The 277,573-nt window shown below is 59.4% G+C and overlaps 5 protein-coding genes across 14 annotated transcripts in view; 1 reads left to right on the top strand and 4 right to left on the bottom strand.

The window, feature by feature from the left end:
• The window catches only part of ACER1 (alkaline ceramidase 1), a 34,404-nt gene extending 11,605 nt beyond the window's left edge, over positions 1-22,799 (bottom strand). The window contains exons 1-3 of the mRNA XM_006125535.5: positions 22,515-22,799; positions 3,354-3,468; positions 1,453-1,591 (exon numbers count right to left, since the gene is read on the bottom strand). Coding sequence (XP_006125597.2) covers positions 1,453-1,591; positions 3,354-3,468; positions 22,515-22,607 — 347 coding nt within the window. The 5' untranslated portion in view covers positions 22,608-22,799. The remainder of the gene's footprint in view (positions 1-1,452; positions 1,592-3,353; positions 3,469-22,514) is intronic.
• A 19,912-nt stretch (positions 22,800-42,711) lies between these two features.
• Positions 42,712-56,876, top strand: LOC102446220 (acidic leucine-rich nuclear phosphoprotein 32 family member D). Of its 3 annotated transcripts, none has more exons than XM_075903169.2 (7): positions 42,712-42,867; positions 50,865-51,014; positions 51,594-51,716; positions 52,662-52,863; positions 53,248-53,363; positions 53,842-53,887; positions 55,036-56,876. In XM_075903169.2, the coding sequence occupies exons 1-7, from the start codon at positions 42,814-42,816 to the stop codon at positions 55,122-55,124; spliced, it is 780 nt and encodes a 259-aa protein (XP_075759284.2). In that variant the 5' UTR covers positions 42,712-42,813; the 3' UTR covers positions 55,125-56,876. The 3 variants fall into 3 exon arrangements, with proteins under 3 accessions (XP_075759284.2, XP_075759283.2, XP_075759282.2); XM_075903168.2 differs by having other exon boundaries at positions 53,245-53,363; XM_075903167.2 differs by lacking the exon at positions 42,712-42,867 and adding an exon at positions 47,659-47,745.
• A 6,217-nt stretch (positions 56,877-63,093) lies between these two features.
• On the bottom strand, positions 63,094-78,093 carry ZNF414 (zinc finger protein 414). Of its 3 annotated transcripts, none has more exons than XM_075903170.2 (9): positions 77,947-78,093; positions 71,117-71,252; positions 70,017-70,103; positions 69,146-69,253; positions 68,100-68,205; positions 66,357-66,877; positions 65,602-65,652; positions 64,136-64,294; positions 63,094-63,489 (listed from the first exon to the last, which is right to left on the bottom strand). In XM_075903170.2, the coding sequence occupies exons 1-9, from the start codon at positions 77,947-77,949 to the stop codon at positions 63,413-63,415; spliced, it is 1,248 nt and encodes a 415-aa protein (XP_075759285.1). In that variant the 5' UTR covers positions 77,950-78,093; the 3' UTR covers positions 63,094-63,412. The 3 variants fall into 3 exon arrangements, with proteins under 3 accessions (XP_075759285.1, XP_089631085.1, XP_089631086.1); XM_089774959.1 differs by having other exon boundaries at positions 70,017-70,100; XM_089774960.1 differs by lacking the exon at positions 65,602-65,652.
• An 8,716-nt stretch (positions 78,094-86,809) lies between these two features.
• On the bottom strand, positions 86,810-139,002 carry MYO1F (myosin IF). Of its 2 annotated transcripts, none has more exons than XM_075903173.2 (28): positions 128,079-128,823; positions 125,914-126,051; positions 117,607-117,696; positions 115,884-115,978; positions 113,095-113,182; positions 111,858-111,947; positions 110,132-110,263; positions 109,640-109,774; positions 108,717-108,849; positions 108,039-108,235; positions 106,566-106,646; positions 106,005-106,091; positions 105,586-105,672; positions 104,938-105,105; positions 102,467-102,552; positions 101,694-101,775; positions 100,229-100,335; positions 98,970-99,068; positions 98,708-98,852; positions 97,335-97,449; positions 95,634-95,803; positions 95,173-95,318; positions 94,012-94,158; positions 93,339-93,487; positions 92,730-92,813; positions 91,246-91,447; positions 90,616-90,782; positions 86,810-88,271 (listed from the first exon to the last, which is right to left on the bottom strand). In XM_075903173.2, the coding sequence occupies exons 2-28, from the start codon at positions 125,989-125,991 to the stop codon at positions 88,195-88,197; spliced, it is 3,237 nt and encodes a 1,078-aa protein (XP_075759288.1). In that variant the 5' UTR covers positions 125,992-126,051; positions 128,079-128,823; the 3' UTR covers positions 86,810-88,194. The 2 variants fall into 2 exon arrangements, with proteins under 2 accessions (XP_075759288.1, XP_075759286.1); XM_075903171.2 differs by lacking the exon at positions 128,079-128,823 and adding an exon at positions 138,809-139,002 and having other exon boundaries at positions 86,811-88,271.
• Positions 139,003-146,139: 7,137 nt separating this feature from the next.
• On the bottom strand, positions 146,140-264,958 carry ADAMTS10 (ADAM metallopeptidase with thrombospondin type 1 motif 10). Of its 5 annotated transcripts, none has more exons than XR_012896730.2 (25): positions 264,524-264,958; positions 237,621-238,018; positions 223,194-223,558; positions 214,488-214,647; positions 209,325-209,542; positions 206,433-206,516; positions 204,095-204,240; positions 195,636-195,679; positions 193,360-193,465; positions 191,521-191,667; positions 188,222-188,363; positions 186,045-186,152; positions 183,547-183,692; positions 183,312-183,375; positions 177,719-177,821; positions 161,754-161,887; positions 160,054-160,177; positions 158,710-158,790; positions 158,360-158,523; positions 157,852-157,978; positions 156,502-156,631; positions 155,705-155,909; positions 149,388-149,539; positions 148,344-148,500; positions 146,140-147,932 (listed from the first exon to the last, which is right to left on the bottom strand). XR_012896730.2 is itself a non-coding variant. In XM_075903178.2 (25 exons), exons 2-25 carry the CDS (start codon positions 237,739-237,741, stop codon positions 147,823-147,825), a joined length of 3,348 nt encoding a protein of 1,115 aa, XP_075759293.2. In that variant the 5' UTR covers positions 237,742-238,018; positions 264,524-264,955; the 3' UTR covers positions 146,140-147,822. The 5 variants fall into 5 exon arrangements, 4 of the variants coding, with proteins under 4 accessions (XP_075759293.2, XP_075759290.2, XP_075759292.2 ...); XM_075903178.2 differs by having other exon boundaries at positions 149,363-149,539; positions 186,045-186,148; positions 188,233-188,363; positions 264,524-264,955; XM_075903175.2 differs by having other exon boundaries at positions 149,363-149,539; positions 264,524-264,954.
• Positions 264,959-277,573: the final 12,615 nt, after the last annotated feature.

Here is a 277,573-nt window from a genome sequence, read left to right as displayed (position 1 = left end):
CCACACTCAACTAGCCAAATAGCCACATGTGGCTAGTAGCTTGCGTGTTGGGCACCACAGCTGTCGAGCTTCTCATTTGTTGCTCAAAACGTCTGAACAGTCCGTCTGCACTGAGCATGCTCCCCAGAATCTCCCTACATAACGTGGAAGCAGATACCCAGAAATGAAGCCCCACATGGGACAGGGCACAAGCAATTGGCACGTCCCCATTGTCCTCATTTTCCTTCCATGAAAATCCCCTGGCTGCGGCGTAGTGGGCGGGGCACTCACCTCTTACCGAGGTCGCCCTCGCTTTAAGTCCAAGATACGCTCCAAAGCACTTGGGCTTACAGCAAAGCAGCTTGAAGCGGGGAATTTTCCCCCCACGGCTGACTTCTACTTGCACAAATTGGACTTAAGAGCGGGGAATGGGAGGACTTAGCACGTCGGTTCCTCCAAGCATCAGCAACCTAAGTGTGGAACGGGTGTACCTCAGAGCGACTTATAGCGGGGGCGCCCTGGACCCCAGGCTCCCCAGCAGAACATGTTGGTGCAAGAGCTCTTAAAAATGGTTGGGAAAATCTGCATGAAGGGAAGCCTTAGGCAACCTCAGCAGAGCAGCTGCTAGCCGTTGGGGGATTGCACAGGGCTGGATCTGTGGTCTCCCACTTGGCAAACCCAGGTCTGCTCCACTCATTCCCCTTGGGGTCTTGCCAAATCAATGTATTTGAAATTCTCCATGCTTAGCCTCCTGGTTAGCTTTGCAGGGAGAGCCCGCTGCCGCAAGATGAGTTCTTGGACGGCGGGGGAATCCCCTGGTGGGGCCACTAACTGAGCTTTTGCCTGTGAACTGGGAGGTTTCTGGTTCCCAGTACAAGGGATAGGAACCTCTAGGGTAGGGGTGGGCAAAATGTGACCCGCTGGCTGGATCCGGTCTACCAAGCCACCAGATTCGGCCCATGGGAGCCTCAGCCAGGCTCCCTGCCTGACCTGCCCCACAGGCTGCTCAGAGCAGCTCTCTGAACACAGGCAAGCTCAAAGGGGGATGGGGAAGGGAGAGGCCTTGTGTGCTGCCCCCACCCTCAGCACAATCTCTCAGCTCACACTGGCCAGTTTCCTGCACTCGTGTCCCAGGTCACAACCTGCTCAGACTCTGAACTCCTTCCTGCACCCCTCCTCCAGGTCAGAACCCTCCCCTGCACCCAGACCCCCTCCCCGACCCCACACCCTCTCCTGCACCCCTGTCCCTTAGCCCAAGCGTCCTTCTGCACTCCGTCTCCATCCCAGACCCCGCACCACCCACTGGTATCATGGAAGAGCGCAGCCCTCAACCACTGTCCAAATTCTTGGAGCGCCCCACACAGCAAAAGTTATTGCCCCAGCCCTGCTGTAGGGCATCTCCTCTCAGACAAGTCTCAGTGGCCCAGCCCTCCCCAAGGGAATCTGCAGCCTTGCGCCCCACCCAGGTCGTACCTGTCCTTGATGAAGCCCGGGAAGTGACATTTTGGGAACCAGAAGGTGTACGTCAAGGCGAGGGTCCAGAGGATGGACAGCTCGTCCAGCAGCTGTCCCACGTAGCTCAGGGTCACGTGATAGTACGTAGAGAAAATACCTGCAACGAGTGAGGCTGGTGCTGTTTGTCACCTGCCTCCTCCCAGCTCAGTGCTCTGTCCAAGAGGCAACCCACTGCAATTCCTGTCTCGGGGACCCCACCGTTCCGCTCTGTGCCACCAGCCCCTTGGGGCCTGTGTTGTACTTCTCCTCCCTGCCTTTTGGTCCTGCGCTCAGCTGCTCCCCGTCTGACCCCAATGGACACTGCAGGGTTGGCCGGTTGTAATGGAGACTGCGGTCCAGCCCCACGTTTGCAGTGAGGGAGAAGTGGGTGGGATTGCCTTGGGAGGTGATAAGAGCTCTCCTGGTCATGCTGGGTCCCCTGTTGGGGGTCTGGTGTATCCCTGAGCCTGGACATGAGCCAGAACTCAGCTGGGCCCAATTCCCATTTCTACTCAGGCCCCTTTACACTGCTTCTGTCCAGCCTTCAAATGTGCCCCCTCCCTAGGATCAGGCTTGTCCAGTGGGCCGGAGGTGGGGAGGTTTCCATGCCAGACGGCACACGCTCCTCTTCAGTTTCCAGATACACCCACAGCCCCTTTGGCACCCTGCCAGCCGCTGTGAGTCTGCCGAGAGAATTCCTCCTGCGCCGTGCGAATGGCTGGGGGCTGGGTGGCCATGACACATGCTGAAGGACTCTTCCCCAGGGAGGCCCTGACTGAGGAAGGCCCGAAAGCACTTGTCTAGCTTGGAGCCCACCCCCTATGCAGTGGGGTGCCTGAAGGTAACCATGTCCTTATGCACCTCCCTGCATCAGGGTCCTAGCCCGTCGGGCAGTGAGGCAGGACGGTCCTCCCAGGGTGGAGGAGATGAGCAGTCCCTCCATAACAGGAGAACAATGGCTAGATCCAAAATTAGGACCCCAAGACTCTCCCCACAGGCTCGGTGGGTTTGTCTAAGCTGTAGCAGGGAGGGGCAGTTCCCAGCTGGCTCACGCTATATAGGAGCATGGCCACAGTGGCACAGGGACAGCTCGGGCTGGCCAGCAAACACAGGCCATCCACGGGCCTAGGCATGTGCTGGGGTGGCCGCGCTCCTATCTGGCGTGCCAGCTCGAGGAAAGCTAGCCCGAGTGCGCCTCCCAACTGTCGTGCCAGCATGCCCTGGGAGTCACAGGGTCCAATTGTCCTGCAGGTCCCCTGGGCACTACCGAGAATGTTTGCAACCCACAGGAAAAGTTCTGCTGCACTCTGGCTCTTGCTTCCGTGACAAAGGAGTTGTGGGTGAAATCCCTTGGCCCGAATGCAGCTTAGGGCTGGCAAATAGAGCCCTACAGCATCCATTGCCCCTTACAGACTCTGACACGCCTGAAGGACTCAACACTGCAAGGATTCTAGGCTGCAGATTTAAGTCCATTATGCCTGGGGCCCTTTCAAATTTTCAGGTAACAAAATCTGGGGGTACGTCTACACGGCGAGGAAAACCCACAGCGCCGATTCTCAGAGCTTGTGGGGCTTGGGCTGCAGAGCTAAACACAGCAGTGTAGACAGTCCTGCTTGGGCAGGGACCTAGGCTCAAACCCGGTGAGCCTATCGGCACCGGATCTGAGAGTCTTTGCTGCGGCGGATTGTTCTTTAAAGTGTAGACATGCCCAAGGAGCCGAGAGCTACCTTTGGCCCCTCCCAGACTCTGCCCTTTCTGTGGCATCTCTTCGGCAGAGTAGCACAGAACAAAGACTCCCTCCTGGTCACTGACAGGCTGGTTCTTTTGAAAGCCGGAAGCAGTGGGGTTATGTTAGGCCTTTTAGTAACACTGAAACATACCTGTGACTAGGACCATGATGGAGAGGCTGTATGCAGACAGAGGGCGCTGCTGAACATATTGGTGATTCAGGTACAGTAAGATGGGGAAAAGGAGGAAGAAACTCACGTTGCTGATCTGAAAAACAACAAGCAGCACACCCATTCAGCTTCAAGGGCCCTGTGTCAGCTGGGGCAAATCCCTGCACCTTCCCATGCCTCAGTATCCCCCATGTAAAACTGGTCCCTCCTGTGACGGTGCCCCCCATGCTATGAAATGTGGCTTATGAATATAAATATGCACAACTCGAAGATGCTTTAAACAAAATACCTCATGTGACCTATCCATTGTACTGGCACAGGCTGCTGGACTTGGGTGTCTTATTTCGGTGCATGCATCATTCTTGTGTGTGACGTTAGAAATATGAAGTGTGAGACTGTGTATAGTTTTAAATGTGCTAATGAGAGCCGTTACTGCGCCCCTCCCCCACAAGCCTTAACATCTGAGAGATCAACTTAAAGTCTTGTAAAAAGCTAGGGATGTAACAGTGTAGTCGACTAACTGATAAGCAAAAGCTTATAGGTTGATCCTACAGACAACACGCATTCCCCCTTCCCTTCCCCACATACATGCTTGCCAGTCAATTTTTTTAGCAGGCTGGCCAGTAGCCCAGCTCAGTTCTGGCTCGTGCTTGGTCCAGGAGCTCAGACCCCCCCTAGACAGGGGCAGGGGCAGCCCGTCCATATAGGCAAACTAGGCGGTCACCTAGCCAAGTTAAATGGGGCGCCAAATGGTGGCGCAATATCACTGAAGGGTTTGGAGGTGGGGCTCTGATTGCATGGCTCACCTAGGGTGCCAATTGCTGGCAGCTAGTCTAGGGCCACCCTTGGACAGGGGCTGCTGCCACCCCGTGTTGCTGCCTCTTTATCAGAAGCAGCAGCAAAGGTCCACAAGGGGAGCTGGGTTTTAAACTGGTTCCCCTCGCAGACCAGCTCCCACCTGGCACCCTATGCTGCTGTGTCTGATACAGAGGCAGCAGCGTGGAGTGGCAGGGGGCTTCTTGGGAGTGGGACCGGCCCCGCCCCCAGGGACTATAGAATAATCGAGTAACTGATAAGAATTCACAAGGTTACTCGACTAGTCAATTAGCGGATACCTAACATCCCTATAAAAAGCCTGGATTGTCCTGCAAGTCCAGAGGTGATTGGACTAGTAAGACATGACCCTACCACCCGCGACTGGGATTCTATTTTGACCCAGGTGTTTTTCCGTGGAAGGGGGAATGCGGAACAACAGATTCCCACCCTAGGTAGAGACTAAGCAATAGGAAGCTGTCAGGCCTTGGTTCTCTCTGGCATGAGACCCATGAAAGAGGACCGGGGACCCAGGTCAAGATAAAAGCGGGTTGTCTGTGACCTGAAGATTGTGCCTAGAACAAGAACAGCACGTGAGGGTAAGAATTTGCTTGCAGTACGTGCTTCGTGAGTGAGAACTAGCCGGGCGCTTTCTTTCCCTTCTGCCTTTGTCCCTGGGTGGTGTTGGTTGGGAAGGAGGAGCTTTGCAGAAAGAAGCCAGTAGGATGCCAGGATGGGGAAGAACTAGCATTTGCAAGGGAGGTGGATGGAGTGGGAGCAACAGCAGGGAGCGAGAGGGGGCAGGGATTAGACTGGGGCCAGAGTAATGGTCCGTTACCTGGGAAGCTCTCTAGGGTGGAGGGTCGAGAGCGCAGTTGCCGCTATTCAGTACAGCAGTGGTCACATGAAATAAATGTCCATTGATCATACTTTTAAAAGTCACATGACAAGATGACTCTTCCCTGGGCCCGTGGGCCAAGCTAGCTCAGCCCTGCTACGCCTGTAACCAGTGCCAAGCTTGAAGGGGGAATACAAGGAGAGAGCCCATGTCTGGTTCAGTTTTGGGGTGAGACATTTCAGCTAGCAATGTGCAGCAGTGTCCCACAGGGGTTTGGGCAAGAGGAATCCTGTGTCCAGTTGCAATTGCAGGACGAATCGAGGGAGGTGGAATGCAGCAAGGACACCAGGCTGACAGCCTGCCTCTTGGGAGGAGTGCCCTGAAATCTCGACAGACCACAACCGTCTGCAGCTTGGTGACATCTCATCGGAAAGGGAGCATCTTTGGGATGCAGCTCTCAAGCACTGAGCCAGAGGAAAGAAAGATGGATGGTGAACAATCAAGATGACAAACTGCCTCACTTGGTCCTTCTTTTGTCTCCTGTCTAGGCACTAACTTGGGCCCAGACCCTGCAGACTCAACGGATGTGGGCCCTTATAGCCAAGTGGCTTCTCATTCATCTCAGGAGCTGCTAGGTCAGGGTTTGCTTATCTTGAGAGACCCAGAGGTTGGTCCTGAGCTCAAGGTCACATGGCCTGAGGCTACTATGAAGTGGTTAGAAGCAAGATGCAGATGCACAGCTTAGCAAGCTTGGGATGCGAATGTTGACTCTCTCCTTAACTTCTGTGGATTAATCCTGAATTGCATCAAGTCCTTCATGAAAGAAGCCTTTTTACAGGAATTTTCAGGCCAAGAAGATCTGCCTGGGTATGTCTACACTACCCTCCTAATTCGAACTAGGAGGGTAATGTAGGCATACCGCACTTGCAAATGAAGCCCGGGAAATTCAAATCCCGGGCTTCATTTGCAAGTGCAGTATGCCTACATTACCCTCCTAGTTCGAATTAGGAGGGTAGTGTAGACAGACCCCCGTTACTTCACACCAGTACCTGCACTATTCCCATCATGCACAATTAGCCAAAGCTAGAATTGGAGAAGACTTATCATTCATATCTTCAGGCTGCTTGTGACAGACGCAAGCAGACATACTAGTTCCGCTGGTGAGATCAGTGGCAAACTGTTCAAGAAAGGCAGAGAAAACATGCCAAGAGTGTAACAATAACACACAGGCTGGAGAACAGAGACTCCCAGAACACAAGAGGAATCACAAAGGACAGACGGCGAGCAAGTGCTCCCAGAAGGGGTGGCAGAGTGGAAATCACAGGAGTTAGCCGGAGGAATTAGCACTGGTTGCTCCATCAAACACTCAGCAGATAGGAAGCATCGATGTTTGGTCCACGCAGGCTCTCTGCATCCTTGTGCACCGCAACAACATCCTTAATGACACGATCTCACCACCATTTCCCGAAGAATACAGGATGTGAAGCACAACAAGAGCAGAGATTAGCGGCACGGTACAAAATAGAGGAGGATGCTAGGCTGGGACCTGTGCAAAGGAGGCTCAAGAGACATCAGACTAGTCTCATCCAGGGCAAGTCCGGGCTGGCAGCTAGCTGCAGAGGTGCTGTAACGTTGCCGACCACAGTGTCTGCCCACCACCCTCCGCACTGGATCCTCTGCAGATGAAAAGGTAGCAGCAGACCTCCCCCAAACTGCTCAAGTCAGGCCAGGACAGCAGCAAGCGTTCAGCTGTAGGAGAGAGACAGCTCACTGGCTTCCTCTCCACTGGGCTCACCAAGCGGGAGTGTGAGGCGGGCCAGGACAGGGGCAACAGGGCATGCTGCAGCTTAGGCGTAAGGGGCAGGTGGGGAAGTCTTTTGCAGAGAAGCAGCCTGCATTGCTCATGGCTTAGATCAGTGCTCATCACTGGCACTAGGAAAGCAGGGGTCTCCTCTAAGGAACACTCCAGAAGAGGCAGCAAGAACTACCAGGTTGATCTCTGCCCTGGATTCTAGCCAGCCTGTGCAGTGTGAGACTGAAGCCAGTTGATCAGCAGGTGGGATCTGCAAGCTGCTCCTTCGCAATCCATCTCCTGCTGCAACCGTCACCAGCGGAGCAGGGAGAGACATACAAGTGACACCGTTGGCCCACAGCCAGGCACACCTATTTAGCAGGATCAGCCTGGGCCCGTTTCAGACACGGAATCGTGTCACAAGGTAATTCTGAACCCTCCTTGCATTGCAAGAGCAGAGCCAGTTTCCCTGGCAAGCGCTCTGTCGAACCTGTCTGGTGACATTACCAGAGGCCCCAAAGAATTTTCCTTCAGGCACAGGCATTTCTCAGACAGGGGCCACCTTTTAGAAGGGAAACCGTTTCCTGGGAACTTTCCCACCCATTCATAATTCTGTGAGCTTCTTAGAGCTAAATGACCAATGAGCTCCTATGGGCCAGTAAAAGATCCATGTGCTGCTACGCACCCACGAGAGTGAGGGTTAATCCAGCCAGGCGGGATTTTCAAATGCAGCACAGGGAGGGAGGTGCCGCGCTCTCACTGAAAGCCAGTGGAAACGGAGTCTGCTGGGTACTACTGAAACCCTGCTCTTCCTTTGGGGATTAACCAGGTAAAGGTAATTGAAATTTCTTACAGGTACTGTCCTACTGCAAGCCGGGTCCCTGCCAGGAGCTTTTGCCGCAGCTCAGCCAGTTCTTGCCAGAGCTGCGCACCGGGGCACGCCCCGTTACTTTCATCTCAGGGGTTAACAAGGGTGGAATGGAGTGAACAATCGAGTTTTTGGCTTGGTGGCTGAAGCAGGAGTGAGATCATGTTCATTTGGAACCAGCTCTGATTTTTTTCAGTTTTCCTTGATGAAATGGGAAAAAATCCTTTGGGTCAACCACAAGGTTTAAAATATTGATTGGAAACAAAGTGCCCACACTTCATCCCAAATGAAATTTTTCTGACATTTCCCTCCAGCTTTTTTCATCTGAAACTATTTGCCAAATTCAACCCAGATTTGTCACCTGCCTCATGTAATTTTCTGCACATTTATTATTTGTTGAAAATATTTCACCCACATCTTATAACGGGGAACAGGTTTTGGTGGGGTGGTGAGGAGCAGCTCTTACTCATAGACTCATAGGGCTCGTCTACACTGGCCCCTTTTCCGAAAGGGGCATGCTAATTTCACAGGTCGTAATAGGGAAATCCGCGGGGGATTTAAATATCCCCCGCGGCATTTAAATAAAAATGTCCGCTGCTTTTTTCCAGCTTTTAGAAAAGCCGGAAAAGAGCGTCTACACTGGCCCCGATCCTCCAGAAAAAAGCCCTTTTCCGGAGGATCTCTTATTCCTACTTCAAAGAGATTCCTATTCAAAGTAGGAATAAGAGATCCTCCGGAAAAGAGCTTATTTTCCGGAGGATCGCGTCCAGACTGGCGCTTTTCTCCGGCTTAGCTACACGTGGATGATTTTTAAGCCAGATGGACGTTGGAAGGCAACGTGACTTACAGAAGGTCATGCTTCTTGATTCCCAAGCCAATGCTCTACCCACTGACCATGCTACCCCCCCACAGAATAGCTACCCAGAGTGCAGTATAACTGTAGTGGTAGATTAGAATCCCACGTGTGGGGCTGTAATGGGGTCGGCACTCACCTCATGCGAGCACCCCATCTGGCTGAGTGCAGGTTCCTGCACGGCCTCAGTTTTAAAAGCCTTGTGATTCCGGCCAAGTCACACTCTGTGCATTCACAAGCCCCTTCCGGGGCACACCGCTAACAGGCCCACCCCGGTGCCCTCTGTAGAGTCTCAGGTCCACGCTGTACCCTCAGTTTGTTGCCTCACTCTGAGCGAGAGCGGTGCCTCCAGGGATTATCCTCCTGGAGACAAGTCCTTTGCTTGAGCTCAGCGCCTCACCTTCAAGTCCATCAGTCGCTCAGCAGCTCTCCACTGGGATCTGTGCCTGGTTCTGCCAGCCAGCCACCCCCGACCTTCTCCCTTCCAGGTCTGGGCTTCAACTGAGCTGCTGCTAGTCCTGCAGCTCCTTTGGTAGTCCCTCCTGGCCCCTGCTTGGCTGGACTTCTCTATGGCCTTTCTCTGGCCTTAGTGGGCAGAAGCTCAGCTGGAGGAAGCTGGCTAGTGGTGACATACTGCACTGTGCAACCCCAGCAAAGCTCCGACCAATGGTCCAGCACTCTAGTGCAGCTGCTGCCACTGGTGCATGGAGAAGCCGCCGGGTAACTGAGAGCAAAATATAGCCAGCCCTTAGATTGCATGTCCTTTTTCGAATCTTCCGCGTAGTCTAGACAAGCCCTTAGAGATTCATGAGGGTAAACCCATTTGATGGAACAACTGGCGTAAATACTTTGCAGAATCAGACTGTAATCCAGGGGTGGGCAAAAGGGCCTCCGGAGGCTGGATCCAGCCCGCCAAGCAAGTTGATCCGGCCTGCGGAGGCCCTGCCACTCCCCCTTCTGCCCTGAGGTCAATCAGGGCTTGGAGGTGGGAGAGCGCGCAAAGTATCCTCCCGCTCTGCCAGGGGCATGGGCACCTAGGGGGATCCTTGGAGGGGAGCGGGGGGAAGATTTCACTCGCTCCCCCATCACCAGACCAATCAAGTCTGTGGGTGGGGAAGCAGGGAAGTGTCCTGGTCCCTCCCCTTCTGCCGGAGGCCCCGCCCTTTCCGGAGCGGCCCGGGGCCACTTCAAAAATTTCTGAAGTGGTCCCCGGTAAAAAATTATTGCCCACCCCTGCTCTAAGCACTGACAATGTGGTGAGTCTCAGGAGTAGCGGAGCTAGTCTGTATCTGCAAAAAGAATCAGGAGCCCTATGGCACCTTTGAGACTAACGATGCGTCTACACTGCACCCTTAGCTCGAAATAAGCTACACAATTTGAGCTATGCAAATTACCTAGCTTACTTGGAGTTAATTTCAAAATAAATCACTACTCCGAAACGTCCCTTAATCCTTGTGGAACGAGGTTTACAGGGACATTGGAATAGCAAGCCCATTATATTTTGAAATAACGGGCTTGCTTAAATGACACAAAATAGCTATTTTGGGATACCAGAAGTATCAGATTTATTAGGATATAACCTTTCATGGGTAAAACCCACTTTGTCAGATGAATTGAAGTGGAAGTTACAGAAGCAGGAGTCTATACAAGGAAGAAGTTGCTTGTGTCAATGAAGCTAATCCAGGCACGGTGGATGTGGCTCATTCCCAGCAGCTGATGTGGAGATGTGCATATCCAGAAAGGGAAATTGCCTTTGTACTGCGTTAACCAGTTGAGATCCTTATTTGCTCCTAAGTTGATAGCGTTGAATTTGCAAGTGAGTTCCAGTTCAGCTGTCTCCCTTTGTAACAGGGGTTTGAAATTCTTTTGTAGAAAAATGGCTACTTTCAAACCCATCACTGAATGTCGAGGCAGGTTAAAATGTTCCCCTACAGGCAGGGGCGGCCCATGAGTATCGGCCGACTTGGCAGTCGCCTAGGGCGCAGCCTTCACCGGGGCGCCCTATGATGATGTCACGGGGTGCGCGGGGCACCCGATGATGACATCACACCATTGACGGCCGTGCAGGCGGGGGCGCCGATCGCGCGTTCCGCCTTTAGGCGCCAGCTGCTGCAGCCGGCCTTAGGCCGCTCCTGCCTACAGGTTTATGTGTGTTACCTTTCCTGATGTCTGATTTCTGTCCATTTATCCTTTGGTGCAGTCTGTCTGGTTTGGCCAATATGCACACCAGAGGGGAATTGCTGACAACCAGCTAAAGGAGTTAGGTGCCTATTTGCAGATGTAGTTGCCTGAATCTCTTTAAAGATCTGGTCCAAATTCCTTACTCTAAGTCACACAGTCTTTGGGCCCAGCCTGGCTTCCATTGAAATCAATTGAAAAACCTTCGTGGCCTTCAGTGGGAGTAGGATCAGGCCCTAAATACAGGCGAATACAAAAGTGACTGATTGGTGACAGACTTCTAAGGGTATGTCTACACTACCCTCCTAATTCGAACTAGGAGGGTAATGTAGGCATACCGCACTTGCAAATGAAGCCCGGGATTTGAATTTCCCGGGCTTCATTTGCATAAGCCGGGCGCCGCCATTTTTAAATCCCGGCTAGTTCGAACCCCGTGCCGCGCGGCTACATGCGGCACGGGGTTCGAACTAGCCAGGATTTAAAAATGGCGGCGCCCGGCTTATGCAAATGAAGCCCGGGAAATTCAAATCCCGGGCTTCATTTGCATAAGCCGGGGCCATTTTTAAATCCCGGCTAGTTCGAACCCCGTGCCGCGCGGCTACACGCGGCACGGAGTAGCTAGTTTGGATTAGGCTTCCTAATCCGAACTAGCTGTACTCCTCGTGGAAAGAGGAGTACAGCTAGTTCAGATTAGGAAGCCTAATCCGAACTAGCTACTCCGTGCCGCGTGTAGCCGCGCGGCACGGGGTTCGAACTAGCCGGGATTTAAAAATGGCGGCGCCCGGCTTATGCAAATGAAGCCCGGGAAATTCAAATCCCGGGCTTCATTTGCAAGTGCGGTATGCCTACATTACCCCGCTAGTTCGAACTAGTGGGGTAGTGTAGACATACCCTAACTGATTTCTGACTTTTCTTCATTTATACATTTGTATCTAATTCCCACATTTACATTTATCTGCCTTTGTGAGTTTACAGCTCTCCTGCTGTCTTTAGGGTTGCCAGGTGTCCGGTTTTGAACAGGACAGTCCAGTATTTGAGCTTTCTGTTCAGGAAACAAATTGAGAAAATATAAATGAGAAAATATAAATGTCCGTTATTTCTAAATCAGATGTAATGTAGATTGTGATGTAATGTCAAGTGTGTCCAGTATTTTTGTTGAAACCATCTGGCAACCCTAGCTGTCTTGGAAATATTGATTTACTCCTATAGACTTGTACTGCAATTAGAATGAAAACTGACCATTAATGATTGATTATTATCATAAATAATATGTGATAATGTGGTCTGAGCCCAGACTCGGAAGAACAGAGACTTGGATTCTTCTAGTCCTGGCTCTGCCAAAAACTTACGGTGTGACTTTACACAAATCACAGAAACAATGTAAGATGAGGTAAGGAAGCAAAAATGGGTCCTGAGAAAACTCCTGGTTGAGTACAGTTTTAGTTGGGAGGGTGGGCCCTTCTGGTCTGGGGCTTGTTTTGTTTCTGACTATGATGCCAACATTAGACCAGTTTGGAACATTCTTTCCATGGATGTATTTGCAAAGCACGGCGAGAGATGGATTCAGGAGAGTAGTTGTAGCTATCTAAGCGGTACAATTGCACCTGCCTCGGACTGTCATATTTCTCAAACAGAAGAATAATTGACAGCTGGTGTAACTGAAATAATCACTGCCTGCCTGCACGTAAGGGGCCGACCACAGCAAGTGCCATTAAAATTCTAACTACAGTGAATGACCAGGAACAAACAAGGGCACAGACAAGGTCAGTTCCAGACTGCGCCCCGGGCAGCACAGGGTGGGAAGGAGATAGCCTGTTCTTTCCCCACTGAGGGCTGTCTAAGGACTATTTAGAAAAGTTAGACGTACACAAATCCAAGGGCCGGATCTAATGCATCCAAGGGTGCTGAGGGACTTGGCTGATGTGATTGCAGAGCCATTGGCCATTATCTATGAAAACTTGTGGCAATCGGGGGAGGTCCTGGACGACTGGAAAAAGGCAAAGGAAGGAAAAATGCATCTTTAAAAAAGGGAAGAAGGACAATCCAGGGAACCACAGACCAGTCAGCTTCACCTCAGTCCCCGGAAAAATTATGGAGGGGATCCTCAAGGAATCCATTTTGAAGCACTTGGAAGAGGGGAAAGTGATCAACATGGATTCATCAAGGGCAACTCCTGCCTGACCAACCTGATTGCCTTCTGTGATGAGGTAACTGGTTCTGTGGACATGGGAGAGGTGGTGGATGTGACAGACCTTGACTTTAGCAGAGTTTTTGATACGGTCTTCCACAATATTCTTGCCAGCAAGTTAAGGAAATATGGATTGGATAAATGGACTATAAGGTGGTGTTCACTCATTTTTTTCTTTTTGCCCAGCTCTTTCCTCCAGGGTGGCCGATTGGGGGAAGTAGCTGGCTGCTCTGATGCCCCGTTTGGGTGTAGTGGTGGCTTCAGGGCACTGCCCTTTGGCAGTGACCACTCCTCGGTTGTGCCGCACCCCCCTTCTGGGGGAGGATAGTCCACGTTGTTATGGTCCACTTCTCCAGGGTCCTCCCGATGCTCGGGGACCCCAGTTCTTCTCCTTGGGGATTCCTAACTCCCCTCACACCGTCCTGGCCTCAGGCCCCCTGCCAGCCCCTTAACAGCCTCTCCGGGCAGGCCACAGGATCTCCAGGCCCCTACTCCCTAGCCACAGGCACACCTCTGCCTGCCCAGTTACCTCCTGGACTTATGGGTTGGGGCTTCCCTGGCTCAGCCTCCCTCCCCGACTACCACAGCTACCTCCTTGCTAGGTGTGGCCGCCTCCTATGCGGCCCGGCCCTTTAGGGCTGCCTCCATTGCTTGCCCCGGCCCTTCATGACGGCCTCCTATGCAGCACTGGGCCTCAGGCCATGTAGCCTGGGTTCCTCCTATCTGAGCCTCCCCAGTCCTGCCCTCCTCCAGGGAGCCTCCTTCTTCCCTGGCCATCAGGTCTTAACTGCTCTCTCCTCCAAAGCAGCAGGCAGGTCGTTCTCTCTCCTCCCAGGCGCTGTTCTTATAGACCTCAGCTGGGCCCTCCTTATGGCCCTCAGCTGGGCCCTCCTCCCTCCAGCTCCTTGGCCCCTTAAAGGCCAGAGCAGGGCAACACCCTGCCACAGTGGATAGAAGGCTGGCTATGTCATTGGGCTCAATGGGTAGTGATCAATGCTCGCTGTATAGCTGGCAGCGGGTATCAAGCAGGATGTCTGAGGGGTCGCTCCTGCACCAGTTTTGTTCAACAACTTTATTAATGACCTAGATGAGGGGGTGGGTTGCACCCTCTGCAAGTTCATGAATGACACTAAGCTAGGGGGAGAGGTAGGTATGCTGGAGGGCAGGGACAGGGTCCAGAGTGACCTCGACAAATTGAAGGATTGGGCCAAAAGAAATCTGATGAGGTTCAGCAAGGACAATGGCAGAGTCCTGCACTTGGGATGGAAGAATCCCAGGCATTGGTACAGGCTGGGGACTGACTGGCACACTTCTGCAGGGATTATAGTAGAAGCTGGATATGAGTCTACAGTGTGCCCTTGTTGCCCAAGAAAGCTAATGGCATATTGGGCTGCATGAGGAGGAGCATTGCCAGCAGATTGAGGGAAGTGATTATTCCCCTTTATTCAGCACTGGGAAGGACACATCTGGAGGACTGTGTCCAGTGTTGGGGGGCCCATTATAGAAAAGATGTGAACAAACTGGAGAAAGTCTAGTGGAGGCAACACAAATGATGAGGCAGCTGGAGCACATAACTTACGAGGAGCGGCTGAGAGATTTGGGCTTGTTTAGTCTGCAGAAGAGAAGAGCGAGGGGGGATTTGAGAGCAGCCTGCAACTTCTTGCAGGGGAGTTCCGAAGAGGCTGGAGAGAGGCTGTTCTCAGTGGGGGCAGATGGCAGAACAAGGAGCAATGGGCTCAAGTCGCCATGGGGGAGGTCTAGGTTGGATATTAGGACAAACTGTTTCCCTAGGTGGGTGGGGAAGCGCTGGGCTGGGTTCCCTCGGGAGTGGGTGGAATCTCCATCCCTAAAGGCTTTTAAGGCCGAGCTTGAAGTTGAGTTTTCTACTGACCCTCTATTGTTTCAATGGCCAGCTTCTCATTGGTCCATCCACTTCACTCCCATTGACTTAGGATCTGGGCCAATATCTCGCCAGCCCTAACCAACAGTATGACTGAGGCCCAGATCAGCACGAAAAGATCCAAACCCTTCAAGCTGGCCCGGGGAAGCCTGCGAGAAAAGTAAATGAGTGTGGTAAATTCCCACATCCCATCCGGCTCCTGTGCAGATGGGCAGTAGAGCTCCATTGAAATGAGTGAAGCCAAATTACAGACTTGATTCCTGCTTCCTGATCAAGCTGCCCTTGTTCTCAGAACATTAAAGCTGCTTGAAAAATGCCTGTTTGTCTTCAGTGGGCATGAAATCACCACTTCAGTTGCATCAGTACAAGTGTGCAGCCCTGACCTGCATCTCTGTGAGCCCAAATCCTTCCCGGTAAAGATAGGAAATAGGCCCAGACTGCAACTGATCCAGTGGTGTATCTCATGTAGCCTGTGGGTTCCATTTCTCTTTGGAGAAACTTGTGGCCCTAGATTTCACAGAAGTAGCTTGAAGCACGTGAAGGAGGATGGTGGGGTGTACAAGGCACAAGGGGACGTGCAAAAAGGCACCGAGGTGGAAGTGAAGGGAAGCACACAAGGAATTGTTAGCACCCTAACAACATCAATTTCTAATCTTATTGTTCCCTTGTGCTAGGGATGTAATAGCACAGTAACTGATAAGCAAAGGCTTATAGGTTAATGCTATAGACTACACACATCCCCGCCCATCACCGGACAGTATATTTTGTAGCAGGCTGGCCAGCAGCCTGGCTCACTCCTTGCTTGCGATGGGTCTGGGACCTACTCGTGCTGCGCTTTACATTTGAAGTGTATTAGGAGCCACATGGGCAGGCAGCTGAGCTCAGTTTTGGCTCACGCTGGGTCCAGGAGCTCAGATGTCCCCTTGACAGGGGCTGCTGCCACCCTGTACTGCTGCCTCTTTATCAGAGGCAGCAGCACTGGGCGAGAGGCAGCCAGTCCGCAAGGAGAGGCTGGAGTGCACTGGCTGCTGGCCCCACCCCGGGGACTATAGAATAGTCGACTTACTGGTAAGAATTCATGAGGTTACTCGACTGTTCCATTAACAGATATTTAACATCCCTACCTTGCGCTCTGCCCTCTGTCTGTACCCACCGCTTATCTCTTGTGCAGGACAGATTGCGAGCTTTTGGGGATTGCCTAGCACAAGGATCTGTCACGGCTGGTGAATTTTCAGTTCGCTAATATCAATGATGACACTTCTGCTCCTGAACAATCACCAGCTGTAACAAATGGCTGAATGCTTCACTGCCTATTTAATTTATATGTGTCCTTACCTTTTGGATTGAATTTTTATAAACCATTAAAAAAGGAGCGGGTGTTAGACATGGGATGGAACAATACAGTCTTGCATCAGGTTCTTCAGTGGCAGCAAAGCGGAGCTGATGGCCCAGGAGAATTTGACTTTTAGATGTCACCCAGGATAATTTTGTGCCAGTGGCGGATTTCATGCTGCGGCTGGAGCCACAGCCAGGCAAGGCCATCACCTCAGCTGGTGTAAATAATGGGGCGTCAACTCTGATAAATCTCCACTGTCTAGCTCCAGGCCATGCGGGAGAGAAAGCCCAAGCGACGACAGAAAGTGCTTATATAGCAGAGTGAGACTTATTGTTGATCACGTTTGAAGCACCCGCTGCTGTATTGGGCACCTTGCGGCAACAAGCAGAAAGGCAGATTCTCAGCTCAGATTGTCGCAGCTCGGTCCAGTGCAGGGTCAGCCTCAGAGGGGATCCAGTCTGCACACAGCACGGCCCTACAGTAATGGCTCTGAACAGACTGAGGGAGAAGGGAGGGGGGAGCAGAGAGGAAGGGCAGAGGTGACATTCAATAGTGCATCTCTCCTAGAGTTGCCAGCTCTCCCGGACTGGAAGACAACGCCACCAATGGCATTCGGTCCATCCAGTTAGGAGAGGGGGCAATCCCAGTCCGTGCTGCCAAACATCGTACCTAGGAAAACCAACAAGGAGTCCTGTGGCACCGTAGAGACTGACAGATTTACTAGGGCGAAAGCTTTTCTAAGTAAAACCCACTTCATCAGATGTGTTGGAGATGTAGTTACAGAGACAGGGGTGGGGGGAGGGTGTGGAGCGACCCCTGCGCCAGGCCTGCCCTGTAACCCCCCAGGTGCCTTGGGGGAGGGGTCACGGGGGGAGGAGTGTAAGGAGGTAGAGGGTGGAGGTGGAGCAGGGGCTGGGCTTGGGGAAGGGCACAGACACCCCCTGGCTCCCCAGGGCTGCAGGGACGTGCAGGCTGAGCGAGGAGCTGCTCAGGCTGCGAGTTTGGGACCCCGGTGTAGAGTCAGCCAAAGGCCCTGGGGTCGGGGGTGGAGCTGGCTAGAGAAGGGCTGTGTGCCAAGGTGCTGACCAGCACAGAAGCAAAGCTCTGGGTGTGGTGGGAGATGTGAAGAGCCAGGTGTGAACTTTTGCCTTTGCCTTTGTTTTGGGACTTGGCAGAGGATTGTCATCTGTTTGAGTTACGAGCCCAGCCCCAGGTACTGCCAGGCCTGATGTTAACTACAAAGAAAGCTGGTTGCTTAGGTCTCCCTGGGAGGAGGAAACCAGAGCCAGGCCTCTGCAGAGCGGGTGGGAAGGCGAGTCACCCTTTCCTCCTGCCCCTGTAAGTGAGCAGCAGGTGTATCCGCCCTTCGCGACTCCAGTCTCCCTCTGGGCATGTTGCAGCTGCTGGAGAGGAGCCCGTCCCTGAGTCTCTAGGAAGGGTTTGTATTATCTTTGGCCAGGTGACTCCAATTGTCTCTTTTGGATGCAGCCTCTGCTCCTGTGACCCAGGCATGTGTGGGCTCAGGGTTGGGTTCCTACAGCGCTGGGCCAGGGGAATCCAGCTAGAAACTGCAGCCTCCTTGTTTAGCAGAGAATCTTCCCACGGGACAACAGAACTGGTCGGAGGTCGCCAATTCCTTTCCCGGCAGTGGCACCTCGCTAAGGGAGGGAGCAGGCCCCGTGTTCTATGACCAGCCTCATCCTACTCAAGCCTTTTTCTGAGATCTTCTTGATCTTTTACCCACCCTGGCCTCGTGCGGCCCGGCCACGCCCTGCAGCATTGGGTCAGTGTTTGCTCAGGGCAGCCAAGCACCGCCCGCCACTCAGTGCAGTGTTTGCTCGCTGGCGAACGCACGCGAATCTGATCCGTGCTGCCTGGTTACTGGGTGCTCAGCTGCATTCGGTGGGCGTGGGTCTGTTTGCCCAGCCACGGCCTGAAAGCATTAGCAGGGCCCCAAGCTCAGCGGGGCAGCGTGTGGGGGAGGCTGGCTTGGGGGTGGCTTTTAAAGGTGGAAATATGGCCAGTGACTCTAATGGAACAGCTGTGGGTGCCCAGTCCCTGGCAGGATTGGGCTCTGGCACCTGAATGTAACAGCCCCACGTCCACGCCCAGTTAAGGGCAGCACTTCAGAAGATGCCTCAGGACCAAGAATCTGCTTCCATCCCATGGGGCTGAAGTACGCCCCGGGACAGACCCAGACTAGCTGGCTGCCACACTCTAAGGGAAGGCAGGCCTGAGGATAATTAATAGCTGGCCTGAAGGAGCAGGCTAATCAGACACCTGCAGCCAATTAAAGCCTGTGGAAGCGGCTTTGAAAGGTTCCCCCCAGGCGAGGAGGAGGAGAAGAGAGGCGGACTGAGAGGAGGAAGTGTGTTTGCGGAGAGCTGAGAAGGGAAAGATTCAGTCAGGTACCAGAGGAAAGGTTGAGCAATGCAGGAGCCCCTGAGGGAGTAAACACAACAGGGAATCACCCAGTGACCCCTCCCCTGTCACCCATTCCCAGCCCCAGACAAACAGAGGCCAGGAATACCCTCCCTGCCCATCCTGGCTAAGAGCCATTGATGGACGCATCCTCCATGGACTTTCTCCACTGAAGTCTAGGAAGCAAGGCCCAGATCCACAAAGGTATTTAGGCTCCTAATGTCCATTGATTTCAATGAAAGTAAAGAGCCTATAACCCTTTATGGTTCTGGACCTAACGAGTGCACAGCTGGAGTGAGGTCAGGTGTCCCCAGGCACCAGAAAGATCTCTCTCTCTCTCTCCAGTCGCTCCATGTTCAAACTACAGGGACACAATTAGCCACGTAATCATCAAAAGGAATCCTGTCAGGTTTACGCTGTCGGCATAATCTCTGATCTCTTGGTCTCCTGAGTTGGGAATCGTAGAATACTAGGACTGGAAGGGACCTCGAGAGTCATCGAGTCCAGTCCCCTGCCCTCATGACAGGACCAAATACTGTCTAGACCATCCCTGATAGACATTTCTCTAACCTGCTCTTAAATATCTCCAGAGATGGAGATTCCACAACCTCCCTGGGGGTATGTCTACACTACCCCGCTAGTTCGAACTAGCGGGGTAATGTATGCATACCGCACTTGCTAATGAAGCCCGGGATTTGAATTTCCCGGGCTTCATTAGCATAAGCGGGGAGCCGCCATTTTTAAATCCCCGCTGCTTCGAACCCCGTGTAGCGCGGCTACACGGGGCTCGAACTAGGTAGTTCGGACTAGGGTCCTATTCCGAACTACCGTTACTCCTCGTGAAACGAGGTGTACCGGTAGTTCGGAATAGGCACCCTAGTCCGAACTACCTAGTTCGAGCCCCGTGTAGCCGCGCTACACGGGGTTCGAAGCAGCGGGGATTTAAAAATGGCGGCTCCCCGCTTATGCTAATGAAGCCCGGGAAATTCAAATCCCGGGCTTCATTAGCAAGTGCGGTATGCATACATTACCCTCCTAGTTCGAACTAGGAGGGTAGTGTAGACATACCCTGGGCAATTTATTCCAGTGTTTGACCACCCTGACAGTTAGGAACCTTTTCCTAATGTCCAAACTAAACCTCCCTTGCTGCAGTTTAAGCCCATTGCTTCTTGTTCTATCCCCAGAGGCCAAGATGAACACGTTTTCTCCCTCCTCCTCATGACACCCTTTTAGATATCTGAAAACTGCTATCATGTCCCCCCTCAATCTTCTCTTTTCTAAACAAACCCAATTCTTTCAGCCTTCCCTCATAGGTCATGTTCTCTAGACCTTTCATCATTCTTGTTGCTCCTCTCTGGACCCTCTCCGATTTCTCCACATCTTTCTTGAAACGCGGTGCCCAGAACTGGACACAATATTCCAACAGAGGCCTAACCAGCGCAGAGTAGAGCGGAAGAATGACTTTTCGTGTCTTGCTCACAACACACCTGTTAATGCATCCCAGAATCAGGTTTGCTTTTTTTGCAACAGCATCACACTGCTGACTCATATTCAGCTTGTGGTCCACTATAACCCCTAGATCCCTTTCTGCCGTTCTTTTCCCGGACAGTCGCTTCCCATTCTGCATGTGTGATACTGATTGTTCCACACATTCAGAATACATGTTCTCCATCAGATGAGAGGCAAGTTCGGGTCTGAAGCCTGGCTCATGGCAGTGAAATTGGACAAACCTGGTTAGGTCAGAACTTTAGGTGAAAGTGAGGCACCTCTGCCATAGTCAGAGATTCAAGGTGACTTTTCAGAAGCACCTGTGGGACTTCGGCGCCTCCGTCCCAGATCTGCAAATTGCTGCTCAGCTCAGCATTGTGAACCCTACGTCTCCTTTTCCAAAGTGAGTCGGGCCCACCTTCCTTCTCAAGGCTCCCCAGCACCTGACTCCTGCTGATTTCCTCTCTAAGGGTGCGTCTACATGGCAGTGTTATTCTGGAATAGCAGAGTCAGCGTCTGCACTATCAGCAGTAATTTCGACAATGTCAAGCTAGGGGACATCTCACTCCGACTTCTGTAACCCTCATTTTACGAGGAGCAAGGGGTGTCGGAGGAAGAGTGCTCTCTCGGTCTTCCTGCTGCGTAGACAGCACCAAAAGCTGAATGAAGCCATTTCGACTTAAGCTACACAATTGACATAGCTCAGGTTGTGTAGCTTATTCCGGCTTCAGCCCTGCTGTGTAGACGTGCCCTCACTGTCTTTGAGGACTGGGGCCTTAGGTCCTTTGGAGACTCCCATGAGATGCTTATCGGCATCTTGTGGAGCCTAAATATCTTTAACAATCTGACCTGGAGAGGAGCTCGAGTGTCTTTTGAAAATGGGACATGGCTCCTACGTCCCTGGAGCACTCTTGGCATTTCACCTTTGAACTTATTTAGGTGCTAAAAAGCAGGGGTCAAGACTCCTCAAAATGGCTCCTGATGTTTCGGATGCCTGGTTTGAGACGCCTCCACGGAGCTCCGTGTTCGGAGGGTCGCCTGCTCCCTGCTTTCTACACCAGGCCCCTTTACGGTACCTCCGGCTGGACACTGAGAACCCCTAGTCACTTGTGCAATTACTGGCCTGAGGACACCAGCAAGAGTCCTCAGCCTGATCGGTGCTCGTTCAGAAGGGATGCGCCGCCGCTTGCCGTACAAGCTACAAGCTTAGGCCTCAGTCAGAAAATGGGAGCCAGTGGCAGTGATCTTGCTCTGGTGTTAGCAGGTGCAGCCCCTCTGTGAACACTGTCAGATTTGGGGTCGCTTGCACCCAGGGGACCCCAGGCAGTGTCTGCTCTGTGGCTGGCAGCCTGGACAGACAGGCTCAGGTGAGTGGGCTAAAACTAGCCCTGCGGATGTGGTGGGACAGGCCGTGACTCAGGCTAGCTACCTGGGCAGGGGTTCAGACTGGCAGGCCCATCAATGGGGGAGGGGCAAATGGGGCCAATGCCCAGGGTCCTGGGGCTTCTGGCCACCACTGCTGCAGTGCACAGGCTGGTGGAGCAGGCAGCATGGTCTGGGCAGTGCTGAGGGCTGGCTGCCCCTGGCCCCGCCCCCTCCCACCTTTCCCAGGAGCTCTGCAGACAGGTAGCAGGTAGCTAGCCCGAGCCACCGTCCATGGTGCAACGCCTGTGCTGGTTTTCCAGTGGGCTGACTGCAGCCGAGCTAGCACGTCTGCCCGCCCAGGCTGGTCGCAGTGCAGACACGCCCACAGAGAGCCATGCAGCGACGGAGCGGGATCGCTCCGCGGAGGCGCTGACCGTGGGTTAGTAGCAGGGAAGCTGCAGAAAGGTTGGGGAAGGCTACACATGCACATGGGGAGGCGGTGGGGGGCTAGGAGGACACATCCCCTGAGCAGGTTATCCTATGATTGGCTAGTGCGGCCCCTGAAAGACCTGGTCCCGGCCACTCCCAGAGAGGTCCCTGGATTATATGGGCCCCTCTTGTGACCCAGCCTGGCCAGGCCTTTGTTCCTCAGTGCGGAGGGGATGTGGGTTAGTGCAGTAATGTTCTCGGCCTGGGTTCAGACACTGGCTTGCAGTGTGGTTCGGCTTTCTCTGTGTTAAATAGAGTAACTGGCAGAAAACCTGCCCGGGCTGACTAGCAGAATTTTGCAGAGCTGACAGCCCCTCACTTCCATCAGCAATCAATATCCCAGGCTTCCTCCCTGGATTTAGCATCTTTCCTTTCCTCGCCTGCTCTCCCCAAACTGTCAAAGCAGAGGGGAGCCTGCAGACAGCCAAAGCACAAGCCGGCTTCTCAGGCCTGCTGGACTTATCCCATATCCACTAGTGGTTCCCTTGCAGCCTACAGCATTTGCTCCACAGTTGCTTGTTTGTAGCTGCCCCCGGGTGTGTGTGTTTCATAGACCCTGCACAGCAGGCCATGGTGAGTTCCTGCTTCCTCCCCCCAGCTGCTCTCTCACTCACCGTGTTGTAGTATTCTGCGATGACCTCGGAGTGCTCAAAGTTCCCTTCGCACCAATCCACTTCGGAGGTGAGGTAGGCGAACACGCTGGGCATTTTGGGGCTCCCTCTGCCAAGGGAGAGAAGCGGGTGAGATTGTTCCCAGGGAGGCAGAGTGCTCTGCACACCACTGGGGAAGAGGTGAAACCTGCTCTGCCTGCCCTCCCGCAGCTCTGTTCACATGCACATGCCGCCCCAGCCAGTTTGAGGAAAATACCAGCATCCAAACCCTTAGCCACCACTCTCCTTGTAAAACTAGGGCGTGCCACTGGGTTACAACCAGAGATAAGCCTGGATAAGCCATTCCTCCGCCCTCCTCTTCAGTTAAATCAAACCCAGCTCAGGGGCAGCTCCACACTCTGCAAATGGACGTGACCCTCGTCAGGGTGCAAACAAAAGTCCTGGATCCAAACACTCCAATGCATGGGGAAGTTGGAAATTTGGTCCCAGACCTTATGGCTTGAGCCCATTTCTAATGACAGCAGAGAGGACAGGAGAGGCTGGGCCCCTTTTCCCCACTGCTCCCCTGTTGCAGTTATGGGAAATTGATCATAGGAGCCGGGCGGAGCTCGGCCTAAGGAAAGATGAGAAAACACCAAGGCTGTGGAGAAATTCCTTCCTGACCCCAGATTTGGCAGCCACTGGCGAACACCCAAGGCTAAGTGTCCCAGAGGCCAGATTTCTCCTGCTTGACATTGTCACAGTGTCTGTCAATCTTTGGGACCCTGGAGTGTAACCGACGTCCAGCCAGCTGGTTTCTGTGGCGCTGCGCAGGCATTTGGTCTGCTTGGCTTTCCCAGTATGTGGAATGCCCATTTTTAGAAGGGCGGGGGGGGGGGGGGTGTCAGGAAATAAGAGGACCTTGTGGCGCTGTGACCGGCTCTCGGTTTGCACAGTGAGGTTGTGGCTTCACTAGAACCGCTGCAGCAGCACCAGCAGAGGGGGGGTGCCCATCCCTGAGAGCCAGTAGACAGGACAACAGAAAAATTCTTCTGTCCACCTAGCACTGTCTAGCCCAAGGATTAGATCACTTTAACCACATCTTACGGGGTGCAGGGCTTTCCCGCTCCTCCTCCCTTCCAGATTCACCCCAGGGGCGGGTCCTGATCAGAAGACTGATGCATTTTTTAAGCCCTGGACTATATGATGTAAACCTCATGCTGCACCTTGGCACGGGGGTGAAGCCTGAGGAAAATGCCTTCCCAGCAGTGATGTGCTCTTAACAGTGATGGGGCGGGTTTCCCCTGACCATTGATACCTCTAGCATCCCCAAAATCCCATGATGACTGCAGACTGTGTTCTTAACCGGGCAGTGATGGAAAATTCGTCCCCTTTTATCCTGCTTTTCCCCAAAGCCGAGGAATCTCCTGTTCCCAGGGTGGAGACTGTCACTTTCAATGTCATCTCGTGCTCCTTTGTAAAGGCAGATCTGTGGGGTTTGTGCTTGTTTGCCTCACGTCTAAGAAGCTGAGATACTTCCTGACTCTGGCAGGATAGAAATTCTGTACATCCGGCTGCCTGCCTTTCCTTGGAATGGACCCACCCGGCTTGCTGTGGGATTGTTTGTTTTTAAAGCACCATAAAGTGCATTCTGAGCTCTGAGAAGCCCACTCTTCGTAACTGGCTTACAGATGTGCCCGACCGAGTCTTGGGAGCACCCAGGCCTTGCTTTGGATGAGACTTGCGATCAAGACTGTCTCAAAGTGACCTCTGTGGTGCTGAAATAATGCTGGTAGCAAGAGTGCTGGAGGGGGAACCGTGTTTTGGCGTTGTTACTTCTCCTTCCAGCAATGCTAGTTCCAACACCTAGGAGTGACTGATTTGGGGGGGTGTAGCTAGAGATGCCATAAAGGGGCCACATTTTCAGAGCATGATGACTCAGTTTAAGGCATCTCAAGATGGGCAGCCATTAACTGGGACACCCAGAATGACAAAACCTTAGTCGTTGCTCCTAAGTCACATAGTAGGCAAACTCTAAAATGTGGGGTAATACCATCTCACATTCACATGGTGCTTTACAGCTTTGAAATGCCTAATAGGCATTGGCTTAAAAGGTCATTTGATTTCTCTCTTCTTTTAGCCTTTTCCATTTTAATAATTTTGTGTCTTAATTGTGTTCCTTGAAATTAGGGATCCAAATTCTGCTGCCGCTTACACCAGTAAAATCCAGAGTAACTCTGCAGGGTTAATGCACTTTCTCCAGATTCATACTAGTGTAACTGAGACCTGAATTTGATTTATTTGCATCCACATGGGGAGATTCAAAGAGAGAAAATAGGAATATTAAACAAGACTTCACATGACCTATGGTACCGCAATACCAGACAAACGGCTGTGGGGAATTTCCATCTGTTATTTGGCCCCAGTTTAGCCGGCTATGTTTTAAGACACTTCCACCTTAATTAAACTGATGCAGAGTTGAATTCCTCATGTAGAGTGGGAATGCGACTCTGGAAATAAAACAAAGCATTGGAGGAGCCGATTAGTGGGTCCCGTTCTCCAGGGCCCTGCTTTTGGTGTCATGGTTCCCACCAAATAATTCCATCCTCATGTGGCAGCACTTGGCACTCATGTCCGCACCAGTGTCATTGGCTGCACCAGGTGCAGAGTAAGAGAAAATCGGTTCACAGGTAGAGAACTCATGTCCCAGCCCAATAAGCCTCTGTCACCCATTTGCTGGGGGGTGTAGAGGAAGCCCAGATGAAGAAATCCCTGCAGTAAAACAGTGATCGGGAAAAGAAAATTGAAGCAAGTGATTGAATGAAGCTGCAGGTGGCTTGCTCACCTGCTGTTTACTTCTCAGCTGGGTCTAGCTTACCTGCACTTTCCCTCAGCCCACCCCAAGCTGTGTCCACGAGGAGCAGCCAGATGTCAAAAGCCTCCAGGTGTTGCATGGAAGGGTGGCATCTCTCACTGCCTGCCCTGCTGCTGTAGTTCTAAAGGAGCATCCACGAGGGGAAGTCACCAAGAGCAGCCCCAGGCAGCATGAACCGTAGTCACTATTGCTCCATCTCTGGGGAACGCCTGCTCCATCCAGTGCCTGCTCAAGAGACCATGTTGGCTGGTGAGTTTAAATCTCCAAGCCAGAGGGGGGCAGAAAGGGCTGGAGACGGAGAGGCAGATGTATTCAGAAGCCATTTCAAAATTGCTTTGCCCGCATGCATGCAACACCAACATGATAAGCTTTTAGTTTCCAGTGATAGAAGCTGTCCTCTTCGGATCTATCGACACGGCTGGATTTTTAAAAATGACGGTTTTCACCTAAACAACAATCAAAATGTTGTCATCGTTTCCATTTTGCAGTTTGAAATAGAATCGCATTTTTTTAAAATGTGGTTTGTGACTACCAGATATTTTGTTTAGCAAATATATCATTTTTGATCAACTATTTTTTTCACTAACCAAAAACCCCCAAACAAATAAACTTTGGTTTGGGTAAACAGAATATTTTTAACTAAAAGCAATTTTTATTTTAAATGTCATCAATACTGTGATAAATGAAAACATCCCGGTGTCGCCTGAGTCCTTAATTCATTTTTGTTTTTTTCTTTTTTCATTTCAATCGTTGCTCTGGGGTGGGGCTGGGGCAGAGGGGGTCAGTCTGCAGGTTAGCCTGGGGAGAGAGAACAACCCAGCCTTCTTTCAGCACAGCAGCTTGGGGCCAGGTGAGAAGCGCCTCTCCAAGGTGCTACAAGTCCAGCGGGCACACTGGGGAAGGGGGGCATGTTCCCCAGCTGGGGCAGGTCCAGGTTCATCTGCCCCCTGCGCTCCCCAGCCAGAGTGAGGAATGCAGCAAACTGGGCACTTTCCCCTGGCTCCCTGACAAAGGGGAATAGCCAGCAATGTCCCCATATTAATCACGGGAGGGGGAGCTGCAGCCCCCACCACCCTCCCTAAAGGGTGTGAGAGACTCGGGGCTAGGACAGTCCCAGAATTGGGGAAGGGGCACCCCCAGCCAGCCCCTTGCACCTGCCTTGTGAGTCTGTCTCTTTTCTGTGTGATTTTCTGAGCAGCAATCCCATTCCAGGCACGTCTCCTTTTCCCAGCTCAACCAACCCCCAACCTTGCTTTAAGTTCGGCTAAGAGGAAGCTGTGTGCTGAACGTGGTGATCCTAGCTCTTAGTGCTTAGGAGGTGTTCTTAGACAGACAAACTCTCTCCATTGTATAGAACATGTAGCACCCATAAGCCTTAACTGAGCTTGGGGTTCCATTGCGTTAGGCATTGTCCAAACAGCTCCTGTTGAGAAAACATTATTGAACTAGACAAAGGGTGGGAGAGGGAAAAAGAGGCAGAATGAATGTTACATCACAGCAGGACCCTACCAGGGCTAAGAATAGACCATTGGTCTCCTGACCTGCATGCCTGTGCTCTAGCCACTGTGCAGTACTGCCTCCTTTCTGACTGCCTCTCGTAGGTTTCTGTGTATCAGTTCTCACTGCCATGTCTGAGCATTGCACCCAGTCAATGACATATGCAAAGCTGGGATAACATGTTATATGTCTGTTTTTTTTCCTCCAAGGCAGAGGGGTGTGGTTGTTGATTTGGGGGAACTGAACAAGTTCTTCCCCATGAAGGGAAAGGGGCATCCCAGATTCGAACCAAAGTATCACAGGATCGGATTTGCCCACAGAACTAACTTCCTCCTACCCAGCCTTAAATAGCAGAGGCTGAGTGTGTCCAGGCATGTGCGCTGCATTGACAGGGACAGGTCCAGCCAATGAAACCCTGAGTGCTACCTATTCCCCACTTCTGGGCCTGCTGCTTTCCTTAATTAGGAGAGCTTCTGCTTTCCCTGAGTTCAGTCGCTGCAGGTGATATGACCAACATTCCCTCTAACCTCATCCATCCATGTGTGGAATAATTTTATGTGCACTGAGGCATGTGAAGATGTGCACCACCAATAGAAACAAAAACCTAGCTGTGCACTCTCTGCTAATCATCTGGGTGAATTTCTCCTGAGCAGCTGCACAAGTGCCCACCTTACAGGGAACACTAGCTATGACCAGGTAGTGTTGTTGCACTGTATTTTAGAATACTCAGCATACCCAGTATCTAATGCTTTTTATTCATGAGAGCAGTGGAGCAGGGAGCGTGCCTTCTCTTCTGTTTGGAAGCCACCTGGCACACTGTAGTCCTAGTGGAAATAATACAAATAATGAATAAAACTGATCTTGAAACCCTTTACAAAGCTGGGTAAAGCAACCGTATCACCATGTTATGCGCATGTCTCACAGCCCTCAGCCTGTCATCATGCCTTCTGTAAATAGCCATGGTGCTGAGCCGGGAACCGTCAGGGCCCCAGACCACGCAAAGGTGCAAGTGGAGAGAGCCAGCTCATAGCTGGGGCAAGGTGTGGCTTTTATAGCATCCATGCCTGGAACTCCCTGCCGTTTTTACAGCACCTGTAATTGTGCAACCTCATTACAGCTTATCAGATCTCCAGCTGGAGATCACTCGATTGCTGCAGGGGTCTCGGGGAATTTTCCTTCCATTCCAGCTAGATACAGCATCATTGTGCAACAGGGGCCAGGGACTTTATTAGCCACGGCTGCAGGCAAGGGAGGTACTAGACACGTTAAACCAGAGAGCTAACGCAGCGCAGTGTGTCCTGTGGCTTTAATCCAGGGAGCACTCACCCAGGAGAGATTTAAATTAGATAGAGAGATAGAGAGATAGAAAGAAAGAAAGAAAGAAAGCGCCAACCTGATGTGATGATATAAAACACATGGCTTTGGACAATAGGGATGTGATGGGTAACTGGTGAATTGGTTAATACCCCTTGCTGGATGATGCTTGCCAGGTAATTGGTTAACTGGTGCCTGGGAGCAGTCCCGTCCCCCCCCCCCCCCAGCCCACTGTGGGCAGAGGGCTGCTCCAGCCCCAAGAGGGTCAGGAGTCGGCAGCCCCATGTGGGGAGGCTGGGAGCAGGAGCCACTTTTCAAAAAATGTGATGACTCAAAACATTAAAAACCCCACAGTTATAGATTGGACAAAACAAGGTATTTTGATTGTGTGTGTTTCCGTGGTTTAAAATGATTTTTACATGAATGGCCGTTTTGTAATGAAAAGCTGTTTTAAATTTTTAAACAAGCAAAGAGCTTCATTTCTTTCAGATTTTTTTTCAAAGTCCCTGTCAGGGGGCCGGGGGCTACCCCACCTGGGGTCCGTCAGTTCACTCCTGCCCGGAGCCCCACCGGGCCAAGCACCCTCTTTGTGCTCCCCGTCACCAGCATCGTCAACAGTCTGATGACCCATCCATCGTTAGGAAATCCTCTGCCTCCCATCTGGCCTTTGGCTAGTCAGCAGAGGAAGGTAGGGGGGCCCGGGCCTGCCCTCACTCCAACCCCCGACCCAGGGCCCTAAGGACTGGGACTAGTTGGTGGGGGCTCCAACCTGTAACTCACCAACCCCCCGGGTTGCATACCCTGCCCTGGGTCGCTTCCTACCTCCCTTGCTCTCGCGCTGTGGCTCAGGGTTCCCCTCTGTTCTCCTCCTGGTGACCTCTTCTCCCGTTGTGGTGCCTCTTTTAAATGTCCCGCTGCCGGCGCGTCCGACGTAAAGGGGAGGGGGGACTGCGCTGGCGTCCTTGGCCACTCCCCCTCTCCTGTTCCTTGATGGCTCTTGCCCGAGCCAGCATTGCCAGCAATCCCGGGCAAGCACGGTTCCGGCTGAGGCCGGGACGCCCCACCGCTTCTTCCCCCGGGTCCCGCAGGGCTCTGGCGTGGAGCACCAGGCTGCCTCCGCCGGTCCCCCCGCTGCGGCGGAGCACCGCCGGGGATGGCGCAGCAGCAGTGCGGGGCAGCTGAGTGCCCCCATCGCAGTCCTGCTCCACACTGAAACAATTTGGTACAGTCCATAGGAATTTGCAAACTATTTTGGTCTTGCTAAACTGTGGGGGGTTGGCCAAAAATGTGTTTTGGTGGGAAAATATCCATCCCTGAGCATAGATACTTCCACTTCTGTAGGCCACAGAACTGCCAAGCAGAAATGTCTGTCTCTCTAGAAGAGGGGAAGCCTCCCATTTCTAGTTAAAAATAGGAACGGTCTAGGAAGCCATATTACAGAAGCATCTAGAAAATTCAGGACCCCACAGATTCTGTACATATACAGAGCAAAAGACAGTTACTGCCGTCGAAAGCTGCCTACATAGACAAGCCAAAGAGTGGGAAGGGGCCTTTCGGTATCATCAAGACCAGGTTGATACGCAGATATGAAATAGCTAATGATTATTCTTTCCTTCTGAGCAGCAGATACGCCAGCCAGCTCTACACTGGCACTTTACAGCGTGGGAATTTTCTGGCTCAGGGGTATGAAAAAACACCCACCCACCCTTGAGCACAGCAAGTTACAGCTCTGTAAAGCACCAGTGTGAACCAGAGCTGGCCCATGGCCCCGTGAACTACTCCCCTCATGGAGGCGGCTTACACAGGGGCTGGGAAAACGCTCTCCCAGCGCTCCTGCCATGGCCACACTCACTTTAAAATGCTGCTGCAGCTAAGTGTAGCCAGAGCCTGCATTTAAACGTGGGGCAAATGAGAAGAGGCGCTCGAGGATTTTCCCTTAGCCTGAGCCTGCGGCTTTCAGTCTTACGTGTAACAACATTAGAACATCTTGTACTTGCACTTGCACCTCTAGATGACTCTCCCACAACTCTGCAAAGCTGGGCAGGCGGGACTGTCCCTCTTTGCCTGGAGGGGAAACTCAAGCACAGAGAGTTTGAGTGGCTTGCCCAGATCCCCATGCAAGTGAGTGATGAGTCCAGAATAGAACCAGCCCCTGATCTAGGTGGTGGGCAGGGTGTGCCTGAAAAGCACGGAAGGTTTTAACGGGAGGGAGGAAGGTTCAGAATCAGGAGAGATTCCACCCCCAAGACTTCCATCCCTCTGCCTCACCTCCTGCTTCATCACCCCAGGGTGTCCTGGGAGGACAGAGCAGAGGGAGAGGGTGTCTGGGAGCCACCACATAAAAGACAAGCTGTTACATCACCCTGTCCACGGAGTGGTCTGTCAGGATTCCTCCTCAGAGCCTTTGGTATTTTAGTTACATGCTATTACACAGTAATCGTGCAGTCTGGGCTCTGTGGTGTAAGGATCAGCTGGAAAAATGCCTCCGCGGGCCAGCCTCAGAACCCAGGTCTTCTATCCCAGGGAGCTGTGCCCCCCCCCTCCGCGAGACCATCACAGAGTCAGTGCCACCAAATTGCAAAGCAGAGGTCTCAGTCTTTTCCTTTCTGAACTCTCTTCCCCCTTCCCGCCCTCCCCCCCCCCCCCCCCCAGCATCCTGCTGAAATCTCCATGGCTCCATGGTGCCCCTACAACAAAAGCAAGGACCAGAGCTAGGGGGCAGCATGCAGGGCACCTGCCTGGAGCTCCATGATGCTACGTTGCTCCAGCTCTAGCCCCAGGGGGCAGGGCTCAGGCCTCCAGGCTGCAACCTTTATGTGCAGGGCCCCAGCAAGTCTGATGCCAGCTCGGCTCGGAGGAGCCCCGGGAAGCTGCCTGAGGCCCCTCAGGGAACCACTGATGAGCACGGGAGGATTCCCTGGTCTGTTCACCTCTCCGGGGCGCCTGGCAGTGGCCACTGCGGGCAGACAGGACCCTGGGCTGGACGGGCCTTTGCTCTGCCCCTGCCTGGCTGCTCTGATGTTCCTTTCACCTCCAGGCCACCAGTTTGCATTCAGTCCCGCTGGGCAGTGATCAAAGGCTGACTCCATCTGAAGGCTCCGTGTGTGTCGAGTCAGCAGTCCCCATGACAAAACTGCCACGCAGCCCTCATCCCAGCTGGTCCCACCCTGGCAGCCTTCCGAGAGAGGGGGAGGAAGGAGCGCTGGGAAGAGTGGCCTCTCTCTGCAGCATGTCATGGCAAGGTGCTCGGCCATGGGACGCCTACCCTGCCCATTTCCAGGAAGCGAGAACCTCCCACCCAGGGCTGGTGGTGCACAGAGACCCACCGATCAAACCTGTAAACCCTGCATATGAGGGAAACCCCTTGAACCTCGGGGGGTCCAGCCGCCCTCCCCCCCCCCCCCGCCATCTATGGATCATGTTTTCCAAAGTGCTCGGCACCTCTCATTCTGTCACTAAAAGCCAGACCTCCATGGGAGCGCTGCCCAGTGTGCCGAGGCCTTTTGGAAATGTGTCACACATATTGACTACCTATTGCACTAGCTGGCACTTTTCACCAGTGTTAAATTCACTTTTTTATTATAAGCACTCTCCACACCTCACACGAGTTCCCTCTTCCCCCATCTTCTGGGGAGATGGGACTAAAAAACCCTTAAAATAATGAAACCTACTAGAGTAGCTAATTTTGGAGTGTAGATGCGCCCAAGGTCTCCCGTTGGCATAGTGCTGTCTGCACTGGCAGCGTGGTATAACGACATCACTCATAACATGCACTCCTGAGCAATAGACAAGTCTGTAGCGTGAACCTGGCCTGAGAGCATCCACACAGTTAGTTGGTGTCCGACTAACAGGATGTAAATTCAGTTTTTGTTAATTTGAATTAATTTTCCTGAGCGCTGGTGTGTGTTTAAATCCTGAGCGATGGCTTAAGTGCAGATCAACGGAAACCCCCTGCCGTGGATGTAGACGTGTGTGCAATGCTGTACCTGGAACCTGGGAAGCCACGGTTAGAAATTAAATGACTTCACCAGCTCTCTGAGTTCTCTTTCCATAAGGGCATTAACTCCTGAAAGAAGCCCAGGGCACCAAGCTACCTTTGTAGCCCTTGACCCTTTCCAGCCCCTGCCTCCCTCCTGCCTTTTCAGCAGGATCTAATCCAGGTACACCAGTGCCTTCCATCCCGGGCTCCTCACTGTGAAGCTTCGCTGCAAGGCACGTTGCTTGGCAATGGCTCCCCTTGCTGGTCCCAGCAGGTCTCTACCGTGACAATAGGCTATCATCTCGTCTTTCTCTCCGTTCCATGAGCTAGGCCCATTCGCATCAGCTGAGCTCTGGTGTTCAGTGTCTCTGACAGAAGAGGCAGAGAAGGGCCCCTGTAGACCTGGTTTTGGTTGTGGGATCAGTTAGGGTGTGAACTTTCATCTTGTATTTTAAGGGATTTCACATATTTGATGTCTCGTTGCCTTTCCCCGGGAACATAAGAACATAAGAACGGTCGTACTGGGTCAGACCAAAGGTACATCTAGCCCAGTATCCTCTCTACCGACAGTGGCCAGCACCAGGTGCCCCAGAGAGGGTAGACCAAAGACAATGATCAAGCGATTTGTCTCCTGCCATCCCTTTCCAGCCTCTGACAAACAGAGGCCAAGGACACCATTTTATCCCCTGGCGAATAGCCTTTTATGGACCTAACCTCCATGAATTTATCCAGCTTCTCTTTAAACTCTATTATAGTCCTAGCCTTCACAGCCTCCTCTGGCAAGGAGTTCCACAGGTTGACAACACGCTGTGTGAAGAAGAACTTCCTTTTATTAGTTTTAAACCTGCTACCCATTAATTTAATTTGGTGTCCTCTAGTTCTTCTATTATGGGAACTAATAAATAATTTTTCTTTATCAGCCCTCTCCACACCACTCATGATTTTATAGACCTCTATCATATCCCCCCTCAGTCTCCTCTTTTCTAAACTGAAAAGTCCCAGTCTCTTTAGCCTCTCCTCATATGGGACCCGTTCCAAACCCCTAATCATTTTAGTTGCCCTTTTCTGAACCCTTTCCAAGGCCAAAATATCTTTTTTGAGATGAGGAGACCACATCTGTACACAGTATTCAAGATGTGGGCGTACCATAGTTTTATACAGGGGCAATAAGATATTCTGGGTCTTATTTTCTATCCCTTTCCTAATAAAGGAGCTATTGAGGAAGATTTGCCCAGGTAAAGATCAGACACTGTGATACAAAGGAGTGTGTTATCTCAGGAATGAAACACACAGGGACTGTGTCCAGACTGGCCAGTTTTTCCGGAAAATCAGCCGCTTTTCCGGAAAAACTTGCCAGCTGTCTACACTGGCCGCTTGAATTTCCACAAAAGCCCTGAGGGTACGTCTACACTACAGCGCTAGTTCGAACTAACTTAGTTCGAATTAGTTAATTCGAACTAAACTAATTCGAACTAACGCGTCTAGAACTAAAAACCAGTTCGAATTAGCGTTTTGCTAATTCGAACTAGCAAGTCCACATTGAGTGGACTCTGAACAGGGCTTAAGGATGGCCGGAAGCAGTGCCGGCAGGGCATCAGAGGAGGACTTAGAGCGTGGAGCTGCTGTCTCAGGCTAGCCGAGGGCTGCGCTTAAAGGGTCCCGACCCCCACCCCGGACAGACAGTTCTAAGGGGTGCCCCGCTTGCAAAGAAGTTCTGGCTTGGAGTGCCCGGAGTACCCACACTGGGCACATCACATCACTCGGCCATCAGCCTGGCTGCACTTGCCGCAGGCTGCCATCTGGGGAGAGGGGGCAATTGGGGGGCTGCAGGAGAGCTTCCACCCCCAGAAGCCCGCAGAGCCAGCCCAATCCTCCCCATCGGGGGCTCGTACCCCATTCCTCCCTCACCTCCTTCCACTTACCCTTCCCTAGCCCCCCTTCTTATTGATGTACAAAATAAAGATAACGTTTCTTCCAACATTGACTCTGTCTTTATTGAAAAAAACTGGGGGAGACTGGGAAAAGGAGGTGGGAGAGGGGAAGAGAAAGGCTGGGAGAGTGGAGGGCAACTAACATGATCAGGGGTTGGGAACAGGTCCCATATGAAGAAAGGCTACAGAGACTGGGACTGTTCAGCTTAGAAAAGAGGAGACGGAGGGGGGACAGGATAGAGGTCTCTAAAAGCAGGGGTTGGGTGGAGAGGGTGCATTCAGAAAAGTTCTTCCTGAGTTCCCATAAAGAAGGATTAGAGGACACCAAAGGAAAGGAATGGGTATCAGGCTTCAAACTAGTAAGAGAAAGTTGTTCTTGACAAAGCAAATAGTTAACCTGCGGAACTCCTTGCTGCAGGAGGCTGTGAAGGCTAGAACTGGAACAGAGTTTAAAGGGAAGTGAGATCAAGTCATGGAGGTTGGGTCCATGGAGTGCTATTAGCCAGGGGGTAGGAGTGGTGTCCCTGCCCAAAGTTTGTGGAAGGCTGGAGAGGGATGGCACGAGACAAATGGCTTGGTCACTGTCTTCGGTCCATCCCCTCCAGGGTCCCTAGGGTTGGCCGCTGTCGGCAGACAGGCTACTGGGCTAGATGGACCTTTGGTCTGACCCAGGACGGCCATTGTAAGCTCATGGCTCAGTGTCGGGGGTCTCAGTGGACCCCCTTGATTTTCATGCACACCTGCTCCTGGGTGGCCAGGCTGGCAGCTCTCCTGCCCTAGACGGCCACTTTCCTGTGCGAAGTGCGGAGATCGTGGACGAGGTCCACGATGTCCGCACTAGCCCAGGAAGGTGCCCGCCTCTTGCGGTCCAGGGCAAGCTCCCGGGAGCCGCCAGCCTGGTCCCGGCAAGAGGGGGTGGGCTGGGGGGCATCGGGTGGCTGGCTCTGTGCCGTGCCAGGTGCAGGGTCTGCTAGCTGGGTGCTGGCAGGCTTGCACCTGGCACGGGCACCGTAGCCAGCCCGTGCCCCTTTAAGGGGTCTGGGGCCGAGAGGGGGGCATAGAGTTTCCCTGGTGTTGGCCAGAGTGGCCACCAGGGAAACCTGGGGAGGGCTAGCCTCCCACTAGTTCGAATTAAGGGGCTACACAGCCCTTAGTTCGAACTAGCTAGTTCGAACTAGGCGTTAGTCCTCGTAAAATGAGGTTTACCTAGTTCGAACTAAGCGCTCCGCTAGTTCGATTCAAATTCGAACTAGCGGAGCGCTAGTGTAGCACCTATTAAAGTTAGTTCGAACTAACTTTGTAGTGTAGACATACCCTGACTTCCTACTGTAAGAAATCCGTGCTTTTTGCGGAAATAGTATGCTGCTCCCGTTCGGGCAAAAGTCCCTTTTGCGCCAAATGGCCAGTGTAGACAGCTCAGATTTGTTTTCCACAAAAAAGCCCCGATCAAGAAAATGGCGATCGGGGCTTTTTGCGCAAAAGCACGTCTAGATTGGCCACGGACGCTTTTCCGCAAAAAGTGCTTTTGCGGAAAAGCATCCGTGCCAACCTAGATGCTCTTTTCCGAAAATGCTTTTAATGGAAAACTTTTCTGCTAAAAGCATTTCCGGAAAATCATGCCAGTCTAGACGTAGCCTGGGAGAGTGCCTCTAAAAATAAGATTTGCTCTGGATTTCTAATGCTGCGGGGCCAGATTTATTCATAAACTATGTAAGCTACAGTTTGGGGCCTCAGACTATGAGGGGCCTCTAAATACAAGAAAAATTACTAACTTTTAGTTGCATCCTTGCTTATGTACTGGTCTTTATGCCAATATCAGACTTGATTATTTCTGTTTTCACTGCCCTTTCTGTCTGACTTTAGGGTTGCCAGATGGTTGAACCAAAAATACAAAACATCCCCCCGCCCCACAAAAAAAAAAAAAAACCACTGGGGAAAAAATTCTGTTGAGGAAAAAAAAAGTGGGGGGAGACCAAAGTTGTTGAGCAAAAAAAAATAAAATAAAAAAATAAAAAAAGGACTCCGAGACTCATTAAGCAAAAAAAAATAAATAAAAATTAATAATAAACCAGCATGAATTTTTTTACTGGACAGGAGGCGTCAATACCGGACACCTGGCAACCCTCACTGGAGTGGGCCGGAGTGGCCGCCCACTGACCTGGGAGAGGAGGAGAAACTCCTCTGGCCACCATATTGGGCTGAGGCTGTGCCCGCCCAGCTACCTCTTCAATTGGACGTAGTATAGGGCCTCCACATGTCTTCATCGGCCCTGGCTCTCATCCTTTTTCTCGCAATGTAATCCAGGTCTGGGCACCGCATCTCAATGAAAGATACCGAAGCAGGAGAGTGGATTCAATGGTGGGGAGTGACACTCTCCTGTGAAGAGAAATTGGAAAGACTGAGGCTGTTTTTCTATAGCTAGGAAATGAAGAGGATGGGGTATGCAAACTAACAGCCAGGCTGGAAAAATATTGATTGGGAACGTCTATTCATGCTGACTTGTAACACAAGAACAAAGGGCAAAAAGACAGCAACTCTAAACGAATGAAATGAACTGCTTTTTACACAACATGCAGTTAACTCCCTGGCACAACCTATTCCTAGGACCAAGAGCTTAGCAATGTTAACAAAAGGTATTTAGCTGGGTAATAAGAATGTCCAGTGTTATGCTAGAGGAAAAAAAGTAGAACAGTTATTAACTCTCCTGCTTCAGGATTTAACCACTAATTAACGGAGAAGAGATTTTTCTATGGTCGTTCTATAATTACCCGCCTCAGGGTTTCTTACATGTTCTTCTCAAGCATCTAGTACTGGCCATTGTCAGAGACAGGACACAGGACTAGATGCACCAATGGTTTGATGAGGTGTGGCCATTCTTCTGTTCTGATTTTGAGGCTGTGTTATCAGAAAGCCATCACAAATTCAGGGACAGATGTTTATGTTGGATCATTTGTGGTGATTGTTTTTGATTGGTGTTAGTTTGATCTTAGGGCTTGCCTACATGCAAGTGACTACATCAACCAAAAAGATATTAGTCATACTAAACTATGGCACTTTTATTCCAAAATAAGTGTCCACAAACTGACTTGCACTGAAACAGCTGCTGATGTAAATCACCACCAATATAATTATTTCGGTTCACATTCCTGAATAGCCCAGCCCTTAAATTGCTTCAGGGGGTAGCCGAGTTAGTCTGTACAAGATAAACTTAAAAAACAACAAAAGGTCTGGTAGCACTTTATAGACTCACAAAACATGTAGATGGTAATGTACAAAATCAGTGCTTCTTGCGCAAATACTTTCATGCTCCCGCTTGGGAAAAGCCCTCTTGCGCAGGAATACTTGCGCAAGAGGGCCAGTGGAGACAGGGAAGAACTGTTTTGCACAAAAAAGCCCCGATGGCTAAAATGTCGATTGAGGCTTTCTTGCGCAAAATCGCGTCTAGACTGGCTACGGATGCTTTTGCGCAAAAGCATCTGTGCCAATCTAGACGTTCTTTTGCGGAAATACTTTTAACGGAAAAACATTTCCATTAAAAGTATTTCCGCAAAATCATGCCAGTCTTGACGCAGCCATGCAGATTAGGAAGCGAAGCAGAGCAGAGCTATGCGACATGCATGTATCTTAAGGCAGCTTTGCTGGGGCTGCTTGGGCAAGTGATGATCCCAGGGGAAGGGGAGGAGCTGGCTGGGAGCCAGACATTTCTTTATTAATGGGCCCTTGTTTTACAAAGCCTAGATCTTTGCTCCTTTTCTAGCTTGACACAGTAACATCCAACTGCTACAAAGTTCTTTGCAGCCAGGGCTCTCTGCAGCACTCAAACATCTCTTGAAATTAGCCACTGGATGGGGACAGAACTACGCTGAGTAAGCAGGAATCACAGTAGCACTGGCTGGGTCCTGGTTCAGCCGCCAAGGGGAGCTCGAAGGAGTCAATAGACCTGGGCTGTGTTTGTCTCCTGGCCTGTTGTAAATTACACAGCCATGAGGCAGAGCTGCAGGGAGAGAGCCAGGGTTTCCCTTCCCCCACCCCCTCTCCACTTTGAGTCATGGGGGTTAAGGACTAGACTCTAAGTTGTGGTCATGGATTCATGTCTCGTGATCTCACAACGACAGGCCAGCTCCAGTCCCCACTGCTGCACAAACCTGACCCATTGGAGGAGGGTCAGCAAAGATGAGGAGATAGGATGCTGGCCACACCCCTCCCTTGAGTAGTTTGCTGGGGAAACTGAGATACTGTAAACCACATCAGCCTGATGAGCTGCTGGATTTCACCCCCTTCTCAGGCCGTGTCCCCACCTAAAACTCTGCAGTGCACCCAAGGGGCATCCATAATGCGAGCGAGGAAGGTAAGAAGGAGATGCTAGCAAAGAGGCCTTGCACGGGGAGGGGAAGACGTGACGAGGGAGAGGAGGTGGTGGGGCTCGCAGTGTCGGGGTGACTGCCCCGAGCAGGAGAGCAGAGAGAAAAGCAGCCCCCAAGGGATAGACCCTGAGCTGGTGAGGGGGGCTGGTGAAGCCCTTCTCTATTCACCACACAAACACCCTTAATATTAAAACAAAATACAGGACTATGTAGCACTTTAAAGACTAACAAGATGGTTTATTAGGTGATGAGCTTTCGTGGGCCAGACCCACTTCCTCAGATCAAATAGTGGAAGAAAATAGTCACAACCATATATACCAAAGGATACAATTAAAAAAAAGTGAACACATATGAAAAGGACAAATCACATTTCAGAACAGAAGGGAGGTGCGGGGGGGGGAGGGGGGAAGGAAGGTGAATGCCTGTGAGTTAATGATATTAGAGGTGGGGAAGGGTAGATGTCTGTGAGTTAATAGTGTTAGAGGTGATAATTAGGGAAGCTATCTTTGTAATGGGTAAGATAACTGGAGTCTTTGTTCAGGCCTCTGCGGAGAGTGTCGAATTTTAGCATGAATGCAAGTTCAGAGGAGTCTCTTTCAAGTGCAGATTTGAATGTCTTCTGAAGTAGGATGCAGGTTAGCAGGTCATTGAGACAGTGTCCTTTCTGGTTGAAATGGCAAGCAACCGTTTTTTCTTTGTGATCCTGTCTAATATCTGTTTTGTGGGCATTGATTCTTTGGCGAAGTGTCTGAGACGTTTGTCCAATGTACTAAGCAGACAGACACTTTCAGCACATAATAGCATAGATTATATTTCTGGAGGCGCAGGAATATGTGTTCTTGATCTATAACTCACTTGGTTAGGCCCAATAATGGTATCAGCAGAGTGAATATGTGGACAAAGCTGACAACGAGGTTTGTTGCAAGGGAAAGTACCAGGGTTGGTATTAGTGTGGTATGTCCTGTGGTTGTTGGTAAGAATCATCTTGAGGTTAGGTGGTTGTCTATAGGATACTATGGGTCTGTCTCCCAGAGCTTCTTGGAGTTTAGTGTCCTGTTCCAGTATAGGCTGTAATTTATTGATAATGTGTTGGACAGGTTTAAGTTGGGAGCTGTAGGTGATGACAAGTGGTGTTCTATTGTTGGTTTTCTTGGGTCTGTCTTGTAGTAGATGGTTTCTAGGTGTTCATTTGGCTCTTTCAATTTGCTTTTTTATTTCTCCGGGTGGGTAGTTGAGGTTTATAAATGCTTGGTAGAGATCCTGAAGTTTCTGGTCTCTGTCAGTGGGATTAGAGCAGATGCGGTTGTATTGAAGGGCTTGGCTATAGATGATGGATCGTATGGTGTGTGCTGGATGGGAGCTGGAAGCATGTAGGTAACTGTATGAGTCAGTGGGTTTTCTATAGAGGGTGGTGTCTAATTTTCCATTGTTGATTTGTACTGTGGTGTCCAGGAAATGGATCTCTCGTGTGGAATGGTCCAGGCTGAGGTTAATGGTGGGGTGTAGGTTGTTGAAATCTCTGTGGAATGTCTCCAGTGTTTCTTGGCCATGCGTCCAGATCATAAAGATGTCATCGATGTAGCGTAAGTAGAGAAGTGGTAAAAGGGGATGGGAGTTGAGGAACCGTTGTTCTAGGTCAGCCATAAAGATATTAGCATACTGTGGGGCCATGCGTGTACCCATGGCTGTGCCGCTGATCTGGAGGTATAAGTTGTTCTCAAACTGGAAATAATTGTGGGCGAGAACAAAGTTACATAGGTCTGCTATCAGGTTGGCAGTGGTGTCCTCTGGGATAGTGTTTCTAATTGCTTGTAATCCGTCTTCATGTGGGATGTTGGTGTATAGTGCTTCTACATCCATGGTAGCAAGGATGGTGTTATTGGGGAGGTTATCGATGTTTTGTAGTTTCCTTAGGAAGTCAGTAGTGTCTCGGAGATAACCCCGTTGTCAGCTTTGTCCACATATTCACTCTGCTGACACCATTATTGGGCCTAACCAAGTGAGTTATAAGATCAAGAATACATATTCCTGCGCCTCCAGAAATATAATCTATGCTATCATGTGCCGAAAGTGTCCGTCTGCTATGTACATTGGACAAACGTCTCAGACACTTCGCCAAAGGATCAATGCCCACAAAACAGACATTAGACAGGATCACAAAGAAAAAACAGTTGCTTGTCATTTCAACCAGAAAGGACACTGTCTCAATGACCTACTCACCTGCATCCTACTTCAGAAGACATTCAAATCTGCACTTGAAAGAGAATCCTCTGAACTGGCATTCATGCTAAAATTCGACACTCTCCGCAGAGGCCTGAACAAAGACTCCAGCTATCTTACCCATTACAAAGATAGCTTCCCTAATTATCACCTCTAACACTATTAACTCACAGACATCTCCCCTTCCCCACCTCTAATATCATTAACTCACTGGCATTCACCTTCCTTCCCCCCCCCCCTGCACCTCCCTTCTGTTCTGAAATGTGATTTGTCCTTTTCATATGTGTTCACTTTTTTTTAATTGTATCCTTTGGTATATATGGTTGTGACTATTTTCTTCCACTATTTGATCTGAGGAAGTGGGTCTGGCCCACCAAAGCTCATCATCTAATAAACCATCTTATTAGTCTGTAAAGTGCTACATAGTCCTGTATTTTGTTTTAGCTACACTAGACTAACACGGCTACATTTCTATCACCCTGAATATTAGTTTGTCCTGCAGGCAACTGCTGTAGTTGCCAGAGGCATGCTGTGAAATGGGGCAAAAGAGGCTGGAAGGGGCGGGACCTGGGAGCCAATCAGTCTATGAGCACATGGCCCTCACCGCACCACAGTCGGGAGCCCAGAGGGGTCTTCTAGCTTGTAGCTATTGGGGTGGCTGTACAATTAGGGGAATCAACACTTTTTCCCCCCAGGTTCCTGCTGATTTCCATGGAGGCCAACTTCCCAGCCAGGCTACCAAGGACCCAGTTCATCAGCCAGGAAGGATAAAAGAAACATGGGAGCAGAGAAGAAATGACTCCTTCGGGTTCCTGTGAGCAGGTGAGGTGCTGAACCATCGCGGCAGTGAGCAGAGAGCAGCGCAAAAGGCCGCTAGCTGGATTAGCTAGGGAGAAGCCCAAGTGAGATGCTGCAGCTGTACAAGAGGTTGTGAGGCATGAATGTATCCCTCAGACAAAAGCTTCCTGCCCCCCTTTCCCAGGATTCTCGAGCTACAATAACTTGAGTGTTAATTTTTGTGGGAGCCACTTGTATCCTCTGATTTCTCCCAGCTTGGTGATATATGGGGCCTGATATGTGGGGCCAAGTCCTGGGGCCTCCTGGGAAAATTCCCCCTAGGTCAGTCTGAGTATGGGAGGTTTTGCCTTTTCCTGAAGCATAAGCTTCTGACACCTGCCAGGGGTTACAGGGATTGGTGGTCTGATCTGGCATGACAGACAGTCAGGTATGGGGTTGACGGTCCGATACAGCACAGGAGGGAGTTGGATATGGGACTATAAAAACTGTTGGTCTGATCTAGGGTGGTGGGGCAGATATAGGGCGTTAGGGACTGACGGGCTGATCCAATGAGGCAGGGGGCTTGACACAGGCCTCTAGGGACTGATGGGCAGATTGGGCATAGCACAGGGATGGAATATGGGGTTATCACATGATGTGACCTGGCATGCCAGGGAGCTGGGGCCACAGGGACAGAGGTCTGCCCTGTCCTGGCAGTGGGTTGGAGATGGGGTTAAAGGAATCAGCTCTGATTTGCGTGGCAGGGCTCAGAGAGGCGCCTTAGGGCGCCTTGGTCTGATCTAGCACGTCGGCGGATTGAAAGGGGGTTCTGGGGACTGATGACTGGAGCCAGCCTTGCAGGGTGCGATGGGGCACCCCGACCCTCATGCACCCCTGGCAGAGAGGGGCAGGGGCCAGGCCCTTCCAGCGTCTCAGGCAGGTGGCAGGCCCTGGCTGGCAGGGGGTGCCCTGGTGGGAGGGCGGGGGAGATGCAGTAGCCGAGGCCCGGCCAGCAGGGGGTGGCAGAGGGCTGGTGGGCTGGCGCGGCGCCGAGAGGGTGGGCAGCGGGGCAGTGGCACGTCCCGGCCAGCAAGGGGCGCTGTGGGGCTGGTGCGGTGCAGGGGTGTATTCCGGCCGGCAGGGGGCGGGGTGGCGGCGGGTGACGCAGTTCCGGGTCGCGGCCGGCAGGGGGCGGGGTGGCGGCGGGTGACGCAGTTCCGGGTCGCGGCCGGCGGGGGGGGGGGGGGAGCGCAGTTCCGGGTCCCGGCCGGCAGGGGGCGACGCTCCGCGCGCGCGCCTTTGTTGCCGTTGGCGCGCTGCGCTATATAAGCGCGCGGCGGCGGCGCGCGCGGCTCGGGCGGGCGGCATGGAGATGAAGAAGCGGCTCACGCTGGAGCTGCGCAACAAGAAGCCGGCGGAGGTGAGACCCCCCCACCCCGCGTGTCCCCCCCCAGGCCCGGGAGCGGCGGCCGCGCGGGCGCCTGAGGGGCGCGGCGGAGGGAGGGGCGCGGGAGAACCGTTGGCCCCACGTGCGCGGCGGGGCCGGGCCTGTCACCGCGGCCGCGTGGCGGGGTCGGGGGGGCCGCGCTCGGCTCGCACGTGCCGGGCCGGTTCCGCCGCGTGGCCTGGCCCCGCCTGGCGCTCACGGCCCGGCCGCGGGGGGGTCACCGCCGGCTCCGTCGCTGCGCGGGGGGGGGGGCAGGACACCCCCGGGCCGGGGGGGGGGACCCTCGGCCCGAGCGCGGGCTGCTCCCGGGGGGGCTGCTCCCCAAACCTGCCTGGGGGGCTCTGAGCGGCCCCCGACCTAGTCCAAGCGCCGGAGCGGAGGGCGGGGCCCGGGTCCGTGCTCCGGGCGGTGCCTGTTCGGATCATCCCGCCGCTTCCAACCACCGATCTCGTGGAAGGAAGCGCGGCCGGTGGTTTGCTTCGTTTATTCTCTCGCTGCGACCCGAGGGGCCTCGGGACAGCGCCCGGCCACTGAGCCCTGCAGGATTTCACTGAGCAAAATGCAAACGGTCAGGCAGCAGCATAGACAGGGCAGTTAGCGGCTGACCCTCTGTTCATGCTGTGGTTGCTTCCAGGAGCTCCCGTCACGGGCCAGGACACTGCTGGGCTAGGTGCTTGGTAGAGTTTCAGCGCTGGTATTGTCATGGCCTGGAACTGCTGCATGACCATGTAGGTGTCCTGGTAGGAATTAGAGAGCAAACAAGACTTGAATTGCTGTGTGTGTAGGCTCCTGGGGAAGGAGAAGAATGAAAATGTTGATAACAAAGTTTAAAGCAGGTCCCAGGGGCTGGATCTGGCCCCTCAGGCTCAGGCTCCCCCCAGCATTGGGCAGCCCACTCTGATGCTCCATCTCCCCCCCCCCCCAAACACACACACCATCCCCCTGCAGGGCTAGGAATGTAAGACTAGTCAGCTTTCTGATAAGCAGAAGCATATTGGGTAGTCCACTAGTAATGTGATTAGTTGCTCTCTCTTTTCTTCTCCCACCCCCCCTTGCTGCCTCTATCAGAGAGGCAGCAAAGGAGGGGGAGCAGAAGCCAGTGCTGGGGGAGCCAGCTTAAAAGCCAGTCCATCCCCCCAGCACTGTCTCCGTGGGGGGCAGGAGAGGTAGAGGCACAGCTGAAACAGCGCAAGCGGGGACTGAAGCACTCTCCGCTTGCACAGGTTCTGCTGTGATTATGCTTTTGAAATGTGCAAGAGTCCCAGCAGAGAGCTCTTGTATATTTCAAAAGCAGAAGCCACCTCCTCCCTGGCTCCACTTTCCTGCTGGCTTCCACCTTTGAACTGTAGCAAGAGCCAGGCAGGACTCCTGCTACAGTTCAAAGGTGGAGCCCCCCCCATAGACTAATCAAATAGTCGATGGAAGTGCCATTGAGTATTCGATCAGTTAATCTAAATTTAATATCCCTACCTGGGCCCCTCTAAGCTCTGGTGTGTGAGAAGAATGTGAAGAGTTTTTCTCCTCAGTCGGGGGCCACATCAGTGATGGTTTTTTGCTTCTCGTTGTGTGCGGCCTTTGACTGATTTTTTCGGTGTGTCCGCGGTCCCCTGATCTAAAAAAGGTTCACCACCCCACTTGAAAGCATTGGCAGGTATTGAAATAACTGGGACTCCATGTAGTAGAGAACTTGGCAAAACAGTACCTTGGTGGTGCAACTACTGGGGCAGAGTTCATCTGGTGAAGAATAATCTGAAATCCCCTAGTGCAGGCCTACACAACATACGGCCCGTTGGTTTGCAGCCTGCGGCCCGTTGGTTTGCAGCCTGCGGCCCGTTGGTTTGCAGCCTGCGGCCCGTTGGTTTGCAGCCTGCGGCCCGTTGGTTTGCAGCCTGCGGTGAGGTTTGGATTTATGTGGGGCTCAACCCACGGGTGGGAGCCAAAACAAAAAAGTAGTCAATATGATGGTCTCTGTTGATATGCATTTTAGTAGTTAAATTCCTGGACTGTCATAGCTCGTTAAGGGTATGTCTAGACTACATGTCTCTGCTGACAGAGGCATGTAAATTTGACTACCCGACATAGTCAATGAAGCGGGGATTTAAATATCCCCCGCTTCATTAAAATAAAAATGGCCTCCACGCTGTGCTGGCTCAGCTGATCATCCGCACAGCAGGGCAGTCAAGACGCAGATCAGTTGACAGGGAACGCCTTTGTCAACCGCTCCTGTAAACCTCATTTCACGAGGCATAAGGGAGTGGTCGACAAAGGCGTTCCCTGTCGACTGATCTGCGTCTTGACTGCCCTGCTGTGCCGACGATCAGCTGAGCCAGCACAGTGCAGCGGCCATTTTTATTTCAATGAAGCGGGGGATATTTAAATCCCTGCTTCATTGACTATATCGGGTAGTCTAATTTACATGCCTCTGTTGGCAGAGGCATGTAGTCTAGAGATACCCTAAAAGTGCTGTCATATGGCTGGAAATCAGATAAATATTGTATTTTATTAATATCAGCAGAACTGACTTGAATGGGGCCTGTTTTGTGTAGTCTTGCCTTAATCTTTGTATTCATGCCTGTCAGTGTGAAATAAGCTATTTGCATATATATTTGCATGTGTATGTAACCACACTTAAGTTGTGGCCCTGGCATGTGCTGTGATTATCATTGTAGCCCCCCAGGGCTTCCAAAATTGAGTAGCCCTGCCCTAGTGGGTCCTTGGTAAAAGGAGTGGAACAATCAGCAGGAATCCTGGTGATGTAACCTACGATTTGGAAGAGACTTAATAGCCAGTTTAATACCTAGTCTGACTCTCTACTAGCTTTCTCTGTGTCTGGCCAGCCTGTTAGCATGCATGGCTCCCTTGGGGCTAGTTTCTCAGACTCAGCTCTTTAGAGAGCAGCAGGAGGATGATAATCTTTTCCCAGTGTTCATTTTTGGAACATAACTTTAATTTCCCCTCCATTCTTCCCCATCTCATAGACTCTCCACTGATCTAAGGATGTTAATGGGCGGATAATTAGGTAATGATGTAGTTGATACAATTTGAATCAACTACAGGTTGGTTAAGGGAAGGTGCTGCCCCTGCTGCAGCTCTGCATTTAGATGTGGTTAAGAGCTGAGTGTGCAGGTAGCCCGGCTCCTCCTACCTTTAAACTGCAAAGCTGCTGTGGGGTCGCTACTGGACCTGGTGTGAGTCGAGACTGAGCTGGGCTTGCTCACTCCCAGCTTGGACAGGCTGCTGCTGGAGCAGCCTCCCCTGGATCCTTGCCCCTCCCCTCACACATTGCTGCACCGCAGAGATGGTGCTGGGAGGGGGGCAGGCTTATAAGACAGCTCCCCCCAGCACTGGCTCCTCCTCCCCCAAGGGAGGGGGAGTGAGTAATTGATTCGACTAATTGACTTTTTTACATCCCTACTCTGATTTCCCACTGTAAGGCCCTCAGTTGTAGCAGATGGGATTCTGAGCAGAGGTACAAGGCCAGGATATTTTGATAGCAGAGGTACAAGGTCAGGTGCTGGGCTTAGAATATCCCTTGCAGAAGTACTGGGAGTGGAGCTCAGTTGTAAGCCTCCTGAAAGGAGTCCAGAGTTTCAGGAGAGTGAAATGCAGGTTGAAAGTGGGGGTGGGGTAAGAGACGGTCCTGACCAGTATCCAAGCCCCCAGAAGCAAGTGCTGACCCCTTCTCCCTGTCCCGAGCTGCTTCCAGGCTTTGTGATTCTTCCCCTTCTGGAAGTGGAACAGCTGAAGAATTCACCTTGTGAAATCGGAAAGCCAAGCTACTATTACTGTTCTCTCCCTACTGCAAATGAGTTCCTGGCGAGAGGAATAAAGAACACTAACCTTCCTCTCCTGACCCCGCCCCTAGTGTAACTAAATGTGTTGGGGGTGGAAAGGTAGCTATTCCCCTAGATTTCTTACTAGGGAAATCCTTACTGTTGGTCTTACGGTGACGTTGCCCTACACAACTCAGATCTTGCCATGGAAGCCTGCAGCGATGCGGCTGGTGCAACAGGGGGTTGGAAGGCCAGCATAAAGAATTGGGGATCTCTGGTAATGCTGGATCTTGGAGAGGGGATGGTCCGATGAGTGACCTGTATTGCTTTGAGAAACTTCTCCCTTTTCTGGAATCTTAGTCAGTTGCCTTGACTGTTGTTTTTTCCAAGCAGTTGGTTGACTAATCTTTTGCCTATTGGTGGATAGCACCTCCTGAGCCAAGCAAGTAATGCTGCCTCTGCCTTCTGGTTGGGCCAGTTCAACTGCATTGTTGCTTGATAATTTAGCTTAGATCATGCTGCTCACAGGGGACTAGCTGAATTTTGAGCTCCTGCATCCTTCAAAAGTCCTTTGCCCTTCATGTCTGGGTTCATGCATGCTGCCTTGACTTGCTATAAGCACCAGGCTTTGCTTATAAGGGGTTGGAGAACCTTTTTTGGTCACGGGGTCACTGACCCACAGAAAAACCACTTTGGGGCCACACACAAGTGAAACTAAAGCAAAACCCCCCCAAACTCTCCCTCGTGGTCCCTGACTGAGGAGAGAGACATTCCCCTTGTATACCAGAGCCAAGAGGGGCCTAGGCTAGTAGATTTTGTGTGTTGTCACCCTGTGGTGGGTTGTGGGGGCTGGAACCCTGAGACTCGGGGCCAGATCCAGGCAAGCGAAGGGCTCATCTGGCCCCTGGGCCTGAGGTTCACCACCCCTGGCTTGTAACAAGGCCTCCCTCTTACTTACAGATAGCCCTGCAGTCCAGGTGACACTTGTATAGGGAGACTGAGTCTCATGATTGACCAGTTCTGTGGCATGCCAGTATCTTCCCTTGCCGTGGAGTGCGGTGGATCAACTTTAAATAAGGCAAGGAACATAAAGAAAGAGTGGGCATTAAATAAGGCCAACTAGGGCTTGACACAATCCTTATTAGATCTTGGGATGGCAGAGGAGACAGTAATAGCGGGAACTGGTATGTAACACTTACAGCCAACTACAGGGTACCATGGGTCTTTTGCAAATAGTATTTTTACATTTTGAGGAAGGGGTACTCAACACGCAGCCTGTTTGTTTGCGATCCACGTGTGGGAGCCAAACCAAAAAAGTAGTCAATACAATGGTCTTCTGTTGATATACCTTTCACTAGTTAAATTCCTGGACTGTCATTGCTCATTGAAAGTGCTGTCATGGGTGGAAATCGGGTAGATATTGCATTTTATTAATATCAGCAGAGCTGACTTAAATGGGACCTGTGTTGTGTAGTCTTGCCTTAATCTTTGTATTCATGCCTGTCAGTGTGAAAAGCTATTTGCATATATATTTGCATGTGTACGTAACCACACTTAAGTTGCGGCCCTCGGTGTGTGCTGTGAGTATCATTGTGGCCCCAGGCTTCCAAAGTTGAGTAGCCCTGTTTTGAGGCATATTTTATCACTTTCATACTCACTCATTACTTATCTGCATATAATCACCAATGTTTCAAATAAGGGTGTAAGTGACTAGTCTACTATCCGAGAAGCATAAGCTTATTGGATAGTAGACTAGTGATGCGACTAGTCACTTCCCCCCCGTTGCTGCCTCTATTGAAAAGAGATGGCGGGGGAACAGGAGCCAATGCTGGGAGAAGCTGGCTTAAAAGCCAGTTTTCCTCAGCACTGTCTCTGTGGGGGCAGGAGAGGTAGAGGCACAGTGGGAAATGGCGTGAGCGGAGACAGAAGCAGTCTCTACTCTCACAGGTTCTGAGAGTCTGCTTTTGAAATGTACAAGAGCCCCAGCAGAGCTCTTGTATATTTCAAAAGCAGAAGCCCCTATGGAGCCAGGGCCAGCGGGGGATTCCCCACTGGCTCTGCACTCACTGTGGGGCTTCCTTTTGAAATGTGCAAGAGCGCTGCTGGGGCTTTTGTACATTTCAAAGGTTCAGGCACGTTAGGGAGTGCGGGGCCAGTCCCCTGCTGGCCCCGGACTCCCTGCAGGGCTTCAGCTTTTGAACTGTAGCAAGAGTTTGGCAGGGCTCCTGCTACAGTTCAGAGGGTGTCTGGGGGAGACCCCCTTACAGATCAATTGAATAGTCGATGGAAATCTCATTGACTATTTGATTAATCTGAATTTAACATCCTTGGTTTCAAATGTTGTAAGCAAAAAATAGATAGGGGTCTCTAAAGTACACAGTGGCAAAGAGGGTGGCTTGTGCCTGCTGCTTGACGCTGACATATACCCAGTACCAATTTTAAAGTTTCTGTAGAAGTGGTTAATGTTATCTGCATCTGCACTGGACTTGTGCCTGTTCAAACATTGTTTGTATGTGAACAGTCATTCTCAAGTGGATTGAATGGTTTGCTCAATGTGAACCAAGCAAAGCACCTGTAAAGCAACTCTGGGAATTGGCTGGTCCACCCAAAAGCTGTAGTTGCTTCTGTACAGCAGAAGATGTTAGAGCATCAATAGCTTTCTAGCCAAGATTGTGATGACTTGGCCTGCTTTGAAGAGCACATAGGATAAGAGCTCATTCTGGAAACTCAGCCTGTAACTACTGGAGCCGAACCCTATGTTTCTGGGGTTCTTCCCATGTGTGTTTGCCAGTCTGACAGCCATTAGAAGCTGCATGTGTGGATATGGGGTGCATTTGCATCAGTTGAAGGGGGTGGATGTTTTACTGTGGCAAGTGTCCAGTGTATATGAGGTCTGGGTGTGAGCTGATCACGTTACAAACTCTGTAAAAAGTCAGGTTAGGGGAATTACCATGCACCCTACTGTGAGTTGAACCACCCCTCCTGGCTGGGCCTAGTGCATAAGCTAGGTGAGTATGACCTATGAGGAGGGCTCGGAGATGCTACTTTGAAACTCTTTCCAGTATCTTAGGGTGGAAATCCCGGTTAACGGGGAATGGGACCCAAGGGGGATTAGTAACTAGATAAAATCTTGTTTCAAACCTGGCTGAACTAGGGATGTTAAATTGTGTTTAATCAACTAAACGACTAGTTAATTAATTTTCCATTAATCGGTTGATAAGGGGGGGAATGGCAGAGCCACAGTGGGGCTAGCGCCCAGCCCCGGGAGTTAACCCTGCTGTGGCTCTGCCTTTTAAATGCATTGAGACACCAGGCTCTTAATACACTTAAAAGGCTGAAGCGCAGCGGTGGGGGACCAGGCTGATTCCCAGCTCACACCCAGTCTCTTGCTACGTCTCTGCCTACCTTGCCCCCCGCGGAGTCCGTGCTGGGGGTGGGGGGAATGGCTTTAAGACTGCTTCCCCCAGCACTGGTTCCTGCTCTCCCTCCCCTCCCCCCCACAAGGCAGCAAAAAGGGGGGGGGGGGAGAAGCAACTAGTCGAGTCACTACTTGACTATCTGATATACTTATCAGATAGTTGACTAGTTGCTTACATCCCTAGGTTGAAAATGACCGGTGCTTTATAGGAAATGAGTTCTCAGTTAAGCTCTGTTAACAAGGGGATGGAAACATTCATAACTCCAAAGCCATGAATCAGCTGGACTGTGGAGAGTGAACCTTTCTAGAGATCCCACTAGGGATGTGAATGGTTAACCAGTTCATTGGTGGGTGCTCTGGACTGTTAGATGCCAGTTAGCCAATTAAACAGGATTTTACGTCCCTAGATCCCACTGTATCTTGGTGACACGGTGTCGTGGCAGTGACTTACTACGGCCTGCCTTTTAAACTACTGATAGGACTCTGGTATATGGGGAATGCCCGTCTGGCACCTCGTCCCCACATTAAGAAAAACTTGATTTATCAATAGTGGCGTACCGGCTTACCCCCTTAATAGGGTTGGCTGGAGGGATTTATTTGGTGTAGGTGCCTTAAAGGTGTATGGTGCTTTGATCTTAAATTGGATCTATCCAGGGGCTTGATCTAATGGGTTAGTTCGTTAGGTTAATGCAAAGTGATCTTAGAGCTGAGAGATGGCTGTACTTCTAAGTGATGATGCCTCCTTGTCAGATCCTGAGTGTTTCTCCTTCCTCCTCTAGGTGAAGGAGCTGGTGCTGGATAACTGCCGCTCACTTGATGGGAAGATCGTTGGACTCTCCTCGGACTTTGAAAACCTGGAGTTCCTCAGTATGATCAATGTCAACCTGCTGTCTGTCTCCAACCTCCCCAAGCTCAATAAACTCCGCAAGGTAAACTGAGAGCTTGGGGCCAGATGGCTGAGAGTCTTCTGGCAAACTGCGTGGGGTGGTCTGCATTCGAACAGAGAGTGTGTCGTTCCCTCCCCCCCCATCCGCTTGTAGGGATGGAGACTCCACTACTTCCCTAGGTAACCCATTCCAGTGCTTCACCACCCTCCTAGGGAAATAGTTTTTCCTAATATCCATCCTGGACCTCTCCCACCACAACTTGAGCCCATTGCTCCTTGTTCTGCCATCTGTCACTACTGAGAACAGCCTCTCTCCGTCCTCTTTGGAACCTCCCTTCAGGAAGTTGAAGGCTGCTCTCAAATCCCCCCTCACTCTTCGCTTCTGCAGACTAAACAGACCCAAGTCCCTCAGCCTCTCCTCATAAGTCATACCCCCTAATCATTTTGGTTGCCCTCCGCTGGACCCTCTTCAATGCGTCCACATCCTTTTTGTAGTGGGGGGCCCAGAACTGGACACAATACTCCAGATGCGGCCTCACCAAAACCGAATGGGAATGGTGTTCCCCTTTGTCAAGTGCCAAGGCCCTCTAAAGCAGTGCCTCTGACCTGTTCCTCCTGGCAGCTGGAGCTGAGTGATAACCGCATCTCCGGGGGCCTGGAAGTTCTAGCAGAGAGGACCCCTAACCTGACCCACTTGAATCTAAGCGGCAACAAGATCAAGGACATCAACACCCTGGAGCCCCTGGTGAGTGAGAGGCCAAGGGCAGGGCCCTAACCCATCAATGCGGTTTCCTTTGGGGCTGTAGTATTTCGTGCCCACCTGGGAAAGGGCTGCTAAGGGGTTGGACTCAGTTTGAGGTAGGTGGCACCTGGGTGTGTCATGGTAGTGACTTGCATGGCCCCCATCCAAGGACACGCTCCTGCTGTGGGACGTGAGCATGTCACCCGTGGTGCTGTGAGTGCAGATTGCCACTGACCTGCCCATGGCAGGTGCAAGGTGCCCTTTCTTTCTAAGGTAGGATCAAATCGCCCTGGAAGAGGGGTCTTTATCTTGTCATCCCACCTCACTAGGTCTGGCCTGGGGAGTGGACTGGCCAATGAGCTAGGCTGGGTGGTCTTCTCTCCCCCTCAGACAAGCTTTACAGTATAAAGGGAAATGCCTCCCCTTAGGGAGAGGTGTGGCTGCAACAACAGCACTTCCCAGTGCTGAATGGCCGAGGCGTACCGCCTCCCTGCGTGCAACGCAACTCTCCGGAATCCAGTGTGCTCTGTGGTGGCTGCTTACGTGGTCTCGGGGCAGGGAAGTGTGGCGTCTGAGTCAGGCAGTCTCTAAGACGCTTAGGTAGCCAGGTCTCTACTCCCTGTCGTAGGGCGATGGGCGCACAGACTCTGGGCCTGGCTTTCTGCCTTGCTGTATGCTGTTTGTTATAGGAGTGGAAATAGGGGGTGAAGTTGTAGAGAGTTGTGCCTCCAGGCTTTAATGTTGTCCTGGAGCTAGAGTCTGTTAACTGCCTTGTGTCAAAATGAGGGGGCATGTTACACAAAATAGCGTGCATGAGATATTTGCTTCACTCTAGGTCACGTAGTAACCCACCTGCTTCAGAGGCATCCTAATGTCTCCCTCATCCCTCTGCCCATAGCGAGTTGACTGGAACTGTCTGCTAGTGGCCTAACGACTTAATCTTTGCAGAAGAAACTACCAAATCTGCATAGCCTGGACCTCTTCAACTGCGAGGTGACAATGCTGATCAACTACCGGGAAAGCATGTTTGCCCTTCTGCCCCAGCTCACCTACCTGGATGGGTTTGATGCCGATGACCAGGAAGCCCCTGACTCAGATCCTGAAGCAGATGGTGATGGGTTGGATGATGAGTATGATGAGAACGGAGAAGGTAAAGGGGGCTTGGTATGGCTTTCTGGAATTGCCTCCCACATATTTCACTAGCCATTCCCTACAGACCACCTTGGTCTTGGGGTGAACTCATCACAAAAGTAAGATGAGACTTTGGTAATTCCATACTCTCCCCCTTCTTCCCCCGGCATGACATGGAAAACCAAGCTCTGCTTAATCCGGGGGGCTTGTCAGTTGACACATCTCACAGGCATAGGTACCAGTGGGGCTCTTCTGGGTTAGTTGTGTTTCCTGGCTGCTGTCGATGGCGTATTGGGCTTTGAACACGTCGGAGGCTAAAGGAGTGGGGGTGGGGAGTGTCACTGATCCGATACAAGCTGTGCTGGGTAGAGAACCCACTCACCTCCCTCTGTTGTGGTAGAAGGTGAGGAAGATGATGATGATGAGGAAGATGAGTTGGATGACGAAGTCATTGATGACGAAGAAGAGGATGAAGATGATCTGGAAGGCGAAGAGGAGGAGGATGGAGTAGATGATGAGGTGAGGCTGTTCTTGTTGGCTTGATTCCCGCCCCCCTCGACTGATAAAAATCGGTCCTCCTGAGAACCCTTGTAATCTGGTTGGTATGCTGTGTCCTGGCTTGAGGCTAGTCTCATTCAAGAGCTTCCTAGGTAGACATCTTCCTAGGTAGAGCTTCCTAGGTAGAAGTGATACCTGGATTCTTAGTGGGTAGCTGGAGATGATATGAAGGGGGAAGATCTTGTTGTTTTTCCAGGAGGCATCACAATTTCTTTGTGCCCACAAGTTGCGGTCCCTGTGGCAGAAAGGAAGGGATGGGGAAAGGGAAGCAGGCATCCAGTTGCAAGGAGGGGTGTTAACAGTGTGCTGCCAGAGGGCAGTGTCCTCCTGAAGTCAGACTTGAAAAGACCGCGAATGGTGACTGAAGTGAGAGAATAAATCAATCTCTCGTCACTGGGTCTTGGTCCTTGTACAAACATGCTTATTTTTTTAATTCAAGGAGGAAGAGGATGAGGAGGAGGAAGAGGACGACGAAGGTGATGAAGGTAAGTCAAGCTAATTCTCCTAATTAAGATGCAGTATTCACGAAGATCGCATTAACCATCTACAGTTCTGGTGCGATCAGTCGGTCTCATTCTGAGGGCCGAGCAGTAGAACGGTGCACGCCTGCCTTATGGCAAGAAAGCCTCTCGTCACCACTGAACCAGGGCACTGTCCAAGAGCTGAATATCCGAGTACTGAGGGAGGGAATCCAAGCACAGGAATTAGGCAATTCAAAGCTTAGGGCTTGGCTACTCCCTGCGTCCTATGTGTTGCATGACATGCTGTGTTCTTGTAGTAAATGTCCTTAACTGTCCAGCTATCAGGTAAGGAAAGTCAGAACACTCTCATGTTGCCTTTTTTGCATTTGCATGTTTGTTTTTAACATGACCAAGCTCATTGTTTGACGACACCATTGAATGAGGGTGGTGAGATCCCAGAGCATCTAAGTATGCCACCATCTCAACACATTTAAAGCAATCAGTATTCATAGGCTGTCAGTTGCCTGAGGGGGTAAATTGGCAAAATGACCCAATTCTGTGTAATTTAGCGTAATACTCTGGAGGGGAGAGCTTCTGTGGATGCTCTGCTGTGTGTTAGTGTTTTTATAAAGAAGTGCTCGTCCTAGACTCTGTACTTGCTTCTAGACTTCTAGGCTTTAGTGCAACAAAAGACTAGACATCTCATTTCTGACTTGGAGGTAAAATCCTTGGATAGTTGAAGGCTGGCTCTGCATGTGCTTTATGTATAGCTATTTGTAGAGGTGTCTATAGGAAAATGGAGGTTGGCACCCAACTTGAATGATAAATCCTGAATAAGCTGCTTGGCTAAGACTCACCAAAGTGAGTAGTGATTTTAGGTGCCTCTGTTCTTGGGTGTCCAGCTTCACACCGTGAAAAGGGGAAGTGAGTGTTCAAGTGTTCACGGTATCTGAAATTTGGACCTGTAAAAGTATCTCGAGCACCAAAAATCTTACCTCAGGTTTTTGCTTGGGCACCATGTAAAATGGAACAGAGGGGTGGGACTCCATCCAGCTGCTGGCGTGGTTCTAGTTCATACTTGTTCACCTGCGAGGTGTGTAGCTTAAATAGCCTGTGAAGAATGAGAGCAAATGCTGTTCTGCAAGAATTTAACTCTTGCTTTCTCCCTGCAGACCTTCCCCAGGGAGAGAAGAGAAAACGAGAGCTAGAGGATGAGGGAGAGGAAGATCCAGAAGATGAAGAGGATGAGGATGACGACTGATAATCCTAGCGAGCCAATCAGTTTTACGGACTATGACTGTGCTTGTCCCAACCTCCCCGTTGTGCCCGCGTGAGACTGTAAATCCCATCTCCCAGCCCCCCTCTTTTGTATGGCTGCAGTGTCCACAATATATTTTTTTAAGATTTAGAATACAGTAGGCATTCAGGGGAATCTTTCCATACAAGACTCACTTTCTCACAAGTATTTCATGACCAAAGGCTTTCTCCGTTCTGTGGTTTGTGCAGCATTTTGCAAAATGTTCCTCACCTAGAGCATCTCTCAGATCTGAGCTCAGCCTTGCCCTGTGGCACCGAGAGCACCAGCAACGCTTTGCCTTCCACATACCCACAAGAGGCAAACCTCACCACCCCAGCATGCATTTTCCTCAGCCCTGCCTTTGAAGACACAGCGAGCACTCTGAGCAGTGGATGCAAACTCTGCTCATGTAAGTGGACTCTGAAATCAAGCAGCCTCCCAGGGTGAAGCGAAATAACCATAGCGGTATGAAGATGCTTTAGCGATCGTGAGGAGGGCAAAAGGGTTTGGATCTGAGAGAAAATGCTCTTAGCTTCATTTCAGACCTGTGAGGAGGAGCTATGCAGTTGTCCTGCCTCTTGTTTTCCTAGTTTTTGTAAACTGGAAATTTTTTTACCCATTAGCAACTTCTTTATAGCTTTGCTTCTTGGATATTGGCCAAGTCATTCTGGTGGGCACTTGCCATAAGGAGGCTTTCTCCACCCCAATCAGCCTTCAAGGAAGGGTAGGTAACATTAGGCAAAGGGCTACTGCACTGCTGCCAAACCGCACATTTCACTGTACAGAGCACTCGAACCATTATCACTGTGATACACCTAACTTGGCGTCCCCGGGAGACCGGTTAGCCTAAATATTCTCAGGGTCCTTCTGCTAGCCAGTAACTGCTCTCAGCAGTGGCCTGGATGCTAGACTGGCACATGTACCCCTCCCTCCCCTTTGCAGAGTGGTAAGTCTCGCTCGCTCACATTTATGCACTGTGTGCTGTGACAGCCGCTGCCTCTCCCCCTTTGCCCCCAGCCCATAGGAGTGGAGCTGCAGCTGCTTTGACTGCTGTGAGGCCTTTTTTAGAACAGGGAGGGGAGGGAATCCTTCCACATGCAACATGGGGTTTCTGATCTGTGTTCCCATGGCATCAGGGGCATGAACCAACCCTTCAGTATTGTGTGCCTAGTGATTTCTGCTCGCATGGGTGGGAGAGAGCATCTACCTTTTTAACCAGTTTTGTGGGGGTGTGTTCCCTTGGGCTTTGTACTAGTGCATATGCATTAGCACCTAACAGGGTATCCCTTAGCCACTGCAGGCAAATATGTAAGCGCCCAGGAGTTGTATGTATTCCTCTTGCATCTAGAGGAGAGCTCACGCCCTTCCTATGAAACGCCATTCTAGCAAAGGAGCATTGCGTACTGCAGCACACCTGCATTTCTAGCCCTGCCTTTGTCTCTTGCATTGTACAGTAGCTATAAACAGACTGAACTTCTACAAAATGCAAACTGAGTAACTTATAAATGCTAAAGGAATTGAAATTCAGAGCAGCAGTTGCTATTTTTAATGTCTTCCCTGCATTTTTTCAGCAGTTTGTATGGATTTTATTAGCCTAGTAACTGTCAGGTTTGATTGGTCTGATTAGTCCCAGAAATAAGGATCTTCACCCCTTTTGTATCTTTTTTGTTACAAAATTTGGATAAAACTTTTAATAAAGACTTCAGTTTTTAAAAACCTCTTGTTATGGGTGGTGCCTTCACTGCTCCTTTGGAAGCTTTACCTTCTTCAGAGACATCAGCAGTGGGGGTGTGACACGGGGAGCATATCGTCCACTCCAGGACTCCTCAATCTAGAAGCAGTTTATAGCCATTTACTCTCGTGAACTGCCAGGATCTCTCTTCCAGGAAGTCAACGCTACATTGTCTCTGGCTACTGCTCCTTCATGATGTATAAAGACCCACCTCAAGCTTAGAAAGATTCTGTTTTAGTCTTTAAATGACAAGAATGTAGAGCCTTCATTTAGCTCTTTGCTAGAGTGGAAGTCTTACTGTAGCGCATGCCCTCCAGATTTTCCACCCTTAACTCCAGAGGGCGGACGTCCTTGTGCCCTTTCAGTTCCATGGGAAGAAGCTGACTTCTGGGTGTGTAGAAGAGCTCAGGCTTTGGTGGGGAGGCAGAAGAAATTCCAGATTCTAACTGCTCAGTCTTTCCAGTCCTGTATGATTGGCTTCTCTGTAATGCTTGTGTGTGCCCATAGGACACTTCTGCGGGAGTGTTCCCCATAGCCAGGCAGGGCTGTTCTAGTATATGGGGTTGTGCTTTGTTGGCTTTGAACCGAACCCCCTTGTAAACAAAGGGAAGCTGCATCCCAACAGTGGCTGAAACTTTGTCCGGGGTCTGGAAGGGCCCCCAAAAGGTGCATGCTGGGCGTTGGGGGAATGCATGGCTGCTACAGCAAGTCTGCAAGATGCAGGACCAGCAACGCTGCCTCTGAAGGACAGAAGTGCTCGCACTTACCAACGCCTTGAGCAAGTTGGGAGCCAGGAAGGATGGGCGGGCAGGCAGCCTAGACTGGCTCCTGTGCAGGCTTGGGAGAAAAGCACCCCCTGCCTCGGCCCACGGTCCCTGCAAAGGGAATAGAAGGGGTGGTCTGTGGCAGACGTGGCCCTCTGCTGTGGAGCCACAAGCTGGTTTCCTGTCCCGCCTCTAAGCTGCTTGCTGGCCAGGCACCTGCTTTCTTCGTCCCTGGGGTGGGTGACTAGGAGGGCCTGGTCCTTTGCTGGGCTGTGTGCAGATCCAGCGGGCGGTGACTCTTCTGCTTCCTGACAGCCTGGTCTTTGGGGGGAGGGGACTATGCTTTCCACTTGCCTTCCAGGGGGCAGATCTCCCCAGCAGGGTCCAGTTTGGGCCTCAGTCTCTGGGGCAGGGGCAAGGGCATGGCAGTGAGGAGCCAGGAACACTTCCTGCTCCCAGGCAGTGCTTGCCTCCACCCAGCTGAGCTGAGCAGAACTTCCCTAGGAAGCGCCAGCTGGGACGCGGCTGCTCGTGGGAGCTGCTGAATGAGAGCGGGTGGCCTGCCTTGGCAGAGGGACGGGCCAGTGCTCCGGCATCCCCACATGTCTACACAGTGGCCTCAGAGGAGGATCCCATGTGCTAGGTGCTGCCTGACGGGAGCTGGTCCTCAGGGCCCCGCTATCTAGGGGTTCAATGGGGCAGGGGAAGGCCAGTGGCTTATCCCAGGCAGTGCCTGAGCGCAGCCTCCCAGGGAGCTGCAGAACTGGTGCCACAGCCTGGCAGGCAGGAAGTGCCTCCTGATTCCAGTCCAGTTACTCCTTGGTCTGCCCCAAGGTGCCTTGCCAAGGGAGGGGGACATCCCCCCCCCCCCCGGCTGTTCCCAATTCAGCCCTTCAGCTCAGCCATTTCCAGCTCCCCTGGCTTGGCTGGGTGGGGGTGGGTTGTTCTCTTGCTCCACATTTCTGCGGCCTGCTGGTGTGTTGGCCTCTGGCTGCTGCTTGCATCCATCCAGCCTTCCCCTCCTTGGTGAATTCCTTGGGAGCGGAGGCTGCTCCCCGCCCTGTGCAGCTTGCTGCCTGCCAGCAGGGAAGAGGGGGGCTGCATCCCCTGCCATTGACTCATGCAGGGTGTAGTTGCCCCAGGCACCTCTGAGGGAGGCTTTGCGGTTGGCAGTTGCATGTGCTGATGGCTGCTGGAGGAGGCGGGGACTTAACCCTTCGTGGGCTTGGAGGAGCTGCCCATCCTGTGCTAGGGCAGGGGGGTCTCAGCCCAGAGTGGTGCCTTCTCCTCTCAATACCCAGCAGGTTTGGCCTTGTGCACGTTAAGGTAGTTCCTCCTCCCCAAGGGGCCTGTCCCTGTGGCAGGGAAATGCCTTTCGCTAGTGCCCCAGGCCTGGCCCCAGGTGGTATCTTGCTCACTCCTGCCCCCTCCCTAGGGGAAGGCCGGGGGCACAGTGGGGGGTGGGTCCTGTTGCCTTTCACCAAGAAGGTTGCAGAGGAGCATGGCCTTGAGATCACTTTCCAGCATAGGACCCAGGAGTCTCCCAGGCACCTTGTGTCGCTACGGGAGCATGCAGGGGCCTTGGACGCCAGGAGCCTCCTGAACTCAAGTGCTTTCCTCCCCTGTGCACCTCTGCCTGCGCGGAGACGGGCAGGTGGCGTTGGCCCTCCCATGCCTAGCGGAGTCCCTGGCATCAGATCTGTTTCCCCTAGTGCCTGTGTCTAAATGGGCCTTGTCAGAGCACAGGTGGGTGGCGGTGAGTGCTGGGGGGGGGGGGCGGTTCCCATGTTGCAAAATATCAAACCTCTTTTCGAACTGTGCCTTGGCTCTGTCTCTGCTGAGCTGGTGGGGTCCCTGGGCATCATGGGGGTTCTTGCTACCAAGCTGCTGTCTTACCCTGGGAATCCCTGCGTCCCTTGCTCTCCTTCCCCTGCTGGGGCCTGGTGTGGGCAGCCAGAGCGCCCTGGAACATGGGAACACGGGGTGGAGGCGGCAGGGGCTGTGACAATGGTTCCATTGTCTGTACTTCTCAGCCAGTGGAGCGGGCCTGGGAGCGACATGCTGCCTTGGCCCAGTACGTCTCAGCGCTAAGCGTGGCCCTCGGAGTAGTAACCGGTGGGGTCGTACCGGGATCAGGGCCATCTGGCACATTCATCCTTGGCCGGCTAAAGGGTCAGCAGTGACGCACCAACATCTGCAGATGATCCAAAGCTCCTCGAGCACGTTGCGACGTTGCAAAGGGAGCTCACAAAACTGGGTGACTGGGCAGCAAAATGGCAGCGGAAAGTCCAGGCTAAATGCAGAGCGGTGCAGGCGGGCAAAGCCAAGCCTGACTGTGCCTATGAAATCCTGGGGCCTAGGTGAGCAGTTTCCACTTGAGGGTCACTGTGGCTACTGCTCTGGAAATGGCCACTCGAGGGGCGGTGGCAGCCAAGAAAAACTGCCAGAATGTTGGGAATCCTGAGGAGTGGGCTAGAGCCGAAGGAAGAAGCTGCCCGGATGCCTTCATCCCCATCCAAGCCAGGCCCACCCCTGACAGCTGGGTGCAGCTCTGGCTTCCCCATTACAAAAAAACGGCCCCCAGACAGCAAAGGCCAAGAAACATCATTGGGGATGGAACAGATGAGCTGGAGCGTTGTGCTGGGTTAGGGTGGGACACTCGACGGAGGGGATGATGGGGGGGGGGGTTGATAAAAGCATGCTGGATGTGGCGAGGGGGGTTAGGGTTAGGGTGGGACACTCGATGGAGGGGATGATGGGGGGGGGTTTGATAAAAGCATGCTGGATGTGGCGAGGGGGGTTAGGGTTAGGGTGGGACACTCGATGGAGGGGATGATGGGGGGGTTGATAAAAGCATGCTGGATGTGGCGAGGGGGGTGAGGGAAGGGTTAGGGTGGGACACTCGACGGAGGGGATGATGGGGGGGGTCGATAAAAGCATGCTGGATGTGGCGAGGGGGGTGAGGGAAGGGTTAGGGTGGGACACTCGACGTAGGGGATGATGGGGGGGTCGATAAAAGCATGCTGGATGTGGCGAGGGGGGTGAGGGAAGGGTTAGGGTGGGACACTCGACGGAGGGGATGATGGGGGGGGTCGATAAAAGCATGCTGGATGTGGCGAGGGGGGTGAGGGAAGGGTTAGGGTGGGACACTCGACGGAGGGGATGATGGGGGGGGTCGATAAAAGCATGATGGATGTGGCGAGGGGGGTGAGGGAAGGCTTAGGGTGGGACACTCGACGGAGGGGATGATGGGGGGGTCGATAAAAGCATGCTGGATGTGGCGAGGGGGGTGAGGGAAGGGTTAGGGTGGGACACTCGACGGAGGGGATGATGGGGGGGGTCGATAAAAGCATGCTGGATGTGGCGAGGGGGGTGAGGGAAGGGTTAGGGTGGGACACTCGACGGAGGGGATGATGGGGGGGGTCGATAAAAGCATGCTGGATGTGGCGAGGGGGGTGAGGGAAGGGTTAGGGTGGGACACTCGACGGAGGGGATGATGGGGGGGTCGATAAAAGCATGCTGGATGTGGCGAGGGGGGTGAGGGAAGGGTTAGGGTGGGACACTCGACGGAGGGGATGATGGGGGGGTTGATAAAAGCATGCTGGATGTGGCGAGGGGGGTGAGGGAAGGGTTAGGGTGGGACACTCGACGGAGGCGATGATGGGGGGGTTGATAAAAGCATGCTGGATGTGGCGAGGGGGGTGAGGGAAGGCTTAGGGTGGGACACTCGACGGAGGGGATGATGGGGGGGTTGATAAAAGCATGCTGGATGTGGCGAGGGGGGTGAGGGAAGGGTTAGGGTGGGACACTCGACGGAGGGGATGATGGGGGGGTTGATAAAAGCATGCTGGATGTGGCGAGGGGGGTGAGGGAAGGCTTAGGGTGGGACACTCGACGGAGGGGATGATGGGGGGGGTCGATAAAAGCATGCTGGATGTGGCGAGGGGGGTGAGGGAAGGGTTAGGGTGGGACACTCGACGGAGGGGATGATGGGGGGGGGGTCGATAAAAGCATGCTGGATGTGGCGAGGGGGGTGAGGGAAGGCTTAGGGTGGGACACTCGACGGAGGGGATGATGGGGGGGGTCGATAAAAGCATGCTGGATGTGGCGAGGGGGGTGAGGGAAGGGTTAGGGTGGGACACTCGACGGAGGGGATGATGGGGGGGGTCGATAAAAGCATGCTGGATGTGGCGAGGGGGGTGAGGGAAGGGTTAGGGTGGGACACTCGACGGAGGGGATGATGGGGGGGGTCGATAAAAGCATGCTGGATGTGGCGAGGGGGGTGAGGGAAGGGTTGGTTTCGCCTCCATCTTCCAGCGCACAGGCTAGTGGCCAGTTTCAAACACACGAAAGGACGAGCGTCCCGCAGCCCAGCTGCTACTGGAGCACCATGGGTGAATGGGAAGGGGCTGCCAGCGTAGCTGGGGGCAGGGTGCTGGAGAAAAGCCCCTGACCTGTCCTGGTCTGGGCCACGGGCTGTTCCTCCTCCTCGGTTTTCTGAGGGTCAGAGCTGTGGAGCAGGCCTGGTCCCTGCCGGAGGGGGGTGGCAGCCCTAGCAGAGCAGGGGCCTGCGGGCAGCACTGGGGCTACAGCCAGTCACCGGGGAGGCCAGCTGACCCGCACGCGAGGCCCTGCTGGTGGTGCTGGGCAGCGCCATGATCATCTGGATTCGCCGCAGGTGGCAGGAAAAGCCTGTTGCTGCCGGACCCATCGCTGGGCTGGGCTCAGCTTGTAGCCAGGGCGGCCCCAGGCAGGTTGGCTGGGCCCAAGGGGGGAGTGCTGCAGACAACGTGGGGCGGGGTGGGGGCAGAGCCTGTCCGGCCCGCTCCCTGTGCACAGGGCAGGGGCCCTCCCCACGGCTGGGGAACCGCTCCCGCATGGGGGCCACTGACCCACAGAAAAATCAAACAGCCACCCCGCCCCCACACGCCTCCTCCTCCCCCCCCCCCCGTGTCAGGAGAATCCCCCCCCCCCAGCCTAGTGGGGCCTGGGCCCCTTGCTTTGGGGAAAAAGCCTCTAGGCCACAGCAGCCCGAAGCACCATTCCTCCTCTCCCCCCCCCCCGCAGAGCCCATGAGGCTCCTCCCCCCACAGTGAGGAGTGGAGGGGCTGGGGGTGGTGCTCCAACCCCATGGGGGCAGGGGGGATAAGCCAAAACAACCCAGCCAAAAGCCCCCCCTCCCCACTACCTGCAGGGCAGTAGGCATTGGCCCCATCCTCCTGCCCCCCAACCAGGGGGAGGGGGCGCTGCTGGGCCAGACGCTGCCCTTACCTTAGAAAAACTAATTACCCTGCCATGAGGTGCCAGCCTCTCCCCCAACAGGCCCAGCCCTTTCCTACCGCCCCTCCCCCCGCCTGCACCCAGGGCCTGCCCGGGGCGCCCTGCCGCCCGCTGGGAGAGGCCAGGCCCACGGAGCAGTCATGAGGCCAGCAGCCCCGTCTGTCCAATTCATGTTTATTTCTGAGCGCCCGCAGCCCAGAGACGACGTCCACTAACTCCTGAGCAACGCTACCAGGCTCTGCCGCGAGCCCCTGGCCTGAAGCATCAAAATTGGGGGGGGGGGTGCCCCAAGCTTCCAGGACTTAAACTCTCTGCAGTGCACAGCTCAGGGCGAGGGGGGTGCAAACAGCAGGGGAGATGAGCGGGGCGGGGGCCATGCCTGTGCCTGGGGCTTCGTGTCCCCGGCCCCCCGGTTCTATGGGAGTCCCATGCACACAGTCTGCGCTCCTGGAACAGTCCCGCTGGCTCAGCTGGCCTCAGAGCTGGGAGTACAGGGAGTTGTCCAGCTCCGCCGGCAGCTTCGCGTGGTAGGGAGCAAGGCCCACACCAAAGTCTGCAAGAGAACACAAGGGCCCAGGGTCAGCATGAAGAAAGTTACCCCTCGCCCACCTCCCGCCACTGCCTGCCTGGCGGCTGTTTGGCTGCACTGGGGTTCGGGGCCGTGGCATCGCACATGGCTGCATGGGCCCAGCCGTTCAGGCAAGCACCTCCCCCAGCTGGTGACCAAGAACAGCTGCTTTGCAGAGGCCCAGGCTGACACCTGGTCGAGATGCCTTGTTGACTCTGAAGCCTACTGATGGCAAGTCTAACGCCACAGCCGTTTGGTAGAACCAGCCACTTGTGAGGGGAGCAGACACACCTCCCTCTTCCCCTTCCCCCGCACTTAGGCCAGGACACCCAGGCCAGGGGCCGGTTTCCCAGCCAGGTGGAGTTGGGGCAGCTCAGACCCGGGGGAACCAAAGAACATTAGGGCAGCTTCAGCCATCCCCCCCATCAGTTGGGGCAAGTTTTCCCACCCCTCCGCCGCCTGGCCGAACCCTCCCCAGCCCAAGCTCCTGGCTTCTCCAGCCCAGCGGGGGACGGGCCCGATGCTGGCAGGCTGGGACAGGGCTTCCCCAGCTGCAGGGCCCTGGGGCAGGCGGAGGAATCGCAGGAGGGGCCCCAGCTGAGCTCTGCCTGTGGCCCCCCCTCGGACACACCCATCTCTCCGTCCAGCCGGCTGGGCAGGGGCGGGTTCTTGTGCTGGTCCTCGATGTGCAGGGTGATCTCCTCCCGCGCGGCGCTGGAGAACGGGCACTGCATGCAGGTGTAGCGCCCCCGCGTGTGCTCCCACACGATGCGGCTGTTGGAGGAGTGGCCTGCAGCAGAGGGGAGGGGCAGAGCACGGGCGCTCACTCGCAAGTGCCCCGGGATCGCCCTCGTGCACGGTGGGCCCCGCCCCCAGGAGAGGCAGGCTCAGCTGGCGGCCGCGGGCCAGGAGAGCCAAGGCCCCGGCCAGCAGCATGGGCCACAGGACTCGGCTGCGCCCAGCCCTCCTCCAGACCAGCTGCGCCCCCTCCCCCCGCCATGGCTCTGTTTGGGCTCTCGAGCCGCTGTGCCTGGGGCAGGAGAGTCGGGGCTCCTGCCCCATCCCCGCTGCAGAATGGGGATGTAAAGGACTAGGCACCAGCATAGTCGACTGGTACCATCCCCCCCCTTGCTCCCTCCGATGGAGGCGGGGGCAGGGGAAAGAGAGAGCAGAGGAGGGTACTTAAAAGCAGCCGCGCCGGCCCAAGCCTGGGGGCAACTGGGGACGCCCCCGCTGGCGCCGGCTTTGAAGAGCAGGGGAGGCCCAGGGGGGCCCTCGTGCATTTCAAAGCGCAAGTGCCCACGTGGAGCCTGGCGGCAGCGGGACCGCCCCGGGCTCCAGGTCCCGCTGGTGCATTTCAAGGGCGGCGCGGGGCCGGGCCTGGCGCCTAGTCGATGGAACCGCCCCCGCCCTGCGACTGCGGAACGTGCGTGACTCCGCCAGGGAAATCCAGGCCTGCCGGGCACCGGAGCAGCCAGGTTCTGCGGGGCCAAGCCAGGCTGAGGCTGCTCTCAAGAGCAGCTGGTCCGGGCCGGCCCTGGGCAGCGCCAAGGGGCAAGAGCCAGCACCCCCCACGCCAGGCTGAGGGCAACAGCCCCAGCACAGCTTGGTAGAAAGAAGGCATCTGGCCTGCCTGCAGGCCGGGTGGGGGTGGGGAAAGGGGCTGCGGCAGGCCCACTGCACCCCCCCTTCCAGCAGCCTCCCCGCCCCGGGCTGCCAGCCCCCAGCCACTGCGCCCCCCCCCCCCAGCTCCAGATCCCCCTGTCCTGGCGTCAGCCTCCCTCTCGGCTCAAGGCAGCTCTGCATTACGCCCCTGCTCGAGGGGCTCAGCCGTCTCCCATCCACGGATCACACAGCGCTGAGCCTGCTTCGCTTGCAGGCCGGAGGCCAGTGGGCCCGTGGCTGCAGGTTAGAACAGCAAGGGGCCGAGGCCTCCCCCGCACTGTGGCTGTTTTGCCCCCTGGGTGGTGCCCTTGGCCCTGGCGGGCTGGCGTGGGGGTGGGGGGTCATGAGCCTCCCTCCCCTTTCCTGGGGTCCCCAGCTGCCGCGGCACCCAGGGACCAGAAGGCAGCCCGCAGCCGAGGGGGTCGGACTAACCTGGAGTCACACCTGAGCCAAAGCGGGGGGGGCGTGGGCCGACACACACACCTGCGAAGGGAATCGGGGGCGAGACGAGCATTAGGCCTTGCCTCCCTTGGCAGGGGGAGGCAGCCGAGAGGACCTGGCTCGGTGTCCAGTGGCGGCTGCCCCTGGCGGGTCCCCATGCAGGGCCCGGGGCTGCAGGGAGGGGAGCTGAAGGGGCAGCTCTTTAGCACAAGGAGGGAGCTAAGGGACACTCCCCGGTGCCCCCACCGGCGGCAGGTTTGCCAGGGCAGTAGCTGGGCACCGGGCACTAGGGCGCCTCCCGCCGCCAAGGGCCGTCGGGGAAAGGGACCAGGCCCAGCGGCCACAGGCAGTGGCAGGGAGGTGTCGCGGCTCCGTGCACAAAGCGAGGCAGGTTTGCGTTGGTGGAGTCAGCGGAGGATTCGGACCCACCCGCCCCAGCCGCAGCAAATGGGACCCGGCCGCAGGCCCTCCGCCGGGCGCGCCTCCGGTCTCAAGCTGGTCGGCTGGGGCAGGATGTTGGCACGAGGGGAGGAGACGTGGCCGCCGCCGGGACCCCCCCCGCCCCACAGAGCCTGGGACAGAGGAAGCCTGAGCGCGCAAGCACAGGGGTCTCTGCTTCCCGGCCGGCAGGGGAGGGCAGGCCCGCGTCCGGAGCCGCCTCCTCAGCCCCCGGGGTCCCGCCGCAGCGGCCTGGAGGAGGTTGGCTGCAGCCCAGGGCGAGTTCCCTGCCGGCGCCGGGGTCTCACCTTGGCTTTTCTTCCACACGGCGTTGGAGCCGGCGGGGCCTTGGCTGGGCAGGTAGGGCCGGAGGCGCTGCTGAACCGACGCCGGAGGGAAGCTGTAGGGGGAGGGGTGCACGTAGGGCAGGAAAGGGCCCGGCCCCGTGGCGGGAGGCTGGCCCGAGAACCGGGTGAGGGAGGACGGCCCGAAGAGCGAGGGCTCCAGCAGCGGGAACGGGTGGGAGGCCGGGGACACCAGAGGCAAGGGCTCCAGGGAGCTGTGGAGGCCGGGGAGGCTCGCGGGGAGCGAGGCCGTGTCCATGCTGGGGGGGATGGCTTCTTTCTCCATGTGCCGGATGACGCTCTGGAGCTTGGGCAGCCCCTCCAGCAGCTTGGCCGGGGGGGCCTTCTCCAGGCCGGAGGTAGCGGGCGGGGGGGGCTTCTCGGCTCTCTGCGCCGGGGAGGGGCTGCGGGCGCTGTCGGAGCAGACGTGCAGGTGTTTGAAGAGGGAGCGGTGGGTCCGGAAGCGCAGCAGGCAGTTCTCACACCTAGGGCGCGACAGGAAAGCGCAGGTCTGCAACGGCCCGGCCCCCTGGCAGGCCAGGGAACCCCCTGGGGTCGAGAGAGCAGCCACCCCGGGCACACGGCAGGAGCAGAGATGTGGGCCAAACCCACCGGATGCGCAAGAACGGCCATGCTGGGTCCATCCAGCCCGGTGTCCTGGCTGCCGACAGCAGCCAGTGCCAGGAGCCCCAGAGGGAGTGAACAGAACCGGGAACCATCCAGGGATCCCTCCCCTGTCGCCCATTCCCAGCCTCTGGCAAACAGAGGCCAGGGACCCCTCCCTGCCCAGCTTGGCTAATAGCCATTGATGGGCCTAATGCCCATGAATTTATCTAGCTCTGAGCCCCGTTAAAAGTTCCTGGTCTTCACAACATCCTCTGGCAAGGAGTTCCACAGGTTGACTGCGCATTGCATGAAGAAAAACTTCCTTTTGTTTGTTTTAAACCTGCTACCTGTTAACTTCATGTGGGGACCCCTAATTCTTATGTTATGGGAACAAGTAAATAACTTTTCCTTATTCACTTTTTCCACACCACTCATGATTTTACAGACCTGTCCTATGCTCCCCTAGTCTCCTCTTTTCTAAGCTGAAAAGTCCAAGTCTTTTTAGTGATAGAAATGTAGCCGTGTTAGTCTGGTGTAGCTGAAACAAAAGACAGGACTAGGTAGCACTTTAAAGACTAACAAGATGGTTTATTAGATGATGAGCTTTCGTGGGCCAAATTTTCTTCCACATATTGATCTGAGGAAGTGGGTCTGGCCCACGAAAGCTCCTCACCTAATAAACCAGCTTGTTAGTCTTTAAAGTGCTGCATCGTCCTGGATTTTGTTTCAAGTCTTTTTAATCTCTCTTCACACGGGACCCGTCCAAACCTCGAATCATTTGTGTCGCTCAGAACCTGTCCCAACGCCCGGATCCCTGTCCTGAGAGGAGGCGCCATGTCTGCGCGCGGGAATCGAGGTGGGCGTCCCGTGGGCTCAGAGGCAGTGAGAGCTTCTCTATCCCTCCTCGAGGGCTGAGCCGTTTTCCCACCCGGCCCTTCCTGCCCCCAACCCAGAGTCAGAGCTGGGGCCAGGGCCCATGTGCCCCTCCTCCCCCGGCGTGGCCAGCGGCACGTCAGCCCTTTTGCTTGGCACACGCCAGGGACCAGAGGGGACTGTGGGGGAGGGGAAGGGGCCTCAGTCCTGTAGCCCCAGGGGACTTACTTGAAGTAGCGGTTCGGCTTGTAGTGCACCTTCATGTGGGCCACCAGGTCCTGCATGCTGGGGAAGGTCTCCGGGCAGCCCTGCGTGGGGCAGTGGAATATTTTACCTGGCAGGGGAGGGGCAGAGGGTCTGTGAGTCGCCCAGAGTCCGGCCCCCCTCGACACACGGCCCGTCTCCTCGCCATTCGCCCGCGCAGGGGCCGGTTACCGCATGGGCCACCCCCGAGCGCCACCGGACACTGCCAGCGCGGCGGCTCGGCTGGGACGGGCTAATGAGGGGCCGGGGGGGGGGGAATCCCGGTTCAGCCGTTAACTAAAGGTTCAGTTTGACTGGGTAACCGATTAAGCGGGAGCCCAGCAGGGACTGCTCCAGCAAACCCCCAGCCCCCCCCTTCCCCCCCAGCCGCGCACAAGGGGCTGCTATCCCCATGCCCCGTGAGGGGGCAGCGCCTGTTGAGGAGGATGCTTGCGGGGTGACCGGGTAACCCTTCCCATCCCTCCTTGGGGCAGAACCCGCTGGAGGGGCAGGGGGTCAATTAGCGCCCGACGGCCACGGGGCAGAGCCGACCTGGCGCCGAGCAGGCAGCCGAATTGCTCCGGGCCACACCGGGGAGCAGGGCTGAGCATCTGGGACCAGGGAGCCGAGACCGGGGACCCCCGGCCAGGTCAGTCGGCCCCGTCTGGGGCGGGGATCAGAGACACAGACACCCCCCCCACAGCGCCGAGCTCCCACTCCCAGGTACGGCCACGGAAAGGGCAGCCTACGCTTCCACACTTCTGGTCCTTCCGGAAGGTGCTGAGCCCGGAAGGGGCCGAGCCCACGGAAACCCGGCCTGCATACCTCGCCGGTCGCCCCCCACTCCAGCAACCCCCCCCACTTCCCCGGCATCACCACGCCCGCCAAGCGGCCCCGAATGGATCGGCTTGTGGACGACTGAGCCCACCCAAGTAGCAGCCCCACAGGGCGTGTCGGCTTCAGAGAAGCTCTGGGAAGGGCTAACGAGCCCTCCTCGTCTGGGACCGCCCCGCCCCCGCCCCAGGCCTTACCCTCCAGGGACTGCGTGGGTCGGTAGTGGACTCGCATGTGGTCCATCAGCTCCTGCATGCTGCGGAAGGCCAGCTTGCAGCCGTAGCTGGAGCACGGGTAGTGCTTCCCTGGAAGGAGAGCGCCCCGGGTCATTGCTCTCCCAAGCCCAGCAACCGCCCCCCAATGGCTCATCGTGGCTGGGGAGCTCTGCCAAGACGAGCAGCCAACGGGGCCGGCCCGCTCCACGGCCGGGGGCTTCTGCGCGGTCCCTGAGGAGACCCACCGAGCTCCTGCCATGCAGCCTCCCGTGCCCATCCCCCCCCCGCCAGCTCCGCTCCAAGCAGAGACCCGGGTGCAGAGCCTCAGTGCTCCCTTAGAAACAGCCCCTCACGGCCCCCCCCAGCTGCTGTCTCACTCCGGAGGGCAAGGGGAAGCAGCGGGTACCCCCAGGGGCAGGCAGGGCTCACAGGGGACAGTTTGCAAGAGTTCAGCTAGCCCAGGGCGCAGTACGGGAATCTGGCCTAAACCTGGACCCCCTATTCCTCCCCCCTTCTCTAGCTTAGCCCCTACAACAAACTAGGAAGAATCTGAGGCAAGATTCCAATTTTTCCATCCATGTGCGGAATAATCGTTGTTCTGTGCACCGAAGCATGTGCACCACCAGCAGAAATGCACCCCGCTGGCTGTGGGTGCTCTGCCAATCTCCCCAGGGTGGCTGCCCAAGCACTCAGCTTACACGGACCATTGATCCCAGGTTAACGTTTATGGGACAAGTTCGAACCTCGGTACAGAAAACAAAGGGAGGGCCGTGCGCTGAGCTGTACCCGCTGCTGGGACCACAGCTCCCCCGGCCGGCAGGGATGCCACGCACAGCTCCGCCCTGCAGCTCACCTGGGAGGGGTCGGCGCTTTGGGAGCCGCAGGTCCTGCGCTTGAGCCCCGCTGCCTCCGCTTCCTGCAGCTGGGTCATTGTGGCCTGCTGGAGGGAGCCAGGGTTAGCCCCGGAGCCCGGCCTCGGGAGCCCAGCTCGCCCGGAGCCCCGCCTCGGGAGCCCAGCTCGCCCGCAGCCCCGCCTCGGGAGCCCAGCTCGCCCGCAGCCCCGCCTCGGGAGCCCAGCTCGCCCGCAGCCCCGCCTCGGGAGCCCAGCTCGCCCGCAGCCCCGCCTCGGGAGCCCAGCTCGCCCGCAGCCCCGCCTCGGGAGCCCAGCTCGCCCGCAGCCCCGCCTCGGGAGCCCAGCTCGCCCGGAGCCTGTGCTTGGGTTTTACTGGAAGCGCCCGAGTGTGGCGCCCCAGCCCGTGCAGCGGATGCAGGCCAGGCCCCACCAGCTGCTCCAAGGCACCAGGCCTTCAACTTGCCCCCTTTGCAGGGGCTCAGCAGCTCCGTCTGCTCCCGAGCGAGGGCAGGACCAGAACGCCCCGCACGGGCGCCTGCAGGCCCGGGATGACTTGGCGTACGGGCTGAGTCCCAGCTTTGACAGCCCGCATGCTTCTCCCTGGCCCCAAACCCAGGTGAGAACCTGGCTCTTCCCCCCGCCGCAGACCGGCCGCAGGGGTCTGGGCGGGGGCAGGGTAAAGCCAGGGCTGCCATGCCCAGCGGGGAAGCGTTTCTTCTCCTGCGTGGTGGTGCCAGAGGAGACGCCAGAGGGAATCTGCCCGGCCCCAGCAGTCGCCCCCCTGCCCCTGTGAGCCTGCAGGGCCGGAGGAAGATTTCGGGGCTGGAGGGAGGCTCTGCGGAACGGGCAGAGGGACCTACACAGGTGGGCTCTCCACCACCCTGGCTGCCCCCAAGACGCCCCGCAGGGGGCTCCGCCCGCGGCGCGAGGGCCCACGTTGGACACCGCCTGCAGCAAGCCGGGCAGGGCAGACACAGGCCAGCGCTTCGCCGCTTGGCTCCCGGGAGCGGCAGGGCTCCGCAGCCGGCCACACACGTCTCTTCCCTCCCTTCCTGGCCTGACAACCTGCCCCAACCGCCCCCTCCCCCGCCGGCACTTACCCCCGGGCAGCGCCGCCTCTGGCTCCGTCTTCAGGGCTTTGCTGCGCACAGGGCCGGGCGAGGCGCGGAGCTCGTGGAGAGTGGGGGCCGGGGTGCCGCGGGCAGGGCCCGGCGAGGGGCTCATCTCCTGGTGATGCTAAACCGGGCACACGGGGACAGTCAGCTGGGCACAGAGGGGCAAGGCCAACACCTCCCCTCCCCGGCAGCCTGAGACTCCAGCAGGGCCCAGAGATGGGCAGGGAAAAGGCTCTGCCCCTGCCCCCAGGCCAGCCGCCCCCCCGCCCGCCGAAGCCCGCTGCTCAGCCCCCCCACGGGAAGAGCTGCTGGGCCAGCAGGGACCCGGCACACACATGGGCTCTGGGGCTCTGAGGACATGAGAAGACCCCAACAGGGAGGGGAGAGGCTCAGGGGGGAATAGCCCCGGTGCACCAGCATTCTGCTGTCCCTCAGCCCCCCACTCTGCCCCTGGCAACCCTCCCCCACTTCAGCAGGCCCCCAGGGCGTAGCAGGTTCATTAACCTCCGTGGCCCTGCCACTGCCCAAGCACCGGATCCCGCCTGGGGCGGCTGTGCCCCCTTCCCGGATGGAACGGAGCATCGGACGGTCCGGGGGAGGCCGGAGCTGAACGCGCCTCGCAGCGGGGCAGCGTACGCAGGGTAAAGGAGGCCAGAACTCCCTCTGCCGCCTCCACGGGGGCTCTGCTGCCTCGGCAAAGCCAGGGACGCCAAATCCCTCCCCGCACTTGCGGGTTAACACGGGACTCGCACGCAGCCCCTGCCGCCCGGGGGACTTCTCAGTGGCAGAGGGACAGAGGAAGAACCCGGGCAGGGACACGGCTTGCCGCACGCAGCAGCTCAAGGCATCGTGCAGGAAATGCTTCCAGGTTAGCACTCAGTGCTAGGGCCCCTCCTGTTCACCGCTTGCCGGGTTGAACTTTGGCAGGGCTGGGGCTCAGGAACACATGGATCCGAGGGGGACTGTGTAACCCCCTGGCTAGGAGCCGGTGCCTTCTGTCAAAGCATCACCCTCGTTTTGCAGATGGGGAAACTGAGGCACGGGACGGCAAAAGGGACTTGCTTTCTTGGCCAGTATCAGCAAAATTCTACGCTACCTGCCCGGCCTGCGCTTTTAAAGCCAGACCTCCCTGGGCTTCTTGTCTAGATGATTTTGCTGCCTCTTTCCTGTGGGATTTTAGCACGGGGCTCATTCTCTGAGCAGTCATCCGCCTGCACAAGGAGGCAGCTGCACTTTTACTATTCCTCCTCACAGAGCAGGAAGGGAAGGCTGGGAGGATGTGGGGGGGGAGGATGGACACACGGGTGGAGTGTGACGGGGGGGCACATGCAGTCGGTAGCGATGGCTATTTGGGACCCACCCGGGATCTAGAGAGCCCAGGAGCTAAGGCACCTACAACGCTTGCCTGAGAAGTGGTACTGGGGACAAAGGGAGGGGGGTTACAGCAGTCTGGTCATGCTGGTGGCAGCAGTGGGATGCCCTAGTGGTAGGAGGAAGGCCTCTCATTGGCTAGTTTGGCCAGCAGTAGCTGGGATGCAGGGACCAGAGGGCCTCTCAGAAGTGACTCTGCCCCATTCCAATGGTTTCCTCCAATCCCAAAGAGGGGAACAGACAGGGCACCTCACGGGCGCATCCTTCAAGTGGTCCCTGGACCAAACCATGGTCAGCTCGGGGAGGGGGGGGCTCTGCCGCTCCACCCCCAAGGGATCAGAACTCCCCCCGAGGGCTGGAAATTCCATACTCTTTAAATTCTTTGGTTAGGGTCCCCCCCGCCTCCAAGCTGCTGAAAATCTTTTCTAGCTTTGTTCAAACCGCCCCCCCCCCCCCGTCTCGAGAGATGGTTGCTTCCCACCCGAGAGCTTTCCAGCCCATCTCCTTCTTTGGAAAAGGTGAATCGAGAGTCGTGCGAGGTACCAATAGCTCCAGCATCGGCTCGTGGGTCTGTGCACTTGCTCTGGTCAGTTTCTGTGGAAACTCCACACCCCCTCCCCCGGTAAGGTCTCTGCAGGGGTAATTTTTTAACACAAAAGCGAGGCAGGCACCACCCATAATGGGAAACAACCCAGGCACAAAATCCCTGGGTGCAAACATTCAAATGGCCTTCCAGATGTCGAAACAAATTCAACTGCTGCATCACGGACACGTCTTCCGGAGAGCCGGCCATTCACCCCGGCCCACCCGGCCCGCCGCGGACAGCCCCGAAGGCGCCTTTGGCTCCGTCACACACACACACACACACACACACACACACCCACACACACACACACACACACCAACAAGCGCCTCTGCCTAAAGGAATCCCAAGGGGGCAGAGAAGCTCGCTGAGGGATCTGCGGAGAGACGAGGAACCCCCTCTCCCCCAGCCCCATCAGTCACCTGAGTGCACGGCCGCCCCCCACTCCCCCGACCCCATCAGTCACCTGAGTGCACGGCCGCCCCCCTCTCCCCCGACCCCATCAGTCACCTGAGTGCACGGCCGCCCCCCTCTCCCCCGACCCCATCGGTCACCTGAGTGCACGGCCGCCCCCCTCTCCCCCGACCCCATCAGTCACCTGAGTGTGCCCGGCCGCCCCCCTCTCCTCCGACTCCATCAGTCACCTGAGTGCACGGCCGCCCCCCTCTGCCCCGCCCTCCCAGCGCCAAGGGCTAAACGAGCACTTTGAGTTCTGATCTAAACCCCACCGACAGGCAAGGCCTGTGCGGATGGACCCCGAAGGGCAGCGCCTGCCCCAGAGTTTACAGTGTAAGAGACAAGCCAAAGCAAGCAGTGGAGCAAACCGGGGCAGAGGGCCGGACAACATCTAGGGTGCTGGAAGGGCTCTGCCCATGCTGGGCTAGTATGAACTAGAGACGGGAACGGGTAACTGGTGACCTGGGAAACAGCCCCCTGCCTGCGGCCTGCCACGGGTGGGGGGCTGCTCCAGCCCCTCGGCTAGCGCCTGGGAGCCGGCAGCCAGCCCTGGGGCGGGGGCTGGGAGCGGGAGCCCCGCAGGCTGGCACAGAGGGATCAGTGAACTTGGGCACCGTGGGCAGGGCCGGTCTACGGCAAACGGGCTCCCGAGGAACAAGGAACGGGCCCCGTCGAAGCCGGACAAGCGAGCCGAAGCCGGAACGAAAGGTTTTGCCTGTTTTCAATGGGAGCGCACGAATGGCCCAGCCGGCTGGCGCAGTGCGCAGAGCGAACAGCCAGCTCCGGCGTGGGGCTGGAGGAGGGGGGCGCCCATCCCGCCGCCCGCCCCGGGGGAGCCGGAGCGAGGGCCATGAAGGCTTCGCCGGTTACCTGTTCACACCCTTCTACCCCCTGAGCAGCCCCCTAACCGGGGTAAGTGGTATCCAGGAGTGGTGCCCCGCTCACAGCCAGCTGCAGGGGAGGGCTGCTCCAGGCCTGCCAGGCCCCAGCGCAGGGCCGGGAGCCACCCTCCTTCCCCGCCCCCCCCAGCCGCAGGCAGGGGTTGCCCCAGTCGCCCCCCAGGCCAATGGAAGGGGAGCGCACAGCCCGGCTCCTAGACCCGCGCTCCAGTCTGGACCCCAGGCCCGTCTGCAGAGGATCCCTGGGGAGGGGCCGGTGAGCAAAGCCGGGAGCGTGGGTAGAAAAACCAAACCACAATGGGGGGGGGGGGGGGGGGGAGGCAGCGAATTCGGCCCAGATTTTCCCAGATTCCCCGGCTGATTTATTGCACCTGGGCCAGACTTCGCCACGGCAGTGCCACTAGTTGCTATGGCAACAACTACGGAGCCTCCTTTCTGGGCTTCCATCTCCGGCAAGGCAGGCGCCTCGTGGCCGGCCGACGGGAGGGGGAGAGCCCCGTTCCCAGCACGGCCCACGCCCGGTCCAGGAAGGACGCGGCAGCCGGGGATTTTGAACTGGGCGATTCGCCACAGCCTGGCTCCTCCCCTCGGGCGCCCCCCCAGCGGGACACGGCGTTCTGCGAGCCAGGGCCCCATCTCCCATGGGGCTTAGCCCCAATTCCAGCACAGAACCTGGCCCCTGCTCTCTGTGGCTCGGCCTGATCAGAACAGGACCTTGGCCTGGAGAATCGGGGCCAGAACGCCTGGGTACAGGTCTGCCCTCCAAACCGGACTCCTCCCGCACGGCAACCAGAGTGCGAGCGCGGCTCGGGGAGGCCAGAGCAAGCGCTGGTGAGAAGAGCAGTGCAGACGCGGCAGCGCAGGCTTCAGTGGCCAGGTTGGTCCTTCCCTTCATTGGCCCTTCCCCCCCATCCCCTTCATTGGCCCTTCCCCCACTCCCCCATCGCATGGAGCGGCAGGCCCAACCTTCCCGCTGTGGACACTAAACCTTCCACAACCCTAGGACACGCTCGCTTTGCTAGCCCGCCTCTCGGAAGCTGGTGCCGCTGAATCGTTGCCGCAACGTCTCGTGCGACTAGGGCAGGTACCCATGTGGCAACAGTGCCACGCGATTCAGCATCCCTGCCCCACAAGCCACTTTGCAAAACCAAGCAGAATCCTTGTGCACCAATTCACCATTTCCCCAAGAGACTCTCACTAGTGAACTCAGACACTAGTGCCTGCAGGAGGCAGAGGCAGCTAAAACACGGCCCTTTACCAAATCTAGACATTAGCCAGGGAGGGGTTTGCAGCAACCACGCAGCCCCCACTAGGAGAGAAGTCACCATTGCCACGTCTGTTAACTGCCCTGGCCTCAGCTCCACAGTGCAAACACGAGGGCTCGTGCACACCAATTAACATGAGAGACATTCCTCAGTCCACAGCAAGAGGATAAATGGAACAAATAATCCTATTTGGGAATCTGTACCAGGCTCTGCAGCCAGAGGCTCAATACAATCCCTGAAACACTTATTGTCACACGCAGCGCTAAGAGACAAAGGGTTTGGAGTCAGGGACTCGCGAGAAGGGGGCTGGAAGCGCAGGAAATAAATGCTATGACAGCAGAATGGCTTTTTTCACTGATGGTTTTGCTGAGCTTTCAGCCCACAGCCCCGGCTGTTGCTCGCTTAGTGTTTCCTGCTCAATCTGGAAAGCATAAATTTGTCACAGTTAAGCCTTCTCCTTTCTTGCTGTAGGAAAGCAGACCAGGGATCACAGGTCAATTACGGACATGTTCAATAAAAATCACTGTGTTGAAAGAACATGATGCCAGAGCTTAAAACGCCCGGAAGTTGAAATAATTCAGATTTCTCTTCCCAACTTTCCTTGACTCACTACTCTCACACCTCCTCCCTCCCCCTCACGCTCCCCCCGTCGGGTTATCGCACAGGGCTGACCATGAACGGCAACGCCATCATCAGCGGCTTGTAATGGATCCAGAGGACTGCGTTTGGTTTTTCCTTATTTGCAATGTTAATATTTCAGCCTTACACGTAGCTTGCTTGCTCTCACTGATGAAAATAGCGGCTTTGCTTCCCCCTGCACCCAGCAGCGATCACACTGGGGTGTTAATCTCAAGATCTATTCACCGGAATAAATGCAGCTGTGCTAATGGACGATAGCACGTCCCCTGCTCTTAATTATTTGCAGAGATGGCAGGATCCCTGAATTTATTATGCTTTCACCAGGTCTGGGTCGGCTTTTCAAGGCTCAAGTGAAGCGACTTGCCCCTAAGCAACCTGTTTAATAGTCTTGAAAATGTTTTATCGTAGCTCATTGAGGCCAGATCTGCACTATAGTGGCGCAGCTTCCTACACAGACGGAAAAGGGTTTCCCCAGGTTCTCCCATTCATCTTGATGGGTCTGCGCCAAGGCTTCGGCCACCTACTTACAGCACCCAGGGTGCAACATTTGCCACAGCTCTGAGTGACGCAGCTGCGCGGGTCTAATGTTCAAGTGCAGACCAGGCCTTAGCTTGGAACCTTTCAGCTTTAATCTCAGCCTGCCCACACAGCTGGTCACGCAAGTCCAAGCACCCAGGCGTCAGGAAACAGAAGAGACGCTATGATCTGCCCTCACCAGTAAAACTAGCTCTCCCAAGAGCCTCTCTCGCCTTCCCTGTGTGTGACCGTGTGTGGGCACCACTCCTCAGGGGCTGTTCTACAAACTGATCTGCAGGGGAAGCCTCCTTCCACCGCCCAGCTGAAGTGATATCACTGGCAGGACCTTCCTGCACATCTGTATGGCACCATGCACGCTTCTGACAGCAAGAGGGGGCGAGGGGGAGAAATTGGGGCTTAAACCCCAATTTGACCAGCAAACAACCACCAGCAGCCAAACCCCCGAACCGGCGCAATGCCCAACAAGTCACCCATTGCCACTGTGGGCGAGCCATGCCGGACAGCTGCCTCGAGCGCTGGGTGCAGCCTGTGAATAACTGTAGCAAGCAACTCTTTGCTACCAAGGAAGCCGGGGCAGGCAGGCGGGGGACACGGAGCCAGCTAATGTGGGGGGGGGGGACGGGGGACGGACTAAGGTCTCCAGGAGGAGGGGGAGGGGCGGGGAACTTTACAAAGCAAGTTAAAAACAAGGGGAAGAAAAAACTCAAAATGAAACAAGCCTGGTAAGAGGGAAGGGCCACGTGACGGGGGGGGGGGTGCAGCGGAGTGGGCCGAGCCAGGTGAAGTCCCATTAGCCACCCTAGATGCTAAGGAGCATCCTTAAGGCGGGGGGGGGGGGGTGAATGACTGCCCCCCCCCCGGGGCTCCCCTCTCCCACATGCAAGGCGGGGTCCAGCCTCCTCCACCCCGAGGAAGCGCAGCCACAATCCCCCCCCCCCCCCCACTGACATTTTGCAAAGCCCCGATGCGGTGGGTGTCGGGGGGGGGCACGCACTGGCCCCGCCCCCTTCGGGCCCCCCCGCCCCGGGCGCTGGCTTAGTCCGTGCCCCCCGGCCGGGCTCTTACCATGTCTCCGCGGGTCCCGATCGCCCGGCGCCGCAGCCACACACCGAACGGCGCAGCGGCTACATTGTAGCCATTTTCTGCGAAGCAGCTGTCGCGAGAGCGAGGGGGAGGGGCGGGGCGGGGTTTGGCGGGGTGGGGGGCAGGGACCTCCCGGGACAGAGCTGCCCGGACTCCAGTGCCGGCCCAAGGCCCCCCCCCCCCGTCACACGATCGGGCCTCTGCTCCCCCTGCTTCGGCGTTGCCCCTTTGGGCTGTGGCTGCCTTAGCCCGCAGCGGGGGATCCCTGCCCCCTTCCTGCCCCACAGATCTGCCCGCCCCCGGCTGTGTTGGGGGCAATGCGGGCAGAGGAGCCAGAGGCAGGAAATGGCTCCAGCCTCCTGCCCTTTGGGGCCTGTGTCTGGCGGGCCTGGCCCAGCACCGCGACCGGCCGCCCTGAGCCCCCTGCCCCCGAGCGGGGTGAGTTCGGGGCCATTCCCCCCCCTTGCCTCGGGCCCCTCTGAAAAGCCCCGGCAGGCTCAGTAAGCCCGTGCCAGGTTGGCTGCTCCTAGCTGTTCGCATTGCACCTGCCACGGCCCGGCCCGATCCCGCACGAAACCTGCCCCTGCCCCTGCCCCAAAGGCCCTCGCGGGCCCGGAAAAGGAGACTGAGGGCCTCACGCTTGCTGAGCCAACGCTGGGCAGTGGGGGCCTCCCTCGGCCTCCCCCGCTCCGCGAACGCTGAATTCTACGGCAAACCCGGTACCTCGGAGAGCTGGAAGATGGTCACGGGGCCCCCAACCCATGTGACCCTCAGACCTGGGTCATCTACTAGGTCAGGGGCCTCAGACTCACTTGACCTTAGGGCCAGTGCCACCCCAAATCCTCCTGGGGGTCAGTGGCACCCCCTTTGGCCGAGCTCCGGGAGGGAGGGGTCTCCACGCCATCCTCCTCTCCCCTCGTGTCTCCGGGTGCTGCCTGCCTGCCGCTGTTCCCCCTCCTCTGTGCGTCACCTGGCCCCCCCACTTCCCCTAGAGACCCCCGGGGCCACCAGTGGTAGTGCGGCGGGACTAGAGTGGCTTCGGCTGCCGGCTCTGCACCACTGCGGCCCGGGGAGGCGTGTTCCATCCCGTCCTTAGGACGGTTGGCGTGGCCACCTGGGCCCCTCGCTTTGGGGGACTCTGGTGATTGCCCGACCGTCCTGTGGACAGGCTGGTCCTCCAGACTCAAGTTAGCCTGCGGGTCCCTGGGCGAGCCGGGCCTGGCAGCAGGGGCGCCCGTGGCAGGGAAGCGGAGCGACGCAGGAGGCCTCCTCTGCCGACATCTCCCAAGCCAGCCGTGCCGGGGCTGGGGCGCTCCACTTCCTGCCCTGAGCGAGGTGGGGGGTGGAGCGGGGGCTGGACTTGGGGGGATGGTACAGTCACCCCCCCCCCACCCCCAGGGCTGCAGGGACTCTGGTGCCAGCAGCCAGGTGCGGGCTGGATCGAGGAGCTGCTCGGGCTGCAGGTGGCCCCGGGCCATGAGTCGGAGCCCCCTGCCCTAGGTAGCAAGGCATTCCCCCGTCCTCCCCGGCTTTGGCCCATCCAGTTTTCAGTCTCTCTTAGTAGCGGCCTTGAAGGAAAGAGCCGAGTGGCTGAGGCGTGTCTATGGGTATGTCTACACTACAATGTTAGTTCGAACTAACATTCATAGGCGCTACACTAGCGCTCCGTTAGTTTGAATTTAAATTGAACTAGCGGAGCGCTTAGTTCGAACTAGGTAAACCTCATTTTACGAGGATTAAGCCTAGTTTGAACTTACTAGTTCGAATTAAGGGGTGTGTAGCCCCTTAATTCGAACTAGTGGGAGGCTAGCCCTCCCCGGGTTTCCCTGGTGGCCACTCTGGCCAACACCAGGGAAACTCTATGCCCCCCTCCCGGCCCCGGACCCCTTAAAGGGGCACGGGCTGGCTACGGTGCCCGTGCCAGGTGCAAGCCTGCCAGCACCCAGCCAGCAGACCCTGCACCTGGCACGGCACAGAGCCACCCACCCGATGTCCCCCAGCCCACCCCCTCTTCCTGGGACCAGGCTGGCGGCTCCCAGGAGCTTGCCCGGGACCGCAAGAGGCGGGCACCTTCCTGGGCTAGTGCAGACATCGTGGACCTCGTCCACGATCTCCGCCCTAGGCACAGGAAAGTGGCCGTCTAGGGCAGGAGAGCTGCCAGCCTGGCCACCCAGGAGCAGGTGTGCATGAAAATCAAGGGGGTCCACTGAGACCCCCGACCCTGAGCCCTGAGCTTACAATGGCCGTCCTGGGTCAGACCAAAGGTCCATCTAGCCCAGTAGCCTGTCTGCCGACAGCGGCCAACCCTAGGGACCCTGGAGGGGATGGACCGAAGACAGTGACCAAGCCATTTGTCTCGTGCCATCCCTCTCCAGCCTTCCACAAACTTTGGGCAGGGACACCACTCCTACCCCCTGGCTAAGACTACTCCATGGACCCAACCTCCATGACTTGATCTCACTTCCCTTTAAACTCTGTTCTAGTTGTAGCCTTCACAGCCTCATGCAGCAAGGAGTTCCACAGGTTAACTATTTGCTTTGTGAACAACAACTTTCTCTTACTAGTTTGAAGCTTGCTACCCATTCCTTTCCTTTGGTGTCCTCTAGTCCTTCTTTATGGGAACTCATGAAGAACTTTTCTGTATGCACCCTCTCCACCCAACCCCTGCTTTTAGAGACCTCTATCCTGTCCCCGCTCCATCTCCTCTTTTCTAAGCTGAACAGTCCCAGTCTCTGTAGCCTCTCTTCATCTGGGACCTGGTCCCAACCCCTGATCATGTTAGTTGCCTCTTCCAGCCTTTCTCTTCCCCTCTCCCACCTCCTTTTCCCAGTCTCTCCCAGTTTTGTTCAATAAAGACAGAGTCAATGTTGGAAGAAACGTTTTCTTTATTTTGTACATCAGGAAGGGGGGCTAGGAAAGGGTAAGTGGAAGGAGGTGAGGGAGGAATGGGGTACGAGCCCCCGATGGGGAGGACTGGGCTGGCTCTGCGGGCTTCTGGGGGTGGAAGCTCTCCTGCAGCCCCCCGATTGCCCCCTCTCCCCAGATGGCAGCCTGCGGCAAGTGCAGCCGGGCTGATGGCCGAGTGGTGTGATGTGCCCAGTGTCGGCACTCAGGGCACTCCAAGCCAGGACTGGTTTTCAAGCGGGGCACCCCTAAGAACTGTCTGTCCGGGGTGGGGGTCGGGTCCCTTTAAGCGCAGCCCTCGGCTAGCCTGAGACAGCATCTCCACGCTCTAAGTCCTCCTCTGATGCCCTGCCGGCACTGCTTCCGGCCATCCTTAAGCCCTGTTCAGGGTCCACTCAATGTGGACTTGCTAGTTCGAATTAGCAAAACGCTAATTCGAACTAGTTTTTAGTTCTAGACGCGTTAGTTCGAATTAACGCTGTAGTGTAGACGTACCCTATTAGACACAGAGGAAACGTCTGGGCCCTCAGTTGCCTTTGTACCGGTCTCAGTGGGCGCGTACGAACCCTTCTGGAGGGAGCACCGGCCCCCTGCTCAGTGGTGCTGGTCCTGAAAGAGGGATCCTGGTGGCTCCATTCCCAGTTCTCCCACGGGCCTGCTGGGTGGCGCTGGCGAAGTCACAACCCCTCGCTGTGCCTCAGTTTCCCCTGCTCTAAAATGAGGGTGATGCTACTGACCTTGTAAAGGGCTTTGAGATCTGCCGTAAGAACGGGCTAGAGAATTAAGAGGATTTCGGGGTTCAGTGCCTGGCTCCGCAGACATGGCCTGAACGGGAACAAGCCACCTCTCCAGCAAAGAGCATCACCCGCCTTCCGCCCCTCCTGCAGCCAGCAGCCCTGGTCGAGGCTGACCTGCCGGCAGTTGTCCCAGACCGGGGCGTGCTGAGCGCTGCGGGTGGGTTTTGTTATTCCTAAGCAGGGCTCTGGGTGGAAGGGGCAACGTGTTACCAAGCAGTAATATTTCCACCCGGCTTCTCACTGACAGGCTCTAAGGCCAGAAGGGTCCCTTACGGGCACATGGCAGGCTACAGAACCTCACCCGCCCACGCCTGTAGCACCTCCCCCTTCGCACACCTGCCCCTCCGCCCCTTCCCTCCCCCGATCACTTTCACGTGGGGCTCTTCCCCAGGACGCTGGGGGCTGAGCTGGCTGTAGCACAAAGGACTGAAAAATCGCTTCTGCTCCACTGCGAAAAGTTCAGAAAAGGGGGCAACAAAAATGATTCGGGGGAGGGAAGGGGAATGATTCGGCTTTTGGAGAATAAGACTGGGGGGGACGGGACTTTTCTGCTTAGAAAAGGGGGAAAAGGGGGGAGACGATCGAGGTCTATAAATCACGACTGGGGTGGAGAAAGTGACTAACGGTGGGTTATTTACGCCTTCCCTTACACAAGAACTAGGGGTCACCAAAGGAAATTAACAGGTGGCACATTTACAGCAAACAAAAGGAAGTAATTCACAGGACACGGTCCACCTGTGGAACTCCTTGCCGGAGGATGGTGTGAAGGTGAAGACTATTACATAGTTCAAAAAAGCACTAGATGGATTCAGGGAGGGTAGGTCCATCAGTGGCTGTTAGCCAGGCTGGGCAGGGATGGGGCTCAAGCCTCCACAGCAGCTGGGAATGGGCCACGGGAGGGATCACGGGAGGATTCCCTGCTCTGTTCCCTCCCTCTGGGGCGCCTGGCAGTGGCTGCTGTGGGCAGACAGGACCCTGGGCAGGATGGGCCTTGGTCTGGCCCCACCGGGCTGCTCTTGTTTCCTGCCTGGAAGGGCGGTGGCTGGTTCTAGCCGGGCGCATGGTGCCACCTGGTGTTCAGTGCTGTGACTTGAACCGAGGTAGTTTTCTGTTGCAGTTTGTACCGTCCTGTGCGTAGGACCATCACATGCGGTATCTGATGCTGGGCTGCTGGCAGGCTTTGACTCCAGCCCCGCCTGCTGACCCAGCGCAGACCTGGTCCAGCCCCTCTGTGCAGGCAGAGGAGATCCTGAAGATGGAGAGGGGTGGGGTGCAGAGAGGAGGTCTGGGGGATTCACGGAGTGGGGGGGACCAATCTCTGCCCTCTCCATCTCCTGCCCCCCAGCCTGTAGGTGCATTCTCTCAGCCCCCCCCCCCCCCAGGGTCTCTGCTGGCCGGTCACTCAGCCGCGCCCCCCAGCTCGGCAGTAGGAGCCATTTGGGGCTGTTCTCTGGCCTGTTGTCAGCGATGATCCCAAGAGCGTTGGGACCCACAACCCCCCCATTCAGTCCCCCCTTCTTCCCTGACCCCCCTCCTTTGTTCTCCCCTCTCCTCCCCCTCTTTCATCTTCGATCCCTTCTGCGGGGGCCCAGAGAGAGCTTTGCAGCTTCCTGGGGCCCCCACATGCCTGTGCCCTGTCACGCCCCACCCCCGCCAGCTCTGTGGCGACCCGCTGTCCCCATTTCACAGGGCCAGTCCCAATATTCGGGGCTTTTACGGCCCTGCCCCCTCCATGGGTCACACTGGCTCTCGGGTCACCCCAAGGAGGTCCCACAGCCCCTGTGCCTGCACCTCCCCTCCTGGCTCCCCCCAGAGAAAGGGCCATGGGCCCATCACAGCTGGGGGGCGTCTGCTTGGCAGCTTGTGGCTGATGGGGGGTGGGCTCTGAGGGTGGGGAGCAGCGCCGGGGGGGGGAGGTGGCGAGGGAGGGGTCATTGGCCCGATGGCGGCGCCCGTAGAACTGAGCCTCTCAGCACCCCCAGTCCCCCGAGCTCACCCCGCAGGGTGCAGATTCACACGTCTGCATAACGAGCGCATACAGGAACGAGGGCTGCAGGCCCCAGCCCCCTCCAGCCTTGGCCCCGTCCCGCCTCATTTCAGCCCCTGCTCCCCCATCAGCCCCCGCAGAGCGCTGGGGGGCACTGGAGACAGGGCAGGCGGCGGGGAGCCTGGGGCAGAGCCGTCCTGTCCACAGGAGGCTTCGGGACGGCCGACCAGGCCCCTGCTTTGGGGGGCCCTGGGGTGGCTGCCTCAACGGTCCTATGGATGGGCCTGGTGCGGGGCAGCTCCCCCCATCGCCCTGCTCTGCCGCCCTCTGCCCGCCGCAGCCCAGGATGTGGGGCCCCGGCAGCGGGCGGGGACAGGGCGGGGGGAGCTGGCTGCTGGGTCGCTCCAGGTCCTGCCCCCCCCGTGGTGAGTGCAGGAGGGGGCCAATCCCCCGATTCACATTGCTCAGGGGAGGGCTGCAGCGGGGGTGGGGTAGGGGTGGGACTTGCGGCAGGGGTTGCTCCAGGCCCCCTTGGGACAGCCCTGGCGGGAGAGGCCCCAGCAGGGCAGGCAGCACCCGGGCTGTTTCCCAGGGTCAGGTAGCCCACTCCGGAGCGAGGCTTTTGTGTGTGGACGGGGCGGGGGCAGGGCTGAGGCTGCAGGGAAGCCAGGCCCCCCAGCACATCCAAAGTGGGGCTGGGTGCGGGGGGGGGGGGAGACGGGGCTGGTGCCATGGTCCATGGGCACACAGAGGCATGAGCTGCTCTCGGGCACTGAGCCTCGAGGCGCTGCCCCCCCAACACAGCCCCCTTGAAACAACCCATCCCCCCCGGGCAGCATGGCCAGCCAGGCCCCCTGCAAACAGGAACACTGGCCTCCGGGAAGCCTGAGCAGGCCTAGAGCCCTGCGTGAGGGGTTGGGGCCTCGCCAGCTGGCTGTGCAGGGAGGGGGTGCAACCAGCCCCATTCCCCGCCTGGAGCCCTGCAGGCATAGACCTGCCCCTAGCGCCACACAACGCAGGCGGGCGGCGGCAAAGGCCCCCTCCCACACCCCCTTTCGCTCAGTGCTCAGGCGCTCCTGGGGGGCCCTGGTCAAGTCTCCCTGCTGCCTGATGAAGGGGCCTGAGCAGAGCTCTGCCACCCCACCGGGCAGGCCCCGGGCCCCAACCAGCCTTGTGACACACACGCAGTGAGTCAGCTACAGCAGAACGTCTGGGGAGGGCCTGCGGGAGACCTGCCCTTCGCTGTGTGCCCTCCACTCTTCCATCCACGGGTGGATTTTCGCCATTCATGTGCGGAATAATGTCACCATGTGCACACAGGCACGTGTGACTGTGCACCACCAAGAGACACAAAACCGAGCTGTGGACGCTCTGCCCATCAGCTGGGCAGCACTGAAATCTCGAGCATCCGCCCAGCGCCCAGCTGCCAGGGATTCCTGGCTCTGACGTGTGTTCCTCCCACTGGGCGCGCCAACCCTGCTCTGCCCCCGCGCTGCCCTTCTCCTAAAGCCCCGCCCTCAGCCCACCCCGCCGTGCCCCCTCCTCACAGGCCCCGCCCACCTGCTCGCGCCTCACTGCCCCCCCCAAACCCTGCCGCCAGCTGCCAAACGGGTCAGCGGCCTCACCCACCTGCCGATTGGCAGGCCCGCCGAACCGCTGTGGCTGGGGGGGGTTGGCACCCTTTATTTTTTCCTATAGGTGCTTGACCCCTGGAGCATCCATGGGGTTGGCGCCTGTGCAGACCCGGGCCTGACCCACCCCCGCAGGGGCTCACGCTCAGTTTTATAGACGCCAGGTCAGAGAAACGGGACCGAGAGTTTAGTGGGCCCGCGAGGCCCCTTTGCCACCTTGGTCCTGAACCGAAAACGAATCAGCCACTGCGTGTGGAACGATTTGCAGCCAAGGGGCGGGGTGTGCGCGCGCACGGGTGTATGTGTACGCGCACAGCTGTGTGAGTGTGTGCATGTGTGCATGGGGGCGGGGCTGCCTGCAGGCTGGGGCCGGCTGCTAGGTGTGGGGGTGAGTCTCGGCTGGTTTAGGGTTCGGGGGGGCAGGGTCCTGGCTCTGGCCCCCCCCCCAAGCTGGGGTGCAATGGTTGCTCCTGGTTCCTGTGCAGACCAGACTGTGCTCCGCTGGGTCCCTGGAACTAATAACCTTCCGCTCGCCTGCCGGCTGACATACACGTCTGACTGCGGATGGGGGGGGCCCAGGGACTCCCCGCCCTCGGTGACAAACAGCCGTTCAGGCACCCAGCATACAAAGGAAAGCAGCGTTCTCCGTTTATTGGCTTGCTCATTCGGGGCAATCCAAGCTCTTTCTTACCAACGACAGATCCCTACCACGGCAGAGCCAGTGGCTGCGGAGCGCCTCAGGCAGCCCCGGCCAGGGGACGTGTTGGAATCAGAACCATAGAGCTGGAAGAGACCTCAGAAGGTCAAGTCCAGCCCCCTGCTCTAGGCAGGACCAATCCCAACTAAATCAACCCGGCCAGGGCTTTGTCAAACCGAGACTTAAAAACCTCTAGGGATGGAGATTCCACCACCTCCATAGGGAACCCAGCCCAGCGCTTCCCCACTCTCCTAGGCCGTGTCCAGACTCAGGGGTTTTTTCGGGAAAAGTAGCCTTTTCCCGAAAAAACTTCCCCTGCGTCCAGACTCAAGCCGCGTTCTTTCGAAATTATTTCGAAAGAACGCGGCTTTTCTTTCGATGGCGGTAAACCTCAATTTACGAGGAAGAACGCCTTCTTTCGAAAGTTCCTCTTTCGAAAGAAGGCGTTCTTCAATGTAAAGAGGCCGTCTTCGAAAGAGAGCATCCAGACTTGCTGGGTGCTCTCTTTCGAAAAAGCGGATTTCTCTTTCGAAAGATCCGCCTGCAGTCTAGATGCGATCTTTTGAAAGAGGCTCTTTCGAAAGATGCTTTCGAAAGAGCCTCTTTCGAAAGAAGCCTGCAGTCTAGACATAGCCCTAGTGAAATAAAAAACAGGACTATGCAGCACTTTAGAGACTAACAAGACGGTTTATTAGATGATGAGCTTTCATGGGCCAGACCCACTTCCTCAGATCAAATAGTGGAAGAAAATTGTCACAACCATATATACCATATGTGACAATTTTCTTCCACTATTTGATCTGAGGAAGTGGGTCTGGCCCACAAAATTTCATCACCTAATAAGCCATCTTAGTCTTTAAAGTGCTACACAGTCCTGTTTTTTGTTTCAGCTACACCAGACTAACACGGCTACATTTCTATCACTAGTGGAATAGTTTTTCCTAATATCCAACCTGGCCCTCTCCCACTGCAACCTGAGCCCATTGCTCCTTGTTCTGCCACCTGCCCCCACTGAGAACAGCCTCTCTCCAGCCTCTTTGGACCCCCCCTCAGGAGGCTGCAGGCTGCTCTCAAATCCCCCCCCTCACTCTTCTCTTCTGCAGACTAAACAGACCCAGCTGGCTCTCCGCAAACTAGCTCGCCACACTTCAGTGGATTAGTCCCCAGTTAACAGCCACCCGGGACCCGGTTCTGTGGCCCCACCGTGCCCCTCTCTCTCCTCGGCGCGTGGGGCGCCGGAGGTAGTGTGAGAATTCCCTGGCAAATGCACATCTGGCCACCTCATGGGGCCCACACGGTTTGGCCGAGCGGCTCGGCATAACACTGAGCCGCGGAGACGTCCGGAAAGGGGACTGTACCTGCGCCCTGTCTCCAGAGCGGCCGGTCTCCGCACTCCACAGCCGCCAGCACAATGTGGGGAAGCCTCTTCTTGGAGGCAATTGCACCGTCTGAGAAGAGCATCCTCAGGCCGGGCCCAGGACGTGCACTAAGGCTGGCACTACCATCTTGCAGGCAAGAGCTGGCCTCTCGCCAAAGGGCATCCCCCTGGCTCCTCCATTTCTGCTTTCTCCCCAGCTCCAGGTTCAGGATTCAATGTGGATTAGCAACACCATCTGCGTGCGGTGTGCCGAGTCACCACTGCAGGAAACGGGCGCCACGTTATTCTTACTGCTTATGCTCTTCCTGTCCTGCTGCGCTAGGAGCTGTACGAACGTGTAACAAAGAGCCAGACCCTGCTCCAAAGAGCTTACAATCTCAACGTGCGGCAGAAATCGGTGCAGGTGACTTCCGCTGACAACACAACACAACATTGCCCCAGGTCAAGGACAACAGCACAGCAGCAAACCGGGCAGCATCACACAGCAAGGGAAAGGAAATCTAAAGGGGAATCATCCCGGAAAGGAAGCACTCGGTAAAACGCCAACATCAGCAGAAGAGCACAACAGCTGCCCAGCAGCCATAGGAATTGACTCTACCCCCACCCCCCTTTACATACAAGTGTAACTGACAACGCCTGTGTCTGCGAGTCCAAACAATGCTAGTGCCATTGGTTTTGCATCATGCTTGGCTGTTGAAGGGCTGTCCATCTGCTTCACATCTGGCCCGCAGCTGTCCCTCCCACTCGGCAAGGGGAGCCAGTGCACACTGGGCGGGGGACAGGTTTCTGCCGATCTCCGTCCCGCTTTGCAGAGCAGCCTCCCGACGGAGGCTCGCTCAGATCTTCTTCACATAATTCCCAGGGAAGAGCCCTTCTTTGCCATGAAGCCGACCTTTCCACCACCCCGAGGGATCTGGAAGAGAGCGCCGTGCACAGTGTTATTAAATGCAGGGGGCGATCTAGGCCATGCACACGGTATTTGTGCCCTGCAGCCTCAGTCTTCCAGAGTTCCTCTGACAGGTGCACAAGAGGCAGAGAGCTGGGTGTGTGGACGTGTCTGTCTGGGGGCTGGCAGAGCAGAGTGGAGCAGGCAGCCATGGTGGGCAGAGTAGGCAGGGCAGATGAAGTAAGCCTGCACCTGACCAGCCCAAGTCCAGAGCGCAGCTCAGTAGCCAACTAGCTAAGGCAGTTACTGGTGTTGACATACTCGCCGCAGCCTCTGAAGTGTGGTAAGGCTGGCCGGGGACCCGGTTCAGAGGTGCTCTCCCATTGCCGCCGGCTACTCTTCTCATCTTGGGGGAGTACCAACTTTGAGGGGAGAGCACGCAGAGAGTGATTTATCGCATCTAAGCCAATATGATCCATCAATGGCCAATGGATTGATCGCTGCAGTGCCGAGCCACTATGTAGTGTAGACAAGGCCTAAGAGAGCAGCCTTTTTAAGCATCGTCACTCACCCCCTTTAGGAAGTGGTGAGAAATTATTGTCCAATTTACGCTTAACTGGCAAGATGACACCCTGGGAAACCCATTGGCTGTATGACAAAGCCCTAGGGTCTGTGTTAAAGTTTTCTGGCCTGGCTTGGAAATTCTCTGGGCTGGGTTATGCAGGAAGTCAGAATAGATGGTTGTATAGGTCCCTGTGGGCCTTCGACGTCGTCGTGTTCTGCAGGCTGATCGCTTGCCAGCCAGCTACAGAGTAGCAGACATACCAGCATGATAGCACTAGTGATGCAGTAGGAACAAAGGCCCCAGGCGCTAAATGCAGATCCCCAGGCATCCGTGGGGGTGTCAAATTGTCCTTCACACTTTGCGGGTACCACGCCTTAGGTCCACGACCACCCACGGGAGAGAGGCCCAGTCAGCGGGTGTATTGCCCTAGATCGGGGCCCAGTCCCTTAGTGCTCGGCTCATTGGCTGAGGGACCGACTTGGAACCAGCAAGTGGGTACTGAGTGCAGCGCAGGCAACTGGCACGAAGGTCAGCAGGACCCCGAGATGGAAATTCTCCCTGGGGCTGCCCAAGGGGCCGGTTCATTTGTCCAGCCCCTGGAAACAGGCTCCAGGCTTCCGCTGAGCTTTCTGGTCTCGAGTCTTTATTTTGGCCCTTTGATCTGTTTATCCGTCTGGGACGTGCACCTGCCGGTGACCCGCATCCTCTCCCCCCGTTTCACGACACGTTCGTGGGGAGCCAGGTCTAGGCTCCTCCCCCAGACGGCACCTGCTCCCGGGCTGTGTCGGCCGACTGGGACAAGACACAGCGGAGAGGCGGCCCAGGGAAGGTGCCTGACCTAAGGTTCCCGCCCCAGCCACGTGGCGGATGTCGCCTGTTTCTGCCCGTGCCGTTAGAGGCTAACGGCGGGTGAGCATTGACCCGCCGCGCTAGGGTTGCCAGGTGTCTGGTATTCTACCCGACAGTCGGTATCTGCGCTCTTTGTCCGGTAAAAAAATCAGAAAATACCGGACACGTGCAATATCCGGTATTCTCTGACTTTTCCAGCTGCGCACCAGACGGAAGCCTGGTGTGTGCAGGGGGAGCGGCTGGGAGGCGGGACCACGATCGGCGCTGGGAGCCTGTGATTGCGCAGAAGCCTGGCGGGGGCGGGGGGAGCGGCTGGGACTCATCTTATTATCCTGTGGTCCTCTTTTTTGTTTTTTTTGCTTGACAAAAATACTGCGTGTCTGGTATTTTTTGGGAGACCTTCTGGCAACCCTACGCGTGCCCACGCGGACAGCCGGGCGGCTCCGTGGATAGCGCGCACACGGGGGGCTGGCACGATGCCCTGATGGTGGAGGACGATCGAGAGGTGGTGCCTGTTGGCACCAGAAAAGGCTCCCAGGAGAGACGGAGCATGGAACCCGCTCGGGGGCAGCCACAGGAGGAAGGGCCACAAGGGGACCAGCCGGCTGACAGAACCGTCTCTCAGGCCAAGGCCTGCTGCACAGGGATCCCAGCCCCTTTGGGTAGCACTGCCAACAGCAAGCGCAGAGGGCAGCCCCTGCCGGTGGGCCGGGCCGGGCGCTGTGCATGCTGCGGGGCGCAGGGGAGGCTAGGGCCGTGCCCTGGCAGGAGGAGCGAGGAGGCTAATGGTCTGCGGAGGCGCCTTGCAGTTCCCCGGCAGCCCAGCTGGCGGAGGCGGATGGAAGCGGCTAACGCAAGGTGGGGCGGCAGCCCCATACACGCCCCTCCCCCCCACGCCCAGCACTGGGACTCCACCCACTGGGCCGCCCTGCCCGTCCCCGCACGTCTCGCACGTACCTTCCAGCAGGATGTCTATGACGTCGCCCACGTTGAAGCTGAGCTCGTCCACGTCCTGCCCGATGTACTGATACAGGGCCTGGCAGCGCGGGCCCGTGGCCTTGGGCTGGGGCTTGGGGCGTCCCGCCGGGGGGGGCCGCTGGTTCACGCTTCTCCTCCTCTGCATGCTGGAGAGCACAGGCCACAGCCCCCAGTCAGCGCAGGGCCGAGCCGGGCCCCCCCGGGGATCAGGCTGCCTTTTCTGAGCAATGGGGGCCCAGCTCCTGTGCGTGGACCCCCCTGGCCCCGCCTGGCCCAGACCTGCCCACGGGGAAAAGGGCCTTTCCACGGGGCCGTCCCGGCAGCAGCCAGCGTGCTCCGTGCGCACGCCCCCCGTGCCGCTGCTTGGACTTTCCCCGAGGTCTCACGCCCCATCAGGGCAGCTGGCAGGGTCACGGCCCAGGGCCTAGGGGAGGGATGGGGCAGAAGCTCTGTCCTCTCGGCTTCCCTGGGCAAGGCCACCCAGCCTGGCTTGGAGCCACGCCCAGCGCCGGAGGGAGCCCGCGCTGCATCCCGGCGCGCGAGCCAGAGCCCCCGGAGGAGAGCGCAAGCCCCTGGTCCCGGGGCGTCTGCGCCGTGGGCCCCACCTACCCTGCCACGCCCTGGTCCGGCACGTTCAGGAACTCCAAGTTCTGCTCCGAGGGGGGTCTCGCCTTGGCCCTGCGGCTTGTGCTCTGCTTGGGCAGCATGGCGGCCGGAGGCCCTCGCCCCTGCTTCTGGGCCGCGGTGTACATCTGCTCCCGCTGCTTGGGCTCATTGCGGGGGAACTGGGCCGCTCCGTTCCTGCAGGTCCCTGGAAGAGCCAGCGCCAGGGATGGGCACCAGGGGCTGCTACGCACCCAGCTGACCGGATCCTGCAGGGACTCGGAGCCAGAGGCCAAGCAGGGTGGGAGTCCAGTTGTCCTGCTGGGCCTTCTGAGAGGCTAACCCCAGGCCTACGCCCGCCCTCCGTCCAGCCCGCCCTCCCGGTACCTTTCATGGCCACCTGGCTTGACCCCTCGGCGGCGCCAGGGACGCCCAGCAGCGCTCGCCTTGGAGGAGGGCGTCCGGGGGCCCTGCTCACGTGGCTTGGGCCAATCCCGGCTCTTTCCCGTGAGCTCTGGGGCGCGGCTGTGCCGAGAGCTCCCGCGGAGGGATGTTAACCATCGGTTAGCGGCACAGTCGAGTAACCTCAGCAATTCTTGTCGGTTACTCGACTAGTGGCTAGTCCCCGGGGCGGGGCCGGCACTCAGAGCGCGCCGGCCCCACTCCCGTGCGGCCCCTGCCACTCCGCACTGCTGCCTCTGGGTCAGAGGGGACAGCGCAGGGGGCCAGGCGGGAGCTGGTTTAAAAACCGGCCCCCCTCGCAGACCGGCTGCTCCCTCTGATACAGGGCGGCAGCAGCCCCTGTCCGGGGGAGTCTGAGCTCCTGGATCCAGCGTGAGCCGGAACTGAGCCGGCCTGCCCGCCCGCCTGGCTCCTAATACACTGGAAATGCAGAGCCGCAGCAGGGGCAGGTCCTGGACCCGGCGCGAGCCAGGACTGAGCCGGGCTGCCTGCCACAAAGTGTCCTGGCGGGGGAGGGGCGTGCCGTCTGCAGCATCAACCTAGACGCTTTTGCGTATCGGTTACTCGGTTAATCGACTCCGTTGTCACATCCCTGTCCCGAGTTCTCCGCCCCAGGGGAGGGACCCAGCGCGCCGCCTGCCGCCTGCCGCCTGCCGCCTGTGCCCTGGGCTCTTCAGGGCTGAGCCGGGAGCTCGCGGCCGTAGCTGCCGCTTGGCCCCTCCGCAGAGACTGGCCGCCAGGCCGTGGAGAGCAGCTTTTGCCACAGGGACACCCGCAGCTCACTTCCCACGTGCCACTCCCCGGCCATCGGGGGCAGACTCCTGCCCCCTGCCCTCTCCCCTGCTGAAGGCGACTCCGGGGGCTGGTCGAGGTCACGTTCCCACAGTGCAGGGACCCGCCTGGAGCCCCCAGGCTGACGTCCTGGCTGGAACGCACAGTGCTTGGCAGCCAGGCTACGGGCCCTCTCCTGGGGGGCCTGGTGCTCCCCAGCTCTCCCCGTTTGCCCCCTTTGGCTCTGTCCGCCTCACCTCGAGAGGCCTGTGGGGCACTTCTGGAGGGCGCTGGTTGCCTCTGGCGGCCTCTGCTCTGCGGGATCCCTTTCTTTGTGGGCTCTGGGGGGAGAAAAGGCAGGAGGGTGGCTAGGGGCTGGGGTCCCCTCTCCGCTCTAACCATTACACCCCACTGCCTCCCAGAGCTGCAAACAGAGCCCGGGCATCCTGCTTCCCAAGTCCCCTCCCCGCTCTAACCATTACACCCCACTGCCTCCCAGAGCTGCAAACAGAGCCCGGACATCCTGCTTCCCAAGTCCCCTCCCCGCTCTAACCATTACACCCCACTGCTTCCCAGAGCTGCAAACAGAGCCCGGGCATCCTGCTTCCCAAGTCCCCTCCCCGCTCTAACCATTACACCCCACTGCCTCCCAGAGCTGCAAACAGAGCCCGGACATCCTGCTTCCCAAGTCCCCTCCCCGCTCTAACCATTACACCCCACTGCCTCCCAGAGCTGCAAACAGAGCCCGGACATCCTGCTCCCCAAGTCCCCTCCCCGCTGGGTGCAGCCCTGCAGCAGCCCATGCTAATTGCAGAACAGCCCCGCCCCCTGCCCCCAGAGCACAGGCCCCGCCCCCAGGCACTCACTGGAGTTCTTGGGGAGCCCATCTCCGATGCTGACGTTCAGGGTCTTGCCTCCTGCCTTGAGGACAGCCGTGTCCCCCTGCCCCCTGAGGAACGTGACGCCGCGGGTGCCGCCTCCCCCCCAGCCTTCCTTCTTCACCCGGAACTGTAGTCTGAGCAAGAGGGGAGACAAGCGTCAGGGCCCGGGGGCCTCCTGCTTCGAAAGCCCTAGAGCCACCGGACGTGGGAATCTGGGCCCCAGGCTCCCCCAGCGACCCACACCAGCGCCCCCGACTAAAATACCCACCTGCCCCACCACCCCTGAGCTGGGCCTAGAACCCAGGAGTCCTGCCTCCCACACTTGCTAGTTTAGCCACTAGGCTCCCCAAGCTGGAGTCCTACCACCCACGCTCCCCTGCTCCAACCACTAGCCCCCACTCCTCTTTCAGAGCTGGCAATAGAACCCTGCAGTCCTGCTTCCCAAGCCTCCCCCAGCTCTAGCCACTAGTCCCCTCTGCCCTTTCTGCACTGAGAATAGAACCCAGGAGTCCTTCCTCCCAAGCCCCTTGCTCTGACCACTAGCCCCCACTTCCCTCCCAAAGCTGGGCACACAGGGCTCTCCAATACGTGGGTGGAGCCGAGGGGCAGGTGGCCCCAGCTGGGCCCCCCCCGCCCCACAAGCCCGCCCCGTGCTCACGTGTCACCGAAGCTGAGCTGCAGCTTGCGCTGGGTCAGCTCCTCATAGCGTTTGCACAGCAGGCTCAGCAGCTCCGTCTTGAAGATGGACTCCAGGAAGTTGTCGGCGTCCTCCTCGTGGAGGATGAAGAAGTCGTCCTGCCTCGTGCTGGCCGGGCAAAGAACATAGAACATAAGAACGGCCGGACTGGGTCAGCCCAAAGGTCCATCTAGCCCAGTAGCCTGTCTGCCGACAGTGGCCAGCACCAGGTGCCCCAGAGAGGGTGGACCGAAGACAATGATCAAGCGATTTGTCTCCTGCCATCTCTCTCCAGCCTCTGACAGACAGAGGCCAAGGACACCATTTTATCCCCTGGCTAATAGCCTTTTATGGACCTAACCTCCATGAAATTATCTAGCTTCTCTTTAAACTCTGTTATAGTCCTAGCCTTCACAGCCTCCTCTGGCAAGGAGTTCCACAGGTTGACTACACGCTGTGTGAAGAAGAACTTTCTTTTATTAGTTTTAAACCTGCTCCCCATTAATTTCATTTGGTGTCCTCTAGTTCTTCTATTATGGGAACTAATAAATAACTTTTCTTTATCGGCCCTCTCCACACCACTCATGCTTTTATAGACCTCTAGCGTATCCCCCCTCAGTCTCCTCTTCTCTAAACTGAAAAGTCCCAGTCGCTTTAACCTCTCCTCATATGGGACCGGTTCCAAAGAGGCGGAGCCAGAGGCGAGGGGTCAGAGCCCCCCCGGGCCTGCTGGCGGCACAGGCTCTGCCGGGGAGGCCACACAGCCTGTGCAGGGGTCCCCGGGGTGGAAGCTGGGGGCCGGTCCATTTGCCTTGTAGGGGTGACACTTTGCCGGGGCCTCCCCTGGCACCCCCCTTCCGTGCCCCTCCCCCGGTCGGCGAGGCCTTGGTCCCCAGCGGTGGGTCGGTTCCCCGGCTGTGGGGGGCCAAGCTGAGGACCCTGCGAAGGAGGCGCCGTGCCCATGTGCAGCCAGACCCCCAGGCCAGCCGGGGCCCTTGGAGAGGAGAGAGGAAGGGAGGGGCAGGTTGCCCTGCCCGCCGTGGCCCTGGCTTCCCCAACCCCAGCAGCCGCCAGGTCCACCTGCCCCGGAGAGGGTGCAGAGGAGGCTCTGGCCCCATGGGAAGGGGCGAGGCGCGGGGTTACCTGAGCGAGACTTTGTGGACGGCCTGGATCTCCACCTTCTTCTTCAGCACCTCCCGGATCTGCCCCTTCTCGGGGCCCTTCTTGACCTTCTCACGGCCAATCAGGTAGAAGAACTTGGGGGTCAGGATGAAGTCCCGCTTGATGGGCTGCGGAGAGAGGGGCAGCGGGATGGGGCACCGGGAGCAGCCCCCGCGGCGCAGCTGGGCAGGGGGCTCAGCGCTTTGGGGCCACGGCTGGGGGGGGATGGGCCTCCCGCCGCTCCCTTGCTCCCCCACACACCTCTCGCTCTGGGCCGGGGGAGGCTGACCTGCCTGCCGGCCCTGACAGCAGAGCTCCGGAGAAGCCGTTCAGACGGAGCATGGCCTGGGACGTGCCTCTCCCTTCCCAAGAGGGCCGGCTGCGCCCCACCCCTGGCCGGGGAGAAGGGGGAACCCCGCCAGGCCCCGGCTGAGCCCGTTTACCTTGAATCTCCGGTCGTACTTGGTGACCGAGTCGGCGAAGTCGACCCGCTCCCGCTTCCCCATGAACTGGCGCAGCTCCGGCTTGTCCTCCATGCCCAGGTAGTCGCCCACGAAATTCCGGTTGATGCTGTTCTTCCTCCTCTCCTTGGAGTTGTAGAGGATGTGGGAAGCTGGCCGGGACACACAGCAGGGGGGGTCAGGCCAGGCAGCCGTGGCCTCCCAGTGTTGGGGCTTTCGGGGGATGGCTGGAAAACTCCACAGCGCCTGTCACCAGGCGACCCAGCCCCATGGCGTCCCCCAGCCCCGCGTAAGCCCGGCCCCTCAGCATGGGATTTTGCAGGATGCTGTGGGGACGAGCGGCTCTGTAAGACGGGACGTGTGGAGGATGCAGAACGTAACCGCAAACATTCTTCATCCTACACACGTCCCGCCTTCCTGAGCCGCTCGTCTCCACGGCATCCTGCAGCACCATGTTCCGCAGGTTAACTGCCTGACACAAAACATTATTTTCTTTTCGCTGTTTGAAGCTTGTTGATGTGTAATGATGCCCATTGTCCTCGCCTGCCTGTGCTGTGCAGGGGGCGCAGGGGAGCCCAGCATGGCCTTTGTGCTGCTATTCTAGGTGCCTGTGTGTCGCCTCTTGTGAGCGGCACACCCCCTTGGGCAGGGTTAGGAAACATCTGCAGGGGCATTATTGCTACAAGTGGGATGATCCTGGGCTTCCACATGACGATAAACCTGAATTCATTAAGTACCATCGCACCCCAGGGGAACGAAGCGGAGAAATTAAGCAGCTTGCCCGAAAACACAGAATGCTTGTGACAGCCCAGGATTCCTGCCTCCCGCCCTCTGCTGCTCTAAATCCCCTGCTTCCCTCCCTCTCAGCGTGGAACGGGACCCCGGGTCCTGCCGCCCGGTCCTGCTACTCCAACCCCTGGGTCACACTTCCTCAAACAGCTGAGAATAGAACCCAACTCCATCCCAGCGTCTCCCATTGGCCAGGAATCGCAGCCAATGGGAGCTGCAGAGGGTGATGCCTGCAAGCACAGGGCTGGGCGGAGCCACCTGTTCCCCTTGGGAGCTGCCTCAGTCTCCTACACCCTCTCTCCCTTCCAGACTCCACACCCCCACTCCAGCCTGCTCCTGCACCCTCCCCCCTGCCCAGACCCCGCACCCTCATCCCCCTCCTGCACCCTCCCCCTGCCCAGCTCCCGCATCCTCAGCCCCCTCCTGCACCCTCCCTGCAGCCCAGACCCCGCACCCTCATCCCCCTCCTGCACCCTCCCTCCCACCCAGACTCCACACCCCCACTCCATCCCCCTCTTGCCCAGCCCCCTCCTGCATCCTCCCTCTCTCCCAGACCCCACGTGCCTGCTCCCTGCCCCAGAGCCTACCTGGCCCTACAAAATCTAGTAGCCCCAGGCCCCAGAAGAGTTAACCTGGCCCTGCCCACATGCTCGACACGTTGCTTTTAAACTAAAGTTTGTTAAAGGGCCATTGTCAAAAGTTGGCCAGGGCTACATTGCGCCCTGCGGCCTGTTCCCCCGGCTGGAACGGCTTCCCCGTCGCTCCTGCCCTGCAGCCCAGCGGCAACCAGCCTGGCTACAGGGACATTACTTCCCGTGGCACTAGCAACCTGCCCAGTGTCTCCAGAGAATCTCCCGCCCGCCCTGGCCTTGGCTCCGCTGGCGGCTCTCTTACCCTCCTCCCGCATCTGCTCGTACTTCCGGATGGCGATGTGCTTCCGCCAGGCCTTCTGGATGACTCGGGCAAAGCCATCGAATTTCCGCTCCCGCATCTCCTCCAGCAGGAAGAGCTGGTGGCAGCAAGACACGTGTGCGGGGACGTGAGCCCAGGAGCCGCCGGAGACAGAAGCCGCCCTGGCCCCGCGGGGCTGGCGGGAGCAGGGCGTCGGCAGAACGGTCTGAGCGGAAAGCCGGCCGGCCGGCCAGACAGACGGGTTTCTAGCTCTAGCCTTTCGCTCGCGGAGAGTGCCAAGCTGGCCACACGGGCCCCACCCAGTTGTCTTCTCTCCCCATGGGGGCTGGGAGCCCGGAGCACACACTCCCCCAAGCCAGCGCCTCCCTCCTACCCGTCCGCCAGGCCCACGCGCCAAGGCTGGGGAGATGGGTGGGAACGTCTGGCAGCCGAGCGGTTCCCTTTCTTGCACCCAGCAATGTACCCCAAAAGGAAAAAGCCCAGGAGCTCTCTGCAGACCCTGTCTCCCTTGGGACAGGCAGCAGGGGGATGGAGGCTGGGGAAGCGCCGGGATGGGTCCCTAGAGAGGGGAGCGGGGGGAAACTCCATCCAGTCCCGGCTTGACCCAGCCCTGGCCAGGCTGACTGAGTTGGGCTGGTCCTGCTTGGGGCACGGCCTGGACTCGGTGCCTCCCGGGGTCTCTGCCCGCCGTGGGTTCTGGGACCCTAACAGAATCGCAGAGACCCGGCGGGAGCGAGGCCTTTTGCCTCAGTTTTGTGGTGGCTCCTGGTGGCCTTCGGGCAAGGCGAGCAAGGCGGTTGCCATGAGTCCCGCGCCTTCAGGGCCACGCGCGGCTCGCTGCCCGCCCGCCGCCTGGCTGGGAGCCGCCCGGCCCCACGGTGGAGCCACCCACAATCAGGGCCGGCCTTACACGAGGCGAGCTGAGGCGGCCTCAGGTGCCAGACTATGGGGTGGGCGCCACTCGGCCCCAGAGGTTAGAACATTGAGCCTGCTGCCGGTGCAGACGGATTCCTCTGCTCCACGTGCACAGAGACGGCGCGGCGCCGGGAGAGGAGTGGAACAGGCAGGAGGCAGAACCGAGACCGTTCAAAGTTCTGTCCCAAGAGGGGCCGTGGGGGCGTCATTTGAGCTCCCCGCCCCAGGTGCCAGACTGTTGTGGGCACGTGCAGCCTTGGGCCCCGCAGACTCTGTGGCCGGGCCCGGTGGCCAGCAGGCCCGTCTGGCGTGTGGGCCGGATGGCAGGGGGTGATTCTAGGGGGCTGCTGGGCAAGTCCAGTGATCGCCCCAGAACCCTCGCTCCTCCTCAGGGGCTGGGGTGAGCCCACCTTGCGGGGGGGAGGGGTCCATCCACTTACCGATTCTGGGTTCTTGACAAAGACCTTGCTCCGGCCCATCTGATACTGGTCGGTGTCCATGTTCACCGAGTGCAGCAGGTGCTGCACGCCCTGGCGCTCGTCCCCCCGCCAGCAGGGCCAGGTCTCCGGGGTCAGGATGGCGTACCTGCCGGGACCGGGCGCGTCACCGCGTGGGCTGCGGCCCAGGTGCCCTCGGAGACTGGAGCCCCGCACTCAGCCCCCGGGCCGGGGAGGCCCCCAGCACTCGGGGAGGGGGCCCTACCTTTGCAGAAACTTCTGGAAGAGCCGCCGATAGGCAAAGCCCGCCCGGCGCACACGGATGTTCTCCTTCAGCCCCAGGTACTCCACTTGGTGCTTCACCCTGCGAGGCAGGAGGGGGAGACGCACAGCACCGGTGAGGCAGCTGCCGGGCGGCGCGGAGAGTCTGGCAACCTGCACGGCCGGGGGGCATGTGCCTGCGGGTGCAGGTGCACGGAGGGAGGGGGCGCTGGGTGTCTGCGTGCGTGTTACACTTTCCCCAGCCCGCTGGGCAGTGTAAATTGTGCCCCAGCTGATGAGCAGAGCTCTCGGTGGTGCACATTCGCACAGGCCTCAGCGCACATTACAAAATGTATTCCGCCCATGGACGGAAACGATGGGAGGGATCATTGCTGCCGGCTGATCGTGGGCAAGTTGAGGCCTGGCTCCGTGCCTCAGTTTCCCCCTCTGCGAAAGCTTTGAGCTCTACTGATGATGCGTGTCGTGTACAAGGCAAGTGGCAGGATTTTTACTAATAACAACTCTGTCCGGAATGATAAAAACAAGAGACGGAAACAACGAAATCCCGCGTAAACCGTTCAGAAGAGCGTTGGGACCTCGGGGCCAAAGACTCAATTTCAGTTCAATGTCGGCTCTAGGGAGTGGGGTCACAAAAGGTGCCTGGGCCCTGACGATGAGGACAGGTGCCTAGCGCAGTTGTCCAAAGCCCCCGCACAGAGGAAACGCCTGACACCCATCAGAGCAGTCAGCACCCTGCTGGTAGAGAAACATTTCTTCCGTAGCCTGGATGTGCTGTCTGTCTGTCTGTCTGTGTCCCTCACGAGCTGAGCACTTGGCAGCCACCCAGGAGAGATTCAAATGCCGCCCAGCTGATTAGCAGAGCGCCCAGAGCCGGCAGCCTGTGTTTCTACTGGTGGTGCACGTCTGCACATGCCTCGGTGCACAGAACGCAATTTGTTCTGCACATGGATAGAAAAAAAACCCAGAGGGAACCCTGGTGCCCGTCTGACTGTCTGTCTTGGAAGTAAGCTTAGGCGCCTTGCTCACACGCTCGGCGAGGAGCAGTCTGGCGCAGGGGGCAGAGACACTGGGGTTTTACTCACTACACCTAGGGCCGTTCCCACTGAGCTCCCCTGAGAACCTGGCGAAGGTGTTTCCCCTCCCACCCTTCGTTTAGCTTCTCGGCCTTCGCGGGCCGGGACGGCCTCTCGCAAGGTTTATCTGCAGCGACGGGTCCTCGGCTGTGGCGACGGCCTCGCTCACCTGCTTTCCTCCCAGTCCCTGGGGCGCTTGGTCTCGTTGGGCTTGATGCAGCGGATGTACTGCGGCGTGCACTTCATGAGAGTGTTCACCAGGTCGTTGGCCTGTTTCTGTTGGAAAGAGCAAGGCCGAGAGTGTTACCGGCTGCCAGCTCCCCGAGGGCAGAGACGCCGTCCCGTAGCCGCCCGCCGGCTCCCCCCTCCCCGAGGGCAGAGAGACCCCGTCCTATAGCCGCCCGCCGGCTCCCCCCTCCCCGAGGGCAGAGAGACCCCGTCCCGTAACCGCCCGCCGGCTCCCCGAGGGCAGAGAGACGCCGTCCCGTAGCCGCCCGCCGGCTCCCCCCTCCCCGAGGGCAGAGAGACCCCGTCCTATAGCCGCCCGCCGGCTCCCCGAGGGCAGAGAGACGCCGTCCCGTAGCCGCCCGCCGGCTCCCCCCTCCCCGAGGGCAGAGAGACCCCGTCCTATAGCCGCCCGCCGGCTCCCCCCTCCCCAAGGGCAGAGAGACCCCGTCCTATAGCCGCCCGCCGGCTCCCCGAGGGCAGAGAGACGCCGTCCCGTAGCCGCCCGCCGGCTCCCCCCTCCCCGAGGGCAGAGAGACGCCGTCCCGTAGCCGCCCGCCGGCTCCCCCCTCCCCAAGGGCAGAGAAACCCCGTCCTATAGCCGCCCGCCGGCTCCCCGAGGGCAGAGAGACGCTGTCCCGTAGCCGCCCGCCAGCTCCCCGAGGGCAGAGAGACGCCATCCCGTAGCCGCCCGCCGGCTCCCCCCTCCCCGAGGGCAGAGAGACGCCGTCCTATAGCCACCCGCCGGCTCCCCCTTCCCCGAGGGCAGAGAGACGCCGTCCCGTAGCTGCCCACCGGCTCCCCCTTCCCCGAGGGCAGAGAGACCCCGTCCCGTAGCCGCCCGCCGGCTCCCCCCTCCCCGAGGGCAGAGAGACGCCGTCCCGTAACCGCCTGCCAGCTCCCCGAGGGCAGAGAGACCCTGTCCCGTAGCCACCCGCCGGCTCCCCCCTCCCCAAGGGCAGAGAGACGCCGTCCCATAGCCACCCGCCGGCTCCCCCCTCCCCAAGGGCAGAGAGACGCCGTCCCGTAACCGCCTGCCGTCTCCCCGAGGGCAGAGAGACCCCGTCCCGTAGCCGCCCGCCGGCTCCCCCCCTCCCCGAGGGCAGAGAGACCCCGTCCCGTAGCCGCCCGCCGGCTCCCCGAGGGCAGAGAGACGCCGTCCCGTAGCCACCCGCCGGCTCCCCCCTCCCCGAGGGCAGAGAGACCCCGTCCTATAGCCACCCGCCGGCTCCCAGAGGGCAGAGAGACGCCGTCCTATAGCCACCCGCCGGCTCCCAGAGGGCAGAAAGACCCCGTCCTATAGCCACCCGCCGGCTCCCAGAGGGCAGAAAGACCCCGTCCTATAGCCGCCCGCCGGCTCCCCCCTCCCCGAGGGCAGAGAGACCCCGTCCCGTAGCCGCCTGCCGTACCTTGATTTTGGAACTGACTGTGCTCGGCCGGCCCTTCTTATCGGCATCAAGTTTTTCTGGGAAAAGCATCCGGATGAAACCGCTGAAAGGCAGAAAACAGCCACAGTGTGAGTCCCAGAACAGAGCCCCTGCGGTTCGGGCTCCCCGCCGCAGGGTCTGGCCGGCTCAGGGATCGCACTTCAGGTCCGGCTCACGCAGGTGCAGCGGCTGGTGAAGTGAATGGAGCCACATCCGTTTACACCAGGGCTGACTGACTCCACGTGCTCCCAGGAGGGCTGGCCAGCAGCGGGAAGAGAGGAGCGGCGCCCTGGTCTACCGAGTCCAGCACCCTGCTTCCTCCCCTCCCTGGGACCTGATGCATCCCAGGAAGAGGGGCCCCACCATGCACTGGTGCACATGACCCTGAGTGCCGTTCCCTGCACGAGGAGCGCTTGGGCGCCTGCTCGGGACAGACTGAAATGCCACCCAGCTGATTAGCAGAGGCCCCCAGCCTCTCCCAGCCCAGCCTGTGTCTCTCTGGGTGGTGCACTCTCCACGTGCCGCGGTGCACAGAACATTTATTCCACACGCGGAAAATAACGGGACCGTGTCTCTTGAGAGCTGCTGTGCGATGGGCCAGCGTCCAGCCAGCAGGCCAACAAAGGGCCGACCCGGGGCAGGGCTGCTCGGGGCCGGGGGGAGAAAGCCCTTGGGAAGGCCAGGGCGCTGCACGGGGGGGCGGGGGGGAGCCCCGTGCTGTCCCCGGTGGGGCAGGGCTGGCCGGTGGCACTCACTGCTCGCTGCTCTGCATGAGCTCGATCAGGTCGGTGAAAAGCACGTCCCGGTTCCGCTCGCAGAAGCCGTTCACGTCGTAGGAGACCTGGGGGGGAAGCCGCCAGTCAGGCGGGGGAGGGGCCTCTCCGGGCGCAGGCGCCCCTGGGGCGTTGGCAGAGGCTCATGTGGGCAGTCGATCGGCCGGGAGCAGCTCTGGCCCTTCCTGCACGGGCCCCAGGTCCCTGGCGGCTGCAGCTGGTGGGGGGAGGCTCCCGGGCAGGCTGGGCGCGACCCCCGGGATCAGGCTTCTGAGGCCAGGCCACGGCAGCTTGGCCGAGTCCCTGCCTAGAGGCAGCCGTGTGCTCAGGGCACCCTAGGGGTGTGTCTCCGCCGTCCCCCGGGACGAGAGCGGTACGTTCCCCACCCCACGCGCGTGCAAGCGTCGGTCTCACGCCCCACGCACTGCCCTGGCCCTCAGCACCCTCCTGCCTGCAGGGCGTCAGCCCCCGTGGGCCGGGGTGATCCCCATTTTCCAGACGGAGAATGGAGGCAGAGGGCAGATTGAGGGATCCCCCCCGGCGGCGGGTGCCAGAGGCACGACCTAGCCCCAGCCCAGTGCCTGGCGCTGCAGCACCGTGGCACTCACCTGCGGAGCCAGACGCCGGACAGACACAGGAGAGAAAGACAGCTCGCGCCGGGACAGCGTCTCCACTGCAGCCCCCTTCCTACCCGCCCCGTGCATACGGGGTACCCACGCCGTGCGGCCTGTCCTGCAGCTAACCCTGCGCTCTGCGGGTGAGCTGCGTGCCTGCCTCTCCGTGCCGCATGCTCTCCTGCGTGCCTACCTGTGCAGCCTGCTCTCTCGTGTGCCCCCCTCCCCGTGCTGCATGCACTCCCCCATGCCCACCTTCCTGTGCAGCCTGCTCTCCCGCGTGCCCCCCTCCCCGTGCTGCATGCACTCCCCCATGCCCACCTTCCTGTGCAGCCTGCTCTCTCGTGTGCCCCCCTCCCCGTGCTGCATGCACTCCCCCATGCCCACCTTCCTGTGCAGCCTGCTCTCCCGCGTGCCCCCCTCCCCGTGCTGCATGCACTCCCCCATGCCCACCTTCCTGTGCAGCCTGCTCTCCCGCGTGCCCCCCTCCCCGTGCTGCATGCACTCCCCCATGCCCATCTTCCTGTGCAGCCTGCTCTCTCGTGTGCCCCCCTCCCCGTGTTGCATGCTCTCCCGCGTGCCTGCCTCCCCGTGCCGCGTGCTCTCCTGCGACCCCACCTCCCCGTGCCGCGTGCTCTCCTGCGACCCCGCCTCCCCGTGCCGCGTGCTCTCCTGCGACCCCACCTCCCCGTGCCGCGTGCTGTCCTGCGACCCCGCCTCCCCGTGCCGCGTGCTCTCCTGCGACCCCGCCTCCCCGTGCCATGTGCTCTCCTGCGACCCCGCCTCCCCGTGCCGCGTGGTCTCCTGCGACCCCGCCTCCCCGTGCCGCGTGCTCTCCTGTGACCCCGCCTCCCCGTGCCGCGTGGTCTCCTGCGACCCCGCCTCCCCGTGCCGCGTGCTCTCCTGCGACCCCGCCTCCCCGTGCCGCCTGCTCTCCTGCGACCCCACCTCCCCGTGCCGCCTGCTCTCCTGCGACCCCACCTCCCCGTGCCGCCTGCTCTCCTGCGACCCCGCCTCCCCGTGCCGCCTGCTCTCCTGCAACCCCGCCTCCCCGTGCCGCATGCTCTCCTGTGACCCCACCTCCCTGTGCCGCCTGCTCTCCTGCGACCCCGCCTCCCCGTGCCGCCTGCTCTCCTGCGACCCCACCTCCCCGTGCCGCCTGCTCTCCTGCGACCCCGCCTCCCCGTGCCGCGTGCTCTCCTGTGACCCCACCTCCCCGTGCCGCCTGCTCTCCTGCGACCCCGCCTCCCCGTGCCGCCTGCTCTCCCGCGACCCCGCCTCCCCGTGCCGCGTGCTCTCCTGTGACCCCACCTCCCCGTGCCGCCTGCTCTCCTGCGACCCCGCCTCCCCGTGCCGCCTGCTCTCCCGCGTGCCTTCCTCCCCGTGCCGCCTGCTCTCCTGCAACCCCGCCTCCCCGTGCCGCCTGCTCTCCTGCGACCCCGCCTCCCCGTGCCGCCTGCTCTCCCGCGACCCCGCCTCCCCGTGCCGCGTGCTCTCCTCTGACCCCACCTCCCCGTGCCGCCTGCTCTCCTGCGACCCCGCCTCCCCGTGCCGCCTGCTCTCCCGCGTGCCTTCCTCCCCGTGCCGCCTGCTCTCCTGCAACCCCGCCTCCCCGTGCCGCCTGCTCTCCTGCGACCCCGCCTCCCCGTGCCGCCTGCTCTCCTGCGACCCCGCCTCCCCGTGCCGCCTGCTCTCCCGCGACCCCGCCTCCCCGTGCCGCGTGCTCTCCTGTGACCCCACCTCCCCGTGCCGCCTGCTCTCCCGCGTGCCTTCCTCCCCATTCCGTGTGCTCTCCTGCGTGCCCGGTGCCATGCTGGGCAGTGCGGCCCGGCCGTGTACCTTGCCTGCGTAGTGGTGTATTACAAAGCCCGAGTTCCAGCTGTTAAAGTGCTCGTGCGTGCCCACGGCGGCCTGCAGCTTCTGCAAGAGGGTCTGGTCGGCCCCTTCCCCCTTGGCGTGCATGGTGGCACAGACGTCGTCCAGGACACTCATGATCCCAGGAGGATTCTGGGGGAAAGAGGCAGCAGGTGGACGTGGGCCCCGTGTTCGCTGCAGCACTGGGCGGCTGCCCGGGGTGGTGCAGGGCAGGCAGGGACCACACGGCGGTTTTGACTCGCTGGTGGCACCCACTGGGTTATACACCTGGGCTTTGCCTTCCCAAGCCACCAGCCTGGCCCCGCCCCCAAGCCGCCCTGAGAACGCCTGCTGTAGGAATACTGGGGAGTGTTACTGCCCCCAGTGCCCTCCCTCTCCATGCTCTGGGGCCACGTGCCACCCCACCTCCCTGGGATGCTGGGGGGAGGCGGCTTGGCTCCCATAGGGCGGGGCCTAGGTAGAAGGGGCGGGGCTAGGGGCGGGGTTGGAGGGTTGCCTCCCCAGCTCAACCTTCCCCCATCGCCCATGGTTGTGCATCTTCCCCAGGGAGTGTCTCAGCCAGCTGTGAGCGCGGCCCCTCCCCCCGCGGCCCCCGCAGACCCCCCCTCTTACCAGCTTGTTCTCTATCAGGTCACACACCACTTTGTTGTTGAAATACTGGATGGGGGTCCACTTGATGCCCTCCTGCACGTACTCCTCCTGCAACAGACGAGAGCGGCCCGGCCGCTGGGCAACAGGCGTTTCCTTCCTAGGGCGCGAACCACCTGCCGCCCGAGTAGGCCCATGCGCCTGCCTCTGGGCCCTGGGCTCGCTGCAGATGCCTTCGGAGACGTGGGCCAAGCTTTGCAGCGGGGCCCCGGGGAAGCCCCGAGCCACACGCAGCCCAGCCGCTTTCCCACCAGGGGAAAGAAAAGGAGGTATGCAAATGAGGCAGTGCCTCATTTGCATAGACCCCTGAGATTTCCGAACCTGCAGCCTTACGGGGTGTCCCTGCCCTGCCCCCGCGGCGCTTTGCCCCCAGGCCACAGTACCTGCTCCGCTTTCAGGGTCAGCTCGATGAAGATCTGCTGCAGCTTCTCGTTCACAAAGTTAATGCAGAATTGTTCAAAGCCGTTTTTCTACCGAATGGGAAAGGAGAGAAAATGGGATCCCAGCGGGGGCTGGGCAGGTCGCTCCGGGGCCATGCAGCCAGCGAGCCGGGCAGCGCCCCTGTGAGCAGCTGGCCTCCGCCTGGGGGTCTCCCTCGCTGGGCCGGGGCCCCCCTGCGCCGAAGCGCTACGAGGCCCAGTCGGGGGAGGGCGGGCAGCTGGCCGGGTGCTTCATGCAGAAGGGTCTGCACGGGGCTGTGGGGGGCGCGGGTGCCTCACAGCCGTGGGGCTGACCCCCGGCAAGCACAGGTCGGTCCCTGAGGAGCAGGGCGCTGAAGACGAGCCCGGTGTTGGGCAAGTGCCGCGGAGGAACCTTTGGGTTCTGCTTCCGGGGACCCCGCTCGGCAGCGCAGGCCGCGAGGGGCCCCTGCCCGTCTGGGCTGTGCCGCGCGGAGGGATCCCGCCTGCGGAAGGGGCTGGCCCCCCGCTCAGCGGGGCGCGTACCTGGAATATTTCAAAGCCGTAGATGTCCAGCACCCCGATGCTGTACTCCTCGTGGGGCTTCTGCATGGCCCGGTTAATGGACTGCGGGCGGGAGGAGGGAGTGAGCCCGGCGCCCCTTCTTCTCGCTCCCCTCCCGCGCCGGGCCCTGGCCCTGGGAGCCACCAGCCAAACCCAGCCCCTGCCCACCCCACACCCTGCACGAGAGCCCGCCCGGCGACCAGGCCAGACCGGAGTCAGAGCCAAGCCCACGCAGCGCAGGCACTCGCCAGCCCATGGGCCCTGGAGGGGGGATCGATGGATCCATCTGTCTGTCCCCATCCACCCCGTCTGTCTGTCTGTCTGTCCCCATCCCTCCCCGTCTGTCTGTCTGTCTGTCCCCATCCACCCCATCTGTCTGTCTGTCTATCCCCATCCCACCCCATCTGTCTGTCTGTCTGTCCCCATCCACCCCATCTGTCTGTCTGTCCGTCCCCATCCCACCCCGTCTGTCTGTCTGTCTGTCCCCATCCCTCCCCATCTGTCTGTCTGTCTATCCCCATCCCACCCCGTCTGTCTGTCTGTCTGTCCCCATCCACCCCATCTGTCTGTCTGTCCGTCCCCATCCCACCCCGTCTGTCTGTCTGTCTATCGCCATCCCTCCCCGTCTGTCTGTCTGTCTGTCTGTCCCCATCCCACCCCGTCTGTCTGTCTGTCTCCATCCCACCCCGTCTGTCTGTCTGTCTGTTTGTCCCCATCCCTCCCCGTCAGTCTGTCTGTCTGTCCCCATCCCTCCCCGTCTGTCTGTCTGTCTATCCCTATCCACCCCGTCTGTCTGTCTATCCCCATCCCTCCCCATCTTTCTGTCTGTCTGTCTATCCCTATCCACCCCGTCTGTCTGTCTATCCCCCTCCCTCCCCATCTGTCTGTCTGTCTATCCCCATCCCTCCCCGTCTGTCTGTCTGTTTGTCTGTCTGTCCCCATCCACCCCATCTGTCTGTCTGTCTGTCCCCATCCCACCCTGTCTGTCTGTCTGTCCCCATCCACCCCGTCTGTCTGTCTGTCTATTCCCACACACCCCATCCATCCACCCCTCCCTCCCTCTCTCTCTCTCTCTCTCTCTCTCTCTCCATCCATCCCCTGGCACTCGGGTGCCAGCCAGAAGCCCTGCCCCATGCTCAGACGGGGTCAGACAACGGGGCCGGGGGGGGGACCGGGGAGGGGAGCTGCTCCCTGCCGAGGAGGGAGGGCTGCTGCAGGCTGCGGGGTGAGGAAGGCCCATCGCACCCCTGCCCTCAAGCGCTGGGGCGGTGTCGGGGCGGCTGAGGAGAACCCGGCCATGGATCTCTTTGGGCCCCGGCTGGTGACCTGGGAAGCCTGCAGCCAGCCCTGGGGAGAGGGGCCTCGGTCTCCAAGGAGGCTGGTCCCCAGCCAGGCTCGGAAGCGCCTGCGATTTCCCGCCGGCCTGGGGCCCTGGGGCACTGCTCAGCCCCTCACCTCCACGAGGAAGTCGAAGACCCGGGCGTAGAGCCCTTTGGCCAGGGCGTCGCGGGTGTAGGACGCCTGCTCCACGTTGAGGGTCACGGTGATGGACTCCGACCGGCCGCCCCATTTGCTGTCCATCTTCCGGCTGGTCAGCTTGTCGTTGAGCCGCTCCCGGTCAATCCCCAGCAGGTAGGAGGGGAAGGCCAGCACTGGGAAGGGTGTGAGAGTCAGTGGGTCAGTGCCCCGCCCCCCCGCCGCTGCTGGGAGCCAGGGCACAGCCAGACCACGTGGACGGGGGGCTGTGGTGAGAGAGGGGAGGGGGGTGCCGGCTTCTATTCCCACTTCTGGCAGGGCAGCTGGGCCCAGCAGGATTCTGGCTCCTATTCCTAGTGCACCAGTGACATGCTCGGTCCCCTGCCTCTCTCTGGGCCTCAGTCGCCCTGTCTGTAGAATGGGCACAAGGAGCTGGGCCGTGGCTCTGCTGTGCTCGGAGACCTGTCGTGCGAGGAGCTGGCCTGTAACTGCCCAGCATCTCCTCTTGGTGCCACTGACTAAAACAGCAACTTGAGGCACTCAGGGTCCGTCTCTGACTAACTCCAGCCTGCACATTACAGGCAGCTGCCTCCGGTTCTTCCCTCTGGGTGGGGCCGGGGGCCAGGGGCTGGGGGCCGGGCCAGGCTGGGTACTCACAGTCGGGGCTGTCCACCTGCGCGTAGTTGCCCTGTTCTCGGAAGCTGATGTTGCCCAGATGCAGGATTCCCGCCACGATCTGCAACACCAGCTGCTGGTCCTCTCTGGAGATGCCAATCACGTGCATGGCGTTCTGGAGGGCAGACACCATCTGTCAGCCTGCGGCCCGGCTGGGGGGCTGGGGGCTCTGCCCGTCCGTTTATTCCAGGGACATTTGGGACACAAAACCACCAGCAAAACCCAATCCACTGGGAACGTTTCTGCAACGGGCCCTTCGGCCGGGAAAACATTCGAGACTTTTTGTGGACAGTGAGGGGTTGGGAGGCGGGGCCGACCCGCGCGTGTTTTCCAAGGCCAAGAGATGCTGCCCGAGAAGAAGGCAGCGTCTATCTAGTAGGGAACAGGTGACAGGGACAAGGCCACGAGCAGCCCTGCCAGTGTCCTGGAAAGGGGTGGGACGAGAGAGGCGAGGGGGCGGCAGCGCACTGCGCAATCGTGTCTGGTTATCTTCGAAACGCGCCACAGGCAGAGCGGCCAGGACGCCGCCCAGCATTCGGGGCACCCTCCTCCGAGGGGCACCCTGACGGGGGGAGGAGGGCGACGGGCACAGGTCTGACGGGGACGGCGGAGGACTGGACCGGTGCCCCGGAAGGCCCCTTCCTGTGCCAGGGCAGGGATGTAGCCGAGTCGACCTAGCAGGCCACGGGCCCCTTTCGGTTGCCATAGGAACAATGGGGGAAAATACAAGATGGCAGCCCCACTGGCTCAGGGATCCCAGCCCATGTCCAAGCGTCCCCGGCGGAGGATGGGCGGGGAGCCCAGGCTGTCTGCTGGAGGCCGGGGCCGGCCTTCTGGGGCAATCTGACTTCCCTCCTCCGGCCGGGCTGTTGTGAGCGCACGCCCCCCGTGCCCCGGCCACTCACCATGGTCTCGTGGAAGTCGCTCCGGTCGTCGGTGCCGTCCACCTTGTAGGTTTCAGACTGGTTCAGGTAGTAGTAATAATCGGGGCTCATGACCCCCAGGTTCTGCTGCTGCTCTTGGGAGGCCCCCTCCAGGAGCTGCCGGGAGAGGGGCAGGGCGAATGCTGGGCTGGGGGCTCCGGAGAGGGCCCCCTGCCCGGCAGCCCTGGGGCAGTCTGTTCCCCTTGAGCGCCAGGTCCCGCTCAGCACTAGTGAGCAGGCGTGCTACAGCCCCTGTAAGCCGGGGGCACGCTCGCTCCTTCCCAGGCAGACACGGACACTCCCATGCACGCCCACACACGAATACGTGCAGGCTTGTGTGCACACTCGCCTCCTGGCACAAGGCTGACACCCTTAGGCAGTGACTTGTGCGCACTGACGATGTGCACTGTCACACTCCCCCCGTTCACACTCGCACGTGGCGCCGTGGCGCACCTGCCCTGCTCGGGCCGGTACCTGGTAGTAGATGTGGAAATTCCTCTCGCTCTCATTCTGGTTCACCACCCGGGACTTCTCCAGCAGGAAGTTGGAGATCTTCCCCCCGTCCGGCTCGCCGCCCCGGCTGAACTGGATTTCAAAGTATTTCCCCTGCAAAGGGGGGGGGGGCGTTTCAGCCGTGCGGCAGCAGCACTGCTCTGTGAATCCAGCATGTCGCTGCAGGGCCTGCCCCCAAGGGAGTCTTCCCCCCCCGTCCCAGGCCTCAGGCTGTCTCCTGTCACTGCCCGCTCTCTGGGGGTCTGGCTTCCATGACAAGTGCATCCGACTCCTTCTAGGGTGGGGGTGGGGCACCTCTTCTGGGCGGGGGGCCACTGACCCAGAGACGAGTCGGTCGGGGCCGCACGCAAACCCCCCAAGCCCCTTACCGACGCAGCCCCGGACTGCGGAGGAGGAAGACCTCCCCACGTTCCCCTCACACCAGAGCAGTGTTTCGTAAACGTTTTAAGACTGAGGAACATGATGGTTTTTATGAGGAACATCAAGGATTTTTTGTTGAGCAAAAAAAAAAAAAGTCAGTGGGGGGTGGGAAGGATCGGGGGAAAGTTATTGCGCAAAAAATAAAGGTTGCCTGCCCCTTTAAGGGCGGCCATTTTGAATTCTGTTCTCCGCGGCACACCAGTGCACCGTGGAACAGTTTGAGAAACTGCACCAGAGCCTGGGGGGCCATGCGGTGGGGCAGCCGTGGGGCGGGAGTACACAGGCTCCCCCATGTGGAGACGGGGGCTGAGCCTTGGGGGCCAGATCCAGGCAAGCTGGGGGCTGCACCGAGCCCCAGGCCTGAGGTTCCCCACCCCTGTTCTAGGTTCTACTGTGAAACAAATAATAGTACTATGGAGACCTGGGCGCAAGAGTTCGGGTTTTGGGTCATCTCATAGGAACGGCCAGACTGGGTCACAGCAGCCCAGCATCCTGTCTGCTGACAGTGGCCAACGTCAGGTGCTTCAGGGGGACTGAACAGAACAGGGAATCGTCCAGTGATCCTGCCCATCCCAATCCCAGTTTCTGGTAAACAGAGTCTAGGGACACCCGCCCTGCCCATCCTGGCTAACAGCCACTGATGAATTTATCGTTTTAGAACCCTGCTATGGTCTTGGCCTTCACGACATCCTCTGGCGAGGAGTTCCACAGGTTGACGGTACGTCATGTGAAGAAAAACTGCCGTTGGGTTGTTTTCAACCTGCTGCGATTAATTCCCTAGTTCGTGTGCTATGGGAAGGAGTAAATAACACTTCCTAATGTACTAGCTCCACACCAGTCATGATTGCATTGGCCTCTGGCCTATTCCGTCTCTTTTCCAGGCTGCAAAGTCCCTCTCCTCAATCTCTGGCCCTTTCCTGTCCCTTCAGGGTTCTGTTTCCTTCCCGTCTCCGGGCCCGACCCTCAGGGGCGCTGACCTGCCACAGTGACCATGTCCATTTAGATGCTTCCTACAAGCTGATCCCGCTCCAGGCCACACAGCCCACCCCCGCCCTACCCAAAGCCAGCCTCCCAGCCGGCTGCAGCCCGAGCCCGAGGCCCTGCTGCGGGGGATGAGGGGATTGAGGGTGGGTCCCAGAACTTGCACATGCAGCCTGAAGGAGAAGGGCCCCATGAAGCCGTGGCCCCCTGGGGCCGGCATGTCTCCCAGCCTGCCCCCTCCCCTGCCCGGGACACCTCGCCGCGAGGGCCGGCCCTGGGGACTCACGAAGCGGCTGGAGTTGTTGTTCCGGACGGTCTTGGCGTTCCCGAAGGCTTCCAGCAGCGGGTTGGACTGCAGGATGATGTCTTTCACGTGCTGCGGATTGGGGAGGAGGCCGGGCAAGTGAGACGGGGGCCGGGCCGGCGTGGGGGGCACAATGGCAAAGGGTGACTGCAAGCGGCCCAGGGCGCACTGGGTAGCCGAGGGGCAGGGGAGGCGCGAGTTCCCCGCACGGCTGTGGGTGGGGGGCGCTGTGCAGAGAGAGCAGAGTCTCCGAGCCCCCGGTCGCCTGCAGGCAGAGTGGAGCCTGGGCCCCCTGGAGCAGCGCCTGAGCCGCTCCCGCCCGGGCTCAAAGCCACCTGGCTCGGGCTCGATCCCGCCTGCGGGTGTTGCTCTCGCTCTCGGCACAGATTTGGGGTTTCCGGGGCTGCGCCGGGGCAGACGGGCATTTTGCAATGTCAGGCGCTGGCACCGCCGGCTCTGTTGGGCTGTGCTGGGAATTGCCGGCCCCCCCGGGAGCTCTGGGCTTGGAAGGGCCAGTCCCGGTGTGGCTGGTTGGAAGAGGGAGCGGGGCTGGTGCCTGGCGTGTGCTGTCTTGCCCTGGCCAGCCTGGGCCTCGGGAGAAGGAAGAGCTGCTCTCGGGCCGGGAGGAAGAGGGTGCAAAGTAGGAGAGTGAAGAGGGAGGGAGCACAGGGATGGGCGGGGGGGGGGGGGTATTGAGGCAGAGCAGAGGCACGGAGGGAGGGAGCACAGGGATGGGGCGGGGGGGGGTATTGAGGCAGAGCAGAGGCACGGAGGGAGGGAGCACAGGGATGGGGCCGGGGGGGGGGGGTATTGAGGCAGAGCAGAGGCACGGAGGGAGGGAGCACAGGGATGGGGCCGGGGGGGGGGGGTATTGAGGCAGAGCAGAGGCACGGAGGGAGGGAGCACAGGGATGGGGCCGGGGGGGCGGGTATTGAGGCAGAGCAGAGGCACGGAGGGAGGGAGCACAGGGATGGGGCTGGGGGAGGCATGAGGGTGGGGGAGCACAGGGCTGGGCCCGGGGGGGGCGGGTATTGAGGCAGAGCAGAGGCACGGAGGGAGGGAGCACAGGGATGGGGCCGGGGGGGGGGGGGTATTGAGGCAGAGCAGAGGCACGGAGGGAGGGAGCACAGGGATGGGGCCGGGGGAGGCACGAGGGTGGGGGAGCACAGGGCTGGGCCCGGGGGAGGCACGAGGGCGGGGGTAGGGCGGGGAGCCGTACCTGCACTTTCTCTCCACCGCCCGACACTTTGGAGATGTAGCCCATGATGTATTTTGCTGCCACCGTTTTCCCAGCCCCGCTCTCCCCGCTGCAGAGACAGGCAAAGGGAAGGGGGTGAAATCACCTGCCCAGAGAACCAGGGATCCGCGGGAGGCGTCACCCACCCGACGCCGCTCGGGGGCCCAGACAGGCGAGGCCTCACTCTGCCGCGGACGGACGCCTGCCCCTCGGCCGGGCACTCCTCTCCCAGCCTTTGTACAGAGTCTGCAGCCACGTGGCACAGGGGTTGCCCAGCACAGAGGGGCCCAGCGCTGCCTCAGGGCCGTTCAGCCCCCGTAGTACAAAGGGTAAATAATTCCCCCAGGGGAGACCGGCGGGGTCCTCTGGGCCTGGCGCAGGGAGCTCCTGGGAAGCGACTGTGGGAAGGAGTCCTGCAGACAGGGATCTAGGGTCAGAGTGGGCCACAAACTAAATAGGAGTCAGCAGCAACGCTGATGCAAAAAAAGCCAACGTGATTGTGGGCTGCGTTAGCAGGAGTGTGGTGAGCAAGACACGAGGAGTCGTTCTTCCGCCCTGCCCTGCGCTGGTCAGGCCCCAGCTGGAGTCTTGTGTCCAGTTCTGGGCACCGCACTTCAGGAAAGATGGGGAGAAATTGGAGAGTGTCCAGAGAAGAGCAACAAAAACGATTCAAAGTCTAGAAGACACGAGCTATGCGGGAAGGCTGAAGGAATTGGGTTGGGTTGGGTTGGAAAAGAGAAGATTGAGGGGGGACATGAGAGCCGTTTTCAGGTATCTAAAAGGGTGTCACAAGGAGGAGGGAGAAAACTTGTTCCCCTTGGCCTCTGAGGACAGGACAGGAAGCAAGGGGCTCAAACTGCAGCAAGGGAGGTTTAGGTTGGACATTAGGAAAACTTCCCGCCTGTCAGGCTGGTGAAACACTGGAATAAATTGCCGGGGGGGGGGGGTTGTGGAATCTCCAACCCTGGAGAGATTGAAGAGCAGGTTAGACAGACACCTTGGGGGATGGTTCTGGGTCTGGCCGTGAGGGCGGGGGACGGGACTCGATGCCTCCTGAGGTTCCTCCAGGTCTAGTGCTCTGTGACCTTGCTGGGTACCGGAGGGCGGGGCAGGGTTGGGTGGTTCCCGTCCCTGCGATAGGAATGGGGGGGGGGGCGGAGATGTGCAGACACATTGATCCACGGCTGCCCGTCTCTGTGGCAGGTGGGCTGGCAGGCAGCAGGATTTCAGGGCTCCTGGATTACTCTCACTTGTGGTGCCTGGTCCCAAAAGGGCCGTCTCTGGGCTTGCCCAACATCCGGGCAGCTTCTTTGCAATTTTCTAACAGGCACCGAATGCTGCGCTCAGATTCAGTACCCCTGGGCTCTTCTCCTGGCTCTGCCACTGACCTACAGGACGGACCTTGGACAAGTCATGGCCCTCTGTTGTGCCTCAGTTTCCTCTCCCAGCCTTTGCCTGGCTTGTCTGCTTGGACTGAAAGTCTTGGGGGAGGAGGTAGGAACTCTCTTTTACTAGGTGCATGCACAGCCGTGTTCCCTGTGAGCTGGGCGGCCACTCGAGAGATTCCAATGCCACCCAGCTGATGAAGAGAGTGCCCAACGCTGGGTTTTGTGTGTCTACTGTGAGTGCACATCCGCACACATCTGGAAAAAATTATTCCACACGCCAATGGGAAAAAATCTGCAGCTGGAAGGAAAAGATTGGAGGGGACATGGACGTGCAGCACCTGGCGCCATGGAGACGAGCTGTGATCGTGGTTGAGAGTAAAGTGTGAAAAGCGGCCGTGCAGTGCTGATCGGGCAGAGGACACTAGGGCTTGTCTCCATGGGCAGGGTTAGCCAGCGACACCATTGAGTAGCCCTGTCAGACGCCGTCACCCGCACGCAGCAGTTTGAGTGCACACCACAGCTGACCCTGCTCTAGCTTTCCTCTAGCCTGCTCTCTTTGAAGAGGAGGGGTAGGATCGCGGGTGTAGAAACGTGGTGGCGGTGCACACACCGCTCAGAGCGCAAGGGAAAGGAAGGACGGGAGTGAGCGAGGGCAGAGTTACGTGGCGGGTTTGTGGAACCCTTTCCTAGCCCGGTGTTGTGTTGCTTGCCATGTGCTCCCTGCTAGGCTTGCAGAATCCAGGGCATCAGGCCTGACAGCTGCAGGGTAACACGTGTGACTCCAGATTACAGTAAACTGAGTTTTAAAGACACATTGGATTTTTTTTCATATTTCACCCCTATGGGGCAGAGTTAAGGTTATTTGGGTGCCTTTGATAACAGCACTGAGGAATAACCTCACATTTCGATGGGGCTTTCCCTCCCTGAGCAACTTTGCAAATTACATACCTCCAGAACGCTTGCCCCACCCCGCCACTGCCGGCAGCTGCCTTTGCAACACAGCCACGCCGCAGCTTACCAGCGCACGGCAACATAGGGGAGGAAGTGAAGAATGCTGCACCCCGACAAAACCGGAAGAGGAATTTAGAGGGGAGGGACTGGAATTCAGCCAAGACCCCAGGTTTAACATCCCCAGTGATACTCAAAGTGGGGTGGAGTCTCTAATGACCCCCCCAGAGGCCATAACCCAACCCTGCTCTTCTGTTTTACTTCTTCCCCCAGTGGGGTCAGTCCAGTGCCACACTGACTGAATTGCTCATGCCTTCTCTGTGGGGCTCATATGGGGTCCTTGAGAAACAGAGCTGACCCTGTGCAGCCCCTGAGAACAACCCCCCTTGTCCTCCAGCCAAGTCTCCGTTATTTGGGAGTCTGCGTTCTTGCTACCTGATAATGACGCATTGGTTCTCTCCGTCGATCATCATGTTCCGGTACATGTTGTCGGTCAGAGCATAGATGTGGGGCGGATTTTCATACTGAGCCTAGAGGCCAACAAACAATGGGACTGATGGTTACTAACCACAGCACAGAGCCTGAGACACAGGCCAGTAAGCAGAGCTTTCCCTGGGAGGATAAGGGACAGACATCCTCCATCTCCCTTCTCCAGTTAGGCACCCAAACAACCTTAACTCTGCCCGATAGCAGTGGCAAGTGGTAACTATACAAGTGTGACAGTTGCATTTAAATGCTTGTGCTTCCAGATTATAGTCAACTGATTTTTAAAGACACATTGGAGTTTTTCAGATTTCCTCCCTACAGGGCAGAGTTAAGGTTATTTGGGTGTCTTACCCATGAATTTCCCTCTCTTAATAGCTTTGGGTTTCTTGTAAGTCTAATCTTAGCTCTGAAGTCCCTGGGCTTCTGAAGTTGGTTTTTGGAATAAATGCAACTTCTCAGTAATGTTTTTTACCCAAAGTTCATAGAATCATAGAGCTGGAAGAAACCTCCAGAGGTCATCAAGTCCAGCCCCCTGCCCAAGGCAGGACCAATCCCAACTAAATCAACCCAGCCAGGGCTTTGTCAAACCGAGACTCAAAAACCTCGAAGGATGGAGATTCCACCCCCTCCTTAGGGAACCCAGCCCAGTGCTTCACCACCCTTCTAGTGACATAGTTTTTCCTAATCTCCAACCTAGACCTCTCCCACTATAACGTGAGACCGTTGCTCCTTGTTCTGCCATCCATCACTACTGAGAACAGCCTTTTTCCATCTGCTTTGGAAGCCCCTTTCAGGAAGTTGCAGGCTGCTCTCAACTCCCCCCTTACCCTTCTCTTCTGCAGACTAAACAAACCCAAATCCCTCGGGATGTGTCTACACTTGCAGCCTAATTCGAACTAGGGCTGCAAATGTAGTCATTCGGAATTGCAAATCAAGCCCTGGATTTAAATATCCCGCGCTTGATTTGCATCTTCCCAGCCGGGCGCCATTTTGGACATTTACAAGCCTGGAATAACTTCCTGCGTCTACACGCGGCAGTGAAACGGGCGTTTGAAATAAAGCCCTATTTCGAACTACTTGTTAAACCTCATCGCAGGAACTAGAGCTTTATTTCGAACGGCCGTTTCACTGCCACGTGTAGATGTGGGCAGTTATTCCAGGCTTGTACATTTCAAAAATGGCGAAGATGCAAATCAAGCGCGGGATATTTAAATCCCAGGCTTGATTTGCAATTCCGAACGCCTCCATTTGCAGCCCTAGTTCGAATTAGGCTGCTAGTGTAGACATGCCCTCAGTCTCTCCTCGTAGGTCATGTGCTCCAGCTCCCTTATCATTTTTGTTTCCCTCCACTGGACCCTCTCCAGTGCGTCCGCATCCTTTCTATAGTGGAGGCCCAGAGCCGGACACAATACTTGGACTTGCAAGTTTAACGCAGGGTTTGTTCAGAAAGAAGTACGGCAGTTACCTCTGCGGCCCCTCGAGCTGGCGAGAAGACGGACGCCTAGGGAGCTGCCCATAGTCACCCAGCAGGTCATGGAGCAAGTGGGGACCAGACCCTGGCCTCCTGCCGCCCTGCCCGAGGTCTCAGCTAACCTAACGCGGGGCCCTGCCAGCTAGAAACGTGTGCGCGGCTGGCACATCACCAAAGGTACAACCGGAGTCGCCGCCTCACCGCTCCTTGGTACAGCTCGATCTCCCGGTCCGTGAAGTAAGGCATCTGCTTGAAGGGGTTGACTGAGATGAGAACGGAGCCGATGTAGGTCTGAGCGGCTGGTTAAGGGCGTCTGCCTCCTTGTGTTTCTCTGTGGGAGCCTGCTGAGGAGGCTGCGCTGCCCCCACATCCCATGCCGAATCCCAGCCGCGGTGCCCCCGGGCTTTGATCCGCTAGCCGGACTGGCGGTCACGCCGCAGGAGATCGGGCACTGGACTACGGCATGGGCGGGGGGTGAAGGCCCAGCTGGCCCAAGCCCCGCCCCTTCCCCCCAAAGCCACACCCCTTCCCCAGACCATGCCCCTTCAACCACCTCCCCCCCCCAACCCTACCTAACCCCAGCCCTCAGGCCTGATCCTTCCTGGCCCCCTGGAGGACGGGGGCTGCTGCACCATCGCCCCAGCCCCCAGGCAGTTTTGGGAAGGCAAAGCCTCCCCTGGCCCACATCACCCGCCGCCCCCGGGCCAGGCCTGGTGCAAGGCGGTTCTTCCTCTCTCCAGACTCCCCTAAGGACGCAGGTGCCGAGTCTTTGCCTCCCATCCAAGCTGCCTTGGAGCTTTCTGCGGCCTCTGACCGGCTGAGAGCCCAGGCCAGGCCTGTGGAAACAGCGGCTGCCCTGCACCGTCGGGTGAGGGGCTGCCCCTGCCTGCGGCCGCCAGCACCTCTGCCCTGGGCGGCTCGGAGAGGCAGCGAGCTCGCAGCAAGCAAAGCAGCCGCCGAGCCTCCGTGCCGGGTGCTTCGCGGAGCGGAAGGACACTCCCCAGCACCGCTTGGGCGGGGCGCAGCCACGGTGCCACGTGGCGAGGCAGGAGGCTGCCCTGGCTGGAGCACGAGGCGGGATGGCGCCCGCTGCTCCTCCTCACGCCATTGACGTGCACCCTCCCTGCCCTGGGCCTTCTGCAGCCTCTCCAGCCGCCCGAGTTCCTGCCCTCCTCTGCGCGTGTTCCCAGCCAGCCCCACGGGCAGCAAACCCGCCTGCACAGCCTCGCTGGCCTGCACTGCAAACCCCACGCCGCCGACGCTGGGGAGAACGGGATGGGCCCGCCCCTCAGCGGGGGTAAACTGAGGCAGGGAGGGTGGCTGAGTGGGGGGAATAGACCCTTCCTTGTGCAGTCGCAGCCCGTGGTGTCTGCCCGGGGCAGAGCGAAGGTGGAGGCCCCTGCACCCCAGAGAGGAGTGGGAGGGCAGGGCGGGGGGGGGGGGCGGACGTTGTGGCGGGAAGACACAGGGTTAGCACAGAGCTGCGACGCTCCCTTCCCTGAGACAGCTGCTGCAGCGGGACGTGGCCCCTCATACCCACTTGGGGCAGAGGCCGGTACGGCCCGTCCCCAGGGAGCGGGGGCCGCGGGGGGCCGGCCAGCCCCTGGAGAGGGGACAAGGCGGGGCCGAGGTGGCGCAGGGCAGGTGCTGGCGCTTCCTCTGGAATGCAGAAGTGCTCGGGGCTGAGTCATGGCCGGACTCTGGGTCTTCACAGCAGCCGAAGAGAAAAAGGAAGAGGGAGGTTTCTGGGGTTTGCGCTTTTTTTAAAAGGCCCGAGCCCAACGGGCGGCCCCTCCAGCCCTTCCGGCTGCTGCCGCAAGCGGAGGCGGTCCCACGCCGGGCTGCCAGAGCGCACAGCCTTGTAAGGACACGGCTGTGCTGGCGCTGGAAACCGCAGCCCGCTGGAGCGGAGCGACTGCAGCTCCGTCTGGGGCCCTTCCGGCGCGCGCTGCTCCCGGCATCGCCCCCGGGAACCCGACTCCCAGCCCCAGAGCCCGGGAACCGGCCTGGAAAGAGCTCGTTGCCGGCAGGGCTGGGCTGTGGGAGCCGAAGAAAGGCCCTGGGTGGCCACGAGGACGGGGCCCAGGGCCCAGACAGGCTGGTGTGTCTGTGGGTCAAGCTCCCTTCTCCTCAGGCGTCAGGTCACGAGGAGTCTGTGCGCAAGGACCCAGCCATGCAAAGCGCCACGCTGCCGGCTGTGCCCTGGCCGCTGGAAGGCGCTAATTAACCCCCCAGCGCGGGGCTGCCAGCAACGGGACTGGGAGGGGCGCTCCAGGCCCTGAGCCCCCCCTTCCCCAGTGCGGTGTCCCGAGGAGACAACGCCAGGGGCGTGCGGGGCGCAGGAGGGTTCTGGAGCCAGAGCCTGGAGCAGCTGGCTGCGTAGGGTCCCCACAGGCCTGCTGGGCGAGGGACGGCGGCGAGGCGGGTCAGCCAGGGGCATCCGAGCTGGGGCAGCAGGGGACTCAGGCAGCTCAGCATCCTGGGGCGAAGGGTTCGCGGGCTGACCGCGCGCGGGGGGAATAAGAACATCAGAGCGGCCAGGCTGGGTCGGAGCAAAGCTCCCTCCAGCCCCGTGTCTGGTCGGCCGGCAGCGGCCAACGCCAGGCGTCCCGGAGGGAGTGAACAGAGCAGGGAATCTTCACGGGACCCGTCCCCTGTCGCCCGTTCCCACCCTCCCTGCCAGCCTGGCTCACAGCCGGCGGTGGACCCGGCCTCCCGGAACGTGTCTCGCTCTGGGGTGAGCCCTGTTCTAGTCTAACGGGTGCCCAAGTGGTGCGGGAGGCTGGAGGCGAGGGCTGGGGCGCACGGGCAGAGCTGGAAAAGCAGGGGCGGGGGAATTGGGGAGCGGCGCAGAGGGCTGAGGACTCAAAAAGCAAGGGGTGCCACAGGGCAGGGACCGAGACGCATCAGCGGAGCTGCAGCCAGGGTGCCCATAATCTGGCCAAAGCCTCCCCCCATCTTTCCTGTTTCACCCCCTAACCGGGGTGCCCGCTACTTTTTCTCCATCCAAGTGTGGAATAAATTTTGTTTTGTGCACCGAGAAATGAGTGGGGGGGCACCCGGCTGCGGGCACCATGTGAATTTCTCCTGGGCGGCTGCCCAAGTGCTCAGCCTACAGGGAACCCTGCCTCCCCGCCCCCGCAGCCCCTCGGGTGGTTACCCTCATGTGCCAGAGGAAGCGGAACAGCTGCAGCTCCTTGCACCTTTTCCATCACTCCAGGAAGTGCTGCCCTGCCTGGCTGCTCTGTGGCCCCCTCGCCGCCGCCCCCCGCAAAGGGACTGTCCCGGAGAAGCCCTGAGCCTGCCCAGCTGGAGCTGCTCTCTTTGCTGTCCCGTCCCGTCCCCCCGATGGGGATGATGGAGAAATGGCAGCGACCCGGCAAGCAGCGCAGGCTGGGGGCACCCGGGAGGCTCGCAAAAGCCCCAGTTTGAGAAAGCATCTGGCTGGAGCCCTGGCCAGGTGCAGAGAAGCAGCGATGGAGCATTGGAGAGGCCTCAGTGCAAACCACAATTTCGGCCGCCACTCCGCCGGGCCAGGGCAGGAGCCGGGGGCAGGAGGCAGGAGGAGGGAGCAGGAGCTGGGGGCAGGAGCTGGGGATAGGAGGCAGGAGCAGGGAGCAGGAGCCAGGGGCAGGAGGCAGGAGCAGGGAGCAGGAGCTGGGGGCAGGAGCTGGGGATAGGAGGCAGGAGCAGGGAGCAGGAGCCAGGGGCAGGAGGCAGGAGGAGGGAGCAGGAGCTGGGGATAGGAGGCAGGAGCAGGGAGCAGGAGCCAGGGGCAGGAGCCAGGGGCAGGAGGCAGGAGGAGGGAGCAGGAGCTGGGGGCAGGAGGCAGGAGGAGGGAGCAGGAGGAGGGGGCAGGAGCTGGGGATAGGAGGCAGGAGCAGGGAGCAGGAGCCAGGGGCAGGAGCTGGGGATAGGAGGCAGGAGCAGGGAGCAGGAGCCGGAGGCAGGAGGAGGGAGCAGGAGCTGGGGGCAGGAGGCAGGAGGAGGGAGCAGGAGGAGGGGGCAGGAGCTGGGGATAGGAGGCAGGAGCAGGGAGCAGGAGCCAGGGGCAGGAGGCAGGAGGAGGGAGCAGGAGCTGGGGGCAGGAGGAGGGGGCAGGAGCTGGGGATAGGAGGCAGGAGCAGGGAGCAGGAGCCAGGGGCAGGAGGCAGGAGCCGGGGGCAGGAGCTGGGGATAGGAGGCAGGAGCAGGGAGCAGGAGCCAGGGGCAGGAGGCAGGAGGAGGGAGCAGGAGCTGGGGGCAGGAGGCAGGAGCAGGGAGCAGGAGCCAGGGGCAGGAGCCGGGGGCAGGAGGCAGGAGCCGGGGGCAGGTGCTGGAGGCAAGAGCCAGGCCAGCGGAAGCTGTCAGCCATGGGCAAGCGCAGTCCACAAAGAAACGCTGAGCTGGGGGCTGGTGGAGAGGGGATCAGGAGCTGGCCTTGGAGGCTCCGTGCTCAGGCTGGGGGTGAGGCAGGGGCGCATCACAGGGAAAGAGCAGCACTTCCCCCCTGGAGCTCTCCGGGGAAATCCTGTCCCAGGACCTGACCGGCAGCAGCACAGAGGCCAGGAGGCAGGATCTGAGAGGCACCGTGGAGCTGAGGGTGGCTACCTGAGGTTGCTGCTCCTTTGGAGGAGAACAGTAGCCAGTGGGGCTGGCGGCGCTCTGCCAGCTAGCCGGAGGGCGGCGCGGCGCACACGTCCTGGGCTGTTCGCGGCTCGGGGAGAGGAGCGTGTTCTTGGTGCTTACACAGAGAACAGCCGAGAGCTTAGCCGGGCCAGATTCCTTCTGGAACAGTGCGGCTGAGCCGTGGGCCTGCGGTGCCAGAGACCTGGATTCCGTCCTCCCCTCGGCCCCGGGCTCCCTGATCTGTAAGGTGCAGGGAACGGCCCTTTCCTGTCTCAGAGGGAGCGACCGGAAGGCCTGCTCATGCTCAGCTGTACAGGTGCCTAGTCAGCAGCGGGTGAAATGGACGAGCCTGGCTCTCGTGATGCCCTCCTCCCAGCTCAGCGCACCGAGATGAGGGGAGCAGAAACATCTCCAGCATGTAGGGACCGACTGCAAAATCTACCAGGTGGCGCAGGGGGGCAGGGATAGCCCCTAGGTCCAGGCCCAGCGGGAGGGTCGGATCTTGCCAGGTGAGCCCGTCTTCCCGGAGATAAGGGCACGTGGAACCGGGACGGTTTCCTTCAGCAGCTGCCACGGCACCTCGCAGACTCACCATTTCGATTTTGTAAAGATAAAAAGGCTTTGCTGCTTCCTGACGGCGCTGGGTCCGGCCGCAAGGGCGGGGACTGGACTCGATGCCTCTCGAGGTTCCTTCCCGCTCTAGCGTTCTAGGATTCTCTGACTAAATACAGAAGGGGTGGGATTCTCTCTTGTCCTGTGCTGCATTTACACCCGTGCAATGGGAGTGCAACACCCAGCCATTCTGTTTGGGAACACTGTACACCCCTTGGCTCCGTGTGAACAGGGGCACGAGTCAGAGGGTGTGACGTAGTGGGGGTACCTGGCTGGTTTCTATGCTGCTGGCTCTGGGGTAACCCCCACTGGCTGCCGTGGGTACCACGACCCAGCAAAACAAAATGAGTCACTATGCAAACCAGTATGGCCAGACACCCCCCATGGAGAGGAACAAAGGAAGGTGGATGCTGCCCTGGCTGGGAGGCAGGGCTGGAAGAGGGTGAGTTAGTTGCTGGCTGGAAGCAGGGAGGAGACAGCCTAGGGAAAGGGGCTGGAGTTTAGGGGCCCAGTCTCCCTCATCTCAAAGGGGCCTGAGGCATCCTAGCCCAGCTCTGTGACCAGATTCCATCTGTGCTGTGCTGTATCCTGGAGAGGCAATAAACTTCCTCTATTCCACCGGCTGGTGCAGTCTGTTTGTGCCATTTCGGGGTGCAGGAGACGGGGGACCCCCAACGTGCCATCACAGAGGGTAACACCCAAGTGGGTACACACTCTCCGGACTGTAAATAGCTGTTAAATGGCAAGGTTGTTGGTGGTGTCTAACAACCGTCCTGCTGCAGTGCTGGGAAGGGAGGGGAGCCAGGAAGTGAAACTGGCCAGCAGAGATAGCGTGAATGATATCAATATCTGAGCAGAGATATCTGAGCAGAGATAGCGTGAATGATAGACAGGCACATGGGTTTCAGAGCAGGGTCAGGAGGTGGGAGCAGGTTCCACTATGCTCCACACTGCACAGTCCATGCAAATCAGGGGGGCAGTGCAAGGCAATAGGCAGCAGGTTTAAAACAAACAAAAGGAAGTTTTTCTTCACCCAAGTCACAGTCAACACGTGGAACTCCTTGCCAGAGGATGTGGTGAAAACCAGAATTTTAACAGGGTTCAAAAAAGAACGTAGTAAATTCATGGCGGTTAGGTCCATCAGTGCTGATTAGTCAGGATGGGTAGAAAGGGTGTCCCACGCCTCAGTTTGTCAGAGGCTGGAAATGGGCGACAGAAGAGGGAACACTTGATGATTCTCTGCTCTGTTCACTCCCTCTGGGGCACCTGGCAGTGGCCGCTGTGGGCAGACAGGGCCCTGGGCTGGTCTGGCCCGTCTGGCCGCTCTGATGTTCACTCGCTGGCCTATGCCCCAGGTATCCCAAGGACGCCTCTCTGCCATGCAGTCTGACTGGCAGCTGGATTCCTGGGCGCAGGGTCCTGAAATCACGGCCCCAGGCACACAGCCAGCCTGGGCAAGGGCCCCGCACGCCGGCTCCCACCCAGGTTCGGAATTCTGCCTCTCCGCCTTGCTTTCCTGTGAGACGCCCGTACTGAGCATGCCCGAGCAAAGCCAGCTCGATGCAACCCGGGCATTCAAGCCAGCAACCGAGCGCAGGGGCGCAGCTGGGGGCCTGTTGTGCTTTTCCCTCTGCTGCTGCTGCTTAAATACTCCGCCTTTTGTCACAGCAGCTTGGCTCTCGGCTCCAGCCGGCCTGGCTGTGCTTGGCGGCATCGGCTCGCACCCTGCGCCCTCAGGCCGGCCCCGCGGGGAAGGTCAGACAGAGGCGCACACGTAAGAGCCCCTTCTGCACGCTCCCGTTTCCAGGGGAAGGGAGGGGGCGCTAGGGCTGATGGGAAACTGGGTGACGGTTGTGACAACAGGCACTTTCTGCAGCAAACTATTCCAATTAAAATGTCTCCGGGGGGTGCAGTTCGGGGGGGCTGGGCTCCCCGGCTCCTCGAGGGCGAGGCCGGACTCCATCTCGCATGGCGCGTGGCCGCCAGGGAGTCCTGTTTGCCAACAGGTAGAAAGTGGTGCACCATGGGAAGTTCCTTGTGTGCCTCTTATGGCCTGCCAAGCTCTCCCGTAGGACAACATCTCCCAGGATGCTTTGCGCTCTACCTGGTTGGTAAGAGGAGGAGAACATCAGGAGCCCCTGGCTGCAATGCATCATGGGAGATGCAGTCTGGCCAGAAAGCACAGCTGACGCAAAGAGAAGAATGGGAGCATAAGTACTCAGAACCACAACTCCCATGAGGCACTGCTTCCTCCGTGGGAATTAGAATAGTTTGGGGTTTGGCCAAAATGTTTCACCAAACATTCAGATTTGCCCTGCCCCCATTTTTTGACCAATTCTACTTTTCCGGGGGGGAGGGGAGTGAGGAAGAAGCTTCGTCCCTTGGGGAAAAGGCCTGGGCCGAAGGGACAGTTCCCAAAGCTCTGGGCTCTGTTTCCCACAAGCCGAGGCCGGCAGGAGGACGTGGGGCACCCTGCATGGCCAGTGCACCAGGCAGGGAGGCCAGGGGTGTCTGAGCCCTTCCTGCAGCTCTGGGGCAAGGGGGTTTCCAGCTGTCCCTGGCCTCCCCGCTGACCCTGAAGACTGAAATCCCCGGAGCGCTCCCAGTGCCCGAGGGGCCGAGCTCTTCTGGAAGTCCAGGCGATCGCTTTGGCGTGTAAATGGGAGCCGAGTTCTTCTGAAAGTCTGGCTCTGATTTGGAGCCCTGAGCCCTTTGGAAAATTCCGCTCCTAGAGGCCTGGGGTTTTTTACATGGGTCCATTCAGCCTTCCAGAAACACCAGGTGTCATTGCTAGAGCCCTGCAAATCCACCGGTATCCGCATCCGCCCATGTGAGTGCGGATAACCACGGGCCACTTTTGTCGATACGGATGCGGATACACATTTTGCATCTAGAACCCTGCAAATCTGCAGAAACTGGCTTTCTAGCCACAGGTCATTTTGGCAGATGCAGATACCCACTTTGTATCCGTGCAGGGCCCCCGCCATTGCAGGAACGTCCGTACCCGGGGGGAGACAGCATCTGGTTTTGCATCTGCACCTGAAAAGGCCTGAGCCTCAGGCTCATGGGGGACTCCCTGCGGCCCCTACGACAGCAGACTATTGGGGATGATGGATCCCGCATCTCCCACCCAGGAAGGCCAGGGATACGGCTCCATCTGCCTGGAGAGGGCAGATCTGGACCTGACAAAACAGACTCCTGAGCTCTGAAAGGCCCTTCGGTGCGGTGTCTGGGGTTCATTGAGAAGCCTCCGCCTGGTGCCCCCAGCCCGGCCCCCGGAAAGGATACGAAAATGTAATCGTCCATGAAGCGCTTTTTCAGGTTTTCCACGATCGCATCCTCGGAGATTTTGGAGAGAAGGACCATGTCGTCCACGCCGCTCTGCTTGACATTGTGGCTCTGCCAGTGAAACCGCTCCTTGCTGCCCTGGGGAGGGACAGGAGAGAGTCACCGCACGCAGCAGCGCCAGGGAAATGCTTTCGAGACTGCGGCGTGGTCCAACACACAGGGCTTGAGCCTGGAGGACAGGACCAGGCGGGGCTCTGAGCCATGCTCAGCCACCGACTCACCGTGTGACCGGTGTGCCTCAGTTTCCCCACATGAAGAATAATGTCCAGGCCCCTTTATAAGGTGCTTGCAGGTCCCAGGGGTTACCTCAGAGCCAAGTGTCATTATTATTTATGGAAAAACTTAAACAACCAATAGTCTGGTAGCACTTTAAAGACTAACAAAGCCTGGAGATGGGTTTGCCCACGGAAGCTCACGGTCCCACTTGGCACTAACTCACTCTGCCGCTATTAAAGGCCGGTGGCTCTGCTACTAGACGACAGTGAAGTCAATGGAGCCGGGCCGATCTACAAGAGCAGGGAATGTGACTCTCCATTGAAATCACCCCTCCCCCACCTGCCTGGCCCGGCTGGTGTGGCAAAGATCCGCCTGCCACTTGCGACTGTCAGCGTGCCGCGAGCAGCACCGGCGCGTGGACACAGCACGTTGGGGCCTGGCCCGGGGGCTCAGGGTTTGCCGCGCGCTGCAGCCTCTGCAATCCCAGAGCCAGGCTCCCTCCCACGGGGAGGCCCAGCCGCCCAAAGAGGAATCCAGGGGGAACAGACGTGTTCTAGGTTGGGTCCCCCCCAGCGCAGCCCAAAATCAGGAGGAAGCAAGCGGGGCATAGACCTTAGCTGGGCAAAACTCCAGGACAAAGTGTGAGCCGGAGCCCAGCCAAGCGGAGAGCTGGCCACGTGCACGGGGTGCCCGGCCGATTTCTGGGACAATCCCGGGAAACCCAGCCAGGTGGCAAGCGGCGACCCTGGCTTGGCCCACTTCCAGCCCGTGGTGCCGTGTCAAATCTCATCCCACTGACAATGCTACCGAAGACCAGTCTCCCAAACACAAATACTTCCCCGGAGAGCCCCGATGGCCTGCGTGCCCCACATCCTATGTCTGCACCAAGGGTGGAAACCGATCTCACCCCTCACCAAGGCAACCCAGCCACACTGCAACCGGCGAGTCCTGCCTCAGTTTCCCCTGATTGTCCCTGGGGCTGCCTGGGTTGTCCGCCAGCTCCCTGTGGCCCAGATCACCAGCCTTCTCAGTTGTTTGGGAAAGGAAATGTGTCCTCCTCCGAGTCCAGTGCACGGCCCACGCGGGGGCCTAGTTCATTCATGCAAAAGCGACAGGGAGTCCTGTGGCACCTTACAGACTCACAGACATATTGGGGCGGAAGCCGTCATGGGCAAAGACCCACTTGTCAGATGCATCCGTTCGTCTCTAAGGTGCTACTGGACTCCTTGTCACTTCTGCAGATCCAGACTAACACGGCGACCGCTCTGATCCTGGTTCATTCATGGAACCCCAGGCGTCTGGAGCTCTATCAGAGTAGGACACTTCATCACCCCAACGCCATCCCCCAGCCATGGGCCCTCTGCCGTTAGTCCAGGCCCCACTTGTGAATAGCGCCCCCCTTAACAGCATCCCTGCCTCGGACCCCTGGCCATCCACCGCGCCTTCTAGGATGCTCCCCTACGGCCCTGGCCCTGGGCTCCTCTGCGCTCACCCCGGCCCCACCACGGGCGTCCTTCCTGCAGGATCACCTGCATGCTGAGCCGGTTCTTTCCCTTCGGCCAGGGTCACCGCACAGCTCTTCCCCTGCACGGTCCCACCAGAGCCTCGTCCCACTCCCCCCCGGGGTTCCTTCCCCTCCTGTGTGAGGAAACCCGGCCTCACAGCGTGTGTGTGTGTGTGTGTGTGGGGGGGGGTTGTCCTGAGAAAAGAAGACCGGGGGGGGGGGAGAGACCTGAGACCGTTCTTCAGACGCGCTCAGGGTGGAAGAGGACAATGGCCGGTTGTTCCCTGTGGCCAGGGGGCTGGACAATAGCTCCAAGAGAGGGTCTCCTCCTAGGAGATTAGCTGGGAAAGGTAACGTCAGTTTCAATAGCCACCTTGCTCATTACCTGGAGGCGAGTCAAGCGGACAGGAAAGAACCCCGGTTTTCACGGGGTGGGGGTGGCCCGGCCGCGGGGACTAGCGCCGCGCTCTGGAATCACACGGGGGTTGTGAGGCGTTTGGTGTGGGGCGGAAGCGCTAGAATACGACCCCTCATTCTGATCCCTGCTGCGGCGACTCCTCCTTTGGCTCCCTTTCTTGCCCCGTGCGCTGCCCTCGTGAATTTCACTGATTCACGCTCCCCCCAGCCCCTCTCCCAGGGACGTGCTGCCTGTTGCTGCTGCTCCAGGGTTTCCTTTGCTCACTTGCCGTGCGGCAGCGCATTTTCACTTCTCTCCTCGGCCAGTCGGCTCTTCCGCTTCCCCTTTTTCTTCTCTTCCTCTTTCGCTGTTTTCCTTTCCCGGGAGCCCTGGAGCTGGCTCGGGACGCCTGGTTTCAGATGGTTTCACAGACTAGCAGGACTCTGGCTCAAGCAGCCAGCTCCCCCCTCCCCCCCCGCTGATTGACACAAGAAATCAGAGCGGGCGTGTCCCGAACTCCAGCTGCCTTTGTCCCCTCCCGTGTGCCTTGCGGGGCCCTCTTGTGCAGCCGGCTCTCGCCAGACCAGTGGGCATCGGGCGTTCTCTGCAGAGGTCCACCCCTGGCCATTCCCGCACCTTCTCCCTTGCGTCGTCCGCCTTGTGGGCCAGCAGCCGCTGCTTGGCTGGAGGCAGCCAAGCCCACGAGCCCTTCGGTATTTAGGGAACTCCAGCGAGTAGCGACACAGCTCGTTAGACCTGCCTGGGCCTCCCGCATCGGCCTCTGGCAGAAGTTTCCATCGATTCCTGTCTCGGTCCCAGCTTCCCAAGCACTTGGTGGCGCAGGCCCAGGGAACCGGAAGAGCCTGACGCTGCGGCTCGTGGGTGACACGTGGGTGACAACGGTGGCACGACCCCCGGGCCCAATGGAAGAGAACAGCTGATTCGTGCATGTGAAGGGGCTGACACCACCATGGCGCCCCCGGGAATCAGCTCTTTCCCTGCGTTGCTGGGCGCCTTTCTCCACGGGGTGTCTCCCCTCTCTCTCCTGGTCACGGCGTCCCCTCCGGCAGTGCCACGTCGGGCTCGCAGCCCCTTCCGGGAGTGGCTGTTTACTCAGTGTGCCCTGTCTCAGGCCCTGCAGCCTGGGAGCTTGCTTGGCCCGCGCTCCCTAGCCCTGCCCGCCTTCCCCAGCGCTGTTTTAGCTCCAGGGAGCTTCCTGCTTCCCTGGCACCCAGGTCCCTACTGCCCTCTGCCCAGAGCAGCAGCCCAACCTCCCCTCTCTCCCGGAGTCCTTCCACACACAGCCCCCAGCTGGGCCCTAATCAGTGGGGCCTGCCTCAGCTGGGGCTTTACTCCCCCCTTGCTCAGGGCTGGGGTTTGCCCTGAAAGGGCCAATGCAGGGCCAGCTCCCTGTCGCACACCCTCCCGCTCAAGTATTTCCCCTGAAGTCCTCAGAGTTTCCCTGCCAGTCAGGCCGTCTCTCAGCTGCCCCGCTCTGTGGCAATCCCGTAATAATCGCCCCGCCTGTGGCAGATGGGGTAGGAGGACCCGGACCCGCCCTCCCTCTCGGGTCCAGCCCAGGGCCCTAAGGCAGGGTCAGCTCAGTCCCTGTGTGGCTGGCGGGGGATCCGCCCCGCAACTCACCAGCCCGCGGGCGTTAGTGCCGCCCTGCCCTGGGCCACTTCCTACCCCTTCTGTCACTCCCTTCCTGCCGGGTTGGAGCTTCTGGAGCGTGCTCCGCTTTCTCCGCGCCTCCCCGGAACGCCTGTCCGTTCGCCTCCCTTCCCGAGCGACTTTTCCAGCCCCCGCCAGCTCTGTCCCCGCCCCTCGCGTCGTGCGGGGCGCTGTCGACATGGGCGACCCTGCCTTCCACGTCAGGCGAGCCGCCGTGTATCTGCTCACCCCACCTCCTTCCAGCTGTCTCGCGACCGCCGAGCAGGCAGCGCAATGGGTCCAGCGCGCCTCCCGCCAGGCGTACCAGGGCGCAGGGGTTCTGCGGGCCCCGAGATCACCGGAGCCTCGTCCCAGTGCAACAGGCAGAACCTTCTAGGGGGCTGGCCGAGACGGTGGAATAAACTCTCCCCCAGCCCAAGGCCCTCCCCAAACCTCCCCAGCTCCCGGATCGTTGACCGGGCCCTCTCCAGCCTGACCGCATAGCAGCATGGACACCAGCAATAGCACCCCAGTGACCCCGCCAAGCCCCTGGGGAGAGGCCGAGAGAGCACAGCCAACCATGCGGCACACGCTGGTCACACCCTTGGGAGTGGCCAGGCGGGGTCAGACCCAAGGCCCGTCCAGCCCCGGGTCCGGTCGGCTGGCAGCGGCCAACGCCAGGCGCCCCAGAGGGAGGGAACAGAACCAGGAATCCGTACGTGACCCCTCCTCTGTCGCCCATTCCCAGCCCCTGACAATCAGAGGCCAGGGACCCTCCCTGCCAGCCTGGCTCACAGCCATCGGTGGACCCAGCCTCCAGGACCGTGTCCAGCGCTTCCCTGAACCCTGTTTAATTGCTTAACGTGAGACTGGAGCTCAGCTCCTGCGGCGAGGAACATGGCGAAAGACCCGCCCTGGGATAGGGAGGCTGCCAAGGCCCCCAGGGGACACGCAGGCCACAATAGGCGACCTCCAGGGCCCTGCTCAGCCCTCCCGTAGAGCACTGACCTCAGTAGGGGCCCTCCGCCTCCCTCCTCAGGCCTGAATCACATGAGGTCGGGGTGGGGGCATGACACGGTGTCTAGGTGCAGACAGACACAGACCGTGAAACGGCACCTCCCCCCGTGACTCCAGCCGCCTCCCTGAGTAGCCACGGGACCCAGCCACCTCCCTGAGTAGCCACGGGACCCAGCCACCTCCCTCACTAGCCACGAGACCCCAGTCTCCTCCCTGAGTAGCCACGGGACCCAGCCTCCTCCCTCACTAGCCACAGGACCCAGCCACCTCCCTCACTAGCCACGGGACCCCAGTCTCCTCCCTGAGTAGCCACGGGACCCCAGTCTCCTCCCTCACTAGCCACGGGACCCCAGTCTCCTCCCTGAGTAGCCACGGGACCCAGCCTCCTCCCTCACTAGCCACAGGACCCAGCCACCTCCCTCACTAGCCACGGGACCCCAGTCTCCTCCCTGAGTAGCCACGGGACCCCAGCCACCTCCCTGACTAGCCACGGGGCCCCAGTCTCCTCCCTCACTAGCCACAGGACCCAGCCACCTCCCTCACTAGCCACGGGACCCCAGTCTCCTCCCTGAGTAGCCACGGGACCCAGCCTCCTCCCTCACTAGCCACAGGACCCAGCCACCTCCCTCACTAGCCACGGGACCCCAGTCTCCTCCCTGAGTAGCCACGGGACCCCAGCCTCCTCCCTGACTAGCCACGGGGCCCCAGCCTCCTCCCTCACTAGCCACAGGACCCAGCCACCTCCCTCACTAGCCATGGGATCCAGCCACCTCCCTCACTAGCCACGGGACCCCAGCCACCTCCTTGAGTAGCCACGGGACCCCAGTCTCCTCCCTCACTAGCCACGGGACCCCAGTCTCCTCCCTCACTAGCCACGGGACCCCAGCCACATCCCTGACTAGCCACAGGGCCTCAGTCTCCTCCCTCATTAGCCACAGGACCTGCTGTTGGGCTCAGCCACTTCCCCGCTTGGTGCCTCAGTTTCCCCCTTGTGCAGCAGCGATGACAGTACTGCTGCCCCTCCTGAGGAGTTGAGCACAGAGGGGGCACTGTGGAACAGGGGGAGCTGGTCAGTTTACAGCTCCCTGCCCCAGGCCGCTGGGGTGTGAAGCTGAGTCATGCAGCAGGAAGCATGAGGTACTAACATTGCCCTACCTCCCTGAGGTAGCGTGGGGGCGAGACTCTTCCTGGACAGAGCTGTCACAGGGGGGCTGCCATTAACCAGGGAGTCTCAGCAGGCAGGACTCTGGTCAGGCAAGAGCCTTAGAAGACTCATCTCGTTCTTTCCCCTTTCTTCAGTTCTGTGTTTGAGTTCCTTCCTCTGCCTCCCTCTCCTGCAGCCTTTTCTTCCTAATAAGTTCAAAAAGAAACCCAGCGCGGATGGATCACAGCTCAGCGTAACCACGCCATTTCTCATTATGCTATTCTTAGCCGGCCCGTGGTCTGACTATTCGCGGTATTGACACTTGTGCAAGAGAAGCCAGGAGCTGATCAAGCCTCATGCTTCAAGGTATGGTCAGCTGGTCCTGGCAAAGGTCAGGCAGGGACTGCTCGTCCGTGTGCAGCAGTTCACAAAGGGCCCGAGGCTTTATGGGGCTTGCTGGCCTTCCTCCCAGATCTCTGGCAAGGTCTCCTCTAATCTTTTCCAGCCATGTGTGGAATAATTTGTGCGTGCACTGAAGCATGTGCGAATGTGCACCACCAGGAGAAGACCAAGCCGTGGGTGCTCTGCTAATCCACCAGGTGGCATTTGAATCCCTCGTGAGAGGCCGCACAAGTGTGAGGCTTACAAGCAACACTGAGCGCTGGCTGTGAGCAGAGACAGGGCGCTGGGCAGACGAGACAGGCCCGGAGCGTTATCTGCCGGGGACATCGTGAACTTGCAGCAGGAAGGGTTCAGGCGAATAGTTCCGTTGCCTGTATCACGGCCTCTTGGTCACTAGTGCACCTTTCTGCTCCGATTCATCTCGGCCACGCACATGGCGCCCCAGACAGAGGGCTGGTTCTCACACTCACTGTTGGGTGGCCAAGGTAGGATCTGCCCCAGACCAGATGCTTGGTCCTGCCGTGGGGGCAGGGGGCTGGACTCAATGCCTCTTGTGGTCCCTTCTGGTTCTCGTGCTCTCGGATTCTCTAGCCACGGGACCTGACAGAGTCACCGTGTCTCCCCAAAAAGACCCGACGAGGGCAGGCCTGGCTCCTGTTTAGTTCAATGGGAGCTTTGCCCATGGGCTGACATAGGCAAGGGAAGGTATTGCCTTCCCAGAGTGGTCTGCACGGCCGGGCTGCTGTAGCAGGGGGACGGGTTGGGCTTCAGGGCCGGGGCTTGTTCCCTCGGGGGTGGAGGTTGCTGAAGGGGCAGGGTCTTGGATGGAAGGGGCGTGGCTTTGGGTGGAAGGGGCGGGGCTAGGGCTTGCCTTCCCCAGGGTGGCCTTCACCTGGAAGGCGGCGGAGCAGGCCGTGGCCACGGGCCAGCACTTCCCCAGCACCTGTCACTGTAGTCGTGCCCCAGTCTTGCACCAACCCACAGGCCTTAGGCCTCGTTCCCGCTGTTACGAGCGGGGGGACCGAGGTACCGGGCGGTCACACTGCAAGTCCCGCCCCCCCGATCGCGCCGTGCATCCGTGGCGGGTCTGGACTAGCTGCAGGCTCCAGCACCGTGCCCCTAGACACATGCCCATCCTGCCCCCGAGCGCCCGGGCGTGTCTGGCTCCTCCTCCGCAGTAAAGCCGCAGCGTGAAGGGAGGCCCATCCACGCTAGGTAGGCCGCTTGAGGGAAGGTGCATGCTCACAGCTAGGGTGTAGCTGGCTCTCCGACAGGCCAAAAGGACGTTCTCAAGGCTAGCGGTCAGGAAACCTCGACTCTATTCCCAGCAGTACTGGGGAGCCAGCCACGTCGCGGCTTGGTGCCTCAGTTTCCCCTCTTGTGCAATGGAGATGATGCTACCGATTCCCCTCCCGCGGTGTTGGGTGCAGTGGGAGCCCTGTCCTAGCTGCCGTGGGCGGGGGCGGCGTCTCACTTCCCAGGGGAGTATCGCCCGGTGCGGAGGTCGAGCTCTTATGCCCGAGGCCGCGTCCCAGAGGAGAGCAGAGCTGGGCAGGGCGCGCTCAGCTTCGTTGCAAGCTCCCAGCCCCGCTGTGGCCAACCCCTCGGTGTTATTCCCCCGGGATGGGCCCTGCTGCAGCGGAGGCGGGTTGGCTGTGAGGGCGCGGCCGCCCTGCCCAGGGTGTGGGGTAGTGGCCTGGATCGCTCGCGCTTTGTGCTGCCTTGCAGGGGCGACAGTAACCCTGAGCCACAGGGGCCGGCGGGCACCTGCTCTGCCCTGTGCAGGGAAAGGGGGTCACGGCCCCCCGGGCAGGGGGCTGACCGTGGAAGGGGCGGGGGCTGCGGCCTGGGGGGAGAGGGGGCTGGAGAGGAAGGGGCCAGCTCTGGGGCTGGGCTGGTTGGGGGCAGGAATGGGCAGCGCCCACCCGGGCTGCCCTGGGAAGCCTGCACCCGGCCCCCCGACTCCTCCTTCCTGGCAGCCTGAAGTAACTGTCAGCCACGGGGCAGGGAGCCGTGCGCGGTGCTTTCACAACGCTCGCCTCAGTTCCCCTTTTCCTCCCCCGCAGCAGCAGCTTGTGGCCCAGCCCAGGACCTGACCCAGCTCAGCCTGGCGCGGCCCAGCCTGGGGACACAGCCCTGCCCAGGAACCGGCCCTCGACCCAGCCTCAGCCCAGCCCGCACCCCCCAACCCCAGATGGCTACAACCCTGCCTGTCCAGCCCCCGGGACACTTGCAGAAGTGACACCGGCGGCGCCTGGAAGGCCCCAGCGCGCTGCAGCTTGTGAACCCTCCGGGGTGGGACACGCCGCGTTCAGCCAGAGCCCCGAGGGGGCTTCGCTCAGCCGGCAGGGGACGCGCCTCCGCCGTGGGTCCCGCCCGCCTTAGTTCAGAGCCAAGGGCCCCGACCCGCGCACACGGCGCCGCGCTCCAGAGCGAGACGTCAAGCGGGCGACGCTGGCGACAGGGCGTTTCTCCCGCACAGACAATCACTTTCCAGGCCTACGACTGTGCGGGCCTAGGCCTGCCACGACCGTAATCAGGCCCTGCCCATCCACGCCCTTTTCATCCAGGTTCTCAACTGTGGGAGCCTTTCAGACGCCCCCGGCTGTGACTCAGAGCCCGGCTCTTTGGGGCAGTTCTGTGTACAGCGCCTAGCGCCAGCCGAGGCTGCCAGGGCACGACGGCGGTAGACGCACAAGTAACGAGACTCACGATCATCGCTCGGCTCCACTTCCTGTCAAACTCCCATTGCTGGGTTGGTCCCCGCTAATTCCTGGGGCCCTGAGCTGCTGTAGATTACAATGGGAGTTAGGAACCTAAGTACCATTGAGGACCCAAGCCCAGGAGCCTTGGCATGGAGCCAGGGGTCTGATCTGACCTTCCTGTGAGTGTGTTTCACACCCATCTTGCACTAGTGCGAATAACAACACGAGCGATGGAGACGGCAGCCTGTAGTTTGTCATCCTGGCATCTGAATTCTCTCCCCCACTATTATTTGTCTCTGAACCCACCTCATGGGAAACCGGGAGGGTGTTTAGTGCCCTGCCCTGCCAGCCGCCCACCCACACCCCACCAGACGGGACCAGAGTTCATCGAGTGCGAGCAGCTGGGGGCCACGGGCCGTTCCATTGCCCCGTCTCCCCCGCCTCCAGCCCTGTAACACAGCGCCCAGCACAGCAGCGGCCTGGCTCAGGACATCCCGAGGGGGAGACTTCCCCCGGGAGCGTATCCCGCTGGCCAGACACCCGCCTGGCTGTGGAGCCCCTGCGCCTTATTTCGCACGTGAGCCTGTCCCGGCCGGCAGCCACGGGTGAGCTTTAGCTAGGGGCTGAGCAGCGCCCGGCAGGACGCGTAGGTAGCTGCAGTGAGAGAACACTCATCGCGAAACCAGGCCCGACGCCCTGCCATGCCGCGCCCCCTGCAGCCATCCCAGCCGGCCAGAGAGGCTGAGCAATGCAACGCGCCAGGCAGCTGAGTCCCGCTCGGACACGCCACGGGTCACCCACGGCTGTCGCGGGCGCCTGCGTTTGCTCTCTGCCGGCCGCCCTGGCGGCCCCGATCCCTGGCGAGACACAGCCCTGGCACAACCACCAGCGGCCTGAGCCACGTGCCCGGCCCTGCGCCAACGGGCGATTCCTGGCAGGAAAGCAACGGCGAAGCCCGAGAGGGGGAACACAGCCCGTGTCAGGCTGGGCCACGCAGCACGTGGGAAAGGGGAGCAGGGGGCCACCCCAAACTGTCAAAAGCTCCGGGGGTTGCTTGTATCGCCAGCCTACAAGGCAACCCCGCCCGGATCTCCAGAGCAAACGGGGGCAGGGCGTCCAACTGTCACGCCACCACACCCACCCAGGCTCCGCACAGCCCGCTGTGTCCTGTCTGCTGCTCTGTGAGTGTAACAGGAAGGATGAGAAACCCGGCGCTGCGAGCACAGCGCGGGCTGTGAAATGACCGGGGCCCAGCTCTGCTATCGACTTGTACGGCCTCCGGCTGGTCACGCAACAGCCTGGTGCCTCAGTTTCCCCATTTGAACGAGGGGGGTAACGCCCTGACTCACCTCGCCAGGGCAGGGGCGGGGGAGGGTCAGAGAGGAGGGGAACGAGGGGGGCTGCGGGGCAGCCAGCTGCACACGGGGAGAAGCAGGGCCAGTGGGGGACAAATGCAGGGACCGGCTGCGGCACCAGGATCCAGAGGGAGCAGAGTCCCATGTGCTTCCGCACTCGGCGATGGCGCAGCTGCCTCTGGCTTTCAGGGTCCTGCGCGTAGCCCCTCTGCTTCGCTGGGGGAACCAGGACGAAAGCGGGCGACCGAGCTCCCGGGCGGCGGCTGCAGCCTGAGCCGAGGGGCTGTTTAAACCAGGCAAGGCAAAGGCCACTCAGCGGGGGTTGGGTCGGCCTCTTCCCATCTCGCCATTCTGGGGGCCGCTCGGCCCCCCCGGCCGGTGCCCCACGTCACCAAGTGGCCGCGGGACTCCCACTCGGCTCGCCTGTCAGCCTCCCGCGGCCGGGGGACTGTGGAGATGGAAAAAGGCCCGATACCCAGGGAGGGGCCCTACGGAAGCCCCAGGAGAGACGGAGCCTGCCCCTGCTTCTAGTCATCAGTGGCGCTCTCCCCTCGGTGTCCCCCCGCCCCCCCTTATCTCCAAGCTCTCTGGGGGGCTCGGTTCCACCTGCCTCGACCTCCCCCGCACGCTCTGTGCCCCCACAGAGCTCTAGTGGCTTCCCTGGCAGGCGGACGGGGCGCTCGCGCAGCCAACCCCGCCGGGCTCCCTGTGACCAAGTCTCCTCCCGGGATGGAACTATCCGAACTGGAATTCGGCCGAAAAATTCGACTCCTCCCACGGCTGCCACGGGCCCTGGGCGCTGGTCGGGCCTGGAGAGACAGTTTGCGGGGGGCGCCCAGGCCTCGGGCTTGTGAAGCTGACTCCCTGGAGCGCCTTGAGTCGTGGTTCTGCAGCGGGGTTCCTCGCCCTCTCCCCTTTCTCAGGGCTGGGCTCTGCCTTCGCTTACCAACAGCCGCTCGCAGGGCACCGGCACCCGCGGAACGGCCCCGCCGGTCGCACCCGACTACCCCTCAGACTCATTGGACCCCAGGGCAGCAGAGACCCCAGGAGGCACCGAGTCCAGCCCCTGCCCAAGGCAGGACCAGCCCAACCCCATCAGCCCGGCCAGGGCTCTGTCAAGCCGGGACTTAAACACCTCTAGGGATGGAGATTCCCCCCCCCCCGGGAACCCAGCCCAGGGCTTCCCCCCCAGGGAAATAGTTTTTCCTAATCTCCAACCTAGCCCTCCCCCGCTGCACCTTGAGCCCATTGCTCCTCCCTCTGCCACCTGCCCCCACTGAGACCAGCCCCTCTCCAGCCTCTTTGGACCCCCCTGCAGGCTGCTCTCGGTTTGAAGGCGCGGATGCCTTCACCCTCTGGCCGCGGCTCTCGGCCCGCTGGGTCTCCACCCCGTCCCCACGGCTCCCCAGACGCCCGGCGGCCCCTCGGCATCACTGAAGGGCGACACCAAACTCCCTGGCAGGCGTGCGGCACGGCCCCAGGTAACTGCGGCCCCGGCAGCCCTGGCTTAGCTGGTGGAGCGCGAGGGCACCGCCGGCACCGGGGCAGAGCCGGCCTCAGGCTGGGCGGGGGCTCTGCCGGGCCGGCCCGCAGCCCTTGCCTGGAGAGGACGGTGCAGCAGGGACCCCTGAGAAGCAAGCCCAGCACGTCTGGCACCTCCAGCCCCCGGGAGTTGTCCCCGCACAGCCGTTACCCCGGTTACTGCAGGCCCCGGCCTCCCCCGGCGCAGGCGCTCCCCGGGCACGAGACCGGCCGCCCGGGCCCGACAATGTCCGTGTGAGTCCGTGTCCTGGCCCCCGGCCCGGGCCTCGGGGGGATGAGCAGCCCAGGCAGTTCCAGAGCCAGCCAGCCCCTGCCACCCATTCCCAGCCCCAGGCGAGCAGGCGAGGGCCGCCCCAGGGCAGGGACACGACAGGTGCCAAGAGAGACCCTGGTGGGTGGGGTGCAGGGGGCAGTGATGCTATGGTAGCGCCCTGGGGGGAGCAATGACTCCAGAGGGCAGGGGCAGTGACACCCAGTGGGGGCAGGGCAGGGGGCAGTGACACCCAGTGGGTGCAGGGGCAGTGACACCCAGTGGGGGCAGGGGCAGGGGGCAGTGACACCCAGTGGGTGCAGGGGCAGTGACACCCAGTGGGGGCAGGGGCAGGGGCAGGGGCAGTGACACCCAGTGGGGGCAGGGGCAGTGACACCCAGTGGGGGTAGGGGCAGGGGCAGTGACACCCAGTGGGGGCAGGGGCAGTAACACCCAGTGGGGGCAGGGCAGGGGGCAGTGACACCCAATGGGGGCAGGGGCAGTGACACCAAGTGGGGGCAGGGGCAGGGGCAGTGATGCCCAATGGGGGCAGGGGCAGGGACAGTGACACCCAGTGGGGGCAGGGGCAGTGATGCCCAACGGGCAGAGCAGGTGGCAGTGCCCAGGCTTTTGCCGCATGCTCTACTTACCATGGTGTCCCTGCCGCCGGGGGCTGGTGCGTTTCCTGCTGCCGCCCCGCGATGGGGGGGCTCTCCGGGAAGGGATGCTCGGGACTCCGGTCACTGGGGATCAGGGGACATGGTCCTTCCCTGACACTGACACTGACACAGACATGCCTCTCTTGGCTTTGCTGCTGAAGTGACAAAATTGCAACTAAAACTAGAGCCAGTTTCCTTTGTCCCCCTCCCCCCTCCTGCTTCCTCATTTGATGCTGAGCGGGGAAGGCGAGGGGGGAGCAAGCGCTGTCTGCCTGGGGGAGCTGGCCCTGGTGATGGGGCAGCACCCACTGGCCCCCTGTGCCTGGGCAGGGGGGAGACGTGGCCCACCACGGGGGAGGCGCAGGTGTAGTGCCTGGCACTGGGCTCTGGGCGAGCACGTGGCTTCGGAGGGGCTCCGGGCAGGGCCAGCTGGAGGTTGAGATTACAGAACAATTTCCTTCGCAACCCGCTGTTTCCCCAGACCCCTGGATTCTGGGCTGCAATGAGCCTCCGGTGGGGGGGGGGGAGGGGGCAGGGTTTCTGCGCCAAGCTGGTGGCTGCTTATTTGCCCCATATTTTTGTGTGTGCAAAGTCTGAGCAAAGATCTCCTGGATCATTTTTAAGTAGCTGAGCCCCCACCTGTTCCCCTCCCCTTCCTGTATGCAGAACCGAAGGCTACCCGGCATTTTTGCAGCGATAGCGCCGAGCCAGCTGTGCTCTGACATCCGCTGCACAGAGCCGGAGCCTGGGAGCAGGGCTTGCGGCCGGGACCACACTTGAAAACATGGCGTGGCCAGAAGTGGAACAACTCCATGGCTGCCTAGTGCTTCCCAATCGCTGCCGTGTATCATGCTGCATCTGAGCAGGGCCAGAGCTCAGAGCCTCTTGCTCCAAAAGCAAAGGCCTCATCTGCTGGAGGTGAATCTCCTTTAAGCAGTACAAGGCCAATGCCACACAGGTGAATCATTCTAATCCATCTGCTAAAGGGCAGTAGTTCATGTAGATGCATTAAGAATGGGACAGAACAACTTATTGCCTCTGTATAAATCCATGGTACACTCACATCTTGCATCCTGCATGCAGATGTGGTTGCCTCATCTCAAGAACGATCTCTTGGCAGTGGAAGAAGTTCAGAAAAGAGCAACAGAAATGCTGAGGGGTTTGGAACAGCCGCCGTGTGAGGAGAGATTAAGGCTGGGACTTTTCAGTTTAGAAAAGAGGAGACTAAGGGGGTTAGGATCGAGGTCTATGAAATCATGACGGGTGTGGAGAAAGTGAATAAGGAAAAGTGATTTACTTGCTCCCATAACACAGGAACTAGGGTCACCCAATGAAATTAACAGGCAGCAGGTTTAAAACAAACCAAAGGAAGCGTTTCTTCACACAGCACACAACCTGTGGAACTCGTCGCCAAAAAAGAGCTAGATACCTGCATAGGGGTCATGTCCATCAGCGGCTGTGAGCCAGGCTGGGCCGGGATGGTCAGAGGCTGGAAACGGGTGACGGGAGGGATCGCGTGAGGATTCCTGGTTCTGTTCCCTCCCTCTGGGGCACCGGGCGCTGGCTGGAGGGGCCTTTGCTCCGACCCGGCCTGGCCGGTCTCGGTCACACACAGGAGCCAGCTCACTGCAGCAATGGCCGACAGGCTCTGGGGCGGGGCCGGCTTTAAGCTGCACCCCTGATGTTTAGGGCTGCTCGTTCCCTGGGGAGGGGGAGCCTTGGGGTCACTGCTAATGGGGGCTGTAGCCTCTGGCTAAGCCCTGCCCCTTGGTGACATCACAGCCGCTCCCCCCGGCAGGTGTTGTCATGCTGAGGCGGATGGCCTGTTCCGGGGGTGTCGGTGACGGAGAACGAGTCCCTGCGGCCCCTTAGGGACGATCAAAACTACGTAGCGTCATGACCTTTCGTGGGCAAAACCCGCTTCCTCAGCAGGGCTGGAGTGGAAATAACGAGCCCAGAACTGACGACGGGGACAGCGGGGGGGCTGCCGGTGGCAGGGCTCAGGCTAAGTGAGCGTGCTGGAAGTGTCCCTTTTGATGTCACTGAGGAGTTAAATGCGGGGAGCCGGGCTGTGTCATGCGACAGCCAGGTCAGGCTCTGTACAAGCCCAGGAAGCAGGGTCCCGTTGGCGATCGCTCTGTAACTGGCTGGGGAAACGCGTGTGCGCCGGAGACGAGAGTGTGAAACGAAATCTCAGGGCAAAAATCTGGCAGCCAGTTTTGCCGTCCTGCCGCACACACCTCACCCCGCCTGAGAGACGTGCGCCCGCGCAGCCGGCTGCTCAGAAACCAGGGGGAAGGTGCTGCCGAGAACCACTCACAATCGCAGGAAGCGGATGGTAGCGAGGGCCTCCCATGCGCCGCGCGGTATTAAGAGCGGGGCAGCGCTGGGGCTTCAGAGACGCCTCCTGCAGCTCGTCACAGCCCCTCCGGGAGGGCAGAGGCAAAGGGCCCCCTGTACAGATGTGCTCAGCCCCCCGGCCATTAGCAGGGATCAGCCCTTGGCCCAGCGCTCTCGGAGCCGGGCTGGAGCCCGAGGCTCAGGAAGCGCTGCCGATGGCCGCGGAGCCAGGGCCGCTCTCTGGGCAGGTAACGAGGTGCAGACGTCCCCGGCGTAGTGTTGAGTCGCTGGCGTTTTAGTCGCTTACCAGGCTCGGGTCAGGCAGGGGAACTCCGAGTTCTCTTGCTCAGAGCTCTGCTCCCTCCTCCCGGGAGCCGCCACACAATGCACAAGCAGCCTGATTTGCAGAGGGCCCCAGGGCCCCCAAACCAGCCGGGGGGGGGGGGGGGCAGCAAGCCAGGCTGCTTATTCCAGAGTGGGCTTTGCCAGGCTCTTGAAGGAGATTAGCCCCGGGGGAGGGGGGAAGGGAATGTGACTATGGATTCAGGAGTCCAGTTGTGGGCCCCCAGGGTTGGACATTTCTGTGGTGGGGGCCGTCACTTCTTAGGGCGAATTAGGGCATTAGGCAAAGCAAAGGCACCCCGGCTCGGGCTGGCTCGGGCGCAGGCTGCTCCCTGGCTCCGTGTCAGGGCTTATCTCAGGAGGATCGTAGCTCGCCAGGGAGGCGCCCAGAAGCCACAAGCAGGCCGGCCTCCCCCAGCGACAAGGCGCTGTTCTGTCTCGCCGGTGCGCGGCTGGTGCGCGGGGAGGCCGCACTGCTGCCCACAGGGCCTGTCTCGGAACGAGGCTCCCGCTGCCGGATCCTGGCCCGTAGGACCCGCACAGAGCGCCAGCCCCTTCTCGCCACAGTACGTGGCGTGATCTAGAACGGGGCTCTCAAACGCTTTGGCCTGTGGCCCACCCTGCTCAATGCGAATCTCCACAGGCCACCAGCCAACCACCTCTGGAGTGGGCAGGGCTGGGCACGAGGGAGGGGGCAGGAGCGGGTTGGGGGTGGGAGGGTCTTGGTAGGAGGGGTGTACGCGAGGGGGATGCGGGAGTGGGGGTCGGGCATGGGGGGTGCTTACCTGGCTCTGCCCCCGGCACTGCCAGGCTCCGCCCCACGCTGCTCCCATTGTCCAGGATTCCAACCAATGGGCGCTGCAGGGAAAGGCTCCAGGCAAGCGGTTTCCTGTGCTGTCGCCCCCCCTAGCCAGAGCAGTGCATGGAGCCGCTTCCTGCCCCCACCAGCCGGATCCAGCCCGCGAGACTCGGGGCCTCACCCCCCCGAGCAGGACAGCACAGGGTGGGGAGGGGCTGGAGCGCCAGCGCAGGCTCCCCACTGCAGGGACGGGGGGCTGAGCACCGAGCTTGTGGCCCCCCGGCAGACCACGGACCGTACTCTGAGCACCGCTGGCCGACCCTGGCGGAGGCAAGCCGTAGTGAGCGGCGGGAGAGCAGCCAGACGTCAGCCGGTGAGGCCGGTGCACCAGTGGGGCAGGGACGTTGCAGACACATGGCGAGCGCAGGAGGAATGTTCCCTGCAGCCTTTGCTGTTCCGTTCGGAAGAATGGGAACCGCGAGGACGTGGCACTAAGAACCTGCCTTCTGCCTGGGCCAGCCGGCCATGCGGAGAGCTGGCGGGATTGTTTCTTCTATGGCGTAAGGACTTCCTGCCTCAAAACGAGCTGACTTGGCCTCCAGGGGCAGGTTCCCAGTCCAGACGGGAGGGTCCAGCTCCATGTAGGAGACAGACAGGACACTAGCGACAGCTATTCAGCAGGGCCGACAGACACCGTGGGCCCCCAGCAGGATGGGTGTGGGGCCAGCTCCATGTCCCAGAAGGGGCTGGACCTTGGGTGGGAGGGGTGGGGCCGGGGCAGCCTGGAGCACGGTGCTGACCCCCACCCCTCAGCCCTCAGAGCCGCACAGACTGCCTGGTGCCACACCCCAGAGCCGATCGAAAGGGTCTGGGGCTCCAGCTGCCGCTGCTGCCGTTAGCCGGGGCTGGGAGCCCCAGGCCCCTTTGAATTGCTGGGCCCTGAGGCAAGTGCCCCCTTGGCCCCCGTTGGCAGCTATTGGGGGGCAGGAGGGAGGGGGAAGGGCAGTGTCGCCAGGGCAGGGCATATTTGGGATTTTTAAAAGCTCCAGCTCCTGGCAACAAGCGCTTTTGTCAGCATCGCCGCGTTCATTTCGAAAGACGAGGATCCAGCCCTCATGGCACCAGAGAACCTGGAAAACGTGAGCTGAGTGCACCTGAATGGCTGAGAAACGAGAAAGCAAATTCACAGCTTCCCTGTGACTATTCCCTGAGGCCCCCTGCTGGAGGCCTTGTGGTCCTGCCAGGTCCTACCCCAGAAAAAGGCAGTAGAGAGGTCCTCCAAGCAGGCGAGAGTGGCTGCAGGGGAAGCAGCCAATTAGAGGCCAGGAAGGCCATACAAAAGGAGCTGCAGAACCGAGCAGCAGTTAGTTGCTGTGTGGAGCTCAGGGAGTGAAGACTGGGTGACTGGCTGGAAGAGTCACATTTCCATGGACAGCTCAGTGTGGAGAGCTCATGGACAACAGGCTAGCGCCCTATGTAAGGGGCCAGGTGGTGCAGAGCCACAGGGGAACTGGCCCAGGGAACTAGAGCAGCTGTGGGATGCACACAGCAGTGAGGGGCAGCCTAGGCTAGTGAATGGCCGCACAAGTGGCCCACCTCCATCTCCACGGGCCACAAGCTTGTCGGAACCAGGGCAGTTTCCCAGGAGAGGGTAGTGCTGTGGCTGTGCTAGAATCGGTGGGCTGTGCTGATTGACCTGCGGCAGCGCTGGGACTGGCTGCCGAGCGAGTGCCCGGCTCTCTCAGTGTTGTGGCTACCAGCACGCGCCTCCCTTCACGTGCCCTGGCTTTACCTGCCTGTCACTTTCGTAGGAAGAAAACCCTGCGGATGAAAAGCAGCAGAATCCGCAACCCTGTGCGTGGCCAACGGTCCACAGAACGTCCCGTGGGCCCCACATAGAACCCCAATGGGCAGGCTGCCTGCCACCGATCTACGGGGTTCCTGGAGTAGAGGCTGGGATGCGGTTCCCGCCTCCAGCAGCCCATTAGCCACTGCGGGGAAGCGGCCTGGATCGTGAGGCATTCCAGAGGGGGAAACTGGACTGTAGCGACCTAGCCAAAGGGCTGGGTCTAGAAAGGCCCTGAGAGGGCAGATGCTGCCACCAGCGAAGGAGCCCCGAGGTGCTGCTTATTCCCGAGTGGGCGCAGAAGAGCCTCCCTAAGCCAAGAGACAGCGCAGGCGCAGGCACTCGGCCCAGGGCGCGCACGGCAGGTGAGTGTTTGGCACAAGCTGCAAACACGGCACCACGGAGGAGCTGATCCGTGCGCTAGGCCAGCCGCAGCAGGATCTCCCGAGCTCTGCAAGCTGCAGGAGTTTCAACTGCAGCAACTCCAGGCTCGTCTGTGCCACGCTTGGCAGGGGGCTTGGCAGCCACGACGGATTCCCCCCAGGTGCCACAAAGGGAAGTCAGGGGAAGACCTCCCCATGGAGCTGGGGGGAAAGGGGCAGGCGAGATGGGCTTACCCTGAGACAAGCCATGGCTACAAGGGCAGGGCAGTTGCTGAGCTGAGGTACCGGGCTGAGGTACTGGCTCCCCCGACACAGGTCGCTCAGCACCAGCAAGGGCTGGAGGAGATCTGCTCTGCACAGGACAGGCAGGAAGGTGGGAGCCAGAACAGGCCTGCCCCAGGCCGGAGAACAGGAGAACTGGAGATGGGGGACAGCAAACCTTTCTGCTGCAGAAGGAGCTACGCTCCAGAACCTGCATCAGCTGGGCTCAAGGCTACCTCTGAAGGAAGGTGTCCCTGTCCGTGGCCTGTCGAAGCAGGGAGCGGCTCTACAACCCCCAAATCTGGATGTGGCGACTGAGGCAGGCCACAGCCAGACCCCTGTTAAAAGGAAGAGCTCTTCCCTGAGGGAAAAGGAAGCAAAACCTGGCCCTGCCATGCTCCGTGTCACCCACCCCACCGGACAGGGACAGAAAGAGCAGAAATGGGTGTGGCTGAGCCAGGTATCGAAGGCAGTGGGAAAAGCAGCACAGCCCCTGGTCTCTGGTAACCCGGGAAGGGCTCTGGGCCTAGTCAGAGAGACTCAATGCTGAAGCATGGATATGGGGATGCACCCAGGACTCCTCCTCCATTGGGCCACGGTAAAAGACTTTGCATCTAACTGCGAGTTTCCAGACCCCTCATTGCCTCGATCCTGCCCGCTTGGGGCGGGGCGGGGGGAGAGCTCAGACTTCTCCCAGGCAGGAAAGGGAGGGCGAGCGGGTAAGTGATGCCGCAGAATGGGGGCAACGTGTTTGCCCCTCAATCCTCCAGGCTTGGCAACCATCCATTCTCCTCTGGATCTCGCGGGATGCAACTCGCCTCCCCAGGCCGCCCAAGACCCCGAGAAGGAATGTCCCAAGTCCCTGTAGCACCGGCAGTGCCTCGGGTTTCCAGGTGTCCGGTTTTCGCCCAGACAGTCCAGTATTTGTGGCCTCATGTCAAATGTCCGGTGAGGACATTCTTCCCCCGGCGGGTCTGGTGGGAACGGGGGGATTTAAAGGCGCAGTGCCTTTTTTTCCCCTCAACCAATAACTTTGGTCCCCCGTTTTTTTTCTCAGCCAATTCCCCCCCCCCCCCCCCCCCGCCATGTTTGGTATTTTGTATGAAAGTATCTGGCAACCCTGTGCCCGGCACTCTGGGGGAGCCGCACCAAAGCCACATGCTCCGGGGAGGACGGGGATGGACTAGTGCACAGTCCTGTCAATCAAAAGCCCCTCCTGTTCCCGGAGGGGGGGGGGTGGAGCTTCTCTGCATGGCAGGTCAGTCGGGGGGGGGGGTGGTCTGGAAAGGGCCACAGAGCACAGCCCTGGGGGACACCTGGCAATGACGCTCGGACCAGAAGCTGCCCGGGATGGTAGCTACTCCTTTATTATAATCATGCCGTTATTTTGTGCCTTCTTCTCAGAGTTAGTATTTTACACATTTTTTGTTATAATATATTTATATAAAATGGTGAAAACAATGCCTCCCTCCCCCCCGGAGTAAGCGTCAGAATGGAACATTCCACCAGCAAAGGAGACAAAGGAACGCCCACCCGCCAGCCTATCAGGAGCCACCCAGCGCCCGCGAGGCGGTGAGTGGATGACGCGGTAGCAGGTATATTAATAGCTGGAGCAGCTGGGGCAGGGCAGAGAAGGGGGCGTCGTTCCTGCCTTGCCCAGGGGATCTGCAGACAGGTCCCCAGGCCTGCGCCTTCTGCTGCTCCATTCCCATGCAGAACAATCGGGGCTTCTAATCCAGGCTCATTTCACACCGACTCTCTGGCCTCGTCCAGCCCTGCTGGTCCTGGGAGACTCTGGAGAGCTGGGGAAATTGTTAGCGCACGGCAGCCGCGGCTAGCAAGGCAGCGGAGCCTGACTGAGCGTGGAGCCGCGGGAGGGGAGCGCGCAGCCGCGAGCGACTCGTGACAGGAGAAAGCTTTGCGTTCTGCCACCAAGGCCCCCGGAGGCAGTAGGGCAGGGCACTGGGTTGGGATTCAGGAGAGCCCAGTGCCATTCCTGGTTCTGTGGTGCCTTGGGCCACATCACTTCTTCTCTTTGTTTCCACTCCCAACCTTTCTTTGGCTGGTCTGTTTAGCCTGGAAACTCAGCTGTCTCTTATGTGTGCGTGCAGCGTCTAGCACCGCAGGCCTCGACTTCAGCTGGTGTTTCTAGGCCCACCCCTGCGATACAAATAATAGTCGAAGCTTCAGGAAAACCAACGTTTTTAACAGCCTGAGCCAAACCCCCTTCTCCTCCCGGAGATGACCACTCTCCGACTGGTTCTCCAGTCCGCCACAGAGCCTTCCAGGGGAAACAAGCCTCAGCAAACCAAACACTCTGGCCCCTCCCACCACAGCCACCTTGCTCCATCCATCAGAAAGAAGCGCAAAGGCACAAGCCTTGTCCTTGGCAGGTTGAGGCTCCACCCAGCTGAAAAGCTCCCTCTGTTTCTTGCTCTCCCTGTTTTCCCTGGACTCCCGCCCGCATAGGGCAGGGTGCCTGCCTCAGTCCTCAGTCCCTCTCCCTTGCCCCCAGCCTGCTGCCCAGCACAGCAGCACCCACTGAGCATGCTTGGTCTCCCAGCCGTGGAGACCAGGTACCGAGGGAAGCGAGGGCAGGACCACAGCATGCTGACTGGCTGTCAGGAACCCCCTGCCCGCCAGAGCGATGGGCAGGGCCGTTGGCTGGGGCCCGCAGGATCCCCCGGTGCAACTGAATAAATAACAAATGTCAGAATTTCAAGTAATGTCCCTGCTTCGTGCTCTCCCCAGCTCTGCCGTCTCCCGGCAGGGGCCTGGCTCCGGCGCGGCCATGGAGCCCTCCCTGCGCCTGGTGTGCTGCCTGGCTACAGAGCGGCCCAGGCGCTGGCAGTGGTTTCATTGAGGCTCCTGCCACGGGGCTTCCTGGGGTTGGGGGGTGTCGCTGGCTCCCGCCAGTAGCATGGCCAGTGTTCGGTGTGATCCCATGGAGATTCCCGGGGCAGGGGCGGAGGGAGTGGCTGCCCCCTGGCGTTGCTTTCGCCTTCCAGTTTTCCGACGGGGTCGCCTGGCTCCTTTAATGCCCCTGGCAGGTTTTACAGCACATCTGTCGGAAGTAGGTCCGGCTGCAGAACTTGAACTTCAGCACCAGGGGGCAGTAGGCGACCTTGTTCACATCCTTGCACTCTGCAGGGAGCCCAGAGGGAGGAGGGTTAGAGCCCCGCTCGGCTGAGCAGAGAAGGGGCTCAGAGCGACCCCCCAGGGCTGGACTCCCCCGAATCCGGGAAACATTCGTTGCCCAGGGCCCAGCTGCCAGGGAGCAAGTGGGAAACCCCAGCGCCAGGGAGCAAGTGGGAAACCCCAGCGCCAGGGAGCAAGTGGGGGGAAACCCCAGCGCCAGGGAGCAAGCAAGGGCTGGGAATCCTAGTGAGGTCAAGGCATCTCCCCCCGACAGGCTCAGCCGGACCAGGAGCCGCTGCCCCCGCCCCACTGCGGGGGCCAGACCCAGAGGGGCGCGTGCTGGGCTCAGGGCTCGGTGGGGGGCGCGTTGGCCGTGGGCCGTGTTCAGAGGGGGCGCGCCGGCCGCGCGGCTGGTACCTTCCGGGCTCTCGGTAGCTCCTGACTCGCACTGGGCTTCGCACTGCTGCATGGCGGCCGGCTTGAGGCTGTCCCCGCACTCGCCGGACGGCTGCCCGGTGTGGCTCAGGCAGTGGACGGGGCGTCTCTGCTGGCCGAGGCCGCACTGGGCGGAGCACTGCGGGGGCAGGCGCGGAGTCAGCGCAGGCCGTTCGGCCCGGCCCCGCATGGCCCAGACTGCGGCTTCCTTCCGGGCACAGAGCGGGCCCCTGCCTGATCCAAACCCACTGAGCCCCGCTCCCCTGCTGCCCGGGCGTGCTGTCACCCCTGCGCTGCCTGGGCCCGAGTGGAGGGAAGGTCCTTCTGGCCAGGCTCCTAGCAGGGGGCACAGTGGCTGGGCGCTGGGGGTGGGGCACTGGGGAAATAAGGGCCCCCCTTTCGGGAAGGAAAGAGACTCAAGGGCCCTCGCCCCTTTACCTGCCCGGCTCCCCCCTCCGGCTGCAGCTGGGGGCTCTTCCCCCCCGTTCTCCCCACTGCAGTGAGGCAGCAGGTGACTCAGGAGGGGCCTGGAGGCTGGGACGTGAGCGCTCCTGGGCAGGGGGCGGGGCGGGAGCGGCTCCGAGTGCCAGAGGGAGGCCCACATACCCAGCACGCAGCCTGGGGTCTGTCTGTGGGCACGGAGGGCACCGGCCGCCCAGGCTGCGGCTGCTCCGGCTCGGCCCGAGGGGCTGTTTCTCTGGGGGCGGATGTTTGGGCCCAGGGTGGAGCCAGGGTTCTGGGGCCCCACAAGGGCCCCGGTGCTGTTTCCGGCTGTGAGTCGTGAGACACCCCCGGGCCCGCTGGGGAAGGCCGCTCCGCTCTGAGGCCGCCCGGTGCCTGAGGCCGGGGCCCTGGGTGGGCTGTTTGCTGCACCCAGCGTCTGCCCGGCTGCTTTAGCTTTTCCCGCCACGCTGCCTTCGTTGAGGTGCCCGTGTGCAGTGCCCGCCCGGGATCTCCTGGGCACCCCCCACGGCTCCCCGGGAAGAGCTAGGACTCAGTACCTCTCCCCACTCGCCAGTCACCCACCGCGGGGGCGGGCAGCGCCGCAGGGTGCACCTCATGCTGGCCGGGGGCTTGGTGCTCTCTGGGCACTGCGAGTTGGGCAGGGTGGTGCTGTGGTCCCCACTTTTGCAGAGCACGATGCGGTGGCGGAAACCGGGCCCGCAGCTCGGGGTGCACTGCGGAGAGAGACGGGAAACTCAGGGGGCCCAGGAAGGAGAAGCCGCTTTGACACCCCAGCCTGCACCTCAGCCCGCCAGTGCGCCAGCCACGGGGGCCCGGTGTCCCAGAGACCCCAAGCCAGGGAGGCCAATATGGCCTGCAGTGGCTTTGGGCCCCCTCCCCATAGCATGTCTGGGGCTGTGAGCTCGAGGCCTTATCCATCCTGCCCCCCACGTCCTACCATGCCCACCCCCGGCCCTACACACAGCAGGCCAGACCCTCGGCTGCGGGAATGCAATGTGCTTCTATGAATTCCACACAGCCATGAGTCCACGCGGCGGGATCTGGCCCGCAATCCATTAGGCAGCCCACGCCTGCTGCACGCAATCGCTCTCCCGCAGGACGCCAGCGAGAGCCCGCGGGACCCAGGGCTCACTGAAATGCCGCAGTCAGGTGGCTCCCAGCTACGGCAGCCCCGCTTGGCCAGTCCCTCTTCCGTCATGAGCACTGGCACGGAGATCGGTGGCAACAGGGCTAGTGGTTAGGGGATAACACTGCCTCGCCAAAGGGCTCTGAGGTCTCAGAAGATGGGAGCCGTGTGCAGCCAGCCGGATCGACACCCGGTGTGAACCGGTGCAGAGCTATACACGTCCACGGGGCTGCCCTGATCTCCACCCCCTGAGGATCTGGGCCAGCAATGGTCAAGTAGGAGCATCCTTGTTGCCGTGTGCCACGGCTTTGTGACGTAGTGGGGGTACTTGCTGGGCTGTGGTGACCTCTTCTGTCTGGAGCAAGACCCAGCAGGGAAAACCTCATTATGCAAAGGTGACTCCATACCGGTTGAACCAACCCCCCATGGGGAGGAACAAAGGGAGGTGGATGCTGCCCTGGCTGGGGGCAGGGCTGGGAGAGGTGGAGTTAGTTCCTGGCTGGAAAGCAGGGAAGAAGGAACTGGGGAGGGGGCTGGGATCCCCCCATCTCAAAGGGGCCACTGAGGCCTCTTAGCCCCAGTTCCTGTAACCAGATTACATCTGTGCTATGCTGTATCCTGGAGGAGCAATAAACCACCCTCAATTCCACTGGCTGGTAGAGTCTGTTTGTGCCATTTCGGGGTGCAGGTGACGGGGGACCCCCAACGCGCCATCACACTGGTGTCAGAAGTGGGATGCACTGCAGCCCGTGGATGGAGCTTCCAGCGGCGAGCGACAAGGCGCTGTAGAAGCAAGAGCCCTGGAGCCAGGCATGCTGGAGACAGAGCGAAGTGGTTCCTGGGAATCGTGGGGCGCTGCAGCACTAGACTGGTGAGTCTGCACCGAGGGGACCAGCGGGCCGATGGCCTACGCCCGACTCTTGAAGGCAGAGCTGGTGGGGCTGTGCAGAGAGAGGGGCTTGCCTGTGTGGAAAGCAGCCAAGGCCCAGCTGATTGCCCAGCTGGAAGAGAATGATCGGCCACAGGGCCAGGATCTTGTCCCCAGGGGAAGCAGCCAGACCCCCCCGAGAGTGTGTCAGGCTCAGAGAGGGGGAGGAGCGCTGGAACCCACCAGAGATATGAGACAGCGTCTCCCGGGAGGCCTGCAAGCTGTAGCCCATCTAGGGCAGAGGCCAGCCCAGCGGAGCTGCGGCGGCTGGAGATCCAGCTGCGGATAAAGGAATTGGAAGTAGAGGACCGAGAGAGGGACCGCCAGGACCGAGAGAAGGAGCTCCAAGATCGAGAAAGGGACCGCGAGGACCGAGAGAGGCAGCGACAGCATGAGCTGGCCTTGGCAGAGCGGAGAACCGGCGGGGCATCGGCTGCTCCAAGGGTGGATGGGCCCCAGGGTCCCGGGACTGCCAGACGCTTGGAGAGGCTCGTGGTGGCCCAATTGAAGGACATGGGCGACATAGACGGGTTCCTCAGCTCCTTTGAGAGGGCCTGTGGACTGCAACGGGTTCCCCCAGCTGACTGGCTGCAGGAGCTCATCCCCGCACTGAACCAGGAGGCGGCCGGAGTGCTCAGTCAGCTGGAGGACCTACAGCCAGGGGATTACAACCGAGTCAAGGAGGCCCTGCTGCACAAGTTCGGGCTGACCCCCGAGATGTACAGGAAGAAGTTCCGGGGGGTACAGAAAGGGCCACAGGAGACCTATGTGGATCTGGCCTCCCGCCTGTCTCAATACGGCCGCAAGTGGGTGTCTGGAGTTGGAGCCCAGACCGCAGAGGAGCTGCTCAAGCTGGTCCTGATGAAGCAGCTCTATGAAGCGTGCCCACCCAAACTGAGGCTGTGGCTCAAGGACCAGAGACCAGAGAACCCCCAGGAGGCCGGGAGACTGGCAGATGAGTTCACGGAGAACCGGTCCGGGTGTGAACAGGAGTCCCGGAGAGAAAGGGAATCGCGCAGAGACCGATTCTTGGCTGAGCGACGGAGAGAGGCACCTCCGAGGCGAGCCCCAGGGACCAGGACCAGTCATCGATACCCCAGAAAACCAGCCAGGGCCCGGGCAGAGCCGACCCAAACGGGCCCACAGAACCTAACTTGCCATCGCTGTGGGCAACGAGGCCACAAGAGGGCTCAATGCACCAGGCGCAAGAACAGGTCCCATGACCTGGGACTTTCCAGGGTTAACTGGCTGGGGCGGGAGGAAGGGCAGGCTGCCCCAGAGGCAGGGGCTGGCAGGCAAACCTCCACTCGGGGGAGGGAAAAGGATGCTCAGTTTACCTCCTCTGGGAGGTCTGACCTTTGGGAGGCAGATTTCCCCGTGTACCGGGTGGGGGCAGGGCGGCCCCTACGGAGGGACTGCCTCGTACCCCTGGAGGTGGATGGTAGGAAGGTGACGGGTTTCTGGGACACGGGGGCGGAGGTGACGCTGGCCCGACCCGACGTAGTGACCCCAGACCGTATGCTACCCGATACTCAGCTGACACTGAGGGGCATAGGCAGCACCCCATTTAAGGTACCCGTAGCCAGGGTGCATCTGAAGTGGGAGGCCAAGGAGGGCCCCAAGGAAGTGGGGGTGCACCCGTACTTGCCCACCGACGTGCTGATAGGGAGTGACCTGGAGGAGTGGCCAGATGGACCCCACCAGATGCTGGCCACCACCCGTAGCCAGAGCAAGCGAGGGGCTGGCGGCCCAGAACTCGAGGAGGTTCCCCAACAGGGGTCCCAGGGCCCCGTCCCAGGAGACCTAGAGTTGGACCTAGGCAGTGAGGGAAACCACGGCCCTGTCCCAGCCCCAGCCGCTGAATTCCAGGCGGAGGTGCGAGCGGATCCCTCCCTGCAGGCCCTGAGGGACCAGGCTGACCTGGGTGCAGCTCAACCCCTAGGAGGAGATTGCCAGGAGAAGTTCCGGTGGGAGAGGGGATTTCTGTACCGGGAATGGCTTTCCCCCGGGACGGTAGGCAAGGGGGGCTCCAGCGGCAGCTGGTGGTTCCCCAAAGGTATCGCTGCAAGCTGCTACACCTGGCCCATGATATCCCGTTCTCGGGACACCAGGGGATCCAGCGCACGCGGCTGAGGCTGCTCCAAAACTTCTACTGGCCGGGGATGTTTGCAGCTGTCGGGGTCCCCCGTCTCCTGCACCCCGAAATGGCACAAACAGACTCCACTAGCCAGTAGAATTGAGGGTGGTTTATTGCTCCTCCAGGGGTGTGTCTAGACTACAGAGTTTTGTCGACAAAAGTGGACTTTTGTCCACAAAACTATACCTGCGTCCACACTACCGCTGAGTTCTGTCGACATAACGTCGACAGAACTCAGCAGTTTTGTCGACGTATGTAAACCTCATTTTACGAGGAATAACACCTTCTGTCGACAGAGTTTCTGTCGACAGAAGGTGTTATTGAATGGAAACTGTCCTTTGCGTCCAGACTACCATGTCGACAAAAGCAGCTTGCTTTGTCGACAGAACTCAATGTAGTCTGGACGCGCTTTGTCGACAGAAGTTCTGTCGACAAAACTTCTGTCGACAGAAGCCTGTAGTCTAGACGTACCCCAGGATACAGCATAGCACAGATGTAATCTAGTTACAGGAACTGGGGCTAAGAGGCCTCAGTGGCCCCTTTGAGATGGGGGGATCCCAGCCCCCTCCCCAGTTCCTTCTTCCTTGCTTTCCAGCCAGGAACTAACTCCACCTCTCCCAGCCCTGCCCCCAGCCAGGGCAGCATCCACCTCCCTTTGTTTCTCCCCATGGGGGGTTGGAGTCACCTTTGCATAATAAGGTTTTCCCTGCTGGGTCTTGCTCCAGACAGAAGAGGTCACCACAGCCCAGCAAGTACCCCCACTACGTCACAGGCTTGTACACAGCCTAGCACTGTGGGGCCCGAGGCTACAAGCTAGGGTCGTACAAAACCAGTGACTGACAATGCTGAATAAACGACACCTTGCAATTCGGTGCCAAACAGGGCCCTGCTTGGAAAGGGGCTCTCTTCAACCCGAGTGTCTGAAGCAGCGATGGGCAACCCAGGCTAGTAGTGGCTGTGGGAGTGGCCCGCCCTCATCTCCGTTGCCACAAGCTTGTCGTAAGCAAGACGGTTTCCCAAGCGAGGGCAGTTTTGCTCCTGGCGCTTGTGTGACTCCGGGCTGTGCCGAACTGGAGCAGCGCTGGGACTGGCTGCAGGGGGGGCGCCTGGCTCCCACAAGCCGTGTTGTGTGTGGCCAGCAGGCACCTCCCTGGCTCCACATGCAGGACACTTCAGTGGCACCACATAGAAACCAGCCGAAAACGTCTCGCTGGCCACACACAGAGCCTGCAGGGCCGCTGCTGCGCACCTCTGCTAACGCCATCGCTGGGTTCCTTGGCATTGTCCCGTGCTGAGACAAGTCACTAAGCAGCACGCCTGCCTCTTGGCTGCCTCTGCCCTTCTGAGCCTCCATAACAGGCCCGGGACATACTGAGCCTTTGAGCTACCTTCACTCTCCCAACTCTGCCTTAACACTGGCTTATCGGTCAGGGTTTGAAGCCCATGGCTTGGCCCTCCCGGCTCAGAGGCTGTCAGAACTGGAAAAGACACAGAGGAAGACAACCCAAAGGATTCCAGGGGTGGCGCTGCTTCTGAATAGAACCCCGGGCGGGCAGAGACCTCAGGAGCCATCGAGTCCAGCCCCTGGCCCAAAGCTGGACCAGCCCAACTCAATCAGCCCAGCCAGGGCTGGGTCAAGCTGGGATTTCAAAACCTCTATAGCCTGGACTACACAAAGATGTATGCTGATATTGCACATCTTAGAACCATAGAACGGGAAGAGACCTCAGAAGGTCAAGTCCAGCCCCCTGCTCTAGGCAGGACCAATCCCAACTAGATCAACCTGGCCAGGGCTTTGTCAAGCCGAGACTGAAACACCCCTAGGGATGGAGACTCCACGACTTCCCTAGGTAACCCATTCCAGTGCTTCACCACTCTCCTAGTGAAATAGTTTTTCCTAATATCCAACCTGGACCTCTCCCACCGCAACCCATTGCTCCTTGTTCTGCCACCTGCCCCCACTGAGAACAGCCTCTCTCCATCCTCTTTGGAACCCCCTTCAGGACGTTGCAGGCTGCTCTCAAATCCCCCCTCACTCTTCGCTTCTGCAGACTGAACAAACCCAAATCCCTCAGCCTCTCCTCGTAGGTCATGTGCTCCAGCCTCCTCAGCATTTTCATTGCTCCCCGCCGGACCCTCTCCAATGCGTCCACAGGCCCTGGCATTGGATGCAATACTCCAGGAGGTGGGACGGGGTCTCTCTCCCCGCGGGGCCATTACCAAGGTGTCGGAATATGCTGCTGTTAGAGCCCAGCGGGACTATCGCTGGTTTGTCTCTTCTATAGGAACTAGATCCTCCAGGCTCCTGCCTGCTCATTGCTAAATGACCTGCCAGAAGAGGAGAGTTTTCACTCTGTGCCGCCCCTGGAGTCATGGTTCAAGTTGCCCCCCTGCAAGTGCAATGTGAAGTGGTGCCCTGCAGCGCGGGTCCCAGCCACGGGGAAAGTAACGGAACATTTCTCACGGGCCCAGTCCTATGGCAACCCAGGGCCCTGCCAGCTTCTCACTAGCTCCCTGCCGGCTGCTGCTGCGGCTCAGCCCCCGGGAGCCCCCGCGTCCTGTCACCTCTGCTCCCACGGGCCCTTCCCTCTGACCAGGGGCATGTCTGGTTATTGCGGGGCTCGTGCACCGTGGGCCAGAGCTCAGCCCCCGGGAACCCCCGTGTCCTGCCGGAGACGGGCCCTTACCTCTGACCAGTCCAGGGCTGCCCATTGCGGGGGGCATGTCTGGTTATTGCAGGGCTCGTGCATCGTGGGCCGGGGCTGGGCGCAGGCGCTGTCGTCCAGGGTTTTCTCCTCGGCGGCAGAGACCTTCCTCTGGCAGGCGACGCTGCGGGTGCGGATGCCCCCGTTGCAGCTCCGGCTGCATTCTGACCAGTTCCCCACCGCCCAGCTGGGGACAGAGAGACGGGCTGACGGGCAGGCGTAAGGCCCCACCGGGGCAGTGTGCGCCCAGCGGTAGAGGGCAGGAACCTAAAGCTCTGTGTACCCCGCTGGGCTCGGCAGACACTCCCCAAGTTCTCCCCGGCTGTGGACCCTTGTTTCAGCTCAGGGGGTCTCCATTTCCCAGCGTAACATGGGAGCAGTGACGCCGCTGCGGGAGGCTGGGTGTGTGCCTGGCTCCAACGGGGCCTAGTGCTGGGGGAGAGCAGCATCCCCCTTACAGAGGAGCCTTCTGTCCAGCAGACCCCACGCTCTGAGCCCCACCCCCAAGCCCGGGGCAAGTCCCCTGCGCCATCCTCCAGCACCTCTGGAGAGCCATTGGCGCCACCGGAGCATTGTCCTCAGCCTGCAGGAGTCTGTGGCCGCCTGGCCCAGCCCAAGGGAGCAGCCTCGGGGGAACCGGCTTTGCTGATTCAGGGGACGGCAGGCACCAAATCCGTTCTCCACCTTGCTCCGGCCCCGCTCCTCCATCCACGAGCCGGCTCGGGAGTCCCTGGCCCTGCCCCCCCGGGCGCTGGGACCGACCCCCGTCACACACTCACGTGGGCGGACATGGCTCAGTGTTGCACGGCCGCTGCTTCTCAGGCAGCTTGGTTTCAGGGCTGCAGAAATGGTTGAAGACTGTGGAGCTGTCGGCCTGTTTCTTGCACACGACGGACTGGACTTGGCTGCCTGCGGGGGCGGCGGGAGAAGGGGCGACTGACACAGCTGTGGCTGCTTACAGGGTCCGGAACCGCTCAGCACTCCCGGTCCTGGGGCCCGTCTGCGGGGGCGAAGCCCTAACCGAACCCGGCAACTTATGCTGGGTCCCTGGGGGGGCAACCCCTGCTCGCTCCACGGCCAGGATACCCCGACGTTTCGCATTACAGCCCCGTTTCCATCCTCTCGAAAGCCTGGAAATCGGTAGGTGAAGGCCTTTGCCCACAGGGTCCTGCACTACAGCGCCCAGAACAAGCTGCTTTCCAAAGGCATGGAAGGCTTTGTGAGCAGGCTTAGGGGAAAGCCACGAGAATCGGGTGTGTCCTGCACCACCCTCCCGTGGCCCCTCACACCCACCCCTGTTGTGGGGCCCCCCGCCCACCCACGGCCCCTCACACCCACACCTGGCCCCTCACACCTAACCCTGCTGTGGGGCCCCCCGCCTGCCCACGGCCCCTCACACCCAACCCTGCTGTGGGGCCCCCCGCCCGCCCACGGCCCCTCACACCCACACCTGGCCCCTCACACCTAACCCTGCTGTGGGGCCCCCCGCCCGCCCACGGCCCCTCACACCCACACCTGCTGTGGGGCCCCCCGCCCGCCTACGGCCCCTCACACCCACACCTGGCCCCTCACACCCAACCCTGCTGTGGGGCCCCCCGCCCGCCCACGGCCCCTCACACCCACACCTGCTGTGGGGCCCCCCGCCCGCCTACGGCCCCTCACACCCAACCCTGCTGTGGGGCCCCCCGCCCGCTCATGGCCCCTCACACCAAAGCTGAAAGACCATTTTTCTTGGTTTTCAAACTGTCTGTTTTCTTGGGCATCCCTGCTTAGCCCCTCCCCGCCAAGGTCCTCAGAGACGCCAGACACCCCCAGAAACACAGCGTCAGCCCCCCAGCATCCTGGGAAGCATCCATTTAAGGGGTTCACAGAGCAGGGATTTAAAGGCCCAGAGGGGACCATTGTGGTCCAGTCCAAGCTGCTGCCAGACACATGCCGCTGAGTTTCCAGTGTGCCTTTCCCACCCCCTGGCCATGGCCATGCAGACGGACAGGACGCTGCAAGCGGCGGACTGTGGGATTCGGGTCTGAAAGCCCCATTAGACAAACGGGACTCCCAAAGCAAAGCCCGACGTGGGGAGTCACGGGGGTTGCAGCTGTTCCCCCCCCAAGCATGGTCCAGCCTCTCACCCCCCGCGCAGATGGCGGAGCATTTGGTCCAAGGCGCGTAGTGCCAGGAATACTGGGTCAGGGAGCTGCGGGCGAGGGGCGTGTTGAACTTGTACCGAATCCCCGGCAGCTCTGCCCGCACGAGAACCTGTGGAGAAAGGGGCCGTCAGCGCGCTGGGGCCCACCCACCATCAAGCGGAGTGTGACCCCGGGCCCCTCTCGTGGAGTGTCCCAGGACCGGCCTCTGGGCTCCAGAGCTGCTGGGCTCCGCCGCCTTCCCAGCTCTGGAGCCCCTAGAGTCGCTGTCCGCCGGCCCAGAGCAGCACAGCGGAGGGACCCCAGAGCCAAAACCTGATTTCATCCCTGGCTCTGGGGCTGAATGGGGCAGGGATTGGAGAAGAATTTGGCCCCAAGATGCCAGTGTCCCTCCCTCCTAAGCATTAACTTGGGGGGGGGCGGAGTCGGGAGGGGGATAATCGAATGGGATGGTTTAGCGGCCGTCAGGGCCCGGGAAGGATGAGGCCGTTACCATGACAATGAGCGTGGCATTGGTAGGCCCTAGGGCCTCCAGCGATTCGGGCTCGTCCGGAGCTCTCCTGTAGTGGAAGGTCGTCCCGGCGAGGTCAAGGCGCCTGGGCGGGTCGATGGAGAGCTTCCCGTTGATGAAATACTCTCCGCTCTCCCCTTTCAGCGCTGGAAGGACAGGCGAGGAGAGGGCTCTCAGGGCGGCGGGGCCAGCCGGCTCGTTCCCAGGAAGCCTCCCAGCCCCCGGGCAGACGTGCCAGGCGGGCCCTGCCCAAGCCACGGCTCCCCGGAGAAGGGGGCCTGGGCACGGACAGGGCATCTTCTGGGATCGCCCTGTCCCCTGCGCCTGCTCACCCAGGTAGCTGAGAGAGAGGTTCAGCTCCCGGACGTCAATGTGCACCGAGCCCTTGGGGATCCAGACCACCTCCTCGTAATCTGGAAGACAGCCCCAGGCGGGGTCAGCAGGGAACCGAGGCACGCTGGGGTCAGAGACACCGCAGGGAGCAGCCGGGGGGTGGGCACCGTCTGAGTTCAGCACAGCTTGGGCAGGGGGAAGGAATCCTGAACCCACCCGTAGGGAAAACAAATCAGGGAGCCCAGCACTACCCCGGGTGTAATGACCCCCCCACCTCAGAGAGCACACGGGTGTACCAACCCCCCACCACGGGTGTACCGACCCCCCCCATCTCAGGGAGTCCACGGGTGTACCAACCCCCCCACCTCAGAGAGCACACGGGTGTACCAACCCCCCACCATGGGTGTACTGACCCCCCCTCCTCAGAGAGCCCACGGGTGTACCGACCCCCCACCTCAGACAGCACACGGGTGTACCAACCCCCCACCACGAGTGTACCGATCCCCCCATCTCAGGGAGCCCACAGGTGTACCGACTCCCCACCTCAGAGAGCACACGGGTGTACCAACCCCCCACCATGGGTGTACCGACCCACCTCAGGGAGCCCACGGGTGTACCGACCCCCCCACCTCAGAGAGCACACAGGTGTACCAACCCCCCACGACGGGTGTACTGACCCCCCCACCTCAGAGAGCCCACGGGTGTACCGACCCCCCACCTCAGAGAGCACACGGGTGTACCAACCCCCCACCACGGGTGTACTGACCCCCCCCACCTCAGAGAGCCCGTGGGTGTACCGACCCCCACACCTCAGGGAGCCCATGGGTGTACCAACCCCTCACCTCAGAGAGCACACGGGTGTACCAACCCCCCACCACGGGTGTACTGACCCCCCCCATCTCAGGGAGCCCACGGGTGTACCGACTCCCCACCTCAGAGAGCACACGGGTGTACCAACCCCCCCACCACGGGTGTACCAACCCCCCCATCTCAGGGAGCCCATGGGTGTACCGACTCCCCACCTCAGGGAGCCCCCGGGCCTACCGACTCCCCACCTCAGGGAGCCCCCGGGCGTACCGACCCCCCACCTCAGAGAGCCCCCAGACGTACCGATCCCCCACCTCAGAGAGCCCACGGGTGTACCGACCCCCCACCTCAGGGAGCCCCCGGGTGTACCGACCCCCCCCACCTCAGGGAGCCCCCGGGCGTACCGACCCCCCCCACCTCAGGGAGCCCCCGGGCGTACTGACCCCCCATCGCCCAAGATCAAGGCTCTGAACCAGAAGGCACGGTGGGGGGGGGGGGAAGCCGAGCCGTGCCCCACGGGGCCAGATGCGCCTTACCCCCCTCGGGCAGGGATTGGTTGAAGATGCCTTCAATGGTCTCGCAGGCGCTCCCGTCCCCCCCGCACACGCGGCACTTGTCCTCCTTCAAGTCCGAGCCCAGGACGCGGTCACAGCCCACGTGCTGGCGGGAGAGAGCGGGCGGAGGGGGGTTATCTGTCCGAAGGGGGCGCTGGCCTCCATCCGGCCTGACCTCTGGGCTGCCCCCCCGGGTGGGGGGGTGCGCAGACGTCCCCTGCGCTTCCATTTCACTCCCGCCCCTCACCCCACGAGGCCTAGCACGGCTCCCTCCCCCGTGGCTTTCCAGAGAAAGGGACGTGAATACAGAGCCCCAGGACGAAATCTGCCGCTCCCCGTCGGCCTGCATGGGGGGCCGGGGGGGGGGGGTGAGACCCGCAGCTCTAGCACATGGCGGTTCGGGAGCTCTGTCTCCAGGCCATTTGGGTACAAGTCCAGAGTCCCTGGACCAGCCCTGCTGCAGGCGGGTGCAGGGGGCCTGCTGCTGCCCCCCCTCGGCTGCCGGGATTGCACAGCCCCAAGGAAAGGCCCCAGATCTCTATGGCTAACGCGGGTCCCTGGCTGGCTCCATGGCTCAGGTGGAGACGCCCCCCGTGTCACACTGGCCCAGGGTTCTGGAGGGCTTGGCTCTGCCGCAGCTGGCTGGGAAGTGCATGAGAAGAGGCTCCATCCTCCTTGCTGCCTCCATCCAGGCCGGCGTGGCTCCCTCTGTGGGCCTTGGCCCTCCCACCACGGGCATGGGCCCAGGCCGGCGTGGCTCCCTCTGTGGGCCTTGGCCCTCCCACCACGGGCATGGGCCCAGGCCGGCGTGGCTCCCTCTGTGGGCCTTGGCCCTCCCACCACGGGCATGGGCCCAGGCCGGCGTGGCTCCCTCTGTGGGCCTTGGCCCTCCCACCACGGGCATGGGCCCAGGCCGGCGTGGCTCCCTCTGTGGGCCTTGGCCCTCCCACCACGGGCATGGGCCCAGACCGGCGTGGCTCCCTCTGTGGGCCTTGGCCCTCCCACCACGGGCACGGGCCCAGGCCGGCGTGACTCCCTCTGTGGGCCTTGGTCCTCCCACCACGGGCATGGGCCCAGGCCAGCGTGGCTCCGGGCCCCGGCTCCGAATGCCCACTGCGGCAGGCAGAGCGTGCAGCTGCCCAGAGGAGGAGCCCAGAGGGTGACATCTTCAAAGGGAGGCGCCATGTGCTTGCAATTAGCAGCCCGTGCGACGGGTGATTCCTGTCAGACCCCCCCATGCACAGTCGACGCCGGGGCGGGCCTGCCTCCAGCTCCCCCGCCTCTCTCAGACCCGGGGCAGGGCCATCGGCCCCCTCACACCTTCCCCGGAGCTCTGAGGGCTTTGCTCATCTCCTCCTCCTCGGGGCCACGCCGCCGTGGCGGCCGCCCACTGGCCTCTGGTGGAAAGGACGCCTCAGGGCCCCAGACTCCTAGTGCCTGCCCAGGCGGGGTCCCTCGGGGCTGGGGCCCACACGCCGCAGATGGGGAAATGGAGGCACAAGAGACTCTAGGTCAGAGTCAGCAGCGAAATTGGGTACGGGGCAGAGTAGCTGGCTCCGCACTCCCCACCCACAGCCCAGGCGCAGGAGAGGAGCAGCCCTGTGACCGGACGGGGGGGGCGTCCTGAGTGCCTGCAGGGGAGCCCCTCACCCCATCCCAGCACCCCCCGCTGCGCCAGGTACCTTGCACTCCCCGTTGACACAGATGTCGTGGGAGTCCTGTCGGCAGGGCGTCCCGTCCACCACGGCAGCTGCCCGCTCCGTGTAGAAGTTGAAGCCCTCGGCCAGGCAGTTGAGAGAACAGGATTTCACGCCCCCTGCCAGAGAAAAGGAGGCCAGAGGAAGGGCTGGGAGGGGCAGGAGTGACGGAGCTTCCCCTCACTGCATGGCCAAGGGTTCAGGCCCGCTCACCAGCTACCCTGTGGGGCGTCGGAGATGTCCAGGCAGACACGCAGGAGCAGCCACAGACCGACGCAGCCCCCTGGCCTTCCTCTGGGCTCACGCTGCCGGGGAACAGACTCGCCCCTCCCCTCCTCCCTGCCCCAAGAGCAGCCCCCCGGCATTGCCCCAAGCCCCATCCGGACCGGCAGAACCAGGCGTGGCTGGGCCAGGGGCCTCGCTCAGCTGGTGGGACACGGAGCTAGGATGCTGGTCTGGGTTATGTGACGACCCCAGAGCTTGAAGTGCCCATTCAGCACTGCAGTGTCCCAAGGGGGGGGTCAACGGTACGTAGGCACCTGGGCAGGGGACACACCTGCTAGGGACAAAACGCGGCAGCTCCTCTCGTGGGCCGTGGGGCTTAGAGGCCGTTTGTGGAGCTCAGACCCGCCTGGCTTGTTACTGCACATCAAAGGGGCAGAGGGAGGGAAGAGATGGCCCAGCTGCATCTGGGCGCCTGAGAGTTCAGTAAAAGCAGATGGAGAAGGAAGAGGGCATCATCTGGGGGGATGTTAGAGGGGAGCTCAGCTGGCTCCCGGCAAAGCAGGACGACTGGGCCAGGCCGTCGGTGAAGAGGGTTGCTTTCAGTGTTCCCTCTAATTTTTCCATTCATGTGTGGAATACATTTTGTTGTGTGCTGTGATGTAGTCTGGGTACTTGCTGGGCTGTGGTGACCTCTGCTGTCCGGAGCAAGACCCAGCAGGGAAAACCTCATTATGCAAAGGTGACTCAAAAACCTGTCTGACCTGCGGCCCCCCATGGGGAGAAACAAAGGAAGGTGGAATGCTGCCCTGGCTGGGGGCAGGGCTGGAAGAGGGGGAGTTAGTTCCTGGCTGGAAGGCAGAGAAGAAGGAGCTGGGGAGGGGGCTGGGACTCCCCTATCTCAAGGGGGGCACTGAGGCCTCTTAGCCCCAGTTCCTGTAACCAGATTACATCTGTGCTGCGCTGTGCTGGAGGAACAATAAACAACCTCCATTCTACTGGCTGGTGAAGTCTGTTTGTGCCATTTCGGGGTGCAGGAGATGGGAAAACCCCGACGCGTCGTCACACTGGTGTCAGCAGTGGGATCCACTGCACCCCATGGATGAAGCTCCCAGCGGCAAGCAACAAGGCGCCGTAGAAGCAAGAGCCCTGAAGCCAGGCGTGCTGGAGGCAGAGTGAAGCGGTTCCGGGGAATCGTGGGGCGCTGCAGCACTAGACTGGTGAGTCTGCACAGAGGGGACCAGCGGGCAGATGGTCTACGCCCGACTCTTGAAGGCAGAGCTGGTGGGGGTGTGCAGAGAGAGGGGCTTGCCTGTGCGGAAAGCAACCAAGGCCCAGCTGATTACCCAGCTAGAAGAGAATGACCGGCCACAGGGCCAGGATCTTGTCCCCAGGGGAAGCAGCCAGACCCCCCCGAGAGTGTGTCAGGCTCAGAGAGGGGGAGGAGCGCTGAAACCCAACGGAGAGATGAGACAGCTTCTCCCAGGAGGCCTGCAAGCCATAGCCCATCTAGGGCAGAGGCCAGCCCAGCGGAGCTGCGGCGGCTGGAGATCCAGCTGCGGATGAAGGAATTGGAAGTACTGGACCGAGAGAAGGAGCGCCAAGACCGAGAGAGGGACCGCCAGGACCGAGAGAAGGAGCGCCAAGATCGAGAGAGGCAGCGACAGCATGAGCTGGCCATGGCAGAGCGGAGAACCGGCAGGGCCCCGGCTGCGCCAAGTGCGGATGGGCCCCAGGGTCCCGGGGCTGCCAGGCGCTTGGAGAGACTCACGGTGGCCCAATTGAAGGACGTGGGTGACATAGACGGGTTCCTCAGCTCCTTTGAGAGGGCCTGTGGACTGCAACGGGTACCCCCAGCTGACTGGCTACAGGAGCTCGTCCCCGCACTGAACCAGGAGGCGGCCGGAGTGCTCAGTCAGCTGGAGGACCTACAGCCAGGGGATTACAACCGAGTCAAGGAGGCCCTGCTGCACAAGTTCGGGCTGACCCCCGAGATGTACAGGAAGAAGTTCCGGGGGCTACAGAAAGGGCCACAGGAGACCTATGTGGACCTGGCCTCCCGCCTGGCGCAATACGGCCACAAGTGGGTGTCTGGAGTCGGAGCCCAGACCGCAGAGGAGCTGCTCAAGCTGGTCATGATGGAGCAGCTCTATGAAGCATGCCCACCCAAACTGAGGCTGTGGCTCAAGGACCGGAGACCAGAGAACCCCCAGGAGGCCGGGAGACTGGCAGATGAGTTCACGGAGAGCCGGTCCGGGTGTGAACAGGAGTCCCGGAGAGAAAGAGAATCGCGCAGAGACCAGTTCTTGGCTGAGCAACTGAGAGAGACACCTCTGAGGCGAGCCCCAGGGACCAGGACCAGTCATCGATACCCCAGAAAACCAGCCAGGGCCCGGGCAGAGCCAACCCAAACGGGCCCACAGAACCTAATTTGCCATCGCTGTGGGCAACGAGGCCACAAGAGGGCTCAATGCACCAGGCGCAAGAACAGGTCCCATGACCTGGGACTTTCCAGGGTTAACTGGCTGGGGCGGGAGGAAGGGCAGGCTGCCCCAGAGGCAGGGGCTGGCCGGCAAACCTCCGCTCGGGGAGGGGGGAAGGATGCTCAGTGCACCTCCCCTGGGAGGTCTGACCCTCGGGAGACAGATTTATCCGTGCACCGGGTGGGGGCGGGGCGGCCCCTACGGAGGGACTACCTCGTACCCTTGGAGGTGGATGGCAGGAAGGTGACGGGTTTCTGGGACACAGGGGCGGAGGTGACGCTGGCCCGACCCGACATAGTGGGCCCAGACCGTATGCTACCCGACACTCAGCTGACACTGAGGGGCAAGGGAGCACCCCCTTTAAGGTACCCGTAGCCAGGGTGCATCTGAAATGGGAGGCCAAGGAGGGCCCCAAGGAAGTGGGGGTGCACCCGCACTTGCCCACCGACGTGCTAATGGGGAGTGACCTAGAGGAGTGGCCAGATGGACCCCACAGGACGCTGGTCACCACCCGTAGCCAGAGCAAGCGAGGGGCTGGCGGCCCGGAACTCGAGGAGGTTCCCCAACAGGGGGCCCAGAGCCCCATCCCAGCAGACCTAGAGTTGGACCTAGGCAGTGGGGGGAACCATGGCCCTGGCCCAGCCCCAGCCGCTGAATTCCAGGCGGAGGTGCGAGCGGATCCCTCCCTGCAGGCCCTGAGGGACCAGGCTGACCTGGGTGCAGCTCAACCCCTAGGAGGAGATTGCCAGGAGAAGTTCCGGTGGGAGAGGGGATTTCTGTACCGGGAATGGCTTTCCCCCGGGATGGTAGGGAAGTGGGGGCTCCAGCAGCAGCTGGTGGTTCCCCAAAGGTATCGCCGCAAGCTGCTACACCTGGTCCATGACATCCCGTTCTCGGGACACCAGGGGATCCGGCGCACGCGGCTGAGGCTGCTCCAAAACTTCTACTGGCCGGGGATGTTTGCAGCTGTGCAGCGGTACTGCCGGTCCTGCGACTCCTGCCAACGAGTGGGGAAGGGCCAAGACAGGAGGAAAGCTGCGTTGAGACCCCTGCCCATCATAGAGGAGCCTTTCCAGAAGGTGGCGATGGATATTGTGGGGCCCTTCAACAGAGCGACCCGGACAGGGAAGAAATACATCCTTCGGAGGGGGGAGAACTGTGACGTAGTGGGGGTACTTGCTGGGCTGTGGTGACCTCTGCTGTCCGGAGCAAGACCCAGCAGGGAAAACCTCATTATGCAAAGGTGACTCAAAAACCTGTCTGACCTGCGGCCCCCCATGGGGAGAAACAAAGGGAGGTGGAATGCTGCCCTGGCTGGGGGCAGGGCTGGAAGAGGGGGAGTTAGTTCCTGGCTGGAAGGCAGGGAAGAAGGAGCTGGGGAAGGGGGCTGGGACTCCCCTATCTCAAGGGGGGCACTGAGGCCTCTTAGCCCCAGTTCCTGTAACCAGATTACATCTGTGCTGCGCTGTGCTGGAGGAACAATAAACAACCTCCATTCTACTGGCTGGTGAAGTCTGTTCATGCCATTTCGGGGTGCAGGAGATGGGAAAACCCCGACGCGTCGTCACATGTGCACTGAGGCGTGTGTGGGTGGGCACCACCCGCAGCAGTACATGATGTCAGTGGTGGGTGGCTGTAGGTGCTCTGCTAATCAGCTGGGCGGCATTTTCTCCCGGGGGGCTGCCCAAGTGCTCAGCTTACAGGGAACCCTGGCGGCATCATGCCCAACTCTGAGAGCCAAGGACTATTGCCTACCGAAACTCCTTGTTTGGGCCTCCCCTCTACCCTGGACGGACCGTGCTACAGTCAAACGCCAGGCCGGGACATGGGCAGCAGCCATACACCCCACTGTGCCTCTCTCCTCTTAGAGGGGAGAGATTCCACACCCCTTCCAAGCCTCAGCTTCCTGTCTGAATTCTCCGGGGCGGGGACAGATCCTGCCACGCAGACCCCCCATCCCCTGGGCACGCCACCGAGGTCACTTGCTTATTTCATGGAGGCCACCGAGGTGCCAGCAGCTGGGACAGGCCTTGGGTGGGTTTGAACTTGGGACGTGAACATTCAAACGCCCTTGAGACAGCTGGACCCCCGCTGCTGGTTTAGCTCTCCCACAGCGCCTGTGTCAAGAGCTTCTTCTGCGACTGTCATCAGAGTGCAAGGCCCGTCTGCCTCCTGCGACCATCAGGGAGCTTCTCGCAAGGGGCCAGTGATTTGGGCTAGGCCGAGGGCTCGGTGCCGCCTGCACCGACCACGATCACAAGGGCACCTTTGACCGGCTTTACTGGCTTTGAGACCCTGGTCTGACTCTTGCAGCCGCGCCTTGGCTGGAACCTCTTCCCCCTCCATGACCCACCCCTGACTCCTCCCACCACTTCTGCCCAAGTCACAGGTCTGCAGAACGATGCCTCTTAGGCGGAACCCGGCGCTGCTGGGCGCGTGCAGAGACAGCGAGAGCGCGTCCCTTGTCCGAGCAGGCCAATTGCCCGGCTGTCGTGTGTCAGGTGCGTATTTTCAGAGGTGTCATTCCCCCCAGTGACAGACACAAAGGCAGCCCGGCACGGCCGCTCGCTTTCCTGTTGGAGCCGCTGTCTTGAAGGGAGCCTTTCGTTTCTCCCCCCCCCCCCCCGGAGCGGGGGTGGCACGGAGCCGAGAACCCGCCGGAGACGCGCTGCTTTCACTTCGGTGCTTTCAAATGTGCCTTTTTACCAGGTGGGCAGCCCCCTCCCCGCCTCCCTCGTCTCCCCGGGGGAGAAGGGAGACCAGATGCCGACGCCCTCCCCCGGCCCAGGTCTCCGGAAGGACATGGTCTTGCTTCCTTTCCTCCCTTCCCCTGCCTCCCTCACGTCAGCAGCCGCGGCAACTCTTGCTCTTTCCTTACTGCTCTCTCCGCGTGGCTGTGCCGGCCCAGCAATGCGGAGCCGCAGCCGCCCTCAGCAGTAGCTGGCCTGCAGCATGATCCTCGTGGGTGCCGAAGAGCGTCACCCTGGGACCCGGGCACGACAAACATACTGCAGCGGAGGCAAACCGGGGGTCGGGGACTGGTGGCAGGGGGACCATGTCTCTCCTGTGGCGCCATGTGCCCTGCTTTGTGCAGCGCCCGTAGCCCGGTGCAGAGTCTAAGAATTCGGGGAGGAGGGGGAAAGCCGGCAGGTATGAGTCTGGTGTGGGGGGAGGCTCTGCGGTTTCTCCTGGCCTTCGCCCCATTGCAGGCCAGGCCGGTGGCTTTTTTCTTTTGCTTAAATCCTTTCCAATCCGACCTTCTTTCCAAGTGAAATCGGCAAAGGGAGAGCGAGCCCCATGGGAACAGCGCAGCCTGGTTCCTGGCAGGTCAGTCGGGTAAGCGCCCTTGGGGTTCACCAGCATCCTGTGTCGCATCTTGGCTTGGCTACGTGCAAGGGGAGTCCAGCCAGCAGGCAGCCCCGGGTGACTGAAATTGCAGCCCAGCCCCCGGCCTGCTACACGTGCATGGCTGGTTTCTTTATCTGATGGGAAAGGAAAGCTGGAAGCTGTTCCTTGTGATCTGCCGGGCGCTGGGCTAACGAACAGCCTGTTCCCCAGGAGGAGGAAGCGAGCCAGCCTGGGCTGCATGGGAGAGCTGACAGGCCTGCTTCCCGGGGTGGGCTATCCGGGGTACTGTGGGACAGAAGCCCCTACAGTGGGTGTCTAAGCCCTTTCCCCGACTGTTTGGACCAGCTAGTGTCAAGTGGTGCCGCCTCCTAAGAATCTCAGCGCGGGTGTCGTGTTCGTCGGTGCCTGAAGAAACGTTAAACACGGCGACGAGTCCTGCAGCGCCTGAGAGCTGATGGCGTCAGGAGCTCTTGTGGGCGCGGCCCCCTCCCTCGCCTCCGCGTGGTTAGTGCGTGAGGCGCTGCAGGACCAGTCGCTGCCCTTTACGGTTTCTCACCCCCAGGAGGTTTGTCCTGTAGACAAAGGCAGCGAAGTGGGAGCCCAGAGAGCAGGATGCGATTCCGGGCTCAGCTGCTACCTGTTGTGGGCAAGTCAGCGTCCTGCTCCGGATTGCCTGGGTAGGGGGAGACCCGTGCCTGGTGTTCATGCCGCACCTGGCGCCACGGTGTCCTGCTTGAACTGGAAGCCACCAAGAACATAGAATCATAGACCCATAGAGCTGGAAGAGACCTCAGAAGCTCCCTCTGGGAGCTCTTCCCCTGACTCCAGCGAGCTCTGGATCAGCCCCTACACACATGGCTCGGCGCAGGCTTTCCAAGCCGGGTTTGTCCAGGGAAGCTCATGGCCAGGTGGCCGTGCTCCTGCAGACGGGTGGCAGCACCGGCCGGTTTCCCTGCACAGCCTCCAAGAGAAATAAACAACCCGGCCTGGAAGCAAAGGCACTCGGCTCCTTCCTAAGCCAGAAAAGAGGCCGCTCCCCGCAGCCTCCCTGCTATTGGCATTAGCTGTGTGCCTCTGGACTGCCCCCTCATCCAGCGTTGGGGACCACAGCTCTAATGTGTCTAGGTCATTCTGGACCCTCTTCCTGCCCTCCAGTGTATGTACCTCTCCCCCTAGCTTAGTGTCATCTGCGAACTTGCTGGGGGTGCACTCCATCCCCTCAGCCAGGTCATTAATAAAGACATTGAACAAAACCGTTCCTAGAACTGATCCTTGGGGCACCCTGCTAGAAACCGACCGCCATCCTGACATCGAGACGTTGATCACTACCCAATGGGCCCGACAGTCTAGCCAGCTTTCTCTCCATCTTACCGTCCATTTATCCAATCCACACTCCCTTAACTTGCTGGCAAGAATATTGTGGGAGACCGTGTCAAAAGCCTTGCTAAAGTCAAGGTCTATCACATCCACTGACTTTCCCATGTCCACAGAGCCAGTTACCTCGTCATAGAAGCCAATCAGGTTGGTCAGGCAGGACTTGCCCTTTGTGAATCCATGTTGACTATTCCTGATCACTGTCCCCTCTTCCAAGTGCTTCAGAATGGAATCCTTGAGGATCCCCTCCATGATTTTTCCGGGGACTGAGGTAAGGCTGACTGGTCTGTAGTTCCCTGGATCGTCCTTCTTCCCTTTTTTAAAGAGGGGCCCGACATTTGCCTTTTTCCAGTCACCCGGGATCTCTCCTGATCTCCACGAGTTCTCAAAGCTAATGGCCAAAGGCTCCACAATGACATTTACCAACCCCCTCAGTACCCTCGGATGCACTAAATCCGGGCCCATGGGTTTGTGTACGTTTAGCTTTTCTAAATAGTTCCTAACTTGTTCTTTCCCCACCGAGGGCTGTCCATCTTCATTCCATACTGCGTTGCCTAGTGCAGTAGTCTGGGAACTGTCCTTGTCCGTGAAGACAGAGGCAAAGAAAGCCTTGAGTACTTCAGCTTTTCCCACATCTTCTGTCACTAGGGTACCTCCTTCATCCAGTAAGGGCCCCACCCCCTCCCTGATCACCCTCTAACATGCCTGTAGAAACCTTTCTTGTTACATAGTGGTAGAGTTTATTTGATCTGAGGAAGTGGGTCTGGCCCACGAAAGCTCATCATCTAATAAACCATCTTGTTAGTCTTTAAAGTGCTACATTGTCCTGCATTTTGTTTCTTGTTACACATCACATCCCTTGCCAGCTGCCATTCCAATTGCGCTTTCGCCTTCCTGATAACTCCCCTGCATTCTCGAGCAATATATTTATACTCCTCCCTCGTCATCTGTCCAAGTTTCCACTGCTTGTCAGCTTCCTTTTTTGTGTTTAAGCTCACCAAGGATGTCCCCAGAAAGCCAATCTGGTCGCCTGCCATATTTGCTTTTCTTGCTGCGCAGCAGGATTAAGGTATCTCGGGTCTCTCCCTGACACACTTTGCAGGGACACTGGGGGCGTTCTCTGTCTTTGCAGAGCATCAGGAGATCCTCCCTCGACAATGCACATTGATACTTTGCCATCTCTGTGTTCCGTGCCGCGCCGCGACCAACCCACCGGGGGCCTTCCTTGCCCAGATGGCGGCTGGACCTGCACTCACCATCTCACTGGGAGAGGTGGGTTTTCAGGTGCTACCAGGGGAGGTGGACAGGGGACCCCAGCGGCTGCCGCATGTCGGTTCTGCTCACCCAGGTTTCCAGAGCGGTGGTTTCTCTTTCCTTGGCCCTGCGGCTGTGGAAGAGCCGTGTGAGCCTAGCAGGGCGTCCAGGCCACGCAGGAAGGAAGGGAGAGTGGGGAGGAGTCAGCCCAGTCCATCCTGAGGGGCCTTTGTGAATGGAGAACAGAGACGAAAGGGTTGCTCCAAGGGGCCTGGCTGGCAGCTGCAGGGAAGCGAACCGGCTTGCACATTTCAGAGACACATTACGGAACAGCAGCGATCCAGCCCAGTTCTGAATTCTCCCCACGTCGGAGGGGGTTTGGACGGGGCTCGTCCCGGCAGAAGGCATGTCCCAGTATTACATCACCGGGATATTTTCTGGCACTTGCCTCTGTCTGGCTGGATCACCTGAAGTTGCTGGTGTGGGGATTTCACCAGTCATGACATTTTGCTGTGGTCGGCTTACTCCTGAAAGCAGGGGCAGGCGCAGGTCATGCTGCAAGGTCAGGGGAAGCTCTCCGAAAGACCGCGGCACGCTTGGCCTGTCCAGTGTGGGATTGCGGCCATCAGCGTGGGGCAGGAAGGGGGAATCGTTCCCAATGGGAAGCCATGCCTGCCACTTTAGGACTGAAATGGCTTCGTTTAACTAAGGCTTGGGGGCACGGGGAATGGCTTGTGTTACACTGGGGGTCAGATCTGTTATTCTGGCCTTAAACATTAGGGGACGGGTTGCTTGGTTGTACCTACCAACCGGGGCCGACTTATCCATTAGGCACAGTAGGCGCAGTGCCTAGGGCCCATGATACTTTTAGGGGCCCACGGAAATGTTTTAATTTCTTTTAAAATCAGAAGAAAAAAAATGAACTTTTAGGGTCAAAGAAAATGTTTTCATTTTTTTCTCACATCAGAAAAAAATAAAACTTTTAGGGCTCATGAAAATCTATTAAATTTTGCCTAAAACAGAAAAAAAATAAAATGTTGAAGTATTTAAAGTTATACCAAAAATAAGTTTTAATATTTTTTTTTATGGAGGAAGGGGCCCACGCAAGTCATAATGCGGCCCTGCTATCAACAGTACAAATGCAACTGGGCTCAGAGTCAAGCCGGACTCCCCCGTGTCCTGCATCCTGGCCAGGACTAAAGATCCACTGGGCTGAGTCCTGTGTATTACGTCAGAGCGAGGTGGGGGCCTTTCCAAGCCCCAGGAAACAGCCCTGTGCCCCTGAGCACACCACCTTACAGGCCCACGCGAGCGGAAAGGGCTCAGGGGATATCCGCCCGCCCTGCGCCTCCTTTGGACTCCGTTACGCTGGCAGGGCAAGGGGCGAGGGGAATTCGGCCCTGCATCTCCAATGGAGGGAACGGCTTGGGTTGGCCACGCAGAGCCAGGGCAGGATCCCCCCACAGGGCGAATGGGCAGCTGGGCACCCATCAGACCGAAGGGACACGAGGTCTTTGGCTTTGGCCTGGTCTGGCTGATCGGAGGGCTTTGTGGGCTGCATTTCCCACAGTGCTTTGCTGCCGAGGACCCGTTTTGCACCCCCCCCCCTCCGAAATACGGAAAGTGCATTGCAGCTTACAGTGAGCAATCGCTCCTGTTTTCGGCAGACCTGGGTTCCCCACCCCCACCCTGGGAGCTGCTCCCGCTCCCTTGGCTCTGACATTGGCCAAGAGCAAAACGAGCAAGGAAGCGCAGAAAGCAAAGCAAACAAACAAGGAAGGGCGCATTCCAAGAGGGATCTGCTGACTGTTACACTCAGCGCTTCTCCCTGGGACTGTGCATCCTGCCCTCCCGGGGTCTGGGCTCTGGGACCATCATAAATCACGGCCAGGAAAACACGCCGTCCTGGCCCCGTGCAGAACCCGGCTCCCTCACCAGCGACCCGGCCGCTGGCGCCAGGCTTTCAGCCGACGGCGCCTTCCCTCCCCGGGAGCCGGCTCCCTCCCCCGGCTCAACCACAGGGATGAGCCTTTAAACCTCAGCTCCCCGCCTGCAGCGGACAGGGGGTAATAAAGGCAGCTCTTGGGCCTGCCGGGTTGGTCCTACACGGGATCCTGACCAGGCCGGAGGCTGCCTCCTTGCCTCACGCAATGGCAGCCATGTTGGCGGAGAGGTGGCACCAGAGCCGACTTAGCCATTAGGCACAGCAGGCACAGGGCCTAGGGCCCATGAAAATGTTTTAATTTCTTTTAAAATCAGAAGAAAAAAAAGAACTTTTAAGGTCGAAGAAAATGTTTTAATTTTTTTCTCACATCAGAAAAAAATGAAACTTTTAGGGCTCACGGAAATCTATCGAATTTTGCCTAAAACAGGAAAAAAATGTTGAGGTATTTAAAGTTATATCACAAATCATTTTTATTTTTTTTTATGGAGAAAGGGGGCCACAAAAGCAAAAGTGCCTAGGGCCCACGAAAGTCATAATGTGGCCCTGGTGGCAACTCAGCGCCTTGCCTGGGGAGCTGGCACAAGCCGGCTACCTCAGACCGGAGCCTTTCTGAGGGGAAGGGGGAGTACAGAGCCGGGGCGCTGGGTGGGCACCAGATTTCCCTGCAGTGAGGCAGCAGCTGCCAGACACTCTGTCCCAAGGTGGCACCAGCAGAAGGAGCTGAGAGCTCTATGGGAGCTTACGAGAGATTCCAGGATCTCTCCAAAGGGAGCAGACTTGAGGGCGAGTTCATCGCCTAGGGCTGCCAGCGCCCGGCAGGGCCCCACAGTGCCTGGGAGAGAGAGGGGGCCTGAGCCAGAGAGAAAGGATGTGGACAAATTGGAGAAAGTCCAGCGGAGGGCAATGAAAATGATTCAGGGGCTGGCGCTCATGACCTATGAGGAGAGGCTGAGGGGTTTGGGCTTATTTTGTCTGCAGGAGGGAAGAGGGAGGGGGGATTTGAGAGCCGCCTGCAACTCCCTGAAGGGGGTTCCAAAAAGGATGGAGAGAGGCTGTTCTCAGTGGGGGCAGATAGCACGTAGAGGCGGGGAGGTCTCGGTTGGATATTAGGAAAAATGATTTCCCTAGGCGGGCGGGAAGCCCTGGGCTGGGTTCCCTAGGGAGGGGGGAATCTCCATCCCTAGAGGTGTTTAAGTCCCGGCTTGACCCAGCCCTGGCTGGGCTGATTGAGTTGGGCTGGTCCTGCCTTGGGCCGGGGGCTGGACTCGGTGACTCCTGAGGTCTCTGCCGCTCTGGGGTTCTAGGATTCTGCGGTCACCTCAAACCAGCCACTGACATTCCCATGCACAAACCAGCTATGACGGAGCGGTTCGCACCACTGAACTCTGGGGCCTTCATCTGGGGCCCAGCCAGCACATGCCACCCAGTGCCTCAGTTTCCCTTTCTTGCACCTTGGCGACGGGGAGTGTTCTCTAGTCATCCTGACAGCAGTCACCGTTCAACATGCTCTCGGTCACTGTAGACGAGACGGGTACTGTCGCAACGTGCCCTGCACTCCTACCTCTTCTGAGGCCATGGGATCGCTTGGCCAGCTCTAGCCAGGGGCAGGCGCGCCGGGCTAGGCTTTGGGTCCATCCCTGCGTGGAGCTAATGATACAGACTCATCTTTGCAACAAGCTCTCTGGTCTGTGCATGACCAGGGTGCAGGAGAGCGAAGGACTGTCCTCGGGGATCTGCTGAGGGCCCAAGCAAGCTGGTTTCCAAGAGAGCGAGCTGCCCGGCGCGTGGCAGCCTGTGGCGTGCGGGTCTCACCGCCTCGCAGAGAACGACGCGCTTTCAGAGAATCCTAGAATACTAGGGCTGGAAGGGACCTCGAGAGTCATCGAGTCCAGTCCCCTGCCCTCATGGCAGGACCAAATACTGTCTAGACCATCCCTGACAGACATTTATCTAACCTGCTCTTAAATATCTCCAGAGATGGGGATTCCACAACCTCCCTGGGCAATTTATTCCAGTGTTTGACCACCCTGACAGTTAGGAACTTGTTCCTAATGTCCAACCTAAACTTCCCTTGCTGCAGTTTAAGCCCATTGCTTCTTGTCCTATCCTCAGAGGCCAAGATGAAAAAGTTTTCTCCCTCCTCCTTATGACACCCTGCTATCATGTCCCCCCTCAATCCTCTCTTTTCTAAACTAAACAAACCCAATTCCTTCAGCCTTCCCTCATAGGTCATGTTCTCTAGACCTTTAACCATTCTTGTTGCTCTTCTCTGTACCCTCTCCAATTTCTCCACATCTTTCTTGCAATGCGGTGCCCAGAACTGGACCCAAGACTCCAACTGAGGCCTAACCAGCGCAGAGTAGAGCAGAAGAATGACTTCTCGTGTCTTGCGCACAACACACCTGTTAATGCAGCCCAGAATCAGGTTTGCTTTCTTTGCAACAGCATCACACTGCTGACTTATATTTAACTTGTGGGTCACTATAACCCCTAGATCCCTTTCTGCCGTACTCCTTCCCAGACAGTCGCTTCCCATTCTGTATGTGTGAAACTGATGTGCCTTCCTAAGTGGAGCACTTTACATTTGTCTTTATTAAACTTCATCCTATTTACCTCAGACCATTTCTCCAATTTGTCCAGGTCATTTTGAATTACGACCCTATCCTGCAGATTAGTCGCAACCCCTCCCAGCTTGGTATCATCTGCAAACTTAATAAGCGTCCTTTGTATACCAATATCTAAATCGTTGATGAAGATATTGAACAGAGCTGGTCCCAAAACAGACCCCTGCAGAACCCCACTTGTTATACCTTTCCAGCAGGATTGAGAACCATTAATAACTACTCTCTGAGTGCGGTTATCTAGCCAGTTATGCACCCACCTTATAGTAGCCCCATCTGAGTTGTATTTCCCTAGTTTATTGATAAGAATATCATGTGAGACCGTATCAAACGCCTTACTAAAGTCTAGGTATACCACATCCACTGCTTCTCCCTTAGCCACAAGGCTCGTTATCCTATTAAAGAAAACTATCAGATTGGTTTGACATGATTTATTCTTTACAAATCCCTGCTGGCTGTTCCCTATCACCTTGTGTGACGTAGTGGGGGTACTTGCTGGGCTGTGGTGACCCCTGCTGTCTGGAGCAAGACCCAGCAGGGAAAGCCTCACTAGGCCAAGGTAATGCCAAACTTGTTGAACCAGTGGCCAGACACCCCCCATGGAGAGGAACAAAGGAAGGTGGAATGCTGCCCTGGCTGGGGGGCAGGGCTGGTGGAGGGTTAGTTAGTTCCTGGCTGGAAGGCAGGGAATAAGGAGCTGGGGAGGGGGCTGGGACTCCCCTATCTCAAAGGGGGGGCACTGAGGCCTCTTAGCCCCAGTTCCTGTAACCAGATTACATCTGTGCTGCGCTGTGCTGGAGGAGCAATAAACCACCCTCAATTCCACTGGCTGGTGCAGTCTGTTTGTGCCATTTCGGGGTGCAGGAGACGGGGAACCCCCAACGCGCCGTCACACCTTGCCACTTTCCAAGTGTTTACAGACGATTTCCTTAATTACTTGTTCCATTATCTTCCCTGGCACAGAAGTTAAACTGACTGGTCTGTAGTTTCGTGGGTTGTTCTTATTTCCCTTTTTATAGATGGGCACTAGATTTGCCCTTTTCCAGTCCTCTGGAATCTCTCCTGTCTCCCATGATTTTCCAGAGATGATAGCTAGAGGCCCAGATACCTCCTCTCTCAGTTTTATCAAGCCATTTCTCAGAGGGGGAACCGAAGCCAGGGGAGAGGCAGCACCTTGCTTGCGGTCACAGAGGGAAGCGGGGTCAGAGGTGGCTGGGGACGCAGGGGTCTGGGCTGGGACGGAGCGAGAGGCCTGAGCAAGTGCTCCAACTCCACGTCCCACTGTGGAATCCATCGGGGTCTGTGTCTGGGGCTGCTTCACCGATTGGCTGCACGTCTACGGAGCCATCGCCTGCAGCCTCAGCACTTTGCTCCTGATGCAAGGCCCCCACAGGGAAAGCAGCTTATTTACACAGCTGCAGAGGAGTTCCCCAGGCAAGTTCATTAAGTACATGAAGGAGACGCACTGTTCTCTCTCATTATCCAGAGGTTTCTGCCACAGAGAGCTCCCCCGACCGCCTCCCTTCCCGCCAGTCCCTTCCACAAGGCCTGGTAGAATGGACGGAAGAGAAGAGCAACCCACTAGCTTGCTTGCGGGGTGGGCTTTGCTCCCTTCTCTAAGTGCCTGGACACAGTGTGAAATCCCAGGCACTGACCGGAGGAATCTATGCGGGAGTATGAGGTTAGCTGCACTGTGGGCAGAGCTGAGCAAACATTTTTCAGCGAATAGTTTATTTGCTGAAAATTACAACTTCGGGTCAACTTAACTGTCCAAGGATTTGGGTCGAAATCAACAAGCAATTGAGGCTGGGGAAAAGGGAGGAGAATTCTGAAGTCAAAACATTTCAATATTTACGAAAATGGTTCAATTATTCATTTGGAAACATCTGTTTTAGAAATGAAGCTAAATTTATCTAAGACGCTCCCCAGAGGGCAATGCCCCACATACATGGAATCGTTTGTTTTTTCATTTGACCCAAAACGCAGTTTTTCTGGTTTTTCCCTCTGGAAAGAAACGCTGACTCAAACACACTCCGCCTCTTGAATTTTTTTGGTTTAGCCACCAAACAAACAAAAGACAATTATGTCCTAATGATGGGAGATATTTCACCTTTTGTTTCTCCACCATCAAGTGTTGGCCATAGGCAGAGGCTGAGCCGTGAACTAAAAGTTTTCCGTTGCTACAACAACTCCTGTTTTTGTGTCTCTGCTCTTCTTATTTATACCGCCCAGAGATTAAGGAACAACAGAAATAAACTAAACTGTTCCTCTGCGGATGGATTTTTGTCTGCACAGCTAGGAATGTCAAAGGCAGAGTAACACGACCGAGGGAGCAGGTAGGAGGTGTCATGCGCTCAGCGACTGGAGGAGAATAATAGTCAATGAGTGACGTGTTTCCATTTGTCATGCAAGAGTCACTCTAACCGCAGGTGCCGCTTTTACCGAGGCCCTGGGATGCCCCGGGAATGGGGGACACGTGGAAAGGCGGATCAAAAGGGTTTCTTTGTGTCACAGAGCAGGGACTAGGGGCCACTTAAGCTCTTTGGGCCACAATTGGGTTTGCTGGTGGAATTTTGCCCTTTCACAAATGTGCAAATCCCAGCGGGAGAGGCGGGATCCTCCTCTGAACAAGGCTCTGTTCCAGCCATGCGCGGCCGGCGCCGGCAGAGGAGCGGAAGCGCCCAGGTCCCGGCACTCACTCACCTCCTCGGTACGTCTTCCAGGTGTAGTACTTCCCGCGGAAGGGGATGTTGTCGAACTCGGCGCACTGCAGCTCGCGGAAGTCATGGGACCCAGGGGGGCAGTCCTGTGGGGCAGAGAGGCCACTGAGACCGAGGGCCGCGTGCAGCGTGCACCAGCGCCGTCAGCATGCACCAGCGCCGTCAGCGTGCACCAGCGCCGTCAGCGTGCACCAGTGCTGTCAGCGTGCACCAGTGCCGTCACTGGGCATTTTTGCTCCTGGGGCAAAATAGGAATGATGCGCCCCCCCCCCCTTAGGTTAGCACCTGCTGCACTTTTTACTTATTGCATCTTTGCGCCCCGATTTCTGATGCGCCCGAGGCGAGTGCGCTTGCCCCACCCTTGGTATGGCCCTGGCGTGTGCACAATTAACTGATAAGCCTGGGCTCAGCGGTTAACCCTAATGCTTACACGCCCCCCTTGCTGCCTCTGTATCACAAGCAGCAAGGTGGGGAGGTGGGAGCGGGTGCTCATGGGGAGTCACCTGCCTCCCCTCACTGCCTCTCTATCAGCGGGGGCGGGGAGAAGTGGGAGCCAGTGCGTGCAGGGAGCCACCTGAAAAGCTGGCTCTCCATGAGCACCAGCTCTCGCTTGCCGCCCGTGTGTAAACGTGTAACCACTAAGAATGTCCATGGTTACACGTTTGCACCACTAGACGTTTTGTAACAGCCCTACCTGTCAGAAACGGCCAATAGTTGCAGGTCAAAGGGAAGCCGATAGCCCACATTGGAGGTGCCCCTAGACAAGCGCACAGAGCTATCGCATGGGACAGGCATCTTCTCTCCAAGCCTGGCGCATTCCCAGCCAGCAGGTGTCCGGATGGGACTGCGTGCCGTTCCTTTGCGGGCCCGGTGCAGAGCCACCTGCGGGCTCTCGGGGGCTCCCAAACTGGGGATTGCCAGGCTACGCAGGGAGCAAGCTGCCCTGCTCAGAAGGCAGCGCTGCCACCAGCAGCAGCACAGACGTGAGGATGGCCCAGTAGCACTAAGCCTGCCGTGCCAAAGTTTCATGGCTGTTTTAAACAGTTCCCATGAAAAGAACCCTGGTCTGGCTATGACGACAGCTCCAGCAATAGTCTTCATTTCAAGGTGGTGAGGAACGGCAAACTCCCCCCACGCAACAGGGCCATCGTTTTAGCAGCGAGAGGAATGTTAAAAATAGAAACCTGCGCTTTACTGTGCGGGGGGAGGGCGCACTCAGAGGCTTGCTTTGGGAAAGGTTAGCAAACCACTGGACGCCTGCCACTAGCTTTACTAGCAGCCTGCACATGCACAGAAACATCACAGAGCCGGAGAATTGCTCAGGCTGTGACCGGAGACCTGGCAGCAACGAAATCCCCGAATCGTGGACGCCAGCGGCGCTCTGCCTTTCCAGACTGCTGTGCCCCTTTCAGGAGCCTGACTTGTCTTGTGTACCCCGAAGATGCACCTCGCTTTCAAACTCCTTGTGCACAAAATCAGAGAGAGACACCAAAGTGTCTCAGCAGTTACCGAAAAATTGCTCTTTTCTCATTTCTATTCTCTACTCTATATGGGTATGTCTACACTACAGCGCTAGTTCGAACTAACTTAGTTCGAATTAGTTAATTCGAACTAAGCTAGTTCGAACTAACGCATCTAGAACTAAAAACTAGTTCGAACTAGCGTTTTGCTAGTTCGAACTAGCAAGTCCACATTGAGTGGACTCTGAACAGGGCTTAAGGATGGCCGGAAGCAGTGCCGGCAGGGCATAAAAGGAGGACTTAGAGCATGGAGATGCTGTCTCAGGCTAGCCGAGGGCTGCGCTTAAAGGGTCCCGACCCCCACCCCGGACACACAGTTCTAAGGGGTGCCCCGCTTGCAAAGAAGTTCTGGCTTGGAGTGCCCTGAGTGCCCACACTGGGCACATCACACCACTCGGCCATCAGCCCGGCTGCACTTGCCGCAGGCTGCCATCTGGGGAGAGGGAGTAATTGGGGGGCTGCAGGAGAGCTTCCACCCCCAGAAGCCCGCAGAGCCAGCCCAGTCCTCCCCATCGGGGGCTCGTACCCCATTCCTCCCTCACCTCCTTCCACTTACCCTTCCTTAGCCCCCCTTCTTATTGATGTACAAAATAAAGATAACGTTTCTTCCAACATTGACTCTGTCTTTATTGAAAAAAACTGGGGGAGACTGGGAAAAGGAGGTGGGAGAGGGGAAGAGAAAGGCTGGGAGAGGGGAGGGCAACTAACATGATCAGGGGTTGGGAACAGGTCCCAGATGAAGAAAGGCTACAGAGACTGGGACTGTTCAGCTTAGAAAAGAGGAGACGGAGGGGGGACAGGATAGAGGTCTCTAAAAGCAGGGGTTGGGTGGAGAGGGTGCATTCAGAAAAGTTCTTCCTGAGTTCCCATAAAGAAGGACTAGAGGACACCAAAGGAAAGGAATGGGTATCAGGCTTCAAACTAGTAAGAGAAAGTTGTTCTTCTTCCCAAAGCAAATAGTTAACCTGTGGAACTCCTTGCTGCAGGAGGCTGTGAAGGCTACAACTAGAACAGAGTTTAAAGGGAAGTGAGATAAAGTGATGGAGGTTGGGTCCATGGAGTCCTATTAGCCAGAGGGTAGGAGTGGTGTCCCTGCCCAAAGTTTGTGGAAGGCTGGAGAGGGATGGCACGAGACAAATGGCTTGGTCATTGTCTTCGGTCCATCCCCTCCAGGGTCCCTAGGGTTGGCCGCTGTTGGCAGACAGGCTACTGGGCTAGATGGACCTTTGGTCTGACCCAGTACGGCCATTGTAAGCTCAGGGCTCAGTGTCAGGGGTCTCAGTGGACCCCCTTGATTTTCATGCACACCTGGTCCTGGGTGGCCAGGCTGGCAGCTCTCCTGCCCTAGACGGCCACTTTCCTGTGCCTAGTGCGGAGATCGTGGACGAGGTCCACGATGTCCGCACTAGCCCAGGAAGGTGCCCGCCTCTTGCGGTCCAGGGCAAGCTCCCGGGAGCCGCCAGCCTGGTCCCGGCAAGAGGGGGTGGGCTGGGGGGCATCGGGTGGGTGGCTCTGTGCCGTGCCAGGTGCAGGGTCTGCTAGCTGGGTGCTGGCAGGCTTGCACCTGGCACGGGCACCGTAGCCAGCCCGTGCCCCTTTAAGGGGTCTGGGGCCGGGAGGGGGGCATAGAGTTTCCCTGGTGTTGGCCAGAGTGGCCACCAGGGAAACCTGGGGAGGGCTAGCCTCCCACTAGTTCGAACTAAAGGGCTACACAGCCCTTAGTTCGAACTAGCTAGTTCGAACTAGGCGTTAGTCCTCGTAAAATGAGGTTTACCTAGTTCGAACTAAGCGCTCCGCTAGTTCGATTCAAATTTGAACTAGCGGAGCGCTAGTGTAGCACCTATTAAAGTTAGTTCGAACTAACGTCCGTTAGTTCGAACTAACTTTGTAGTGTAGACATACCCTCCCTGAGAGGATCTGTCTGTCTGTCCGAGAACTTCTCCTAACCAGCAGGAGCCAGGACCACCACGTGCGGCAGGCGGCTTCCTCTTCTCCTAACTTAAAGCCAGGTCTGGCTTTGGCTGTGCCAGGATCATGGGACGGGCCTCAAAGGGTTTGCTGCTCATAAAACCAAACAGACAAAAGACCGAATCACCAGGCAGGTAAAGGGGTTGGCTGAAGGTGCCCCCCCCCCCAGCTGGGACTGGCCCAGCCCCAAGCCTCCCAGCCCCCAACCACCCTTTAGGAAGAGCAGAGAGGAGCTGAGGCTCCACCTCCCCTATTCGTATGGGGACATTGCTGGCTGTTCCTCTTCATCAGGGAGCCAGGGGAAACCGCCCAGTTTGCCGCATCCCTCACTCCGGCTGGGGAGCGCAGGGGCAGACGAACCTGGACCTGCCCCAGCTGGGGAACATGCCCCCCTCCCCTGGTGTGCCCGCTGGAGCTACAGCTGCCATGAAGCAAGGACTGAAATGAAGCCTGGACCTTTGCATTTTATTTTCCAAACAACTGTGCCCAGGATCCCCAGAGCCGTGCAGAGAGGGACAAACTTCTCTGCTTTGTGGCGGCACCTGAAAACGTAGGGCACCGCTGGCTCTTACTGTCCACCCACCCGCCTCTTCCTGCCCCTGGGCCGTGCCTCTGCTTCCTCCAGAGAGGAGCTGTGAGCAGACTCTGAACCTGTGAACGAGCCGTTCGCGGGCCAGGTCGAGACGGTCAGTCTCTGAATTTACTGGGTTAGTCGACAGGACCTGAGCGTAAAATCTGCTTTAAAGCCATTTGGTTGGCGTGCTGCTGAAGATGAGAAAGTCACGTCTCCGGAAACCTGCCGCCCCCGCTGCCATCGGGCACAGGACACCATGTAGGGCCCTGCCCCCAAGGGACGGCCCCGCTGCCATCGGGCACAGGGCACCATGTAGGGCCCCTGCCCCCAAGGGACGGCCCCGCTGCCATCGGGCACAGGGCACCATGTAGGGCCCCTGCCCCCAAGGGACGGCCCCGCTGCCATCGGGCACAGGACACCATGTAGGGCCCTGCCCCCAAGGGACGGCCCCGCTGCCATCGGGCACAGGGCACCATGTAGGGCCCCTGCCCCCAAGGGACGGCCCCGCTGCCATCGGGCACAGGGCACCATGTAGGGCCCTGCCCCCAAGGGATGGCCCCGCTGCCATCGGGCACAGGGCACCATGTAGGGCCCCTGCCCCCAAGGGACGGCCCCGCTGCCATCAGGCACAGGGCACCATGTAGGGCCCAGCCCCCAAGGGACGGCCCCGCTGCCATCGGGCACAGGGCACCATGTAGGGCCCTGCCCCCAAGGGACGGCCCCACTGCCATCGGGCACAGGGCACCATGTAGGGCCCTGCCCCCAAGGGACGGCCCCGCTGCCATCGGGCACAGGGCACCATGTAGGGCCCCTGCCCCCAAGGGACGGCCCCGCTGCCATCGGGCACAGGGCACCATGTAGGGCCCCTGCCCCAAGGGACGGCCCCACTGCCATCGGGCACAGGGCACCATGTAGGGCCCTGCCCCCAAGGGACGGCCCCGCTGCCATCGGGCACAGGGCACCATGTAGGGCCCCTGCCCCAAGGGACGGCCCCACTGCCATCGGGCACAGGGCACCATGTAGGGCCCCTGCCCCAAGGGACGGCCCCGCTGCCATCGGGCACAGGTCACCATGTAGGGCCCTGCCCCCAAGGGACGGCCCCGCTGCCATCAGGCACAGGGCACCATGTAGGGCCCAGCCCCCAAGGGACGGCCCCACTGCCATCGGGCACAGGGCACCATGTAGGGCCCTGCCCCCAAGGGACGGCCCCGCTGCCATCGGGCACAGGGCACCATGTAGGGCCCCTGCCCCAAGGGACGGCCCCACTGCCATCGGGCACAGGGCACCATGTAGGGCCCTGCCCCCAAGGGACGGCCCCGCTGCCATCGGGCACAGGGCACCATGTAGGGCCCTGCCCCCAAGGGACGGCCCCACTGCCATCGGGCACAGGGCACCATGTAGGGCCCTGCCCCCAAGGGACGGCCCCGCTGCCATCGGGCACAGGGCACCATGTAGGGCCCTGCCCCCAAGGGACGGCCCCGCTGCCCGCCCCACAAGAGCCTCTGGCTACTTACGTCGGTGTTACAGGACCGGTAGCGTTTCCGCTCGCCCAGGCAGTACTTCCCGCCGATGGTCGGCCTGGCAACAGAGAAGGGGAGAGGCCTAAGCGAGCGGCCCCGTGCTGGGGAGGCAGCGCCGCCCTGCGCCGCTCGGACACGTGGCTGCGGCGCCCCCGCCATTGCAAACGGGGGGGCGGGGGCAGGGCAGCAATCCAGGGCACGTCCTGAGCAGCGCGAGCGGGTCACCTACCGCGGGCTGTCGCAGTGGCGGATGGATGAGGAGACGCCGCCCCCACACGTCCTGCTGCACTCCCCCCAGGAGGACCAGGCTCCCCAGGCGCCGTCCACGCCCTCGGGCCGCGTGCCGAAGGGGACGCACTCCCTCTTGTAGCACCACTGGGGAAACACGGAGCATCAGCCTCTGAGCGCGCAGGCCCAGCCGGCAGCCAGGCGGGAGCCACGCCAGACGCACACGGGGGGTAACACGAAGGGCGGGGCCCAGGCCGGCTTGTGGTGGGGTTCCCCGCCCCGGTGCACGGCAGGCAGGCTCCGGGATTCAGTCAGCCTTTGGAAATGGAGGAGGTTCCCCGCTTCCTTTATCTCCGGAGTGTAGTGGAGGGAAGGGAGGGGCAAAAGTGCAGGGATTGGGGCCTGGATCGACCCTCCTGCCGTGGTCCACTGCTGCCCCCCAGCCTCTGAGGCAGACGGTGGCCGTGTCTCCGTTCCCCGTGCCAGCTGGTTTGTTCCTCCCAGCAGCCGTGAAGGGAGGAGGAGCCAGGCCGGCCGTACGGGGCAAAGACGGCGTCAGCCACAGTCCCGCATGGACCCTGGTGGCATTGGTGCTGGGGTCCGTGAGGGCACAAAGTGGCTCAGAGAGGGGCCCCCATGGTTTTGTTTCCATGGTTCCCAGCCCTGCCCTGGAAACACTGGCCAGCTCCCCGGGAGCAGGCCTCCCCAGCCTCCTTCAAGCCAGTCTGTGTGTGGGCAGCCAAACGGGCCCCGAAGCGCGCGCGAGGCTCCTTAACCAGCCAGACTCTCCAACGGCACCTGCTTCGCTCCAAGGGGGCCCGGCGCGGAGAAGGGCTGCTGGCCGAGGCTCAGGAGGTCACGCTGAGAGGCTATTTTCTCATTCCCTGGTTCCCAAACTTTGTTCTGCCAGAAAGCCCCTGGGCGCCTGGCTGAATAACCCAGACCCCGTTCATCTCCTGCTGCAGCCGAACGCCCCGTCGGCATGACCTGAGCATGGAGGGTGCCATTTCGTTTTCCAAACGGCGTCCTTCTTGTGGCAAGAGTGCAGGACCGCACGTCCTCCATGTGCCAGCCCTAGCTCAAGGGACGACTCGGGGGCACCGGAAAGGGGGTGCGGGGTGGGGAGCTGTGAGTTTCCTGCCTTACGGGTGAGTCTCGGGGGAGTGGTTGGTGGGGCCTCAGGGGAAGAGGTGACGTGAGGACAGGGCTTTGGGGAAGAGACTGAGCAGGGGACGCCTTGGGATCTGGTGCCCCCCCACTTCTAACGAGCTTCCAGTGCTCCTGGATGGACCCCCACAAAACCCATGACAGGGCCCCAAAGTGGGGCCCTGGGCCTCCTCCCCCCCAAGGCCCAGGGCCCCACTTTGGGAACCATTGGTCTGGTTAAGTTGCCCAATAATTGAGACTGGAAGTTTTGTTCTGAGAGGTTGGAAACAGTTCGGTCTGACGTCTCGATTCCCAACGGTAGTTCGGTTTCAAACCTCGTCCGTTCAGAATTAAACCCCACATTTCAATCTGGCTCCTAGCTGGACTGGGAGGAACATTCACAAGGAAGAACACGGCTGTCGCATGTGGCCGCTTTTTCAGCCTGGCCCTCCCAAACCCATTCAGGATTCAAAGTTATTCTTGGATTTCTTTGCAAGAAATCCCCCCTCTTGGAAAAACTCCCGACCCCTGCATGGTGACGTTCAGGGCCTGCACGTCCCCCATGCACATTGCGCACAGGGCACAGGGGTCACTAACAGCCGCTTCCACGGTTTCACGTCCCGGCTCCCCAGGTGGAAGTGGCTGCGTGAGCTCCGGGGCTGGGGAGAATTAGGCCCTCAGCGGTCAAGCTCTGAAATTCATGCGGAGTTGGGTAGCCACATGGTGTTGAATCTCTCCCCTGATTGGGTGGCATGCAGCTAGCCAATGCAGTGTGAAGAACGTCACAGATCCTCCCTCAAATATGGGCCGAGAAATATCTGAGCACGCTCAAAAGGGGGGCGGAAGCTGCCAAATCACAGCTCAGCTTTCCAAATAAAGAGTCGTGGCAAAACACAAGCACAAACCTACCAGGGGCTTGGTTAGTAACACGGCGCTTTCTCTCGCACGTTTCACCTGGAGATTTCAAAGTGCTTCCCAACCCATTACTCTCCCTTCACACAAGGGGAAACTGAGGCACAGAGACGCAACAGGGCCCAAAGTCACCCAGCAGGCCAGAGGTGGGAACAGCGCCCGCGTCTGTGCATTACATCGCAGGGCCGACCTGCAGCTGCCTTGTGTTAGGGGCTTCTGGAGAGGGGGCTTACACAGTCTCTCGCTGGATCCTAAGAGGAGCAGAAATTCAATGGTGCTCCTTGCTGGACTGCAGCCTGACTCTCCGGGTCTCCCCGCTACGCACAGCAGGAGGCGGGGCTGGACACGTGCTTTTAACTCACTGCCCAAAGCAAACAACCATCGTGCTAATCACTGGAAAACTGCTGGGCCCGCTCACTGCACCTCGCTCGGCTTCCTTACCCCCTTTTCAATGGTATTGGTTTGGCAGATGGTCCCCTCTGCGGCAGGGATGCTGTTGGTAATGCAGCGGTTGCTTTTGCTCAAACACCATAACTCACTGCAGACTTCCTGAAAAGAGAGACGGGGGAGGGAGGGGGGAACAAGCAGAGCCAAGATTAGGAATCACTTGTGCGCGGCAGCAGCACGTTGGCGTGAATGAGACGTCCTAGCAATGGAAACGTTGCCAGCGGGGGTCACATCTGCAGAGGCGCTGAGCCCTCGCGCTGCGCACCGACGTCCGCCAGCGCTCAGCGCCGCTGGGGATCTGGTCCGAGGGCTTCCTTGCGCGTGCCGAGCTGAAGTTTCAAGGATTTGCACCTGTGCTGGCAGCAGCAAAGTGGCACTAAGGCAACAAACTCTGTCCCCAGCACACGTGGCCCTGATTTCTAACCGAGGACGCCTCCCAGAAGAAGTCTGTCCAAGTGTAACCTGGTGTGTTTAGCGCCTCCCCTTCTCCCAGTCCTTCCCTTCTGGGGTTCACTCGCCGCAATGTCTCCTTCTCTGGGTCTCAGTTACGCGTGCCAGACACACGAGGAGAGGTCCTGGCCCTGGCCGTCAGCTGCTTGGTGCCATGCGGAGGGAGATCTGTGTTTACAGGACAACAGGGTCCCCCAGGAGAGATAGCGTCATGCCACGTTCCTCCTGGCCCCCGCCACGCACCCGAGGAAGTGCACTGGCCTGGGCAGGACAGAACCCAGCTGCCCTCGGACCCCAGGCTGCAGGGCTGGCCAGGGGAACGGAAATCTTTTCACACGTGAACGAGGCACCTTGGATCTGGACTCCCTGAGAGATAAGAAACATGGGGCTGAGAGGAAGCCCCGTGCAAGTTGAAAATGAGCAGGTGTGGAAAAAGGACCCCCGCAGAACGTGGCCAGGTAACGGGCAGCACAGCTTCCCTGCTAGAAGGGCCTGTTCGATCTGTTCTGCCCGCCTGCGTCGCACAGGCCACAGCGCGTGGACCAGTCGCTCCCGCGTCCAACCCCCTCACTTGGCTTTGGCGACAGCAGTCTCCCGAGAAGCCTCCTGTCTCGGGACATGGAGAATGGACCGCTTCCCTCGGGGCTTTGTGCCGGGGGTAATCCTGACCAGGCCTTATTTCTAGTGCGAGTCTGGCGAGAACTCCCAGCCGCCAGGTCTTTGCTCTGCTGGATTCCAGCCCAGGAGGCTCTCGGCAGAGGTTGGAGCCAAGGGATAGCCATCTCCCTCCCATGGAGCCGGCTCAGCCTCCATCTCAGGCATCAGGCAAAACGACCAGGTAAGTCCGATGGGAGAGTCGTTTCGCCTGCTGATGCTGCCGGACGCGGAGAGGAGCCGGCGAGGCAGCCGATGGGGAAAAGCCCCTTTGCCTCACACGCAGGGCGAGGGCCGAAGCTGCTCGCAGAGATGCCACCAGCAGAGGAGCGTTCTGTGGGTCGCACCTGCAGTCGGTGGAATGTGTCCAAGGGGCTCTTTGGGCCTCTCTGGAGCAGGTGCCGGGCCAGACTCCGATCCCAGTTGCACAAGTGTAAATCCAGAGCCACTCTACCGGCTTCTGTGGCCCCCTCTGGGATTCACTCCACGAGGAGTAACAGTGAATCCGACCTAAGGACTTCGTTCGGATTAACTTTAAACTGCTGCGTGTAGCCGCGGGCAGCTAGTTCGGACTAAGGGGGATTTAAAAATGGCGGCCGGACGGGAACAGGGAAATAAAGCCCGGGATATTTACATCTCGGGCTTCAAGTGCAACTCCGGCTGCTTGCTTTGCCTACCTAGCTCGGATTAACAAGCTAATGTAGACATACCCAAAGTGTCCAGTGCCAACAACGCCCTCCCCTCCCGCCACCGGGGAGTAGATCAATGGGTGGCTGACCACGTCCCCGCCAGCAAGGACTCTGGGCTCCACAGGCAGCTGACGAGTTGGGGAGCAATCTGAGCGGCTGGAACCGAGCTGAGCTGAACTCACCCCTCGGCAGGCCCCCCCGGCCCGTCTGCCCTCCCCCAGCGACGTGAGGCAACGCTAACGGGGAAAGCGCTTTGGTCTCCCGTGAGCCGGCGAAGCGTCATGGGGGCGGCAGAACGGCTCCGGGGGCCCGAACCTCCCCTGCGTAGCCCAGCCCTCCGCCCCTCGGAACCGATAGTAAAGCAGGAAGGCTCTCTACCCCGTATTTACACTGGCGAGATTTAACTCCGTACTGGAAGCGGCACTGCTCGTCCGCGTCGTAGGCCTGTCCGGGCGCCACCGTCGGGTAGACGAAATCTTGCTTGGGAGGAGCGTTGTTCAAGCACAGTCCCAGGCCTGAGCTGGAGGGGGAGAGGAAACAGGGACTCACACGTGGGAAACCCTTGCAGAGAAACAGGGGCTATAACCAGCCAGCTGAGGGTGAGCGATGGCAAACGGCTGTTGGCTTGGCGGTGTGGCTCAGCTGAGCCCAAGTGACCGCTCCAAACACCTGGGCTGTGTCTACACTGGGCCACTTATTCCGGAAAATCAGCCGCTTTTCCGGAATAAGCTGCGAGCTGTCTACACTGGCCCTTGAATTTCCGGAAAAGCAATGATGCTCTATTGTACAAAATCAGCCACTATTCTGGAAAAACTATTCTGCTCCCGCTCGGGCATAAGTCCTTATTCCAGAACACTGTTCCGGAAAGGGGCCAGTGTAGACAGCCCAGCAGTCTTTTCCGGAAAAGCGCGTCTACATTGGCCACAGACGCTTTTCCAGAAAAAGGGCTTTTCCGGAAAAGCAGCCTGCCAATGTAGACGCTCCTTTTCCGGAAAAACTGAAAACGGAATAGTATTCCCTTTTAAGCAGTTCCGGAAATTCATGCCAGTGTAGACACAGCCCTGGAGTCTGCAAAACCGGGTGGGAAACCTTGGTGGGACCGGCCTTTGGAGGTCTTTCAGCACCTCCCCTTCTAGGGAGCACCAGGGAGTGCAAAGGCTGCTGGGAAAATGACGTGAAGCGGGAGGACAAATAAACTAAACTCTTCCGAACCTCACAAAAGGCTCTGTCTCCGCTTTCAGCAAGGACCCAAATACCACAGCGATGGAGACGCCAGAGACTCGGACCTAGAGCTTCACGCTGGCTGCTCACACGGGGGTTGGGCTCAGCCTGCAGAGTCTGGCTTGGCCTTTCAGGTCGACCCGCGGACCAACAACCTGGCTGCCCAGGGACTCCCAGGCAGCAGGAAGAGGCTCAGAGAGGCAGAGGGGGTGGGAAGGTTAGTCCTGTGACCAAACCACGAGGCCGGGGCTCAGGGGAACTGGGCTCTGCCCGCAGCGATTTGGGCGGGTCTGCAACATTTTCATACGCAACGGCAGCTGACCCGTGCTCGGGCCCGGAGCGTTTGCAGATGCTGAACGCAGCCGGCTTTTTGAGACCTTTATCGGAGAAGTTCCCACAAGGGAGAAATCTACAGAAAGGTCTGGATGCTGGGGGGCAGGTTAATGACATTAGCAGATTAGTGCAAACCTCAGACAGATGCACAGAGAGGGGGATGCATTCGTGTCTGGGAAGGGGCCGCATGCCAGGCAGCCGGGAAAAATCATAGACTAGAACCCGAGCACTGGAAGGGACCTCGAGAGGCATCGAGTCCAGTCCCCTGCCCCATGGCAGGACCAAGCACCATCTAGCTCATCCCTGCCAGGTGTCTGTGTGACGGCGCGTTGGGGTTTTCCCGTCTCCTGCACTCCCGAAATGGCACGGACAGACTCCACCAACCAGTACAATAGGGGGAGTTTATTGCTTCTCCAGGATACAGCACAGCACAGATGTCATCTGGTTCCAGGGCAGGCCTAGGATGCCTCAGCCCCCCTTGAGATGGGGGAGACTGGGCCCCTAAATTCCAGTCCCTTTCCCTAGGCTGTCTCCTCCATGCTCCCAGACAGAAACTAACTCCCTCAGGGTATGTCTACACTACCCCGCTAGTTCGAACTAGCGGGGTAATGTATGCATACCGCACTTGCTAATGAAGCCCGGGATTTGAATTTCCCGGGCTTCATTAGCATAAGCGGGGAGCCGCCATTTTTAAATCCCCGCTGCTTCGAACCCCGTGTAGCGCGGCTACACGGGGCTCGAACTAGGTAGTTCGGACTAGGGTGCCTATTCCGAACTACCGGTACACCTCGTTTCACGAGGAGTACCGGTAGTTCGGAATAGGACCCTAGTCCGAACTACCTAGTTCGAGCCCCGTGTAGCCGCGCTACACGGGGTTCGAAGCAGCGGGGATTTAAAAATGGCGGCTCCCCGCTTATGCTAATGAAGCCCGGGAAATTCAAATCCCGGGCTTCATTAGCAAGTGCGGTATGCATACATTACCCCGCTAGTTCGAACTAGCGGGGTAGTGTAGACATACCCTCACTTCCAGCCCTGCCCCCAGCCAGGGGCAGCATTCCACCTTCCTTTGTTTCTCCCTCTGGGGGGTAGCTGGTCAGACAGGTTGAGAGACCCTCTTTGCATAATGACTCCCCCTGTCCTGCTGGGCCGTGCTGCAGCCAGCAGCCAGTGGGGGTCACTCACAACCCACTGCCCAGCATAGCAACCAGCAAGATACCCCCCACTACGTCACAGGCTGTCCAACCTGCTCTTCGGTATCTCCAGGATGGGGATTCCACAACCTCCCTGGGCAATTTATTCCAGAGTTTAATCACCCTGCCAGGCGGGAAGTTTTCCTAATATCCAACCTAACCCTCCCTTGCTGCAGTGTAAGCCCCTTGCTTCTGGTTCTGTCCTCAGGGCCAAGGTGTGGCAGAGTGAGGGGCTGTCTGCTCTGTGACCAGGGTCCCCCGCACTGGGATGGGAGATTCTCACTGACTCTCCCAAATGTGGATTAACCCAGACACCTAGGGAGAGACAAAGGGAGGAGGACGGAGACCAGCACCTGGCTGGGGGGCAGGGCTGGAAGAGAGTTGCAGTTTCTGTCTGGGAAGCAGGGGAGAAGGGGCTAGAGAGGGGGCTGGGATTGTAGGGCCCAGCCACCCCCATCTCAAGGGGGGACACTGAGGCCTCCTAGCCCCAGTTCCTGGAACCAGATGACGTCTGTGCTGTATCCTGGAGAAGCGATAAACTCCCTCTGTTCTACTGGCTGGCGGAGTCTGTTCGGGTCACTCCGGGGGTGCAGGAGATGGGAAACCGCAACGCGCCGTCACGCAAGGGGAACAAGTTTTCTCCCTCCTCCCTGTGACACCCTTTTAGATACTTGAAAACTGCTCTCATGTCCCCTCTCAGGCTTCTCTTTGCTAAACTAGACCAGCCCAATTCCTTCAGTCTTCCCTCCTAGCTCGTTTGCTAGCCCGCAATCGTGTTTGTAGCTCTACTCTGGACCCTCTCCAACGTCTCCTGGGCATGTGAGGTGGGGTAATTTACGAGGACGGGCAGGGGAGCCGAGGAAATCACTGTCGGGGGCTGGAGAAGTCTTTGCTCCTGGGGGAAGGGTGGGTGTGGCCGGCCAGGTCTCTTACTCCAGGAAGCTGGTGATATAATCCCGGCTGCAGGTCGACCACACGAAAGGGTTGGTTTTCATGGTGATGTGAGCCGCCATGAGCTTGGCCGTTTCTTGCCCGCGGGAGCCGCAGCTGTTGCCAACTCCATCGTGGTTCATGCCGAACCTGCAAAAGTCACAACGATGAGAACAAAGACGTGAGCTGCAGTTCCAAGCAGTGGACGTCTCTCCAGCGTGGCTGTGCCCACAGCCACGAGAGGCTGAGCAATGCCGAGATGGCGGCTGCTGGCCAGGCTCCTTGGCCGCGGGGAGGCTTTGCTGAGGGAAGGGTTCTAGCCCTGGGAGGTGGGGAATTTAGGTTGCAACTGGGACTTGACCCAATGCACAGTCAACCTGTGGAACTCCTTGCCAGAGGATGTTGTGAAGGCCAGAACTTTAACAGGGTTCAAAAAAGAGCAAGATACATTCCTGGAGGTTAGGTCCATCAATGGCTACTAGCCAGGCTGGGCAGAGATGGTGTCCCTGGCCTCTGTTTGCCAGAGGCTGGGAATGGGCAACAGGGGAGGGATCACTTGATGATTCCCTGCTCTGTTCACTCCTCTGGGGCACCTGGCACTGGCCACTGTCGGCCGACAGGACACCGGGCTGGAGGGACCTTTGGTCTGACCCAACCCGGCCATTCTTATGATCTGAACCTGGCAGCTTTGCCTGCCCCTCCTGGGACGGCCCTCTTCCCCCAGCCTCCCACCCCTCCCAGTTCCTGCCCCCGCCCTCAAGCAGGGAGGAGAACGGGAGGGGAAGGGCAGTGAGGATCTGCGCAGGGGGCTGGGGCAGGTTGGGGGCTGTAGGGAGCATTCCCCGGGAGGCGAGAGGAACCTCACTTGGTCCAAGAGTAGGAGGGGGTGGGATGGAGGCGGGACTGCACCGGGGAGGAGGGAGATGGACTAGGGAGGAGTTCACTCAGCTCTCGTCTATGAGTAATGAGTGCCAGGGAGCAGTGCCTACAAACTCTTCACAGGATTGGGCCCTTCAGGACTAATACCTCCCTCCCCCGATGAACGACACTCCCCCTGCACTGGTAACACAGCATTCTGGGAGCATGGGATCCCCTCTGTTTGACCAGACCATTGGGCTGCCTAGTCCTGTCTCCGGCGCGGGGCTCTGGAGCACGGTGCAATGACCCTGGCCTCTCCCAGCTGTGCAAGAGACCACGTGGGACAGAAATTCCTTCCTGACCCACAGGGGTGGCGGCTGAGGACATGGAGCATGAGAGTCGACTGCTCTTAGCTCAGCCTGTATGTGGCCATTCCTGGCATCTGTCCTGGCCGTGCCCCTGGCCACGCCAGACTAAGAGCAAGGAGGCTTTGTCTGCACACAGGTCTCAAGGATTATTAATCATTTCCATGAGGAGCACGGGCGCCGGCAGTAACTGGGTCCCACCACGCCAGGTGCGGTGCAGACAGAATAACCAACAGTCCCTGTCCCCAGGGAGTTCGCACCGGAGAAAAGAAGGCGCCAAGGGGCCGCCCAGGCTCAGACGTTAGGACACTGGCGTGTCACTCAGGGCAGGAAGACATGTCCCGTCCCCACCGGGCAGTGCTGTACGTTGGCCCAGGTGCATTAGGCCCCGCATGGCTTTCTTCGGCGTGCCGAGCACTGGAGTCTCGGGCACTCCGGGCGTGATCGGCTTTGGCACGGAGTGGGCACGTGGGCCGATCTGCTCTGGGCTGCACTTAGGCTCTCAGGTGGGGCGGGCCCTGGGTCCCACCTCACACGGCCGTTCCCGGCGGGCTCTGGGGGAGAGCAGCCAGAGGGGAGGACTGTCGCGGTAAGTGGCACCTGTGGGCGTGACACTCACGTGTGGCCGATCTCGTGGGCGATGGTGAAGGCCGTGGCCAGCCCGATGTCCTCGTTGATGCTGCAGCTTCTCTCTCGCTCGCACATTCCCCCCACCGGGGCCAGCCCTAGGAAAGGCAGCTGGAGTTCGTGCGGGGCCAGCGAGGAGCGCTCTCCAGCTGCTCCCAGGGCCAAGCACCCCCGGGACCGCCCCACCCCCAGCTTGTCTGTGCAGGAGGAAGTGGTGCGCATCCCACCGCATGTGCCCAGGCAGGCAGAGAGGCCCTTCCGAAGCCGGGTTTCAGCAGAATGTCTCCGTCCAGAAAGGGCCGAGGCCACCAGAGACACAGAGAGCCCGGGGCTACCGAGGGGTTTGACTGGCATCCCTTACCACTAGCCCAAACCTGGGCCCATCTGTGCTGCTCCGCGCCCTGGGCCTCTCTCAGGGCTCCACTGCCCCTCTGCCCCCAGCACATGTCTGGCTCTGGCCTCAATGCCGGGCCCCCTCCACCCCGCGACGTCAGGAGCAAGGCAGGGCGGGTGGGGGAGGGTTAGCACCTCGTTCAGTGCGTGGGTCCCACAGACAGCAAGGGCCTGACCGCACGGCAGGGGTGGGACTGGTGGCAGAGAAGATGTGAGCGGGGGACAGAATCATAGAACCCCAGGACGGCAGAGACCTCAGAAGGCACCAAGTCCAGCCCCCTGCCCCAGGCAGGACCAAGTGGTTTGAGCCTTGGCCTGCTAAACCCAGGGTTGTGAGTTCAATCCTTGTGGAGGCCATTTAGGGATTTGGGGCAAACATTTGTCAGGGATGGTACTTGGTCCTGCTGTGAAGGCAGGGACTGGACTCAATGACCTTCAAGGTCCCTTCCAGTTCTGGGAGACAGGCAACCTCCAAACCCCAACTCCATCAGCCCAGCCAGGGCTGGGTCAAACTGGGACTTAAACACCTCTAGGGATGGAGACTCCACCCCCTCCCTAGGGAACCCAGCCCAGAGCTTCCCCCCCCTCCTAGGGTGTGTCTAGACTACATGCCTCCTTCGACGGAGGCATGTAGATTAGCCAGATCGGAAGAGGGAAATGAAGCCGCGATTAAAATAATCGCGGCTTCATTTAAATTTAAATGGCTGCCCCGATCTGCCGATCAGCTGTTTGTCGGCAGATCGGGGGAGTCTGGACGCGATGCCCCGACAAAGAAGCCTTTCTTCATCGACACAGGTAAACCTGATTTCACGAGGCTTACCTGTGTCGATGAAGAAAGGCTTCTTTGTCGGGGCATCGCGTCCAGACTCCCCCGATCTGCCGACAAACAGCTGATCGGCAGATCGGGGCAGCCATTTAAATTTAAATGAAGCCGCGATTATTTTAATCGCGGCTTCATTTCCCTCTTCCGATCTGGCTAATCTACATGCCTCCGTCGAAGGAGGCATGTAGTCTAGACACACCCCTAGAGAAATAGCTTTTCCTAATCTCCAACCTAGCCCCCCCCACTGCAACTTGAGACCGTTGCTCCTTGTTCTGCCCCCACTGAGAACAGCCTCTTTGGAACCCCCCTTCAGGGAGTTGCAGGCTGCTCTCAAATCCCCCCTCCCTCTGCTCTTCTGCAGACTAAAGAAGCCCAAATCCCCCCGCCTCTCCTCATAGGCCATGTGCTCCAGCCCTCTCAGCATTTTGGCGCCCTCTGCTAGACCCTCTCCAGTGCGTCCACGTCCTTTCTGTAGTGGGGCCCCTGAATTGGATGCAAGACACCAGATGTGGCCTCGGCATTGCTGAGTAAAGGGGGACGATCACGTCTCTAGATCTGCTGGCGATGCTCCTCCACATGTAGGGAGCTGTGTCCCGCATTCACTGGGAGGGGAGGGGCAGGGGAGGGGGCCATATTGAGGCCAGGTAACCCTCCAGAGCAGGTACAAGTGTCCCACATAGGGCCCAGTTCCCAGAGGAGTGAGGGGGTCGTTCTCCATGGCCCGGTCAGCTCTCGGCCTCCGGGCTGGACCACGAAGCTTCTCACAAGCTGCCACGATGGCTCCGTCTCGACCTGAAGTATGTGTAAAGCCGAAGGACCCGGGTTGTTGGCAGGTGGGATTGACCCTGGGACCTCTGGGTCTAATGCCATGAGCCTCTACCTCATGCTCTTGCCTGGGGGCACATCACTGTGCCACCCTTTGCCTCGGTTTCCCTATCCATTGGGCATAATGCGGCTGGTCTCCTTTGCCAACCACGCTGCGACCAGCTGAGCACAGCACCGGAGAGAGCGAGGACTCCGTTACGACGGCCGCTCGCTGGGCTCGTACCTACCTAAGGTGCCACAGGGCTTGTTCTTGTAGATGCAGATATCGTACCTGAGGGGAAAGAGAGGAAATTCAGCCTGAAGCCGGCAGCATTCGATAGGTCGCCCGTTTCCCCCAATGGAAAATAAGTCCCGGCTTTCGGGCAAGTTTACAAAGCACCGTAACCCCCGGGATTCTCCCCGGGACGGGCGTGCAAAGAGCCTTGACAGCCGTCAGCAGGCCGCTCTCAGCACCCTCCATCGCTGCAGCCTGGGGCTCTGAAGGGACGTGGACCCAGCCCTGCGAGCCCTGCAGGCTGGCCCAGGCCACGCGGCGCAGAGCTGAAGTGTAGATGCTCAGGCTCGGGCCGGCGTCAGCTCTGAGAGCCACCCCCAGAGCCCGGCCCCGCCCCGGCCTGACGGGCCGCCCCGCTCTGTGTAATCCCAGTCAACGGACCCAGCCCCTGGGACACGGCCCTGCGGGCGTGCGGGCGTCTGGCGATGCCAGGAGCAAGGGCAGTGCCCTTCCGGCCGGGAGGGACCCGGCTTAGTTCATTTGGCCAAGAAGACAATGGGGCCGAGATGGAGAGAAGGACGTGAGCAGCGTTTGGACGGTGTGACGTGGGGGAGGGGGGGTCTGCTCTGTGACCCGGGGCCCCCCTGCGCTGCGCTGGGAGATCCCCACAGACTCCCCCACACGTGCATCGGCCCAGACACCCCGGCCCAGTCTGAGCACAGAACAAGGCTCTTCCCGGGGGGAGACAAAGGAGGGAGGGGGAGACGGACACCGGGCTGGGGGCAGGGCCGGGAGCTGGCAGTTTTTGGCTGGGATGACATGAAGAGAGGAGACTAAGCCGAGTGCTGAGGGGTCAGGGGCCTGTGGACCCTCCCCAAAGGGTCTGAGGCTGCCTGGCCCTGACTCCTGTAGCCACCTCACATCTGTGCTGGGCTGTACCCTGGAGAAGTCTCATCTCGCTGCGGATGGGGGTGCAGGATTGGGGGGCACCTGATGCCACCACAGACGGCCAGTCACAGCACCTGTGCCACGGACCTCGCTTCGGCAGGATCACCCGTTACCCATGGGGCTCTGCTCCCAGAGTTTCATTGGGGCAGGGCTTGCCAAGACTGGGCCCCAGCCCCCCGGCCCTGGCAGCTCGGAACCCCGGCCCCCCGGCAGCTCGGAGACCCAGCCCCCCGGCCCTGGCAGCTCGGAACCCTGGCCCCCCGGCAGCTCGGAGACCCAGCCCCCCGGCCCTGGCAGCTCGGAACCCTGGCCCCCCGGCAGCTCAGAACCCCGGCCCCCCAGCAGCTCGGAACCCCGGCCCCCCGGCCCCCCGGCAGCTCGGAACCCCGGCCCCCCGGCCCTGTCAGATCGGAACCCCGGCCTCCTGGCAGCTCGGAGCCCCGGTCCCTCTGGGATTGCCACATCAGTCATGAATGTGAAAAAAATTGCTGGGTCCCCGTCCCCCCCATTGCAAATTAAGCCCTATTGCTCCCAGTGGCCTTTTCCGTCACTCCCGTCAGATTAGTGTGCGAGAGCCTCACACACCCAGCATAGCCCCGGAGGCCCTGCCGCGGGCAGAGCGTCCCCGGGGCGGTTGGGCCCAGGCCCACGTTCCCCAGAACAGCTGCTCGTATTCGGTGCCTTGGTTTGTGGAGTTCTTTCTCCGGGCCCCCATGGCAAACGTACGGCCCCTTGGGACAAATGTACAGCAGCTGAGATCTCCTGGGCTGCCTGACCAGGCCGTCCCGGTGTCGCGGGTACGGAAGGGGGCCTGGCTCTGCAGCCCGCTTCCCCCGTTAGTCAGCCCGCTTCAGGGCCCGGAGAGGGACACATTTAGCCTGTTCTAGCCCCTCCAGCCGGGGGCCTGCATACAGAGAGAAGCCAGAGCTAAACCCCACTCAGGAGCATGCGTGAGTCTTGGCAAGAGGGGGACTCTGAGGCGTGTCCCTGGGGGTGCTCCCCCTGGGGTGACCGAAGCAGAACCTGTGAAGCTAGTGCCCTGCCCAGAGGCTAGGACAGCGTGTCCAAAGCGAGCAGGGCCCCGTCCGGAGCGCAGTGTCTAGCGGGCGTGTGACCACGCTGCTGATCGACATGCCGTGCCGGTGGGCTGTAGAGGCCGCCGTGGCTATCGCTGAATGTGCTCGTAGCTGCGACGGCGGAGCTTGGCCGCAGGGGATAGGCTCTGGTGGAGACTGGCCTGCCCAGCGACCTCTCTGTGGGGGAGATAAACTCCCGTTGGACTCGTGGATCTCTTTCGTTCTGTCCAAACAAAGGCACTCGCCCTGCGGACGTCCAGCGCGTGCCGGGCAGCCTCTCTGTGAGTGGCGTGAGGCTCCGGGGAGATGCCAGACAGTGGCCAGTTGGATTCTGCGCTCTGACGTGTGCTTGCTCATATCGGGCAGTCGTTGAGGTAAGGGAACATTAGACCTCTCGTCTGCACAGAAGCGCAGCAACACCCGCCAGCAAGACCCTCGGGGCTGTGGAGAGTCCGGATGGGAGCACTGTGTGTGGACGTGTGCGTTGCCAACTGCCAATCTGAGCTGCTTGTGATGTGCTGGGTGCATGGATACGTGGAGGTTGAGAGTCGAGAACCAATCCTCTTTGTTTAAGGCGGGGATCGTAGTGGAGAGGGGGACCGTCTTGCAGCGTTGTGGTCGCATGTACCTCTTGAGCTTCCTGAGATCGAGACTCCATCCCCCTGACTTCTTTGTCCTTGAAGTTGATGGCTGGGGGGCAGAGGGCTGGCCAGATGGCCAGGGGGGAGGGAGAGGGCGGAGGGCTGGCTAGCTGGCGGGGGGGGGGGGGGGGGGCAGAGGGCTGGTCAGATGGCTGGGGAGGCAGACGGCTGGCCAGATGGCTGGGGGGGGGGGACGGTGAGGGCTGGCTAGATGGTGGGGGGGGGCAGAGGGCTGGTCAGATGGCAGGGGAGGGTGGTGAGGACTGGCCAGATGGCCGCAGGGGGTTGGTCAGAGATTTGCCTCCGTCTGGTCTGGCACTGCCTCCTTCTGCTATCAAGTCCCCTTTGTGCTTGGCTAAAAGGGTGGGTCTGCATCTTTGGGTAAAACATCTTCCGTTTCACTGTGGGGACGTGGCTACCCAGCATCCTCAAGGGGGGCCGGGAATCTGTAAGAGAACGAAGGGCGACATCGGTGCTGAGCCTGGATCCCTGAGCTCTTCCATGGTGGCCGGACCTCCTGGGGAAATCCCGACGGGGCGGCCATGAAGAGCTCCTCCCCACTGCCATCGCCATGGCGCGAGGTGCCATGCCAGAGGCATCCGAGTGGCTCGAAGAGCTGTGCGGGAATTCAAGGTGCCCTTGTTCGTACTGGCCCTCAGCTGGTCTCTCTTGTCTTCTGGAAGACCGTCAATAAAATGCACCATCTGCTGGAAAGGCGGGGGTGCTTCGCGGGCATGGCGGTGCGGTTTGGGACGCGGAGGTGGAGGGGCGCAGCAGAGCAGGCCTTCCTCCCCACGGGGTGCAGGCGTGTCCACTCCGTGTCGCAAGGACTGGTCCCCGCGGCACTCCGGTTAACGGCATGAGCGGCTCAGGAGCTAGGGGCAGGATGCGGGGGCGGGAAGTCAGCCCCTGGCGGTGCGACATCATGTGTGGGTCTGACCTCTCGCTGGCTGGCGTCTGCCGATGGCTTTGGTGGGTCCAGGAGGGCTGGGTGCATGGGCAGGGTCAGTTGAGCAGACGGGGCGCCTGCAAGATGCTGGTCAGTTTGTGCTGAGTCTCGGGGCAGCTGGCTAGGGACCTAAGATCCTTTCCTGCTGTCGTGTGTCGGCGGGGGGGAGGACGAGAGGCACGTCGGCGGGGGGGAGGACGAGAGGCGCGTCGGCGGGGGAGAGGACGAGACGCGCGTCGGCGGGGGAGAGGACGAGACGCGCGTCGGCGGGGGAGAGGACGAGACGCGCGTCGGCGGGGGGAGAGGACGAGACGCGCGTCGGCGGGGGAGAGGACGAGACGCGCGTCGGCGGGGGAGAGGACGAGACGCGCGTCGGCGGGGGGGAGGACGAGACGCGCGTCGGCGGGGGGGAGGACGAGACGCGCGTCGGCGGGGGGGAGGACGAGACGCGCGTCGGCGGGGGGGAGGACGAGACGCGCGTCGGCAGGGGGAGAGGACGAGAGGCGCGTCGGCAGGGGGGAGGACGAGACGCGCGTCGGCGGGGGGGAGGACGAGACGCGCGTCGGCGGGGGGGAGGACGAGACGCGCGTCGGCGGGGGGGAGGACGAGACGCGCGTCGGCGGGGGGAGAGGACGAGACGCGCGTCGGCAGGGGGAGAGGACGAGAGGCGCGTCGGCAGGGGGAGAGGACGAGACGCGCGTCGGCGGGGGGGAGGACGAGAGGCGCGTCGGCAGGGGGAGAGGACGAGAGGCGCGTCGGCAGGGGGAGAGGATGAGACGCGCGTCGGCGGGGGGAGAGGACGAGACGCGCGTCGGCGGGGGTGGCTTTGTCCCTTGGCGCTGGCTTGTCCTCCTGCGGGCAGCCGATCTGTCCAAGGCGAGGCTTCAGACGAGGTTGGTTGAGGCTGTGCCTGCTGGGCTCTTAGGGGCCCAAGGATCCCAGTTAGCTGGCCTGGGCGCTGGAGGGGGAAGCCATGGATGTGGGCCGTGGTGTCGTGGCTGCTGCTGTCGTGGCCAGGAGTGAGAACACCCGCTGGGGAGCGGCGGTGCCGGGGAGCCGAGGAGGCAAACCTCGTCCAGGCGGGCGAATAATGGAGTTGGCACGAGCGTTACTCTGAGCTCCTCTGCACTGGGAAAGGCTGCGGTGCTGTAGCTGGAGCCCAGGGCAGCGTGGGAGGCGGTACTGCCGCTACTTGCAATGCCGCTGCGTGGCCGTCGGCGCCGGGCGCTTGTGTCCTCGGTACCGGGGTGGCACAGGCGCCGAGGGCGCAGCTGAAGAAGCCGACTCTGTCTTTGCCTTCGTCGGTACCGAGGCGGAGTCAGACGGTGCCGACTTTGCCTCTGGCTTCTCTGGTGCCTTAGCAGCCGCCTTTGTGGGGTCCTTGGACCCGCGGGAGCCACTGGTGCCAGACAGTCCCGGTATCCCCTGTCCAGTGCCCTAGACGAGGTCAGTGCAGGGGTATTTGGGGGGTTTGCCCGTTTTGGAGAGCAACTGCAGTTCCGACCGATGCCGGCGGGGACAGAGAGGGAGCGGAGGGGCCGGTGGCTGCGCATGGGATGGGATGGAATGGGAGGAAGCATCCCTGATGCCGGAGCCTGAGGGAGCCGCCTTCTCAGACACAGCCACTGGGGGACCTGTCAGGTGGGGTGGAGTGCTCCGCGTCCGAGGCCGGCCTCACGGTGTTCTCCAGGGCGATGAGCTTCAGTTGTAGCTTCCCGGCTTTCCGCGTCCGGGCCGTTAGCTGCCGGCAGTGCTGACGCCGGGCCTGCCCTACGCACTGGACACACTGCAAGTGCCCATCAGAGACCGGGGCTGAGAGCCGGCAAGACAGGCAGCGTCTCAAACCTGGGGAACCTGGCATCCCAGGGAGGAAACAAGACTGCCAAGGGGACAGTGGCCTTGGCAGCAAAGATGACGATGATCATTTTCTGTAAACACTAAGGCTGTGTCTAGACTGGCAAGTTATTCCGGAAAATCAGCCGCTTTTCCGGAAAAACTCGCCAGCTGTCTACACTGGCCGCTTGAATTTCCGCAAAAGCCCTGACGATCTAATGTCAAATCATCAGTGCTTTTCCGGAAAAACTATGCTGCTCCCATTCGGGCAAAAGTCTTTTTCTGGAAAACTGTTCCGGAAAAGAGCCAGTGTAGACAGCACAGTCGTGTTTTCCGCAAAAAAGCCCCGATCGCGAAAATGACGATTGGGGCTCTTTTGCGGAAAAGCGCGTCTAGATTGGCCACGGACGCTTTTCCGGAAAAAATGCTTTTGCGGAAAAGCGTCCTGCCAATCTAGACGTGCTTTTCCGAAAATGCTTTTAACGGAACACTTTTCCGTTAAAAGCATTTCCGGAAATCATGCCAGTGTAGACGTAGCCTATCTGCTTTAACTATTAACTAGGGAAAACCCAAGCGCGGTGCTAACGACAGGAAAACCGGGTCCGGCAGAGAACAGCTAGGAATATTTGGAAGTAAAAGCCGGAGAGCAACTGCGGTTCCGACCGATGCCGGCGGGGGCAGAGAAGGAGCGGAGGGGCCAGTGGTCGCGCAGGCGGAATGGCGGCGCCATGCGCGCCGTCGGCCCGTGTGCGCAGCCCGCCAGAGGGCACTGCTGCCAAACATCTCTGACTAGACACCCCCAGGAGCACCAGGCCTTGGATTTGGGAGGAGGGGGGCTGGGCTGGCAGGGGCGTCGCTGCTCAGGAGGGAGGTGCCGGGCAGGGCTCTGCCGCTTGGGCCTGAGGCGCATTGGCAGGGCTGCGCGTGGGCCCAGGAGCATGGAGGAGGCCGAGTCTGGGGGACGTGCCCATGCCAGTCAGCACTGCCACCCCGGTGGGGGAACCAGCTACGAGCGACCGGCCTGGTAGAGGCTCCGGGCCCTTCGGCCTCCCGAGCGCCCAGCCCCCTGGTCCCTGACAGGACATGGCGCGCGGGGACGCCATTTGCAAAGCCTCGGCGGGTCGGACTTGACACGTCTCCGCCGGAGGAAAACGCCTGCAGCTCAGCGAGATGTTATCGGGAGACGGAGCATTTCTGAGACGGCTCCAGATGCGGGCGGCCCTTCCAAGGCCTGGCGCGGGAGCTGGCCCGGAGCTCGCGGGCCGGAGAGTCTCTCTGGGTTAGTTCAAACATCTGGCCGGAGGCCGGGGAATTTGGAGTCGGCCTCCATGTCCCACACGCGTGGGGCGAGGGAAGGGGAAGCAGCCGCCGCGAGCCAGGGAAGGTGAAGCGGGGGCCGACGGGGTTTGGGCTTGCCCCTCCCCCCAATTTCACAAGCTCCTCTGACGGGAGCCAGGCTCCGTGCAGCTCCTGCGGCCGAATCCGCTCCCAGCTGGAGGCTCCCTGTGCTGCCGCTTCCCTTTCACAACCGCCCCCCCCACCCGCTTCCGTGAGGCAAGGCGCAGGCGCGACCCCCCCCCCCCGAGGGAGCCCGCCCTGGGTGGGGGGCCTCCGACCCGTCTCCCCTCAGGCCCCCGCGTTAACACTGAGTGTCCGGCAGCCTCGTGCGCCGTGAACAGCCCAGCCAGCGCCTGCCCGCTCGGGCTCAGAGGCCCCCGACGCTCGTCCCGCAGGGTGGCTGGATCCAGCGAATGAAGCCGGTCCAGCGCCCCGGGCCAGGAACAGGTGTGCGCCACTCGGGGCCGGACTGGTAGAAAGGAGCCGGGCAAAGCTGAGGGAGCAGAGGGCGAAGGCAGGTGCCGGGCGCGGCGCCAGAACTGGACCTCTGGGGGCAGGCGCAAGGAGGCCTGTAAACGGGGACTGGAGCCAGGAAAGGGGGGGCTGGAAATCCCAGCCCGAGGAGAGCAGCCGTTGGGTTTCGGGTTGTACCGTTAGTGTGGGACTTGGGAGGGGATTCCAGGGCAGAGTCCCGAGAGCCCAGGCCTGGCAGGACGGGTGACCTGGGAGAGGCGGTGCGGGAGAGCCCCAGGATGGAGCCCACGGAGCAGCAGCACCGAGGAGCTGGACTGAGCAGACCTGGGAGCTCCGGACGGTTCCAGCAGGGGCTGCGGTTGGTTTCTGGGAGGCTGAAGGGGGGGGGAGCAAGAGGGGTGAGCTGGCCAGTGTCTAAGCTGGGACAGGGGGTTGAAGCCAAGGGCCGGAGAAGGCTGAAGGCAGGGGGCAGTGAGTGGAGGAACTTACCTGTTGACGTCTCCCCGCTGCGGAGCTGGGCCTAGGGGAAGAGGGAGAGGGCCGGAGGAGCAAGGGATGCTCCCCAGAAGAGAGGCTGGGGGTCCCAGGTTGTGCTCCCGCTGGAAGGGCTGGGGTGGCTGCCCGGCAGGACAGGAGAGGACCAAGCCAGGTGCGGCAGACGGCACAGTAGGGAGACCCGGGGATTTGGAGGACTCCGTGCACCGGAGGTGACCAATGGACGGTGGATTGGCACTGTGCCTCGGGGCTACTTGTGCAATGGTTGTGGAATAAACCAGCCTGGCAGGGGTATTACTGAGGCAACAGGATCTGGAGGAGAGTTCCTGGGTGTTGGAAGGAGGGAAACTGAGGCAGGCGGGCCCGTTGTGCCCCCAGAGAGCGCTCTCGCTTGTGACAACACCCCAGGCCAGCTAAACCCTGCTCAGTTCCCACAGCTGCACTGGGGTCACGTGTCCGCAGGCAGAGCAGCACGGCCAGGCCAGGGAGTTCTGGGAAGGCAGCGGAGGGCAGTCAGCACTCGGAGACTTGGCCGTGTCCTCGGTGCAAAGGGCACCAGCCTGGGAGAAGCCTCCTTTGGAGTTCAGCCCCTCAAGGGGCCTTGGGAGGGGAGGCAGTGGTGTCTGTGTTAGGATGGAAGAGCTTTGGGGACAGCCCAGATGGGCCCCCAGAGCCCCGCCCCGCCCAGCCCGGCCCCGCCCAGCCCCGCGGGCCTCACCGGGTGATGAGCACCGCGGTGTCGTGGTTGGCGATGCCGTTCTCGGGGATGGCGTTCCCATTGCCGTTCCGGTTCACGATGGATTTTTGCCACTTGCAGAAGCTGTCCAGCGACTTCCCGGCATGGTGGTTAATCTCCAGGGTGGGCTGGAAGAGAAGCCACAGGAGGGCGTGGGAGGGCCGCGGAAGGAGAAAGGGGTCAAGTCCAGCTCTGCTGCCCTCTCCCAGGGTATGTCTACACTACAGCGCTAATTCGAACTAACTTAGTTCGAATTAGTTAATTCGAACTAAGCTAATTCGAACTAACGCGTCTAGAACTAAAAACTAGTTCGAATTAGCGTTTTGCTAATTCGAACTAGCATGTCCACATTAAGTGGACCCTGACGCGGGGTTAAGGCTGGCCGGAAGCAGTGCCGGCAGGGCATCAGATGAGGACTTAGAGCGTGGAGCTGCTGTCTCAGGCTAGCCGAGGGCTGTGCTTAAAGGGACCCGGCCCCCACCCCGAACAGACAGTTCTCAGGGGTGCCCCGCTTGCAAACCAGTCCTGGCTTGGAGTGCCCTGAGTACCCACACTGGGCACATCACAGCACTCGGCCATCAGCCCGGCTGCACTTGCCGCAGGCTGCTATCTGGGGAGAGGGGGCAATTGGGGGACTGCAGGAGAGCTTCCACCCCCAGAAGCCCGCAGAGCCAGCCCAGTCCTCCCCATCGGGGGCGCGTACCCCATTCCTCCCTCACCTCCTTCCACTTACCCTTCCCTAGCCCCTCTTCTTGATGTACAAAATAAAGAAAACATGTGGTCAAAAATGGAATCTGTCTTTATTGAACAAAACTGGGGGAGACTGGGAAAAGGAGGTGGGAGAGGGGAAGAGAGAGGGTGGGAGAGGGGAGGGCAACTAAAATGATCAGGGGTTGGGAACAGGTCCCTTATGAAGAGAGGCTAAAGAGACTGGGACTGTTCAGCTTAGAAAAGAGGAGACGGAGGGGGGACAGGATAGAGGTCTCTAAAAGCAGGAGTTGGGTGGAGAGGGTGCATACAGAAAAGTTCTTCATTAGTCCTTCACTAGAAGGACTAGAGGACACCAAAGGAAAGGAATGGGTAGCAGGCTTCAAACTAGTAACAGAAAGTTGTTCTTCACAAAGCAAAGAGTCAACCTGTGGAACTCTTTGCTGCAGGAGGCTGTGAAGGCTAGAACTGGAACAGAGTTTAAAGGGAAGTGAGATCAAGTCATGGAGGTTGGGTCCATGGAGTGGTATTAGCCAGGGGGTAGGAGTGGTGTCCCTGCCCAAGGTTTGTGGAAGGCTGGAGAGGGATGGCCCGAGACAAATGGCTTGGTCACTGTCTTCGGTCCATCCCCTCCAGGATTCCTAGGGTTGGCCGCTGTCAGCAGACAGGCTACTGGGCTAGATGGACCTTTGGTCTGACCCAGGACGGCCATTGTAAGCTCAGGGCTCAGGGTCGGGGGTCTCAGTGGACCCCCTTGATTTTCATGCACCCCTGCTCCTGGGTGGCCAGGCTGGCAGCCCTCCTGCCCTAGCCGGCCACATTCCTGTGCCTAGTGCGGAGGTCATGGACGAGGTCCACGATGTCCGCACTAGCCCAGGCAGGTGCCCGCCTCTTGCGGTCCCGGGCAAGCTCCCGGGAGCCGCCAGCCTGGTCCCGGGAAGAGGGGGAGGGCTGGGGGGCATCGGGTGGGTGGCTCGATCCGTGCTAGGTACAGGGTCTGCTGGCTGGGTGCTGGCAGGCTTGCACCTGGCACGGGCACCATAGCCAGCCCGTGCCCCTTTAAGGGGTCCGGGGCCGGGAGGGGGGCAGACGAGTTTCCCTGGTGTTGGCCAGAGTGGCCACCAGGGAAACCTGGGAAGCTTTAGCCTCCCACTAGTTCGAATTAAGGGGCTACACAGCCCTTAATTCAAACTAGCTAGTTCGAACTAGGCTTAATCCTTGTGGAATGAGGTTTTCCTAGTTCGAACTAAGCGCTCCGTTAATTCAAATTAAATTCGAACTAGCGGAGCGCTAGTGTAGCGCCTATGAAAGTTAGTTCGAACTAACTTTGTAGTGTAGACATACCCCCAGTGGGGTAGGGAGGAAGGACCGGCCAGCAGACAGAGTGGGGGCCCCATTTAGAGGGGGCAGAACCTCCGTTGGCCTCCTCCCCACTGCAGTAAACATCCAGGGCACGGAGGGGGAGTTCTGGTTGAACGGACGTGGTCTGATCTCTAGCCCAGCAGGGTCCCTGCACACGCCCGGCAGGCACCTGGGCCCTTCAGCAGCAGCTCCCAGCTGTACCCCCGGGGGGGCCCTTTCCACTAGGCATGGGGCCATGCTGGCTCCTTACCTGGTCCTCGGTGAGAAGAATCAGACGGGTCACAAGGATATTGACAATATTGCCCAGACTTGAGTCCTGGAAAAGTTTGGCAACCTGACCTCCAAGAAACAAGAAAAGACAAGTCTTAAAAATGAGCTCGCCATTGGGGAGATGGAACCGGGCGCTGCCTGGTGGGTAACGGTCTCACCCTCTGCCGTGGGGAGGTGGAAACGCAAGCGACATGGGAACCGGTGACGGGCCTCAGCCACCACCCTGGGATCCGGGCGTCGGAACCTAGCAGAGGCTGAGGGTTCAGATCAGGCTGCTGGTTCTGCCCTGAATCGAACAGAAAGTGCCACCAAGCATGAAGGTCTCAGGCCTTGGAACGGCACCGGCCTTAGGTCTGGGTGTGGCCGAGTCATTCTTCCCCTCTACTCTGTGCTGATTGGTCCTCAGCTGGAACCCCGCGTTCGGTTCTGGGCAACGCATTTCAGGAAAGATGAGGAGAGACTGGAGAAAGTCCGGAGAAGAGCAACGAGGGTGATGAAAGGTCCAGAGGACGTGAGCTCGGAGGGAAGGCGAAAGAACTGGGCTTGTTTAGTTTGGAAAAGGGAAAAGCGAGAGGGGACGCGATAACTTTCAAATAGCTAAAGGGATGTTTGATTCTGCATGAGGCCACAGCTGGAGTGTCGTGTCCAGTTCTGTGCCCCCCACTACAGAAAGGACGTGGACGCATTGGAGAGGGGCCAGTGGAGGGCACCAAAATGCTGAGGGGGCTGGGACACATGACCTGTGAGGAGAGGCTGAGGGATTTGGGTTTGTTCAGTCTGCAGAAGAGAAGAGGGAGGGGGGGTTGAGAGCAGCCTGCAGCTCCCTGAGGGAGGTTCCAAAGAGGCTGGAGAGAGGCTGGTCTCAGTGGGGGCAGATGGCAGAACAGGGAGCAATGGGCTCAAGTTACAGTGGGGGAGGAGGAGAAGTCTAGGCTGGATATTAGAAAAACTCTTTCCCTAGGCGGGTGGGGAAGCGCTGGGCGGGGTTCCCTAGGGAGGGGAGCGGGGGGAATCTCCCTCCCTAGGGGTGTTTAAGTCCCAGCTTGACCCAGCCCTGGCCGGGCTGATGGAGTTGAGGCTGGTCCAGCTTTGGGCAGGGGGCTGGACTCGGTGGCTCCTGAGGTCTCTGCCCGCCCGGGGGTTCCATGATTCTATGTGTTACGGGAAGAAGGGAGATAAATTGTTCCCCTTGGCCTCTGAGGACAGGACAAGCAGCAAGGGGCTTAAACCGCAGCAAGGGAGCGTTAGGTTGGACACGAGGAAAAACTTCCCATCAGGGGGGTTAAACTCTGGAATAAATTGTCTGGGGGCTGTGGAATCTCCACCCCTGGAGATACTGAAGAGCAGGCTGGACAGACGCCTGCCAGGGATGGGCTAGACGGTGCTGGGCCCTGCCGGGAGGGCAGGGGACGGGACTTGTTGCCTCGAGGCCCCTTCCCATTCTAGGGCCCTCTAGAGAGTGTTTGCACCCTGTGAAACAATTGAAACGGGCTGATTTCAAAATCTAGCACCTGCCTGGAGCCACGCACAGAGCAAGCCCCAAGTCCGGCCTCGTGCCCGGCCGGGGACAGGAGAAAACGCTAGTGGAGGCTCCCTTCTCCCACCGGCTGTGGCCACCTTCCCGGGGGTCAATACACTCAGCCTCCCGCTGCCTGCCCCCTGCCAATCGGCAAGGAAGTCCCGCCCTCTCCAGAGCGTCCCGGAGAGCCGGGCAGCACTGCGGGGAGGGGGCAATTCCTTCCTAGCCCTCTTGGCAATCCCCTTCTGCCGCGGCAACCGTCTCCCCCTCCTCCCCCTCCCCGTCCCGCTTCTCCCACCCGTCTGCGCCTTCTCCTGCCCCTGTGCAATGCTGACCGTAAGGGGGGTGCGGTTTGGAGCAGCGAGGGGCAGCCAAGGCTAGTGATGGGCCACAGGAGCAGCCTCCCCCATCTGTGTGGGACCCACGGCGCTCCCTCGGGCCGGGGCAGCCTTGCACCCAGAGCTCAGGGGTGCGGACGGGCCGTCGCAGCGCTGGGACGCCGAGGTGTGCACGGCTTCTGCAGGCACCTCGCTGCCCGTGGCCTGGCTGTGCGTGCGGGTCAGCTGGTAACGCCGCGAGGGAAAAGTCCACACGGACAGAAAGCAGCGGAACCTGGCAACCCCGTGCGGGCAGCGGGCACCGAAACGTCTCCTGGCCGGGCCACATCCCGAGCCCCAGGGGGCGCAAGCGGCCCGTGGACCGCAGGTGCCCACCGCTGGGCTCGTGGTCCCCATGTGAGATCTCTTTCAGCAGGGGGTTCCGCCGTTCCGTGCTGTTACTTGCCGAGCTCTCAGCAGTTTGGAAGGGAGACGCGGAGCCCACGGCGCCTCCCCCAGGAGTGACTCGCCGATCGCTGGCTCTGCGAACCGGGCGCCGTGGACTCGCTCCACCCCCGCAGCGTTTGTGGGGGCCTTCTGCTCCAGACACCCCTCCCTGGGGGGCAGGAAGTCACCGCAGGCCTCCACCGTGTCCTCCCATTCCCCACCCCTCTCTAGTGCTGGCAAGGGGGAGGGCTGGCTCTGCCCCACACTGGCGGGCAGGTGCCCGAGAAAGGCCTGCTCGAACGGGCACCCTCTGGCCCACCTGGCCAATGCAGGAGCGGGGTTTGGGGTCCCGTGGTTCCGGCCAGCTGGGCCATGTCTAGACTCGGGCCGGGACCTGCCCCACGGCTGCCCAGTGATCCTCCAGGAGATGGCCTGCAGGGGGCGCTCTCTGGGTGCAGGCCTCTGCCGCCTCCTCCCACCTGCTCCCTGGCAGCCGGTCCCGCGTCAGCAGCAGAGCGGGGGGCCCGGCTGCCCCACAGCCCCCCCCGACCCCGAGGAGCCCAGGGGGCGAGGTGGTTATAACACTTACAATATTCATGATGGCCAGGATGTACTGCTCTATGTCCCGCCGCCCGTGGTACCCCACCATCATCTTGTCGGCCACCACCAGGGTCTCCACGTAGCGCTCGGTGCTGACGGATCTCTTCAGGGGCAGCTGGCCGCGCTGGCTGCTGTTGCCGGAGGGTTTCAGAGGGGAGGGCTTCAGCGTCCGCAGCCACCAAGGTCTCCCCTTCCAGGGCTTCTCATCTGGCGGGCGGAAGGTTTTTGTTGCCTTCAACTAGCACGGAGCTTGGGGGTGGTCTGGGGGCCCAGGAACGGGAGGGGCGGAGGGTGTGGAGCTTGGGGGTGGTCTGGAGCCCGGGAATGGGAGGGGCGGAGGGTGCGGAGCTTGAGGGTGGTCTGGGGCCCGGGAATGGGAGGGGCGGAGGGTGCGGAGCTTGGGGGTGGTCTGGGGCCCGGGAATGGGAGGGGCGGAGGGTGCGGAGCTTGGGGGTGGTCTGGGGCCCGGGAATGGGAGGGGCGGAGGGTGCGGAGCTTGGGGGTGGTCTGGAGCCCGGGAATGGGAGGGGCAGAGGGTGCGGAGCTTGGGGGTGGTCTGGGGCCCGGGAATGGGAGGGGCAGAGGGTGCGGAGCTTGGGGGTGGTCTGGGGCCCGGGAATGGGAGGGGCAGAGGGTGCGGAGCTTGGGGGTGATCTGTGGGCCCAGGAATGGGAGGGGCAGACGGCGCGGAGCTTGGGGGTGGTCTGGGGACCCGGAAATGGGGGGGGGCGGATGGGGCGGAGCTTGGGGGTAATCTGGGGGCCCGGGAATGGAAGGAGCAGAGGGCGCGGAGCTTGGGGGTGATCTGTGGGCCCAGGAATGGGAGGGGCAGAGGGCACGGAGCTTGGGGGTGGTCTGGGGCCCGGGAATGGGAGGGGCAGAGGGTGCGGAGCTTGGGGGTGGTCTGGGAGCCCGGGAATGGGAGGGGCAGAGGGCGCGGAGCTTGGGGGTGGTCTGGGGCCTGGGAATGGGGGGGCGGATGGCACGGAGCTTGGGGGTGGTCTGGGGCCTGGGAATGGGGGGGGCGGATGGCACGGAGCTTGGGGGTGGTCTGGGGCCTGGGAATGGGGGGGCGGATGGCACAGAGCTTGGGGGTGGTCTGGGGCCTGGGAATGGGAGGGGCAGAGGGCACGGAGCTTGGGGGTGGTCTGGGGCCTGGGAATGGGGGGGCGGATGGCACAGAGCTTGGGGGTGGTCTGGGGCCTGGGAATGGGAGGGGCAGAGGGCGCGGAGCTTGGGGGTGGTCTGGGGCCTGGGAATGGGGGGGCGGATGGGGCGGAGCTTGGGGGTAATCTGGGGGCCCGGGAATGGAAGGGGCAGAGGGCACGGAGCTTGGGGGTGGTCTGGGGCCTGGGAATGGGGGGGCGGATGGCACGGAGCTTGGGGGTGGTCTGGGGCCTGGGAATGGGGGGGCGGACAGCGCGGAGCTTGGGGTGGTCTGGGGGTCTGGGAACGGGAGGGGTGGATGGCGCGGAGGAAAGGCTCCCACAAGCTCTGCCCCCGCCCAGTCACACACAGGTGCCATCGCTCGGCTCCCCACGCCCACTGCCCGATCTCACATCCTCGTCTCGTGCTGGGGGAACGCGGCAATTGCTGCGTTTGGGGCCACAGTCGAACCCCCCCCCCAGGACTGCTACTGGCAGCATCCTCAGCCATGCCAGGCTTGGCTGCCCTGCTCTTCCAAAGCCCCTCAGCCCGTCCCAGGGCTGTCCCCCAGCGCTGTCGGTCCCTCGGACCCTGCCCTGCCAGGCGCCCTCCCCCCAGCCCTGGTCCCTGCCCCTGCATCTGCCCTGGCCCCCCTCCGCTGAGCTGTGTGGCTCCCCCTGCTCGGCTCTGGCGCAGACAGACCTCGCCCTGGGGCAGCCCAGGAACCGGAGGGCGAAGCGTTGTGTCTCCTGCCAGGACCCGAGTGTGAGAATTCCCCACCCGCAGCATCTGCTGCCTCCAAGGACACAGCAGCACAGACCCCCCGCAGCGAAACCCAGAGCCCGGCTCCACGGGCTGGAGTCCTTGGGGGAGTCCAGCAGCGTGGACAGCCCAGGTCCGGCCCAGCGAGGGGGCTGTCACGGCGTGGGCTCCAGGAACGTCCACGGGGCCGTTTTGAGCCTCCGAGCACGCGTCCGTGTCCAGGGCCCTGAGACTCGCGGCTGGGGTGTCGTTCGGCGGCGCGGACGTGCCCTTGTGCCGCTGCCTTTGAAAGCCGCTGGTGCCGCCAGCTGGCGCACGGAGCCTCTGCCCCAATCTGGCAGCCTGCCAAGGGGGCTCAGTCCCTGCCCCCCGCCAACCACCCATGGTGCCTCCCCTAGGGAGAAGCATCTTGCGGGGGCTGCAGGGAGCCGGATGGCTCCCACCAACCAGGAAGCCAGAGGCAGGGAGAATTGGTCACCTCTGTCCTGACGTGGGATTCCACCCAAATCAGCCTCCGGAGGCATGAGGCCAGCTCGGGCCACCCGGGAGCCGGGAGTCTGGGTCGGCGGCTTGCGGGGCTCGGGTGAGCTCCCCAGGGCCCCGGCGGGAGAGCTCTTTGGTGCACAGGCCAGACTGGGCGGCTCAGGGGTGCAGGGGACGGGAGGGGGTGTCGCTGCTGCCGCCAGTTGCTCTGTGGTTGTTCTGAGCTGGGTTTGGCCTGCGGCTCCCGCTCTGTGGTCTTTGCTTTCCAAGAAACAACTGGGAACAGACTCGCGTCCGTCTGGAAGCTGGGGAACGTGGCAGGGACTCTGCAGGCTGCCGGGCGGAACGTGACTTTGGGAGCAGCGGTGGGGCAGCGGGGCCAGGAAAGTCCCGTCGTCTCCCCGTGTTCCAGTGGGCAGGGATGGGAGGCAGCTCTCAGCCTCTGCTGGCGCCGTCCAGGAGGTGCCAGCCCTTCCAGCTGCGCTTCCTCCGCAGGACGCCGGGGTTACCTCCTCTGGGCCAACGGCATCCTGCAGGGAACGACTTTCACGTGCCAAAGGCCCGTGGCAGCCGGGAGCCGCGGCCTCTGCGTTCTCCGGCCAACAGAGTCCGTGGGCAGGGGCGGAGGGCCGGGCTTTTCTCATCTTCCTGCAGCCCAGTGGGACGAGGTTCTGTGTCTGGGTGGGGAGATTTGATACCTGCAAAAACTATCCCGGGGTCCTGCAGGCAAACGAGAGGCCTGGGGCTTGGGAGCGGCACCTTTCCGCACACGGCAGACAACGCGCACGGCGGTCAGACCCCTGTCCCTGGAGCACGGGCGCTGGCCCCGAGGGAGACTCCCCGCACGTTTCTCACGCAGCCGGGTGCAAATTCCTTTCCGTGGGAGCAATGGAGCGTGTGCAATGCGATTCGGGTGCACAGAGAGGGGAGCCAAGCATCTCCCCATCTTGAATGTATTCGCCTCCCCGGGCCCTGGGCCTCAGGCCCCGCCTCCCCCTGCCCAGGGATTCACTTAACCCCACCCAGGGACACACCTCCTCCTGCCCAGGGACCTGCTTTCCCCTGCCCAAGGGAGGCAAGGTCATGCTGTTTTCCCCATTCACAAAAGGAAATTGAGTTACAGAGACTAAGTGGCATGCACAAGGTTACACAGGCAGTCTGTGGCAGAGCACAGAACCGGGCTCTAGGCGAGCATCCTAACCACTGTTTTTCATCTCTAAATATGCACACAGACGCGCACACACACACACACACACACACACACACACACACACACACACACACACACAATTCAACAGCATATGATTCACACCAGTTTCCAGGCTGTGCGTGGCAGGGAGCAGGTCGCAGCGGCTGACCCGGCCCTGCAGAAATGGCTGACGCTGGTGACACTGGGTCCGGCTGCGCTCTGCAGAAGGCAGGAGGCTCCTACAGGGGGAAGGAGGCCTCTACCGGCACCCCTGGGCTCCTCACCCCCAGGAGAGGTAAGAGAGGAAGGTAACATGTGACCGAACTCTCCCCCCAACTCCCCAGGGTCCTCAGGGACTCTCCCAAGCTCTCTCCTGGGACTGGTTCCCACCCATCCTGCAGCCCCCCACAGCAGAGCAGCCCATGCGTGGCCAGACCGACCCGGGGACGTGTGAGGCTCCAGCCCCGGCAGGACTCGGGCCTTGGGCTCATCCCACGTGGCAAAGAGGCGGCGGCGCCACTCGCCACAGTGGGGCCAGAGAGGCGGGTGGCGCGGCACCATCATGATCCGCCATTCTTCTCCTTAGTGTGCCCCTAAACACAGACCCCCCCAGAGCCTCCCTCCAGAGCCCCCCCACAGAGGCCCCTCCAGGAGCCCCCAAGCCCTCCTCCAAAGAACCCCTCCAGAGAGCCCCTCTCCAGCACACAGGCCCCCCACAGAGCCCCCCTCCAGAGCCCTCCCCACAGAGCTCCCATCCTGCACACAGGCCCTCCACAGAGCTCTCTCCAGAGACCCTCCCACAGAGCCCCCCTCCAGCACACAGGCCCCCCACAGAGCCCCCCCTCCAGAGACCCTCCCACAGAGCTCCCATCTGGCACACAGAGCCCCCCGTACACAAAGCCCCCCCAGCACTCCCCCCCAGGCAACAGCTGATCCATGATCCAGTCTATGTGGCCTAACCACTCCCCGGGGACCCAGCCTTAGCCTGGTTTCCTTTGGGCTTTCCAGAGGCGGCATCCTGGCCTCTCGGAAACAAACCGGCACCGCCCGGCTCCCGCGCACGGCAGAGAAGTGGCGGGTTCCTCTCTGCTCGTTTGTGATCCAGAACGAGCTTCCTGTTGTGCCCTCTCCTCCCCTCCCCCCGGCTCAGGGCCGAGGCAGCGGGCTGGGCCCTCCCAAGCACGAGTCTGCGCATTGCGCTCAGGTTCGAAGGGTGCGTCTCCACAACACCTGAGCTCAGAATAAGATACGTGAGTTGTGCGACACATCTTCTTTCGAGCGCATTTCGAAATAGCGTATTTCGACACATCCCTTAACCCTCGTGATGCCGGAATAGCGCTCCCCTTATTTCGAAACAACGGGCGCGTTTGAAAGACGCGGGGGAGCTATTTCAGGGCACCTCCGGTCTCCCAAAACACCCGCTGTCTGGGCGCACCCGAAGGTGCCACAGGGCCCCTCGCTGGTTCTAAGGCTGCAGAGCCCCGCGGCTCGCCGCAGAGGGGAAGGTGGCTCTAGCTGAGGGATTCTCTGGCGCACGCCGCAGCGGAGCCCCCCGTGGCGGGGGGTTGGTACCTAAGACACCGCAGGCCGCGTCCATGTGCGAGTGCTGGAGGGACGATCGCTTGTACACCACGTGGGGGCTTCCCTCGCCCTCGCTCCCTGCACTCAGGTTGGCGCCCAGGCTGAGGGGCTCGATGAAATACTCCTCCTCGTCGGCCACGATCACCCCGTGCTGGAAAAGGAGAGAGCCAGGGACAGTGAGAGGGGAGGGGGTGCTGTCTCCCTTCTGCAAACTCCCCCCTGCCCCCCAGGACCCAGAGGCACCAGCGGCTACAGATGAAACAGGAACAGAAACGAGCCTTTCCCAAAACTTAACCCACAAACTCCCAACGAGCCGGCCCCACAGGGCCCCACAGTTCGACCTAACTGGCCTCCCAGCCTACGTGCACTGAGATATCCACTCACGTTGGAACCCTGTTGCACGACTACAGAGGCCCTGGTGCGAAGGAGAGTCGAGCCCTGGAAATACAGCGTCTGCCAGAGTCTGAACACCCGCTTCTGACCTGAAGAGCTCAGGGTAGCTGGAACGCGTGCTGCTTTCACCACAAAGAGATAGGCCCTCCGCCGCCTTGTCTTGCTAAGCTGCTAACCCGGGGCGGGCAATAAAACGGCAGCGGGTCGCCAGAATCAGCTCCTAGCAGGCTCCCGGAGCCTCTGCAGAGTCTGGAAATAGCAGCTCCTATTGGCCGCGGATCGCCGTTCCCAGCCAATAGGAGCTGCAATCGCCTACGCGCGGAGGTGCAGGTAAATATAGCAGTGGTGGCCCACCAGGGGCTAGCTCGGGGGATGGATCTGGGCTGCAGGCTGGTATTTGCCCACCCCTGTTCTAACCAGCCCCACGGCAGAGACATTACACACCTGGCGCACGCTTAGCGAGCTAAGCTCACTGGAGGGAAATGTAGCTGGCAAATATGGCCCCTCTCCCCCTTCCTCTGTTGTGAATCATCTGTGCAGAGATCTAGGGCCGCAAGGAACTCCACCGCCTTTTGTAAAGTGCCCAGCAGCATCTTATTTTCACTCCGAGCTGCTGTAAAGTGTGACGGTAGGGCCAGGGCCATGGCGAATCGGCCTCCTTAACAAACCCTGCAGGAATCAGCCATTCACGCTGGCCGAGGAACGGCGTGTGGGCAAATGTCAGCCTAGGAGGACTGGTTGAACTGCTCAGTGCGATAGGATTTGTTCTGAACTTGGTCTCTCAGCCGATCCCTGTGAATCTGGCATTAGCGCTCAGAAATTGGCTTGGACCAATTGGGTGACTGACCCCCACGTCCCGTGGTGCTTGGTTTGCTCCCAGGAGGAATGTGGCAAAGGAGGGAGTGGCACGGAGCCAGCGCTCGCAACCAATTTCAGCTGCATCATCTTTTCTGCTGACCTTTGAAACCCACGTCTGGGACGGCCCCGTGAAACTGCCTCCCCACACGTGCCCCGTGGGACCCCCGGGCCGAGCAGACCGCACTCGCTGGGTGTGGATGGTATTGGGTGCTCAGCTCACATAAGCGCCCTGCTGTGTTTGAAAAACCCAGCCCATTTACCCGGCATTGCCCGGGACTTAACGCGGCTCCGGGGAACGGCAGTCAGGCAAGGGCGGAGCCCCGGGCCCCAGCGAAATGCGATTCAGGACCGGCAGGCTGCGTGCGGATCCGTAGCCCTACAGCCGGCCGCAGGAAGCTTTAGGCTCACAAATGGTCTAGGTGGCCAGCAAGGATTTTGGCTGGACTAAATGTCTGCGATTGGCCCAACTCTGCCTGGTGTGTACACAGGCCCCATTGTGCTAGTACACGAGCACCTCCCGCTGGGCCCTGCATTTCCCCTCCCTGGCACCGCCCCGGAAGCGCAGCGGCCTGCTCGGCCCCAGTCCCAGCTGGAGACCAGAGGCAGAAAGAGACCAAGGCAGCGATGGGCAATCTCTGGGGCCGCAAGCTTGTTGTAAGCGACGGTCTCCCGGGCGAGGGCAGTTTTGCTCCCGGCGCTTGTGTGACTAGAACGCGCGGGCTGTGCCGAACCGGAGCAGCGCTGGGACTGGCTGCAGGGGGGGCGCCCGGCTCCCACAGGCCGTGTTGGGTGCGACCAGCAGGCACCTCCCTGCCTGTACGTGCGGGTCACTTCAGTAACACCGTCGGGAAAAACACCACGTGGACGGAAACCAGCTGACTCCGACAACCTGGGCAACGGTAGCACACTGTCTCACGGGCCACACCCAGGACCCCGCAGGCCGCAGGTCGCTCACCCTTGGACTAAGTGCTTGTTTCCACTGCTCTGCAGCTCCCGTGCGGGTCTGCCCTGCAGTAGCCAGTGCCGGCCGGCTTGTGCAGCCCCTGCTGGTGCGCGTTAACGGCTCATTCGTGCACTTGGAGCCTTTCTGAAACAGGCGAGAGCCAAGGGGCCCAGGCAGCCGGGGGCAGATTCGCAGCCTGAGTGTGTGGGGAGAAACCCCAAGTGACTAGTCCGGAGTCACGCAGAAAATCCGTGTTGGAGCCGCAGTGACCTGGATGTGAGCCTCCCAGGCGTATCCCCTAACCACTAGGCCACACTTCCTCTCTGTGCTGTTGATAAAGCACGGCCCAGGACATAGCTACATTCCAAGCCCTCCCACGGCCCCTTCTCCGGCCAGTCGCTTGGCTTCCCGAGCTGGAGACGATACAGCGCCCTGAGCCCCTGGCCTGGAGGATGCTATGTCAGTAAAGAAACGACGGCCGGGAAAGTCGGGTGCACGTCCTTTGGGGTTCCACGCCACTTCCTTCCTCAGGCTCTGTCCCCTCCCCGGCCAGGCAAGCTGAATCGGGCAGTGTGTGTGCCGCAGAGCCCCCTCTCCGAGGGCCGGGGGATTTCCTTCTGCACCGAGCTCTGTTGCTCTTGGCCCGGCGCCCTCGCTCGAACACAAGCGAGGTAGTATGAGGTTAGCCTGGCGAGGGCTGCAGCCGAGCGCCCAGCGGCGGCCTGCGTGGCCAGCTGGCTGCCGGCTCTGTGGGCCGGGGAAGGAGGTCACCGCTGGAAAGGGAGGGAAGAGCTTTCACGTTCTGCTGGGAAAGGACCCAGCCTGGCTGCCCAGGACACGGTCTCTGGGACCGCGGCGGACGCCTCCACCTCTCCTGCCCAGGAGCGTGTGAAGCGCTGCCCTCTCCGGGGCCCAAGCGCTGCACTGCCGAGGCCACGGTGAGGCCTGGGTTGCCGACGTGACCGCTGGCTGCTGCGTGGGGCGGACGGGAGGCTGTGTGTGGGGGACTCACCGGGGGCGCAGGGACGGGCTCGCAACCGCCCATCCCATGCGCTTAGCACCAGGTTCGGGAGGGCTGGGCAGCAGCCTGCGAGCACCCACACAGTCTGCTGCGAAGGACTCGTTTCCTTTGCAGGGGGCTGAGATCAGGTGCAAAGTGCCCGGGGCCTGGACAAACTGGAGACGTGGTCGGAGGTAAGAGGGTGACGTTCATTAAGGACAAATGCTCCACTTAGGAAGGAGCAATCCGAGCCACACACACAGAACGGGACGCGACCGTCTGGGAAGGAGTCCTGCAGACAAGGATCTAGGGTCAGAGTGGTCCACATGCTGAACAGGAGCCAACAGCGTTACCGTGTGGCAAAAAAAGCCAACGTGATTGCGGGCTGCGTTAGCAGGAGTGTGGTGAGCAAGACACGCGGAGTCGTTCTTCCGCCCTGCCCTGCGCTGGTCAGGCCCCAGCTGGAGTCTTGTGTCCAGTTCTGGGCACCGCACTTCAGGAAAGAGGTGGAGAAATTGGAGAAGGTCCAGAGAAGAGCAACTCAGATGATGAAAGGTCTAGAGAACGTGAGCTAGGAGGGAAGGCTGCAAGAACTGGGCTTGTTTCGTCTGAAAAAGAGAAGACTGAGGCTACAACTACACTACGGAGCCCCTACAAAAGCCCCTTGCACAAAATGGCGTCTCATTAAGTATGCAAATGAGGTGCAGCGATATTCACCACTTCGCCTCATTTGCATATTTGCTTGCGCAAGAGAGGGCAGTGTAGACGTAGGCCCATAGTCTAGACGTAGCCTGAGAGGGGACGTGATAGCGGTTTACAGGCATCTAGAAGAGAGGAGGAGGAGGGAGAAAACTTGTTCTCCTTGGCCCAAGGACAGGACAGGAAGCAAGGGGCTTGAACTGCAGCAAGGGAGGTTTAGGTTGGACATTAGGAAAAACTTCCCGACTGATTTTTGAGAAACCCTCCCCCCCAAAAAATAAAAAAACTGACCGGGGCCAAAAAACAAAAATAGCAGCAAAACTTGTGGGGGGGGGGGGGGGGGCAGAGAAGGTGTGGGGGAGGGGGAATTGAAGGGGGGGATGGGTCGCCTTGCACCCCCCCTGGAATTTCTTCATGCCCCCCCAGTTTGGGAACCCATGGTCTAGACGGTGCTGGGTCTGGCCATGAGGGCAGGGGACTGGACTCGATGCCTCTCGAGGGCCCCCCCAGTTCCAGTGTTCTCTGATTATTATACGAGCCTCATCAGTAAAGTTTTGTTTGGAGGACTGGGCCTCGCTTGGTCATTTTTCTGAGTTTTGGCTCAAGAGGGACCCGCACCACAAAGCTCAGATCTGAATCGGGCTCTGGATCCAACCTGCCCTCAACCATGGGGAACGTGGAGTTGAAGGGCGGGTTTCGGAGATGCCGCAGGTCCACGGGGTTCGTAGGCCAGGGGGGTGGGCTGCCTTGTAAAAACCAGACAGACACAGGGGCCATGTAGTGCTCATCAGACGTGATCGCGGCTAGGTAACACGTGAACACAGCGCGAGCGGGTCGATACTGACACAGATACACGCACTCTCAGGAGCGTCCTCTTCGGAAGATTCAAATATGGTGACCCTAGACCAGACCAGAGGTGGGGCCAGTCGCCAGAGCAGACTTGGATGGCAAATGCTGTTTATCTCCATCGTGATTCCCCATCCCCATCTTAATGAAATAACCCCCCCCCCCTCGACCATCACCAGGTGAGAGGGGCCAGACTCTGCCCTCCCCTCCTTGGGGTACAAACCAGAGCGAGCTCCAGTCAGTCCGTAGAACGACCGATTCACACCGACGCGAGAGCAGAATTTGATCCCAAATGCTACTCACTCGAAATGTAAAGGCCTGAACAGTTCAAGATTCGGGGGGAAAAAGCCCAGAGTGCCCCCCGATAATTCATTCCATATTCCCGGATTGCAAAGGAAGCCCCCAGGAGCCAGCCAGCCAGTCAGTCTGTCAGCTTGAGTGTTTACAGAGCTCTAGTCACTAGAGTAGCTGTTAATTATTTTGTAATATTTGTTTTTCAGTGGCACTTCAGAGAGGTCCAGGGCTCCGGCGCTAGGCGCTGTGCAAACACCCAACCAAAGGACAGTTCCTGCCCCAAAGACCTTACAATCGACGGGATTTGTCCGTCTATGACAGTGGTCTCCGAGGTGTGGCCCACAGCCCACTAGTAGCCACGACCATCTTGCAGCTGGGCCGTGGGTTTGGGGCTCGCCACGGCCCCCCCCTTTGCACAGCAGGGAGCCTGCACGGGGGTCCCAGCCTCCCGGCTCCTGTGAGGCTGGGTGCCCACTGTGGCAGGGGAGGAAGGAACCCTGAACCTCGCAGGCCGGATCCAGCTCATGGGGGGAGGAAGCAGCTCCACTGTCTGCTGGCCCCCCACCCCCGAGACTGGGGAAATGGCAGGGCAGGAAACTGCCACCGGGAGGCTTTGCCCCCGCTGCTCCCATTAGCCAGAATCCCACCCCTCCGGCAGCCGCTCCCTCACCCACCTCCCGTTCCCGCACCCACCTCCCGCAGCCGCTCCCGCACCCACCTCCCACAGCCCGCTCCTGCGCCCATTGCCCACTCCCGCACCCACCTCCCACAGCCGCTCCCGCACCCACCTCCCACAGCCGCTCCCGCACCCACCTCCCGCAGCCCACTCCTGCACCCACCTCCCGCTCCTGCACACACCTCCCACAGCCGCTCCCGCACCCACCTCCCGCAGCCCACTCCTGCACCCACCTCCCGCTCCTGCACACACCTCCCGCAGCCTGCTCCCGCACCCACCTCCCGCTCCCGCACCCACCTCCCGCAGCCCGCTCCTGCGCCCATTGCCCGCTCCCGCACCCACCTCCCACAGCCCACTCCCGCACCCACCTCCCGCAGCCCGCACCCACCTCCCACAGCCCGCTTCTGCGCCCATTGCCCGCTCCCGCACCCACCTCCCGCAGCCCACTCCCGCACCCACCTCCCGCAGCCCGCACCCACCTCCCGCAGCCCGCTCCCGCACCCACCTCCCGCTCCCGCACCCACCTCCCGCAGCCCGCTCCTGCACCCACCTCCCGCAGCCCGCTCCTGCGCCCATTGCCCGCTCCCGCACCCACCTCCCGCAGCCTGCTCCCGCACCCACCTCCCGCAGCCTGCACCCACCTCCCGCAGCCCGCTCCCATCTCCCGCAGCCCGCTCCTGCGCCCACCTCCCGCTCCCGCACCCACCTCCCGCTCCTGCACCCACCTCCCGCAGCCCGCTCCTGCGCCCACCTCCCGCTCCCGCACCCACCTCCCTCTCCCGCACCCACCTCCCGCAGCCCGCTCCCACACCCACCTCCCGCAGCCCGCTCCCACCTCCCGCAGCCCGCTCCCGCACCCACCTCCCACTCCCGCACCCACCTCCTGCTCCTGCTCTCGCACCCACCTCCCACAGCCTGCTCCTGCACCCACCTACTGCCCAGACCCCCTCCCTCACCTGCTCCTGCACCCATTTTGTCATAGTGGGAGGTTGACTGGTGGTCCGCGGAAAGGTTTGTATTGATCAGGGTGGGCCACAGGTCAAGCAGTCAGAGATCCCAGGTCTATGGGGACAGTCTGGCTGTACCCTCGGGTTGTCTCACTCCCATCTCTACTGCTAGATTATTAACTGTGGAGGGAGCAGCCCTGGGCTCAGACTGCCATGTGTGGTGCTGCCCCCAGATATTGATGTCACTGTGTCACCCTTCTCCGCAGCTCCCAAAGCCCCCCGCAAAGGTGCTAAGTGGCTTTCTCCCCATTTCACAGATGGAGAAATGGAGGCCCAGTGAAGCAGAGGGACTTGCCCAGGGCTCACAGCCATTCAGCAGCGGGGGCGCGGGGGGGTAGAACACAGAGATACTGATTTCCAGGCCAGGTTCCCAATCCCCAGCCTGCAGGGCTCCTCATGCCTAGCAGCAGGGGGAAGCTGTGCCGGCAGTGCAGGTCGTGGCAGGTAAGGAGTGGAGGGGGATTTCCAGTTCCCTTCCCTCCGCACGGAGCGTCTTTGTGGGGCCCCACGCGCTGGGTCTCCGGGACCCCAAACAGGCAGTAGATGGAAACCCTGCTCTGCTGAATGCCAGGCTTCCCACCCCCTTCGGGCCCAGGTCGGCCGCCGGGCCTGCCTCCTGCTGCAGCTGGTTTGCGTTGCAGGCTCGTTGGCAGCCCCGCCCCGCAGGCGGTGAGCAGCCAGACCGCGCGCTGGAAGCCTGAGCCTTCAGCCCTTCGCTTCCCACCACGCGGCGGAGAGCACGGGCCAGGAGGGAGCGTGTGGCCCTGGGGTGCGGGCAGCATGGGAGACAGGAGAGAGGAGCGTTCCGACTGGGGGGGGGTGCCGATGGATTGCAGCTCTGTGTGTCTGTGCACGCAGGGGGCTCGGGATGGAAAATCCCCGTTAAGCAGTTAGTGGGTGGAACGCTGGGTTCACTTAGGCTACGTCTTCACTATGAGTTCTCTCAGCAAAAATATGCTAATGAGAGACTCATTTGCATGAGTCACGATCTCATTTGCATATTTTCTGCCCATCCGGTTTTTCGCTAGGGGTTTTTGCGCCAAAACAAGCAGTGGGGACGTTTTCCTTTTGTGCAAAAACCCCTTTTCCCACAAGCTCGGTAAACCTCCTTTTTTGGGGCATAAGGATCTTGCGGGAAAAGAGGTTTTTGCGCAAAAAGAAAACGTCCCCACTGCTTGTTTTGGCGCAAAAACCCCTAGTGAAAAACCGGATCGGCAGAAAATATGCAAATGAGATTGTGACTCATGCAAATGAGGCCCTCATTAGCATATTTTTTTGCCCAGAAAACTCATAGTGTAGATGTAGCCCTAGGCTGCGTCTAGACTGGCATGATTTTGCGGAAATACTTGTAACGGAAAAGTTTTTCCATTAAAAGTATTTCTGCAAAAGGGTGTCTAGATTGGCATGGATGCTTTTGCACAAAAAGTGCGGGTGGGGGAGGGCAGCCTCACCGCACCCCGGTGTGTCCTCTGGGTGACTCCCTGCAGCCCCCTCCTCACCAGCCCGGCACGGTGAGTGCCTCCTCGCTCAGTCAGGCCCGCTGGCCATTCCCCCGTGAGCGCAAGAGAGGGATCAGCCCTAGGACACGGGCTGGCGGCAGAGCCAGGGAGCTGAACAAACACGTCTCGGTGAGTCCCGCGGCCGGACCTCATGCCCGGCTCCTACCCACCCAGCGCCCTTTGCCGGCGCGCAAGAGCCTGAGGCCTCCTAGAGCGACAATCCGAGTGTGGCTGTGGGTCTCCCCGGCCCCGCCGAGCGACGCCAGTGGAGGCCGATGGGCTCTCCTGGGCCTTTGCCTCGCTCATGGTCGCCCTTCACAGGACCGGGCCTCCAGCGAGCGGATCGCCGCGAGCAACGGCCCGTCTCAGCTCTGCCGCCCGGCCACGCCCCTCACAGCCACGGGGCTGCCGCTCGGGGCGACGCCATCTGCCCCATTTTCGGCACTGGCCCGGCGCCCCACCCTCTCCCGCGGGACGCTTACCAGCCCGTTGCAGTTGCTGATGGCGACTTTGGAGCTCAGGTGCTGACCCTGCAGGTGGCCTGCGTAGTGGCAGTCCTCATGGAAGTCGTGCTGCCAGTCCACCCCGTCCCGCTTCCAGTACTCCACGGTGAAGTGCTCGGCCAGCAGGTTGGAGTGCAGGGTCAGGTTGAGGAGGAACTGGGTGCTTTGGGCGGGGACCTTGTAGAAGACCTGCGGCTCAGCTGCCTCGTAGGCCAGGGAGCTCAGGCCGCGCCGGGCGCGCCGCTTGGGCTGGCGTCGCATGTCGAAGGTGAGGAAGTCCCCGTTTTGGTCCACTTGGATGGGGAAAGCAATTTCATAGTGATCCAGGCTGGAGAGGAACTCCTCTGGGGGGCAAAGCAAACACAGGGTCACATTCGGGGGTGGGCCTTCCTGCACTGGGCCAGGCGTGCTACCGAGATGGAAGGAAGGGGACTGAGGGGTTACGGCACAACCCTGCGGTGCTCCTGCTCTGCCACAGACTCCTGTGTGGTGTTGGGTGAGTCACTTAATCTCCCCGGGCCTCAGTTCCTCGACTCTATAGCAGAGCCATTCCCTACGTCACAGGGCCGTTGTGAGGCTAGCAACGTGACAGATTGCCAGGCGTTCAGATACCGCTGGTGGGCGCCAGATAGCTCCCAACAGCCACCATGGGGCTGGAAAAAGGCAACAACCATCAACCCCCGAAAGGAGAAATGCCAGCGGGGGAGGAACAAACCTGAGGCATGAAAGGCTGAAATCGAGCAAAGGAAGCTGGGGGCGATCTTCCCTCCACTCAGCTTCATTGGCCCATCTCCCACTGGGGGGAACATCCCAAGTCCTGGTCCGGAGAAGGACTGGCTGGCCTTAGAGGGCGTTTCCTGTCTATCTTGGAGGATCAACTCATCCCTGTTTTACGAGGAAGAAGGGATGTTCCCAAAGAGGGTATTTTCCCGACATTTGTCCCAGTGTAAACAGGCCAAATGCTGGAAAAGCCTCTTCCAGAAAAAGAAGCGGAAGAAGCTGCACAAATTGTAGTTCGCAATTTGCGTAGCTTTTTCCGGAGGGGCAGTGCAGTGTAGACGTGGCCTGTGCTGCACTCAGAAGCTATGTCTACACTACAGTGATCTATCGGAAGAGGCTTTTCCGAAATGTGGCCCGTCTACACTGGGCCAAACTTCGGAAAAGCCTCCTTTTTCGGAAGAGCCCTTCTTCCTCGTGGGAGGAGGAAGACAGAGCTTCCGAAAGAGCGCGTCTGCTCTGCCACAAACAAAAGCGTTCCCTGGATGTGGTGGAAAACCCCCAGAGTGTAGACATAGCCAGAGAGCCAGTGTCTCTTCTGGCAAATCACAGCAATTCCCTTCTGACCTTAGACCGAGGGGTCTCAGCCTGGGGCTCTGGGCTGGCAGAGGGGTGTCCATGGGGTTCCTCGCCAGATGGGCGTGGGGTCTTGGGATGGGAAAGGTGGTCCCAGACCAGTAAAAAACGACAGTTACAGCCCTAGCAGGAAGGACTCACAATGGGGCACTAAGGCACAGGACGGACGAGCAATGGAATCGTGAACCCAGGGCACTATAAGAGAAGAGGAAAGAAAACACCCCCCTTGCCCACAGCGACCCTCCCGATCTGCAGCCTGGTGCTGAAGAGAAGGGCGTCGCTCTGCAACTCCCAGGGTCAGTGTTTAAAGGGGAGATACGACAACAGCAGCCTTCTACTCCGGCAGTTGTCAGCCAGGAGTTCCTACACCCCGGGGTGCACGAGATCTTCCAGGGGTGCATCAGCACATAGAACCCTAGAACCCCAGGGCGGCAGAGACCTCAGGAGTCATGAGTCCAGCCTCCGCCCAAAGCAGGACCAGCCCAACTCAACCATCCCAGCCAGGGCTGTGTCAAGCTGGGACTTAAACACCTCTAGGGATGGAGATTCCACCCCCCTCCCCGGGCAACCCATCCCAGCGCTTCATAAGGACACAGCTTGTCCTAATCTCCAACCTAGCCCTCCCCCACTGTAACTTGAGCCCATCGCTCCTTGTTCTACCACCTGCCCCACTGAGACCAGCCTCTCTCCATCTGCTTTGGAACCCTCTTCAGGGAGCTGCAGGCTGCTCCCAAACCCCCCCTCACTCCTCTCTTCTGCAGACTGAACAAACCCAACTCCCTCAGCCGCTCCTCAGAGGTCATGTGTCCCAGCCCCCTCAGCATTTTGGTCGCCCTCCGCTGGACCCTCTCCAATGCATCCACGTCCTTTCTGTAGTGGAGGCCCCAGAACTGGGCGCACTATTCCAGATGTGGCCTGGTATTTGCACATCCAGGTATTTGCCTTGCTTTAGATCAGGCTACATAAAAGGCACCAGCGAAGTCACGGCAAACTAAAATTTCATACAATGACTTGTTTCTACTGCGCTGCATAATACGCTCGGACATGTAAGTACAATCTTTACATTCGAATTGATTTACTTTACAACGATATGGTAAAAATACAAAGGAGGCATTTTTTCAGTAATAGTGATTGTGACACTCGTGTGCTTTCCTGTCTGGTTTTGTTAGCAAGTTCTTTTAAGGGAGGTGAAAGTCGGGGGTTCACACGACAAACCAGGCTCCTAAGGGAAGCACAATAGGTCTGGGAGAGTGGAGAGCGGCTTGCGAGTGCTTCCGCGGAGCCGTCCATTTCAATGTGCGCTTGTGCACTTCTTCAGCAACTCGGCCGAGCGGCCTCAGGTTCGTTCAGACCCGCGGGAGGTACCAGCAGGTCCTGGTGAATCACTGCTTGTCCTGTTATCTGGTGGTAGCACCAGGAAGGAGCAGGGCCCCATCAAAGGAGAGGGAAACCGGGGACCTGAAGATCACACAACATCCCTGCTCATCCGGCTTTTCAGCCACATGTTGCACTTTGAACTTATCAACTTAGAATCAGAGAATCCCAGGGCAGGATCTTCCAGGGGCTACATCAACATAGAACCATAGAACCCCAGGGCAGGCAGAGACCCCAGGAGGCACCGAGTCCAGCCCCCGGCCCACAGCAGGACCAACCCAACCCCATCAGCCCAACCAGGGCAGTGTCAAACCGAGACTCAGACACCTCTAGGGACGGAAATTCCCCCCCTCCCCGGGGAACCCAGCCCAGCGCTTCCCCACCCTCATAAGGACACAGCATGTCCTAATATCCAATCAGCCCTGCCCCACTGTAACTTGCTCTCGTTCTGCCATCTGCCCCCACTGAGAACAGCCTCTCTCCAGCCTCTTTGGAACCCCCCTGCAGGGAGTTGCAGGCTGCTCTCAAATCCCCCCTCCCTCTGCTCTTCTGCAGACTGAACAAGCCCAAATCCCTCAGCCTCTCCTCACAGGTCATGTGCTCCAGCCAAATCATCATTTGTGTTGCCTTCTCTAGACCCTCTCCAATGCGCCCACGTCCTTTCTGTAGTGGGGGGCCCAGAACTGGACACAATACTCCAGATGTGGCCTCCCCAGCACCAAATAAAGGGGAATAATCACTTCTCTGGATCTGCTGGAAATTCTCCTCCAAATGCAGCCCAATGTGCCATTCGCCTTCCTGGCTACCAGGGCGCCCTGTTGACTCATCTCCAGCTTCTCACCCACTGGAATCCCCAGGCCCTTTTCTGCTGAACTGCTACCCAGCCAGTCGGTCCCCACCCTGTAACAGTGCTTGGGATTCTTCCCAGGGGCAAGATTTCTTCTATTATCTCCTCCTAGGACACGTCAGTCTCCCAAACGGTCCAGCTTAGCATATGTGAGCTAAGAAGGTCACTGATGGTACCTCCCGGGGGTCTGCTCTTGCGGAGGAACACGTCACCCTTCTCCACCCGAGAGATTGGCGCCATGTCACTTTGGGTGCCGGGGCGTCCAAACGTTTTCGTGTCAGGCCCCTTCTGGGCTTAGCTGTGTTAACCAGGCCCCGGGGGGTCTGACACAGACCCTGCAACCCCGCTGGGAGTCGGGGGCCCAGACTGCGGCTAGGTTTGGGTTGGGTCTAGGGCCCATGAAACCGCTTTGAGAGCCCTGGGAACCGGCCGTGCCGGCGTGTTTACTTGCGGTTTGCTTCCCGCCCTCCCCTTGGCTGGAAACGGTGAAACGGAGCCACTGGGCGTCGCAAGGCGTCCTGGCTGCGGCGCTGCAGAAACACCAGTCAAGGGCAGGCATGGGCAGCCAAGGCTAGTGGCCCTCCTTCCTCTCCGGGGGCCGCACAGTCGTGTGCACTAGCCATGGCCCCCACAATGAGATGAGCTGCATGAATCCTTTGCAGGCTGATTATTTCCAGCCCAGGCGAAATGCTTTCGCCATTCACCGACTCACCGACCCGTCAGCAACGTCACGTCCTAAAAACGGAAACATCGACACTTCCATCCAACAGCAAATCTCTGCCCCGCCCTGCCCCGCCCCTGCCGCCTCTCCCAAACGTGTCCCGTCCCAGCCCCGCCCGCCCGCCAGCGCTGCTGGAGCCCCTGCATTGGCTGCCTATGCTCCATGCCAGGGCCTGCCCTCTCCCTCCCAAAGCCTGAGCACTGGGAATCGGCGGATTCATGGTGCCCCTGAAGGGCTGGGAGGGAGGGGGAGGAGCAGCTGAGCGTGGGGCTCCAGCGCCCCAGGGGTACGAGGGGGTGCACGGGCCACACAAGGGTCCCAGACGGGCTGCATACGGCCTGCAGGCTGCCCCCCACTGCTCCCGGGGCAGCGCCAATCCTTCCTGTTGAGCTGCGTTGAACTGTCTCTGAACGGACCCTGGCGGCTGCTGTTTTCGACCCAACGGAAGCGAAGGGCAGTGCACGTGGGGGCAGTGGACGCGGACACGGACACGCGAGCACCACACCCGTGCTGTGCTACAGGAAACGGGGTTTCCTACAGTGGCCCTTGAAGTGAAGCGCTGCCCCCAACGTGTCACGTGGCTTCCGCTCCACGAATCGCTCTCCTTGGGCTGGGTTGTTTTCTGACCCTCTCGGGCTTGGCTGGGGCCGACTCCTCTCCTCATGCTCCTGGGTTGGCACAGCGGGGACCCCAAGCCCCACCTCTGTGGCGCTAACCCATCGGTGGCACGGCCGGGTGGAGGCAGGGCAAACAGCGGCCCCTCACAGTGCCACCTGCGGCTCTCGCGACCGCCCCTGCCCAGCAGTAGGAGCTGCGCTTTGCGCCGGAGAAAGTCTCGTGCCGCTGGCAAACGGTCACACAGGAACTGCCAGACGTTGTCGGGGCCAGGTGCTGCAGAGGAAGGTGCTTGGAAGCTCAGTTAGGTCGCCACGGAATCATCTGTCCCCCTCCTCGGCTGATGTATCTGAAGCACGAGCTACTCACGGCCGTGGATCCGGAGTGTCTCCTCTGCTGGACACACCCACCCATTTTGCTCAAGGGACCGCTGTGCTCTCGGCATCTTCTTTCCTTCCCGCTTTCCTGCCTTTTGCCTGGCTCCACGATGCCCATCTTCAAAGCCGTCATATCTCGATTCCCAACGGCCCTGTCACCGCATGTCCAGCTCCGGAGCGTTCAGTCTCCCTCTGGTGCATTTTCCAACGTGGGATCTTGCCAGAGCGGTTTCTTCAGCCACGGCTAAGGGACAGTCCTTCCCACTGGCTGGGCGAAGGGTTACGTCCCGGCCTTCCAAGCCATGGACATCTCTGGTGCCTGCCCTCGGCCTGGCCAACCAGAAATGAGGATTTTATTTTCACTCCTTCTGGGGCTTCCCCCACCTCAGAGCACTTCTTGTGTGTGGAGCCGGGCAAGCCGAAAAGCCCTTTTCACTCCAGCAAGCCCGCTAACTTGCTGCTCCTGGAACCATTTCTTCCTCTCCTCTGCAGCCTGCCTCACAGGCTGAAGGGAGGGAGGCCAGGAGCGGTGCTTGTGCAACTAGCAGTGAAAAGAGGGGAGCAGGGGGGCCAGGAGCTGGGCTCTCTGTCACTGACTTGTGTGAGGCTAATCACAGGCCAGAGGGGTAGCATTGTCCAGTGGTTAGGACACTAGCCTAGGCTGAGAGAGATCCAGTTTCAAGTCCCTGGTTCAACAGACACCCTGTGCGATTGCGGGAAAGTCACTTGGCCTCTCTGGGCGTCAGTTTCCAATATGGGGGTTCGAGGTGGTCAGGCAGGGGGCTATGCATTACTAGTGCTTGCTCTGCACTTAGCGACACTGCATTTCTTATCTTGTCCCATCACAGTTTTGTGAGATCCCTTTGTAACTCTGCGGTCTGCTTTGGACTGAGCTCGTTTTGTATCATCGGTGAATGTGGCCACCTCACTGTTCACCTCCTTTTCCAGCTCATGTGGAACGATGTTTCAAAGCGCAGGTCCCGGGACCGATCCCGGAGAGACAACCCCCAGTTGATCATTGGCCCCCCCTTTCCTTTCCTATCTGACCAACGAGGGGCCATCTCATCCCAGGACTCGTTACTTGGTGTAAGAGGCTTCGGTGAGGGACCTTGTCAAAGACTTGCCGAAAGTCCACAAGCCCCACGTCCACGGGACCACGCTTGTCCACCTGCTTGTTGCCTCTCTCACAGATTTCTAAGAGAGCGGTGGGGCCTGATCTCCCTTCACAAACGTTCTCATCGTGTTCTCTTGTGTGGGGGAGTTCTCAGATCATCTCCCACTGCTCCCCGGGCTCCCCTGCGCACACGGACATCGTCACTAACCCCTCCGCTTCCATCACAAGGGCGCCCGTTCCGCCACTTTCCCACCCAACGGCTTTTCCCACCTTACACGCCCCTCTGGTCTGCCCATAAAGGATCTAATCCTCAATGTGTCCAGCCTCGGCTTCCAGCCACTTCCGATCTGGTTAACCCGTGGTCTGCCAGAATGGTCACCAGGGCAGGTACTCGGATGCGGGGATCAAGTCAACCCCTTGTCTGAGACGCTAGCTAGATGGAGTTCCCAGAGTTGAATGCGGTAAGGAACCGTTTCCAGGCCTTCAGTCCTCATCATGGCTTTTCTCGGAACCCTCCCAAAATCATTAACATCCTTTGAGAACTGTGGCCACCAGGACCGCAACAGTCGTGGTCACAGGGGTCCCAAATCCAGAAGTATTCCAACTAACAAAGAGGCTGGAGAGAGGCTGTTCTCAGTGGGGGCAGGTGGCGGAACAAGGAGCAATGGGCTCCAGTTACAGTGGGGGAGGGCTAGGTTGGGTGTTAGGACAAACTATTTCCTTAGGCGGGTGGGGAAGCGCTGGGATGGGTTCCCTAGGGAGGGGGTGGAGTCTCCATCCCTAGAGGTGTTCAAGTCTCGGCTTGACAAAGCCCTGGCTGGGCTGATTGAGTTGGGTTGGTCCTGCCTTGGCCAGGGGGCTGGACTCGGTGCCTCCTGAGGTCTCTGCCGCCCTGGGGCTCTAGGAGTCTAAGTAAGATAGTGCCCATCGCCGTCATATTTTGGCACCTTTGGACAGACACTGATCTGCACCTCCGCTGACGGGCTGGATCGCACCTGGAGGCCTGAGCCCCAGTTCCGCTCTCGCGTGCGGTACAGAGTGACAGGGTCTGTCCGTGGTGCCGTGCCTTGGTTGAGGTCTGTCCCATCAGTTTTGTCTACCTAGGAGCAAGAATTTGGCACGTGGCCAAGGGCTGCCCTCTTCTATGCAATTAGTGGAGGGGATGTGGACTCTGGGATGGAGATTGGGTGCAGAAGGGAGCTTGCGGCAAGGGACTGGGGTGCAGAGCGGGTGTGGGGTCTGGGAGGGAGTTTGTGTGAAGGAGGTGGTTGTGACCTAGGGCAGGGGACTGGGGGGCAAGGTCTCGGAGGGGTCTGGGTGCAGGAGCTATATGGGGTAGGGGGCTGAAATACGGGGCAGAGGTGTGGGGGGAGGCAGGGGCTGGGGTGCCAGAGGCTGGCTCTGCCTGGGAGACACTTACCTGGGTGACTCCCAGCCAGCAGCCCAGCAGGTTCCCTGCCTTCCATGGCCCAGGCCACTCAGAGCAACTGGCTGTGGGGCCCTGTGCAACTAAGAAGAGCTGTGAGTCCGAGAGGAGGAGGGGAGGTACTTCATGTGCTGGCCTGTTCTTCAGACAGCAACTCCCATTGTCTGGAAACCGGCCAATGGGAGCTGCAAGTTGTGCTGGGGGTGGGGGCAGTATGCAAAACCTGGCCCCCCTGCCCCGAGGCTCACAGCTGTTCACAGACAAACAGGCCGGCTGCTGTGAATGGTGTGCAGGGCAGGCAGACAGGGCACCGAACTGAGGCTCCTGCGGTGCCCGCAGGTCAGATCCAGAGGCTTAGCAGGTCAGATCAGCCCGCAGGCTGTATTTTGCTTGGCCCTGTTCTAGTCTGACCCGGTGTGTAACAGGCCAGAGAATGGCTCTGAAACAATTCCTGCTTAAATTAGAGCATCTCTTTTAGAAAAACACCCAACCCGGGGCCAAGAAGTCCTGAGTTCTAAGCCCACCCTGGTGCCAGCTAATGGAGGTGGCCCTGGACACATCATGGCGGCCAAAACCAGAGGGGGCGTCTGCAAATGTTGGCGTTTAATCGCTCCGAGCCTCAGTTTCCACATCTGGAAAACAGGAAGTGCCAGGGCATCGTCTCACAGCAGGTGGCGCCTCCTCCTGGCTGCTGTGGGCATTAGCACTTTCCCGGTCTAAGGCTGCCTTCTGCAATGTGCCGTGTCTCCTGCTGCCACTCTGGCGGTCTCCCCGGGGCTCTTCTCTTCCTCGGGGCCTCGCAGTCTCCTCCCAACTTGGCCCTCTGGCCAGGGGACTAGCCATGTTTCCACCTTCCAAGCCCTCCCCGTCTCCTCTGACAAACGGGCTCAGGCAATCTTCCCTTTCTCCTGCCAGCTGGTGCCATTTCCTTAGCAGCGGACGGGGGAACCTTCCCATCAGCAGCCGAGGTCTGCCCTGACCTTCTCCCCAGAGCCTTTCCTACCTCTCTGCCCCCCCCCCCCCCCACTGTGTCTGCCAGCCCCAGCTCCCGGGAGCCACCTCGCTCACCCAGGGAGTGACCGTGGCCTGTCTTCCTGCAGCCCCTTTCTGCTCTCAGCAAGCCCAGCTTGTTCCCTCCCGTGAGGGCTTTCCTCTCAGCCTGCCGCCTCACAGGTGAACTGGCCTCCATACCCCCCCGGCGCGGAGGGTTACCACTCCCTGCCTAGCAGTCACCAGAGCCAGCCTAGCCAGACACCGTGACGCCCACAGATTGCTTGGGCAGCCAGGCACTGGGCTGAGGACGAGCAGACGGGGCCCTGCCTCAGCTACTGACCTGCCTTGTGCTTGGCTCAAGCCCCCCCCCCCCCCCCCCCCCGCCGCGCCGTGCACCGGGAACCCCAGCAGCCCCGGACTGGTTTTCCATGCAGCCCCGTGGGGTCGAGGCGCGACGCGCCGGCCGAGCAATCACCGGAACTTCCGACAAACCCGCCACCGGCCGGGGCTGCTGCTTTGCTCTGGCTGACTGTTCTCGCTCGCTCAGATTCCCGCCAAACGGGCTGAGTTTCCCGCCGGGGGCCTTGCTGCAGGACTGAGGCCGAGCTCGCCCCGGAGTGGAGGCTGAGCGCCCCCGAGGAGGGGAGGGCCCAAATGACAGGGTCCTATCCCGGCAACAGCCGCAAAGAGCGTCAACCAAGGCTGGTCCCTGGCGTGTGTAGAAATCGTATTTCACCAGGCTCAGGCTCCGCGGGCCTATCACGGGCCGGCGCACCACGGCGCCTCCAGCTGGCTGCTCAGGGAATTAGCTCCTTGGTTCCCTGGCCGCCTTCCTCTCGCCGGTGTCTCCCCATGTCCTCGCTAGTCCAGACCCGTGTCACTCATGGACCTCGGCGTCCCCTTAGGACGTGCCCCCCAGCAGTGTCTGAGCCCCTTCCGGGGGAGGGGGGGGGTTATCCTGCTTGCACTGTAGTGTCCTCCCCTCCCCAGGGAACACCCAGTTCCCCTGCCCCCACTTTGCCTCAGTGACCCACTGCCAGCCTGCACCTAGCCCCTGCAGTCTGCAATGGCCACTCAGCCCTGGCAAAGGGGGGCGGGCCTGCTGCCCTGCCACCCGGGAGCCTCCCCAGCCCTGTGCTACCTCCAGGAAGCCTCCTGCTTCCCTGGCAGGCAGGTCCCTCCTGCTCTCTCCAGCTGGGCCCTCGTTCACCAGAGTCAGCCCTGGCTCCGCGCTGGGGTTTGCCCTTGAAGGGCCCCATTTCAGATCCGCACAGATGCCAGGCTGGACACAAGACCTAGGGACTTGCCTTGGGTTTCCCCAGTGGCATCTCCCACACTGGTATTCGGACGCCCTGCCCCCAGGGCTGCCAGGTGTCCGCTGGTCACCCGCACGGCCGGTATTTTCGCCTCCCGTCCGGTCAAACAATCGAGAGAATCCCGGACGCCTGAGCTGCCCTGAGCTGCCCTGTGTCTTCTGAATTTTTCCCCAGCCAGGAGGTGAAAATGCACCTGGCAACCCTACAAACACACAACACCCCGACCCCAGGCCCCATGCTTACCTGGTTCCCCAAGGCTGCCGGCACAAAATGGTTGCAGGCCAAAAGACCTAGGGGTAGCAATGCTTCCCCTGGGTCTTAGTGCTCAACCTCTCCCCTGTGCCTAGCCCTGCACTCACTCTTAAAGGGGACATGCTGTTCTAATGCTGGGTTATTTAAAAAAAAATGTTTTGGCTTAATAAGTCCTTGGTGTCTTTTTTTTTTTACTCAGCAACTTTGATCCCCCCCTCCCCTTTTTTTTCCCTTCAACAGAATTTTTTCCCGGTGTTTTTTGAGGGGGGGGAGGTGGTATTTGGTATTTTTGTTTCAACCATCTGGCAACCCTACTGCCACGCCAACAACGCCCGGCCCCGTGGGGCCCAAATACTCTACTCACCGGCGGGGGCATGGACTCCTGGCTCAGGTCAAATGGGAGAGGGCTCCAGTGGTCTGCTCAGCCCCAAACCTGCTCTAGGGCAGCAGAGCGGGCAGTTTGGGCACCGCAGAAGTCCGCAGGCTCTGGGGCCTGGCGTGAGGTGCGGATCGCGGGGCTGGAGCAGTGGGGCACTGTGGGTTTGGACTGCGCGGGGGCCAAGGGTTGGAAGTGGGGGGGGTCCAGGTCAGACCGAGGTGCTTTGCAGACCTGGGGGAGGTCGCGGAGTTGGCCCTGCAGCGTGTGTGGGGCAGGGAAGGGGGAACGCAGCTGGCGAGCTGCCTGGCGCAGGAAGCCCAGAACACGGAGTCTGGCAAACGGCACCGGAAGCCAGGCTGGTTCCGGATCCACTGGCGCGGCGGCAGCGGTTCTGCTTCTGGTCACCTCTTGGTTTGCCCCTTCCCAGGCTGCCTGCCTCTGCGGGGGCAGGGCACAGAGGAGGCACTCAGACCGTGGCCATAACCCAGCAGTGCTTTGCGCTTTGTTCCTCCCCGCAACCTGCAGCTCCAACCGCAGCCCCGGCTTGTCGCAAGGGGCCTGAATGTAGCCCGGCTGCAGCCCCCCTGAATGTAGCCCGGCTGCAGCCCCCCCGAATGTAGCCCGGCTGCAGCCCCCCCGAATGTAGCCCGGCTGCAGCCCCCCTGAATGTAGCCCGGCTGCTGCCTCCCCCCCGAATGTAGCCCGGCTGCAGCCCCCCCGAATGTAGCCCGGCTGCAGCCCCCCCGAATGTAGCCCGGCTGCAGCCCCCCCCTGAATGTAGCCCGGCTGCTGCCTCCCCCCCGAATGTAGCCCGGCTGCAGCCCCCCCGAATGTAGCCCGGCTGCAGCCCCCCCCGAATGTAGCCCGGCTGCAGCCCCCCCAAAAGTAGCCCAGCTGCAGCCCCCCCCGAATGTAGCCCGGCTGCAGCCCCCCCCGAATGTAGCCCGGCTGCTGCCTCCCCCCCGAATGTAGCCTGGCTGCAGCCCCCCCCTGAATGTAGCCCGGCTGCAGCCCCCCCCTGAATGTAGCCCGGCTGCAGCCCCCCCCCGAATGTAGCCCGGCTGCAGCCCCCCCGAATGTAGCCCGGCTGCAGCCCCCCCCGAATGTAGCCTGGCTGCAGCCCCCAAAAGTAGCCCGGCTGCAGCCCCCCCCGAATGTAGCCCGGCTGCAGCCCCCCCCGAATGTAGCCCGGCTGCAGCCCCCCCAAAAGTAGCCCGGCTGCAGCCCCCCCGAAAGTAGCCCGGCTGCAGCCCCCCCAAAAGTAGCCCGGCTGCAGCCCCCCCCGAATGTAGCCCGGCTGCAGCCCCCCCAAAAGTAGCCCAGCTGCAGCCCCCCCCGAATGTAGCCCGGCTGCAGCCCCCCCCTGAATGTAGCCCAGCTGCAGCCCCCCCCGAATGTAGCCCGGCTGCAGCCCCCCCCGAATGTAGCCCGGCTGCAGCCCCCCCCGAATGTAGCCCGGCTGCAGCCCCCCATCACCAGGAGCTCCCCGCTCCCGAGGGATAAACCTGCACGGGGGGCAGCTGCGGCCCATCGCCCCCCCACCCCCTCCATTTACTGTTTCCCATGCACAAAGCTGCCAGATTCTCCTGGTTCTCACACCCGCGTGGAGCCAGGGCTGGTGCGTGCGGGTCGCACCCGACGCTGCCCGTGGGAGCCGGGCGCCCCCTTGGCAGCCAAGCCCAGCGCTGCGACGGGTCCCTCGGCACAGCCCGCGCGGGGGGAAAGCTGCCCGCGCCCGGGAGACCGTCTTGGTTACGACAATCTCATGGCCACGCATGCGGCCCACGCGCTAGCCTCAGGTCCCCTCGCTGCCCTCAGCCCGGGCATACCGCATACAGCCAGACAGACCGCCGCCCCCAGCTCCGTAGCCACACACGGGCTTATACACACCCTCCTACGGTCGCTGCCAGCTGACATGCATGTTCCCAAGGGGACCCAGATCCCCACCCACATGCAAGCACGCGCTAGCCCCTCCAGCGCCCCCACCACTGCAGCCATCCGCACAAACACAGATTGGGCCGTGGACACACAAGCACGTCAGTGCACACACGTGTGCATCTTTCTTCCTAAGGCTCTTTCCTCTGAAACTCTTACTCAGCCTGGGATGCCCCGCTCCCCTGAAGTGCTGACAGGCGGCTACCCCGGCCTCTCTCCAGCTAGCACCTGGGGCTGACTAAAGTCCGGATCACAGCGGGTTTCACACTTTTTTTCTCATGACCCAGTAGAAGAAAATCATCGATGCCACAACCCGACACAATGTGAGTAGAGTGTGGGCTGCAGGCTGGGGCTGAGGAGGAGCTTTGGGGTATGGGAGGGGGCTCCAGCTTTGGGGGGGCAGGGCAGGGGCAGAAGGCTTTTACCTTGAATGGCTCCCGGGCAGCGGTGCAGCGGGGAGGGAGGAGGAAGGGGGGCTAAGGCAGCTTCCTGCCTCTCCTGGCACCACAGACCAGGCTGCCCCCAGAAACAGCCGGCAGCAGATTCCCAGCCAGTGGGAGTGTGGGGCTAGCGCTTGGGGCAGGGGCAGTGGAGCCCTGTGCATCCCCCTACTAGGAGCCAGGCCTGCTGCCGGCTGCTTCTGGGCGCAGCGCAGTCTGCGGTGCCAGGACTAGCAGGAAGCTGCCTCAGCCCCCCCACTGCTCCCCCGATCCCCTTGCAGCCATGAGCCCCAGCACCCGACATTCCTGGCCCAGTGCTGGGTTGCAACCCATGCAGAGAAGGGTCTATAACTGCTCCAGGCGTAACCCAGGGTATGTCTACACTGCAGAGTGTTTTCAGAAAAATGGCCGTTTTGCCGAAAAAACCCTTCACTTCCGTCCACACTGCAATCACGTTCTTTCGAACAAAGAAATCGAAAGAACAGAGGGTTTTTTCCGGCATTGGTAACCCTCTTTCTAGGAGGAAGAAGCCTTTGTGCAAAAGAGCTCTTCCGGGAAGAGGCGCGTGTGGACGGGGAAGAGGGAGCTCTTTCGCAAGAAGAGGAAAGAGGAAAAAGCACAGGTGCCCTGGTGGCCGCTCTGTCCATCGCAATCACAGCTGACATGCGAGAGCCTCCATTGAGTCTGGACACTCTCGAGAAAGCAGATCGCTTTTGCTGTGTAGACGCTCTCTTTCGGAAGAAGGTCACTTCCGGAAAAGCTTTGTCCAAAAGAAGCCTGCAGTCTAAACGGAGCAAGAGTCGACTCTTGGGTCCCCTGCTGTAGCCAAGCAGCAGGAGTCTGTGGTTCCCTAGCTCAGCGGCTCTCCCCCTCCAGACACTGCCCTCCTGGCTCGCCTCGCGTACCCCTGCGCCACCTCCCTTTAGAGCCGCTTGCTCACAAAGCCAGACATAAAAATGCCAGAGGCTCCGCTTCACCGCAGCGTTATACGCTGGAACCAAGCGGCAGATCAGCAGCGCTCGGACATTTCGGCCTCCGGAGCACCAAGCGCTGCAAACAAGTCGCCGGATGAAACGCTCCTTGGCCCTGGCTTGGCGAGGGCTGTAGAACTAGGCCGATACCTTGATGAGTAGACCCCGGAGTGCCCCCGGGCGACACCCACTTCGGCCTAGCACAGCAGGGCCGCGTCCCACCCCAGAGCCAGCGGTGCACCATCGTGGCGCGCAATTCCAGCCCCCCTCCCCCTCCCCCAGGGCAACCCTACCTTGTGAGTGGAATTTGGAAGCGGGGGAGCCGCCCGCCGCTGTGGTGAGGATGAGAGCGCACGTCAGGAGCCTCCAAGCGGTTGCCATGGTGAGGGATGCTCGTCTCAGCGCGGGGAGCATTGTACCAGCCGGAAGGGCTCTGTCCCAACATGTCTCTCTTCGGGCCACCGCTCATGCAGACACAGGAGTCCTCGGGGCCTTCCCAGGCATCCTCAGCTGCAGCGGCGAAGCCGATCGAGCCTCTGTGGCGCGCTGGGCCCGGGCCGGCGGAACGGCTTCAGCATGTGCTAGTTGGAAGCAACGGCCCTTGGCGGCATTGCCCCTGCGGAAGAGGGGACGGGGGAGCGGCGTAAGCGGGAGAGAGAGGGGACGGAGGGAGAGAAAAAGGCAGGGGAAGCTGGGCAAAGCAGGGTGGGCAGGAAGGGGGTGTGACAGAAGGAAAGGAAGAGGGAGGTGGGGGCAGGAAGAAGAGAACAAATTAAATCCACCGCATCGTTTCACAGCACGTTACAGCCCCCGAGTCGAGAGGCCCGATTCTTTGGTGTCCTGCCCCTTGTGTCGTGCTCGGCGCCAGTGAGGAGTGACTGCCTCTCTGTGCCCCCTTAGTACCCCGCCGAGGTCCCTCGTACCACTAGGGCCAGGCAAAGGGGCTTACACGATGGGAACTGCAATTTGCGCTCACTTGGAGGCCCCGCTGCCCTGCCAAAGTGGTGTCCTAGTGCAAACGAGACCCACCCCCTTTTCTGTCTTTGTGATGCCAAGGGGGAATCAGGCCCCAGATCTATCTGATCTATTACATGACCAACGGACGCACGCATGCACGGCACTGCTGCCCTGGCAGCAATGTTTTCGGGAGGCTCACGCTGACACTTCAGAGACGCTCCTCAGAAAAACAGCAAGGTGGTTGGTGCAGCCGCCAAGCTCTCAAAAGAGAGCAACAGGACAGAGAGGAAGTGGAAGGCAGAAGGTGCAGTGGAGGGTCTGAGTTCAAATCCGCACCCTCTGAGAGTCTCCCCTGGGCATGCCATGTGCCCACTAACGAGGAACGTAACTCATCATGGGCAACTGGCGTCTAGAAAGCAACCCACTGGTCAGATGCTTCTGACCAGACCATCTTCAGCCCCAAGAATTGGGCTGGAAGTTTCAGCATATGCTCTATTTGATCCCCAGTGGTCTCCACGAAAACGTCAGTATTTACCAACACTTACCACCCAGTGGCATCTGAGACACCACCAATCTTTTCAGTCTTTAAAAAAAGAAATAGATGACACAATCAAATGGTATCAGCAGGCAAATGTTGACTGTAATGCAGCGATAGCCAAATATCGGTGGTTCAGCAGCCAAATCAGCGAGCAATGTTAGCCAAAAGAGCCAGCTGTGTGACGTCATTCTTGACTTGCATATGTTCAGTCACGTGGGTTCTAAAGCCTCAGAGAGCCGCAGGAGATGCATTAGAAAGCCCCGTCACTATGAATCGCAGTGTGAGTATCCCTGCTGTCATGGGTCACAGTATCGTGAGCACAGCTCCCTCCGTCAGGGGGTGGGTAGAGCTGAGCAATGCAGCCAGTGCCTTTTGCCCTTTGAGCTGTTCCAAATAGATCAGACTCTGGATCGACTTTGTCGTTTGAAATTATTTGTGAATTGCGTCTGTGCCGTAGCGGGGACTGTATGAATTCTGTTTGCCTTGGGGGGTGGATGTGATTCTGTGGTCCTGCACGGTTCTGTAATGACACTACGTGTGAGTGCCTGCCTCAGTTTCCCTGGGCACTGCAATGCTATCTGAACGAGGACAGGGAGGTTGGGCGTGACTCACTGGGGCAGAACGTAGAGCCTCGCAGTCCTGAGGGCCCGGGGACAGCAAATCACGCCTTGGGCCCCTGAACGGGAACAAAGGGGGAGGCGGGGCTAGGGCCTGGGGAAGGGGCTTAGAGCAGAAAAGGGGGGAGAAGGGCCCGGGACCTCTTCTCCCCGAGAGGAATAATACGGCCTGCTCGTGGTCCTGGGCTGCGCTGGGTCCCTGCCAACAAAGAAACCTCCTGTTCCACCGGCCGCCTGAGAGTCCCGTTGGCTGCGGACGGGGTGCAGGGCCCAGGGACTCCCCCATCCCGAGACAGTGTCAGGGCCAGATTCCTGGCATATGGATCACGTTCGCACAGTTGGTGGCGGGGGGAAGGCGTTTACACAGGCTGGATATTTACACAGGGCGCCTGGTTTCGTTTCTGTTCGCTGTCTGGATGGGCCTCGCAACTGACCAACGCTGCACCAGCTTAACGACAGGATACAGAATCCCAACGTGCTCCCCAGCAATAGCTGACTCCACATGTCCCGTGTCGAGTACAGGAAAACCAAAGCCATTCGTGGTGGAGTCATAGAATCTAGCACACTAGAACGGGAAGGGACCTCGCGATGTCATCGAGTCCAGTCCCCCGCCCCCACGGCCGGACCCAGCGCCCTCTAGACCATCCCTGACAGGTGTGTGTCCAACTTGCTCTTAAATATCTCCAGGGATGGAGATTCCACAACCTCCCCCCTGCCAGGCAATTTATTCCAGTGTTTAATCACCCTGACAGGTGGGAAGTTTTTCCTAATATCCAACCTGAACCTCCCTTACTGCAGTTTAAGCCTATTGCTGCTTATCCTGTCCTCAGAGGCCAAGGGGAACAATTTTTCTCCCTCCTACTTGTGGAAGCATTCCCGCATCTCCAGCGAATGGCGAAATTCACAAATAACGGGAGCCGCAGATCTGGCCCCCACTGCCCTTCCCATGCCAGGACAGGAGATCTGCAAATAGCAATTCTGCAGCTTGCAGGGATCCCCTGTGTCACCTCTAAACGTGCAGACGTGTTCCCATGTAGAAGTTCTTGAGCAAATGGACTCGCAGACGGACGGACTCGCAGACAGGCAGACGGACGGACTCGCAGACAGGCACCCAAATCTCTGAGATGTATATATAAGTATCTGTGAACACTGGAGGGAATCGGGGAGAAACAGGAGGTGGTGCAGAGCTGCTGGAACTGGTGAGTTTCTTGGAGACCCCCGACATGACAGACACGACTGATGCCATGGCTCCCCCGGCCTCTCAGCTCACTCCGCCCACTGCCCGGTGAGCAGCACGCGCCGGAGGTGGGGGGGGGGGGGCGACGGAGTTACTCCCATCCCGCTTCCATGCAGGCGAGTCCCCGGCGAGAGAACAAAGTTGCCTGAGCCCAGCCCCTTGGCCTGCGAAACCAGCAACATCTGGCCTGGGATCTCCAAAAGAAGCAAAGATCCCCTGGCAGAACGGTGAGGAACAGGCTCCAGGCATGATGCCGGCGTCCCCAAGGCTTCCCGGTTTCACTGCGCGGCCTTAGCAGCTCCTCTGAGAAACTGGCCCAGAGCTTCGGCTCCACCCTCTCCTCCCTAGCGACTCTCAGGGAGCCTCCGCGTCGCTCCTTCAGCCAGCTCCAGGCCGTGTCTTTAGCTTGGAGTGGGCACGAGGGATCCTCGCCACCTGGGCTAGCACCAGCTCTTTCCGCCCCCTGAGAGCAGCCTGGCCCTGGGCTCGTGACGCCCGCCAGCTTTCAGAACATCGTAAAAGAAACAGGCCACACACATAAGCAGTGAGATCTGGCCAGACCCTGGGCCACCTACCTTCCATCGGCATCGACCCCTCCCCCTTCTCCTTCATGTCACCCAGGGACCCCCATGGTTCTCGGAGGACGGACGAGAACCGTGACCAGCCATGGACAGAGACATTGGTTGCAGAGAAGGCTCATCTCAGGCCAGGTCACACATATCCAAGACGACTCCCAGGTGCCCGGATGGACACACGAGGGGCCCGGGACTCCACTTCCAGCCCCATGGATTTGGACTGTTCCTATCTGATGAAGTCCTGGGAGCACCGTGTCATGGGGCCACCACCCACCCCTCGCAAGTGCCCCCCTCTGGTTCTGCATGTCTGCATTCTTCAGTCCTGGTGACTCCTTTGGGCGGTTCTCAGGCGGGTTACCGTGCCTCAGTGCTCCGAGTGAGTCACACGCTGTCTGCACATTAATCAGAACAGGCCCCTTCGGCATAGCATCCACCAGGGCTGTGTTTCTAGCCCTCCTGGGGCTTTCATCTTTAAGTGGTCCAGCCCTAGTGTGGGGCTGTATCTCCAGGGCTTCCTCCCTGGAGACACTGTCTTCAGGCAGCCTTACCTAGGCTCAGTCCCTACTAAGTCCTAGCAGCTGGCCAGGGGCTCTCTCAACGGTCTCCTGGTCCTAGCTAGCAAACTCTCTTTGGCTCAGTCCCAGCAGCCTGACAAGAGCATCCAGCTCCCCCTCGGTCCCTGGCCACAGTGAGCTCTCCAGGCATTCAGACCTACAGTCCTTTCTTCTCCAGCTCCAAGCAGTAACTAACTGAGGCTCTGTTCTGCAGCTCCTTTTATATGGCCCTTCTGGGCCCTGATTGGCTGCTTTCCCTGTAGCCATTCTAGCCTGCTTGGAGGACCTCTCCGCTGCTCCTTTCCTGGGATGGGTGTGGCAGAGCCCCGAGATCTCCTGTAGGGGGCCTTTGGGCCCAGCTCACCCCACCACACACTGCAAGACCTCAGAGCCACCACATGCAACATTGTCCTTCCTGGCCTCTCGGGCTCCTTGGATAATTTGTGTCCTTGCATGGATGTCACTGTCTTCCCACCCAAAGCCTTGCAAACTCCAGCTAGCAGTTAAACCCAGCCTTGGCCAGCTGCCCCTTGTGGCTGTCTGAGCTGCCACTCCTACAGATGGTGAATGAGAAGCTAAGATTCCAACCACCCCCGAGTCCCACCAACGTGCCGTGTCCCTGTAAACGGACCGGCCAGGCACAGCTCAGAGATTACTTCGGCGTGTTACTGAATGAACTTTTCTTTGGTCAGAGAGCGGGGACGATTATTCCTGGCACCAGGTCCCCCTCGCTGCCCGGCCCCCAGAGCTCGTCCCTTACGGCTCTCGGGTTCTCACCAGAGGGTTCTGCAAGGTTCTGTCTTCTCACACATGCCAGAAGATTGTCACAAACCCAAAGTGACGTAGTTGGGGGGCTGTCTGCTCTGTGACCTGGGGCTCCCTGCGCTGCGCTGTGTGATTCTCACGGACACACCACGTGTATTAGCCCAGACACCTAGGACCAGCCTGACCAGACAACAAGGCTCTTCCCCCAGGGGAGAGACAACGGGAGGGAGGCAGAGGGTCTGGGAGCGAGGAAGTTGCTGGCTGGGAAACGTGAAGGAAACAGCCTAAGCTGAGGGTCTGGGGGGCGATGGATCCCCTAACCCTAGGGGTCTGAGGCATCCTGGCCCTGACTCCTGTAGCCACCTCACGTCTGTGCTGGGCTGTATCCTGGAGGAGAGATGAACCCCCCTGTTCTACTGGCCGGCGGAGCCTGTTCTCACTGCTACGGGGATGCAGGACCGGGGGGACCCCGACGAGCCGTCACACCCTGGGTTCAAACGCCAAGAGTCCACGGATAGAACCCAATTGTCCTTCGCCGCCGCCGTAGAAACGACCACCACGCGGTTGTGAAGTGAGCACATGGCTGAAGAACCGGTGGCCAGAGCTGGACCTTGGGTTCCCAAGAATGGAGCGATCAGAGGTCTGGGGGGCAGGACTGCCCCCCCCCGCCGAGAACACAGGGCCACGTGGCCCAGGCTGCGGGGTCACCAGGCACCGGTGTCGCGGCGTCCCACCCCTAGAGGCACTGGTGAACGGAGAGTGAACGGAACCCGCGACCCCACCCCCGCAGCAGCCGGGAGCTCGCCCGTCACGAGTCCCCCAAGGCTGGTGACAAAGGGAAGCAAAGGCCCAAGCCCAGCGTGGCCTGAACTCCTCAGCCAGCGCTTTTAGACTCCGGGCAGCTCGCAGACTCCAGCGCTTCAACTCTGCCCCACTTGCAGGGTTTCTGGACAGAAAGCCGCTCGGCTGAGGCATGTTCCCCCGGGCTTCACGCTCCTCCTCCGGCTTGTTTTTCTGCTGTGGAACCAGCTTCCTCAAAGCTGCTATTATTTCCTGTCTCCTCCCTGGGACCCTGCGCTGCAGTGGCCAGGACTTCTGACCTCCCCCCCCCCCATGCCTGTTAGCAGCTCCCTCCTTCCCGGAGAGATCAAAGGCTGGCAGAGGCTGCCAAGCCAGGGAAACCCTTCAACCCCTGACCTCACAGGGAGGAAGGGCTGTTTTGAGCCCCGCAGGTTGGGAACCAGGGCAGCAAAACCCCCCTGAACTGCAGCGGGGGAAGGGCCCCCGGGTTGCTTCCTTCATGCACAGGGTGGTACAACCCCCTTTGGCACGGCACTCCGCTCCTGAGACCCACAATGGGCCTTTGTCCTGGGAGGGAAAGACCCCAAACGAGGCGCACAAGGAGCCGAGGAGGAGAGAGGCTAGAAGACCAACGGCTCCGCAGTTTCTTTGCTATGTATAAAGTTTTCCATCACGTCAGTTTCAAGTCTGAGCTTTCAAGATGTCAATAATCCACAGGCAGAAGCAGGCCGGTGGACCCCAGATCTGGGCCTGGGGGTGGCCGTACCGTTGTTGGCTCTTGGGAAGCGGGCCACCTCCGGCAGGAATGAGGTACAGGGTACAGCATGACCTCTCCTTGCCTCGTGCCTGCCTCACTTGGGTCGGTTCCGATTTGCTCCTTTCCTAGGAATTCATTGTACTTGGCAGGCGCCACCGGAGAGCTAACACTCCCCAGCTGTCTGTGCCAAGGTGGCTTTCGCTGTGTGAACTCTGCGCGAGTACAAGAAGGCTGCCTGGATCCAGGGCTCTGTTGAAAACAATGAAGACGGCCCCGCCAGAAACCCAGCCCCTTGGAGAGCCGCGAAAGAAGGGGTACGCTTGGAACTGTGGCTGGAGTCCAGCCGGCCTTGTCTGCCCCTGGAGGCAGAAGAGTTTTAAGGGGAAGTTAGGAGAAAGCAAGCAAGGAAAGAAAGACTGTAACTAATTTCACCATCGGGTCTGCAGACAGAATTCCCTGAAAGCCTGGCTTTTTGGCTCGGGAGGCTGGATGGGAAGCTAATAGAAAGCATATGGGGCTCCAATTTGGCCCAAGCGGAAGGTTCAAGGTGCCTCCTAGTGCAGAGGCGAGGAGCGCGAATGCTTTTAAAGACGCAGGATCCTGGCTTCTCATCCAGGGTTGCCGGTGTTGAGGTCAGGTGTCCCTTCCCCGCACTGAGAGACGTCCGTGCCCAGCGTGCCCTGGTGGGAGGAAATCCTTGTGAGCCCCTCCCTGGCCCCCTTCCTCCACCACGCCGGCCGGCCAGGCAGCCTCAGCTCGCGAAAACAAGGACAGGCAGCCCCGGATGCAGCACTTCCAGGCAGATGTTTGCTGCTGCTCTCTTAGCTAAGCCAGGAATGAATGGGCACAGCGGGGCGGCAGGACCGCAGGCCGGAGCCATTCCCCAAAGCAGTCTGCTGCCCAGATGCTGGGGGCGGGGGTGGGATCAGGAGCAGGCAGCCCGGGGAAGGACCGGAGGGCTAGCGTGGAACCCGCAGGACCTGGCTCCGATTCCCGGTTCTGTCACGCGCTTCTGGGGTCACCGTGGGCAGGTCAGCCAGGCCACGGGGCGCTGGGGGCTTCCTAGCGGCACCGCTGCGCGGCTGCAGGCAAGCTCTCCCAGGCGGCCGCTCTCCTGCCGGCACAACGGAGCCACCCCCAACGAGCCGTGGCCGCTGTGTCGGCGGGAAAGCAGCCCCCCTCCTCCCCTTCCTCCGTCCACCTTTGTCGCTGACACGTGTGTCAGTCGGCCGGTTGTTTTTCACACCTCTGTGACGGACCGGGCCGTGTCTGGGCACAGCTGAGGGCGTCCGCTCAGGGCAAATTGCTCAAATCCGGGGCTCCTTACAGCCCCCAGACTGGTGACCTCTCCAAACAGGCCACAAACCAGTCCCACAGAGCGCTTCAGCAGCCTGCCTGAAGCCTCCCGAGCAAAACCCCTCCGACACCCCAGCAATATCCGTGCCCCAGATGGCCCCGGGCCTATACACAGGTGGGTGGGTCCTAGCACCCAATCCCACCTACCCCGAACAAGTTCTGTCCGGTTCCAAGAAACCAGCCACAGATCCCGGGTCAATTTACCCTCTGGACCTTACCCACAAATCACGCTGGGCCAATCCTTTAGAATCTATATCTAAAGGTTTATTATCACAAGAAAGAAAAGCCTGAGAGTAAGGTTGTTAAAGAATAGTACATTACATGCACCGAATCTCCCAGTCCTCGATGCAGGCTCTAGCAGAGATGTTACAGCTGCTGATTTAAAAGTTCTTGTTGCACATCCTAGGATCAGGATGGGTTCACAGGTCTTCCAGGCTCTTCGATCCCTGCAGTGCTGCCTCTGGGATGAAGTGCTGAGCTGAGAACAAAATGGCATCGACCACATGGCCTCTTTATACCTCCATCCTGGCCTCTTCTTGTATGCAGCCGGTCACCTGGTCAGAGGCCAATCTCTGTGTTTCCTGCTGGCTGCTCTCAGGTGACAGCCCCCATTCTTTGGGTGTGTCCTTGGTCCATCAAGTGCCATTGTCCTACAGGGCCTGGCTAACCAGCCTGTCCATAGCAATGCTTAACCACATTCAGAGAAATATTCAGCTTCCACACAGATTACAGATTCCTACCTACACACACAGACATTATACACTCACATAAATAGCGTACATAAGATCAACAAACGATAAGCTCCCATTCAATACCCCACATGGCTCCCTTTTATACCAATTTCTGGGGCCAACACCCCCACCTAGGGGTGCAGCAGCGATCTGGCTGCTTCCCTCCAATTCGGTAATGTGACACCTCCGACTGACAAAAGCACTGGTGTAGCCAGGGCCTTAGTCTGCGTGCCACCGTGCACCAGCATCTCCCCAAACACCGGGGGCTGGGAGGGTCATTACCTGAAGGGTGGAGGAGCTTGGGGCCGCAGGTATCCCAGGCAGACACCACCCAGCCAGAGAGTTTCCTTCCTCCAAGATGTCTCCTAAACACCCACCGTCACCCAAACTGCCCCGTCAACCGGCTGCGCTCCTTGCAGCCCAGGGAAGATGCAGCTGAATGTCAAGTTACAGTGGGAGGGGTCTAGGTTGGACATTAGGAAAAGCTATTCCCCTAGGTGGGCAGGAAGCGCTGGGCCGGGTTCCCTGGGGAGGGGCTGGAGTCTCCATCCCTAGGGGTATGTCTACACTACCCCGCTAGTTCGAACTAGCGGGGTAATGTAGGCATACCGCACTTGCAAATGAAGCCTGGGATTTGAATTTCCCGGGCTTTATTTGCATAAGTGGGGAGCCGCCATTTTTAAAACCCCGCTGGTTCGAACCCCGTGCAGCGCGGCTACACGGGGCTCAAACTAGGTAGTTCGGACTAGGCTTTCTATTCCGAACTACCGGTACACCTCGTTCCACATTCCACGAGGTGTACCGGTAGTTCGGAATAGGAAGCCTAGTCCGAACTACCTAGTTCGAGCCCCGTGTAGCCGCGCTGCACGGGGTTCGAACCAGCGGGGTTTTAAAAATGGCGGCTCCCCGCTTATGCAAATGAAGCCCGGGAAATTCAAATCCCAGGCTTCATTTGCAAGTGCGGTATGCATACATTACCCTCCTAGTTCGAACTAGCGGGGTAGTGTAGACATACCCTAGAGGTGTTTAAGTCCCGGCTTGACACAGCCCTGGCTGGGATGGTTGAGTTGGGTTGGTCCTGCCTTGGGCAGGGGGCTGGATGCGATGACTCCGGAGGTCCCTTCCAGCTCTATGGTTCTATGATTCTACTAGCCAAGTAGCCCGTCATAAAACGGGATTTTCAGATCTTCTCTCCTAAGCTCTCTCACTCTGTCTCTGTCTCTCTCTCTCTCTCTCTCTCTCTCCTACTGCCTCCCCCCCCAGCTCTCCTCCGCCTCCTGCCTCTCTCTTCATCTCTTTCTTTCTCTTCTCCCCCTCCTGCCTCTCACTCTCCCTTTCTCTTCTCCTCCTCTCCCTGCCCCCCTTCCCCTTCCCCTCCCCCCCCCCCCGTGGCACTTGGCTGAGTGCTGCCTGCTCAGCCGGGCTGACGTGAGGGAGGGGGGCGGGGCGGTGATGTACGTGGCCAGGGGGCGGGGCCATGTACATCACCGCCCTCCCTTCCCCTCCCACCCCGGGGGAGCCCAAACAGCCCCTTGCGCTGCTGGCTCCCCTGGCAGCCCGGCTGAGGGGTGCAGCACTCAGCTGAGAGCCACAGTGGGGGAGGGGGCAGTGACGTAAATGGCCCCGCCCCCTGGCCATGTACGTCACCGCCCCACCCCCTTCCCCTCCCTCCGTGGCGGCTAGGCTGAGGGGCGCACCACTCAGCGCCACGGCGGGAGGAGCAAGGGGGCTGGTGACGTACACGGCCCCGCCCCCGGCAGCGTACATCACCGCCCCACCCCCCTTCCTGTCCCACCGGGGCTCAGCTGAGCAGAGCAGTGCAGCGCCAGCGCCACTCAGCTGGGCCACGGCCAGAGAGCAAGCGGCCGTTTGGGGTCCGGCTGCGGCTAGTGGCTGCACCCTCCCGCGCCAGGTCTGCGTCCCACCCCCCTCCTCCCATCCAGCCCCACGGCTCCCAATCCCCCCCCAGCTTCCCGCCGGCCAGTCCCACGGCCCCCTGAAACAGCCCTCCTCCCCCTCCGCCAACGCTGCTTCCCTCCCCCCTTCCTCCAGGCCCCCCCTGTCCTCCCCTCCAGTCCCACAGCCCCCGATTCCCCCCAGCTCTGCTTCCTGCCCCCATTCCGGCCAGCTCCGCCCCCCTTCCCCTCCCTCTGTGGCTGCAGCACTCCTGCCGGGCCCAGCTGGGTGGTGGCGCCCCCGCCGGGCCCAGCTGAGCGGCGCAGCGCTCGGCCGAACCGCCATGGAGGGAGGGGAAGGGGGGCGGGGCGCTAATCGTACACAGCCAGGGGGCGTGGCCAGGTACGTCAGCGTTACAGACTCAGACAATGGGCGACTATACATATGGGCTACGTCTACACTGGCCCCTCTTCTGGAAGGGGCATGTAAATTTCACGAGTCGTCGTAGGGAAATCCGCGGGGGATTTAAATATCCCCCGCGGCATTTAAATAAAAATGTCCGCCGCTTTTTTCCGGCTTTTAAAAAAGCCGGAAAAGAGCGTCTAGACTGGCCCCGATCCTCCGGAAAAAGTGCCCTTTTCCGGAGGGTCTTATTCCTACTTCAAAGGGTCTTATTCCTACCACGAGGCTGAACCCGACTGGCAACGTGGCACCGCGCGGCTGAAACAGCCAGCCACATGGCACTGTGTGGCTGAATCCGATTGGCGCTCTGGCAGGATGAGAGGCACGAGGTCTGTTTTGAAGTGAAAAATCATAAACCACGGGGCTGTTCAAAATGAAATGTAATTGTTGTGTTAGGAAAAAGGAGCCCTCTCCTGAGTTTTTAGCCCAGTCCAAATCCCACCAAGTAGCTTTGCCTCTCGGGAAGGTCTCGCAGGGCTCACGGTTAGCAAGTTGCTTGTTACAAGTTGGAGGAACGAGCCAGGGAGCCTGCCTCTTGCCAGGAGCAGTGTCCCGTGGGGGAATCGGTTTCCGGCTCCAGACATGACTGGGGTGTGCGCCTGTCAGGGGTTACCTCCGTTGCCCGCCCCCGTGCAGAGGGCTGTCTAGCACTGGGCTGCTACCGATGCCCACCAGGGCAGCGTCCGAGCGCCTTCGCCATCGCGCTGAGTGCGCCACACCGTTCCATTCTCCGGCGCAGGGTAGCAGCCAGCCGGCCACCCGGCCACACCAGCCTGGGGCTGTCTCTGGACGCAGAGGGGGCTGTACGGAGAGGTCGTGAGGCGCTGACAGGGAGGGAGGACCGCAGGGACCCCAGCCGGCTCTGGCCTCCTGCCTGGCAAGCGGGAAAGAGCAGGCCTGGAAAAAGCCTCTCAGGACCACACTGCCGGCTGCCCCTTGAAGCTGAACCCTCAACGCTGGTCCTGTTTCTTCCCGGCTCCCGGCCTGCCGGCTCCCTGCATCCTCCTGGCTCTGGGAAGGGGCCAAGCCGCCCCGGGGAGGCTTCGGAGCATCCCAGCTGCAGTGGCTTGGCTGCTCATGAGCTGCTTCTCCAGAGCTGCCCTGGCTGGTGGCCTGCGAGGGCTTGTTCTCCTCAGGACTCTGCTACCCTCGGCCCCCTCTCTCCCTCCCCAAGCAGCCCCAAGCAGGGAGCAAAGGCAGAAGTTGCTGAGGATCCAGCCCTGGTTAGCCAGGAAACCAGGGCTTCACTTCCCCAGTGTGGGCCGGAAGGCACCACGCCGTAGTGGGAAGCAACAGAAACAAGGACAAGGGACAGGGAACCCTGGAGTCCCTTCCCTGTTCCGCCACTGACTTGCTGAATGATGTTGGCGGAATCACTTAACCTATCTGTGCCCCTGCTTCCTTCATGTTATTTCTGCAGCCCCCTTGCACGGCGGGTCGAGAGCCTCCCCTGGGAGGTGTAAGGGCCGTTATTCCTGGGGACAGAGCCCCTAGGTGGGCAGCGCCCCCCCCCTCACACGGCAGTGCCCAGTGCCTGGTCGTTGGGCTGCACAGGTCGACCTCCTAGGCCAGAGGTGAGACAGCTACAGACAGAGGGACACTAGGGGCTCCTGCCCTGCCCTCAAGGGAGAGGCCGGTCCCAGGACACCTTTTCCTTTAAGGAGAGGAAGCGAAGCGTTCCCATGCCGGTCCCCTCTCAGACAGGAGTTATGCAATGGCCTGGAGCCGTTCCATCCGACCCAGACTTGCTGGCCCCCAGCCACCGCACTGCCTTCAGCCGTTACAAAACGGCAGTGAACTAGAGAACAGGCCGGCACCGATCGAGGGCATCTGCCATCGCCGTGTGTGCGCGCATGGGCGTGCACAAGCATCCGAGCACGGGTGCACGCTCGCTACTACGTACTAGTGTACCAGCTACGTGTGCCCCTGACATCAGCTATGTGTATGTGCCCGCTAGTGTGCGTCAGCCCTGCACGCAGGTGGGAACACACACGAGCTAGCTGCACTCTCCTGCATCATCTAGCCATGTGCTTGCCACCTCGACGTGTCTGGCTGTGTGTGCGCGGTCTACACAGACCCCCAGGGCGGACAGAGTCCCCAGGAGCCAAGTCCAGCCCCCGGCACAGAGCAGGGCCAACCCAACTCACTCAGCCCAGCCAGGGCTGGGTCAAACTGGGACTTAAACACCTCTAGGGATGGAGACTCCACCCCCTCCCCAGGGAACCCAGCCCAGCGCTTCCCCCCTTCCTCGGGAAATAGCTTTTCCTAATATCCAACCTAGACCTCCCCCACTGCAACTTGAGCCCATTGCTCCTTCTGCCACCTGCCCCCACTGAGAACAGCCTCTCCCCATCCTCTTTGGGACCTCCCTCAGGGAGGTGCAGGCTGCTCTCAAATCCCCCCTCACTCTTCTCTTCTGCAGACTAAACAAGCCCCAAGCCCTCAGCCTCTCAGCATGTGTGAGCACACGGGGTAGATGGAACATGTATTTATTGCTATCTCAGCTGACAGAGAGCATCGTAGAATCAAGCACACTAGGACTGGAAGGGACCTTGAGAGGTCATCAAGTCCAGTCCCCTGCCCCCGTGGCAGGACTAAGCACCCTCTAGCTCATCCCAGACATATGTCTGTCTAGCTCTTAAATGTCTCCAGTGACGGAGATTCCACAACCTCCCTCGGCAATTTATTCCAGTGTTTAACCACCCTGACAGGTAGGAAGTTTTTTCTAATGTCCAACCTAAACCTCCCTTGCTGCAGTTTAAGCCCATTGCTTCTTGTCCTATCCTCAGAGGCCAAGGAGAAAACTTTTCTCCCTCCTCCTTGTGACACCCTTTTAGGGTATGTCTACACTACAGAGTTAGTTCGAACTAACAGACGTTAGTTTGAACTAACTTTCCTAGGCGCTACACTAGCGCTCCGCTAGTTCGAACTTAATTCGAACTAGCGGAGCGCTTAGTTCGAACTAGGAAAACCTCATTTTACGAGGACTAAGCCTAGTTCAAACTAGCTAGTTCGAATTAAGGGGTGTGTAGCCCCTTAATTCGAACTAGTGGGAGGCTAGCCCTCCCCAGCTTTCCCTGGTGGCCACTCTGGCCAACACCAGGGAAACTCTATGCCCCCCTCCCAGCCCCGGACCCGTTAAAGGGGCACGGGCTGGCTACGGTGCCCGTGCCAGGTGCAAGCCTGCCAGCACCCAGCCAGCGGACCCTGCGCCTGGCACGGCTTGATCCAGCAACCCGATGCCCCCCAGCCCTCCCCCTCTTCCCGGGACCAGGCTAGCGGCTCCCTGGAGCTTGCCCGGGACCGCAAGAGGTGGGCACCCGCCTGGGCTAGTGCAGACATCGTGGACCTTGTCCACGATCTCCGCACTAGGCACAGGAAAGTGGCCGGCTAGGGCAGGAGAGCTGCCAGCCTGGCCACCCAGGAGCAGGTGTGCATGAAAATCAAGGGGGTCCACTGAGACCCTCGACCCTGAGCCCTGAGCTTACAATGGCCGTCCTGGGTCAGACCAAAGGTCCATCTAGCCCAGTAGCCTGTCTGCTGACAGCGGCCAACCCTAGGGACCCTGGAGGGGATGGACCGAAGACAGTGACCAAGCCATTTGTCTCGTGCCATCCCTCTCCAGCCTTCCACAAACCTTGGGCAGGGACACCACTCCTCCCCCCTGGCTAATAGCACTCCATGGACCCAACCTCCATGACTTGATCTCACGTCCCTTTAAACTCTGTTCTAGTTGTAGCCTTCACAGCCTCCTGCAGCAAGGAGTTCCACAGGTTTACTCTTTGCTTTGTGAAGAACAACTTTCTGTTACTAGTTTGAAGCCTGCTACCCATTCCTTTCCTTTGGTGTCCTCTAGTCCTTCTTTATGGGAACTAATGAAGAACTTTTCTGTATGCACCCTCTCCACCCAACTCCTGCTTTTAGAGACCTCTATCCTGTCCCCCCTCCGTCTCCTCTTTTCTAAGCTGAGAAGTCCCAGTCTCTTTAGCCTCTCTTCATAAGGGACCTGTTCCCAACCCCTGATCATTGTAGTTGCCCTCCCCTCTCCCAGCCTCTCTCTTCCCCTCTCCCACCTCCTTTTCCCAGTCTCCCCCAGTTTTGTTCAATAAAGACAGATTCCATTTTTGAACACAATTGTCCTTTATTTTGTACATCAAGAAAAGGGGCTAGGGAAGGGTAAGTGGAAGGAGGTGAGGGAGGAATGGGGTACGAGCCCCCGATGGGGAGGACTGGGCTGGCTCTGCGGGCTTCTGGGGGTGGAAGCTCTGCTGCAGCCCCCCAATTGCCCCCTCTCCCCAGATGGCAGCCTGCGGCAAGTGCAGCCGGTCTGATGGCCGAGTGCTGTGATGTGCCCAGTGTGGGCACTCCGGGCACTCCAAGCCAGGACTGGTTTGCAAGCGGGGTACCCCTGAGAACTGTCTGTCCGGGGTGGGGGTCGGGTCCCTTTAAGCGCAGCCCTCGGCTAGCCTGAGACAGCATCTCCACGCTCTAAGTCCTCATCTGATGCCCTGCCGGCACTGCTTCCGGCCATCCTTAAGCCCAGTTCAGGGTCCACTTAATGTGGACATGCTAGTTCGAATTAGCAAAACGCTAATTCGAACTAGTTTTTAGTTCTAGACGCGTTAGTTCAAATTAGCTTAGTTCGAATTAACTAATTCGATCTAAGTTAGTTCGAATTAGCGCTGTAGTGTAGACGTACCCTTAGATATTTGAAAACTGCTATCGGGTTTGGAACGGGTCCCATACGAAGAGAGGTTAAGAAGACTTGGACTTTTCAGCTTAGAAAGACGAGACTAAAGGGGGATATGATAGAGGTCTATAAAATCATGACTGGTATAGAAAAAGTGAATACAGAAAAGTTATTTATTTATTCTCACAATACCAGAACTAGGGGTCACCAAATGAAATGAATAGGCAGCAGGTTTAAAACAAATAAAAGGAAGTTTTTCTTCACTCAGCGCACAGTCAACCTGGGGAACTCCTTGCCAGAGGATGTGGTGACGGCCAGGACTTTAACAGGGAATAGGTGACGGGAGGAATCACGTGAGGATTACCTGTTGTGATCCCTCCCTCTGGGACACCAGGTATTGGCCACTATCAGCAGGCAGGACACTGGGCTGGACAGACCTTTGGTCTGACCCAGTCTGGCCGTTCTCATGTTTCTTATGTCCCTTCTCAGTTTTCTCTTTTCCAAACTAAACAAGCCTAATTCTTTCAGTCTTCCCTTAGGGTATGTCTACACTAGCCACCCTAGTTCGAAGTAGGGTGGCTAATGTAGTCATTCAAACGTGCAAATGAAGCCCGGGATTAAAATATCCCAGGCTTTATTTGCATGTTCCCGGGCGCCGCCATTTTTAAATGCCCGGTAGTTCGGAATCCCTGCCTGCGGCTACACGCGGCACAGGCTAGGTAGTTCGAACTAAAGCCCCTAATTCGGCTGACCGTTACTCCTCATTGCAGGAGGCCTAACCAGCGCAGAGTAGAGTAGAATTATGACTCCTCGTGTCTTGCTCATAACACGCCTGTTAATGCAGCCCACAATCATGTTTGCTGTGTTGCAACAGGGTCACACTGTTGACTCAAGTTCAACTTGTGGTCCACTCTGACCCCTTGTCATGTTTTTGGATTGTGAGGGGAGCAGCCGGGTCACTGCTGCACCCATGGGGGGGTGTTCGCCCCAAAAGTGGTACAACGGGGACCATGTGAGGGGTCAAGCAAAAGCTTACTTCTGATTCTGTATCTGCTCTTCATAGATCTGTATAATGTCTGTGTGTGGAGTTAGGAATCTGTAACCTGTATGGAGACGGGAAGTCTCTCTGAATGTGGTTGAGCATTGGGCAGAGCCCGGCCTATGGACATGCTAATTAGCAAGGCCCTGTGGGACAATAGCACTCAATAGGCCAAGGACACACGTCGGGAATGGTGACCCACACCTAAGGGCTACCAGCAGGGGACACAGGGATAGGCCACTGGCCAGGTGACCTGCTGCGGCCAAGAAGAGACCAGGAAGGAGGTATAAAGATGCCATGTGGCTGACTCCATCTTGGGACTCAGCTCAGCACTTCATCCCAGAGGCAGCAGTGCAGGGATCGAAGAGCTGGAAAGAACTGTGGACCCATCCTGATCCTAGGATGTGCAACTAAGGACTTCTAAGCCAGCAGCTGTAACAGCCCTGCTAGAGCCTGCATTGAGAACTGGGAGATTCGATGCATGTAAAGTATTATCCTTTAACAACCTTACTCTCAGGCTACGTCTAGACTGGCATGATTTTCGACAAATGCTTTTAATGGAAAAGTTTTCCATTAAAAGCATTTGTGGAAAAGAGCATCTAGATTGGCACAGATGCTTTTCCGCAAAAGCACTTTTTGAGGAAAAGTGTCCGTGCCAATCTAGACGCGCTTTTGTGCAAAAAAGCCCTGATTGCGATTTTCGCAATCAGGGCTTTTTTGTACAAAACAAATCTGAGCTGTCTACACTGGCCCTTTTGCACAAAAGGACTTTTGCCCGAACGGGAGAAGCATAGTATTTACACAAGAAGCACTGATTTCTTACATGAGATTGTCAGTGTTCTCGCGGAAATTCAAGCGGCCAGTGTAGACAGCGGCGGAAAAACTTGCCAGTCTATACACAGCCTCATGCTTTTCTTTCTGGTAGCAATAAACCTTTAGATGTTAGATGCTAAAGGATTGGCTCAGCGTGATGTGTGGGTAAGATCCGGAGGGTAAATTGACTAGGGATCTGTGGCTGGTTTCTTGGAACTGGACAGAACTTGTTCAGGGTAGGTGAGATTGGGTTCTAAGACCCCCCCACCTGTGTATGAGGCCTGGGGCCATCTGGGGCACGGATATTGCTGGCCCGCTAAGACTTTCCACCCGTGAGTCGAGTGAGTTTTGTCTTGTGCACCACGATCGAGGTGACGTGCGCCTGGTGGGACGTGCGCCACCGTTGCACCCGCCAGTTACTGACAATGTCGATAAATGCATCAATGCTAATTGTTATGTAAGAACAAATACTAAAGCAAGGGATAAGGAACGCGGTGCAAGACCCTGCACCCACCCCCTGAAAACCACCCAGCTTGGTCTTTTCCCTTTTAACATCTCCCAACCAGGGCCGGGATGTGCCAGCTAAACCCATCTGATCATTGCTGTGAAGTGAGGCCTAAACAGAGCTTTGAAGGGAACGGTCTTAGAACACTTCATTTCCCTGGGTCCGTTCTGTCCCCGCCCCGAGGCCGCACAGAAACTCAAGCACCCAAAATAACCCCACACACCACTGACCCACGCTAACACACTCTTCCTATGGGACTACACACCAACACGCACAGCCTGGGAACCGAAAGCCCAATGGGAACCGAAAGACACACAAACTCACACAGGACACAGATGACAACACACACTGACCACAAGCTCGGACAGAGGGGGAAACTAAAACTGTACCCTAAAAATGCCCATACTCTCACCACACATGAATGGAAACAACACACACAGTAACACAACCCCTAATTCACAACACACACCTCGAAGTACACACGTTTCACAGGCTCTTGGCCACACACAAACACAGGTCTACAAGTGGAAGCCCACACACACATCCACACAGAATGACAGGAGCCTTACATAGAAGACCCAGGCTACCTAGGTTTTCAACTGCTGTCCATAAATAGCGAAGGCAATAACGTACATCCAGGGAGTATGAATTCTCCCATTAAGTGAAACCCATCACCTACTGCTCCTGGCCTTATTTATGAACAAATGAAGGCAGGAGGAGCTGCCATGTTGGAACGGTCAGTTACAGCTAATGCTCATTTCTTAACACTCCCGGGCGTTTCCAGGGCACACGAGTGCTACTTTAAATACTCTACCTGGTCTAGCAGGTGGCAAGCGTTCTCGGGGGGGCGGGAGGGGATCCAGACACGTACCAAGACCCATAAGAACGGTGTGTGCAGCACCCGCTGCTTCCAGCCAGACCATTCCTTACAGACCTGGATCTAAAGGGATCTGCCCCCAGACCACGGCCAACAAGCCGCGGCGTGTCTACGTGTGTGCGTGAGCGAGACTGGATATTAAAAGAACAACATCTATCGAGCGGAGAGTGCGTGTCCGCCGGCTCAGGCATTCGTTAATGGCAGTCGATGGGTCTGTCGCACCCCTCCCTGCTCACACCTCTCTAGCTGGGCCCGGGCAGCAGGCCTCCTGCCTCCGCCGCTGAGATCTGGCCCCAAGATGGGCAACTGTGGCTGTGAGTCTGGTGATTGAGAGGCCCACGTGGAGGCCACCAGTTTATTTCACACAGAGCCAACGTGCGGCTCCAGCTCTGTCCCCGGCCAGGGCCACTGGAGAAGCCGCCACTGGCTGCCCACGAGGCATCTGCAGCTCTGCCCCGGCCGGGGCCACTGGAAAAGCCACGACTGTTGGCCGCCCACGACGTGGCTCTGCCCTGGCTGGGGCAGCCGGAGAAGCTGCCACATGTCACGTGGCCCACAGCTCCAGCCTTGGGGAAGGGCTGAAGCTAGGGCCAGAGCCGGGTGGTGGCTGAACAGATGAGCGGCCACTGAACAGCTCTGATGAGGAGGTGGCGGGAGTCAGATTCTTCATGTGCGGCCGTGAGGAACGCTGGGGAGGGGACGTAGGGCGTTCTGAGCAGGTATCACCCACCAGCACTTATGGGATGAAACTAAACAAAGGAGAATTTTCATGACCTAGGGGTGTGTCTAGCCTGGCTCCGTGATGGACACGAGGCTGACAGGATCTGCCGACGAAGGGTTCTGGGGTCAGCAGATCCCCGTCTAGACTGTCTCGCTGTGCAACAATCAGCTGCTCGCCACAGCGCGGCGGCCATTTTGATTTAAATGAAGTGGCGATGATTTAAATCGCCGCTTCATTTCCCTTTTTCGCGTAAACTAATCTACATGGCTCTGTCGACGGACCCTAGCAGGAAACATTTAGTATCCTAGAACCCCCGGGCGGGCAGGGACCTCAGGAGTCACCGAGTCCAGCCCCCTGCCCAAGGCAGGACCAGCCCAACTCAATCAGCCCAGCCAGGGCTTGGTCAGGTTGGGACTTAAACACCTCCAGGGATGGAGATTCCACCCCCCCCCCCCCCGGGAACCCATCCCAGCACTTCCCCACCTGCCTAGGGAAAGAGTTTTTCCTAATATCCAACCTAGCCCCCCCCACTGCAACTTGAGCCCATTGCTCCTTGCTCTGCCATGTGTCACTACTGAGACCAGCCTCTCTCCAGCCTCTTTGGAACCCCCTTCAGGGAGTTGCAGGCTGCTCTCAAATCCCCCTCCCTCTGCTCTTCTGCAGACTGAACAAACCCAAATCTCTCAGCCTCTCCTCGCAGGTCATGTGTCCCAGCCCCCTCAGCATTTTGGTTGCCCTCCACTGGACCCTCTCCAATGCGTCCACATCTTTTTTGTAGTGGGGGGCCCAGAACTGGACACAATACTCCAGATGCGGCCTCACCAGAGCTGAATAGAGAGGAATAATCACTTCTCTGGATCTGCTGGCAATGCTCCTCCTAACGCAGCCCAATATTCCATTTGCCTTCTTGGCTACAAGCGCCCTGTTGACTCCTATCCAGCTTCTCACCCACTATAACCCCCAGGTCCTTTTCTGCCTAATTGCTACCCAGCCAGTCGGTCCCCAGCCTGTACCAATGCTTGGGATTCTTCCGTCCCAAGGGCAGGACTCTGCACTTGTCCTTGTTGAACCTCATCAGATTTCTTTTGGCCCAATCCTCCGATCTGTCCAGGTCACTCTGGACCCTATCCCTGCCCTCCAGCGTATCTACCTCTCCCCTTAGCTCAGTGTCATCCGCAAACTTGCTGAGAGTACAATCCATCCCCTCATCTAGGTCATCAATACAGATGTTGAACCAAGCCAGTCCTAGAACCGAACCTTGGGGCACTCCGCTAGAAACTGACCGCCAAGCAGATCACTATCCGTTGGGCCCGACCGTCTAGCCAGCTTTCTACCCATCTTACAGCCCACGTATCCAACCCATACTCCCTTCACTTGCTGGCAAGAGTCCTGTGGGAGACTGTATCAAAAGTCTTGCTAAAGTCAGGGTCTATCAGACTTCCCCACGTCCACACAGCCCCAATCAGGTTGGTCACTTCCTGATGCTGTGATCTGCGAGCTGACGGGAGGGGACCGGCCATGGCGTGCGCTGTTGGCATCACTTCCAAATGGGTCGGACAATACACTGAAGGGGAGCTCCCCCCCGCTGGTGGAGGGTGCACTCGACTGAGGGCTCCCTCCTCCGCGGCCCTGCGACTCGCACAATCATTCTCCGAGCTGGGCGCTGGGCACCCCGGCCTGCACTAGGGCTTTGTTTCAAAACAACCCCCCTCAGGTCAAATTTACAAGGGGAGTCTCCCCAGTGCCAGGCCCGTTGTCGAAATACGGGGCCGCTTAATTCAAAATCTGCCCTCCTGCTTTTCATCGGGAGTGACGCTAATTACAAAATAGCAGTTTCGAGCCAGCGGCCGCGTGGGCTCCGGTGCCGCTGCTTGGGGCCGCTGGAAGGAACTGCTCCCCAGAGCCTCCGAGTCGAGGTAGCACGGCCACGTTAACCGAGCCTGCCCCGGACTCAGTTTGAGGCTTCCCCAGCGTGGCCACGCTAGTCTGAGTTTGTTAAATTGGGAGTTAAGTCGAATTTAGTCATTTCGAAATCATTGCCTGGTGTAGACACGGCCCCCCGCCCTCCCCGACGGGCCCCACCAAGTCCCGTGCGACAGATGGTGGCCAAGCCCCGCTCTTCCTGGCTGGAGCATGTCGGGTGGCGAGAGTTGAAGGAAGAGGGGAAAGGGGCGAAGGCCCAGCTGGTGGCAGTCTGGCCTGTTGGGCCCTGAGTTCTGGGGCTCTGATGGATCAGGGCTTGCCTGTCACGTCTCCAGCCTTCTGCTCTGGGCTCCAAAGCCTCTTCGGATGGGATCCTCCAATGCTCTCCTTGCCAAGCCCTTCGGGTCCCTTCCTCCCCTGGAGGAGGCAAGCGAGCCAGATGACGTAGATGTGATGGGGGAGGCAGCATGTGCTGTGACTTGTGGGTTTCTAAGGAGGGGGCTGCAACCCAAAGGCCATGCCAGGTGCTATGTGAGCCGAGCCACTGCTGAGACCCCGGAGCTGACGACTTTGGGCTGCAGCCCGACACAGGCTTGAACTGGTCCTTTGGTTGGGGCTGCGACCGCCAGAGGAAATCCTGGTGTGTCTGAAATAAATGGCAAAACTCCTGGAACCGCAGGCACAAAGGCCATCTCAGATCTCCACCGGAGTCCCCTTCCAGGCTGAGCCTCCCTAGAGCGGCACCCTCGGGACCTGAGCGGCGCCGAACCAGAGAACTTGCCGGACCACAGGAGGTCAATGTTGTCTAGCAGCCTTACCAGCACTGCCGCTGCAATCAGAGCCCTGAGAGCCAGGCCTGGTGGCTGCAAACAAACATTAAGGGCCCACGGGACACTCGGCCGCCCCCATGAAGAGCGGACGCCCGGCTCGCTGAAACCTGCCTCGCCACAGCCGTCGCCGGGCCAGAAAGCGCTGGACTAGAGAGTTCAACCTTTCGGGACTTTTCTTAGGAGGGCTGAAAATGGAAGGGCTGGAAACCCACAACTGGACCAGACAATCAACAGTCAGCGAAAGCGACTCTTGCCGATTTCAATCGTCCTCAGACGTAACCCAGCGCCTAAGAGGAGGAACACTCGTCTGGATGATCTTCCTGCCGTTGCCAGAGGAAGCCTCGGAGCAGCACAGTGCCCATCGTCTCCTGCCCTGGTGGGCAGCTCTCCCCCCCGCTGGGCCACCCCACTGCTCAAAGGGGCAGAGAGTTTTCTTCCCCCATTGGCCGGTAGGGTCGCCAGGTGTCTGGTTTTGAACCGGACAGTTCAGTTTTCGAGTTTTCTGTTCGGGAAACACATGGAGAGACCAGAACCGGGGGCTGTTCTAGATCAGCTGGGATGTCGATTGTGATGCAATGTCAAGTGTGTCCGGGTGTCACGTTGCTGAATTGGAGGGAAGCAGCCAGATCGCTGCTGCACCCCTAGGTGGGGGTGTTGGCCCCAGAAATTGGTGTGGGGGGAGCCATGTGGGGTATTGAATGGGAGATTATTGTTTGTTGATCTTATGTACGCTATTTATGTGAGTGTATAATGTGTATGTGTGTAGGTAGGAATCTGTAATCTGTGTGGAAGCCTAATATTTCTGTGAATGTGGTTAAGCATGGCTATGGACAGGCTGAGTAGCAAAGCCCTGTGGAACAATGACTCTCAATAGGCTATGGACACACCCAAAGAATGGGATTTGTCACCTGAGGGCAGCCGGCAGGGAACATAGAGATTGGCCTCTGACCAGGTGACTTGCTGCATACAAGAAGAGGCCAGGAAGGGGATAAAAGAGGCCATGTGGTCAATGCCATTTTGTTCTCAGCTCAGCACTTCATCCCAGAGGCAGCACTGCAGGGATTGAAGAGCCTGGAAGACCTGTGAACCCATCCTGATCGTAGGATGTGCAATAAGGACTTTTAACCAGCAGCTGCAACATCTCTGCTAGAGCCTGCATCGAGAACTGGGAGATTCGGTGCATGTAATGTACTGTACTTTAATAACCTTACTCTCAGGCTTTTCTTTCTTGTAATAATAAACCTTTAGATATAGATTCTAAAGGATTGGCCCAGCGTGATTTGTGGGTAAGATCCAGAGGGTAAATTGACCAGGGATCTGTGGCTGGTTTCTTGGAACCGGACAGAACTTGTTCGGGGTAGGTGGGATTGGGTGCTAGGACCCCCCACCCGTGTATAGGCCCGGGGCCATCTGGGGCACGGATATTGCTGGGGTGTCGGAGGGGTTTTGCTCGGGAGGCTTCAGGCAGGCAGCTGAAGTGCTCTGTGGGACTGGTTTGTGGCCTGTTTGGAGAGGTCACCAGTCGGGGGCTGTAAGAAGCCCTGGATTTGAGCAATTCACCCTGAGCGGATGAACCTCAGCTGTGCCCAGACACGGCCCGGTCCGTCACACCGGGATTTTTGTTGAAACCATCTGGCAACCCTATTGGCTGGGGCTCGGTGATCCCCTTCGCACTTGCCTCTGACAAAGTGGTTTTTACCCTTGAAAGCTTACGCCCAAACACAGCAGGGACACCAGCCACCCGGGCCCTGGGGGAAGGAGGGAGGGCAGCCTGGCTCCACGCCCCTGGAAGGGGCGGGGCTGAGGGCAAAAGGGGCGGGGCCTAGGTCAGTCACCCCTTAGTGCTGCCTGGGCCGTGGTGCTGGACCTCCCCTCAGTCCTCAAAGCTGCCCGGGGTGGGGGAGTGGCGCTCCTGGGGCAGTTCAAAGGGGCGCGAAGCCGGGAGCTCTGGGCCCCTTTGAAGGGCCAGGCCCCTGTGCAATTGCCCCACCTTTCGCCCGGTCGGTGGGCCTGCCCAAACAAACCTGTTAGTCCTTCAGGCAGGGCTGGGGAAACGTTTCTGGGCCGGGGGCTGCACATCAGTGAAAAACAAAACCACCCGACAAACAAAACCCCAACCCCCCCCGACGTGGGCCCCGCCTGAGACCCTCCCCACGTTCCTCGCACACCAGAGCCCGGGGGCCCAGGCTAGCAGATTTCGTGTGCTGCAGCCACGCAGTGCGGCGGCGGGGGCGGGGGGGACTGGCGCTGGCTCCCCAGTGCTAGGGGGGGAGCCCTGAGCCCCGAGGGCCGGATCCAGGCAAGCGAGGGCTGCGTCCGGCCTGCGGGTCTGAGGTTCCCTCCCCGCTTTAAGGACACCTGTGACGTCTACACTTTACACGTCCAGGAAATCAAGGCCGGCAGGTTACTTGGCGCGGCTGCTTGAAGCCCTTTGCTATTCCTTGTCTGGGTGGGAGAAGGTGGGTGCCCCGAGGCAGCCAACAGCCCCCTCTGGATGTAGAACCCCTCTCTAGCTGGGCTTGGTGGGCCGGTTCTGGGCCCAAGGACAAGTGCTCTGGGCCAGCGCCCTGGGCAAAGGAGTTCGCTCACCCCCAAGCGTAAATGTGAAGGCGGGAAAGGACCGTTCAGAGAGCTCCAAAGGGACGTGACCGAGAGCGCCTGGGTGAACCGGTGCGAAGCCAACCGGGGGGGGGGGGGGCGTGGAAGGGATTCTTTCTGCCAGGGCGCTCTCGAGCCGGGGATCGATTCTCAGACATCCTAGGGCCGGACAAAATTGTGTCGGCAAACGGCACGTGAGAGGCGATGCTCGTACGCCCGTGCGGTCGGGGGGCGGGGCACCATGGAAGACTCACTGGAGCATATAGACCAGGGGGTGCAAAGACCAGCCCGGGGGCTGCCTCTGGTCTGCCAGCCCCGCCCCCCCCCCACAGCTGGGGGGACAGCTCCCGCTGTCGGCGGATCGCCGTTGCAGGCCAGTGGGGGCCGGGATCGCCCCTGCCTGCGGAGGGGCAGGTACATACAGTGGCAGTGGCCCACGTGGGGCTAACCCCGCCGAGCCGCCGCCGTTTTATTGCCCACCTCGACCGACCCACCCACGCTGGGAGAGGACAAAGCCCTGGCCCCTTGGCTCCAGCAAAGGTGCCTCCCCTGCACTTCGGCGGCACAGCCACGCGACCCCCCCACACGGCCACCCAGCGGGCCGGTCTCCCCAGGGAAGCTGAGGGAGAGCGTGGAACCGGGAGTGCCGGCCAAGGCAGCGTCAGGCAGAGCCCGGCGGTGGCTGGGGACCCGGCGCGATGGCCAGTCGGTCCTTTCCCTTTCCCACGGCTCCCGTGCTGGAGCCGGACCCAAGGAAACCGCAGACCCCGCGGCCGCCCCGCCCCGCCCTGCCGCACACCTGTTGCCCAGCTCCGAGCTGACAGTCGAGCCGCTACTGGCGAACATCCCGCCGAGGGCCCGGGCAGGGCCCACGAGAGCCCTGCCGCCGTCGCTGTGTTCGTGAGGCTCTGCGCTGCCACAGGACTCGCCGTCGACTCCGAAGCTTTTCCAGTTACGACCAACCCGGCGACCCTGCTGAGACTTCCAGGCCGGGCTGGAAATCCCTTCTGGCCACGCCACTAAGCGCGTCTCCTCCCAAGGAAACAAGCAAGCTCCCGGCTTGCTGCCCCGGTGAGATCTGACCAAATCGTCGCGGAGATGAACCTCCCCCGAACTGGCCCCAGTTTGAAAATGTAAATCTTGCCGCACGCCCCTCGCTGGAGCCAAAGTTGGAGGGGAGCAGCCCGTCCCCAGGGCTCAGCCCAGCTCAGCCTCGAGTGCCTCTCCCGACTATTTTGTGGAAAGCAATTGCCACGGCTCTTTTGTAAACTCCTTTCTACTTCAAGTCCCGCGCTAATGAGCTAATCCGCCGGCATTTCCCCAGCGCTAATATCGACCCTGACCTTTCAAATCACTTGTTCCAGGGGATTAAGTTAGGGGGGAAAAAGTTTAAAAAGCTAATCAAGGCCGAGAACCATGTGACCAGTCCGACCTGCCAAATGTCTGACCCTGATCACAAAATTAGCGCCACTGTAGCTTTTTTGGGGCAGACAGTTTATAAGCCACATAGTGGAGGAGAAGTCAGAGAGAGAGCAGCGTGAGGGCAGCTAAGCACACATAATTCTGCAGCACGGGGGAAAGCTTTGCAGCTTGGTAATTAAAAGTTTCGCACAAGGGAGCTCGAGCTTAGAACCGACGCACACTCACAGTCAGAGGGCTCCGCACAGAACTGGCCTGGTGCATTTGGGAGAGAGAAAGAAAGAGCCAGAGCAAATGCCTGCGTCCTGCCGTGTGCAGACACCGAAACACAAGCCGGCGTTTTTATGGAAACTCTGAATGGTGGAGCCGGGTGAACATGGTTTTCATTCTCATAAATGGTTTTCCAGCATGCAGGATTCCTCAGCCTCATTCCTTCAACCCCGGAGCATTTGGATTTCAGAGAACATCTGCGTAACCCCCCCGGCATGCCCCCCAGCCCAGCCCTGGAGAGGTCTGCAACACAACAGCATGTTACCTTTCGCTCCTTTTCTTCTGCTCCCCCTGCTAGTCCGTCAGTTTCTCTCCCTTTCCCCGGTGCAGCCGAAAGCTTCTTTCCCGTTTCTCTCCCTCCTGCGAGTGTCAGAGGCGTCCCAGGCCGCGGGTGTGGGTCGCCCTCCCCAAGTCACCGCAGAAACGCTTTCTGCTGTCAGAGGCCAGCAGCTCCTGGCTTCGCGGCTGTGCTGAGAAGTCTCCTTTCAGGAAGTGAGCGGTAATAAGAGAGCAGCTTGCGAGCAGCATGGAGAGGGGCTGTTCAAAAAACAAAAAAAACACAAACTCACCACTCACTCCGGAACTTTGCCAAGGATATTAAAAAAAAATCCCACAAGGCCATAAAAGCCCTGCCCAGACTGATGAAATCACGAAGGAGGCAGGCCTTTTCTGCTCCAGAATAAAGCAACTCCGGCTCAGGGATCCAAGAGGAAACAGTCCCTTCCTTGAATTAGTGGCACCGATTTTTTGTTCTGTATTTGGACAGGGCCCATCACACTGGGGTTCTGCTCTCAGACTGGCGCGCCTACGAGCTACCGCAATTACATATGGCAAATAATGACCAGGAAACTGGAGCAGTAGTTCTCAACCGGGCCTACTTGTTCCCCGGGGGGTACGCTGAAGTCTAGAGATTTGCCTGGTTTTACAACGGTTTTAATAAGCCCGAGCAAAATCAGTACAGACTAAAAAGGACTTGGTCGTAGCTCTCTCCATGCTATAGACTGATGTGTGAGTACAATATTTGTATTCCAATGGATTTATTTTATAATTCCACGGCAAAATATGAGACCCAAGCAATCTGTCACTCATCGTGTGCTGTGACACTTGTGTATGTTTATATCAGATTTTTGTATGCAAGTCGTTTTTAAGGGAGATGACATTTGGGGGTGCATGAAATAAATCAGATTCCTGAAAGGCGTACCGTTATCTGGAAAGGTTCAGAGCCACTGACCTGGAGGAGTGGATCTGAAGGGGAGGCACCACAGATGGTTAAAAAATTGGGCTGCTTTCCTTTTTCACCCCCCAAATGCATGAGCTTTGGTTTCACTGAAGATTTAACCTCAAAAATGTTAGAAATCTGGTCGCCCCGGGACCGTTCAGAGGAATTGTCTTGTGAGCTCTAAGACGGGCGGTGGCGGGTAGCTCTTTAGCACAGACATCCTTTCTCCAGCCTGTCACTAGGCATCGGAATTCAATAACAAAACACGGAGCTTTGCAAGCAGTTGAAGGATTGCCACCTCTTCAGCTTGGCCTTGTCCACAAGTCAACCAGCCCCCAGCTTGCTGGGAAAGCCCAGGGCCCAGCACAAACGTCGGCTGCACGCCTAGCGACAGTAGCCGGTCAGACTAGCTCTGTGTGTCCTGCTGGGTCCGTATTGCCTCAGGCTCACCTCGGCCTGACCTGCCAGCCTCGGGCTCCGGGGTTTCCTGATGGCTGGGGAGCACCCGGAGCAAACAGAGAGCTGAATGGGGGATATGTCACTGCAGGCCCTACCCTTGCAGCCAAGTCCCAGTGCACCCCACGGGCCCGGCTTGAACCTCGTTCTTCGAGACGGCAGCACGACGAGCAAAGGCGCCATCGGGCCCTGGACGGAGGCCCACGGACAAGTGGCTCCCGCCAGAGGGACACGTACCCTGGGGACATGCAGAGCTCTTCCGGGAGTGCAGGCGCTCGTCTGGCGATCGGCCGAGTTTTACCTCAGGCTACGTAAACAGCCCAGCAAAGTCCGTAGAGGTCGTACCCCCTACACAGGGACTCTCCGGTCCGGCACAGATGTTCCTGGACCACAGAGCCCAGGAGCAGGATGGTCTGGGGGCAGGGCTGGGAGCACAGCAGGGCAGAGGGAGGAGGGGCAGCAACTCAGCCAGGAGGCCCTAGCTGGGGCCCCTGGCAGAGGGGTCAGGGAGCCCCAGCCCCAGCTGTGGGGCTCTGGTCCTGGTCCCGGCCTTGGGGCTCTGGCTCAGCAGTGGCCAGGTGGCTCTGGCCCTGGGGTTAGCTGAGCTGGCGGCAGGGGTCTGGGGATGGGGCCCATTAGCAGTGGGGCTGGGCCAGAGCCCGAGCCTGGGAACAGCGGGGCCAGCACAGGCCACGAGAGTCAGTGGGCTGGGAGGCCAGTGACAGGGGGCTTCCCCGTGTGACGGCGCGTTGGGGTTTTCCCGTCTCCTGCTCCCCCGAAATGGCACAGACAGACTCCACCAGCCAGTAGAACAGAGGGAGTTTATTGCTTCTCCAGGATACAGCACAGCACAGATGTCATCTGGTTCCAGGGTAGGCCTAGGATGCCTCAGCCCCCCTTGAGATGGGGGAGCCTGGGTCCCTAAATTCCAGCCCCTTTCCCTAGGCTGCTTCCTCCATGCTCCCAGACAGAAACTAACTCCCTCACTTCCAGCCCTGCCCCCAGCCAGGGCTCCACTCCCCTGCCTCTCATTGTTCCGCTCCCTGGGAGATCACTGGTCAGACAGGTTCGGAGCCCTCTTGCACGTGCTGCAGCCAGCAGCCAGTGGGGGTCACTCACAACCCTCTGCCCAGCATAGCAACCAGCAAGGTACCCCCCAGTACGTCACACCCTGGTCCAGCAATTCCCCCCTTTGGGACTGGTCAGGCCCCCAGGGTGCCGGACCAGCAAGTCCGACCTGCACCAAGGAGAATTTCACACACACACACGGATGTGGGAGGTGGCTAATTGATTTCATCCATCCACGGTGCACCCGAACAAGCCGGCTGTCTCTCAGGACCACGTGCTGGGCCACTGCTGTGCTTCTAGGCCTGCTTTTAGAAGTTTCAATGAAGTGGAACTTGGGGCACACAAGACCAATCAGACTCCGGACGGGTCCAGATGCCTGGGGAGGCTGAGACCTGCTGCGGGAGACGATAAAAGGCCGACTGTAGGGCTGGGACGACATCGGTTAACGTCCTGTAACCCAAGGGGCGTGGCTGGCCCCCTTCGGGCCAGGACCACGATGTCTGGATATAACCCAGCCACGATGTCCCTCGGGAAGCCCTGCCTGGAAGAGCCGGCGGGTGTGTCCACTGGAAGCGTGGACGGTGGCCACAGAGGTCAGGGCTGCTGTGGTATCTCGGCATGAGGCGACAGCAGAGCACGGCAAGCATCAGGCAAGGAAAGGCCTTTTCGGTCCCAGCCCTGAGAGCCCCCAGGGGATGGCGCATGGGCGGAAGGCCGGTGGGGAAGGAGGCGGCCAGGGCCGGGTTGGGCTCTTGGCGGGTGGGAAGAGCGGCTTCCTTCCTCTCCACGCTGCCCATTGTCTGAGCCCTCGCAGTGACACAAAGTGCCCGATTGTCAACGGGCCCGCTCCTGGCCGGGTAGAGCTGCCAATTGCAGCCAGCGGCCCGCGGCCAGGCAAAGGCCGTCTCCCTGCTAAGGCTTGTCGGCCAGCGCGCCACCGGGAATGACCAGGAAACGAGGCTGCAAACAGCCGACTTGCTGCCCCTTCTCTCCTCCCCCCGACGGGCTGAGATTCTTCCCAGGCTCCAGTCTGGGTTTTGTGGTGTCTCCGCTGAACTGCAGAGCGGCTAGAGACCGCGTTGTAACAGACAAGGGGGCAACGTTAAAGGCCAGTCTGCAGCCTCCTCGCCCAGCCTCTGAGCACAGAATCTCTCTCTTCTGCCCACTAGACCCATGCGCTCTCCCTCCCCTCACAGGGCCCCGGCCACAGCGACTGGGACTCAGACCCCGAGGTCCTTTCGCCCTCGTCATTGTGCCCCCAACCCCGAGCTTTGGTCAGGCTTATGGTGACTTACTCCGGAACTTCCTGGCTGTGGCTGTCCGGCGTGTAGTGACCTCTTGGAAAGCCACAGCAGGGACAGAATTAAGATCCGGCGCCTTCCAAGCAGAGGCCTCTGGCACTAGAGCAAGCAGAGAACCTTCACCAAGCTGCTAACAGTACGGGGTGGCAGACACACAGTTGTGCAGTTCAGACTTTCTCCAGTAGAGGACAGCGGCGATGAAATGAAGATTCGGGGGATGACTGGCATGTTCCCTACCCCACCGCTCCACTAACAACAAAGACAGTTGTTTCCGGAGCCTCTCTCTCGTTCAAGGAAGAATTTTGGTCCTGTTTCCAGGGGTCAATCAAAATCCAACGCCTGTGGCTTTGCTGCAGTCTCACGAGTTTGGACTGTCTTGGTTTTGAGCTATGGGATCAGCAAGGGCCTTAAAAGCAATGCCCCAGGAATCACACACATGCAGATGCTCAGTTACACTGCGCCCTCGTGTGGCCACAACCAGCAAGAGGTCACATAAGGATTCAGGTTCCCATCATATTTCAAATGCACTCAACACCGCTCAGATTTTCCCCACTTTTGCTCTAGGGTCCGGACTGCTCAGCTGCCACCACTCGGTAAACGGGGAGACCCCACGGAGCCACTGTCCACTGTTGGATTGTGGCCACAGCCTGATGCACAGCACGGTCATTGTCACTAGTTACTGGTGTCAGATCCCCCCAGATCTGTGGGGTGCTCCCAGCGATAGCTGGTCGGAACATTAAAGAGCCCCCCCAAAGTATTTGTGGCCTTGCCATGTTGCCATGTTGCCTGGTGACACAGTGTCGTGGCACAGTGACCCTTGGCTGGAACGTGGCCTTGGGATGCGGACGTGGCACCCCGACGCGACGGGTGGGATGCACTGGCCTGCTGCTGCGCTGCGACCCTTTTGTACCACGGCGACATCAGAGCAGGAACCAGGTCTGTGTGTGAGGAGTTCACCTTCCGTTAGCCCCTCTTCTCTATGAGCCAGCTGTCCCTGCCTCCACTGAGCTGGGCCTAACATACGGGCCGGCATCTTTCGTCTGTCTCAATGAGCAGTTCACATTTGTACAGCACCTTGCGCAATGAGGCTGTTTAGGCCCTCTAGGTGCTAGCGCAGTAAACAGCAGCAGCGAATCATTTACTCGTGTGACACCGAGTCAGGGTCCCCCAAATCCTGCAGCCCCAGAGCAGCAAGAACAGTCTGCCAGCCAGAGACCAGAGAGGGGTCATTGCTCCTCCGGGATACAGAACAGCACAGACGTGACGTGGCTACAGGAGTCTGGGCCAGGAGGCCTCAGATCCCTTGGGTTAGGGGGGTCCATCACCCCCCTAGACTTCCAGCCCCCAGGTTAGGCTCATTCCCTCCTGTTTCCCCACCAGCAACTGCTCCTTGTCCGGTGTTAGTCTCCGCCTCTCTCCCTTTGTCTCTCCCCCTGGGAATCCCCCTGTTATCTCCTCAGGCTGAGCTTAGGTGTCTGGGTTAATCCACATGTGGGTGAGTCAGTGGGAATCTCCCATCACAGCGTGGGGGGACCCGGGTTCCAGAGCAGACAGCCCCCCACTGCGCCAGAACTCTCCCTTCGCCACTCACATGTTGCTGGGCTGAGAACCTGCAGTGAAATGGACCAAACCAAACAAACAAAGGTGAAACTGACCCCCTTGATTGTCCTAGTCTGAGCTGAGAGAAATACAAAAGAGGAAGAACAACAGGGAGTCTGGCGGCTCCTTAAAGATGGACAATTGTATTAGGGCCTCGGCGTTCGTAAACATTTGCGCCCTAGTGAAACTGAGTCTTTAAGGGGCTCCTGGACTCCTTGTTGTATTTGCTGAAGCAGACTCCCACGGCGGCCCCTGAAACCCGCCAAAAGGACAAGGGAAGAGCTGCAGTCGGAAGCAGGAGACTGGGTGTTAGATACCTCCTGTCGGTCTCATTCCTCACAGGTCTGACTTGCAGCGGGGTGATGAAAGGGGGTTGGTGCCAGTCACCGGATGTCACCGTAACTGCCCCTTCCACACGGGACGGGGTTTCACTCCGGAGAACACAGGCCCAGCGTGAACGTGTTATCGGACGACGGCCAGCTGGAAGGGGACATGGCTTATAGCCCAGGCCTGGGGGGCTTTGAGCAAAGCACCAACGTGTAGCCTGAGAGAAAGCCCTTGGCCAAGGCCAGTCAGGACACAGGAAACACGCGGCTCGGCTTGACAGCGACGGCTACTAAGACTCCTGAGGCTGGACTGTGCTGCACACCCAGAGATGGCTGCAGTCCCTTGCTCACAGTTAAACGCGGCTTGCCAGTTGACTCAACCGCAAAAGCCTCCATCTTCCCGCTGCCATACAAAGCTGGCTGCCTCCCTCTCTAACTGCACCCTTTGATCAGTTCCCAGAAAAGGGTTTCAGCTGCCTGGGACCTTTGCACAACAGTTCCCCTCCCCCCCCCCGGGGTTGTCAAACCAAAAGCCTGATTCTCTTCTCACGGTGTCGATCGGGAGCAGCGCCGTTTCCACCAGGGAGTGCAGCCGGAGTGAGCTGACAGGCCCCAAGGCCTGGTGCTGGTGGGACGGCACAGCACGTACTTAGCCTCAGTCCCCAGAATTTCTGAGCAGCTCACAGCTGTTCGTGGATTTACCCTCCCCCATGCCCCGAGAGGCAGGGCATCCCCAATGCAGAGACAGAGACAGGGGCAGGGAATGGAGGCACAAAGGATTTGCCTGCAGGCCTCCCACGCCCCTGGCTGTTCCCCCAACCCTGCACCTGTCTTCCCCACCTCACCAGCCTGTTGATTTTGAATCCAGAGGACCTGTCTCTTCCCCCTCTCCCCGCCGCTGGGGTTTCCGGTGCATTACGTTTCCCCAGGAGGCCCCGGTTCCTGCTAGTCCCTCGAAGGGTGAGTGTGTCCTTCAGCGTCGCTCAGCCTGAAACACATTTCATTAGGGAAGGTGTCTTGGCTCTGGGTGGGGCCAGGGGAACAGTTTCAAGGCCCCAGAAAGGGAAGGCGGCCCCCGCGGGGGTAGCGAGATTGACTCACACAGCGTGGCTGTCGCTGGGGAGTCGTAAAGCACGTGGTGGAGGAGGGCGATGTGCTCACATATGGGAGTCATTTCTGGGCTATATCGATGGGGCTGAGCCACGTGTCTGAAAATCTGTCCCCCTGCCATATCTTGCTGCAGGACAGCAGGGCCACGGACATTTCTTCCTACGGTATGCACTCTGCGGCCAGGCCCTCCTGTGGCAGGGGCCGTGGCACTGACGGGTGTGCTTGTGGCGTGTTGTGTAGTTAGGGCTTAGTCAGCAACCGGGCTGTGAATGCATTTGCAGATGGGGCAGCCATAATATGGCACAGATGTGAGTTCTGTGTGTGTGTGTGTGTGTGTGAGCGTGCGCCTGCACACCACTGCCCTCTGCTGGGTGGAATCAGAGTGGCCCAGCTGTGTGGCAGAGGTACACTGTGCTGTGGTTTGATTAATTTTAGATCCAAGGGAAACCAGCGAGGAGTCCTGTGGCACCAAGGGAAACCAGGACACTCCAGGGCTACTTAGCCACTTGCTCATTTATTGCAAGCTTTAAGCAGTTAATACAGTTGTTTACATTTCACGAGCCTTAAGAACAATGACTAGACAATTTAAACCTTAAATACTATAAATTCTAAAGCTTAATCCAGCGCAAAGCAATGCAAAAGCAATTACTAAAAGATCTACTATAATACAAAAATAAAGCCTAATTCACTCACACTTCACCAGTCTGCTCCCTACAGTGCCAGGCAGGAGGGCGCGGTTCCTTTTCGTCCCACGCAATGGCACGCCAGGCACTGGGTCGCCGGGGTGGAGGGCCTATTTCTAGTTCCATCGAGCAGGACGCGGGGGTCAGCCCTGCCCATTCCCTCCCGGCGATTGTTCTTACTAAGCCCATTTGATAGCAAAGTGAGACTTGCTCGAAACCAGGGCTCCTTACAGCCCTCCACTGGAGACCTTCCCAACTAGGCCACGAACCAGCCCACCGAGCGCGTCAGCTGCCAATCCGGCCAGCAGGAACCTCACGAGCAAAACCCCTCACACACTCCAGCTTTTCCTGTGCCACAATCAGCCCCGGGCCTCACACAGGTGAGAGGTTATAAAATCTGATCTCACCAACTCCGAACACTTCCTCCAGGTCCCAAAGAACCAGCCACAGTCTCAGGCCAATGTACACTTTCGATCTGACCCCCAAGGGCACGCTGGGCCAGTCCTTTAGAATCGAAAATCCAGAGGTTTATGAATAAAAGAAAGAAAAGGTTGCGAGTGAGATTGCTAAGTGAGTGCCTGACACACGCCAGGCACTGAGTTCTTGACGCACAAGATGTTACAAACCTCTCGCTTAGAATCTCTGGTGCGCATCCTGTATTAGGATGGGTCGGCAATCCTTCCCGGCTCGCTGTCCCTCGCAAGGCTGCATCTGGGATCAGGAGCAAGATTGGAGACACGACAGAGAAGCCTCATGGCACTTTTATATTCCTGGTGTCGCCCAAGCTGGAGCTGGTCACATGACCAAGTGACCTGTCTGTGTCTCACATGCCGGCAGCCACGAGGCACTGGCTGGTCTGCAGCCTTCCGGACGCATCCCTCAGGCATGCTCCGAGAGCCATTGTCCATCAGCAGTGCTAGCTAGCACAGCCAGTCACTGACCAGTCCTTCCTCCTGGACAACAGGCAGTCCAGGCCCATGGCTCCCTCCCCGACAGGGAACCAGTACAGAGCCCATATTCATAACTCCACAGACAGACGTCACCCAAGCACAGGCGTGTCACACATCGAATCAGCAGAGCGTACGCCTCCCTTTGACACCTCACATGGACACTTTGTACCAAATTGGGGGCACCCCCCCGTGGGTGCAGCCGTGACCTGTCCACTCACTTTAAAACCCAATCACGTGACACACGCGTAATCTGCTTTGGCGAGGAGTCCTGTGGCACCTTCTAGACTAACGGAAGTATTGGCGTATAAGCTTTCGTGGGCAACGACCCACTTGTTCACACGCATGTTAGTCTATTGGGTGCTACGGGACTCCTCGTTGCTTTTGCAGATTCAGACTAACACGGCGACCCCTCTGATACTTAATCTGCTTTGCTATTCCAAACACTTCCTGACTCTCAGAGCTCCCCGTGCCTGTGTGCTTCGGCGCCCCAGGCTTGAAACAGGCCAGAAATCTGCACTGTGGACAAAGCAGACATCACCATGTACTGCCACGGCAGGGTAGTGCAGGCTCCCCCACATACACGCACCCCTTGGGGGTATGCAGACATCTTCCAGAGGGCACATCAACTCGCCTAGGTATTTGCCTACAGCAGGGGTCTCCAACCCTTTTAAGCACAAGATCACTTTTTGAATTTAAGTCAGCCCAAGATCTACCTCAAACCCAAATACCCCTGCTCCACCCCTTCACAGAGGCCCCGCCTGCCTCACTCTGTGAAGATGGGGGACAGGAGAGGGGGACAGAGAGACATCAGTGCCCCCTACCTCTGTCTCCCCCACCCTGTACCACAAGCAAGAGGCTCCTAGGGGCAGCTCTGAGGCTCTGGGCAGGAGCAGCATGGCAGTGCGGGTAGGGGCAGCTGAAGTGCTAGTGCTTGACAGCCTCTCAGCCAAACCAGTCAGATCCCCTGTCAGAGGCTCCAAGATCGATTGGTAAATCCCGATCGACTGGTTGGTGACCACTGGCCTACAGGCTACATAAGAAGCACTCTCCAAGCTAGCAGACTTTTTTACACTCTAAAGGCTACGTCTACACTGGCCCCTTTTCCGGAAGGGGCATGTTAATTTCAGCGATCGTAATAGGGAAATGCGCGGGGGATTTAAATATCCCCCGCGGCATTTAAATTATAGATCTACTATAATACAAAAATAAAGCCTAATTCACTCACACTTCACCAGTCTGCTCCCTACAGAGCCAGGCAGGAGGGCGCGGTTCCTTTTCGTCCCACGCAATGGCACGCCAGGCACTGGGTCGCCGGGGTGGAGGGCCTATTTCTAGTTCCATCGAGCAGGACGCGGGGGTCAGCCCTGCCCATTCCCTCCCGGCGATTGTTCTTACTAAGCCCATTTGATAGCAAAGTGAGACTTGCTCGAAACCAGGGCTCCTTACAGCCCTCCACTGGAGACCTTCCCAACTAGGCCACGAACCAGCCCACCGAGCGCGTCAGCTGCCAATCCGCCGCTTTTTTCCGGCTTTTAGAAAAGCCGGAAAAGAGTGTCTACACTGGCCCCGATCCTCCGGAAAAAGCGCTCTTTTCCGGAGGATCTTATTCCTACTTTTCTAAAAGCCGGAAAAAAGCGGTGGACATTTTTATTTAAATGCCGCGGGGGATATTTAAATCCCCCACGCATTTCCCTATTACGATCGCTGAAATTAACATGCCCCTTCCGGAAAAGGGGCCAGTGTAGACATAGCCTAAGGGTATGTCTACACTTGCAGCCTATTTCGGAATAGAGCTGCAAATGTAGGCATTCGGAATTGCAAATCAAGCCATGGGATTTAAATATCCCATGGCTGATTTGCATCTTTCCGTCTGGGCACCATTTTTTGAAATTTACTAGCCTGGAATAGCTGCCCGCGTCTACACGCGGCAGTGAAACGGGTGTTCGAAATAAAGCCCTAGTTTGAACTACCTGTTATTCCTCCTGCAATGAGGTTTAACAGGTAGTTCAAACTAGGGCTTTATTTCAAACACCCGTTTCACTGCTGCATGTAGACACGGGCAGTTGTTCTGGGCTTGTAAATTTCAAAAACGGCGCCTGGCCGGGAAGATGCAAATCAAGCACAGGATATTTAAATCCCAGGCTTGATTTGCAATTCCGAATACTTACATTTGCAGCCCTATTCCGAAATAGGCTGCAGTGTAGACATCCCCTAACTGAAATGTAAGTACAAAATGTATAGAAGTCCAATTGATTTTTAAAATAATTATATGGTAAAAATAAAGAAGTGAGCAATGTTTCAGTAACAGCATGCTGTGGCACATTTGCATTTTTATGTGTGATTTTGTAAGCAAGTAGTTCTGAAGTGAGGTGTAACGGGGGAGGTATGCAAGACAAATTGGACTCCTACGTGGGGTACTGTAGCCTGCAAAGGTTGAGAGCCCTTGTCCTCTACTACCATGATATTTCCCTGGCTTCTCATTTAGGCTTCCCGTTAGCTTAAGTGCAATTTGGCTTGGAAGCGGAGAGATCTGGGGTAGGACGTTCCGAGTGGGGAGGGCATGCAGCGTGGCTGTCCTGTGTGCAACGTTAAACCGTTAATATAGATGAGTGGGAACAATCTCATACTGCTGCAGAATGAAACGTAAGACAAGAAATCCCAGATTGGAAGCTGTCAATAGAACCCCGTGAGGGGAAGGGGAACAACAATCGGTTCATCAGATGCTTTATCTTCTATTTCACCTTTCGCTCAGCCGAGGATCTGAAAACCTCTGGGCACGTCTAAACAGCAGGGCTAAAGCTGGAATCAGCCACAAAACTTCAGCTAAGTCCAAATAGCTCATTTCGGCTTTTGGTGCTGTCTACAGAGCAGGAAGTCCGAGTTAGCGCACTCTTCTGCCAACTTCCCTTCCTCCTCGCACAGTGAGGGTTACGGGAGTCGGAGTGAGAAGTCGTCCAGCTCGACATCATGTCGAAATAACGGCTTGCGGTGCAGACGCGGACTCTGGTATTTTGGAATAACGCTGCTGTGTAGACGTAGCCTGTGACGGACCGGGCCGTGTCTGGGCACAGCTGAGGGCGTCCGCTCAGGGCGAATTGCTCGAATCCGGGGCTTCTTACAGCCCCCGACTGGTGACCTTTCCACACAGGCCACAAACCAGTCCCACAGAGCGCTTCAGCTGCCTGCCTGAAGCCTCCCGAGCAAAACCCCTCCGACACCCCAGCAATATCCGTGCCCCAGATGGCCCCGGGCCTATACACAGGTGGGGGGTCCTAGCACCCAATCCCACCTACCCCGAACAAGTTCTGTCCGGTTCCAAGAAACCAGCCACAGATCTCTGGTCAATTTACCCTCTGGACCTTACCCACAAATCACGCTGGGCCAATCCTTTAGAATCTATATCTAAAGGTTTATTATTACAAGAAAGAAAAGCCTGAGAGTAAGGTTATTAAAGTACAGTACGTTACATGCACCGAATCTCCCAGTTCTCAATGCAGGCTCTAGCAGAGATGTTACAGCTGCTGGTTTAAAAGTTCTTATTGCACATCCTACGATCAGGATGGGTTCACAGGTCTTCCGGGCTCTTCAATCCCTGCAGTGCTGCCTCTGGGATGAAGTGCTGAGCTGAGAACAAAATGGCATCGACCACATGGCCTCTTTATACCCTTCCTGGCCTCTTCTGGTATGCAGCCGGTCACCTGGTCCTCAGCCTCTCTCTGCTGGCAGCTCTTGGGTCTCCGCCCTCCTGCTTTAGGTGTGTCTTTGGGCCATCAAGTGCCATTGTTCCACAGGGCTTCACTACTCAGCCTGTCCATAGCAATGCTTAACCACATTCAGAGAAATATTCAGCTTCCATACAGATTACAGATCTACACACACAGACATTATATACTCACATAAACAGTGTACACAGGATCAGCAAACAACAAGCTCCCATTCAATACCCCACATGGCTCCCTTTTATACCAATTTCTGGGGCCAACACCCCCACCTAGGGGTGCAGCAGCGATCTGGCTGCTTCCCTCCAATTCGGTAACGTGACATAGCCTCAGTGGATTAACCCTCCGACTGCTATGCCTTGATGTTTCCCACACCTGCACCAAGGGACGGCCCGAGGTATTCTGGTGCCCCGGGCATGGGCGCACGGTGCTGCCCCTGGGGCTCACAGCGTATGCGCGGGCTCGCCCTTGGGGAGCGGGCCCACCTCCCTAGGTAGCGCAGGCTCACCCCTTGGGGCGCACAGCGCATGCGCGGCCTGGTTACAGCTGCTGACGTGCAGCCCGGGCCTGCCCCTGGGGCCCATGGCACATGCGCGGCCCGGCTACACCCGCTGGTGCACAGCCCGGGGCCTGCCCCTAGGGTGCACAGTGCAAGCGCGGCCCAGTCTGGCCCAGTTGTTGCTGCTGGCGCATGCACTGGGCCATGTAGGGCCCCGCGGCCATAGAGGGGAAGAGCGTTGCTGGCCGGCACCGCGGAAATGTGGGCAGGCCGTCACTGCGGGAGTTGGGCGCGCGGGACGCCGCACGCCCCTTACAGCTGCCATCAGGCACCCCCCATCGGTTGGTGCCCTGGGCAGCTGCGCGGCTCGCCCATGCCTCCATCC

The sequence above is a fragment of the Pelodiscus sinensis genome, chromosome 32 (genome assembly GCF_052426305.1).
Source record: "Pelodiscus sinensis isolate ZL-2025 chromosome 32, ASM5242630v1, whole genome shotgun sequence".
Lineage (NCBI taxonomy): Eukaryota > Metazoa > Chordata > Testudines > Trionychidae > Pelodiscus > Pelodiscus sinensis.
Note: the sequence above shows the minus strand (reverse complement) of the source record. Positions and strands in the feature narration are given on the sequence as shown.

Excerpts from the sequence above, each read along its gene's own strand:
- ADAMTS10 (XM_075903175.2), bottom strand. The coding sequence starts at position 237,741 with ATGCTCCCCGCGCTGAGACGAGCATCCCTCACCATGGCAACCGCTTGG. Across the intron at positions 209,543-214,487 it reads CGCGGCCTGCGGTGTCTTAG|ATGAGAAGCCCTGGAAGGGG; the intron begins GTACCAACCCCC and ends TCCGCCCGCCAG. Across the intron at positions 204,241-206,432 it reads TTCTTCTCACCGAGGACCAG|CCCACCCTGGAGATTAACCA; the intron begins GTAAGGAGCCAG and ends CTTCTCTTCCAG.
- LOC102446220 (XM_075903167.2), top strand. The coding sequence starts at position 47,674 with ATGATTGACCAGTTCTGTGGCATGCCAGTATCTTCCCTTGCCGTGGAG. Across the intron at positions 51,717-52,661 it reads TCAACACCCTGGAGCCCCTG|AAGAAACTACCAAATCTGCA; the intron begins GTGAGTGAGAGG and ends TAATCTTTGCAG. Across the intron at positions 53,888-55,035 it reads GGACGACGAAGGTGATGAAG|ACCTTCCCCAGGGAGAGAAG; the intron begins GTAAGTCAAGCT and ends TTCTCCCTGCAG.
- ZNF414 (XM_075903170.2), bottom strand. Across the intron at positions 69,254-70,016 it reads AAAGCGCCGACCCCTCCCAG|GGAAGCACTACCCGTGCTCC; the intron begins GTGAGCTGCAGG and ends CTCTCCTTCCAG. Across the intron at positions 68,206-69,145 it reads ACCCACGCAGTCCCTGGAGG|GTAAAATATTCCACTGCCCC; the intron begins GTAAGGCCTGGG and ends CTCCCCTGCCAG.
- MYO1F (XM_075903171.2), bottom strand. Across the intron at positions 102,553-104,937 it reads TACACCACTACGCAGGCAAG|GTCTCCTACGACGTGAACGG; the intron begins GTACACGGCCGG and ends CTTCCCCCCCAG. Across the intron at positions 93,488-94,011 it reads CAGCTCAGCTTCGGTGACAC|ACTACAGTTCCGGGTGAAGA; the intron begins GTGAGCACGGGG and ends CCTCTTGCTCAG.